The following is a 288,358-nucleotide window of genomic DNA, read 5'->3' as shown; positions in this document are numbered from 1 at the left end:
AATAGTAAAAATATGTCTTGTTAAAAATAATAAAAAAAATAAATAAAAAACCCTGCTATACTCATCATCCGCCGCCTTTGCCGCTCCTCACCACGCTCCCGGGACCGCTCCATTGCAAGCGGCAGCTTCCGGTCCCAGGGCTGCTGTGCGACAAGGACCTGCCGTGACATCACGGTCTTGGGACCGGAAGCTGCCGCTTGCAATGGAGCGGTCCCGGGATGGTGAGTATAGCAGGACTTCAACGGCAACGGGCCTTCAGAAGGTGAGTATATGTTTATTTTTTTTAAGTCTCTATATTACGTGGCTCTGTGCTGTATACTCCGTCGCTGTGCAATATACTACATGGCTGGGCAATATACTAAGTGACTGGGCAATATACTACGTGGATGGGCAATCTACTACGTTGCTGGGCAATATACTACGTTGCTGGGCAATATACTACGTGGCTGGGCAATATACTACGTGGCTGGGCAATATATTACGTGGGCTGTGCAATATGCTACGTGACTGGGCAATATACTACGTTGCTGGGCAATATACTACGTGACTGGGCAATATACTACGTGGCTGGGCAATATACTACGGGAGCTGTGCAATATACTACGTGACTGTGCAATATACTACGTGACTGGGCAATATACTACGTGACTGGGCAATATACTCCGTGGCTGGGCAATATACTATGTGACTGGGCAATATACTACGTGGGCTGTGCAATATACTATGTGACTGGGCAATATACTACGTGGGCTGTGCAATATACTACGTGACTGGGCAATATACTACGTGGGCTGTGCAATATACTACGTGACTGGGCAATATACTACGTGGCTGGGCAATATACTACGTGACTGTGCAATATACTACGTGACTGGGCAATATACTACGTGACTGGGCAATATACTCCGTGGCTGGGCAATATACTATGTGACTGGGCAATATACTACGTGGGCTGTGCAATATACTATGTGACTGGGCAATATACTACGTGGGCTGTGCAATATACTACGTGACTGGGCAATATACTACGTGGGCTGTGCAATATACTACGTGACTGGGCAATATACTACGTGACTGGGCAATATACTACGTGGGCTGTGCAATATACTACGTGACTGGAAACACAAAAAAGAGAATGGTAAAACCAAAAACACTCAGTTTGAAAAAATGTTTGCAGTAATCCGCAAGTGCTAGTAAAAGATGTAAATAACAGGGTATTTGGTTGATACGTTTTTTGCAAAAAATGTATACTAAGCTGCTCTACCAATCTTCACGGTATACCCATATCAGAGCAGTCCTAACTAATGTATGCAATCCCTATCTGATGTATTTAAAAACCTGATCATCTGTATATTACCTGTGTGAACAGGGTTCAGAGAGGAAAAATCCATGTGTGCATACAGGGCAGAACAGCTTTTGTGCAGCTAGCCCAAGAGGAGTGGTGGAACTCCCCAGTCTTGTAGACACAAGAGAACAATCATGGAAACAGGAACACATGGGCTACTTGCACAGTGAACAAGTCTGTAAGAACATGTTCACACACCACCAAGAAACCTGAAGACACAAAAGAGAATGGTAAAACCAAAAACACTCAGTTTGAAAAAAACTGTGACTGGGCAATATACTACGTGGGCTGTGCAATATACTACGTGACTGGGCAATATACTACGTAACTGGGCAATATACTACGTGGGCTGTGCAATATACTACGTGACTGGGCAATATACTACGTGACTGGGCAATATACTACGTGGGATTTGCAATATACTACGTGACTGGGCAATATACTACGTGACTGGGCAATATACTACGTGGGCTGTGCAATATACTACGTGACTGGGCAATATACTACGTAACTGGGCAATATACTACGTGGGCTGTGCAATATACTACGTGACTGGGCAATATACTACGTGACTGGGCAATATACTACGTGGGATTTGCAATATACTACGTGGCTGGGCAATATACTACGTAACTGGGCAATATACTACGTGGGCTGTGCAATATACTACGTGACTAGGCAATATACTACGTGACTGGGCAATATACTACGTGGGATTTGCAATATACTACGTGACTGGGCAATATACTACGTGACTGGGCAATATACTACGTGGCTGGGCAATATACTACGTGACTGTGCAATATACTACGTGACTGTGCAATATACTACGTGGGCTGTGCAATATACTACGTGACTTGGCAATATACTACGTGACTTGGCAATATAGTACGTGGCTGGGCAATATATTACGTGGGCTGTGCAATATACTACGTGACTGGGCAATATACTACGTGGCTGGGCAATATACTACGTGACTGGGCAATATAGTACGTGGCTGGGCAATATATTACGTGGGCTGTGCAATATACTATGTGACTGGGCAATATACTACGTGGGCTGTGCAATATACTACGTGACTGGGCAATATACTATGTGGCTGGGCAATATACTACGTGACTGTGCAATATACTACGTGGGCTGTGCAATATACTACGTGACTTGGCAATATACTACGTGACTTGGCAATATAGTACGTGGCTGGGCAATATATTACGTGGGCTGTGCAATATACTACGTGACTGGGCAATATACTACGTGGCTGGGCAATATACTACGTGACTGGGCAATATAGTACGTGGCTGGGCAATATATTACGTGGGCTGTGCAATATACTATGTGACTGGGCAATATACTACGTGGGCTGTGCAATATACTACGTGACTGGGCAATATACTATGTGGCTGGGCAATATACTACGTGACTGGGCAATATACTACGTGGGCTGTGCAATATACTATGTGACTGGGCAATATACTACGTGGGCTGTGCAATATACTACGTGACTGGGCAATATAGTACGTGGCTGGGCAATATACTACGTGGGCTGTGCAATATACTACGTGACTGGGCAATATAGTACGTGGCTGGGCAATATACTACGTGGCTGGGCAATATACTACGTGGCTGGGCAATATACTACGTGACTGGGCAATATAGTACGTGGCTGGGCAATATACTACGTGGCTGGGCAATATACTACGTGGCTGGGCAATATGCTACGTGACTGGGCAATATGCTACGTGACTGGGCAATATGCTACGTGGCTGGGCAATATACTACGTGGCTGAGCAATATACTACGTGGCTGGGCAATATACTACGTGGCTGGGCAATATACTACGTGGCTGGGCAATATACTACGTGGCTGGGCAATATACTACGTGACTGGGCAATATAGTACGTGGCTGGGCAATATATTACGTGGGCTGTGCAATATACTATGTGACTGGGCAATATACTACGTGGGCTGTGCAATATACTACGTGACTGGGCAATATACTATGTGGCTGGGCAATATACTACGTGACTGTGCAATATACTACGTGGGCTGTGCAATATACTACGTGACTTGGCAATATACTACGTGACTTGGCAATATAGTACGTGGCTGGGCAATATATTACGTGGGCTGTGCAATATACTACGTGACTGGGCAATATACTACGTGGCTGGGCAATATACTACGTGACTGGGCAATATAGTACGTGGCTGGGCAATATATTACGTGGGCTGTGCAATATACTATGTGACTGGGCAATATACTACGTGGGCTGTGCAATATACTACGTGACTGGGCAATATACTATGTGGCTGGGCAATATACTACGTGACTGTGCAATATACTACGTGGGCTGTGCAATATACTACGTGACTTGGCAATATACTACGTGACTTGGCAATATAGTACGTGGCTGGGCAATATATTACGTGGGCTGTGCAATATACTACGTGACTGGGCAATATACTACGTGGCTGGGCAATATACTACGTGACTGGGCAATATAGTACGTGGCTGGGCAATATATTACGTGGGCTGTGCAATATACTATGTGACTGGGCAATATACTACGTGGGCTGTGCAATATACTACGTGACTGGGCAATATACTATGTGGCTGGGCAATATACTACGTGACTGGGCAATATACTACGTGGGCTGTGCAATATACTATGTGACTGGGCAATATACTACGTGGGCTGTGCAATATACTACGTGACTGGGCAATATAGTACGTGGCTGGGCAATATACTACGTGGGCTGTGCAATATACTACGTGACTGGGCAATATAGTACGTGGCTGGGCAATATACTACGTGGCTGGGCAATATACTACGTGGCTGGGCAATATACTACGTGACTGGGCAATATAGTACGTGGCTGGGCAATATACTACGTGGCTGGGCAATATACTACGTGGCTGGGCAATATGCTACGTGACTGGGCAATATGCTACGTGACTGGGCAATATGCTACGTGGCTGGGCAATATACTACGTGGCTGAGCAATATACTACGTGGCTGGGCAATATACTACGTGGCTGGGCAATATGCTACGTGGCTGGGCAATATACTACGTGGCTGAGCAATATACTACGTGGCTGGGCAATATGCTACGTGGCTGGGCAATATACTACGTGGCTGGGCAATATACTACGTGGCTGGGCAATATACTACGTGGCTGGGCAATATACTACGTGGACATGCATATTCTAGAATACCTGATGCGTTAGAATCGGGCCACCATCGTGCGTGTGTGTGTGTGTGTGTGTGTGTGTGTGTGTGTGTGTGTGTGTGTGTGTGTGTGTGTGTGTGTGTGTGTGTGTGTGTGTACTCGCTGTCCTGCATCACCTTCCCCACTATCTCCGTGTCACTTCTCCGACACTGTCTCCTGCTCAATCATCCTGCCGTCTTCTCTCTGCACCCGCCTCCCACTGGTCTCCATGGTAATTCCCAGAGAGAAGCGTTCTTCAGTCTCTCAAATGTTGGTGTGTAAGCCACGCCCACAGCAGTGAGGCCCCTCCCCAGCCTCCTCCACAGTGTCCACACTGCCTTGTGCAGACCGCTGGGTTACAGCACGTCACTTCCGGTATGACGCGGCCCCCGAACACTTCCTGACACCTGCACCCAGTGTGCGGGACACAGAGCTGCAGCCTCACAGCAGTGTCACTGCCACATTCCCGGCTCTTACTGCACACAGGTAACCAGCTGTCCTCCAGTCTATGTATCCACTGTCTGCAGCCAGCGCCATGTCTGTACACACTCACAGCTCTGCACATTGTGTCACAGCCTTCCACACATCACACACATGTAATATCAACCAGTTACACAGTCATGTTATCCATGGCAAAGGAGACTCTCCTGCTGACTATGTATTAACCTCTTCTTCTCCTACTTATAAATATCTGTGATGCAGTGCTCATCTCCCAATCCTCAAGCAAGATATCCTTGTTCATCCCATACCTCCCCCCTTTCGGCTGCCGTCACACTATCAGTATTTGGTCAGTATGTTACCTCAGTATTTGTAAGCCAAAACCAGGAGTGGAACAATTAGAGAAAAAGTATAATAGAAACATATGCACCACTTCTGTATTTATCACCCACTCCTGGTCTTGGCTTATAAATACTGATGTAATATACTGATAGTGTGACGGCAGCCTTCCTTCCCCTCCTCTCTCCCTCCCGTCCCCCTCCCCTCTCCCTCCCGTCTCCCTCTCCCTCCCGTCTCCCTCTCCCTCCCGTCTCCCTCTCCCTCCCGTCTCCCTCTCCCTCCCGTCTCCCTCTCCCGCCCCCCTCTCCCGTCCCCCTCTCCCGTCTCCCGTCCCCCTCTCCCGTCCCCCTCTCCCTCCCTCTCCCGTCCCCCTCTCCCGTCCCCCTCTCCCGTCCCCCTCTCTCTCCCTCCCCCATCCATCCAGATTTTAACATGTATTATTTTTGTTTCAGAACCTCCCCTCCTCCTATATGGTGTGCATTATTTCTATACATTATTTATTGCACTTAATTATATCCTATAGGTCGTCCTTGACATGGAACAGATCTTATAGTATGCTTTATTGTTCCACTAAACTTCTACCTACTTTCAGCTGTGATAGGAGATGGTGCTTAAAGGGGATATCCGAGACTTTATGGAAAACAAAATATGTGCCTATGCACTAACAGGGAGGTAGTCGCTACTTGCCTGCCTGTTGTGCCATTCTTCCCCGGCAGAGAGCCGTCATACACCGCTCCTGTCGGGGATTCTGCTGTTCCTGCTGATGTCACCTTGACCGAGCGGACGATTCTTTTCTGCTCCACTTTGTTGACAGGGAGGGACTTCGGATGTCATTCTGATTACCAGCTGGAATCCCGCTGCCTATTAGAGGCAGCTGGGAGCATGGTGGCTCAGTGGTTAGTACCAGAAACGAGCGAAATGTGGTCACAGTTTGGTAAATAAACCATCACGTTTCCACTAATGCTTTTGTTATTTCACTTTGGCTTGAATAGTGGAGCTGTATGATGAGCGGGGGAGGGGGGGCGTGTTTGATGAAGGGAGGAGGGGATGTGGAGAGGTTAGAGGAAAGGCATGCTCTTCTTTTTTTTTTTTTTTTTTTTTTCTTCTCTTTGTGTTGATTCAGGCAGCCAATCAGGGCACAGAAACCATCCACTTCAGGACACAAGGTCTTCTATAATTGGTTTCCGAAGTCACATGTTCCTGGCCATGTAAAAAGCTGACATTTTGTATTTCTGGTGCCAGTTTCTCAGTGTCACAGTGCAGAAAAGCTCCTGCTACTGCTGCAAGTGAACTTGTCAATTAAATAGAAAGGATCCTGTCCTGTGTGAAATCAATCATTAAGCACCTTGCTAGATTGTGCAAAAACTTTGTGTCAGTCTCCGGAAGCCTCATTTGCTACTCCAAATAGTTTGTGATAAAACTGTTTCAGAGAGAAATCAGAAGGCCAGATTTCCACTTACAAATCATTAGGTGTAAAGGTACCGTCACACTCAGCAACTTTTGAACGATAGCGATCCGTGACGTTGCAGCGTCCTGGATAGCGATCTCGTTGTGTTTGACACGCAGCAGCGATCAGGCCCCTGCTGTGACATCGCTGGTCGGAGCTAGAAGGCCAGAACTTTATTTCGTCGCTGGATCACCCGCTGTCATCGCTGGATCGGCGAGTGTGACGCCGACCAAGCGATGTGTTCACTGGTAACCAGGGTAAACATCGGGTTACTAAGCGCAGGGCCGCGCTTAGTAACCCGATATTTACCCTGGTTACCATTGTAAATGTAAAAAAAAAAAACACTACATACTCACATTCCGGTGTCTGTCACGTCCCCCGCCGTCAGCTTCCTGCACTGACTGTGAGCGCCGGCCGGCCGTAAAGCAGAGCACAGCGGTGACGTCACCGCTGTGCTTTACGGCCGGCCAGCGCTCACAGTCAGTGCGGGAAGCTGACGGCGGGGGACGTGACAGACACCGTAATGTGAGTATGTAGTGGTTTTTTTTCCATATACAATGGTAACCAGGGTAAACATCGGGTTACTAAGGGCGGCCCTGCGCTTAGTAACCCGATGTTTACCCTGGTTACCCGGGGACTTCGGCATCGTTGGTCGCTGGAGAGAGCTGTCTGTGTGACAGCTCTCCAGAGACCACACAAGGACTTTCCAACGATCACGGCCAGGTTGTATCGCTGGTCGTGATCGTTGGAAAGTTGATCAGTGTGAAGGTACCTTAACAGTGTTATTCAACCACACTAAGAAAATACATAGTGATTGTTCATTTAGTGACAGGTGACTGACAGCTGTGGGCCTAAGGTTGTGAAACATCAGGGTCCAGGAGGGGAAGGCTACATAGAACATGAGTGGGGGAAAAAGCGAGGTTGTGATCGAAGGATGAATGGGCTTGGTGTTCAACGTGTATGTTGGTTAGGTGCTTATTAGTGATGAGCGAATATACTCGTTACTCGAGATTTCTCGAGCACGCTCGGGGGTCCTTCGAGTATTTTTTAGTGCTCGGAGATTTAGTTTTTAGCGCCGCAGATGAATGATATACATCTGTTAGCCAGCATAAGTACATGTGGGGGTTGCCTGGTTGCTAGGGAATCCCAACATCTACTTTCGCTGTCTAACAGATGTAAATCATTCAGCTGCGGCAAGAAAAACTAAATCTCCAAACACTAAAAAATACTTGGAGGACCCCCGAGCATGCGTTACCCCCCCGAGTATATTCGCTCATCCCTAGTGCTTATGTTAATGAAAGTGCTACTGAACAAACCTTCTTGTCCTATCCAAAGACCACTGACAACACCTGTTACTGGACAGGCAATACACTCCGTTTATTTGGCAGTCACACAGCGCTACGCCTTGTAGATGAGGGCCAGAAAGAGCATATGCTCTAGTGCAGAGGTCCCCAACTCCAGTCCTCAAGGCCCACCAACAGGTCATGTTTTCAGGATTTCCTTAGTCTTGCCCAGGTAATAATTGCATCACCTGTGCAATGCAAAGGAAATCCTGAAAACATGACCTGTTGGTGGGCCTTGAGGACTGGAGTTGGGGACCTCTGCTCTAGTGGATGACAAGTGCTGCATCAAGTGGTCTCTTCTCCTCTTCCTCCACATTAACATCACACACAGTACAAGCCTCACGGGTGGCACCCCAATAACTATTGTTTCCTCCGCGTCACAAATTTCCAAACGCCCAACTGATTGTGGGGAACCACAGATGAGCCATTCTGCAGTGCTGTTCACACATTCTATCCCATGGGCATCAGAGGCTTGCTGTGAAGAAATACAGAATCCAGAGGAAGAAAGCATCTGCACCGATGGCCAAAAATTTTTCATGTTGGATCCGGAGCCGGACGAAGTAGGGTCTGAGCAGAATCCAGACCCTCGTCACCAGACGTTAACCAATAGAGGTGGAGGTGATCCTGATGAGACTCAGATAGCAGAGTTGCACACGGACTGTATTGTGGTGTCAGGGCAGGAAGAGGACGGGTGAGGAGCAATGAGAACAGAGAGGATGACTATGTTGTATTTTCCATTTGGTGTGAACCCACAGGTACACAGCTGAGTAGCTCAGCAGAGGAGGAGGTCATGTTGCAGCTTGCCACACAGACATAAAGTGATGCAACCATGATAAGCACTGCCTTCTCAGCCCCAACTCAGGCACGAGTGTGGAGTTCGCAGGGAAAGCAAGGATTGCCTAGTCAGGGCCTTTTTTTTTGAGACCGCAAAGGATAACTCAACTCTAGTTATCTGCCAAATTTAACCCCTTTCTGACATTGGACGTACTATCCCGTCGAGGTGGGGTGGGCCCCTATGACCATGGACGGAATAGTGCGATCGGCGGCGCTCACGGGGGGAGCGCCGCCGATCGCGGCCGGGTGTCAGCTGCCTATCGCAGCTGACATCCGGCACTATGTGCCAGGAGCGGTCACGGACCGCCCCCGCCACATTAACCCCTTGCACACCGCGATCAAAGATGATCGCGATGTGCCGGCGGTGCAGGGAAGCATCGCGCAGGGAGGGGGCTCCCTGCGGGCTTCCCTGAGCCCCCCGCAGCAACGCGATGTGATCGCGTTGCTGCGAGGGTCTTACCTCCCTCCCTGCCTGATCCAGACCCGGATCCAAGATGGCCGCGGATCCGGGTCCTGCAGGGAGGGAGGTGGCTTCACAGAGCCTGCTCAGAGCAGGCACTGTGAAGCAGCCTGCACTGCTATCAGATCGGTGATCTGACAGAGTGCTGTGCAAACTGTCAGATCACCGATCTGTGATGTCCCCCCCCCCCCCTGGGACAAAGTAAAAAAGTAAAAAAAAAATGTTCAAATGTGTAAAAAAAAAAAAAAAAAAAAAAAAAATATTCCAAAATAATGAAAAAAAAAAATATTCCCATAAATACATTTCTTCATCTAAATAAAAAAAAACCCAATAAAAGTACACATATTTAGTATCGCCGCGTCTGTAACGGCCCGACCTATAAAACTGGCCCACTAGTTAACCCCTTCAGTAAACACCGTAAGAAAGAAAAAAAAAAAAAACGAGGCAAAAAACAACGCTTTATTATCATACCGCCGAACAAAAAGTGGAATAACACGCGATCAAAAAGACAGATATAAATAACCATGGTACCTCTGAAAACGTCATCTTGTCCCGCAAAAAACGAGCCGCCATACAGCATCATCAGCAAAAAAATAAAAAAGTTATAGTCCTGAGAATAAAGCGATGCAAAAATAATTTTTTCTATAAAATAGTTTTTATCATATAAAAGCGCCAAAACATAAAAAAAGATATAAATGAGGTGTCGCTGTAATCGTACTGACCCGGAGAATAAAACTGCTTTATCAATTTTACCAAACGCGGAACGGTATAAACGCCTCCCCCAAAAGAAATTCATGAATAGCTGGTTTTTGGTCATTCTGCCTCACAAAAATCGGAGTAAAAAGCGATCAAAAAATGTCACGTGCCCGAAAATGTTACCAATAAAAACGTCAACTCGTCCCGCAAAAAACAAGACCTCAAATGACTCTGTGGACCAAAATATGGAAAAATTATAGCTCTCAAAATGTGGTAACGCAAAAAATATTTTTTGCAATAAAAAGCGTCTTTCAGTGTGTGACAGCTGCCAATCATAAAAATCCGCTAAAAAACCCACTATAAAAGTAAATCAAACCCCCCTTCATCACCCCCTTAGTTAGGGAAAAATTAAAAAAATGTATTTATTTCCATTTTCCCGTTAGGGCTAGGGTTTGGGTTGGGGCTAAAGTTACAGTTAGGGTTTAGATTACATTTACAGTTGGGAATAGGGTTGGGATTAGGGTTAGGGGTGTGTCAGGGTTAGAGGTGTGGTTAGAGTTACTGTTGGGATTAGGGTTAGGGGTGTGTTTGGATTAGGGTTTCAGTTATAATTGTGGGGTTTCCACTGTTTAGGCACATCAGGGGCTCTCCAAACACGACATGGCGTCCGATCTCAATTCCAGCCAATTCTGCGTTGAAAAAGTAAAACAGTGCTTCTTCCCTTCCGAGCTCTCCCGTGTGCCCAAACAGGGGTTTACCCCAACATATGGGGTATCAGCGTACTCAGGACAAATAGGACAACAACTTTTGGGGTCCAATTTCTCCTGTTACCCTTGGGAAAATACAAAACTGGGGGCTAAAAAATATTTTTTGTGGGAAAAAAAAAGATTTTTTATTTTCACGGCTCTGCGTTATAAACTGTAGTGAAACACTTGGGGGTTCAAAGTTCTCACAACACATCTAGATTAGTTCCCTGGGGGGGTCTAGTTTCCAATATGGGGTCACTTGTGGGGGGTTTCTACTGTTAAGGTACATTAGGGGCTCTGCAAATGCAATGTGACACCTGCAGACCATTCCATCTAAGTCCTCATTCCAAATGGAGCTCCTTCCCTTCCGAGCCCTCCCATGTGCCCAAACAGTGGTTCCCCCCACATATGGGGTATCATCGCACTCAGGACAAATTGGGCAACAAATTTTGGGGTCCAATTTCTCCTGTTACCCTCGGGAAAATACAAAACTGGGGGCTAAAAAAATAATTTTTGTGGGAAAAAAATTTTGTTTTATTTTTACGGCTCTGCATTATAAACTTCTGTGAAGCACTTGGTGGGTCAAAGTGCTCACCACACCTCTAGATAAGTTCCTTAGGGGGTCTACTTTCCAAAATGGTGTCACTTGTGGGGGATTTCAATGTTTAGGCACATCAGTGGCTCTTCAAACGCAACATGGCGTCCCATCTCAATTCCTGTCAATTTTGCATTGAAAAGTCAATGGGCGCTCCTTCCCTTCCGAGCTCTCCCATCCGCCCAAACAGTGGTTTACCCCCACATATGGGCTATCAGCGTACTCAGGACAAATTGTACAACTGTTGGGGTCCAATTTCTTCTCTTACCCTTGGGAAAATAAAAAATTGGGGGCGAAAAGATAATTTTTGTGAAAAAATATGATTTTTTATTTTTACGGTTCTACATTATAAACTTCTGTGAAGCACTTGGTGGGTCAAAGTGCTCACCACACCTCTAGATAAGTTCCTTAGGGGGTCTACTTTCCAAAATGGTGTCACTTGTGGGGGGTTTCAATGTTTAGGCACATCAGGGGCTCTCCAAACGAAACATGGCGTCCCATCTCAATTCCAGTCAATTTTGCATTGAAAAGTCAAATGGCGCTCCTTCGCTTCCGAGCTCTGCCATGCGCCCAAACAGTGGTTTACCCCCACATGTGGGGTATTGGCATGCACAGGATAAATTGTACAACAATGTTTGGTGTCCATTTTCTCCTGTTACCCTTGGTAAAATAAAACAAATTGGAGCTGAATTAAATTTTTTGGGAAAAAAAGTTAAATGTTCATTTTTATTTAAACATTCAAAAAATTCCTGTGAAGCACCAGAAGGGTTAATAAACTTCTTGGATATGGTTTTGAGCACCTTGAGGGGTGTAGTTTTTACAATGGTGTCACACTTGGGTATTTTCTATCATATAGACCCCTCAAAATGACTTCAAATGAGATGTGGTCCCTAAAAAAAAAAATGGTGTTGTAGAAATGAGAAATTGCTGGTCAACTTTTAACCCTTATAACTCCCTGATGATGTAAAGTAGACATGTGGGAAATGTTACTTATTAAGTATCTTGTGTGACATATCTCTGTGATTTAATTGCATAAAAATTCAAAGTTGGAAAATTGCGAAATTTTCATAATTTTCGCCAAATTTCCGTTTTTTTCACAAATAAACGCAGGTACTATCAAAGAATTTTTACCATTGTCATGAAGTACAATATGTCACGAGAAAACAATGTCAGAATCACTGGGATCCGTTGAAGCGTTCCAGAGTTATAACCTCATAAAGGGACAGCGGTCAGAATTGTAAAAATTGGCCCGGTCATTAACGTGCAAACCACCCTTGGGTGTAAAGGGGTTAAAAAAAAAAAAAAAAAGGCAAAAATTTCAATAATTTTACTACTACATGCATGAATTGGCACACGTGCGTCGAGCGGGCAACAGATTGTAGATAGGAGGGAAAGGAAATGTTGTTGTCACACATAACACCTAGAAAGCACACTAACTGCCTAGGCATTATTGCTGTGCCACTGAGAGGGAGATAACTGATTTAGGGAGGTCAGTATCCTGCGGCAGCAGAAGTTGAGATTTGGAAAGGTTGAGTTTCAGATAAAGAAATATCAATAGACCTTCACTTCCAAACAGAAATCAGGTGTGAACAGGTGCTTACTAAGAGTAGCCATCTCCATACACAACTAAACAAAGCAGCACTCTGTAGCGCTACAGCATGCAAACATGAAATCTGAAACTTGAGTTGGATTCATGCACTAGAAAATATGAAAAATTGAGAGTTCTTAGCGCACAAATTGGCCAATTCATGTGTACCCAGCAGCCATGATAAGGAGATTCTCTTTGTTGGGACCTGTCTAATGTGAATCCTCTCTTAGACTAAAGTGTTATGACCTGGTGGTCAGGACAATAATGGACCTGGTGGTTAAGAGCACACGGAATGACCTGATAGTTACTGATAATATAGGACGAGCTCTGGGACGTGGGAACTCTGCTGACCGCAATCCCTAATCCTATCAACCACACTAGAAATAGCCGTGGATTGCTCCTAACGCTCCCTATGCAACTCGGCACAGCCTAAGGAACTAGCTAGCCCTAAAGATAGAAAAATAAAGCCTACCTTGCCTCAGAGAAATTCCCCAAAGGAAAAGGCAGCCCCCCACATATAATGACTTTGAGTAAAGATGAAAATACAAACACAGAGATGAAATAGATTAAGCAAAGTGAGGCCCGACTTACTGAACAGACTGAGGATAGGAAAGGTAGCTTTGCGGTCAGCACAAAAACCTACAAAAAGACCATGCAGAGGGCGCAAAAAGACCCTCCGCACCGACTCACGGTGCGGAGGCGCTCCCTCTGCGTCCCAGAGCTTCCAGCAAGCAAGACAACAATCCAAATAGCAAGCTGGACAGAAAAATGGCAATCCAGAGAAAAACAAGCAGTCACTTAGCTTCTGCTGGGAAGACAGGTCACAAGAACGATCCAGGAGTGAACTAAACCAATACTGGAACATTGACAGGTGGCATGGAGCAGAGATCTAAGTGGAGTTAAATAGAGGAGCCAGCTAACGAATTAACCTCGTCACCTGTGGAAGGAAACTCAGAAACACCCACAGCCACCAGAGAAAGTCCATGGACAGAACCAGCCGAAGTACCATTCATGACCACAGGAGGGAGCCCGACAACAGATTTCACAACACTAAAGTCTACATCTCTATGGGAATGTAGGATCCTGCTGTAATTAAAAACGCCGGAGGGGTGGAGTGCTCAGTCAGAGAGCCAGTGAATTCACATTAGGCAGGTCCCAGCAATGAGAATCGCCTTATTGTGACTGCAGGGTACACATGAATTGGCCAATTTGTGAGCTAAGTATTCTCAATTTTTCAGAGTTTTAGTGCAGTTAGTGCAATTCAAGTTGCGTATTTCATGTTACCACTCTGTAGCGCTGTAGCATGTAGCTTTATTTGTTGAGTTTCAGAGAGCGGACATTATATTGGAAACTGCGGACACAGTCACTGGTGTTCTGTATTACAATGGAGGTAAGGTCAGGAGATGAAGTGCATAGTTGTATGGCATCAGCATAAAGATGGTACTGAAAGCCAAATCTGCTGATGTTCTTTCCAGTTGGGGATGTGTAGAGAGAAGAGAAGGCTAATGACTAAATCCTGAGGGACCCCAAAAGTGAGAGGAAGAGAAGTAGAGCCAGTGAATGATACACTGAAGGAGCGGTCAGAAAGCTAGGAAGAGAACCAGGAGAGAGCAGTGTCCTTAATGCCTATTGATTGGATCATAGATAGTAGGAGGTGGTGGTCAGTAGTGTCAAAAGCTGCATGTAGGCTGAGAAAAATGACCAGAGAGTGGTCACTATTATGTTTTGCTGTCAAAGGGTCATTGGTCACTTTGAGTTTGATTTCTGAAAAGTGTAGAGGGCGGAAGCCAGACTGTGATGGATCTAGAAGAGAGTGAGTGGAGAGGTAACAGGTAAGGTGAGAGTAGACCAGGCACCCCAAGAGTTTAGAGATGAAGGGAAGATTGGAGGCTGGTCTGTAGGTATTTGTTTAGAATGGGTCGAGAGAGGATTTTTTTGTTATGGAGTAATAATAGTGTTCGAAGGCAAAGGGGAAAATACCAAAGGAGAGGGAGAGATTGAAGATATTAGTTGAGTAGTGATGACTGGAGAAAGAGACTGAAGGAGATGTGAGGGAATAGGGTCAGTAGTACATGTAGTAGGATGAAAAGGAGAGAAGGCTGGAGACTTCTGTGATAGGGTCAAATATGGAGAGTGAGCCAGAGGAGATGTGGGGAGGAATGGGAGCCATGGCACTTGGTGGCTGGGAATGGATTTCTTGACTGATAATCTCTTTTTTTTCTCTGTGAAGTGTGAAGCCAGACCATCAGCACAAACGTTTGTGATGGGGCCTGTGCTTTCAGGCTCAGAATGGAGTGAAGGGTGTCATTTGTTAGTGTTGTTGGATAGTGAGATCAGATTAGTGTAGTAGGTCTGTTGGGTGAGGTGAAGGGCAGAGTTGTATGTTCTTAACACTAATTTGTAGTGGATGAAATTTTCAGGTGTGTGAATTTTCCTCCATAGGCGTTCAGCATTCTTAGAACATCGCTGGAGAAGTCGAGTTTGCTATGGAAGCCAGGGCTATTTTACTCTGTTTTGGAGACTCTGAGGGTGAGGGGCGCTACTTGGTCTAGAGTGCTTCTGAGAATGTCATGGTAATCATTTACAGCCAGATCAGGACAGGAAAGAGGACATTGGGGACAGTGATGAGAGCAGGGAGTCTAAAAGTGTATGAGGGTTAATGGCTTGTAGATTTCTGCATGTGTGGTAGGTAGGAGTGTGGTGCCCTTGGTGAGAATTTGTGAGTGTGAAGGAGGGAATGTTGTGGTCTGAGAGGGGAAGAGGCAAGTTATCTAGGTAGACGAGTGAACAGAGCCAGACAAAGATCAGATCAAGGGGTTAACAGTCTTTGTGTGTCTCAAAGGTTGAGAGCTGTGACAGGGCAAGAGAAGTGTTTAGAGATAGAAGCTGAGATGCAGATGGGGAGGTGGGGTTGTTAATGGGGATGCTGATATCTCCCAGGATATGGGTTGGTAATTAGGACGACGAATTGTGGCAGCCAGGCAGAAAAGAGGTCAAGTAGATGGGCTAGCCTGGAGGATGGTATAAAACTGCTAGTACTCTGAGGGAGAGAGGATGGAAGAGCCTGATGGTGTGGACCTCAAAAGAATGGAATGAGAGTGATAGAACAGGGGAGATGACTTGGAAAGTGATTTGTGGGGATAGAACTATGCAGACTCCGCTCACAGAAAAATCCCCAAGAAACAATTTCCAAAATAATCATAAAATATAACCTTTATTTAATATGTTAAAAACATACGTGTGCACTTGACAAAAACCATCACCAGTCAATACAAGCGTACTATAGGAAAGGCCAGAACAGTGCCAAGCCCTACGTTATCTATGTGTCCCCTACCTGCCTGCGGAGGTTGGCACCCTATTTGCCTACGCCGTGGCGCCCCCGCTCCTCGCCGGCTATCCCTACTATCCCTACACCGCCCTAATGGGACAAGGAAAGAAATATATCAAACATACAATGTATAAATGTAGATAACTTGGAGGGGCATAAATATGTCAGTATAACTATCTAGCTAGATCTAGGGTACTAAACTGACTTGGTGATCTGTGTCCCTTTGCTCCCTTCATATGTCATTCTCTGTTTCTGGTCAGCTTAAAAAATAACGGCAGATAAGGATTCAAACCTAGGACTAAACACATATATACTTATGGTCTGTTTCCACATATAGTAGGGTTGTCATACAAATAGGGAAGTGTATCTGTTGTAGTGTCAGACATACTCCATGTTACCTTCAAATATCTCATTACCCCACTGCAGCATTAGATTGACATTAAGTGCCTCAATAGCCATAGTTTACCCTATTCTTAACAACTCCGGTACAGACCAAAAAAGTTCCAAATCCCATAGTGTCTTTATACAGAATATATCCTACTAGACTCTTATATCCCTTTAAACTCTAAACTCGACGCGTTTCTCCCCTTCTGATTCAAAGAGGTTCATCAGGAGTGTGTTCAGATAACAAAGGGTTACTTAGCTCATGTATGAATTTCAGCATGTCAGATGTAGATAACTGCACCACCGGGCCGATCCCCTATCTTTGTAGTGCTTACAGACAAGTGCCAAATCCTGTGCATTATATGGGCTCTAAATCATCACTGCACTCCTCTCACCTGGGTGATTAGGATTAGCGTCCTAATCACCCAGGTGAGATGAGTGCAGTGATGATTTAGAGCCCATATAATGCACAGGATTTGGCACTTGTCTGTAAAGGCCCCTTCACATTAAGCGACGCTGCAGCGATACCGACAACGATCCGGATCGCTGCAGCGTCGCTGTTTGGTCGCTGGAGAGCTGTCACACAGACCGCTCTCCAGCTACCAACGATGCCGGTAACCAGGGTAAACATCGGGTAACTAAGCGCAGGGCCGCGCTTAGTAACCCGATGTTTACCCTGGTTACCATGCTAAAAGTAAAAAAAAACAAACACTACATACTTACCTACAGCCGTCTGTCCTCCAGCGCTGTGCTCTGCTCTCCTCCTGTACTGTCTGGGAGCCGGAAAGCATCGTTATGTGTGAAGGTACCTTTAGCGCTACAAAGATAGGGGATCGTCCCGGTGGTGCAGTTATCTACATCTGACATGCTGAAATTCATACATGAGCTAAGTAACCCTTTGTTATCTGAACACACTCCTGATGAACCTCTTTGAATCAGAAGGGGAGAAACGCGTCGAGTTTAGAGTTTAAAGGGATATAAGAGTCTAGTAGGATATATTCTGTATAAAGACACTATGGGATTTGGAACTTTTTTGGTCTGTACCGGAGTTGTTAAGAATAGGGTAAGCTATGGCTATTGAGGCACTTAATGTCAATCTAATGCTGCAGTGGGGTAATGAGATATTTGAAGGTAACATGGAGTATGTCTGACACTACAACAGATACACTTCCCTATTTGTATGACAACCCTACTATATGTGGAAACAGACCATAAGTATATATGTGTTTAGTCCTAGGTTTGAATCCTTATCTGCCGTTATTTTTTAAGCTGACCAGAAACAGAGAATGACATATGAAGGGAGCAAAGGGACACAGATCACCAAGTCAGTTTAGTACCCTAGATCTAGCTAGATAGTTATACTGACATATTTATGCCCCTCCAAGTTATCTACATTTATACATTGTATGTTTGATATATTTCTTTCCTTGTCCCATTAGGGCGGTGTAGGGATAGTAGGGATAGCCGGCGAGGAGCGGGGGCGCCACGGCGTAGGCAAATAGGGTGCCAACCTCCGCAGGCAGGTAGGGGACACATAGATAACGTAGGGCTTGGCACTGTTCTGGCCTTTCCTATAGTACGCTTGTATTGACTGGTGATGGTTTTTGTCAAGTGCACACGTATGTTTTTAACATATTAAATAAAGGTTATATTTTATGATTTATTTTGGAAATTGTTTCTTGGGGATTTTTCTGTGAGTTGAGTCTAAGCTACCCTAAGCATTTATATTGTAGACTGTGAGAAACTATGCAGACTCCGCCACCAGGTCTGTTTTCTGTTCTCGGGGAATGGGAAAAATGTAAGCCACCATGAGAAACAGCAGCGGGGAGACATTGTCAGAATCCTAAATCCAGGTTTCAGTGATTGCCAACAGATTAATAGAGTTGTTCAGAAAGTAGTTGTGCAGGAGATGAAGCTTATTGCACACAGACCATGGATTCCAGAGTGCACAATTACAAGAAGCTGGGAGTACAGCTAATGATAATAGGGTTAGTAAGGTTTCGGTGTGAGGGGGGGAGGGGTTGAAGTTGACGGAGGGAGGACTGGGGTTGGGAGAGAGAGCCCGTGAAATAAGTAATAGTAAAAAGAGAACAAGTATTTATTCAGTCGCCATGACAGCACAACGAGAGAGGGGATCCGCCCTTCAGGGACAGGAAACCTACAGACATAAAAAGGGCGGTACCTCTCTCCCACGTCAGTTTGGTTTCCTGTCCCTGACAGCGGAACCTCTTTCAGACAGGCCCTGAGAAGAGGGTCGAAGTTAAGAAGACTCCCCACTCCTGGCGGCCCGGTACAGGTAGCGGGGGTCCCCTATCTCGGCCCGTCCAGGAGGCAGGAAGCACCACACGGCAGGGGCACTGCGCGGTGTAGGTGGCAGCAGGAGGAAGCAGCCTCTGACATAGGCTAGCTTCTCGGGCGTCCGCAGCGCAGAGGTACCTAGAGGTGCTTGGCTACTTGGGGTCCCGGGAGTCACGCTGTTCCGGGCAGGGACGCGGCATTGGTCCGGAGGGGGTCTGCTGGCGTCCTGGTCCGCGTGTCGGCTTGGCGCCGCCGCCGCGTCCTGAAGGGGGCGTGTCTGGATGACGCGGCGAGCGGCGCGGCCGGATGACGCGGCTGGGCATGCGCAGTAGCGTCATCTCCGGCTAATGGCGGCGCCCAGCTGCGGGAGCGGTCGGGGCTTCGGGGAGGGGTAGCGCAGCGCAGCGGCGGACGATTAATGACCACCTGGGATTCCCTGCTGGCCCCCATCTGGGGGCGGTACCTTGGGGGTATTTAAGGCGGCAAGCTGGGATGATCAGAGTTCCTCACCCATTCCATAATGGAGTCGCCAGAAGGAACTATCAGCCAGCCGCAGCAGCAGGAGCCGCAGCAGCAGTCAGATAAGCCTCGTAGAAGCTCCCAGCGTCGGTCTAGTGGCAGTAGCCGCGCTGGTGGAGCTAAGGAGGCACGGATCTCTATACCAAAGTCCTCAGGCCGTAAGGATTTGCCGGCTACGAAGGACCCCCCATCTACGGTACCACTCATTACTGGACGGGGTAAGTGAGCTTCGTGAAAGTCCACTTAGTGATGATTGTGTTCCCCTTGTCTTTTTTCCTCTATCAGGGGAGGAAAAGTTTGTCCAAAGCCAAACATAGGCAGAGTGCCGAATGTACAGAGCCGCTTCCAGATGGGCATTTGAGAAAGTTATGTAAAATATGTATTCAACGTTTACTGGAGGAGGAGGCGCCTGATCTAACCTCTACAATAAGAGAGATGGTGAGACAGGAAATTAAAGGTGCCGAGAGATCCAAGTCTCGGGGAGCAGAAGCTAAAAGATCATCCCCTTTATCTGAGGTAGATTCGGACTCGGGTGAGCTAAGCTCAGGGTCTCTTCCGTCTACTTCCTCCTCTGAGGATCAGGAGTCTACTCGAGCCTGTTTGTCCCTAGATAGGGTTAACCATCTGGTCAAAGCAGTTAACGGCACAATGGGGATAGAAGATACCCAGTCGGAATGTTCCATTCAGGATATTATGTTCAGGGGTATTGAGCGAAAATCCCGAAGAGCCTTTCCAGTGATTGATAAAATCAAATCGTTAATCTCAAAAGAATGGAAGAAACCAGAAAGGAAGGGGTCGCTTCCGCCAGCCTTTAAAAGACGGTATCCCTTTGAGGAAGCGGCTTCGTCCTCATGGGATAAAGTCCCGAAGCTGGATGCAGCAGTCGCTAAGGCATGCAAAAAAACGTCTCTCCCCTTCGACGACTTGGGGAATTTGAAAGACCCGTTAGATAGGAAAGCCGACATCTTCCTTAAGGGAGCTTGGGAGACTTCAGCGGGATCCTTGAGGCCAGCTATAGCAGCCACTTGTACCGCTTGATCCTTGATGGTATGGTTGGGTCACCTCGAAGATCAGCTCAGAGATAAAGTCCCTAGGTCGGAAATATTGTCCTCCATGCCCATAATCCAGGATGCCGCAGCCTTCCTTTCAGATGCTTCAGCAGATTCGGTCAGGTTGGCCGCCAGGTCCTCGGCATTATCCAATGCAGCCAGGAGAGCGCTATGGATAAAATGCTGGCCAGGGGACTTACAAGCTAGAACAAAATTATGTAGCATTCCTTGTGAAGGAGCTCACTTGTTCGGACCAGTACTAGACGAGCTATTGGAAAAAGCAGGGGATAATAAAAAACGCTTTCCCTTCCTAGGAAGACCCTTCTACAGACGGGACTATAATAGAGGATGGTCCAACCGCAGAAGACCATATAGAGACTCCAACAGAGAATCTACTAGATATGACAACAGCAGAAGGAGGGGTAGAGGATTTATGTTTAATCCTTCACGAGAGGTTAAGAAACCACAATGACTAGCGGACCAGGTGGGGGGTAGGCTTTCGGCCTTCTACCCAGCCTGGGTGCGGATTACAAACAATCCATGGATTTTAGGCATTGTGGAGAAAGGCCTAACCTTAGACTTCCACCATACTCCTCGGGACAAATTTATGTTAACACCTGTTCGTTCCTCCTCTACAGAGCAGTTGGCGCTGGAGTCTGAGGTCCGGGAGCTCCAACAGAAGAATGTTCTAGTCAAAGTCCCTGCAGGCGAGGAAGGTAGGGGGTTTTATTCCCCTCTGTTCCTGGTCAAAAAACCTGATGGTTCATATCGCACCATTATTAATTTAAAAGGCCTGAATAATTTTCTGTTGATACCCTCCTTCAAAATGGAGTCGGTCAAGACAGCAATAAAATTACTCTTTCACCACTGTTTTATGGTTGTCTTAGATCTCAAAGACGCCTATTACCATGTACCAATTCATATTGATCATCAGAGATTTCTTAGGGTGGCGGTTTCCCTAGCTGGCACAGTAGAACACTTTCATTATCAGGCACTTCCGTTCGGAGTCGCAGTTGCAACCAGGGTGTTCACAAAAATCATGGTGGAGGTTATGGCGCACTTGCATGAACAGGATATATTAATAGTCCCTTACCTGGATGATTTGCTAATTGTGGGTCATTCTGAGTCGCATTGCACAGACCAACTACAGAAAGTCATGGATGCGTTACACAAATTGGGCTGGATGGTCAATATAAAAAAATTGCGCCTTCAGCCCCTAAAAGTACAAGAATTCCTAGGATATGTTATTGACTCTAGTCAGCAGGAATGTCGCCTGCCGGACACAAAAGTTGCTAAGATTAAGCAGTTGGTCACCAGGGCAATAAATAATCCCTTAGTATCAGTCAGAAGTGCGATGTCAATCTTGGGTTCTCTTACGTCCTGCATCCCGGCAGTTCTCTGGGCACAGTTCCACACGAGGGCTTTACAGTGGGACGTGTTACACAATTCCCGTCGTCTAAAAGCTCACCTCGACAGTAAATTCACACTTTCTGCGGAGACTGTACATTCGCTTGGTTGGTGGACTCACACTTCGAATCTACACAGGGGGGTCCCTTGGATAAATCACATATCTAGGGTGTTGACTACGGACGCTAGCCCCAAAGGGTGGGGGGCTCACTTAGGGGAGGATTGGGTTCAGGGACTATGGTCTCAGTCTGAACAGGACTCTTCCTCCAACTTGAAAGAACTGTTGGCAGTAAAACATGCCTTAAATAGATTCCTTGTACCCCTACAGGGTCGACACGTCAGGCTTTTGTCAGACAATCGGGTAACTGTGGCCTACATTAATCGTCAAGGTGGCACGCGATCCAGTACATTGATGGAGGTCGCAAATCATATCTTTCAGGTGGCCGAAGTACATCTTCTCTCCCTGACGGCGCTTCATATAAAAGGAAGTATCAACACCAAAGCCGACTATCTAAGCCGCAACATGCTCAGACAGGGGGAGTGGTCGTTAAATCCAGCCATTTTCAGTCAGATCATTCAGTTATGGGGTTGTCCGGAGATAGACCTTTTTGCCAACAGAGAGAACAAAAAATTACACCAATTCTGCTCCCTAAATCCAAAAGACAACCCATACGCTGTGGGCGCTCTGCTGATATCTTGGCACTTCAGGCTCGCGTATGCTTTTCCCCCTCTAAATCTGATTCCCCTAGTCCTGAGGAAGATTCGGGAGGACAAGGCCCGGGTAATCTTGATAGCTCCATTTTAGCCCAAGAGGGCTTGGTTTCCTTGGCTGAGGAAGATGTCTGTCTGCCAACCATGGATTCTTCCAGAGCTACCAGATCTGCTCTCCCAGGGACCAATCCTCCATCCTCAAGTAGCCAACTTACACCTAGCGGCATGGAACTTGAGAGGTCCTTACTGAGGGGGAAAGGGTTCTCTCAGAATCTGGTAAATACTCTCCTTAAAAGTAGGAAACCCTCTACAACGGGCATTTATGTGAGGGTATGGAGAAAATTTTTATCATTTTCAGGGGCTCAAATTGACCAAGAACCATGTATTAACCAGATTCTTGAATTTTTACAAAAAGGCCTGGAAATGGGCTTGGCCACAAGTACTCTTAGAGTTCAGGTGTCAGCGCTGGGAGTGTTATATAATCTTAATTTAGCCAGTAATCACTGGATTTCTAGATTCTTTAAAGCAGTCACCAGGTCTAGACCAATTATTAAACAAAGGATAGTCCCATGGGACCTAAATTTAGTACTCTCAGCCCTAACGATAGCCCCATTCGAGCCCATTGATACTATTCCTGTGAAAATCCTGTCAATCAAAACAGCCCTGTTAGTTGCTCTTACATCTGCTAGAAGGGTTAGTGATCTGCAGGCACTCTCCAGACATCCCCCATACATGCAGGTTAGGGAGGATAGGGTCATATTGAAACCCGATCCCCTATATCTGCCTAAAGTTGCGTCTAAATTTCACAGGGTTCAGGAGGTAGTCCTACCCTCCTTTTGCTCCAACCCTACTAACGATAAAGAACGTAAATTCCATTGCTTAGATGTGAGGAGATGCCTCATTAGATATATTGCAGTTTCAGATTCCTGGAAAAAAGATAACTCTTTATTTGTAGCCTATCAAGGGGTAAGGAAGGGTCTTAGAGTATCTAAAAACACTCTAGCCAGATGGATTAGGGAGGCGATCTCTCTCGCTTACACCGCAGGTGGCAACGAAGTTCCAGATGGTATAAAGGCACACTCCACGCGGGCCATGGTATCTTCCTGGGCGGAGAGGTCAGAAGTGTCAATCGAAGACATATGTAAGGCGGCCACATGGTCTTCCCCTTCTACCTTTCTTAGACATTACAGATTAGATCTGGGTAGTTCCTCAGACCTTACGTTTGGGAGAAGAGTGCTAGAAGCTATTATCCCCCCCTAAATCTTTCGTCTCTGAAAGTCTCTCGTTGTGCTGTCATGGCGACTGAATAAATACGTACGCTACTCACCTGGTAGCAGTGTTTTTTCAGGAGCCATGACAGCACCCTTAAATTCCCTACCCTATAATTTTGGATGTTTTAACACCCTGTTGGTTTTTGCGTTATATTCCATGTTCACTGGCATAATAAAATGTGTTTATATACATGCTGCATCTGTGTTACTAACCAAGGTGGTCCTCTCATGCTCTGGAAACAACTGACGTGGGAGAGAGGTACCGCCCTTTTTATGTCTGTAGGTTTCCTGTCCCTGAAGGGCGGATCCCCTCTCTCGTTGTGCTGTCATGGCTCCTGAAAAACACTGCTACCAGGTGAGTAGCGTACGTATTTCCTTGGGTTTGTGACACTGTTTGTTGTGCGATATCTTAGGGCAAGATGGCTTGAACTGCTCCCTTAACCACCAGGTCCTCATTGAAACTTCAATTCCAAGCTGTAAATGCTGGTCCAGACGCTAATGCCATTTGCAAATTTTTACTGTGGTCAATTGATGCTAATTTTCATGGTATCTGCCCCTAATTTTAGCTGTTTGGGAAGCTTTTTGTCACCCCTTAAGGTGTTGTGTGTATATATGTTTGGTCTTCCATTGAATCTAATGGGGTTTGGGTACGTTAATTGAACCGTTTGGCAAACGTCTAAACATTTGGCGAGCCGAACCTTGAAAGGATCACTCATCTCTAGTTAGCACTGCATTGTTCCTGCACTGGGGTCCTGGGTTCAAATCCCACCAAGGATAACATCTACAAGAAGCTTGTTTTCCCATGTTTGTGTCCCACGTTATCAAGACGTACTGATAGGAAATTTAGATTTTGAGCTCCATTGGGGACAACAATGATAATGTATGTAAATCATGTATATGTATTTAATGTATGATAGCTGAATCCCATGCAGGAACAGTCTGTGCCAGGGAATAACGGCGCTAGGCAAAACGAGAAGGTAGGTAGGAACTACCTGCCTGTTGGTGCTTATGCATTTTTTTTTTTTTCATAAAGTCCCGGAATTACCCTTTAAGTTTCCACTGGACCTCTTGTTCATTTTTCCATTCCCTCCCCCGCCTATTTTATCCATGTCCATGTATTTACTTTTGCACATCCTTTTTGTATATACGGTAATTTTTTGGTATATAATTTTGTATATATCATTTGATACACTGTATAATATTTATCCTGTAATTTCTCACATTTCAGATGTCCTTGAAAAGGCCACTCTCTGTCAAAACCTTGGACAGTATTTGTTTGACTCCTTGCCGGATCAAAATAAGTAACACTGCATCAAGACCTAAAGTCTTGCTTTCCTTTTTGTGGTGCTGAGGTTTCAATTAGTCTGGACCAAGAGTCTCTTCCTGGAGCACACTATTTAACCTGTGCTGCTGGTCTTTCTCCTTCATCTAATGAGCACTCCAAAGCCAACTCATAGGAGCTCCCCGGCGTGGCATTTCTTCAGGAAATGTGATGATGACGAGACACGGGTGGTTTGCACGCTGTGCCATCGGAGCCTGAAGCGAGGCATAAATACTTTGAACCTGAGTACCACCTGCATGACAAGACATCTGAGTGCAAAGCACGAGCTGCAGTGGAATGCACAAATGAAAAACCATGAACCATCTGAGGCCCCGCCTGCCCCCTCTTCTGCTGCAGTCTCAGCCTCTTCCTCCCGCTCACGATCAACAGGGCCACCTGGCTCACCACAAAGAGAGGATGTGATAGCACCAGCAATGTCACCAAGCATCTCCACATCGTCCCATAGAAGTGTTCAGCTGTCAATCCCCCAAAGACTGGAGAGAAAGAGAAAGTACCCACCTACCCACCCACGAGCCTTGGTCCTGAATGACTGCATTTCAAAATTCCTGGCCTTTGAAATGCTGCCTTTCCGGCTGGTAGAGACGGACAGTTTTAAAAAACTGATGGCAGTAGCTGTCCCACATTACGTGGTTCCCAGCCGCCACTACTTTTCCCGGCGAGCTATCCCTGCCCTGCACACAAATGTTACGGACAAAATCAGGTGTGCACTGCGCAATGCCATCAGTGGCAAGGTCCACATAACCACCGATACTTGGACCAGTAAGCACGGGCAGGAACGTTATATATCTCTTACTGCCCACTGGGTAAATGTAGTGGCGACTGAGGTGGAAGGTGATCTGATGCATGTCCTACCACCACCAAGAATTGCTGGACAGTTCTCTAGCCATGTTGCATCCTCTTCGTACTCCGATTCCTCCACCACCTCCTCATCCAGTCAGCGTAACAGCTGCGCCACCAACTTCTGCACAGCCAAGGGTAAACGACAGCAGGCTGTTCTGAAACTCATCTGTTTGGGGGAAAAATCCCACACCGCGCAGGAGCTGTGGACGGGGATCAAACAACAGATAGATGAGTGGTTGGTGCCGCTGAACCTCAAGCCAGGTCTGGTGGTGTGCGATAACGGGCAAAGTCTTGTAGCAGCTCTGGGCCTAGCCAGTTTGATGCACATCCCTTGCATAGCACATGTGCTGAATTTGGTGGTGCAGAGCTTCCTTAAAAATTACCCTGAGATGTCAGAGCTGCTGCAGAAAGTGAGGGCCGTCTGTGCACGCTTTCGGCGTTCTCAACCAGCTGCTGCTAGCCTGTCTGAGCTGCAGCATCTCTTCTGCCTTCCCGCTCACCACCTCATATGCGACGTACCCACAAGGTGGAACTCCACCTTGCATATGCTAGAGAGACTGTGCGAACAGAAGCAGGCAATAGTGGAGTTTCAGCTGCAGCACGCACAAGTGAGTCGCTCTGTGGAACAATACCACTTCACAACCAACGAGTGGGACTCGATGCAGAATGTGTGTGCAGTGTTGGGCTGCTTCGAGTTCTCCACTAACATGGCCAGTGCTGATGACGCCATCATCAGTGTTACTATCCCACTTCTATGCCTGCTTCAAAAAGCTCTTCAGACGATGTCTGAGGTGGTGCCGGAAGAGGAAGAGGTGGAGGAAAAGGGATCATTCATGCGATTATCAGGCCAGTCGTCCACACATGGCTCGGAGGGTGAGTTTCTGAACCAACAGCAGCTAGGTACACAAGTTTCCAGTCAGGGGACGGTTTTGGAGGATGAGGAGGAGGAAGAGGAGGAGGAGGAACCATCTTTACAGCAGGGTGGCACTCAAAGCAGCTCACGGACATCACTGGCTCGAGGCTGGGGGGATGCAGAGGACCCAGACGATACACCACCCACTGAAGACAGCTTGTCGTTGCCTCTGGGCAGCCTGGCACACATGAGCCAATACATGCTGCTGTGCCTACGCAATGACCGTAGAGTTGCCCGGATTCTTACCAGTGATGATTACTGGGTGGCCACGCTGCTGGATCCCCGTTACAAAGACAATGTACCATCCTTACTTCCGTCGCCAGAGTGGGATTGTAAAATGCAGGAATACAAGCGTATGCTGGTAGATGCACTACTGACGGCGTTCCCACCTGACAGTGGGGACTCAGTGGAAGAACAAGGCAGAGGAGAAGGAGGAAATCACCAGCGAAGCTGGGGCTCCATCACCACCTCAGGAGGGAGGATTAGCGTAGCAGAAATGTGGAAAACCTTCCTTAGCACACCACAACTTCTGGCACCACCATCTGAAATGGTCCATATTAGCAGGAGGCAGCGTTTCAACAACATGGTGGAAGACTACCTGTCCACACATCTCCATGTACTGAGTGATGGGTCTGCTCCATTTAATTTCTGGGTCTCCAAATTGGATATATGGCCTGAGCTTGCCCTTTACGCCTTGGAGGTGCTGGCCTGCCCTGCGGGAAGTGTACTGTCGGAACATGTGTTTAGGATTGCAGGGGGTGTGAGAACAGATAAGCGCATCCGCCTATCCACAGCCAACGTGAGTAAGCTCACATTCATTAAAATGAACCAGGGTTGGATCCCACAGGACTTGTCTGTACCTTTGGCTGAGTAGAGAAATATACCAGACACACACAGCCATTGCTATACTTCACTGCAGTTTATTCTTTCTATTTGCCATTTCCAATGTTTTGGGGCCTCCCCAAATTTAAAATAAAAAAGCAAAAACACAGTTGGCTACCTCCTTGTCCACCTATACTGCCATGTCTACCTACGCCTCCTGGTTCAAGATTATCAGTTTTTTTCCTTCTGTTATTTTAAAGGCCCCTTCACATTGAGCGACGCTGCAGCGATACCGACAACGATCCGGATCGCTGCAGCGTCGCTGTTTGGTCGCTGGAGACCTGTCACACAGACCGCTCTCCAGCGACCAACGATGTCGGTAACCAGGGTAAACATCGGGTAACTAAGCGCAGGGCTGCGCTTAGTAACCCGATGTTTACCCTGGTTACCATCCTAAAAGTAAAAAAGACAAACAGTACATACTTACCTAACGCTGTCTGTCCTCCAGCGCTGTGCTCTGCACTCCTCCTGTACTTGCTGTGAGCACAGCGGCCGGAAAGCAGAGCAGTGACGTCACCGCTCTGCTTTCCGTCTGACCGACTCTCACAGCCAGTACAGGAGGAGTGCAGAGCACAGCGCTGGAGGACAGACAGCGGTAGGTAAGTATGTACTGTTTGTTTTTTTTACTTTTAGGATGGTAACCAGGGTAAACATCGGGTTACTAAGTGCGGCCCTGCGCTTAGTTACCCGATGTTTACCCTGGTTACCAGTGAAGACATCGCTGGATCGGTGTCACACACGCCGATCCAGCGATGTCCACGGGAGATCCAGCGACGAAATAAAGTTCTGGACTTTCTTCAGCGACCAACGATCTCCCAGCAGGGGCCTGATCGTTGGTCGCTGTCACACATAACGATTTTATTAACGATATCGTTGCTACGTCACAAAAAGCAACGATATCGTTAACAATATCGTTATGTGTGAAGGTACCTTAAGTCATTTCCCTGTCCACATTTTGTTTTCATAGCAATTGCCTTGCTCTTAACCCCCCTAATGGGTAGGGTGGGTTGCTTTCTTTTGCAACCCCCCTACCCATTACTACCCATTTTACATCACAAAACTTAGTGCCCCATTGACTTCTATGGGGCTCGGGTTCAAATTCCGGTAGCGTTCTGGTACCCAAACTGTACTTTGTACTACAGTTCAGTCGAACCTGAACATCCACAGGTCTGCTCAGCCCCAAGTCAGTACATCCTATTTATTCTGGGACAACCTTCAGGAAGCCTGGTTCAGTATTCCTATAGAATGATTTCTGGAATCTATGATATGGTGAATTGTTCCATTTGTGAAGGCTAAAGGAGGCTCAACACATATGAGTTTCTGTAATAAAGTGGCTGATGGGTGTATAGATGTTTTACAGTTTTGACTACAAAATGTGTCAAAGACAACAATTTAATGAATTAGGGGGAGAGGGTTGCCAGGATTTTTTTTTTACTTTGTATAGTTTAGAGTACCTTTTATTCTTTGTGTTTGTATATAGTATCTGTAGAAATAGATTTGGTAGGATTCACAATATACATCATGTTACACCAACCATTTTGCCCAACGGACAAGATGTGAGTCTTAAGGTACCTTCACACATAACGATATCGTTAAGGATATCGTTGCAACGTCACGCTTTTTGTGACGTAGCAACGATCCCGCTAACGATCTTATGTGTGACAGCGACCAACGATCAGGCCCCTGCTGGGAGATCGTTGGTCGCTGGGGAATGATCAGGACCTTTTTTTTGGTCGCTGATCACCCGCTGTCATCGCTGGATCGGCGTGTGTGACGCCGATCCAGCGATGTGTTCACTTGTAACCAGGGTACATATCGGGTTACTAAGCTCAGGGCCACGCTTAGTAACCCGATATTTACCCTGGTTACCATTATAAAAGTAAAAAAAAAAAAAAAAACAGTACATACTCACATTCTGATGTCTGTCACGTCCCCCGGCGTCCACAGGGTTAAAACTGCTTTCGGCAGGAGCGCTGCTAATGCACGCGCTCCGGCCGATATCTTCCCTGCACTGACTGTATCGGCCGGAGCGCGTGCATTAGCAGCGCTCCTGCCGAAAGCAGTTTTAACCCTGTGGACGCCGGGGGACGTGACAGACATCGGAATGTGAGTATGTACTGTTTTTTTTTTTTTTTTTACTTTTATAATGGTAACCAGGGTAAATATCGGGTTACTAAGCGCGGCCCTGCACTTAGTAACCCGATGTTTACCCTGGTTACCCGGGTGCTGCAGGGGGACTTCGGCATCGTTGAAGACAGTTTCAACGATGCCGAAGTCTTTCCCCTGATCGTTGGTCGCTGGAGAGAGCTGTCTGTGCGACAGCTCCCCAGCGACCACACAACGACTTGCCAACGATCACGGCCAGGTCGTATCGCTGGTCGTGATCGTTGGTAAATCGTTTAGTGTAACGGTACCTTAAGTTAAGGCTTTTTAAGACTTGCACAGACAATCGTGTTATCTGTTTGAGTGCAACCCGACAAAACATAGGATCACACCCTGACCAATGTCTATGGTTCCATGCATATGTCCTTTTTTTTCTTTTCCCTCGGAGTCTGATGTGATATTCGGACTGTATTCACCCATGCAAGTCAATGAGTCCGTGGAAATCCTCAGACGCCACTCGGATGACATTTGAGTGCACTCCGATTTTCATGCGCTCACACAATGGAGGAGATGGAGGAATTTTTATTTTCCATATTCTCATCCAAGATAATCGGATCACTCTATGATCAAACTGTGATGAGAGATTGTACAGTGCCATTTGAATAATTAAATCGATTCGCTCAGATGAGAGAATCTACTGCTTCCTGCACGAGCCCTAGGGCATATAACTAAAGGTATACAAAATCATTTATATCATTGCCGATTATTTTGGATATTTTGTAACAATCTTATGCTAACAAGAAAGCAAGATTGTATTTTGTAATATCTGTGGTAAGTAGTGTAATTCTCTAATAATCATTTTCCAAAGTGATAGTATTCCTAATTGCCCCTCAGTATGATACTTAAAAATGATAATTCACTTTTAATAGGATTCTATAAGCCATGCTCGATAAAAAAAAGAAAAATGAAATAAAACATGCTTCCATTTCTACATTTTCCATGCATTTAAATATACAGATTTACATTATTCTCCAAATGGTTTGCCGAACTGATTTTTGATTCTTCCATGATTATCAATTAATTTCCATAGTGTGACAGTGATGTGTTCTTCTGTCTCCCATAAGAATAGAACAGCTAATGAATTCAGCTGAATAGAATGAATGAATTGAGTCGCAGTTTAAGCCATTTCAGGTGATGTACAGAGACAACGGCAGTCAAATATTCATGGAGAGAAGAACTGTATAAAATCAGGTTCCCTGGGAAACTGAGCTCCTACAATCTATCTTTAAATTAAAAATGGAATATTTATCTCCCGAGCTGACATAAGCCTCTCCTCTCGTCTCTCTGTTTAGTCCCTTGGGTCTTCATCTTGACCATGTCCTATTTCTTGATGACACATCCTGTCTCCTTCCAGTGGAATTGTAGTCTTAAGAATGATTGTTAATTTATTTGTGGCCAAAGGAAAGAAGAAAATCGTTAAGGTCAATTTGTAGACCTTGAACTTCTCTTTTCTTCTATTCTAAATAAGTACAGTATCTATTAATCAGGCATTCTTCACCCTTTCCTTGTAATAATTTATGTTCCGATTGCATGAAAAGGTTGAGTAGGTAGGCTCGCCAACCTTGTAACAACCATGGAATTGTCCAATGTAAGCCATGTCCTTTGTATTTTTAGGTCATCGTTCAGTAGGTGATTATCCCACATGCTGAAATCGCTTATATATAAGATATAAAGTAAACAATTATCTCAAAAATAAGCAGAGAGGAATAATTACATCAGTTATGCCCCCCCCCCCCTTCCCCGTACACATTAGATCCGCTGAAAACAACGCTTTCATCCAACAGTCTACGGAGTATGGGAGCTATGATAATTGATTGGGGAGTTAAGGACTTGGCATGTCAGATTTCGAACTGGCGATCCTATTGTTCTCCTTGAGATAAGCCACCTCCATAGGTCAGTCATAGAGAATGCAGGAGCGCTTGGCAAAACAGATTAAATTAGAATATCATCAAAAAGTAAATTTCAGTTCTTCAATACAAAAAGTGAAACTCCTATATTATATAGTCATTACAGACTGTGATATATTTCAACTGTTTATTTCTGTTCATGTTGGTTATTATGGCTTGCAGCCAATGAAAACCCAAAAGTCATTATCTCAGTAAATTAGAACATTAACAAAAACACCTGCAAAGGCTTCCTAAGTGTTTACAAAGGATTCCTTAGTCTGTTTCAGTAGACTCCACAATCATGGGGAAGACTACTGACTTGACAGATGTCCAGAAGGCAGGCATTGACACACTACACAAAGCAGGTAAGCCACAAAAGGTCATTGCTAAAGAAGCTGGCTGTTCAGAGTGCTGTATGCTCATTTTATTGGAAAGTTAATTATTCTAACTTACTGAGATTATGATTTGGGTTTTCATTGGCTGTAAGCCATAATCATCAACATTAACAGAAATAAACACTTGAAATAGATCGCTCTGTTTGTAATGACTCAATATAATGAGTTTCACTTTTTGTATTGAAGAACTGAAATAAATTATGTTTTGATGATATTCTAATTTAGTGAGAAGCACTTGTATGTTCACTGTCTACTCTTACCTTTTCTTTTTTTTTGTTAGAGAGCCTGTCCCCATGAAAATGCAGTCCATTCTGCAGGCACCATTTTATTGAGAGGTGGGAGTTGAGTAGATTGATATACAGTGGGTGCAGAAAGTATTCAGACCCCTTTAAATTTTTCTCTCTGTTTCATTGCAGCCATTTGGAAAATTCAACAAAGTTCATTTTTTCACAGTAATGCACACTCTGGACCCCATCTTGACTGAAAAAAACAAATGTAGATATTTTAGCAAATTTAATTAAAAAGAAAAACTGAACTATCACATGGTCATAAGTATTCAGACCCTTTGCTCAGACAATCATATTTAACTCACAGCCTGTCCATTTCCTTGTGATCCTCATTGAGATGGTTCTACTCCTTCATTGGAGTCCAGCTGTGTTTAATTGAACTGATAGGACTTGATTTGGAAAGGCATACACCTGTGTATATAAGGCTTCTTTCACACTTGCGTCGGGCCGACGTACTGACGCACGTTGTGAAAATGTGGCATGACGTGGGCAGCGGATGTAGTTTTTCAATGCATCCGCTGCCCATTCTAAAGTCCGGGGAGGTGGGGGCAGAGTTCCGGCCGCGCATGCACGATAGAATATGGCAGACGCGACGGACGAAAAAACATTCCCTTGAACGTTTTTCGTGCCGACGGCAAAACACAACGCATCCAGTGCATGACGGACGCTACATATGGCCGTACATCGCGATCCGTTGGCAATACAAGTCTATGGCCAAAAAACGCATCCTGCGGGCACATTTGCAGGATCCATTTTTTACCCAAAGCGACAGACTCCTAAAAACGCTAGTGTGAAAGTAGCCTAAGACCTCACAGCTCACAGTGTATGTCAGACCAAATGAGAATCATGAGGTCAAAGGATCTGGCCAAGGAGCTCAGATATGGCCAAGGTTACAACAAAATTTCTGCAGTACTCAAGGTTCCTAAGAGCACAGTGGCCTCCATAATCCTTAAATAGAAGATGTTTGGGACCACCAGAAGTCTTCCTAGACCTGGCCGTCCAGCCAAACTGAGCAATCGTGGGAGAAGAGCCTTGGTGAGCGAAGTAAAGAAGAACCCCAAGATCACTGTGGCTGTGCTCCAGAGATGCAGTAGGGAGATGGGAGAAAGTTCCACAAAGTCAACCATCACTGCAGCCCTCCACCAGTCTGGCATTTATGGCAGAGTGGCCTGACGCAAGCCTCTCCTCAGTGCAAGACATATGAAAGCCCGCATAGAGTTTGCTAAAAAGCACATGAAGGACTCCCAGACTATGAGAAACGAGATTCTCTGGTCTGATAAGATGAAGATAGACCTTTTTGGTGATAATTCTAAGTGGTATGTGTGGAGAAAACCAGGCACTGCTCATCACCTGCCCAATACAATCCCAAGAGTGAAACATGGACACGGCCAAGTACAGATATATCCTGGATGAAAACCTCTTCCGGAGTTCTCTGGACCTCATACTTGGCTGAAGGTTCACCTTCCAACAAGACAATGACCCTAAGCACACTGCTAAAATAACAAAAGAGTGGCTTCAGAACATCTCTGTGACCATTCTTAACTGGCCCAGCCAGAGACCTGACCTAAACCCAATTGAGCATCTCCGGAGAGACCTAAAAACGTCTGTCCACCAACATTCACCATCCAACCTGATGGAACTGGAAAGGATCTGCAAGGAAGAATGGCAGAGGATCCTCAGGTGTGAAAAACTTTTTGCATCATTCCCAAGAAGACTCATGGCTGTACTAGCTCAAAACGGCGCTTCTACTCAATACTGAGCAAAGGGTCTAAATTCTTATGACCATGTAATATTTCAGTTTTTCTTTTTTAATACATTTGCAAAAATTACTATTTCTGTTTTTTTCAGTCAAGATGGGATGCAGAGTGTACATTAATGAGAAAAAAAAATGAACTTTTTTGAATTTACCAAATGGCTGCAATGAAATGAAGAGTGAAAAATGTAAAGGGGTCTGAATACGTTCTGTACCCACTGTATATACTTTTGTGAGAGAAGATATCATACAACCTGTGATTGCATCATCTAATTCTCTGATGCTCATGTGATTTCTGGTCAAGTTGGCAGTCCTATCAGTGGCTGGGGGCTTTCTCTGTAAGCACTCTTATGCAAAGGAAGCTGTCAATCACTAATAGGACCGCCCACTGGACTGAATCAAAGCACAATCAGGTTTAAATGATTAAAACAAAGGTTATACTGAATATTTTCTCACAAAACTATATATCAGTATACTCGGCTACCTTTGCTCTATAACAGTGCCTTTAGATTGGACTGCATTTTTATCATGACAAGAAGCTTTCTCATACAGAGCAGAATTTACTTTTAGGGTATGTTCACACGTTCAGGATTTCCATCCTTTTTTTTTCAGGACAGTTTTTTTAAAAAACTGCAGCTCTTGGCAGAAAACGCAGGTCCTTTTTTTGTCCTTTTTTGATGCGTTTTTGATGCGTTTTTTGATGCGTTTTTTGATGCGTTTTTTTATCCTTTTTTTACTGTGTGTTTCCTAGGAATCTTTTTAGGGCTAAAATGGCTGAAAATACCCTAACCCTACCCCTACCCCTAACCCTACCCCTAACCCTACCCCTAACCCTACCCCTAACCCTACCCCTAACCCTACCCCTAACCCTACCCCTAACCCTACCCCTAACCCTACCCCTAACCCTAACCCTATTCTAACCTTAGTGAAAAAAAAAAAAAAAAAATTCTTAATTTTTTTATTGTCCCTACCAATGGGGGTGACAAAGTGGGGGGGGTGTCATTTACTATTTTTTTATTTTGATCACTGAGATAGGTTATATCTCAGTGATCAAAATGCACTTTGGAGCGAATCTGCCGGCCGGCAGATTCGGCGGGCGCACTGCGCATGCGCCCGCCATTTTGCAAGATGGCGGCGCCCAGGGAGAAGACGGCCGGACGGACACCGGGACGCCGGGTAAGTATAAGGGGGGGAGATTAGGGCACGGGGGGGGCATCGGAGCACGGGGGGGGCGGGATCGGAGCACGGGGGGGCAGCCACACCGCCCACGCACTTCCGCCCGCTCCCCCGCACTTCCTGCTGCAGCGGTTCTGCACATCAAATCGCAGTAAAACCCGCAGATATATTTTTGATCTGCGGGTTTTACTGCGATTTTGACCTCACAATGGAGGTCTATGGGTGCAGAACCGCTGCGGTTCAGGAAGAAGAATTGACATGCTCCTTCTTTTTTCCGGGAGCTATTCAGCGCGGCTTTTTTTTTTTACAATTTCCGGACCATGTGCACAGTGTGTCCTGTTTTCCATAGGGTACAGTGTACTGTACCCTGCATGGAAAACAGCTGCGGAACCGCAGCGGCAAAACCGCCGCGGTTCCGCGGTAAAAAACGCACTGTGTGAACATGGCCTTACAGTCAGTGGTGTAACTACCATAGTTAGGTAATGTAGTATGGGGGCCCATGCTGCGATAGGGCCTGGTAATACAGTGCCTCCGAAATTGGGATAATTTTATAGCAGCTATCTACAGTTACATCTATGGGCACACTTTGTATACACGTGTCCACCTTTACGTTCACATGCTTGTTGCTCAGGACTCCAGTTTTTCACAGTACAAATTCAATGCATTATAGGAAAACCATCAACAGGCTGCAATTTATTTAAAAAAAAGTCTACTTTATGCTACGTTGCAGATTAGGCTTAGGAATTTCTGGTGCGGATTCTGCCTCTCCTGGCAGAAAACGCACCTGCGGATTTGTCGCGATTTTTGTGCGTTTTTGCTGTGGTTTTCTTAAGGATTTGCTGCGTTTTTTACCCCTGCGGTTTTCTATAATGGAATGGGTACAAAAACGCTGCAGATTCACAAAAAAGTGACATGCTACTTCTTTTAAACCGCAGCGTTTCCGCAGCAGATTTTCCACAAAGTGTGCACAGCATTTTTTTTTTCTCATTGATTTACATTGTACTGTAAATCAATTGTGGATCTGCAGCGTTTCTGCACCCCAAAAAACGCTGCGGATCCGCAGAGAATCCGCAACGTGTGCACACCCTTATAGTATCTTGAAATTGTGCTTGCTTTTTTTCTTTAGAGCTGCTCATCTCATGTATGTATATCAAATAAGAAAGGTGAGGAAGATAACATTCTATCCTGATATAAAACTCCAAAATTCTCTGCATATACATTGTAAAGTTGCAGCTGGACAAGTCCTGAATGGGAGGTATGTGTCACTGAGGTGGCTAGCGTCGGTGATGTAGCACCAGGAGAAGCGGGGTCCAGCATGGATAGTCCTGAGAGGGTTTTTTAAGGGGCCTGGATTTTGGGTCCTGGTTTTAGCTGGTCGTTTCCATACCTCTAATTCAAGACCTTTTGATATACTTTTGTGGTTTCCTGATGGAGTCATAGTACTCCGAAACGCGTTGAATAAAGCCACTTTTCATCTGAATATCCATTTGGACTTCTATCTTTCAAGCAGCGCAGAGTTAATCCACCTTTTTATCCCATTTTTCTTTCTTTACTCTGGTTACGAGGAGACCGGTGGATCTGCAGCAGCTAATATTTCTATGAGAACCCAAACACAGGCTATCTGGTGAGTAAAATCTGATACCCAGATAAGACCCTATTGCGCTTTTACTTTCCTTCCAGCTTTCTAATAATTCCAGGCCTTAGAATGCACAACACAACTGATGGTCCCAACACCATTTTATAAGGCAAGAAACCCCACTTCTTAAACCTGACAGGGCACATCTGTGAAGTGAAAACCATTCCCGGTGACTACCTCTTGAAGCTCATCAAGAGTGTGCAAAGCAGTCATCAAAGCAAAGGGTGGCTACTTTGAAGAACCTAGAATATAAGACATATTTTCTGTTGTTTCACACTTTTTTTGCAAAGTATATAATTCCACATGTGTTAATTCATAGTTTTGATGCCTTCAGTGTGAGGGTATGTGCACACGTCAGGATTTCTTGCAGAAATTTTCCTGACAAAAACCGGACATTTCTGCCAGAAATCCGCATGTGGTTTTTTCACATTTTTGATGCGTTTTTTGTGCGTTTTTTCCCAAAATGCATAGAATTGCAGGAAAAACGCAGAAAATCCGCAAAAATAATGAACATGCTCATTTTTTTTTACCGCAATGCGTTTTTTCGCGGAAAAAAACGCATCCATGTGCACAAAACATGCAGAATGCATTCTAAATGATAGAAGGCATAATGTATGCGTTTTTAATGAGTTTTCATAGCGTTTTTAGCGCGAAAAAAACGCAAAAAAACCTGAATGGGTGCACATGGCCTGAATGTACAATTTTCATAGTCATGAAAATTATATATATAATGTATATGTGTGTGTATGTATGTGTATATATACAGTCATGGTCAAAAGTATTGACACCCCTGCAATTCTGTCAGATAATACTCATTTTCTTCCAGAAAATGATTGCAATCACAAATTCTTTGGTATTATTGTCTTCAATTAATTTGTCTTAAATGAAAAAATGAAGAATTGAAATGAAGAGAATGAAGAAAAAAGCAAAACATTGATCATTTCACACAAAACTCCAAAAATGGGCCAGACAAAAGTATTGGCACCCTCAGCCGAATACTTGGTTGCACAACCTTTAGCCAAAATAACTGCGACCAACCGCTTCCGGTAACCATCAATGAGTTTCTTACAATGCTCTGCTGGAATTTTAGACCATTCTTCTTTGGCAAAATCCTCCAGGTCCCTGATATTTGAAGGGTGCCTTCTCCAAACTGCCATTTTTAGATCTCCACAGGTGTTCTATGGGATTCAGGTCTGGACTCATTGCTGGCCACCTTAGAAGTCTCCAGTGCTTTTTCTTAAACTATTTTCTAGTGCTTTTTGAAGTGTGTTTTGGGTCATTGTCCTGCTCGAAGACCCATGACCTCTGAGGGAGACCCAGCTTTCTCACACTGGGCCCTACATTATGCTGCAAAATTTGTTGGTAGTCTTCAGACTTCATAATGCCATGCACACGGTCAAGCAGTCCAGTGCCAGAGGCAGCAAAGCAACCCCAAAACATCAGGGAACCTCCACCATGTTTGACTGTAGGGACAGTGTTCTTTTCTTTGAATGCCTCTTTTTTTTCTCCTGTAAACTCTATGTTGATGCCTTTGCCCAAAAAGCTCTACTTTTGTCTCATCTGACCAGAGAACATTCTTCCAAAACGTTTTAGGCTTTTTCAGGTAAGTTTTGGCAAACTCCAGCCTGGCTTTTTTATGTCTCGGGGTAAGAAGTGGGGTCTTCCTGGGTCTCCTACCATACAGTCCCTTTTCATTCAGACGCCGACGGATAGTACGGGTTGACACTGTTGTACCCTCGGACTGCAGGGCAGCTTTAACTTGTTTGGATGTTAGTCGAGGCTCTTTTTCCAACATCCGCACAATCTTGCGTTGAAATCTCTTGTCAATTTTTCTTTTCCGTCCACATCTAGGGAGGTTAGCCACAGTGCCATGGGCTTTAAACTTCTTGATGACACTGCGCACGGTAGACACAGGAACATTCAGGTCTTTGGAGATGGACTTGTAGCCTTGAGATTGCTCATGCTTCCTCACAATTTGGTTTCTCAAGTCCTCAGACAGTTCTTTGGTCTTCTTTCTTTTCTCCATGCTCAATGTGGTACACACAAGGACACAGGACAGAGGTTGAGTCAACTTTAATCCATGTCAACTGGCTGCAAGTGTGATGTAGTTATTGCCAACACCTGTTAGGTGCCACACGTAAGTTACAGGTGCTGTTAGGCTACGTTCACATTTGCGTTGTGCGCCGCTGCGTCGACGACGCAACGCACAACGCAAATAAAAACGCACGCAAAAACGCTGCGTTTTGCGACGCGTGCGTCCTTTTTTGAAAATTTAGACGCAAGAAAAATGCAACTTGTTGCGTTTTCTGCGCCCGACGCTTGCGGCAAAAAAAAACGCATGCGTCGCACAACGCAGCACAACACATGTCCATGCGTCCCCCATGTTCAATATAGGGGCGCATGACGCATGTGTCGCCGCAGCGTTTCCCGACGCTGCGTCGAGAAACGCTAATGTGAACGTAACCTTAATTACACTAATTAGAGAAGCATCACATGATTTTTCCAACAGTGTCAATACTTTTGTCCACCCCCTTTTTTATGTTTGGTGTGGAATTATATCCAATTTGGCTTTAGGACAATTCTTTTCGTGTTTTTTCATTTAAGACAAATTAAATGAAGATAATAATAACAAAGAATTTGTGTTTGCAATCATTTTCAGGAAGAAAATGAGTATTATCTGACAGAATTGCAGGGGTGTCAATACTTTTGGCCATGACTGTGTGTGTGTGTGTATATATAATATATATATATATATATATATATATATATATATATATATATATATATATATATATATATATATATATATATATATATATATATATATATATTTATATATATATTTTTTTTTTTACATACACATATACTAGATGTTGGCCCGATTCTAACGCATCGGGTATTCTAGAATATGCATGTCCATGTAGTATATTGCCCAGCCACGTAGTATATTGGCCAGCACAGAGCCACATAGTATATTGCACAGAGCCACATAGTATAGAGACTTTAAAAAAAAACATAAACATACCTTCCGAAGGCCCGTTGAAGTCCTGCTATACTCACCATCAGCCGCCTTTCCCGCTCCTCAGAACGCTCCCGGGATCGCTCCATTGCAAGCGGCAGCTTGCGGTCCCAGGGCTGGTGTGAGCAGGACCTTGTCGCACTCCGGCCCTGGGACCAGAAGCTACCACTTGCAATGGAGCGGGCAAGGCGGCAGATGGTGAGTATAGCAGGTTTTTTATTTTTTTTTATTTTTAACATGACCTATTTTTACTATTGATGCTGCATAGGCAGCATCAATAGTAAATAGTTGGGGACACACAGGGTTAATAGCAGCGGTAACGGAGTGCGTTACACCGCGGGCTGTTACCGCTGCCATTAACCCTGTGTGAGCGGTGAGTGGAGGGGATTTCGGAGTGGGCACCGGGCAGTGAGAGTAGGGGAGGGACTAATCGGACTGTGCCCGTCGCTGATTGGTCGCGGCAGCCGTGACAGGCAGCTGCCGAGACCAATCAGCGAATGAATAATCGTGACAGAAGGACAGACAGACGGAAGTGACCCTTAGACAATTATATAGTAGATGTACTGCACGGTGGCACAGTGGTTAGCACAGCAGCCTGGCAGCGCTGGAGTCCTGGGTTCAAACCCCACCAAGGACAACATCTGCAAAGAGTTTGTATGGTATGTTCTCTCCCTGTTTGCGTGGGTTTCCTCCGGGTACTCCGGTTTCCTCTCTCATTCCAAAGACATGCTGATAGGGAACCTAGATTGTGAGCCCATCGGGGACAGTGATGATAATGTGTGCAACCTGTAAAGCGCTGCGGAATATGTTAGCACTATATAAAAAATAAAGATTATTTATTATTAATATATATATAATATATGTATGTACGTATATACAGTATATATGTGTGTATATATACACTGCTCAAAAAGATAAAGGAAACGCTCAAATAACACATCATAGATCTGAATTAATGAAATATTCTCATTAAATACTTTGTTCTGTACAAAGTTGAATGTGCTGACGACAAAGTCACACACTTCATCAACGGAAATCAAACTTATTAACCAATAGAGGCGTGGATTTTGAACATTGGAACGATACTCAAAATCAAAGTGGAAAATGAAGTTACAGGCTGATCCAACTTCAATGGAAATGCCTCAAGACAAGGAAATCATGCTCAGTAGTGTGTGTGGCCTCCACATGCCTGTATGACCTCCCTACAACGCCTGGGCATGCTCCTGATGAGGCTCTGTTTTATCTCCTGACAGATCTCCCAGACCTGGACTAAAGCATCCGCCAACTCCTGGACAGTCTGTGGTGCAACTTGACGTTGGTGGATGGTGTGAAACATGATGTCCCAGATGTGTTCAATCGGATTCAGGTCTGGGGAACGGGCGGGCCAGTCCATAGCTTCAATGCCTTCATCTTGCAGGAACTGCTGACACACTCCAGTCACATGAGGTATGGCATTGTCCTGCATTAGGAGGAACCCAGGGCCAACCGCACCAGCATATGGTCTCACAAGGGGTCTGAGGATCTCATCTCGGTACCTAATGGTGGTCAGGCTACCTCTGGCAAGCACACAGAGGGCTGTGCAGCCCTCCAAAGAAATGCCACCCCACACCATTACTGACCCACTGCCAAACCGGTCATGCTGAAGGATGTTGCAGGCAGAAGATCGCTCTCCTTGGCATCCCCAGACTCTGTCACATGTGCTGAGTGTGAACCTGCTTTCATCTGTGAAAAGCATAGGGCGCCAGTGGCGAATTTGCCAATCCTGGTGTTCTGTGGCAAATGCCAAGCGTCTTGCACAGTGTTGGGCTATGAGCACAACCCCCATCTGTGGATGTCAGACACTCAGACCATCCTCATGGAGTCGGTTTCTAACCGTTTGTGCAGACACATTCACATTTGTGGACTGCTGGAAGTCATTTTGCAGGGCTCTGGCAGTGCTCCTGTTCCTCCTTGCACAATGTTTAATAATCAAGTTTAGTAAGTTGAATTTCTTGTCTTATAAATGGTGTTGGGACATCAGTTGTGTTGTGCAGAAGTCGGGTGGATACCCAGCTGATAGTCCTACTGAATAGACTGTTAGAATTTGTATTATGGCAAGAAAAAAGCAGCCAGGTAAAGAAAAACGAGTGGCCATCATTACTTTAAGAAATTAAGGTCAGTAAGTCTGAACAATTGGGAAAACTTTGAAAGTGTCCCCAAGTGCAGTTGCAAAAACCATCAAGCGCTACAAAGAAACTGGCTCACATGAGGACTGCCTCAGGTGAGGAAGACCAAGAGTCGCCTCTGCTTCTGAGGATAAGTTTATCTGAGTCGCCAGCCTCAGAAATTGCAGGTTAACAGCACCTCAGATTAGAGACCAGGTCAATGCCACACAATTCTAACAGCAGACACATCTCTACAACAACTGTTAAGAGGAGACTTTGTGCAGCAGGCCTTCATGGTAAACTAGCTGCTAGGAAACCACTACTAAGGACAGGCAACAAGCAGAAGAGACTTGATTGGGATAAAGAAGACAATGAATGGACATTAGACCCGTGGAAATCTGTGCTTTGGTCTGATGAGTCCAAATTTGAGATCTTTGGTTCCAACCACCATGTCTTTGTGCGACGCAAAAAAGGTGAATGGATGGACTCTACATGCCTGGTTCCCACCATGAAGCATGGAGGAGGAGGTGTGGGGGTGCTCTGCTGGTGACACTGTTGGAGATTTATTCAAAATTGAAGGCATACTGAACCACCGTGGCTACCACAGCATCTTGCAGCGGCATGCTATTCCATCCGGTTTGCGTTTAGTTGGACCATCATTTATTTTTCAACAGGACAATGACCCCAAACACACCTCCAGGCTGTGTAAGGGCTATTTGACCAAGAAGGAGAGTGATGGGGTGCTACGCCAGATAACCTGGCCTCCACAGTCACCAGACCTGAACCCAATCGAGATGGCTTGGGATGAGCTGGACCGCAGAGGGAAGGCAAAAGGGCCTGCAAGTGCTAAGCATCTCTGGGAACGCCTTCAAGATTGTGCTGTATGTATGTATGTGGCAGGGCCGGGAATTATCCTATCTACTTTCTTCCTCCATTGCCACCTGGTCCACATGCAAAGCTACCTCATTTTGAGCAGTGTATAGACACAGAAGCAGGATGATAACGCTAATTATGTTGTTATCGCCGCTCACCATATTGGTTATTTCCTTGAAGTTTTTGAGAACCTCAAAGATGTCGGACATCAATGGCCACTCGTCGGTTGTGTGGAGGCATAGTGGAATATTTATGGGCATGTTGGAATTGGTGTTCAACTACTTCTCATTGCTGCTTACAATGCCTTTCCAATATATGCATTGTTGAGTTCAAACGCATGGGCAAGTCACAAAATGGGTGAGGTGGTAGTTACAAACTACTGCAGCACTGCCAGACCGAAAGCAGCTGTAGGTGACTTGCTGAAATGGGCGCACATACAGCGTACTTTCACAAGTAGCTCAGGAAATTAGGGTTTTTCAGAAAGTGCTGAACCGCTATGTTGAACACGTGGCCTGGCATAGTAAGTGTTCGAGGTTGCCATGTTTCAGAGCCACCACCAGGTTATGGCAGTTATCAGACATAACCATGCCTGGTTGTAGGTTCAGCGGCATGTCTTATCTGTTAACATTTTCAACAATTATGCTGCAGTGTGCCGTTTGTGACCTAAACATATAAGTCTAAGTAGAGCTTGTTGCCACTTTGCCGAGGCAGTGCTTCCAACTTGCGACTGATATGGACGATAATTCTGAGATTTGAGGATGAGGATTAAGAGGGGATGCAGAAACTGGAGCAGGAGGAAGGGGAAACCCTGATGAAATTTGGGCCCGTAATTCTAGGTGTTGGAAGTATATGTTAAGTCCCAGGGTCAAACTTGGTCCCGGCCTCTAACAGGATCAGTCCAGGACCCGTTGAAGCTTCTGATCAATGCAAAACGGCTGTCGTCCTTCACTGCACCTGCTGCTCCCCTGCATCCATGTACTACTTGCATTGTATTAAACCACTTGAGTGGTTTCCACTCTGTCTCAGATAACCTGGTGTAACCACTATTTGAATACATATATATTTATTCTTTTTTAATAGAATTATTTATTCATTTACTTAGTTGCGTTATTTACAGGTGGTACTGTTTTTTTTATATACAATAACATTCAAAAGTTTATGGTCACCCAGACAATTTTGTGTTTTCCATGAAAACTCATACTTTTATTAATCAAATGAGTTGCCAAATGAATTGAAAATCTAGTCCAGACATTGACAAGGTTCGAAAAAAAGATTTTTATTTGAAATAATAATTTTCTCCTTCAAACTTTTAGTCAAAGAATGCTCCCTTTGCAGCAATTACAGCATTGCAGACCTTTGGCATTCTAGCAGTTAATTTGCTGAGGTAATCTGGAGAAATTTCACCCCATGCATGCAGAAGCCCCTCCCACAAGTTGGTTTGGCTTGATGGGCACTATTTGCGTAACATACGGTCAAGCTGCTCCCACAACAGCTCAATGGGGTTAAGATCTGGTGACTGCGCTGGCCACTCCATTACAGATCGAATACCAGCTGCTTGCTTCTTCCCTAAATAGTTCTTGCATAATTTGGAGGTGTGCTTTGTGTCATTGTCCTGTTGTAGCATGAAATTGGCACCACTCAAGCGCCTTCCTTATTCAAAATCCCTTTTACCTTGTACAAATCTCCCACTTTCCCAGCAACAAAGCAACCCCAGACCATCGCATTACTTCCACCATGCTTGACAGATGACATCAGGCTCTCTTCCAGCATCTTTTCAGTTCTGCGTCTCACAAATGTTCTTCTGTGTGATCCAAACACCTCAAACTTGGACTCGTCTGTCCATAACACTTTTTTCCAATCTTCATCTGTCCAGTGTCTGTGTTCTTTTGCCCATATTAATCTTTTCCTTTTATTAGCCAATCTAAGATATGGCTTTTTCTTTGCCAGTCTGCCCTTAAAGGGACTCTGTCACCTGAATTTGGCGGGACTGGTTTTGGGTCATATGGGCGGAGTTTTCGGGTGTTTGATTCACCCTTTCCTTACCCGCTGGCTGCATGCTGGCTGCAATATTGGATTGAAGTTCATTCTCTGTCCTCCATAGTACACGCCTGCACAAGGCAAGATTGCCTTGCACAGGCGTGTACTATGGAGGACAGAGAATGAACTTCAATCCAATATTGCAGCCAGCATGCAGCCAGCGGGTAAGGAAAGGGTGAATCAAACACCCGAAAACTCCGCCCATATGACCCAAAACCAGTCCCGCCAAATTCAGGTGACAGAGTCCCTTTAAGGCCAGCATCCCTCTTCACTATTGACATTGGTGTTTTGCGTGTACTATTTAATGAAGCTGCCAGTTGAGGACCTGTGAGGTGTCGATTTCTCAAATTACAGACTCTAATGTACTTGTCTTGTTGCTCAGTTGTGCAGCGGGGCCTCCCACTTCTTTCTACTCTGGTTAGAGCCTGATTGTGCTCTCCTCTGAAGGGAGTAGTACTCACCGTTGTAGGAAATCTTCAGTTTCTTGTCAATTTCTTGCAAGAAATAGCCTTCATTCCTAAGAACAAGAATAGACTGTCGAGTTACACATGAAAGTTCTTTTTTTCTGGCCATTTTGAGAGTTTAATGGAACCAACAAATGTAATGCTCCAGATTCTCAACTAGCTCAAAGGAAGGTCCGGTTTATAGGTTCTCTAATCAGCCAAACTGTTTTCAGCTGTGCTAACATACTTGCACAAGGGTTTTCAAGGGTATTCTATCCATCCATTAGCCTTCTTACACGGTTAGCAAACAAAAAGTACCATAAGAACACTGGAGTGATGGTTGTGGAAATGGGCCTCTATAAACCTATGAAGATATTGCATTACAAACCAGATGTTTGCAGCTAGAATAGTCATTTACCACATGAACAATGTATAGTGTATTTGTGAATCATTTAATGTTGGCTTCATTTGAAAAAAATGCTTTTCTTTCAAAAATAAGGACATTTCTAAGTGACCCTAAACTTTTGAACGGTAGTGTATATAATATATTGCATTGAATAAAGAAAGGATAATTTTAGTGCATCATGGAGTGCCACCTATTTTTTGCTCTTTGGCCTGGACATGGCACTGCTATGGGGAACAGTTGACTGTCTTCTCCCTCTATCAGCCCCACTGGCTCTTTTCTGCCTGTTGCAATTCTGTGGATCCCTCCCCCTCTGCGCTGCTGTGCTTCTTTTGCATGCCACCTTGCTAGGTTTAGTCAGTGACTTCATCATCCACCACCTCGTCTTCCACTTGCTGTGGTCCTCCTCCTGACTTGTCTTAACTTGCTGGCAACTGTCTCATCCTCATCGATCTCTAGAGAAAGTAATTGCTGTTCACCACAGTTGGCTTCTTCTGACCATGGACATCAATGCACACATTCTTCTCATGACCCTCTTGAAACTTGCAGGAAGAGAGGCCAGAAGAAGCCATAAGTGGGGTTACTAGTCTCCTGGGCCTCGGCAGGGTGAGAGGAAGGGGAATCTGGGTGAGGATTGTGTTCCAGACTCTTGACTAGTCAGACTGGACCATGTGAAAGAGAGAGTGGTGCCTGTAAACAGGCTGGAAGCACTATCTCCCCTCTGACCCATAACCTTCTCGCACTGTTCTGGCTTCAACTGTAGTGTCCCCCCCCCCCCCCCCCCTTGAAAAAGCAAGGTCTCATGGATGAGCGTTTTGTTGTGCTCCCGCAGTAGGATAGTTGCACCCGGACCATGACCACGTCCTCTTCGTACACCAGCAGCACGTCTGCTTCCCCATCCTTTACCTTGCGCATTTTAAATTATCTACGCTGCTAAGAGCAGTATTATTAGAGAATAAAATCTATTTGAATTGTCCCTGAAAGGGCTTTTGTCTGTACGTGGCAGCCACAAGATCTGTAATGCAATCAAACCTGTCAAAATATCTCTTAATACGTTAACCCATTCCACCAGCTAACCCTAAATGATTTTCATATATGAGCAGTATTATTAGAGAATAGAATTTATTTCAATTAACCTTCAAAAAAGGGTTGTTAGTTTAACTTTGCAACACCAAGGTCTTTAATGCAATCAACCCTGCTCTAAGTGTCTCTAATACTCTTCCTACTACAAGAGTTAAAGGGAACCTGTCACCTGAATTTGGCGGGACCAGTTTTTGGTCATATGGGTGGAGTTTTCGGGTGTTTGATTCACCCTTTCCTTAGCCGCTGGCTGCATGCTGGCCACGAGATTGCCTTGCGCAGGCGTGTACTATGGAGGACATATAATGAACTTCAATCCAATATTGCGGCCAGCAAAAACTGGTCCCGCCAAATTTAGGTGACAGGTTCCCGTTAAGCCTACCCTAATTGCAGCTAACGGCGGTATTATAGAATGGAATCAATTTGAATTGGCCCTAAATAGGGCTGCTGTTTTAACTTTGCTCCAGCAGGTAAATAAACTCTGTAAAACACACTGTCCCTCATGCAGCAGTGACATTTCCTACACTATTTCCGGGTACAATGTACCCAGGATGGCGTCACTCTGTCTTATATACAGTAGACTTGATGACGCTTTGCGACGGGCCAATCACCTTAAAGCCAGTGGCTACGGTATTTCTGTAATTGGCAGACAATCCACGCATGTTTAGTGGCTGAAAATCAGGCACAAAACATGCAGGACGGGGAATCGAGCATGGCGCCTGAGTAACCAAATAATCAAGTGCAGAGCTTCTTGAGCAGAAGGATGCTCGATCAAGCCCAGAGCAGTGTCGCGCACTCTTGCCCAGCACAGGTCGGTCAGAGACAATAAGATATCATCTGCAGGATAGGTGATAACTTGTTGAACATGGTGGTCTGACCACTAGTACTAGCACTGATCAGCAGAACGGAGCACTTTTATCCCTGCTAGAAGTCAGTGAACATGCTATATTCACTCTACATGGGACTGCCGAGTGCTGTGCCCTGCTTTTTTCTCCAGCCCGATAGAGAATGAATTTTATTATTATTATTTATTTATATAGCACCATTGATTCCATGGTGCTGTACATGAGAAGGGGTTACATACAAGTTACAGATATCACTTACAGTAAACAAACTAACAATGACGGACTGATACAGAGGGGTGAGGACCCTGCCCTTGCGTGCTTACATTCTACAGGATGATGGGGAAGGAGACAGTAGGTTGAGGGTTGTAGGAGCTCCGGTGTTGGTGAGGCAGTATCTCCGGTAGTGATGAGGAGGCAGCGGGGTCAGTGCAGGCTGTAGGCTGTCCTGAAGAGGTGGGTTTTCAGGTTCCGTCATGACAGTCCAGCATCCGACCTGCTGCTCCACTTTGTAATGGGGATAAACGTTCCCTGTTCTCATGATTAGTGCTGACCCAAGTGATGGGACTCCCACAGTCCAGCACATTATCACCTATACATACAGCCTAATGTAATAAGGTAGATATACCCACAACACCTGACAACACCCACTACAGTTTCAGAAGAACTGCACAAAAGGAGTTGAACCGTTTTGTTCAAGTGGTAAGAAACGAGCATGGAGAGAAAACTAACCACATACATTCTGCTAATAAGTGGTAGAACTTTGCACCATAATTTGGGGGGTCTATTCGTTTTTCTCTTTGTGGATTCCTATCCTCTATGTACCGATGCTAAAACCCTCAGCTTAAAACAGCTTTCACGCTCTCTGTCCCCTTACCAATCCGTATGAGCTTTTAATATACAAAAGGATATACATAGTTGCATGACTATTTTGTTCTGCATTTACAATGTTTTCCAGCACTACGGGTTGTGAACAGGAATTAAATCTATCCTGACTCTCCTCTGTCAAATCTTTGATTTATGTAGCATTTGATGTAAACTTGGCATTGAGCAGTGGTGCCATTGGCTGGCCTGTGCTCAGCTGCCCTCTGTACTAATGAACACGGAACCGCCGGGTGCCGGTGTCCAATCGTCCAAATAGCAGAGATAAAAGGCAGTCGGACATTTATAATGAACACAATGTCTAGAAATGCTCTGATGCTGACTTTTCATATTTAAGGGGTGGAAGACTGGAAAGAAAATCTGTTAGAGAGTGTATGAAATACAATACCATGTGCAACTGGAGAAAGTGGAGATAAAACCGCACTGCCAGTAGTATAAGATGCAGTAGAAAAACTGTGAAGGTATAAATGTATTTTTTATTTATCAATATGTTTCGAAACATACGTGTGTTTCTGTGGTTTGTCCTGAGGAAGAAGCAGATGTGCTTCGAAACGCGTTGATGAATAAAAACCGCATTTATTCACCTTTTTTACACTGCATCTTATTCTACTGGCAGCGCGGTTTTATCTCCACTTTTTCAAGTTGCACGTGGTATCTCCTTTTGTGGATCAGCAGCAGCCAATTTCTTCAGCAATCATGGGTTGTGCCTCACAACCCTCCAAGATGAGCATATTCTTTATTTTCAATTTTTTAACCCCGATAAGACCCTATTGCGCTCATTATCTTTCCAGTTTTCATTATAATCACATTATTATAATGCAATTGCTGTTCTGTAGAGGTGAGCAAATCTGTTCTAGGTGAATTCAATTTTCCTTGAGTTTTAGAAAAAAAATCAGATTTCCCTGAATCTGAATAGTTTGCAATTTGCTTTGAACAAATTCAGCAAAATGGTGGTGGGCTGGCTGCTATTTTGCTGAATTGAAGCGTAGAGGGCTGGTAAAAAAAAAAAAAGTTAAAATAAAAAAAATACTTTACTACTCACCTGTCCTTCCACCATAGCCTGCCATCCAGTGCCCTGGGTGTCCTCCTCAGCTCTTTCTTCATCTTCAGAACTTGAGCAAGCCTCAGACATCACGAGACACATTGACCAATTCTTAGTCAGCGTCAGGGACCCCATAGAGCATAAAAATGGACATTCTATTGAATAATTTCAAATCAAATCAAATTTACAGGGCCAATATTGAGCGAACTGGCAAATCCAAACTTGGCAGATTTGCTCATCCATACTATTCCGATTTTCAGGAAAGCAAGACAAAAAGAGAAAGAAAGAGAGACTCTTGGAGGACAACTAATAAATGTCAATTTTTAAGGATGACACACATTATGCCGCAGGCAGACGACCATATAACTGGGATGATTTCTATCTGTCGTTTTGATGGATATCACTTGTCCTCATGTTATTCTATGGGGGTGTGCACATGGCCGATTTTTTTTTTTTCCTCAGTCCTAGTCGGTCCAAGCAAAATACCACAGCATGCACGATTTGCCTCAGGAAGTCTGATGGCACTCACCCAATCACCTCTTTGGGTCCATGAAAAATATTGAACAATGATATCCGAATGCTGTCCAATTTTGACGAAGTGACATTATAAAGGAGGTGGAGAAACCTTTTTATTATCGCCGCTTTTAAGGAAATAAGATTATACTGGTTAAACTCTGATCAAAATTAGCCTTAGGGTAAAATCATCCAATTCATCCAATATTAGCAAAACCAGACAATCATATGATGTGTATAAGGACTTCCTAATGCCCCTCCACCCTTCCCTTCCCCCCAGATGGATGACGATAGGAGGAGGAAAGAACCGGACATGTTGAATAAAATTACCCAATCCTTTTTTCTTAGGAAATAAGCAGCTGCTATAGATGTCAGATGGCCTTCTCCCTCTACCCTTTGAAAACAGATGAACACTCTGCTTCCATGTATGTGGTTGGTTAGGATAACTGTCGGCTATTTCATATGTATAGGGACCCTGAGGCCAAATTAACACGTTCAGTATTTGGTCAGTATCTTACATCAGTATTTGTAAGTCAAAATCAGGAAATGAGTTAAAAAATGCAGATGTTGTGTTATGTTTTTATTGTACTTTTCTTTTGATTGCTCAACTCCTGGTTTTGACTTACAAATACTGAGGTAAAATACTGACACTGAACATATAGTAACATAGTAAGGCCGAAAAAAGACATTTGTCCATCCAGTTCAGCCTATATTCCATCATAATAAATCCCCAGATCTACGTCCTTCTACAGAACCTAATAATTGTATGATACAATATTGTTCTACTCCAGGAAGACATCCAGGCCTCTCTTGAACCCCTCGACTGAGTTCGCCATCACCACCTCCTCAGGCAAGCAATTCCAGATTCTCACTGCCCTAACAGTAAAGAATCCTCTTCTATGTTGGTGGAAAATCCTTCTCTCCTCCAGACGCAAATAATGCCCCCTTGTGCCCGTCACCTTCCTTGGTATAAACAGATCCTCAGCGAGATATTTGTATTGATATTTGTATATGAATGTGGCCATAGTCAGGTACAGCTATAAACAGGATTTGCGCTCACAAAATGACCTGTGGCTGTTGCCTACATTGTTCTATGCCAAACATGCTTTTTTGTAAATTTTGGGTGTTTTATTTTTCAATCCTTTTTACATATTTCTATATTAAAGTAAAATCTGAAATCTTGCAGTTTTGACTCTGACCACTGAGTGACACTTCCTGTTCTGTAGCGATCACTTCTCAGCAGTAACCCCTATGTATAGATAACACAGGATCCCCCATATGTCATGAGGTAGGTCACAGATCGCAGAGCACGCTCAGATCACTCCTGCCTAGAAGTCTTTATATTCAGATTACAGGTCCATATGGTCCATGTGGCTACAGTAAAAAATTTCTCTCCGTGCTGTTATCAGCAACTGAAGCAGAATGTCTGCCCCCATGATCATCTCAGGAAGGGTCTCTGCCCCCATGATCCTCACAGGCAGGGTCTCTGCCACCATGATCCTCTCAGGCAGGGTCTCTGCCCCTATGATTCTCTCAGGCAGGGTCTCTGCCCCCATGATCCTCCCAGGTAGGAGCTCTGCCCCATGATCCTCTCGGGCAGGGCCTCTGCCCCATGATCCTCTCGGGCAGGGTCTCTGCACCTATGAGCCTCTCAGGCAGGGTCTCTGCCCCCATGATCCTCTCAAGCAGGGTCTCTGCCCCCATGATCCTCTCAGGCAGGGTCTCTTCCCCCATGATCCTCTCAGGCAGGGTCTCTGCCCCATGATCCTCTCAGGTAGGAGCTCTGCCCCATGATCCTCTCGGGCAGGGTCTCTGCCCCATGATCCTCTTGGGCAGGATCTTGGCCCCCATGATCCTCTCAGGCAGGGTCTCTGCTGCCATGATCCACTCAGGCAGGGTCTCTGCCCCCATGATCCTCTCAGGTAGGAGCTCTGCCCCATGATCCTCTCAGGGAGTATCTCGGCCCCCATGATCCTCTCAGGCAGGGTCTCTCCCCTATGATCCTCTCAGGCAGGGTCTCTGCCCCATGATCCTCTCATGCAGGGTCTCTGCCCCATGATCCTCTCAGGCAGGGTCTCTGCCCCATGATCCTCTCAGGCAGGGTCTCTGCCCCATGATCCTGTTGGGCAGGCTCTCGGCCCCCATGATCCTGTCGGGCAGGCTCTCGGCCCCCATGATCCTCTCAGGCAGGGTCTCTGCCCCCATGATCCTCTCAGGCAGGGTCTCTGCCCCCATGATCCTCTCAGGCAGGGTCTCTGCCCCATGATCCTCTCAGGCAGGGTCTCTGCCCCCATGATCCACACAGGCAGGGTCTCTGCCACCATGATCCTCTCAGGCAGGGTCTCTGCCCCCATGATCCTCTCAGGCAGGGTCTCTGCCCCTATGATCCTCTCTGGCAGGGTCTCTGCCCCCATGATCCTCTCAGGCAGGGTCTCTCCCCTATGATCCTCTCAGGCAGGGTCTCTGCCCCATGATCCTCTCATGCAGGGTCTCTGCCCCATGATCCTCTCAGGCAAGGTCTCTGCCCCATGATCCTCTCAGGCAGGGTCTCTGCCCCATGATCCTGTTGGGCAGGCTCTCGGCCCCCATGATCCTGTCGGGCAGGCTCTCTGCCCCCATGATCCTCTCAGGCAGGGTCTCTGCCCCCATGATCCTCTCAGGCAGGGTCTCTGCCCCCATGATCCTCTCAGGCAGGGTCTCTGCCCCATGATCCTCTCAGGCAGGGTCTCTGCCCCCATGATCCACACAGGCAGGGTCTCTGCCACCATGATCCTCTCAGGCAGGGTCTCTGCCCCATAATCCTCTCAGGCAGGGTCTCTGCCACCATGATCCTCTCAGGCAGGGTCTCTGCCCCATGATCCTCTCAGGCAGGGTCTCTGCCCTATGATCCTCTCACGTAGGAGCTCTGCCCCATGATCCTCTCAGGCAGGGTCTCTGCCCCATGATCCTCTCAGGCAGGGTCTCTGCCCCCATGATCCTTTAAGGGAGCTCTGCCCCATGATCTTCTCGGGCAGTGTCTCTGCCCCATGATCCTCTCGGGCAGGGTCTCTGCCCTATGATCCTCTCACGTAGGAGCTCTGCCCCATGATCCTCTCAGGCAGGGTCTCTGCCCCATGATCCTCTCAGGCAGGGTCTCTGCCCCCATGATCCTTTAAGGGAGCTCTGCCCCATGATCTTCTCGGGCAGTGTCTCTGCCCCATGATCCTCTCGGGCAGCGTCTCTGCCCCATGATCCTCTCGGGCAGGATCTCAGCCCCCATGATTCTCTCAGGCAGGGTCTCTGCCCCTATGATCCTCTCAGGCAGGGTCTCTGCCCCAATGATCCTCTCAGGCAGGGTCTCTGCCCCCATGATCCTCTCAAGCAGGGTCTCTGCCCTCATGATCCTCTCAGGCAGGGTCTCTGCCCTCATGATCCTCTTGGGTAGGGTCTCTGCCCCATGATCCTCTCGGGCAGGATCTCGGCCCCTATGATCCTCTCAGGCAGGGTCTTTGCCCCCATGATCCTCAGGTAGAAGCTCTGCCCCATGATCCTCTCGGGCAGGGTCTCTGCCCCATGATCCTCTCAGGCAGGATCTCCGCTCCCATGATCCTCTCAGGCAGGGTCTCTGCCCCTATGATCCTCTCAGGCAGGGTCTCTGCCCCCATGATCCTCTCAGCCAGGGTCTCGGCCCCCATGATCCTCTCAGGTAGGAGCTCTGCCCCATGATCCTCTCGGGTAGGGTCTCTGCCCCATGATCCTCTCGGGCAGGATCTCGGCCCCCATGATCCTCTCAGGCAGGGTCTCTCTCTTATGATCCTCTCAGGCAGGGTCTCTGCCCCCATGATCCTCTCAGGTAGGAGCTCTGCCCCCATGATCATGTGCATAAATTTACATAAAAATGTATGTATCAGTATCTGATTTTAATGAATTTAAAGTATAGGAAATACTCTCACTTTAGGTGTAAAGCAGATCGGCAGCCAGATTTCACCATATAAACCGCAAGCATTATTAAATACATCTGTTAGACCAGTTGAGGCTGGTGTGCTTACACTAGTAGTCCTTGCCACAATTGCTGTATAATCCCTTTTTTACATTTTGAGAAACTTCTCAAGGACAAGCTGCAGCACATTAATCAGAACCAAGTAAATGAGTCAGAGCATGTATAAGTGCAATATGTAGGTGTACATTCACACTTTGGCCATTCAACAGACAAAACCTAGGATTGTTCTTTGTACATATAGGGGCACATCGTCCCCTTTTTGGGAGGGGCATCGCATCTATATAGCTTCCATGGGCAAGTGTTGAAACAGTCATGTCTTGCACCTGCTTTGCCTCCTATTTTGAGGTCAGCTGGCAGATAAAGTGGTGGATTACATGAGTTGGGGTCCATCGTGATGGTACACCTTGTCATGGTGTGATGGCTTTTGATCAAAAAAATCAGCTAAGATCCCGATGCTATTTACATGTACAATTACTAGTCATTTACTTACTGCAAGGTATTGCTCATTTTATTTTTATTGTTGGAAAACCAACATGAACAATGTATATATCATAAGAACTCTGAACTCACAATTGAATCCATAAACTCTGGATAAGACCAAAAACCTACATCAAAGAGACCATGAGCTGTAAGGGTATGTGTCCACGTTCAGGATTGCATCAGGATTTGGTCAGGATTTTATGTCAGTATTTGTAAGCCAAAACCAGGAAAGGGTGATAAATCCAGAAGTGGTGCATATGTTTCTATTATACTTTTCCTCTAATTGTTCCACTCCTGGTTTTGGCTTACAAATACTGACATAAAATCCTGACCAAATCCTGATGCAATCCTGAACGTGGACACATACCCTAAGTGTGGCGGTCCTAAAACTTATTGGGCAGGAAGGCAATTGTTTGTTGATGGGGTAAGGAGAGTACCTACATGTGATGGAAATCTTGTCTGGCCTCTTGGAAGGTACACAACCCCTCTGGTGTTTGAGTTACAAGCAATTGTTCTTTATTAACCCTTTGTTCTTGATGGATATCTTGACTCCAACCTAAATTGAATTTGAACCTGTCCTCAGGCCTTTTTGATGCAATGACCTGGCTATATACAAGGACGCCATATGTAGGAAGATGAAGACCACTGCACTCACGTTGGACCCTTGACCCTCCAATACTTTCTCGATCAAAGAGTGCCCAGCCTTCAGGAAAGCATGGACATCAGCACGTGCATGATTCTGGAGAACTCAACAGACTGTGACCTGATTGAATGGTACTATTATGTGGAGGTGTTAAAGGGATGGGCAATGTATGGGCTATGTCTGTGTCACTGATCCAAAGGTAGCACACCAAGCTAGTTAGGCATTTTTCCCACTTCCCATCTTCCACCACCGCCTCCCATTACCTTTTCCCTTAGCTAGGTTTCCCTTATGTATGACGTTATAAATATCCTATTTGTAATAAATCTCCTTTTAAAGATCCAGCTGCTCTTGTTAATTAATATGAACTGGCACCCCTAAACCCAGCAGATTCTACAATGATAGTCATTGTATTTTAAAACTTTTTTTCCACTTTTCCTACACACATATCGTTGCAATCTTCATTTCTGCTTTTTACTTTAGGTTTACTTTTTCTCTGGGAAATCCCACCGCTTTACTGTGATCACTGGATTCGATAAATTTTTTCCAGAAAGCGGCTTTGGGTCATGAGTCAGTAATAATGAGCTGATTTATAAGTGTGCTGATATAAGCTTTTCTGCTGCTTCTGATCATAGCAGAAAAATTGTGCTTCTATTTGTTTGCTGTGCTTCTGCACGTGGCTGCAGCCACAGACTACAGGGAAATTGGGTAATTTTTCCAGCTTTTCTGAGAAGCTGATGTGTCCAGATTAGATGTAGTTACTCTTGCGTGCAGCAGAAAAGAGACAAAATAGCGCAGAGGCTAAAAAAAATTCACGCGTGCAATAAATTCTCACGTGCTCCGCATAGCGTTTACATAGTAATGCAGATGGCTTTTACTTAAATACAGATGGATGAACTGACGTACCTATATTTGTAGGGATTAACTCTTTAATGACCCCATTATATTATAACTTAAAGCAGCGGCGCACAAACATTTTTGGACGGAGAGCCGCATTGCCAGATTGAACCAACCCAAAGGGCTGCATAAACATCACAACATAAATATGGATTAGGTGCTGATTCTATTAGGACTTCCGCTATCAGGATGGAGGTCCTCTTCTCTGCTTCACAATCCAGAAAGGAAGAGACCGTGGATTTTGCTTTCTCCATTGTAGTTTATGGGAGAGGCTGACCATCAAGGGTTTCCCTTCTTCCATAAGCTACAGTGATTATGGCAGCACTCGTACATGGCCACTTTTCGCCATCTACCCCTTACCTAGATGATGACATGGCCACACGGTCCACCATTATTAATTAGCTATCACTATGGTGCTACCTGACTGTCATCTATTCCCCAACATGGTAAATACATATGAGCGTCCACAAGACACTGTTGGGCATGGCTGTGACTAGGGTTGAGCGAAACGGGTCGTTCATTTTCAAAAGTCGCCGACTTTTGGCAAAGTCGGGTTTCATGAAACCCGATCCGACCCTGTGCGGGGTCGGCCATGCGGTACGCGACTTTCGCACCAAAGTCGCGTTTCAATGACGCGAAAAGCGCCATTTCTCAGCCAATGAAGGTAAACGCAGAGTGTGGGCAGCGTGATGACATAGGTCCTGGTCCCCACCATCTTAGAGAAGGGCATTGCAGTGATTGGCTTGCTGTCCGCGGCGTCACAGGGGCTATAAAGGGGCGTTCCCGCCGACCGCCATGTTACTGCTGCTGATCTGAGCTTAGGGAGAGGTTGCTGCCGCTTCGTCAGAAGCAGGGATAGCGTTAGGCAGGGTCCATTAACCACCAAACCGCTTGTGCTGTAGCGATTTCCACAGCCCAACACCACCTTCGGTGTGCAGGGACAGTGGAAGCTACATTTTTTTTTTTTTCCTCAGCGCTGTAGCTCATTGGGCTGCCCTAGAAGGCTCCCTGATAGCTGCATTGCTGTGTGTACGCCGCTGTGCAAACCAACTGCTTTTTTCAAAGCACAAATCCTCTTGTTCCTTCCTTTCTGCACAGCTATCTTGTTTGTTTGTCCACACTTTTTATTTAATTTATGCATCAGTCCACTCCTTATTGCTGCCTGCCATACCTGGCTGAGATTACTGCAGGGAGATAGTAATTGAAGGACAGTTCCTTTTTTTTTTTTTTTTTTTGTGGGAGATTAAGATTGGCATTTCTGTTAGAGTGCCATCCCTGTCTGTGTCATCTCTCACTCAGTGGGCCATAGAAAGCCTATTTATTTTTTTGCTTGATTTGGGTTCTAAAATCTACCTGAAAAAATCACAACATCAATCAGTGGGAGAAAAATATTGGCCTCAGGGCTTGTGTGCCACTCCTTACTCCTGTGTGTGCCATCTCTCACTCAGTGGGCCATAGAAAGCCTATTTATTTTTTTGCTTGATTTGGGTTCCAAAATCTACCTGAAAAAATCGCAACATCAATCATTGGGAGAAAAATAATGGCCTCAGGGCTTGTGTGCCACTCCTGACTCCTGTGTGTGCCATCTCTCACTCAGTGGGCCATAGAAAGCCTATTAATTTTTTTGCTTGATTTGGGTTCTAAATTCTACCTGAAAAAATCAATAAATCAATCAGTGGGAGATTAATATTGGCCTCTGGGCTTGTGTGCCACTCCTGACTCCTGTGTGCGTCCTCTCTCACTCAGTGGGCCCTATAAAGCCTATTTTTTTTTTTATTTGTTTTCTAAATTCTTCCTGAAAAATTCATTTTTTTGTATTTTTTTTTTTCTAAAGTCTCCCTGTTAAAAAAAAACAAAAACAAACCAGTGGGAGATTAATATTTACATTTGCGCTTCAGTGACAGTCCTGCGTGTGTGGCATCTCTCTCATTTGTTGCCACCAACAACAGAGTGTGTAACATTGTGCCTGATTTTCGTTGTGGTCTCACCCACCTGTAAAGGGGTAGCTAAATCATACTGAAGTTATAGCTCACCATGTAAGTTGTGTGACAGCAACAAATACCGTTAGTTTGGTAACGTTTTTAAAACAATGAGGAAGTCTGGTGGAAGAGGTCGTGGCCGGGGGCGTTCATTGTCAGCTGGTAATGAGGGTAGTGGTAGTGGTGGAGCATCAGGTGGTCGTGGGAAAAAAAATATTGCACCTAAGTCTGGAGCTGTGGAGCCAGGTTCGTCGTCTGGCTACACAAGGCCTCGAACGCTCCCTTTTCTGGGAGTAGGAAAACCGCTTTTAAAGCCGGAGCAGCAAGAGCAAGTTTTGGCTTATCTTGCTGACTCAGCCTCTAGCTCTTTTGCCTCCTCTCGTGAAACTGGTAAAAGTAAAAGCAGCGCGTCGTTAGTGGATGTTCACGGTCAGGGACAAGTCGCTTCCTTGTCCTCTTCAGCAAAAACAACAGAGAAGAATGCAGCAGGCGACACAACGGGTTACTCCATGGAGCTCTTTACACATACCGTCCCTGGCTTAGAAAGTGAAGCAGTTAACAGTCCATGCCCATTACAAGTTGAATCTGACATGGAGTGCACTGATGCACAGCCACAGCCAGACTACTATGCTGGTCCTTTGACTCAGACCACAACATTGCCCTTGCAGGGTGCTGATCAAGAATCAGACCCTGATGAGACTATGTTGCCCCATCACGAACGCTATACCACCGACCGACACGGTGACACAGACGAAGTTGCACACGAGCTACAAGAAGAGGTAATAGATGACCCAGTTCTTGACCCCGATTGGCAGCCATTGGGGGAACAGGGTGCAGGCGGCAGCAGTTCTGAAGCGGAGGAGGAGGGGCCGCAGCAGGCATCAACATCGCAACAGGTTCCATCTGCCGGGCCCGTATCTTGCCCAAAACGCGTGGCAAAGTCAAAACCTGTTGGAGGACAGCGTGGCCATCCGGTTAAAGCTCAGTCTGCAATGCCTGAAAAGGTATCCGATGCTAGAAAGAGTGCAGTCTGGCATTTTTTTAAACAACATCCAATTGATCAGCGCAAAGTCATCTGTCAAAAATGTTCAACTACCTTAAGCAGAGGGCAGAATCTGAAAAGTCTCAATACAAGTTGCATGCATAGACATTTAACCACCATGCATTTGCAAGCTTGGACTAACTACCAAACGTCCCTTAAGGTTGTAGCACCCTCGGCCAATGAAGCTAGTCAGCAACGCTACATCCCTTCCGGCAGTGTAGGGCCACCATTTTCTGCACCACCTGCAGTATCTGTGCAGGTTTCTTTGCCAGGCCAAAGCAGTCAGGGTCAGGGAATCACCAGTTTCGTAGAAGGAAACACTGCATCTAGGGCACCGGCGGCAACAATACCATCTCCCACCGTCTCTCAGTCTGCCATGTCCACCGGCACCCCCGCTAGTTCCACGATCTCCAGCTCTCCAGTCCAGCTCACCCTACATGAGACTATGGTTAGAAAAAGGAAGTACTTAGCCTCGCATCCGCGTACACAGGGTTTGAACGCCCACATAGCTAGACTAATCTCGTTAGAGATGATGCCCTACCAGTTAGTTGAAAGCGAAGCTTTCAAAGCCCTGATGGACTACGCTGTACCACGCTACGAGCTACCCAGTCGACACTTTTTTTTCCAGAAAAGCCATCCCAGCCCTCCACCAGCATGTTAAAGAGCGCATCGTCCATGCACTCAGGCAATCTGTGAGCACAAAGGTGCACCTGACAACAGATGCATGGACCAGTAGGCATGGCCAGGGACGTTACGTGTCCATCACGGCACACTGGGTAAATGTGGTGGATGCAGGGTCCACAGGGGACAGCAAGTTTGGGACAGTTCTGCCTAGCCCACGGTCTAGGAAACAGTTGGCTGTAGCCGTTCGCACCCCCTCCTCCTCCTCCTCGTCCTCCTGCAGAAGCGAGACCTCGTCCACAGACCGCAGTCGCACAACCACTCCATCCGCAGCTGCCACTGTTGCACACCAGGTCTCCCATTATGGGGCAGCTACTGGCAAACGTCAGCAGGCTGTATTGGCTATGAAGTGTTTGGGCGACAACAGACACACCGCTGAAGTTCTGTCCGAGTTCTTGCAGAAAGAAACGCAGTCGTGGCTGGGCACTGTAGATCTTGAGGCAGGCAAGGTAGTGAGTGATAACGGAAGGAATTTCATGGCTGCCATCTCCCTTTCCCAACTGAAACACATTCCTTGCCTGGCTCACACCTTAAACCTGGTGGTGCAGTGCTTCCTGAAAAGTTATCCGGGGTTATCCGACCTGCTCCTCAAAGTGCGTGGACTTTGCTCACATATCCGCCGTTCGCCCGTACACTCCAGCCGTATGCAGACCTATCAGCGTTCTTTGAACCTTCCCCAGCATCGCCTAATCATAGACGTTGCAACAAGGTGAAACTCAACACTGCACATGCTTCAGAGACTGTGTGAACAGAGGCGGGCTGTTATGTTTTTGTGGGAGGATACACATACACGGGCAGGCAGTAGGATGGCAGACATGGAGTTGTCAGGTGTGCAGTGGTCGAAGATTCAAGACATGTGTCAAGTCCTTCAGTGTTTTGAGGAATGCACACGGCTGGTTAGTGCAGACAACGCCATAATAAGCATGAGCATCCCCCTAATGCGTCTGCTGATGCAAAGTTTGACGCACATAAAGGATCAGGCGTCTGCAGCTGAGGAAGAGGAAAGCCTTGATGACAGTCAGCCATTGTCTGGCCAGGGCAGTGTACAGGACGAGGTAGCGGGCGAACAGGAGGAGGAGGACGAGGAGGATGATGGGGATGATTATATTTTTAATGAGGAAGCTTTTCCGGGGCCAGTGGAAATTGTTGGCGCGGCAAGGCCAGGTTCTGGTTTTTGGAGGGACACAAGTGACGTGGATTTGCCTGAAACTGCCCCTCAACCAAGCACAACCACAGATTTGAGAACTGGAACTTTGGGCCACATGGCGGATTATGCCTTACGTATCCTCAAAAGGGACACACGCATAACTAAAATGATGAACGATGACGATTACTGGTTGGCCTGCCTCCTTGATCCTCGCTATAAAGGCAAATTGCAAAATATAATGCCACATGAGAACTTGGAACTAATATTAGCAACCAAACAATCAACTCTTGTTGACCGTTTGCTTCTGGCATTCCCTGCACACAGCGCCCGTGATCGTTCTCACACGAGCTGCAGGGGCCAGCAGACCAGAGGAGTTAGAGGGGCAGAAATCAGAAGTGGCGTTGGCCAGAGGGGTTTTCTGACCAGGTTGTGGAGTGATTTTGCTATGACCGCAGACAGGACAGGTACTGCAGCATCAATTCAAAGTGACAGGAGACAACATTTGTCCAGTATGGTTACTAACTATTTTTCATCCCTTATCGACGTTCTCACTCAACCGTCATTCCCATTTGATTACTGGGCATCAAAATTAGACACCTGGCCAGAATTGGCAGAATATGCATTGCAGGAGCTTGCTTGCCTGGCAGCTAGTGTCCTATCAGAAAGAGTATTCAGTGCTGCAGGTTCAATACTAACAGAAAAAAGGACTCGTCTGGCTACCCAAAATGTAGATGATCTAACCTTCATTAAAATGAACCACAACTGGATTTCGAAATCTTTTGCCCCACCTTGCCCGGCTGACACCTAGCTTTCCTATGTAATGGTCTTGCCTATGGACTATTCTGAATGACTTTTCCAATCTCGTAATTTGCAGCACCTGATTGTCCAGCATCCGACATGTTAACACCTCCCTAAATGGCCAAAGTCCCCACACGGGGCTGTGGTATCGCCACTTGGCGCCAGCACCCGTGAGAGTACTGTTTGTCTGAGGAGGTGGGTGTGCCCTCTTTTGGTCGACGGCACTGCCACTAGGTCCCTCATAGTACAATAAAGTGTCTGGCGGTGGTGGTGCGCACCCAACGTCAGACACACCGTTGTAATATGAGGGGCCCTGGGCCTGTACCGCCGGCCACAAGACAGTCCCCCCCCCAGCTCAAACAGTGCTCTACCACTTGCAAAATTTTCTCTCACAGCTCCACCAATGTTTAGTCTATGCGCTGACATCCTTCAATGCCTGGCACTGTCAATACCATTGTATTGACATTTTTCTTATGTTAGGCCTTCGAAGCCTGTCTGCGGTCACTGCTTCCACTAGGCCTCCACTGACCTGTCTACTGCTGCCCGTGTTCCCCTGGAACCAATTTTAAATTGCCTACAGCTCAATTTTTGTTGTGTTAGGCCTTCGAAGCCTGTCTGCGGCCCGTTCTTTCCACTACTACTACACTGACCAGGCCACTGCTGCCCGTGTTCCCCTGGAACCAATTTTAAATTGCCTACAGCCAGCCCAATTCATTATGTTAGGCCTTCAAAGCCTGTCTGCGGTCCCTCCTTCCACTAGGCCTCCACTGACCTGTCTACTGCTGCCCGTGTTCCCCTGGAACCAATTTTAAATTGCCTACAGCCAGCCCAATTTATTATGTTAGGGCTTCGAAGCCTGTCTGTGGTCCCTCCTTCCACTAGGCCTCCACTGACCTGTCTACTGCTGCCCGTGTTCCCCTGGAACCAATTTTAAATTGCCTACAGCCCAATTTTTGTTATGTTAGGCCTTCGAAGCCTGTCTGCGGCCCGTTCTTTCCACTACTACTACACTGACCTGGCTACTGCCGCCCGTGTTCCCCTGGAACCAATTTAAAATTGCCGACAGCAAGCCCAATTTATTATGTTAGGGCTTCGAAGCCTGTCTGCGGTCCCTCCTTCCACTAGGCCTCCACTGACCTGTCTACTGCTGCCCGTGTTCCCCTGGAACCAATTGTAAATTGCCTACATCCCAATTTTTGTTATGTTAGGCCTTCGAAGCCTGTCTGCGGCCCGTTCTTTCCACTACTACTACACAGACCAGGCCACTGCTGCCCGTGTTCCCCTGGAACCAATTTTAAATTGCCTACAGCCAGCCCAATTTATTATGTTAGGCCTTCGAAGCCTGTCTGCGGTCCCTCCTTCCACTAGGCCTCCACTGACCTGTCTACTGCTGCCCGTGTACCCCTTGAACCAACATCAGAAAATATAAAAATAAGTATTTTGCTTATAAAAAAGAAAATACTGGAGAGATATCAAATGCAGACGTTTTAACATTAAAAACAAACACATACAACAAAAATCTGGTACAGTACTAAAAATGGCCACCAGCTACAATAACTTTCTCCTGCAAGTAGTTAACTGAAAGTTTTTTTCAATTTAAAACACAGATATGGCATCCACCGAGTGTTGTCCTGTCGCGTCTTCTTTATATTATTGCCAAGAAGATGCAAAACAATGAAAATAATAAAATCATTATTTACCAAAAAAATAGAGTAAGTCAAAACCACATTGCAAATAAACATTCATTACAAATAAAGAAGCAGGGCGCGTCCGAGGGTGAGTATATACCTAATAAGAATATAATCACCCTCGGACGCGCCCTGCTTCTTTCCGACAGCCTTCCTTCCTAAGAATCAGCCCTTCCGTGGTGTAGAGAGAGGGTGTGTTACACTCCAAGGTGTTCCCCAGGTTGCCTTTCCTGAGCTTCGATCTTCATGCTCTCGTTTAGTAGTTGTCGGAAAGTAGGCTGCATTAGGCCTACAAATTGGGTATGGGGTGGAGAGAGATGGTGTGTTACACTCCAAGGTGTTCCCCAGGTTGCCTTTCCTGAGCTTCGATCTTCATGCTCTCGTTTAGTAGTTGTCGGAAAGTAGGCTGCATTAGGCCTACAAAATGGGTATGGGGTGGAGAGAGATGGTGTGTTACACTCCAAGGTGTTCCCCAGGTTGCCTTGCCATTGCTTCGGTCTTCCGACTCTCGTTAAGTAGTTGTAGAAAACTACGCTGCATTAGGCCTACAAAATGGGTATCGGGTGGAGAGAGATGGTGTGTTACACTCCAAGGTGTTCCCCAGGTTTCCTTGCCATTGCTTCGGTCTTCCGACTCTCGTTTAGTAGTTGTAGAAAACTACACTGCATTAGGCCTACAAAATGGGTATCGGGTGGAGAGAGATGGTGTGTTACACTCCAAGGTGTTCCCCAGGTTTCCTTGCCATTGCTTCGGTCTTCAGACTCTCGTTTAGTAGTTTTAGAAAACTACACTGCATTAGGCCTACAAAATGGGTATCGTGTGGAGAGAGATGGTGTGTTACACTCCAAGGTGTTCCCCAGGTTTCCTTGCCATTGCTTCGGTCTTCCGACTCTCGTTCAGTAGTTGTAGAAAACTACACTGCATTAGGCCTACAAAATGAGTATCGGGTGGAGAGAGATGGTGTGTTACACTCCAAGGTGTTCTCCAGGTTGCCTTTCCAGAGCTTCGATCTTAATGCTCTCGTTTAGTAGTTGTTGGAAACTACACTGCATTAGGCCTCCAAATTGGCTATGGGGTGGAGAGAGATGGTGTGTTACACTCCAAGGTGTTCTCCAGGTTTCCTCGCCATTGCTTCGATCTTCCGACTCTCGTTTAGTAGTTGTAGAAAACTACACTGCATTAGGCCTACAAAATGGGTATCGGGTGGAGAGAGATGGTGTGTTACACTCCAAGGTGTTCCCCACGTTTCCTTGCCATTGCTTCGGTCTTCCGACTCTCGTTTAGTAGTTGTAGAAAACTACACTGCATTAGGCCTACAAAATGGGTATGGGGTGGAGAGAGATGGTGTGTTCCATTCCAAGGTGTTCTCCAGGTTGCCTTTCCTGAGCTTCTATCTTCAGGCTCTCGTTAAATTGTGGTTAAATGGAACAACTGCATTTGGCGTACTAGTTGGTTTGGGGCCTACTAACAGTGTCTGCCGCTCCTTGCTGTTCTCCTGGTTTCCTGTCCTGAAATTCCGTTTTCAGGCGCTTGTTAAGTAGTTGTTAATGTTAGACTGCATTTGGCCTACTAGTTGGGTTGGGGCCTACTATCGGTGTCTGCCACTCCTTGCTGTTCTCCTCCACTAAACAAAGCTGTGCCGCCTGTTTACTACGGTTGCCAATTTTGAACTGCATTTCGACTACTTACTGATTTGGGCCTACTCTCTGTGTCAGCCTCTCATTCCAGTTGTCCTCCACTGCAATGCCCCCTGGTTATTCCTGTGTTACCAATTTTGAACTGCATTTAGCCAACTTTATTCTTTGGGCCTATATCTGTGTTTCCTCCTCATCCTGCCCATTGCCCAGCCAGTGATAGATGAGTCTGCTGGTACATTGACCCATAACGCAACATTCCCCGTGCACGCTACACAACAACATTGTGACCCTGCTGAAAGTCAGGTTGCTCTTCCCGCATACCATACCACCTTACACGGGGACAAAGAGGAAGGTGCAGATGAAAGTGCAGGTTCCTTCATCAGGTGGGGGGAGGAATACTAGTTGGCAACGTCACTGGCACAGGGCCTCTCATAGTACGCAAAAGTGTTGCTGCCGGTGGGAGGCGCCCCCGCCGTGCAAACACACCGCTGTACTTTGAGGGGCCCTGTGCCAGTGCCAATGCCAACGAGTGGGCCCCCCCTGCTTGCTCAGGTTCACAGCACTTGCAAAGTTGAAATACTTACCTCTCCCTGCTCCACTGCCGTGACGTGGTCCAGATTTCCTGGGCCCACTAATTACTTGAACCAGCCCTACCCACCACAACTTTAGCCAAATGACCCCCAATTTCAAATGCTTTCCAATTATTATAAGGTAAATTACGCTTGACAAGCTTCATTAAGAAGAATGGATGGTTTTGACATTAAAATGGGCACTCTAGGTGTTTTCCTGGCCCCCACTCACTGCGGACTATGCTGCCCCATTGACTTGCATTGGGTTTCGTGTTTCGGTCGATCCCGACTTTACGTCATAATCGGCCGATTTCACTCGACCCGACTTTTGAGATAGTCGGGTTTCGCGAAACCCGGCTCGACTCTAAAAAGGTCAAGGTCGCTCAACTCTAGCTGTGACTATGAAGTTGAGGGCTACGCAGAAAGGCATCAAAGGCCGCATGTCACCCCTGAGCCGCAGGTTATGCACCCCTGGCTTAAAGGAGTAGGTACTTCATAAGTATGCATTGGGAAGATGAAGGCTCACAATCTGTATTGTAGAGTGTCACAAGTGTGTTACTCCAACCTGGGAGATCTGGGGTTAGAAGATCACTGCATGTTGTGAATCACAGATCGTCCCTTTAGCCTGTATGTTTGGATCCCATAATAATTGAATTTAGTTTCTGTTGGTGCTGAAGAGGTTAATGATCCTCTCTATGCTGGTCAGAAACATGCAGCTTCATTGCAGCTGCTTGTGATCTGTTCCTTACTCTTCCTATGAAACCTGGCCAGACCCTCTCTACCTTGCCCGTGACTGTTCTGCTCCCTTGCTCTTAGGAGACGCCGAACAGATTAATCTTCCTGCGTTGTCTGATTAAGCTTAGTGTTTTTGAGAGAAATTTTTGTACAAGTGTTCTGTTGTATATGTCTGTTTATCTCCTGGTCCCTGTTCCCATTTCATTTATTCCTCCTTGTCCCTATCTTCTGTCCTATTGTTGGTTGGTGCTTTTGTATGAAAGAGGGCAGAATAACAAATCTGCAGGTGGTTGGGCATCTAGGAAATAGCGACCACAATATTGTACAGTTTCACCTGTCTTTCACTAGGGGCACTTGTCAGGGAGTCACAAAAACACTGAACTTTAGGAAGGCAAAGTTTGACCAGCTTAGAGATGCCCTTAATCTGGTAGACTGGGACAATATCCTCAGAAATAAGAATACAGATAATAAATGGGAAATGTTTAAGAACATCCTAAATAGGCAGTGTAAGCGGTTTATACCTTGTGGGAATAAAAGGACTAGAAATAGGAAAAACCCAATGTGGCTAAACAAAGAAGTAAGACAGGCAATTAACAGTAAAAAGAAAGCATTTGCACTACTAAAGCAGGATGGCACCATTGAAGCTCTAAAAAACTATAGGGAGAAAAATACTTTATCTAAAAAACTAATTAAAGCTGCCAAAAAGGAAACAGAGAAGCACATTGCTAAGGAGAGTAAAACTAATCCCAAACTGTTCTTCAACTATATCAATAGTAAAAGAATAAAAACTGAAAATGTAGGCCCCTTAAAAAATAGTGAGGAAAGAATGGTTGTAGATGACGAGGAAAAAGCTAACATATTAAACACCTTCTTCTCCACGGTATTCACGGTGGAAAATGAAATGCTAGGTGAAATCCCAAGAAACAATGAAAACCCTATATTAAGGGTCACCAATCTAACCCAAGAAGAGGTGCGAAATCGGCTAAATAAGATTAAAATAGATAAATCTCCGGGTCCGGATGGCATACACCCACGAGTACTAAGGGAACTAAGTAATGTAATAGATAAACCATTATTTCTTATTTTTAGGGACTCTATAGCGACAGGATCTGTTCCGCAGGACTGGCGCATAGCAAATGTGGTGCCAATATTCAAAAAGGGCACTAAAAGTGAACCTGGAAATTATAGGCCAGTAAGTCTAACCTCTATTGTTGGTAAAATATTTGAAGGGTTTCTGAGGGATGTTATTCTGGATTATCTCAATGAGAATAACTGTTTAACTCCATATCAGCATGGGTTTATGAGAAATCGCTCCTGTCAAACCAATCTAATCAGTTTTTATGAAGAGGTAAGCTATAGGCTGGACCACGGTGAGTCATTGGACGTGGTATATCTCGATTTTTCCAAAGCGTTTGATACCGTGCCGCACAAGAGGTTGGTACACAAAATGAGAATGCTTGGTCTGGGGGAAAATGTGTGTAAATGGGTTAGTAACTGGCTTAGTGATAGAAAGCAGAGGGTGGTTATAAATGGTATAGTCTCTAACTGGGTCGCTGTGACCAGTGGGGTACCGCAGGGGTCAGTATTGGGACCTGTTCTCTTCAACATATTCATTAATGATCTGGTAGAAGGTTTACACAGTAAAATATCGATATTTGCAGATGATATAAAACTATGTAAAGCAGTTAATACAAGAGAAGATAGTATTCTGCTACAGATGGATCTGGATAAGTTGGAAACTTGGGCTGAAAGGTGGCAGATGAGGTTTAACAATGATAAATGTAAGGTTATACACATGGGAAGAAGGAATCAATATCACCATTACACACTGAACGGGAAACCACTGGGTAAATCTGACAGGGAGAAGGACTTGGGGATCCTAGTTAATGATAAACTTACCTGGAGCAGCCAGTGCCAGGCAGCAGCTGCCAAGGCAAACCGGATCATGGGGTGCATTAAAAGAGGTCTGGATACACATGATGAGAGCATTATACTGCCTCTGTATAAATCCCTAGTTAGACCGCACATGGAGTACTGTGTCCAGTTTTGGGCATCGGTGCTCATGAAGGATATAATGGAACTAGAGAGAGTACAAAGGAGGGCAACAAAATTAATAAAGGGGATGGAAGAACTACAATACCCAGATAGATTAGCGAAATTAGGATTATTTAGTCTAGAAAAAAGACGACTGAGGGGCGATCTAATAACCATGTATAAGTATATAAGGGGACAATACAAATATCTCGCTGAGGATCTGTTTATACCAAGGAAGGTGACGGGCACAAGGGGGCATTCTTTGCGTCTGGAGGAGAGAAGGTTTTTCCACCAACATAGAAGAGGATTCTTTACTGTTAGGGCAGTGAGAATCTGGAATTGCTTGCCTGAGGAGGTGGTGATGGCGAACTCAGTCGAGGGGTTCAAGAGAGGCCTGGATGTCTTCCTGGAGCAGAACAATATTGTATCATACAATTATTAGGTTCTGTAGAAGGACGTAGATCTGGGGATTTATTATGATGGAATATAGGCTGAACTGGATGGACAAATGTCTTTTTTCGGCCTTACCAACTATGTTACTATGTTACTATGTTATCCCTGTTTTCTCTTGTGTGCCTTGCTCACATTACATTTGTGTCCCAGTCTCCATTGGGTGGGGAGGGGACAGACCAGGGATTAACAGGAGCAAAGTGAGGTCTGGGATTCGGGCCTCTCTAACATCAAGAATATGAAAATAGTAACCTTCGGCACTCAGTCAAAGACAAATTCAAATTTCAGATGATTTCAAATTTAATGAACAGCCGACATATTAGGATAACAGACATCAATCCATCCAATGTTTCAGCATCATCGCCTTTGTCAAGGAAGTCTGTATAGAATGTATGACGAAGTTTCAGTGCAGTGTGGTGCGAATGATGCCAATTGGCATAAGGTAGAAACAGTCCATGTGTTGTGATAAGGAGATGCCATTGCATGTAATCAACGCTAGCACGCCGGCATCTTCTTATCACAGCACATGGGCTGTTTCTACCTTATGCCAATTGGCATGATTCGTACCACGCTGCACTGAAAATTCATCATGCATTCTATAAAGACTTCTTTGATAAAGGCAATGATGCCGAAACGTTGGATGGGATGATGTCTGTTATCCTATTATGTCGGCTGTTCATTAAATTTGAAATCATCTGAAATTTGAATTTGTCTTTAACTGAGTGCCGAAGGTTACCATTTTCATATTCAACTTTTTTCCTTTGAGCACTTTCCACTTGACTATAGAGTACACCACTTTTGACCGACTTAACATCAAGAGCAGCCCGAGACTAGGATAGTTGAGGTTCCAGTTCCAGGGACAGTTTGAGGCCCCCCCCTCCCCTACCTAAGCCAGCTCAGATATGATGTGACAAAGATGGCGACTATATCCTAGAACAACACCCTGGAAGGAATTTTTGGAATGTGAAGCAGATACTGGACATTGGATTGAATACCATATATGGAGTGAAGTTGGCAAGGACCTATCATAGACTCACACTATTACGATTCAGAAGTTGTACAACACCCACTTCCTGCCTGTAACAAGATTCTTTGTTTTAAGAATAAAGGAAGGAGAATACATCCGCCTCTGTGTCCAATGTCTCTCTTTTAAGCGTGCACTTGGCTCATATTTTGGTCAGGAACAGGTAATAATCACAAAAGATCTCACCTTAAGAGATCACACCAACATTATAGGGCTACTAGGAAGGCTCAGTGCATGTACTATAGAGATGCCAGGAGGGCTCACTGCATTTACTATAGGGCTATGCAGAAATCTCACTTTAATTTTGGCCTACCATAAAATCTCACTGTCTGTACTGTAGGGCTACAACAAACTTTGACTAGTCGCTACCTTTACTATAGGGCTACCAGGAAGACTCACTGCCTGTATTGTAGAGTTACCAGGTAGGTTCTCTGCCCATGCTGTATGGCTACCAGGAGGCTCAAAGCTTATACTATACAGTAGAGCTACCAGGAAGGTACTATACTATAGGGCTACTAGGAAGACTTACTCCCTATGCTATCAGGCTACCAGGAAGGCTCACCGCCTGTACTATGGAATTGCTCCGAAGGCTCACTGTGTGACTGTGGTGGGTGTGGACCCATTATGCCACTGGTCAGGCTTACCCTGGGGGGGCGTAACTAATTGACTACCTGCTCTTCCCTAGAGCCTTTGATGGTGATAATAGGCTTGGGCTGTCAGGGTAGTCAGCAGGTGCCAATCCAGGGCAGTGCCCAGACGTTCAGCAGATGACCTACAGGTTAGAGGCACTGCACGAAGCATAGACACATACATAGACAGTCTAAAGTCAGGGCAGGCAGCACATGATCAAAATATGAAGCCGTGGTCAGGAGTGGAAAGGTCAGACAAAATGAGTTAACAAGTCGGGTTGGTAGCAGGAGAGAAAGCTGATGATGCAACAATACAGGGTACGAGGAGGGAACTGCAGGTAGCAACCTAAGTTCAGGTATTGTGTGGAGGGAGGAGCTGCCTAATATATCCCCTGCTGGCAGGGGATAAGCCAGGGAAGCAAAACTCTGCCGAACACAGGGGATGCAGAACACAGCGGGTCAGGTGGAGACTCCAGCAACAGGAGGATGCAGCAGAGCTAGGAATGCTGCTAGAGGCAGCTCAGCAATATGACCTGATACTGGCAAACTCAGTGAATAGGATGGCGAACACTAACCGTATGAGTCACAGGCATAACACATTGCCTTTACTTTTGGGTTACCAGGAAGGCTCACTGCCTATGCTATAGGACTATAAGGAAGGCTTTTGGACTGTGATGTAGAGCTGCCAAAATGTCCTACTGCGTGCACTGTAGGATTACCCACAAGGCTCATCTTTTACAGTACACCATTCTGCTTCCACCATTAATAAAGGAGTAGACTCTGCCGGACATCTACTTCCTATCCATCATGTCATCTATAATGTTGAACTGCTGCTGCCATGGCTGCCGCAAACTGCTGGACTTCAACTGCTACAAATCTCTATGCCTGCCCCTATCCTAACTCTGTACTGTGCTGTTTCTGCCGCATCTACTGCACAGCCACTCCAGCCACATATCTCCTTACTACTCCCTATGTTGCATTATCCTAGATTGTACTGCTGCTGCAGTGATTGTGGTTGCTAGCAGGGCTGTCACTAGAGATTTCAGGGCCCCATACTGGCAAAATTTTCGGGGCCTCCTTGACTCTGCCCAGGCTCCACCCCAGCCCCGTCTCCACGCTCCACCCCTTGAACTGTCCACAGTCCCACCGTTCTCTCTTGGAAAAACTCCACGTCTCACCTGATGCACATTAACAGTTCCCATCACCAGATCACACATATAGCCGGCAGCTTTTGTTTTGGCCAAAAGATTTTTTAAGCCGCCACCATAATACGGTAGACACTTTTGGCCGGGCCCCACTCTGCTGTAAGCTATTAAATATTTGTTAAAATATGCAATACAATTTAGGTATATTTTTATTTATTTTTCAATTTTTAAAATGACCAATAATATCAAATCCAAAAGGGACAAATACCACCGCACCATGACCAGACACCATATTACCACCATATAGGGACCTGTAATACCACATAAAAGGAACAAATGCCGCTACACCATGTCAAGACCACATATTACCACCAAAGTGATCGAATAATATTACATACAAGGAACAAATACCACAACACCATGACCAGACCACATATTACCACCAGTGACCGAATAATATCACATAAAAGGAACAAATACCACCGCACCATGACCAGACCACATATCACCACCACAAAGTGACCAAAGAGCACATACAAGGGACAAATACTGCAACACCATGACCAGACCACATATTACCACCACATAGTGACTGAATACTACAATACTGATCAGTAATTTAAAAAAAAACACAATACTATCACCATAAGTGCCCTTATACACAGATCTGTACTTAGTATGCAGTGTCTGTGTACAGGTAATAGTGAATACCAGTGATATTATACACAGGAGCTCTGTATATAATGTATAGGTAATACAGGGATCACCGGTGACATTATACACAGGGCCGCTGTATATAGTATACAGTGTCAGTGTATAGGTAACACACTGACTCACCAGTGATGTCTCTAGGTGAAGTCCTTCATCTTTCATCCAGCACAGACCGCCATCACTTCTTCCAGCCAGGACTAGTCTCTGTAGGAAATAACACAGTTATCTCGAGCTCCGCTTGCAGAACACATTACTTAATTTTTCCCAACTTCTACACTACACCACATGAAGAAAAAAAGGCGACATAGCATCACTCTACACAGTAACAAGACCCCCCATTTAAAACAGTATACTAAAAAAGTAAAATATATACATCACTGCAGTAATAATATCCCTTAATTAGCCCCAATGGTAATAATATTCCTCATCCTGGCCTTGTGTGTCTCATTCCTGGCTTCAGCCATATGTTCTTGCATCCAGCCCTCATGAGTATCCTTTCTGCCCCATATGATCTCTCCATCCTGCCCCATCTGTCTACATCGTATCCATCCTGCCCCATGATCCTGCACGATCTGTCTCCAATCCTGCCCCCAGCGTCTCCAAACGTGCCCCAATGTCTTTCATTCTGCCCCGTATCTCCATTCTGCCCCCTATGTCTCCAGCATTCTGCCCCCAGTGTGCCCAGCATTCTGCCCCAGTGTGTCCAGCATTCTGCCCCAGTGTGTCCAGCATTCTGCCCCAGTGTGTCCAGCATTCTGCCCCGGGCCCCCCAGATCGCCGCTCTCAAAAAAAAAAAAAACCCGAGTTATTCTTACCTGGCCGCGCTCCAGCGGCAAAACTCCCTCCACGCAGCTGAAGCGCACACTTGCCAGTGACTGACAATGACGTCAGACGCCGGCGACATGCACGCTACGGCTGACGTCAGCTGCCAGCCTCCGATTGGCTGGCAGCCGTTAACTATTGACGTGCGGGCTCGGGCACGCACGTCAATAGCGTTACACTGCTGCAGCACCAGTAGGGGCCCGGTGAGCAGATGAGACAGGGCCCGATGTGGGCCCCCTCTGCCCAATGGGCCCCATACGCCAGTCAAGGCAGTAATGCCCTGATGGCGGCCCTGGTTGCTAGTCCTAAACTGTCACTTATCTCCTTGCCTGCCCTGTCCTAACTCTATACTGGGCTGCAGCTACTGCACAGAAACTCCAGTTACACACCTCCTCTATTGTGTTTCATAGTGTTAGACTGCTGGTACTGCTGGACCTAACTTGCCACACGTGTTTTCCTGCCCCATCTGAATTCTCTACTGTGTTACTCTTGCTACAGCCACTGCACAGCCATGCCAGATTCTTGCTGCCTTCAAACTGCTGGACAATAATATTGATGATGGGAAATGTACTCTCTTGTGTATAAACCAACATGTAATAGGTCCCAAAACAAGGACTTTTTTTTAAAAAAAGAATTGGACAAAACAAGCATAACTTCTTTCTTTTGAAACAGTACTCCCGTTTTGTGTCTCTGAAAAAGGTTATAATTTTTGAACTGCTTGAATAAAAAGCCTTTTGTTTTTACCTAATCATATTGTGATTAGAAAACCAGTTACAGACCCCAAAAAGGGATATCTTTTCAATTCTATTTGAGAAACTAACTTACATAACATAGTTAGTAAGGCCGAAAAAAGACATTTGTCCATCCAGTTCAGCCTATATTCCATCATAATAAATACCCAGATCTACGTCCTTCTACAGAACCTAATAATTGTATGATACAATATTGTTCTGCTCCAGGAAGACATCCAGGCCTCTCTTGAACCCCTCGACTGAGTTCGCCATCACCACCTCCTCAGGCAAGCAATTCCAGATTCTCACTGCCCTAACAGTAAAGAATCCTCTTCTATGTTGGTGGAAAAACCTTCTCTCCTCCAGACGCAAAGAATGCCCCCTTGTGCCCGTCACCTTCCTTGGTATAAACAGATCCTCAGCGAGATATTTGTATTGTCCCCTTATATACTTATACATGGTTATTAGATCGCCCCTCAGTCGTCTTTTTTCTAGACTAAATAATCCTAATTTCGCTAATCTATCTGGGTATTGTAGTTCTCCCATCCCCTTTATTAATTTTGTTGCCCTCCTTTGTACTCTCTCTAGTTCCATTATATCCTTCCTGAGCACCGGTGCCCAAAACTGGACACAGTACTCCATGTGCGGTCTAACTAGGGATTTGTACAGAGGCAGTATAATGCTCTCATCATGTGTATCCAGACCTCTTTTAATGCACCCCATGATCCTGTTTGCCTTGGCAGCTGCTGCCTGGCACTGGCTGCTCCAGGTAAGTTTATCATTAACTAGGATCCCCAAGTCCTTCTCCCTGTCAGATTTACCCAGTGGTTTCCCGTTCAGTGTGTAATGGTGATATTGATTCCCTCTTCCCATGTGTATAACCTTACATTTATCATTGTTAAACCTCATCTGCCACCTTTCAGCCCAAGTTTCCAACTTATCCAGATCCATCTGTAGCAGAATACTATCTTCTCTTGTATTAACTGCTTTACATAGTTTTGTATCATCTGCAAATATCGATATTTTACTGTGTAAACCTTCTACCAGATCATTAATGAATATGTTGAAGAGAACAGGTCCCAATACTGACCCCTGCGGTACCCCACTGGTCACAGCGACCCAGTTAGAGACTATACCATTTATAACCACCCTCTGCTTTCTATCACTAAGCCAGTTACTAACCCATTTACACACATTTTCCCCCAGACCAAGCATTCTCATTTTGTGTACCAACCTCTTGTGCGGCACGGTATCAAACGCTTTGGAAAAATCGAGATATACCACGTCCAATGACTCACCGTGGTCCAGTCTATAGCTTACCTCTTCATAAAAACTGATTAGATTGGTTTGACAGGAGCGATTTCTCATAAACCCATGCTGATATGGAGTTAAACAGTTATTCTCATTGAGATAATCCAGAATAACATCCCTCAGAAACCCTTCAAATATTTTACCAACAATAGAGGTTAGACTTACTGGCCTATAATTTCCAGGTTCACTTTTAGAGCCCTTTTTGAATATTGGCACCACATTTGCTATGCGCCAATCCTGCGGAACAGACCCTGTCTCTATAGAGTCCCTAAAAATAAGAAATAATGGTTTATCTATTACATTACTTAGTTCTCTTAGTACTCGTGGGTGTATGCCATCCGGACCCGGAGATTTATCTATTTTAATCTTATTTAGCCGGTTTCGCACCTCTTCTTGGGTTAGATTGGTGACCCTTAATATAGGGTTTTCATTGTTTCTTGGGATTTCACCTAGCATTTCATTTTCCACCGTGAATACCGTGGAGAAGAAGGTGTTTAATATGTTAGCTTTTTCCTCGTCATCTACAACCATTCTTTCCTCACTATTTTTTAAGGGGCCTACATTTTCAGTTTTTATTCTTTTACTATTTATTCTTTTACTATTTTCTTCATGTATAAAACAGTGTGCCTATTTTGTCTCATTAATTAAAGTGATCATGTTTGTATGGCTTGTGAAAAAGCAATTGTTTCTTCATTTAACAAAGTGCTAAGTTCTTCATACTTCTCAAACAAGAACAATTTTTGCACACAGCTGTGTGAAAATGCCATGGGTTCTTCCATTCACACCACCTTACCTGTGTATAAACAAGGCAGGCATACAATATAGATAGCCTACATAGCCTGAAACTGCTGTGTGGTTAAATAGGCTCCTGGTTACCACTGATTACCATCCTTTCCCACTAGCCAAAAAGGTTGACATTGTAAGGACTGTGTTTGCATAACAGAGCACCAGAACTTCAGTATAAGTAAATTCTCATTTCTACCCTTACTACAATAAGGCTTGGATCAGAGTCAAAGTACAAACTCTACAAAACATGAATTTCCTCCAACAAGGCATTCATGAAAAAAATGTTAGTCATGGCCACAAATTTTGTCAGCCTTTAAATTGTTCCAGAAAATGAAGCGTGAGTGCAACTGTGATCAGATATAAAGTTCACCTCTGGTCACTGGTGTCGGCTGATAGGACTACTGCTCCCATCAGCCGATGCCTGCTGCAGCTAATAACAGCTGCTGATGGGAGGATTCATCAGCCGGTTCCTGCTCTGTAAATAAATAATTTAAAAAAAAACAGCATGGGTTTTCCTCCCCCCCCCCCCCCCTGTATTTTTGTTAACCAGCCAGGCAAAACTCACAGCTGGGGACTGCAACCCCCAGCTGTCAGCTTCAAGCTTCAGCAAGGCTGGTTAATTATTTAAATAATTTTTAAAAAGCGGTGTGTGGTCCCCCCCCAATTTTTGATAATCAGCCATGCTAAAGTTTTTCTCACATTGCTAGCGGGGATCTCACCGAGGTCACCGCAGTTCAGCCCGGCTGGGAATTGAGCCTCAGACTCTGTAAAAACAAAACCACGGTCAGGTAGACCAACAAAAATGTCATCCACAACTGCCAGGAAAATTGTTTGGGATGCAAAGAAAAACCCACAAATAACATCAGCTGAAATACAGTACTCTCAAAACTAGCGGTGTGGCTGTTTCAAGATGCACAATAAGGAGGCACTTGAAGGAAAATGGGCTACATGGTCTTCACCAGAAGAAAGCCATTACTGCACAAATGCCACAAAGTATCTCACCTACAAAACAGCACAGAGATAAGCCTCAAAACTTCTGGAACAAGGTAATTTGGAGTGATGAGACCAAAATTTCACTTTTTGGCCACAACCATAAACATTACATTTGGAGAGAGGTCAACGAGGCGTATTATGAAAGGAACACCATTCCTACTGCAAAGTACGGAGGTGGATCGTTGATGTTTTGGGGATGTGTGAGCTACAAAGGCAAAGGAAACTTGGTCAAAGTTGAAGGAAAGTTGAATGCAGCACATTATCAGCACATACTGGAGGCAAGTTTGCACTCATCAGCCCAGAAGTTGTGCATGGGACGTACTTGGATGTTCCAACAGGACAACGATACAAAACACGGCCAAGTTGAGCTGTCATTGGCTACAACAGAACAAAGAATGTTCTGGAGTGGCTATCTCAGTCTCCTGACCTCAATATCATTGAGCCACTCTAGCGGGATCTAAGCGTGCAGTTCATGCTAGACTGCCCAGGACTTTACAGAAACTGGAGGCTTTTTGCCAAGAAGAGTGGGCAGCTTTACCATCTTAGAAAATAAAGATCCTCATCCACAACTACCACAAAAGACTTACAAGCTGTCATTGATGTTAGAGGGGGCAATACATGGTATTAAGAAATGGGGTATGTGAACTTTTGATCAGGGTCATTTGGATGTTTTAGGTTGTCATTGTGATTTAAAAAGAGAAAACACAGTCATTTGACAATAAATGACTTCAACCAACCACTAACCATGAGTGGAGAAAAAGTTTCAGTGTTATCATTCATATTCTCTGAAAAAAGGCCAAGAAAGCAATAATTCTGCTGGGGTATGCAAAGTTTTGAGCACAACTGTATCATCTTGCCCCCAGGCCTGGAGATGGACCCTGAAAAGGTGTCTCCCATACTCGAGTGGCCGTGCCCCACCGGCGTTAAAGCTATCCAGAGATTCTTGGAGTTTGCCAATTACTATTGACAATTCATTACGCATTTTTTGTGTGGACTGCTCTCTTCTCCGCTATAATCTGTAATAGTGCTGATCCAAAAGTGTGGACTCCAGAGGCCGAAAATGCTTTTCTCTCCCTGAAACAGGATTTTTCCTCCGCTCCAGTAATAAGTTGTTGACTATTAAGATGGCTCTAGAAGAGTTATGGTACGTTCACAAATGAGCAGTCCATGCGGTTATTATTAGTGATGGGCGAATATACTTATTACTCGAGATTTCTCGAGCATGCTCGGGGGTCCTCCGAGTATTTTTTAGTGCTCAGAGATTTAGTTTTTCTTGCCGCAGCTGAATGATTTACATCTGTTAGCCAGCATAAGTACATGTGGGGGTTGCCTGGTTGCTAGGGAATCCCCACATGTACTTATGTAACATAGTAACATAGTTAGTAAGGCCGAAAAACGACATTTGTCCATCCAGTTCAGCCTATATTCCATTATAATAAATACCCAGATCTACGTCCTTCTACAGAACCTAATAATTGTATGATACAATATTGTTCTGCTCCAGGAAGACATCCAGGCCTCTCTTGAACCCCTCGACTGAGTTCGCCATCACCACCTCCTCAGGCAAGCAATTCCAGATTCTCACTGCCCTAACAGTAAAGAATCCTCTTCTATGTTGGTGGAAAAACCTTCTCTCCTCCAGACGCAAAGAATGCCCCCTTGTGCCCGTCACCTTCCTTGGTATAAACAGATCCTCAGCGAGATATTTGTATTGTCCCCTTATATACTTATACATGGTTATTAGATCGCCCCTCAGTCGTCTTTTTTCTAGACTAAATAATCCTAATTTCGCTAATCTATCTGGGTATTGTAGTTCTCCCATCCCCTTTATTAATTTTGTTGCCCTCCTTTGTACTCTCTCTAGTTCCATTATATCCTTCCTGAGCACCGGTGCCCAAAACTGGACACAGTACTCCATGTGCGGTCTAACTAGGGATTTGTACAGAGGCAGTATAATGCTCTCATCATGTGTATCCAGACTTCTTTTAATGCACCCCATGATCCTGTTTGCCTTGGCAGCTGCTGCCTGGCACTGGCTGCTCCAGGTAAGTTTATCATTAACTAGGATCCCCAAGTCCTTCTCCCTGTCAGATTTACCCAGTGGTTTCCCGTTCAGTGTGTAATGGTGATATTGATTCCCTCTTCCCATGTGTATAACCTTACATTTATCATTGTTAAACCTCATCTGCCACCTTTCAGCCCAAGTTTCCAACTTATCCAGATCCATCTGTAGCAGAATACTATCTTCTCTTGTATTAACTGCTTTACATAGTTTTGTATCATCTGCAAATATCGATATTTTACTGTGTAAACCTTCTACCAGATCATTAATGAATATGTTGAAGAGAACAGGTCCCAATACTGACCCCTGCGGTACCCCACTGGTCACAGCGACCCAGTTAGAGACTATACCATTTATAACCACCCTCTGCTTTCTATCACTAAGCCAGTTACTAACCCATTTACACACATTTTCCCCCAGACCAAGCATTCTCATTTTGTGTACCAACCTCTTGTGCGGCACGGTATCAAACGCTTTGGAAAAATCGAGATATACCACGTCCAATGACTCACCGTGGTCCAGCCTATAGCTTACCTCTTCATAAAAACTGATTAGATTGGTTTGACAGGAGCGATTTCTCATAAACCCATGCTGATATGGAGTTAAACAGTTATTCTCATTGAGATAATCCAGAATAACATCCCTCAGAAACCCTTCAAATATTTTACCAACAATAGAGGTTAGACTTACTGGCCTATAATTTCCAGGTTCACTTTTAGAGCCCTTTTTGAATATTGGCACCACATTTGCTATGCGCCAGTCCTGCGGAACAGACCCTGTCGCTATAGAGTCCCTAAAAATAAGAAATAATGGTTTATCTATTACATTACTTAGTTCTCTTAGTACTCGTGTGTGTATGCCATCCGGACCCGGAGATTTATCTATTTTAATCTTATTTAGCCGGTTTCGCACCTCTTCTTGGGTTAGATTGGTGACCCTTAATATAGGGTTTTCATTGTTTCTTGGGATTTCACCTAGCATTTCATTTTCCACCGTGAATACCGTGGAGAAGAAGGTGTTTAATATGTTAGCTTTTTCCTCGTCATCTACAACCATTCTTTCCTCACTATTTTTTAAGGGGCCTACATTTTCAGTTTTTATTCTTTTACTATTGATATAGTTGAAGAACAGTTTGGGATTAGTTTTACTCTCCTTAGCAATGTGCTTCTCTGTTTCCTTTTTGGCAGCTTTAATTAGTTTTTTAGATAAAGTATTTTTCTCCCTATAGTTTTTTAGAGCTTCAATGGTGCCATCCTGCTTTAGTAGTGCAAATGCTTTCTTTTTACTGTTAATTGCCTGTCTTACTTCTTTGTTTAGCCACATTGGGTTTTTCCTATTTCTAGTCCTTTTATTCCCACAAGGTATAAACCGCTTACACTGCCTATTTAGGATGTTCTTAAACATTTCCCATTTATTATCTGTATTCTCATTTCTGAGGATATTGTCCCAGTCTACCAGATTAAGGGCATCTCTAAGCTGTTCAAACTTTGCCTTCCTAAAGTTCAATGTTTTTGTGACTCCCTGACAAGTCCCCCTAGTGAAAGACAGGTGAAACTGCACAATATTGTGGTCGCTATTTCCTAAATGCCCAACCACCTGCAGATTTGTTATTCTGTCAGGTCTATTAGATAGTATTAGGTCTAAAAGTGCTGCTCCTCTGGTTGGATTCTGCACCAATTGTGAAAGATAATATTTCTTGGTTATTAGCAGAAACCTGTTGCCTTTATGGGTTTCACAGGTTTCTGTTTCCCAGTTAATATCCGGGTAGTTAAAGTCCCCCATAACCAGGACCTCATTATGGGTTGCAGCTTCATCTATCTGCTTTAGAAGTAGACTTTCCATGGTTTCTGTTATATTTGGGGGTTTGTAACAGACCCCAATGAGAATTTTGTTACCATTTTTCCCTCCATGAATTTCAACCCATATGGACTCGACATCCTCATTCCCTTCGCTAATATCCTCCCTTAAAGTGGACTTTAGACAAGACTTTACATAGAGACAAACCCCTCCTCCTCTCCGATTTTTACGATCCTTTCTAAACAGACTGTAACCCTGTAAGTTAACTGCCCAGTCATAGCTTTCATCTAACCATGTCTCGGTTATTCCCACTATGTCAAAGTTACCTGTAGATATTTCTGCTTCTAGTTCTTCCATCTTGTTTGTCAGGCTTCTGGCGTTTGCGAGCATGCAGTTCAGAGGATTTTGTTTTGTTCCAATCTCCTCACTGTGGATTGTTTTAGATTGTTTTATGCTGGCTAACAGATGTAAATCATTCAGCTGCAGCAAGAAAAACTAAATCTCCGAGCACTCAAAAATACTCGGAGGACCCCCGAGCATGCTCGAGAAATCTTGAGTAACTAGTATATTCGCTCATCACTAGTTATTATGTATACAGACTGTAAGATCCTGGACTATCTGCAGTCCGCACAAAGATTGAATCCACACCAGGCTAGGTGGTTGTAATTTTTTGACCATTTTGATTTTTTTCCTGCATTTCCAGCCAGCTGACAAAAACACTAAATCTGATGCATTTTCCATCGCCTTCCTGCCCACCAACCAAGAGGAGGAAACTCAACTCATCATCAAGGCGTCCAAAATGGTCACTATGGCTTCCGAAAACTTGTCCCAAATTTGACCAGGTAAGACCTTGGTTTTAGAATCTGACAAGATGCCAATTCTGCTATGGGAGCACTCCTCCATGGTGGCATGTCATGCTGAGCAGAGAAAGACATTGCAGCTCCTATCATGTTGTTTGCCTACCAGGATTAAGGAAATCATGGACTTCTTTTCCACCTGTTCCTCGTGTACTTACAATCACATTCCTAGGCAACTCCCGTCTAGGCAACTTCTACCACTTCCTCTGTCCTTGGTGCCTTGGAAACATATTGCCATGGATTTCATAACAGATCTTCCTGTGTCCTCGAGCTATTCCATCATCTGGGTAGTGGTGTATCACTTCTCGATGGCACATTTCATCCCAAACCCAGACCTTCCATCCGCTCTGGAGCTTGCCAAGAAATGAATCCAGCACATATTCTGTCTTCACGTATTCCCTCACCCTATCCATGTCCAGTTCACATCCAGATTCTGACAAGCTTCTGAACATTGTGCTGGACTTCTCGTCTGCATATCACTCTCAATCCAACCGACAGGTAGAGAGAATCAACCAGATTCTGACCAATTAACTATGGCCCTTCGCAAATGCACATCATGACGATTGGGTCAAGCTCTTATCATGGGCAGATTTCTCCTATAACAACCTTGTGAGTCTTCTGCAAGTTCTCCATACCTTATTGTCTTTAAGCAACAGTCAGAAATCCCTCTTCTGTTGACAGACGCTTCTGGTGTACCAGCAGCAGATGCCCTTACAAAGAATTTATTGAAAATATCGGAGGACATTAAAGTCACTCTAGAAAGTTTGCCTAAGCGTATGAAGAGGCATGTGGACAAGAGATGCTTGGATCCACCTTGTTATTGTCCAGGGGGTAAGGTATTGCTACCATCTAAGTACATCCGTCTTAAGATCAAATTCTGCAAGTAAGGTCTTTGCTTCATCGATCCTTTTTAAAGTCATCAAGCAAATTAATGCTGTATCCTGTAAGTTGAAGCTGCCAGTCTCCTTACAAATACCCAATTCCTTCAATGTGTCACTCCTGAAGATGGTCATCTTGACTCCTTTCTTCAAGGATCCTGGTGTCACGCTTGCTCCCATCAGCTCCGAAGATGCTTTCAAGTAAAGGATATCCTAGCCTTGAAGATGGTGAAAGGAAAAAACATTTTCTTAGTTGATTTGGAAGGAATTTGATTCTGAGGATAGGTCTTGGGAGCCCAAAGAAAATATTCATGCCCCACGCCTTCTACAGAAATTCCTTGCATGATTAAAAAAGGGGGAACGTAAGAGGGGGATACTGTTGGGACAGTGACGACGTCCCTTGCATGAGCATGCTTCCCTATCATAGCAGGGATGCCAACTTGTTCTCTCACCTTTCCGTGCTGCTACAGTTCCTGCCGTCGTCTCTTCCCAGGGGCTACACACAAGACACAGGTCTGGGAGAATGCTTAGGGTGCACATGCTCCCTGCATCTTAAAGGAGCTACACACTTCTGAAAATGTCCCCAGCCAATGGCTGGGAGATATCAGGTATTTAAGGCACCTCCACCAAATGTTATGTGTCTTAGCAACATTAGGATCAGTGAGTTTCCTGTTACCTACATTAGTTGTAACTTGATCCTGTCCTTCCTGCTGTACCTATACCAAAACCCCTCCTGCCTGTGACTAATCCTGTTTCTGATCTGTCAGATTCTGCACCTGTAATTTTGTACCTGTGGCCGTTTTGTGTTCCTGTCCTGCCTATGCCTGATTTTGCATCTGTATACCAGCTGTATCCCTCTTGCTAACCAGTTCCTTCCCGGTCCTACTTCCCTGCCCCTTTGAGGGTCGACTGCCTTGGCTCCGGGGTCTGTCCTGGAGTAGCACCTGGTGTTTACCTGAGCTCAAGTTTACCAACACCATAAGGGGCCCTGGGGAACCAGGGGTCGCTTAGGTACGTTCTTCCTTGCTCTCCCCGGATCATGGCACAGTAGTTTCACAACCACGTGCATAATAAAAATCACACCTGAAACCAGATAAAAAGGGGAGAAGTTGACTCAATCTTTGCATTGTATGTCTGTGTGTGCCACATGCAATGCAGGATAATCTGGATGGTGGATATGCAGCCCAAATCAAGTTTCAAAGAAATTCAAGCTGTCCTGCAGGCTCAGGGTATATCAGTGTCGGTGCAAACTATCCGTCAACATTTGAACTAAATGAAATGCTGTGGCATGAAACTCATGTACGTAATAAAGTCAAAATCCTTCTGGGAAAGTGTCTTCTGGACAGATGAGACCAATATAGAGCTTTTTAGTACAGCACATCATTCTACTATTTACCAATAACAGAATGAGGCCTACAAATAAAACATCACATTACCTACAGTAAAATATGCAGGTTCAAAGATGTTTTGGGGTTGCTTTGCTACCACTAGCATGGAGTGCCTTGACTGTTTGAGGCATCATGAAATCTGAAGATTATCAAAGGATTTTGGGTCGCAATATAGCGCCCAGTCTCAGAAAGCTGTGTTTGTGTCATAGGTCTTGAGTTTTTCAGCAGGACAATAACCCCAAACCCCAAAAAGAGCACATAAAAAAGGATGGAAACAAAGCACGGGAGATTTTTGAAGTGGCCATCAATGAGTCCGGATCTAAATCCCATTGAATACTTGTGGAGAGAATTTTACCATTTGGTTGTGATTAGACATGAGCGAATATCGTCGGATCCCTCCTTATTTGGCTCGCTATTAGAGCTTATCGAATAGCTGCAGTGGGAAACCGGATACCTAGATCGCTCCTGATAATCAGGTGTCTGGCAACGCAGCTGCATGCATGCGCATGGAGAGCCGGTGTGTTGTGACTGTTACACAGCCGTGACACATGCAGCTGCGGTGCCGGACATCTGATTATCGGGAGCGGTCCAAGTATCCGGGTTCCCACTGCAGCTATTCGGTAAGGTCTATTAGCAAGCCAAATAAGGAGGGATCCGACGATATTTGCCCATATCTAGTTGTGATTTCTATAAAGTACAGTGGATCTTTTTAGATTCAATAAAATAAAATTTTAGAATCAGATGTAGCCGCCACCAAATTGATGTCTTCTACACTATATTCAACACTACTTGCAGGGCTTATGTACTGCTCCACACTATTAGCGTACCACATCCAATCTTATTAACCTCTTAACGACTAGAGGTATGTTTGATTTTGCATTTTCATTTTTTGCTCACCTTCTTCCCAGAGCCATAACTTTTTTAGTTTTTCAAAATAGCCATGTAAGGACTTGTTTATTGCCAGACGAGCTGTACTTTTCAATGACACCATTATTTTTAACATATCGTGTACTGGAAAGCGGCGAAAAAATTCCAAGTGCTGTGAAATTGCAGAAAAAAAGCAATCCCACAGTTGTTTTTTTTTTGTTTGTTTTTTACCATGTTCACTAAATGTTAAAACTGACCTGCCATTTTGATTCTCCAGGTCATTACAAGTTCATAGACACCAAACATGTCTAGCTTCTTTTTTATTTAAGTGGTGAAAAAAAAATTCCAAAGTTTGTTAAAAAAAAATTGCTCCATTTTCCGATACCTGTAGCATCTCCATTTTTTTGTGATCTTGGGTGGGTTGAGAGCTTATTTTTTGCCTGCCGAGCTGACGTTTTAACAGTAACATTTTTTGCAAATGTTATCTTCCGATCGCCAGTTATTGCATTTAAATGTAATGTTGCAGCAACCAAAAAAAGGTAATTCTGGTGTTTTTTTACTTTTTTTCTCGTTACACCGTTTAACGATCAGGTTAATTCTTTTTTTGTATTGATAGATCGGACGACTCTGAACACAGCGATACCAAATGTGTATGTTTGATTTTATTTTTATTGTTTTATTTTGAATGGGGAGAAAGGGGGGTGATTTGAACTTTTTTTTTTTTAAATATTTTTAAAAACATTTTTTTTTTACTTTTTGCATGCTTCAATAGTCTCATTGGGAGACTAGAAGCTGCACTTCTCCAATCGACTCTGCTACATACAGGCGATGATCAGATCACCTGTATGTAGCAGAAATGCTCACTTGCTATGAGCGCTGACCACCAGATCGTGATTCCACCCGCGGCTGTTAGAGACACATGTCAGAGCATGTCACATGCCGGAGCCTACATCAAAGGGAGGTAGTCCAACATCGGCGTACTAGTACACCCAATGTTGGATAGGGGTTAACTATAAATAAAAATACATGGGCAGGCTACGCTATTGCTATAGTGCAATGCTATCAATTTGACAGCTGCTACATTTGTTTCTTTCCTCCCTGAACCACCATCATTAACCAACTATAGCATAATAAATACTTTATAGTAACTAGTAAACTTCCATAGACTTTAAGAAATACAGACCAGAATAGGCATGAAAAACTTGATTCCTAACTAATCAAATTCATTACAAATTTCCTGAAATATTTGGATTCTCTACAATCTAAGTTTTTCATAATTTTTTCATAATTTAGTTTACCCAAATTTCAGTAAAAATGCCATATTGCTGGGATCTGAGGGCTTTGAAGATTTAAAAAAAATTGCATTCTCACAGCTCCTCTACCCACCTCATAGCTCTCCCATCAATACTGCTCCTCCAATCAGCTGCTCTATCTTCTCTCTTCAGTCTTTTATCTTTGTTGCTTTCTGTGCCTCCAGCACTGCCATTTTTCTATGTCACGATGGTATGCTGAGCATGATGCACGTTTATGATGTAGGGTGCATCACATGATATCGACATCAATCATATGTTTGGTCACCCATTGGAAAATGCTGGTCAAAGTGATGAACAGCAGTGTATGGGGTCAGCCCTTGCTAGGCACTGAATAAAACTTTGACTTTAAGAGACCATGCTCGCCACTGATTTGTGTGCACTTGTACTAGTCATTTCCCATCTGCAGTTTGCTGTGCTTTGGTTTTGGACCTTAAGCCTGGTGTCTGAGGAAGACTGCGAGGAATGTTTTCTGTGTCCTTGCAATGAGAAACTGACAAATGAGCTAATGGCTTCAAGGGAGAAGATAGTCCTGGCTACTGCAGGATTGATCACCAGGTCCGTGTCCTAAAGGAAAGCGTTGCACCACACAGCCAGGATAGTTCTCCCCGAACATCTGTAACCTGAGAGAGAAAATAACACTGTGGTACCAGTCATCTCTCAATATTGAAAGTGGGAATGAGACTTGCTCGGATCCAGAAGAAGAGAGATCTGTTAACCTGAAGGAAGAGCTCAACAAAACAAACTCAGCTCAGCTACAACATGACCTAGCAACAGCTGCCAGACTTTCTACAGAACTGTGAGTGAAACATTGGTGTTTAACTGTGTTAGGGTGTAGAGCATGGATCTTTAGCTAGGGCACTGTAGCATCATGGCCCGATTATTGGAAACCAGGTAGTAAGTTAGAATACAGTAGTTTGTGAAACTTTTTATACTGTTTATATTGAACTGTGCATTGCCATAGCTGGAGCGCAACTTGTGTGACATGCTTCAGCTATCTCTCCTTGTATCTATTATTGCTTTATCATTCCAATGACTGTTAGTCTTAATTTCTGGCACATAATCCTCTGTTTTTCAATAAAGCCAGTGTTTTGTTTGTACCTCCTCGTCTACTGTACCATATTTGACTCCTGCAGCCCAGTTGTCCTAGGATGAGATAAAGATAGAAGATAAAAAATACAGAAGTCCGAAGTGAGAAGACAGAGGAGTCAGAGGACTGGCGGCAGTGGGAGAGCTATAGGAGGGCCAAAGAGGGGTTAGTATAAAAGTTTTTTATTTTAACCCCCTTCCCAACTGATTGAATTCAAACTCAGTTTATTCAATGCAAATGATGAATGGTGAAAGAATCTGATGAATAGAAATGTTAGATGTCAAGTTCCCACCACTGCACAGGGGAAATCTCTAACAGTCTCCGCTGTAGTCTCCCATTCTCCTCCAGCCGCAGTGGAGCCTGCTCAGCGTCTGGCTCTCACTGATACTGTGCGGCTGGTTACTGCTGTCCTTCCAGGCGGTATTGCGGTCCTGCGACGCAACAGTGTTTGCTTCATTCATACCGGGTGTATCTAACCCGTGTGTGTTTTAATTATACCGCCATGTACTGTCCGCCATTACCTAGCAGCAGGTATCACCCCTGGAGCCTGGGCTGCGAACGCACCTTATTCCATCTTTATAATTATTTGGTGTGTTCCGCCGGCCCTAACATTATACTAGCGCCACGCCAGGGTCTGGCTAGTAATGGCGGACGAACAGCGACTGCAGCGGTATATCCAGCAGCTGGAGGGCAGATTGGCGAGCACACAACCTCAGCTGTGGATGTTACCGCAGTAGCTGTTCAGGCTGCAAGCGTGGCTGCTTCTTGTTTGTCCACTGCCCCCCATTCCGACCTTATCCCACCTCCTGTTGCCAGATAAGTTTAATTGCGACAGTATGCTGTGTAGGGGATTCGTGAGCCAGTGTGCAATACACCTCGAGCTCCTGGCTGCACGTTTTCCCACAGAGTGGGCAAAGGTGGGATTCATTATATCCCTCCTGTTGGACAGGGTGTTGGAGTGGGCTACGCTGCTGTGGGAGCGCGACGATCATGTGTTGTAGAGTGCTCCGTGGTTCCTGAGCACTCTGAAACGGGTCTTTTTAGGACCTCGAGTCACCCACTATATGGCGCTCCAACTGCTGGCATTGACACAGGGCTCGTCCATGGATAGCCATTTCGCCGTCCACTTCCGGACTTTAGCATCCGAGCTTGAGTTGTCGGAAAAATCCCTCATCACTGTATTTTGGAGGGGGCTGTCTGACCATGTAAAGGACGCTTTGGCCACCAGAGAGATTCCTGCTGCACTGCAGGAGCTAATAGCTGTATCAAACCGCATTGACCTTCGTTTTAACGAGCGAAGGTTGGAGCGAGCCCAGTGTAGGCAGAGGTTTCGGCTGGCTCCCACCTGTATCTCCGGTCCAGGCTTCCAAGCCATATGAGGCCATGGAAGTGTCACGAGCAGGATATAAGCCCCGGACTGCTCGTGCAATCAAGGTCTGCCATGTGTTCCGGCAGTCAGGACATCCTGCCTCCAGATGTTCCCAGCGGTCGGGAAAACGTCAGCATCTAGTGGTTGTAGGAGGAGGTACACTAGATACAGCGACATTTTCCTCCCAACTGTCCTTCAAAGGGACAATCATCTTAGGCCCATCCACTCTTATAGTCGAGCTTTGTGTGGATTCTGGGGCGGAGGGGAATTTTATGATCTCTGCCTTTGCCCAACGTCACGGTATACCCCTGGTGATGCTTGCCAAGCCAGTAACTGTACGAGTGGTGAATGGGTCGAATCTGCCCTCACGAATAACACACCAGACCATCCCATTTACTTTATCCATGAGTGGTCCTCAGGGAGAATCCTGGGATGGAGTAAATCTTGTGAGGGTAGATGTCTGAGGGAGTGCGTTCAGGTTGCTACCACTGAAGTACCCGCAGATCTTTCCTCTCTCCCCAGGCACTATTGGCCCTATGCGGACGTGTTCTCCAAGAGGGCTGCGGAGACCCTTCCGCTCCACCACCCCTATGACTGCCCTATTGACCTTTTGCCTGCTGCAGAGCCTCCCCGGGGTCGAGCCTATCCCCTATCTCTCACGGAGACGGAGGCAATGACCCAATACATCCGGGAGAATCTGGCAAGCGGATTCATTAGGAAGTCAGTGTCACCTGCAGGGGTGGGGTGCTTTGTACAGAAGAAGAATGGAGAACTACATCCATTCATAGATTACAGCGGTCTTAACACCATCATCGTTAAGAACAAATACCCTCTGCCTCTGATATCTGAGCTATTCGATAGGTTGTGGGAATCGAGGGTATTTACTAAGCTTGATCTGCGGGGTGCTTACAACCTGATTCGCATCCGTGAGGGGGACAAATGGAAGATGGCATTTAACACCAGGGATGGGCATTATGAATACCTGGTGATGCCCTTCGGGCTCTGTAATGCTCCTGCCGTTTTCCAAGACTTTGTGAATTATATCTTCCGGGATATGCTCACCACCTCGGTCATTGTCTATCTGGATGATATTCTCATCTACTCTCCAGATATAGACTCCCACCGGAAAGATGTTTGCAAAGTCTTCGACCTCCTATGGGCAAACTCCCTCTATGACAAGTTGGAGAAGTGTGTGTTTGAGCAAGAGTCCTTGCCTTTCCTGGGCTATATCATCTCCGCCCGGGGATTGGCCATGGAACCTACCAAGCTTCAGGATGTGATGGACTGCCAGGAACCCCATTCTCTTAAAGCGGTGAAGCGCTTTATGGAGTTCATTAATTATCGCTAGTTCATTCCCCACTTCTCAACTTTGGTAGCTCCCTTGGTTGCCCCCACCAAGAAGGGAGCAAATCTCAAATTGTGGTCGGAGGAGGTCTCCAAGGCCTTTCTCTCAATTAAGTCACACTTTGCTAGCTCTCCCATTTTACATCACCCCGATGTTGATGAACCAATTATCATGGAGGTGGATGCCTCTTCTGTTGGTGCTGGAGCAGTCCTCTTCCAGAAGGATGCTCAAGGTTGGAAGCATCCTTGCTTCTTCTCCAAGACCTTCTCACCGGCAGAGAGGAATTATTCCATCGGGAACAGGGAGTTGCTAGCCATGAAGTTGGCCTTTTCGGAGTGGAGACACCTCCTGGAGCGGACTCGCTATCCCTTCCAAGTATTCACCGACCACAAAAATTTGGTATATTTGCAAACTGCCCAGCGGCTAAACTCTCGCCAGGCCAGATGGTCCCTGTTCTTCCCCCAGTTCCACTTCACCCTCCATTTTCTCTCCGGGGAGAAGAACACTCATGTCGACGCTCTCTCCCGCTCCTTAGTGTCATCGGAGGAGGAGGAAGTGCCTAGGCTACTTGTACCTTTAGAGAGCTTTAGGACCGTGGCCCTGATTTTGGTAGCATCTGTGCCCCGGGCAAGACTTTCATGCTATCCAATTTTGTGACCAGAGGTTCTTTCCTGGGCTCACGCCTCCAGGGTGGGTGGACATTTTGGGACCAAGAGGAGATCTGAGCTCCTGGCGAGAACTTACTGATGGCTGCATATGGTCCGTGACATCGGAGACTATATTTGCATGTGTTACTTCTGCGCCAAGAATAAGTCTCCTCGACAACGGCCTGCTGGGTTACTTTACCCCCTGCCGGTGGCAGACAGGCCTTTGGAAATGGTCAGGATGGACTTTGTGGGGGGCTTACCCAGGTCCCTTAGCTGCACTATTATTTGGGTAGTCACGAACCATTTTTCCAAAATGGTGAACTTGGTGCCTCTTCCACGGCTACCTTCTGCACGGGCCTTGGCGGCGTTGTTTATCAAACATGTTTTCTGCCTACACGGTATGCCAGACAAAATTGTAAGTGACCGGGGTCCCCAGTTTGCGTCTCGGTTCTGGAGAGAGCTTTGTCGTCTACTCAGCATCGAGCTGAATCTCTCTTCAGCATACCTTCCCGAGACCAGACGAATGGGTTGGTAGAGAGGGCTAACCAGACTCTGGTCACATACCTGCGACATTTTGTTTCAGCCAGGCAGGATGACTGGGCATCCTAACTACCGTGGGTTGAGTTCGCGCTGAACAACACCTTAGCCGACTCCAATAGGCAGACCCCATTCCTCCTTAACTACGGCCAGCATCCACGGATTCCTGTGCCCATGCTCTTGTCTTCTGCCGACTCCAGGGTGGCAGACTGGGCTGTGGAGGCACATGACATTTGGGACCGCACACAGGATGCCATCCTGGCCTCCAAGGAGAGAATGAGGGTCTCCGCCGATGCACATCGGTGCCCCGCTCCGACCTTTGCTCCTGGAGAATTAGTGTGGCTCTCCGCCCGTAATAGCAGGCTGCGATTTGAGTCCACTAAGTTTGCGCCTCGCTACTTAGGCCCCTTCAAGGTTCTGGAACAGGTTAACCCTAGAACGCATGACCATAAAAATCTACACTTTCACATACCTGGGGCCTTTTAGGCCCGTGTGCAAATAACATGGGATAACTCAAATAAAAATATTTTTCAAAGTTTATTTGAAATTGCAAAGTAAGGATGCATTTCCACTAGCGGCGCTGGGGTCTGCTGGAGGGGATCCCTAATGGATCTGACCTCCTGGTGACCCCTGCTAAGGAGCCTACAGAAACGCTCAGATTTCCTTTCCTGGACAAATATAACAACGCTTTCTTTTTTTCTCTCTTGGCTCTGGATGTTCCTGAAAATGTATACCACATCGGATCATAGCTTCCATAGTTTGCCTTTGCAAGCATTTTGTGTTGCTTGGCTCCATCATGGTAGGCATTAAAAGTTCATAGCAAATTTCCATCAAGAATAGACGTCTCTTGTCCTTCCTGCTGGCATGGAATTCTGGATGAGTTTCACTATAAGGGCAATATAAGCATACAGTTCCTCTTTTGTTATATTTTTACATTTTTTTTTATTTTACTGAAACGATACGTTTTCCTTCTAAGTTAGTACACAAAACTACCTCATCTACAATATCATTTGAAAAAAATTTACAGAAAACATCTCTTGTAATCACATGTAAACCTAGTGCGGGCCTAAAAGGCCCCAGGTATGTGAATATGGGGTATTCCCAAAAAAGAGTTGTTATACCGAAATGCCTGTAACATAAAAATATATGAACAACTGGAAATTGCTAACAACTATATACCTGAGGAATACCTAGAGTTTCAGTATTAAAACTAAAGTAATTAATTAACCTAGCGGGCCTACGAGGCCCCAGGTATGCGTTCTAGGGTTAACCCTGTGGTCTACCGTCTGGCCCTTCCTCCATGCCTGGGTATCACGGACCTCTTTCATGTCTCCCTCCTAAAGCCCGTTCACATGTCCTGGTTTTCTGAATCATCTGCCGGGACATCGGGTTCGTCCACGGACGATTACGAGGTGAATGCTATTATGAGGTGTAAGATGGTACGTGGCAAAAAAATTCTATTTGGTGGATTGGAAGGGTCATGGCCCGGAGGACAGGTCCTGGGAGCCTGTTGAGCACATTCGGGTCCTGCAGCCCATTGCTGCGTTCAAGCATAGCGAGGCCCACAATGAGGGGGGTAATGTTAGGTGATGAGTTCCTGCCGCTGCACAAGGGGAATCTCAAACCATGTCCACTGCGGTCTCCCATTCTCCTCCAGCTGCAGTGGAGCCTGCTCAGCAGAGATGTCGGTCCCAGTGTCTGACTCAGTCTGATACTGTGCGGCTGGTTACCACTGTCCTTCCAGGCTCAGCCATCGTAACCAGTACTGATCAGCGGCGAGCAGGCGCTCCTGGGACTAAGTCCTGCTTTTCTTCTTCTGAGCATGCCCAAGGGACGACCTCTCATTAGAGGTCGGGGGTCACATGCTCAGGTCCTGTAGCAGCTCCTATTGGACCACTCGGAAGGTCCTGGAGAACTTCCGCTATAAAAGGTTCGCATGGCCGCACGGTTATGCGCTAGTATAGATCAGTTATTGTGTGTGTGTGTGGATGTATGCCTGTTCTGGTGAAAGCTCTGAATCATACCTATCCCTAGTGTTGATGACTGCTTGCGAATGTTGGAGCCATCTAGTGCCAGTTAGTGCCATCCAGCACCAGGCACAATCTATAGCGTCCATCTGCAGCTTTAGCCAGTGCTGCACCGTGTGCAACCAGTGTGCTTACCTGTCCCTACTTGGGTGGTTAGTGGTGTCCGCCAGAGCAGCGCTGCGTGCACCCAGTGTGCTAAATCTATTTTGTGTTTTCTCTGGCACCGCAGTTCTGGTGCCGAATGCAAGTGGTCTAGATGGACTCTAACCCTGCGTCTTGGGGCAGAGTTCTGTGACTCAATACTTGCGTTTCCTCTTGCGGTATTGCGGTCCTGTGACGCAACAGGGTTTGCTTCATTCATCCCGGGTGTAGGTAACCCGTGTGTGTTTTCATTATACCGCCATTTACTGTCTGCCATTACCTAGCAACAGGTATCACCCCTTCACGGTGGACCCCGGGCTGCGAACACACCTTATTCCATCTTTATAATTATTTGGTGCGTTCCCCCAGCCCTAACAAGAAATTTCAGCAGATTCGCCCATCTTTAATAAATATCAATATTAATCTTGTCATCACCACATATATTAGGTACATTAACCAATAAAGTTCTCTAGCTCATCAAGAATCAATAATTACAAACTGTGTGTGGTCTTTGTAGAAAGTAAAAATACACCTAAAGGTATCCAATATATAGATCATGAAGGGAATAACAATTTGAAAAACCACCAAAAAATCATCCTTCAAACAACACATAAAATCAATATATACTTTATTAAAGACATAATTAAAATATACACCAGATAAGTAACCACAACACAAGCACAAGGTGGGTTACACAAGGAAACAAACTCCATAGAAAAATAATAACAAAGATACAATCATGTAGCAGATAGTTGTGCTAGGTGACCATGTACTAACCAGCAGTTCAATAAATAACTAATAATGTCATACAAGTGTAATGATAGTAAAAATGGCTGATAGTCACCTATGGAGAGCTCCTCGTGTCCCACCACACCCGACGCGCGTTTCGCTGGTTAGTACATGGTCACCTAGCACAACTATCTGTTACATGATTGTATCTTTGTTATTATTTTTGTATGGAGTTTGTTTCCTTGTGTAACCCACCTTGTGCTTGTGTTGTGGTTACTTATCTGGTGTATATTTTAATTATGTCTTTAATAAAGTATATATTGATTTTATGTGTTCTTTGTAGAAAGTAGCAAAGGAAGTATAATCAGAGGGCATCATTGTAGGCACCAACATAATTGTATAAACTCTCTGTAAGTCTTTTAATAGTTAAATTTGCCATTGTGCAGAGCTTTTAAGTAATAGACAATTAGATATTCAAATGATGGTTATCCGGAAATTATCTAGAGCAATTAATATCACACCACTGGACAAGATGTCTGTTTATTCACATTACCTATTCCGCATTAGCGATGGCATCAGTGACACATGTTCCATCAATAGCTGTCGGATGAAGGTCTGATACAGGTGAGCTTGTTAGGATTCATCATGTGTATTCACACGGCGACATTATGTGCTGAGAAACTTTCAGGTGGATATTTCTCACATGTTGTTTTTTCATCATTTTCCTTTGATTTAATAGTTTGTCATTTACAGAAACAATGCAGAATAATTGCAATAACGTAACCTCTCAAGAGTTCTCAGATTTTTTTCCTTCTCTCACTCCGCGTAACATCTTGGCCTCAATCTCCTTCACCCTCAGAATCTATTTTTTTTTTTTTTTCAGTTTTTGGTTCTGCAAAGTGAGTTATTGATTTCTACATCAAATAACCAACTAAATCTAATAGGTTTGTGTCTGTAACTCGCTGAGATACAAGGACCTCACTTGTGATGTTGATTCCCTAATTAATATCCTACAGATTTACTTGTAATAAGCTGTAAAAGATAAAGTAGGACAGTTGTCCTGTTAGCACCTGCTGTGAAAGTGAGGAAAAGTAAGGTAAGGTGGCATAAATTGCTCAATTTCTCAAAGTGTGGGTATAAAAGGGACTTTACGGGATAAAGCCAAAAGAGTCACACTTCTAAACATCTTGTAGAAGTCTGGTAGCCCACCCACTTGATGAGGATGAGCTGCAATATCAGATGCAGCCCATGGAAAACACTGTGAAGGAAAGTTAATAACCTGGGTTTAATCTTCTACAACCGTTTTAATAGCATTTTAATACCATAATACTCTGAAAAAAAGGAACTGCTTATTTCTTATCGATATTAATAAACGTGACATGTTTGCAGAGATAGAGGTCCTGCTACTTGACTGGGTGGATTCCTTCATTGGGGTCAGTTCATATCCACTCCAAAGTTGCCAGTTTGTGTGGCATGGAATAACATGGACACAGTACTACAAAGTCTTCTCAAGAGAAAAAGCAGTTCGTTCCAGGGGTTGTATAAACTTAATACTATAAAATAAAACATATTCACTTTACCAGTCGCCTTTGGCTCCTTTTCTAATAATGAATACTGCTAGTGTCCCTACAAGTCACAGACCGTCCTCCTCCAGCTGGTGAGATATGTGACTACTGCAGTGTACCACTGGCTACTTGATTGACCAAAGAAAGAAGCCAAGAAACAGCTTTTGCCACTGGTTACTAGTAAGTCTTTTATCTCACTCCAGGGCTGGATGCACAGCAACAGTGCCTAGCACAGCTACACTGTATAATGTTCCTCATGCTTCTTCTGAGCAATATAAAGACTTGAGAGCAGGAATAACTCAAGTCACTGTGTACTAGTGTCTTGTCTTCACGCACTAGTTGAGAGACAACTGAAAATTACAGAGTGAAACTACAGAGGAGAACAATGGATTATATATAGGATACATGTATATAATTGCCAGACATAGTGTCATTGTACACAGAGAGGAAAGCTTTTTCTGAAAAGTTACTTGAAAAAATAGTTCTGCTTTAAGGCTGGCACTGAATGCACCTACTGAAGTGCTATGGAGTAAAGTGTGTCAACTTTGTAAGAGGCACACACTTCCCAAAAATGTGAAACCTCATGAGATGAGCTTAAAGGGCCACTGTCACCCCCTCCAGCCGTTATAAACTAAAAGAGCCGCCTTGTGCAGCAGTAATGCTGCATTCTAACAAGGTGGCTCTTTTAGTTTTGTGTTCATGTATTACTAAAATAAAGCGCTTTGAAACTTTTCAAAAATACCTATCTTTGTCCACGGAGGCGGGTTTGAAGCCTCCTCTGTGAAGCGCCCAACTGCCGTCACTCATCTCTTCTGGGGCGATGGTCGCCGCCCCCTGCGCGCTGTTCTTCTTAAATCCGGCGCCTGCGCTGTGCGTGTCTGCCTGGGGCAGGCGCATTGAGAATTGGCAGTCATAGCTCAGATGTCGGGTTTCTGACTGCGCCTGTGCGGCCACCCTGTCACTGAATCCCCGCCCCGCACTGTGTTATGCATTATGCACAGTGCGGGGCTGGGATTCCTGGGCATGCGCACTACGCTTGTCAGACGCTCCCCCAGGTTCCCTGCCTTCCAGCGTCTGTCTGTGCAGGAATCTGCCCAGGAATTCCAACCCCGCACTGTGCATAATGCATAACACAGTGCGGGGCGAGTATTCAGTAACAGGGTGGCCGCACTGATCGCACAGGCGCAGTCAGGAACCCGGCATCTGAGCTATGACTGCTAATTCTCAATGCGCGGCGACCATCGCCCCAGAAGAGATGAGTGACGGCAGTTGGGCGCTTCACAGAGGAGGCTTCAGACCCGCCTCCGTGGACAAAGATAGGTATTTTTGAAAAGTTTCAAAGCGCTTTATTTTAGTAATACATGAACACAAAACTAAAAGAGCCACCTTGTTAGAATGCAGCATTACTGCTGCACAAGGTGGCTCTTTTAGTTTATAACGGCTGGAGGGGGGTGACAGTGGCCCGTTAAAGGGAATACAAATATGTGAAGGGCTCTACACCACTCCAATATATGAGTGCGACAAGGAAAAAGACCCTGGCGCATATCTACAGATAGAAGAGTCCTTGAGGACTGGACGGTGGGTTGTAGGCACAGGAGGCAATGATACCAGGACTAGTGAGTGGTGAGGTAATACTTTTTTCTCGGTCTCCCATGACAGCACTACGGAGAGAGGGGATCCGCCCTTCAGGGACAGGAAACCTACAGATAAAAGGGCGGTACCTCTCCCTCGCATCAGTTGGTTTCCTGTCCCTGAACAGGGAACCTCTTTCCGGTGGTACCTGTATGAAGACCGATGGACCGGGACCGGGCGGTCGAGTACCGGCAGCGAGGAGGCTCCTGCCGCGGCTTGTCCGGCTCCCGAAGCCGCCACCGCTGGAACCGAGGGGTTCTTCAGGGTGAGCGGAGGGAGAACGCCGCCGATTCTGAGAGAGGAAGGGGCGCTGGATCACCCGGAGCTTCTGTGCCGACAAGCGCACGCTCCGGGTGTACTAAGATGGCCGCCGCTCCGGAAATGCGGCAGGACTTCCGGGTCATCGCCGCGCGCATGCGCGGTAGCTTCTCTTCTCCCTGGACGTGACGCAGGACCGGAAGTGCGGGGGAACGCCGGAGGTGGCGCCAAATACAAATAGGGAGATGGTGCACACACGGTTGTCGCACCATCTCCCTGTAAATCATGGAGGACAGCGATCCACAGGAGCTGCAGCCTAGGCAGCAGCACCACAAGAAGACAGACCCTAAGAGTGGGTCTAGCAGCCGTTCTACACAGCGCAGCAGGTCTGCTGCGAAGACTAGTTCACCTCCTCGGGAACCTTCCATTCCAGACCCAGGGCCCCCTCCAGAACCGGTACCTGCCTGCACGTCCGAATGGTGAGTTGATCTTCGTGAATGTATTATAATAGGGCTCCCTCTTCTCCCTTAATAGGGAAAGAAGAAGCTGGAGAAGAGGAAAAACAAATCCTGCCCCATCTGTGACAAAGCTTTACCAGTAGCCTGGGACAAAAAGCTTTGTAAATCCTGTATCCAGCATGTGCTATGTGAGGAGACTCCCGACTTTGCATCAGAGCTAAAAAATATTATTAGATCTGAGGTTCAGAATGCTGTATCTTCCTCCAAAAAAGGAAAAGATAAAGTAAAGGAAACAGTACAATCCCACTCTGTCCGATCCTCATCTGATGACGCAGATTCGGACGATTCTGACTCCTCCCTATCCTCCTCCGAGGAAGATTCAGGCCGACATTATTTTCCTCTCGAGGAAGTGGATGCCTTAGTGAGAGCTGTTAGGGCTACTATGGGGGTGGAGGAGCCTAAACCTGACAAAACAGCCCAAGACGTTATGTTTAATGGCTTGGGACAAAAAAAACGGAAAACCTTTCCTTTAAATCCCAATGTCCAATCCCTAATTAAAAAGAATGGGAAAAACCAGATAGGAGAAACTCTTCAGTGCCCTCGCTTAAAAGAAAGTATCCCTTCGAAGATGACGCATCCACTTCCTGGGATAAGGCACCAAAGTTGGATGTAGCGGTGGAAAAAGCCTCGAAAAAATTTGCGCTCCCGTTCGAGGACATGGGTACCCTCAGAGACCCTTTAGATAAAAAAGCAGACACATTTCTTAAAGGGGCATGGGAATCGGCTGGGGGTAGCTTGAGGCCTACTGTTGCGGCTACCTGCACCTCCAGATCTCTGATGGTATGGATCGATCAATTAGAGAGTCAAATTAGAGACGGGCTACCCAGGAATAAATTACTGGATTCTATCCCTGCAATCAGAGCAGCAGCAGCATTCCTGGCGGACTCCTCGGCAGACTCCGTACGGTTAACATCTAAGGCCGCTGCTCTCTCCAACGCAGCCAGAAGAACCTTATGGCTCAAAAGCTGGCCTGCGGATCTCCAGACAAAGCTAAAGCTATGTTCTATTCCGTGTGAAGGAAATTTTCTGTTTGGAGAGACCCTGGATGACATTCTCCAAAAAGCAGGAGACAAAAAGAAAGGGTTTCCAAATTTGGGCCCAGCCCCATTCAGGCAGTCCTTTCGGAATCGGAGATTTTTCCGCCGCAGACCCCCCAGGGAGCAGAATAAATGGGAAGAAGGCAGGAGAAGGGATAGAGGTTACCTCTTTGGCAACACCTCTCGTGACAAAAAACCCGCCAAATGACATTGTGCCTACGGTAGGGGGAAGACTCACATCTTTCCTTCCCGCCTGGGAGAAAATATCCAACAACACCTGGATTCTAAACATCATACAGTACGGTCTAAAAATAGATTTTATTTCTTTTCCTCCCCGGAAGTACATAGAAACGAAAATAAGATCTTCAGTGGCAGAACAAGCAGCTTTAGAGAAAGAAATCATTTCCCTACTGCAAAAATCTGTAATTCAAGAAATCCCCCCTCAGGAAGTAGGAGAAGGGTTTTTCTCCCCTCTTTTTTTAGTACCAAAACCCGACGGGTCCTTTCGGGCCATTATAAATCTAAAAAACCTGAACAAATACGTAAAAAATTACAAATTCAAAATGGAAACAATAAAGTCCACCATAAAAATCCTGTTTCCAAATTGCTACATGGTCGTGATAGACCTAACCGATGCATATTATCATGTGCCCATCCACAATCAGTCTCAAAAATTCCTGAGATTGGCAGTTCCCATAAAAGGACAATTAAGATTTTTTCAGTACAGAGCTCTTCCGTTCGGAATCTCTATAGCCCCTCAAATATTCACGAAGGTAATAGCGGAAATGATGGCCCACATAAGGGAACAAAATATATTAATAGTCCCTTACCTAGACGACTTTCTCATCGTAAGCAACTCGGCCCAAAGTTGCAAAGAACAGAGGGACCGGGTAATGACTATCTTGACGGACTTGGGGTGGCTCATAAACTTAAAAAAATCAAATTTGGAACCCTGTGCAGTACAGGAGTTCCTAGGTCTGACATTAGACTCCCGAGTACAAGAATGCCGACTTCCAAACCCCAAAAAAGACAACATATTAACCATAATATTGCGGCCAACCCATGGATAATTAGATTTGTTAAGGCGGTGACAAGATCAAAGCCATTAGTCGCTCAGAAAATGCCCTCATGGGACTTAAATTTAGTCCTCTCAGCATTAACGAGTCCTCCATTCGAACCCATAGAGACGATTTCCGTTAAAACTCTATCACTTAAAACCATTCTCATGGTAGCGTTAACATCCGCACGCAGAATAAGTGACATTCAAGCCTTATCCTCTAATCCACCCTTCACTAAAATATTAGATGATAGAGTCACTCTCAGACCTGACCCGGCCTATTTGCCAAAAGTGGCATCAAAATTCCATAGGTCACAAGAAGTCTCCCTGCCATCCTTTTGTCCAAACCCAAAAAAATGAGAAAGAGCAAAACTTCCATAATCTAGACGTCAGAAGGTGCCTAATCCAATACTTAGATTCCACCAGAGAGTATAGGAAGGAAGGCTCTCTGTTTGTCTGTTTCCAGGGTCCCAGAAAAGGATTTCGGGCATCCAAGGGTACTTTGGCGAGGTGAATAAAGGAGGCAATAGTCTTGGCATATTCATCCTCGGGGAATGAGATCCCAGATGGTATAAGAGCACATTCCACAAGAGCAGTAGCTACCTCATGGGCTGAGAGGTCAGAGGTATCAATAGAGCAAATCTGTAAAGCGGCCACCTGGTCATCACCATCGACCTTTTTTAGACACTATAGATTAAATCTAGCCTCTGTGTCTGACTTAACCTTCGGACGAAGGGTTCTCGAGGCGGTAGTCCCTCCCTAAGCTTAGTCTCTGCAATTCTCTCCGTAGTGCTGTCATGGGAGACCGAGAAAGTCGTAGTTACTCACCGATAACGGTGTTTCTCGGAGCCCATGACAGCACTCGCTTATTCCCTCCCATCACGTGTGCGGTGAGCACCTTTAATTACATATAATTTATATACTGTATATAGTTTGAGTATAGGCACGGGGTTCCTCTTTTAAGAAATGTTGTAATATGATTTTTTCTCTGTTGTAAACTAACCTGGAGGTCCTCCAATGCTCTGTAAACCAACTGATGCGAGGGAGAGGTACCGCCCTTTTATCTGTAGGTTTCCTGTCCCTGAAGGGCGGATCCCCTCTCTCCGTAGTGCTGTCATGGGCTCCGAGAAACACCGTTATCGGTGAGTAACTACGACTTTTTTGTTTAATCTTTTGCCGACTTATTACAGTTCAGCAACATGGCAGATAAATTCACATATCTCAAGTGAGGATGTATTGGAGAGATTTCAAGATGCGACCGTCCAGGCTGAGAACCACTGTGATCTGCGGTGAAATGACTGACATTTTCACACGGTGCTGAGGTAACATTATTCCCCAGACATGGTTTACGGCGTTTGACAGAACAAGGAGAGGTGAGGGATATTGCTGTTTTTTAATTTTAGGAGTTGAGTAGTGTTGAGCATTCCGATACCGCAAATATCGGCCGATACCCGATACTTGCGGTATCGGAATTCCGATACCGAATTCCGATACTTCCCGCGTATCGGATACCGGAATCAGAAGTTCCCAGAATTCAAACTGAACGCAGCAGCCAATGAGGAATGATTGGAAGTGTGGGCACATCCTGTTTAGCATGGTGGGCATGTAAGTACTGGCAAGGCTGTGATTGGCTGCTGAAATGATGTCACTCTGCACTATAAAAAACGCTGCCGCCATTTTGCGCTCACTCTGCTGTGATTTCAGTTAGGGACAGGACGCTGTGTTCTAACTGAGGGCCAGTTGAGATAGCTAATTGCTTTATTTTCCTTTCCAAAGGCTAATTTAGCAAAACGCTGTGTGTTCTTCACTGTTCACCTTGCTCTTGCCTTGCAGCGCTGTTTTAACAGCGTTCTGCAAGGTCTCTGTGTGTGTGTGTGTGTGTGTGTGTGTGTGTGTGTGTGCAGCTCACTCTGTAGTCTGTGTGCAGCCATATACCCGGTTGTATTCAGCTCAGGGGGGGTTCACACTGCCTCACACAGTTGTCCTTTTTTGCTCATAGTGCAGCCTGCTGCACATTTTTTCTCAAATTTCCTATTAGTGTTTTTCCACCAGTCTCCAGCTCTATTGTGGAAAAACACTACATAGGATAACCTAGAGGGGGGTTTTTGGGCCTTGCAGCGCCGTTTACGGCTGTCTGCACGGTCTCCGTGTGAGCCCAGCTCGCGCTGTAGTCTGTGTGCAGCCATAGCCGGTTGGATTCAGCTCAGGGTTCGTTACTGGCTCATACCTTGAGAAAAATTTTCCTTTTTTTCAAATAGTGCAGCCTGTTTAAAAATTTTTAAAAAAATTCCCTATTAGTGTTTTTCCACCCGTCTCCAGCTAAATTGTGGAAAAACACTACATAGGATAACCTAGAGGGGGTTTTTTGGGCCTTGCAGCGCCGTTTACAGCTGTCTGCACGGTCTCCGTGTGAGCCCAGCTCGCCCTGTAGTCTGTGTGCAGCCATAGCCGGTTGGATTCAGCTCAGGGTTCGTTACTGGCTCATACCTTGAGAAAAATTTTCCTTTTTTTTCAAATAGTGCAGCCTGTTTAAAAATTTTAAAAAAAATTCCCTATTAGTGTTTTTCCACCCGTCTCCAGCTAAATTGTGGAAAAACACTACATAGAATAACCTAGAGGGGGGTTTTGGGGCCTTGCAGCGCCGTTTACGGCTGTCTGCACGGTCTCCGTGTGAGCGCAGCTCGCCCTGTAGTCTGTGTGCAGCTATAGCCGGTTGGATTCAGCTCAGGGTGCGTTACTGCCTCATACCTTGAAAAACAATTTCCTTTTTTTCAAATAGTGCAGCCTGTTTAAAATTAAAAAAAAAAAATTCCTATTAGTGTCTTTCCACCCGTCTCCAGCTAAATAGTGGAAAAACACTACATAGGATAACCTAGAGGAGGGTTTTTTGGCCTTGCAGCGCCGTTTACGGCTGTCTGCACGGTCTCCGTGTGATTTAAACTAGCTCTGTAGCCCGATCTGCACAAAAAAAAAAGTAAAGTTCACCAAACACAACTTAACACTTGTGTAGGCCACATTTGAAAAATAATAAAGTTTAGTCCACACTTTACAACATTAGTGTTTCTTACACCTGTTAGGAGGAGCATTTCAGGAATAAGCACACTAAGGCCTTATTACTTTTCTGCTTATCTTTATCTGTCAACCAAGATGAAGAGGGCAGGGAGTAAGGCACGTGGGCGCGGAGCAGGGAGAGGAGCAGGGAGAGGATGTGGTGATTCTGTGCCTGCTGCGGGCGCCGGTGACTCGTCGTCACTCAGTTTCAGCAGGGAACAGTCCTTCATGCGCAGCTTTGTCGGAGAGCGCCGTGCACCGCTGCTGCGTGAAGACCAAATTGAAGCCGTTGTCGGGTGGATGGCAGCTAACGCCTCGGCATCGACTTCAGTTAGTGCCACATCCTCTCAGGCACAGAGCACTGGAGAGCAGCCATCTGTCTCTTCACCACCTGCCAAATTGGCCAGGCAGTCAGAGAGCCCAGGACAGGAGCCGTCTCTACTTCTGTTCTCTGAATCTCTTGGCTTGGAAACAGGGGGCCAGCCAAGCAGCATTGGAGAAATGGAAGAAGAGGCAGTGTGCAGTGATGCCCAACAGCTTTTTCTCTCTGACTCTGAAGAGGCAGGTGGGCCAGTGCCTCCGGTGACCACAGCGCAGTACGCATCTGATGATGAAACTCAGGTGCCGCTTTCTGATGCGTACTGTGCTGCCGAGACTACCCAGGAGGAGCAGTTGGTGGCAGAGGGTAGTGGAGATGATGAGGTCCTTGACCCATCGTGGCGTGAGGAACAGGAAGGTGGTGGGAGCAGCTCTGAGGAAGAGCTTCCCCTTACGGGCCAAAGAGGGAGAGGGAGGGGGAAGACTGCGGAGCCTGTAGCCTCCACTTTGGCACCCGTTAGGAGCCTGTCTCTTTCCAAAGCCAAAAAGGGCGCTCCCAAGACTTGCAGTGCCTGGTCCTTTTTTGACACAGTTGCAGATGACATTTGTTTTGTCAAATGCAAGCTGTGTCATCAGAAAGTAAAAAGAGGGAAAAATGTCAGCAACCTCAATACCACAAATATGTGGAAACATGTGCGGAACAGGCACGCGGTGGAGTTACAGAAACAGACTGAAGATGTAGGCCAACCAACAGCGGCAGCTACCACCTCTTCAGCTCGTGTTGCCTCTTCCTCCAGCTCACGCACAGCTGGTTTGGCTTCCTCCCAGGATCGCCATGGAAGAACCTCTGGCACTGTTGTCCAGAGACCTTGTGTAATTCCACCCACAGCACCACCTTCCCAGTCATCCTCACACTCCCAGTCTACTCTACAGCCATCGGTAGTACAGGCATGGGAGAAAAGGCGGGCATTCTCGGCCAACCACCCCCGAGCACAGGCTCTGAATGCAGGCATTTTCAAACTGTTGTCCCTGGAAATGCTCTCGTTCAGGCTGGTGGAGACTGACAGCTTCCGTGACTTGATGGCATTGACAGTCCCACAGTACAAGGTGCCCAGCCGCTTTTACTTCAGCAGGCAGGCTGTCCCTGCCCTGCACAGGCATGTTGAGGCAAACATAAAACATGCGCTACTGAACGCCGTCAGTAGCAAGGTCCACCTCACCACCGATGCGTGGACCAGTCAGCATGGACAGGGGCGATATGTTTCCCTCACTGCCCATTGGGTTAATGTTGTTGAGCCAGGTACAGATCGTGCGAGTGGCTCAGGACGTGTCCTGCCCACTCCAAGGATTGCAGGAATCCAGTCTGTACGCATCGACTCCTCCTCTTACACCAGTTCCTCAGATTCCTCTCTGCAGGATCCGTCACAGTCCACCTCCACATGGACCCGTGAACGTTTACCTATGACCGACATGAGCACAGCCGTGGCCAAACGTCAGCAGGCCGTCTTGAAACTAGTTTCATTGGGGCATCGAAGCCACACAGCGCAGGAGCTCTGGAATGCCATCAAGCAGGAGAGCGATGTGTGGTTACTGCCAGCGAATCTCCAGCCAGGCATGGTAGTGTGTGACAATGGCCGAAATCTGGTGGCAGCTTTGGCCCTTGGCAACCTTACTCACATCCCATGTCTGGCACATGTGCTCAATTTGGTTGTGCAGAGTTTTCTGAGGGACTATCCGGATCTTGATGCCCTGCTGCACAAGGTCCGCCTAGAGTGTGCTCACTTGCGGCGTTCCAGCTTGGCCAGATCCCGCATTGCTGCTCTGCAGCGCCGATTCCGCCTTCCGGAACACCGCATCATATGTGACCTACCTACCCGGTGGAATTCCACGTTACATATGTTGGAGCGGTTGTGTGAGCAGCAGCAAGCAGTTGTGGAGTACCAGCTGCATCAGGCGCAAAGAAGTCGCAGTCAGCGCCGATCAGACTTCACAACCACAGAGTGGGCCACTATGAAGGACGTCTGCCAGGTTTTGCGTCCTTTTGATTATTCCACGCGGATGGCAAGTGCAGATGATGCACTAGTCAGCATGACTGTCCCCCTTATCTGCCTGCTTCAGCAAACTTTGCAAGGGTTAAGGGATGATGTTGTGGAAGAGGGAGGATGAGGAGTCACCTTTTCCATCAGCTTCTGGAGAGTCAGCGCCACGTGGTTCCTCACAAAGGGGTACGCAGGGGCCAATTTGTGAGGAGGATGAGGAGGAAGAGCTCCGTCCAGAGGAGGGAGCGACACAATTGTCCAGTGGTCAGTGTGTACAGCGAGGGTGGGGTGATGACGAGCGGGCAGAGATCATGTCTCAAGCAGGGGACAGCGTTTCTGGGCCAGTTGGCACTCTGCAGCACATGGTGGATTTCATGCTGCAGTGCCTGAGAAACGACCGCCGCATCGACCACATTCTCAACATGCCTGATTATTGGGTGTTCACCCTCCTCGATCCTCGCTACCGGGACAACGTCCAAAACCTCATCCCTGCGTTGACCCGGGAGCGTAAATTGCGGGAGTACCACGACACACTGGTGAATTCCATCATCTTCTCCTGTCCAACTGAGAGGAGTGCTGCTAGTGCTTTACAAAGCAGCTCAGTGCGTCGAGGCAGTGGGGGAGGCTCTGCCCAAAGAGGGAGCAGAAGCAGTGCCTCTGCCCAAGGCAAGCCCAGTATGGCACAACTCTGGCACACTTTTGTGTGCCCGCCCCAAATGTCTACACCATCACCGGCGGCTCCAGTCAGCAGGAGGCAACGGTTCCGTCAGATGGTGACAGACTACATGGCTTGCCCTCTTACTGTACTCCCAGACGGCTCTTCCCCGTTCAAGTTTTGGGTCTCTAAGCTGGATACATGGCCAGAGCTAAGCCAGTATGCATTGGAGGTGCTGGCTTGCCCTGCGGCTAGTGTCTTATCGGAACGTGTCTTTAGTGCCGCAGGTGGTGTACTAACAGACCGTCGCATGCGACTATCCTCCGATAACGTTGACCGGCTTCCTTTCCTGAAAATGAACCAGGCCTGGATCTCGCAGGAATTTGCCACTCCTCTGCCTGATTAAGTAATTGGGTGTCATCCAGGTCTCCTGCTGTGTTCATCTTTCTACCACCTGAACTGCTATTCCTGGGCTCCAACACCGCCGGTTGCGGCTCAGAAGTGCAGGCTGCACAGTAAAAACATACGACCCAGTGTTATTGGGTTTCAGTAACGTCAGCTGATCCCCAGCTGTGTAGCCGGCAATGTGTCCTGCGACCGCCACGCTGGCACAACAACCTAAATGTAAGGGAACCTGTCCCCCCCCCCCCCCCCCGTCGTTTGTTACTGAAAGAGCCATCTTGTGCAGCAGTAATGCTGCACAAGGAAAAGGTAGCTCTTTTTTTTTAGCTCCTTGCACACGCAGAACTTAACACTTATAAAATGTGTTCACTGATACCGTTATACTGTCCCGGAGCTGTCCCCCCCCCCCCTAGGCATTTGTTACTGAAAGAGCCACCATGTGCAGCACTAATACTGCACAAGGGAAAGGTCGCTCTTGAAATTATGCTCCTTGCAAACGCTGAACTACACAGTCATGTAATGTGTCCCCTCACACCGTCCAACCGTCCCGGAGGTGGGACTTTCCTTTGTAATGTGACGCAGCACAGCCGTCATTGCTACCCTCTTGGCACCGTGCGCTGCCTCCTTAGCGTTGTTTGATTCCGTCATGGACCCTGCGCTGTTATGTTATCCCTTGGCCATGCACAGTTTGCGCTGCCCGTCCTCTGACATCATTTGTTGTCGTCCTGGCTGCGCCTGTGCGTCCACGCTGCCCGAAATCACACCTCGCAGTGTCGTCTAATGTGATCCCACAGTGGGCCTGGTATCCATGGCCATGCGCAGTGCATATACTAGCCTCTCACTCCCCTTCTTCACGCTTCTTCAGACTAGGCGGCGTCAGCTGATCCCTAATAGCATGCCACGGCCGTGACGCCGCACAGTCTGAAGAAGCAGGAAGGAGGCGAGTGAGAGGCGATGATATGCACTGCACATGCCCATGGATCCCTGGCCCGCAGTGGGACTACATTAGATTACACTGCAAGGTTGGATCTCGGGCAGCTTGGACGCACAGGCACTGCCAGCCTGACACCTACATGATGTCAGAAGACGGGCACCGCTAACTGTGCATGGCCAAGGGATAACATTACAGCGCGGGCTCCGTGACAGAACCAAACAACGTTGAGGAGGTGGCGCCCGGCACCAAGGGGGTTGGAATGACGGCTGAGCTGTGTCACATTACAAAGGAAAGTCCCACTTCCGGGATGGTTTGACGGTGTGAGGGGACACATTATATGAGTGTGTACTTCAGCGTTTGCAAGGAGCATAATTTTCGGAGCCACCATTTTCCATGTGCAGTATTACTGCTGTACAAGATGGCTCTTTCAGCAACAAATGCCTGGGGGGGGGTTAAAGGTTCCCTTTCAACTTGCTCCACTGCAGGCTTCGGCCTACACTCTGCTCCTCTTTGATTCCCTGGGTTTCAACACTGTCAGTTGCCACCTGGAAGTGTTGTCTACACAGAAAAAACACTAGGTGATGTGTCAGTGGGGTTCAGCACCGCCAGCTGTTCCCCTGCTGTGTAGTCGGCAACGTGTCCAGCACAAGCCACGCTGGCACAACAGAACAAAAGCTGCCACCAGTGCAGGCTTCGGCCTAGACTCTGCTCCTCTCCTCCTCCTGCTGACCCTGGGCTCAAACACCGCTAGTTTTTGCCCGGAAGTGCTAGCTGCACAGAGAAAAACACCAGCCAATGTGTTAGTGGGGTTCAGCACCGCCAGCTGTTCCCCTGCTGTGTAGCCGGCAACGTGACCTGCAAACGCCACGCAGGCACATGAACTGAAATTAAAGGGAACCTGGCCCCACCCCCCCAGGTGTTTCTATGTATAACAGCCACCTAGTACAGCAGTACTGCTGCATTTGTACAAGGTGGCTGTTTTTTTATCCTTGCCCACGTAGAATTAAACACGTAAAATATGTGTCTCATTACAGACCATTACAATGTCCCTGAGGTGTGACTTTACTTTTTAATGACACGCACCACCCCCCTTGGTAACGCTGCCCGTCTTCTGACATCATTGGTTGGCTGCCTGTGCCTGTGCGTCCGCCCTGCCCGACACAACCCTCCTCGTTTCATATATTTTGGCTGCGAGGGTGTGATTGATGGGCATGTGCAGTGCATATGTTCGCCTGTCTTAACTCATCTCCTTCCGCCTTCTTCAGACTGTGCGGCCTCCTGGCCGTGGTAGGCGATAAGGGATCAGCTGAGGCCGCCCAGTCTGAAGCAGGTGTAAGGACATGTGTGAGTGGCAAACCTATTTACCGCACAAGGCCACGAATCCCAGCCACGCAGTGTGATTTTTTGAAAACACACTGTGGGCCTGGGATTCATATCCATTGCTAACCGCAACGGCCAACATGAAATGAGGTGAGAAGACAGGCAGCGCTCACAGCGCATGGCCAAGGGATCACAATAGCGCAGACTCCTGTACAGCTAATACAACGCTCAGGAATCTGCGCCCACCACCTAGGTGTAAATTTTGACACCTGTGCTGCGTCTCCTTAAAAAGACAAGTCACGCCTCCACTACTGTTTGACAGTATAATGGGCTAAATAGTGTACGTGTTTTATTCAGCGTGTGCAAGGAGCAAACTAAATAGAGCAACCTTTTACTTGTGCAGCATTAATGCTGCACAAGGTGTGGCTCTTGTACCTTGCAACACCTGAGGGGGGGTTAAAGGTTACCTTTGAAATTGGTTCAACTAGGCTTCGGCCTACACTCTGCTCCTCTCCTCCTCCTGCTGACCCTGGGCTCTAACACCGCTAGTTTTTGCGAGCTGCACAGAGAAAAACACCAGTCAATGTGTCAGTGGGGTTCAGCAACGCCAGCTGTTCCCCTGCTGTGTAGCTGGCAACGTGTCCTGCAAACGCCACGCAGGCACATGAACTGAAATTGAAGGAAGCCTGCCCCCCACCCCCAGGTGTTTCTATGTATAACAGCCACCTTGTACAGCAGTACTGCTGCATTTGTACAAGGTGGCAGACTTTTTCTCCTTGCCCACGTTTAATTAAACACGTACTAAATGTGTCTCATTGAGACCATTACACTGTCCCTGAGGTGTGACTTTCCTTTCTAATGATACGCAGCACCACCCTTGTTAGCGCTGCCCGTCTTTTGACATCATTGGTTAGCTGGCTGCGCCTGTGCGTCTGCCCTGCTCGAAACAACGCCCCTCGGTGTCTTATTTTTTTGGACAACGAGGATGTGATTGATGGGCATGTGCAGTGCATATGTTTGCCTGTGTTCACTCATCTCCTTCCGCCTTCTTCAGACTGGGTGGCCTCATGACGGCGGCATGCGATAAGGGATCAGATGAGGCCGCCCAGTCTGAAGCAGGTGTAAGGACATGTGTGAGCGGCAAACATATTTACTGCACAAGGCCACGAATCCCAGCCACGCAGTGTGATGTTTAGAAAACACACTGTGGGTCTGGGATTCATGTCCATCGCTAACCGCAACGGCCGACATGAAATGAGGTCAGAAGACAGGAAGCGCTCACAGCGCATGGCCAAGGGATAACAAGAGTGCAGACTCCTGTACAGCAAATAACAACGCTCAGGAAGCTGCGCCCATGCACCAAGGTGTTATTTTCGACACCTGTGCTGCTTTTCGTTAAAAAGACAAGTCACGCCTCCACTTCTGTTCTACAGTAGAATGGGCTAAATAGTGTACGTGTTTTACTCAGCGTGTGCAAGGAGCACAATTAAGAGAGCAACCTTTTACTTGTGCAGCATTAATGATGCACAAGGTGTGGCTCTTGTACCTTGCAACACCTGAGGGGGTGTTAAAGGTTACCTTTGAAATTGGTTCAACTAGGCTTCGGCCTACACTCTGCTCCTCTCCTCCTCCTGCTGACCCTGGGCTCTAACACCACTAGTTTTTGCCCGGATGTGCTAGCTGCACAGAGAAAAACACCCGCCAATGTGATAGTGGGGTTCAGCACCGCCAGCTGTTCCCCTGCTGTGTAGCCGGCATCGTGTCCAGCACAAGCCACGCTGGCACAACTGACCAAAAGCTGCCACCAGTGCAGGCTTCGGCCTACACTCTGCTCCTCTCCTCCTCCTGCTGACCCTGGGCTCTAACCCCGCTAGTTTTTGCCCGGAAATGCGAGCTGCACAGAGGAAAAAAACAGCCAATGTGTCAGTGGGGTTCAGCACTGCCAGATGTTCCCCTGCTGTGTAGCCTGCATCGTGTCCAGCACAAGCCACGCTGGCACAACTGACCAAAAGCTGCCACCAGTGCTGGCTTCGGCCTACACTCTGCTCCTCTCCTCCTCCTGCTGACCCTGGGCTCTAACAACGCTAGTTTTTGCCCGGAATTGCTAGCTGCACAGAGAAAAACACCAGCCAATGTGTTAGTGGGGTTCAGCACCGCCAGCTGTTCCCCTGCTGTGTAGCCGGCAATGTGACCTGCAAACGCCACGCAGGCACATGAACTGAAATTGAAGTGAGCCTGCCCCCCACCCCCAGGTGTTTCTATGTATAACAGCCACCTTGTACAGCAGTACTGCTGCATTTGTACAAGGTGGCTGACTTTTTCTCCTTGCCCACGTGGAACTCAACACGTACAAAATGTGTCTCATTAGAGACCATTACAATGTCCCTGAGGTGTGACTTTCCTTTTAATGACACGCAGCACCCCCATTGTTAGCGCTGCCCGTCTTCAGACATCATTGGTTGGCTGGCTGTGCCTGTGCGTCCGCCCTGCCCGACACAACGCCCCTCGTTGTCTCATATTTTGACTGCGAGGGTGTGATTGATGGGCACGAGCAGTGCATATGTTCGCCTGTCTTCACTCCCTTCCTTCCGCCTTCTTCAGACTGTGCGGCCTCATGGCCGTGGCAGGCAATAAGGGATCAGCTGAGGCCGCCCAGTCTGAAGCAGGTATAAGGACATGTGTGAGCGCCGAACATATTTACTGCACAAGGCCACGAATCCCAGCACCGCAGTGTGACTTTATGGAAAGGCACTGTGGGTCTGGGATTTATGATGGCCATCGTTAACCGCACCGGCCAACATGAAATGAGGTCATAAGATGGCCTGCACTAACAGGGTATTGCCAAGGGATAACACAAGAGCGCACTCTCCTGTACTGCAAATAACAACGGTAAGGAGTCTGCGCCCAGCACCTAGGTGTAAATTTTGACACCTGTGCTGCGTCTTCTTCAAAAGAAAAGTCACTCCTCCACTACTGTTTGACAGTATAATGGGCTAAATAGTGTACGTGTTTTATTCAGCGTGTGCAAGGAGCAAAATGAAGAGAGCAACCTTAGACTTGTGCAGCATTAATCCTGTTCAAGGTGTTGCTCTTGTACCTTGAAACACCTGAGGGGGGGTTAAAGGTTTCCTTTGAAATTGGTTCAACTAGGCTTCGGCCTACACTCTGCTCCTCTCCTCCTCCTGCTGACCCTGGGCTCTAACACCGCCAGTTTTTGCCCGGATGTGCTAGCTGCACAGAGAAAAACACCAGCCAATGTGTTAGTGGGGTTCAGCACCGCCAGCTGTTCCCCTGCTGTGTAGCCGGCATCGTGTCCAGCACAAGCCACGCTGGCACAACCGACCAAAAGCTGCCACCAGTGCAGGCTTCGGCCTACACTTTGCTCCTCTCCTCCTCCTGCTGACCCTGGGCTCTAACAACGCTAGTTTTTGCCCGGAAATGCGAGCTTCACAGAGAAAAACAACAGCCAATGTGTTAGTGGGGTTCAGCACCGCCAGCTGTTCCCCTGCTGTGTAGCTGGCAACGTGTCCTGCAAACGCCACGCAGGCACATGAACTGAAATTGAAGGAAGCCTGCCCCCAACCCCCAGGTGTTTCTATGTATAACAGCCACCTTGTACAGCAGTACTGCTGCATTTGTACAAGGTGGCTGACTTTTTCTCCTTGCCCACGTGGAACTCAACACGTACAAAATGTGTCTCATTGAGACCATTCCACTGTCCCTGAGGTGTGACTTTCCTTTGTAATTATACGCAGCACCCCCCTTGGTAGCGCTTCCCGTCTTTTGACATCATGGTTAGCTGGCTGCGCATGTGCATCCGCCCTGCGTGAAACAACGCCCCTCGTTGTCTTATTTATTTTGTCAGCGAGGGTGTGGTTTATGGGCACGAGCAGTGCATATGTTCGCCTGTCGTCACTCATCTCCTTCCGCCTTCTTCAGACTGTGCGGCCTCCTGGCCGCGGCATGCGAAAAGGGATCAGCAGAGGCCGCCCAGTCTGAAGCAGGTGTAAGGACGTGTGTGAGCGTCGAAAATATTTACTGCTCAAGGCCACGAATCCCAGCACCGCAGTGTGACTTTATGAAAAGGCAGTGTGGGTCTGGGATTTATGGCCATCGTTAACCGCAGCGGCCAACATGAAATGAGGTCATAAGACGGGCAGCGCTAACAGGGCATTGCCAAGGGATAACACAAGAGCGCAGACTCCTGTACAGCAAAAAACAACGCTCAGGAAGCAGCGCCAAGCACAAAGGCGTTATTTGGGACACCTATGCTGCGTCTCCTGAAAAATACAAGTCACGCCTCAACTACAGTTTGACTGTAGAATGGGCTAAATAGTGTACGTGTTTTATTCAGCGTGTGCAAGGAGCAAAATGAAGAGAGCAACCTTTTCTTGTGCAGCATTAATGCTGCACAAGGTGTGGCTCTTGTACTTTGTAACACCTGAGGGGGGGTTAAAGGTTACCTTTGAAATTGGTTCAACTAGGCTTCGGCCTACACTCTGCTCCTCTCCTCCTCCTGCTGACCCTGGGCTGTAACAACGCTAGTTTTTGCCCGGAAGTGCTAGCTGCACAGAGAAAAACACCAGCCAATGTGTTAGTGGGGTTCAGCACCGCCTGCTGTTGCCCCACTGTGTAGCCGGCAAAGTGTCCTGCAAACGCAATGCAGACACAAAGCTGACTCCAGTGCAGGCTTCGGCCTACACTCTGCTCCCCCTGCTTACTCTTTGCTCCAACACCGCTAGTTGGGGCTGTAGGAAGACAATGTTTGATAGGCAAAGCATCCGGGTTCCAGCACCGCCAGCTGGTTCTCGGCAGTGTTTTTGTCACAGGTACTCCCTCGTGCCAAACCTGGTTTCAGCACCGTCAGCTGTTTCCGGGTTGTGTCAAACTCGCTGAGACGCCTATGCTTGCCCCGTCGTGTTGCAGTCGGGTTAGCCAACTCCAGGGTGCCTCCAGTTTAGGAGCTTCCTATGTGGGCTGCGTGAACTGGTAGTCAAGGCTGGTTCTGTAGTGCCAGTAGGCCCAGCTCCCCCTGTAGGACTGTTGGGGTTCGGTAACTGCGGCTGCCTCGCGGCCTAGCTGTTCTCTCCTCTCCTGTGGGCCTTGGGGTCCACCACCTGGTTCCAGCACCGTCAGCTGGTTCCGGGCCGAGCCTTTGGCTTAGGTGCCTCCTCCTGGGTATCCGAGTTCCGCCAACGCCAGGCGGTCCTTGGTAGTGCTTTTAAGCGCGGGCACCTACAGCTTAGTAACCGGGTTCCAGCACCGCCAGCTGGTCCTCGGTGCCATTGGCTCTTGCACGCTGGGGCAACGCATCTGGGTTCCAGCACCGCCAGCTGGTTCTCGGCAGTGTTCTTGTCACAGGTACTCCCTCGTGCCAAGCCTGGTTTCAGCACCGTCAGCTGTTTCCGGGTTGTGTCAACTTCACTGAGACGCCTATGCTTGCCCCGTCGTGGTGCGGTCGGGTTAGCCAACTCCAGGGTGCCTCCAGTTTAGGAGCTTCCTATGTGGGCTGCGTGAACTGGTACTCAAGGCTGGTTCTGTAGTGCCAGTAGGCCCAGCTCCCCCTGTAGGACTGTTGGGGTTCGGTAACTGCGGCTGCCTCGCGGCCTAGCTGTTCTCTCCTCTCCTGTGGGCCTTGGGGTCCACCACCTGGTTCCAGCACCGTCAGCTGGTTCCGGGCCGAGCCTTTGGCTTAGGTGCCTCCTCCTGGGTATCCGAGTTCCGCCAACGCCAGGCGGTCCTTGGTAGTGCTTTTAAGCGCGGGCACCTACAGCTTAGTAACCGGGTTCCAGCACCGCCAGCTGGTCCTCGGTGCCATTGGCTCTTGCACACTGGGGCAACGCATCTGGGTTCCAGCAACGCCAGCTGGTTCTCGGCAGTGTTTTTGACACAGGTACTCCCTCGTGCCAAGCCTGGTTTCAGCACCGTCAGCTGTTTCCGGGTTGTGTCAAGCTCACTGAGACGCCTGTGCTTGCCCCGTCGTGGTGCTGTCGGGTTAGCCAACTCCAGGGTGCCTCCAGTTTAGGAGCTTCCTATGTGGGCTGCGTGAACTGGTAGTCAAGGCTGGTTCTGTAGTGCCAGTAGGCCCAGCTCCCCCTGTAGGACTGTTGGGGTTCGGTAACTGCGGCTGCCTCGCGGCCTAGCTGTTCTCTCCTCTCCTGTGGGCCTTCAGGTCCACCACCTGGTTCCAGCACCGTCAGCTGGTTCTCGGCAGTGTCTTTTGCCCTTGTACCTTCTGCTCCCCATCCTGGTTCCAGTACCGTCAGCTGGTTCCGGGCAGAGCCTTTGGCTTAGGTGCCTCCTTCTGGGTATCCAAGTTCCACCAACGTCAGGTGGTCCTTGGTAGTGCTTTCAGGCACGGGTACCTCCTGCTTAGTAACCGGGTTCCAGTAACGTCAGCTGGTCCTCGGTAGTTCCATTGGCTCTTGGACCTTCGGCTACCCATCCGGGTTCTAGTACCGTCAGCTGGTTCTCGGCAGTGTCTTTTGCTCTTGTACCTTCTGCTCCCCATCCTGGTTCCAGTACCGTCAGCTGGTTCCGGGCAGAGCCTTTGGCTTAGGTGCCTCCTTCTGGGTATCCGAGTTCCGCCAACGTCAGGCGGTCCTTGGTAGTGCTTTTTAGCACGGGTACTTCCTGCTTAGTAACCGGGTTCCAGTAACGTCAGCTGGTCCTCGGTAGTTCCATAGGCTCTTGAACCTTCGGGTAGCCATCCGAGTTCCAGTTCCATCAGCTGGTTCTTGGCATTTTCTCAGCCTTCTTGTACCTTCTGCTACATTTCCAAGTTGAAGACCCTAAAGTCGACGACCCGGAAGACCACCCCGATGACGACGACGACGACCCAGAAGACCACCCCGATGAAGACGACGGAGACGACGAAGGCGGAGATGACGACACTGGAGACGACGACCCTGGAGACGACGACATGGAAGACCGAGAAGCAGAAGAACAAGAGGCTGCAGAACAAAGAGCAGAAGAACATTAAGCATAAGACTTAATATCAGAGCAAAAGATATTATCTAAATTATATGCAGAAGAAGACTAAGCAGTGTATGGGGGTGAGTCCGTTCCTCCTCGTGGTGCCCCTGGATAAAGCCTGATGCTGCAGGCCAAACTGAACGCGGACAAATGTAACTTTTGTGACTGGCAGAACGGAAGGTGTAATCTTCCAACTTTTATAGATAACAACTACGGGAATGCCTGTCACAAATGAGAATATGATGAAGAAGTAGAATAGGAAAAATAATAACAGTGGAATAAAAAGAATATGTAGAATAGGAAGAATAATAATAGTTGAATAAAATGAATATGATGAATGTAATCAAAAAAAAAAAAAAAAAAGGTAAAGGATGAAGAAGAAGATGAATAAGGTGAAGAAGAAGTTGATGTCAAAGATGCTGATGATGAAGATGAAAGTGTGGGAAAAGAAAAAAAAAAAAAGAAAAAAAAGAAGGGGAAGGGCGTGGAATAGTGAAACATCAATATCTGACAAAATAAAAAAAAAAATGTACATAGTCAATATCTTTGTCACTCCGAACGTCTTAAAAAAAAAAACAAAAAACATGCTATTCTATTTGATTGGGATAAACCTCTATGACTTTAATGTCTCCGCCACCTCCCCAAATACATCCGGCATTATTCTTAGTTGTTTTCCTTCATGTAGAATGAACCTACAAGGCAAGAAAGGGTTTATTTTAATTCCGATATTTTGGTCCCATTGACTTGCATTGGGATCGGGTATCGGTATCGGCGATATCCGATATTTTTTGAATATCGGCCGATCCTATCCGATACCGATACTTTCCGATATCGGAAGGTATCGCTCAACACTAGAGTTGAGGGATTCAGTGGAATTGGGCGTTAGGTGAGTATAACTGTGCCTGTTATTTTTAAGTAAAAATGGAGAAGTGTGCTTTGTTTTATCTACTATATAATTGTCTAAGGGTCACTTCCATCTGTCTGTCCTTCTGTCATGGTTATTCATTCGCTGATTGGTCTCGGCAGCTGCCTGTCATGGCTGCCGCGACCAATCAGCGACTGGCACAGTCCGATTAGTCCCTCCCCTACTCCCCTGCACTCACTGCCCAGCGCCCGCTCCATAATCCCCTCCACTCACCACTCACACAGGGTTAATGGCAGCGGTAATGGCCCACGGTGTAACGCACTCCGTTACAGCTGCTATTAAGCCTGTGTGTCCCCAACTATTTACTATTGATGCTGCCTATGCAGCATCAATAGTAAAAATATGTCATGTTAAAAATAATTAAAAGAACAAAAAACCTGCTATACTCACCCGCCGCCGCCTTTCCCGCTCGCGACGCTCCCAGGACCGCTCCATTGCAAGCGGCAGCTTCCGGTTCCAGGGCTGGTGTGCGACAAGGACCTGCCGTGATGTCACGGTCATGTGACCGCGACGTCATCACAGGTCCTGCCCATACCAGCCCTGGGACCGGAAGCTGCAGCTTGCAATGGAGCGGTCCCGGAAGCGTCGCGAGGAGCGGGAAAGGCGGCGGATGGGAAGTATAGCAGGACTTCAACGGGCCTTTGGAAGGTGAGTATATGTTTATTTATTTTTTTAAGTCTCTATACTACGTGGCTCTGTGCTGTATACTCCGTCGCTGTGCAATATACTACGGGCCTGGGCAATATACTACGTGACTGGGCAATATACTACGTCACTGGGCAATATATTATGTGGCTGGGCAATATACTACGTGGCTGGACAATATACTACGTGGCTCTGCTATATACTATGTGGCTGGGCAATATACTACGTGGCTGGGCAATGTACTACGTGGCTGGGCAATATACTACGTGACTGGGCAATATACTACGTCGCTGGGCAATATACTGCATGGGCTGGGCAATATACTACGTGGGCTGTGCAATCTACTACGTGGACATGCATATTCTAGAATACCCGACGCGTTAGAATCGGGCCACCATCTAGTTTTTAATAAAGGACTTTATTTTGGCTGTGTCTTTATTTACCAAATAACTATAGGGTTAATAATAGTCATGGGCTTGATGTCACCAGACAATATAAAGGTAACATCTACCCCACGAATATGTACCTCACTTGCAACTGCTACAGGGCAAGTGAGAAGAGCTAAGCAAATCGCCAGAATTGGCTCATCTAATACATGTGCCTTTTCTGTTCGGCCGCGGGCTGCTAATTCTAGGCTGTGAGGGGTCAACATCAATGGCCCCTTACCAGCCTGAGAATACCAGGTGCCAGCTTTAGCAAGGCTGGTTGTCAAAAATGGGGGGCCCCACGCTATTTTTTAAAATTTAAATAATTTAAAAAACAGCGTGGGGACCCCTCTATTCTTGATAACCAGCCATGCTAAAGCTGACAGCTGAGGGTTGCAGCCCCCAGCTGTGAGTTTTGCTTGGCTGGTTATAGAAAATGCAGGGGAACCCATGCCAGGTTTTTTATTTAGTTAATTATTTACAGCGCAGGCGGCGGATGATGAATACTCCCATCAGCCGCTCCTGCCCTTACTGTTATTAGAGACAGCAGGTGTAGGCTGATGGGAGCAATAGTCCCATAAGCTGCCACCTGCTGTCATTGATATCACTTGAATATACAGTGCCTTGCGAAAGTATTTGGCCCCCTGGAACTTTTCAACCTTTTCCCACATATCATGCTTCAAACATAAAGATACCAAATGTAAATTTTTGGTGAAGAATCAACAACAAATGGAACACAAAAGTGAAGTTGAACGAAATTTATTGGTTATTTTGAATTTTTGTGGAAATTCAAAAACTGAAAAGTGAGGCGTGCAATATTATTCGGCCACTTTAACTTAATACTTTGTTGCACCACCTTTTGCTGCTATTACAGCTGCAAGTCACTTGGGGTATGTCTCTATCAGTTTTGTACATCGAGAGACTGATATTCTTGCCCATTCTTCCTTGGCAAATAGCTCGAGCTCAGTGAGGTTTGATGGAGATCGTTTGTGAACAGCAGTTTTCAGCTCTTTCCACAGATTCTCGATTGGATTGAGGTCTGGACTTTGACTTGGCCATTCTAACACCTGGATACGTTTATTTGTGAACCATTCCATTGTAGATTTTGCTTTATGTTTGGGATCATTGTCTTGTTGGAAGACAAATCTCCGTCCCAGTCTCAAGTCTTTTGCAGACTCCAACAGGTTTTCTTCAAGAATGGTCCTGTATTTGGCTCCGTCCATCTTACCATCAATTTTAACCATCTTCCCTGTCCCTGCTGAAGAAAAGCAGACCCAAACCATGATGCTGCCACCACCATGTTTGACAGTGGGGATGGTGTATTCAGAGTGATGAGCTGTGTTGCCTTTACGCCAAACATATCATTTGGCATTGTTGCCAAAAAGTTCGATTTTGGTTTCATTTGACCAGAGCACCTTCTTCCACGTGTTTGTTGTGTCTCCCAGGTGGCTTGTTGCAAACTTTAAACAACACTTTTTATGGATATCTTTGAGAAATGTTTTTTTTCTTGCCACTCTTCCATAAAGGCCAGATTTGTGCAGTGTACGACTGATTGTTGTCCTATAGACAGACTGTCCCACCTCAGCTGTAGATCTCTGCAGTTCATCCAGAGTGATCATGGGCCTCTTGGCTGCATCTCTGATCAGCCTTCTCCTTGTTTGAGATGAAAGTTTAGAGGGACGGACGGATCTTTGTAGATTTGTATGATACTCCTTCAATTTCAATATGATCACTTGCACAGTGCTCCTTGGGATGTTTAAAGTGTTGGAAATAATTTTGAATCCAAATTCAGCTTAAAACTTCTCCACAACAGTATCACGGACCTGCCTGTTGTGTTCCTTGGTCTTCATGATGCTCTTTGTGCTTCAAACAAAACCCTGAGACTGTCACAGAGCAGGTGCATTTATACGGAGACTTGATTACATACAGGTGGATTGCATTTATCATCATTAGGCATTTAGGACAACATTGGATCGTTCAGAGATCCACAATGAACTTCTGGAGTGAGATTGCTGCACTGAAAGTAAAGGGGCCTAATAATATTGCACGCACCACTTTTCAGTTTTTGAATTTCCACAAAAATGTAAAATAACCAATAAATTTCATTCAACTTCACAATTGTGTTCCACTTGTTGTTGATTCTTCATCAAAAATTTACATTTGGTATCTTTTGTTTGAAGCATGATATGTGGGAAAAGGTTGAAAAGTTCCAAGGGGCCGAATACTTTTGCAAGGCACTGTAACTCTCATCACTCTACTCTGCTTGCACTTATCGCCAGCAGAGCATGTGAGAATGATGAGAGCCTTCTTCAGCACCTGGCATCGGAGAACAGCACTTACTGAACCGCTGCTTTCCTGGCGACTTTGCGTGTGATACTGATGCTGCATACGGACGGCACCCGGTTGCCACATGTGTGCCTCAAGTATTACACACACGTACTCCAGTACTGTCTTTTTCCGGTACCAGAAAAAAGAACTTGTGAAACCAGCCTCATGCATCACATTTTAGCCCAATGTTGTTGTAAATGCAAACCAATTACCTCTGTTAAAGTCAAAATGTTGTCTATCGTAAGATTGTTAAAACCACCAAGCTCATTGCATCTTGTAATATATCTTTAACCTGTAAGCTTATGGCTTCTTCGCGAGTAAAGTTGTTGAACTCTCTGCTCTGTATCTCTGCAATCAATCTGACATTCTGAGTGGGGAATCTGTCTGCTGCTACATCATATGTATAAAAAGCTAATCAAAGTTGGATTTGATACATTCCAATTTTGACTTCCAAGTTAACCTCATTTGCAAGTCAAACCCTTCCTCGACACATTTTTCCCCTCTCCGCACTACAATTTTGCTTAACAAGAATTTTCTTTGGGAACTCCTAACAAATTGTGAGATTGTGAATCAGAAATAAAGGAATATAATACATTTCATAGGAAAATACAGAAGGGCTGAGTTTTACAGCCACAAAATCCAAGAAGTATCGTTTCTCCTTGCGGAGAGTGACATGATAAGCATGTCGAGGTGAGGAGACTTAAAGCCGCAATGCTCCTCTGGGAAATATGCAAATTGTCTCTTCAGAGAGGAAGAGGACTAGAACTCTAGTGCCACCTATTGGAAGTAGAGACAATTTGCATATTTCCAAAAGGAGCATTGCGGCTTTAAGTCTCCTCACCTTGACATGCTTATCATGTCACTCTCCGCAAGGAGAAATGATACTTCTTGGATCCCGGTCAGACACCTCTCAATCAGCCAAACCAGATCTCCACTTTGCACTGATGAGGGGCGGTACCCCGAAGCAGTGTCTGCAAATTGAGATTCTGGTTTGGCTTTTATCCTAAGTCATATGACAAGGCTCATTAAAGGGTTGACATTGTTAGGATTGCTACTTCCAATAGGTGGCACTAGAGTTCTAGTCCTCTTCCTCTCTGAATAGACAATTTGCATATTTCCCAGAGGAGTATTGCGGCTTTAAGCCTCCTCATCTCGACATGCTTAACATGTCACTCTCTGCAAGGAGAAATGATACTTCTTGGATCTCGGTCAGACGCCTCTCAATCAGCCAAACCAGATCTCCGCTTTGCTGCACTGACGAGGGACAGTACCCCGAAACACAGTGTCTGCAAATTGAGATTCTGGTTTGGCTTTTATCCTAAGTCATGAGACAAGGCTCTTGAAAGGGTCGACATTGACTGTTAGGGTATGTGCACACGTCAGGATTTCTTGCAGAAATTTCCTGAAGAAAACCGGAAATTTTCTGCAAGAAATCTGCATTTTTTTTTTTGCGTTTTTTCCCCGTTTTTTTCGCGCTTTTTTTTAGCATTTTGCAAGTGAAATGATCTTGCAGAATGCTAAAGTTTTCCAAGCGATCTGTAGCATCGCTTGGAAAACTGACTGACAGGTTGGTCACACTTGTCAAACATAGTGTTTGACAAGTGTGACCAACTTTTTACTATAGATGCTGCCTATGCGGCATCAATAGTAAAAGATAGAATGTTTAAAAATAATTAAAAAAATGGTTATACTTACCTGCAGACAGCCGATCTCCTCAGCGGCGTCCGTTCCTATAGATGATGTGTGTGTGCAGGACCTTCGATGACGTCGCGGTCACGTGAGCGGTCACGTGACCAATTACAAGACGGCAACGTCATCGCAGGTCCTTCACACACACCATCTATAGGAACGGAAGCGGCAGCATGCACCGCTGAGAGGCGGGAAGACTCCGGGGCCATCGAAGGTGAGTATATCACTATTTTTTATTTTAATTCTTTTTTTTTTTTTTACCAATTATACGGTGCCCAGTCCGTGGAGGAGAGTCTCCTCTCCTCCACCCTGGGTACCAACTGCACATAATCTGCTTACTTCCCGCATGGTGTGCACAGCCCCATGCGGAAAGTAAGCAGATCAATGCATTCCTAGGTGTGCGGAATCCCCGCAATTCCGCAAATTTAATGAACATGTTGCTTTTTTTTCCGCAATGTGATTTTTTCGCGGAAAAAAATGCAACATTTGCACAAGAAATGCGGAATACACTGTAAATAATAGGAGGCATGTGTAAGCGTTTTTTTCGCGTTTTTATCACGTTTTTATAGCGAAAAAACACAAAAAAAAACACGAAAAGTACTAAACGTGTGCACATGGCCTTAGGGTTGCTACCTCCAATAGGTGGCGCTAGAGTTCTAGTCCTCTTCCTCTCTGAAGAGACAATTTGCCCAGCCACAAAATGAAAGGCAGACGGGGCAGGAAACTAGGTTTTATATCTTGACAAGTTCTGAGTTTGGGCTTTCTTCCTAGGTAACATAATGTGTTTTATGACCTCAGACAGCACTGTCTCTTGTCTCTTTTCTTTTACAAGATGTAACGTACAATCAGTATACAAAGTCAAATGGCCCCCAGAGTGTCTAGCTCAACTCTTATTTCTTCCTTGGTTGGGGGAAATGCCCACTGGACACGTTTACAACCTCTTCAATATCATTGTACATTCTATACAATTTAAATCTTCCTTGCCTTAATTGCTCCATTAAAGCCCCTGGTATTGCAGGATGTTACCTTCTTGCTGTATCATGTGGTTAATTAGAGGGGATATAAATGGAACCCCGTGAAGGACTTGACAATTCAGCTCTCTCCTAATTAAACTATTTGATGCCCCTCTCTTTAAGAATTTGTCAGGGTAATTTAGAAAGTAATAGGTGACTTTTGTTAGCACAGAACAGCGGCTGACATGAGTGGATAGTACTAATAAGTCTCCTTAATGCTCTCTAAGTATCAGTAGCAAAACTTTCTCAAGTAAAAGGCACAAACGTGACATGGCGTTACACCTGGACTGTGAGGAAACTTGAAGGTTTATTAAAGGGCTGTCTGGTATTTCCACTGTAAAATCTATTTTTGGAAAAATTGATATTTCTAATTTTTATCTTGTTTCATCCATTTGTACTGTAAGAAAGACATAACCATAGAAAGATTAACCCCTTCACGACATCTGACATACATTTACATCATATGTCGTGTCCCTGACTTTTATGCAATCTCGCACACCGAGCCGACATCTTTCCCGCTATGTATGGTACAAGCGATCAGATGATCTCAGCTTCAAGTCCCCTAAGGGGACTACTAAATGAAGTAAAAAGTAAAAACAAAATGTATTTAAAAATAACAAACACGAAAGTTCAAATCCGCTTTCTTTTGCCGCATTAAAGAAAAATTTTTTAAAATAAAATAAAAATGCACATACTTGGTATCCCTGCATTCGTAAAAGTCTGATCTATCAAAGTATAAAGTAAATTTATCCAATCAGTGAACTAGAAAATAATCAAAACACCAAAATTAAGGTTTTTTGGCAGGCACAACATTGTATCTACCCCAAAATGATATACGTAAAAATGGCTACTTAGGGCACAAAAAAATAATCCCTCACATAGCGCTAGATCCGGAAAATGTTAAACGTTACTGGTCTCGAAAAATGGCGGCTCAGGCTTAAATTAAAAAAAAAAAATTATACTTTTGGTATTTGCATAATCGTGCTGACCTGTAAAATATTGCCAGCTCAATTTTACCTTTTAGTAAATATGGTAAATTAAAAAAAAAAACATAAAAACAATTGTCGAATTGCAATTTTTTTGCAATTTTAAGGCACATGTAATTTTTCTTCCGCCTTCCAGTGGATCACATGATAAAATGAATGGTTTCATTCAAAAGTATAAGTCCTCATACGACTATGTGGACGGAAAATTTAAAAAAAGTTATGACTGAGGTGAGGAAAAAACTAAAACAGAAAATCGCCCAGTCATAAAGGGATAAAGGGGCTGTATAAGAGTTTACAAAATGAAAAGTGACTACAGAAAATGGTAAAAGAAAAAAAGTTTTAACGCATCTGTCAAAGCACTAGTTTCTCCAGCTCTTATGTTTTGAAGGTTACTTTTGGTCTTTTTTTTACTTTTCTGCAGTGATGACATATCGTACAAGCAGGCAGCATCACATACATGGGCAGGCTCGGACTGGCCTAGCGGAGAATCGGTGGATTTCTGGTGGGCCTCGCCTCTCAAACTATATAGGAGCTGTGCAACTTAGTTTTTAGTGATCAGGGTTGTGGACTTTCCCTGATCACTGCATCTTGCTGTTTCCCAGATAACTAAGGGCCCTAGCAACAGCCAATCCTGGCCCCCTTCTCCCATGATGGACAGCAGGGCACGAACAGCTGTGGATGATGCTAGGAGACCTGCCAATCAGTAGAGTGGGCTGAGCCTGTTCAGCACAGGGGTTGGAGGAAGAAAACATAATGTCATGGTTAGGACAAGGGTAATGTCCTGTTCTCTCAGGGTTAATGTTCTTAGCCTCTCTTTCAAGATGGGAGGGCTATTTATACTTGCTCCTAACCTGGTATCCTTGTCAGCTATAGGTTTTTCTGCAGTCTGTATGCTTGTCCTCTGAGGTGTGTGCTGGCTTGCTTTGTGTCTTGCTGTCACGTGCTTTATTCGTTTTCCTGGATTACTGACCCCTGGCTTGGCTTCTGACTATTCCCTGACTCTCCCTGTTGGTAACTTGTAATCTCCTGGCTGCGACCTCTGCTTGTTTCATAATTTTTTCATGCTTGATCCTTCTCAGTTTCATGGCATCTGGCTCCGCCCCCTGACCGCCTCCCACTCTGTCACATGATCTAAGGTCCTGTTGCTTTACCTGATCACTCTGTCTCATGTGGAAGGTCCCATTGGTGATCAGGTTAGTTACCCGGTTTCTGGTCCAGCTCCGTTGCTGCTGGGTGCAGTTTCTCCTGCAGCATTAATACCGGGTATTGTGACACATAACCAGAAAGAATACAAAGCAGGGAGCAGGTGAGGAAGTGGAGAGGCAGATGACATCACGGTATATACTACCCCTGTACTGTGACATCATTGTATATACAACCCCGAACTATGACATCACTGTGTATATACTACCACTGTACTGCAACATCACTGTGTATACTACCCCTGCACTGTAACATCACTGTGTATAATACCCCTGAACTGTGACATAACAGTGTATACTACTTTTGTACTATGATAGTACAGTGTATATTACCCCTGTACTGTGAGGTGTTTTATTATACCGTTAGTACATAAGGCCATAAATTAGGTAATAAACATAACCAATAAATGGAGGAGACAGAGGTGGACGTTGTTACTGATGGCCAGTCCTTAGGCGTCAGGTGTTGTTACTGATGGCCAGTCCTTAGTGCATGGATACATATCTAATATTAAACAGGAGCTGTCACTTCTCCTAACAGGTCTTTTTTGTAAGAACTTGTATTTCCCATTAAATAACAATCCTGGAGCATCTTTTCTTAGATTTCTGTGTTGTGCAGTTCCTTTGTTATTCTTCCTGGAAATGTATACATAAATGGACCATGGTGTAACCTTATACAATGTGGCCCTGTCAGTCCTGATTGGACTGTGTCAGTCTATGTAGCCCTCAACTAGTAACATCGATCTATCAGTGTATTCATACATTTCTTGAAGGAATAGCAGAATGGCATTCAGCTCTAAGAACAGATGGATTTACTAAAATAAACATATTAGTTGAGCCAACAAGACATTATTAACTAATTAGGGCCATAATCAGTGTTAGGGCTCATTCAGACGTCTGATGTTCTCATATGAGCGCTATGCATGCTTTTCAGGGATAGCACTCATACCTGTGATTGTCTATGGAGCCGTTTACATGTCGTTGATCTTTTGTGGACCAAGTGTCCAAAAAAAGGTGCAAAGAAAGCAATTAATCGGGGCCTTGCTGTAAAGTACATTCAAGTAGATGTCCAGTCACAACATATTAAAGACCTTTCCACAGTGGTAAGTCATCAATATCAGATCAATGGATGTCTGCAATCTGTGCGCCCACCGATCAGCTGGTTTTTGCTCCAAAGGCAGTCAGCTGCAAACGCTGAGTGGAGTTGCAATGGGCAGCACCTTTCAAAGAGTAGCGGCTGCTGCTGGGTAGTGCAGAACAGCTGGAGAAGGACATCATGGTCAGAAGAATGGAAGAAAGCAAAGATGATCAGCAACCGGATGGCTTGATACTACCAAAATAACAGCGTAGTAGACCATGATGGACCTGTCATGGCTTGCAGAAGAACAAAGTTCCTACAGTTTGTTTATCCATCAAGTCACCATGGCTCGAGACTGGGTCAAAGGCCATGAAAAAAAATAAAATAAAACGTTTATGCAAAGCTGTAAAACTTGTGATTCGCAGTGGTGCCCATGATTTACTTTTTTATTGCCAATTTTTCTGAATAACCAGTTGGCCATTCACAACTTTTTATCACCATAGTTGATCAGGAGTCGACTGCTCATTTTTAAAAGAAGGTAAGGGGAAATTCTGGAAATGGAGGAGATGAGTAGGCTTGTTATTCTTACATGGCTATGCACTCTGAATATCACTGTTATGGGGGCTGTGGTTTGAGTTGTAAGATTGCGGAAACACACTTCTGACACAATTGTGAAAGTACTTTGGCTATCAAATGTTATAAACTCCAAAGCCTTACTGTCATGGAGTTGTCATTGTTGCATTGAAAGTTTGAAGCTGACATTAAAAGGGTATGGTTATACATGGCAGATGCTATGTAAATTTTCTATTCACATCTTCCAGAAAGAACATCCTGGAGCTGGCCCTACCTGCACTGCTCTCTGACTGACTGTGGGAGGAGTCGTGAGCAGGACATCATCCCAGCGTGACGTAACCACTACACCTGGTTCCAGCGCTCAGAGCTACTCAGACAGCAGTGTGGGCATCACTGATAACAGCTGACATGTTCGGCAGCCGCAGTCTGCAGAGCACTATTTGTAAGTAACGCAGCACTCATGTCCTGATCACTTTATGTCATCGCTCTTCCCTGCAATGAGCAAGCAGGGAGAATGGAGCAGCTCTTGATAAGGCTAACACTGATTGGCCACAGCGCAGCCAATCAGTGTTAGCTTTGTTTGTGTCCTCTTCTCCCCAGCCGTCCAGCACAGCTCAGGTTAATGAGCTATGCTGTCATCTATAATGCACGCTCCCCTCCCCCACAGTGTAAGCAGCAGAGGTTGATAGAGGACTCCCTGCTACAGCTACAATGGTTGGACAAGGGGCCCCCTGCCAGCCTAAAAGTAAGTGTAAATGGGGGCCTCTAGTCTGGGGTGATAGAGGGGGAGGAGCTAAGTCACTTAGGGATAAATGAGGGCCCAATTACCTCATCTCTCCTTTCACCCCTGACTGACTGCTCCCCCTCCCTCTATATCACCCCTGACTGAGCCTCCTCCCTCTATATCAACCCTGACTGAGCCTCCTCCATTTATATCACCCCTGACTGCACCCCCTCACCCCTGAATCACCCTGACTGCACCCCCTCCCCTGTATCACCCCTGACTGAGCCCACTCGCACTATATGACTCTGACTGCACTCCCTCCCCTGTATCACCCCTGACTGAGCCCACTCGCACTATATGACCCTGACTGCACCCCCTCCCCTGTATCACCCCTGACTGAGCCCACTCGCACTATATGACCCTGACTGCACCCCCTCCCCTGTATCACCACTGCTGAATCCCCTCGCCCCAGAATCACCCTAACTGAGCCCCTGTATTACCCTTGACTGTGCCACATCCCTCTCTATGACTTCTGACATCACCCCTTCTGAATCCCCTCGCCCCGGAATCACCCTGACTGAGTCCCTCTACCCCTGTATTACCCCTGACTGCACCCCCTCCTCCTGTATCACCCCTGACTGCGCCACCTCCTCCTGTATCATCCTGATTGAACCTCTTTACCCTTGTATTACCTCCGACTGCACCACCTCTCCCGGTATCACCCCTGACTGACTGTGTCCCCTCCTCCTGTATCACCCCTAACTGCACCACCTCCTCCTGTATCATCTTGATTGAGCTTCTTTCCCCTTTATTACCTCCAACTGCACTACCTCCCCTAGTATCACCCCTGACTGACTGTGTCCCCTCACCCTGTATCACCCTGACTGCGCCACCACCCTTCTGTATCACTACGACTGTGCCATCTCCCCTCTATCACCAACTGCACCACCTCCCCTGTATCACCCCTAACTGACTGTATCCCCTCCCCCTGTATCACCCTGACCCCCTGCCACCTCCCTTTGTATCACCCTTGACTGAGCCCCTCTCCCTCCTGTATTACCCTTGACTATCTGACTGCGTCCCCTCCCCCTGTATCACCCCTGACTGAGCCTCTGACCCCCTGTGTCACCCCTGACTGACTGTGTCCCCTCCCCCTGTATCACCCGATTGTCCATCTCCCCCTTTATCACCCCTGATTGAGCCCCTCTCCCCCTGTATCACCCCTGACTGACTGAGCCCCCTTCCCCTGTATCACCCTGTGCCACCTCCACCTGTATCACCCTGATTGAGCACTTGAGCACCTCTCCCCCTTTATCACCCCTGACTAAAACTTTTCTTGCTACTAACAAAATGAGGCCCTTCATAAAAAGTTATGGCCTTATAGGTGGCAAAGAGATTTCTGTAAAAAGTGTATGGAGGGATGTGAGGGAAAGCTCTTGTGATATTACTCCAATGTCATACATAAGTGATTTAGGACCCCCACCACTAGAAGAGGGGGCATTCACATAATGTATTTGCTGCAGAAACCAAAAAGCAAATTAACAGCGGAAATATCCACACAGACATTGTGCAGATATTGCTGCGTTTACTACTATGTAATGGTGCAACTTTACCACTGACCTGATCCTTTGCATTGCAAAGGATGAAATCGTTGGTGAATATGTTAAATCTGCATCGGACAATGGATTTTCTCACGAGTTAGAGGAGATGTCATAGAATACCATACACTACACTGGTGCTATAACACATTGGCCTAGTGGTTAATAAACACCAGGGGACATTTATCATTGAGTTGGAACCAAAATGTGGGTGCCAACCCCTGCTATATCATTAAGACGTGTACTACCTTATGTTATGCCCTGATATTAGCGTGTTATATCGCACAATTGGTGGTATTGTATGTATTTCTATGTAAAAAAAAAAATGTAAAAAAAAAAAAAGATCTAAGAGCTAGCCTTCTATAAATGTAGAAACACTTTGGGGAAGCATTCATGCAGGGGTGCATTCATGCACTATTATTTGTGTACTTTTATTCAAAGTACTTTTTTTCTAAGTAGTTCAGCACTTATAACATGGCAGTTAGACAGGGCAGGAGACAGGTAAGAAAAACTAAATATATTCACTATTCCCTTGAAACAGAACAATTACTCACCATATGTATTTGTATATTCTATATCCTGACTGCCGCATTCACTCACATTCACCGCCCTTGCATAAACTCTTTACAATCCATCCATATTGGCCCTTCTGTCCTTCCCTCTCTTATGTATAGCACTCATGCTCTGTTCACATTGCTTAACAGCACAGATCCATTCAGTCCCACCATCCAACACAAGAGACACTCACAAATCACTTAACCATCCACTCACTCTTTCTATCCTCCTTCTCCTAGTTGCTGGAGACATCTCTCCCAACCCTGGCCCCCCATGTTATAGCCAGTCAAACCTCCCAACTGCTACACTCAGAAACCCCTCTAACCTTATTAATATTCCATGCATGCCTTCTGTATCTTTCAATTGTGCCCTTTGGAATTCTCGCTCTGTGTGTAATAAACTCTCCTTCATTCATGACTTCTTCCTTTCTAACTGTCTTAATCTCCTGGCCCTTACTGAAACATGCACACAGGGTGGATCCAGCAGTCAGACACCACCGCTGCTGTTGCTCTTTCATATGGTGGACTACACTTTTCTCATACCCCAAAATCAGACAACAGAGCAGGTGGAGGCGTTGGTCTGCTCCTTTCACCCAAATGTACCTTCCAAATTATCCCCCAAGTACCCTCACTTGACTTCCCTTCCTTTGAGGTCCATGCTGTAAGACTCTACGTCCCCTTCTCCATGCGAGTGGCGGTGGTGTATCGTCCTCCCGGCCCCTCTCATCAGTTCCTGGATCACTTTGCCACCTGGCTTCCACACTTTCTCTCCTGTGACACCCCCACCCTTATCATGGGTGATTTCAACATCCCCATTGCTTCTCCCCTCTCCCCATCTCCTTCTCATCTTTTATCTCTAACCTCCTCTTTCGGCCTCTCGCAGCATACTAACTCTTCAACACATGAAGATGGAAACTCCCTTGGCTTGGTCTTCTCCCGGCTTTGCTCAGTGGATGATTTCACAAACTCCCCCCTCCCGCTCTCTGACCACAACCTTCTTTCATTCTCTATCAAGAACTGCCATCCCGCTCAGGTCACCCCCACTTTCCACACTTATAGAAACATACAGGCCATTAACACCCAGAAACTTTTGATCTACTTGCAGTCATCATTGGCCCCAATCTCCTCCATCTCATGTCCTGATTCTGCTCTGAAGCATTACAATGAAACCCTGCAAAGTGCCCTGGATGAAGCTGCACCTCCTATACATAGAACAACTCAGCACAGACGGCGACAACCGTGGCACACGTTGCAAACACGTTTCCTGCAGCGGTGCTCCAGGTGCGCCGAACGTCTGTGGAGAAAATCTAATCTACCCGAAGATTTCATCCATTATAAATTCCTGCTAAAAACATACAACTCTGCCCTTCAGCTCTCCAAACAAACCTATTTCAACACCCTCATCACCTCACTGTCAAATAAACCTAAACGTCTCTTTGACACTTTCCAGTCCCTTCTCAACCCAAGAGTGCAGGCCCCAACCACAGATCTCCGCGCTGACGATCTGGCCAATTACTTCAAAGAAAAAATTGACCACATTCGACAGGAAATCATTTCCCAATCTCTTCATACCATGCACTGTCCTCCCTCCCCCACTGCATCTAGTTCACTCTCTGACTTTGAACCAGTTACAGAAGAAGAAATAATCAGGCTCCTTGCAACTTCTCGCCCAACCACTTGCACCAGTGACCCCATTCCATCACATCTCCTCCAGTCCCTTTCCCCGGCTGTCACTTCTCACCTAACAAAAATATTCAACCTTTCTCTCATTTCCGGTATTTTTCCCTCATTTAAGCATGCCATCATACATCCATTACTTAAAAAACCATCCCTCGACCAAAACTGTGCCGCTAACTATAGACCTGTCTCTAATCTTCCCTTCATCTCTAAACTCCTCGAACGCCTGGTCCACTCCCGTCTTACCCGCTATCTCTCAGATAACTCTCTTCTAGACCCTCTTCAATCTGGTTTCCACTCTTTACACTCTACTGAAACTGCCCTCACTAAAGTCTCTAATGACCTACTAACAGCTAAATCTAATGGTCACTACTCCATGCAAATTCTCTTGGATCTCTCCGCAGCATTCGATACTGTGGATCATCAGCTCCTCCTCAATATGCTCCGCTCCATCGGCCTCAAGGACACCGTTCTCTCCTGGTTCTCCTCCTATCTCTCTGACCGATTCTTCACTGTATGTTTTGCTGGTTCCTCCTCCTCTCACCTTCCCCTTACTGTTGGGGTTCCTCAAGGATCAGTCCTAGGCCCCCTCCTCTTCTCTTTGTATACTGCCCCTATTGGACCAACAATCAGTAGATTTGGTTTCCAGTACCATCTCTATGCTGACGTCACCCAATTATTAGAAAACACCAGTGATTGTCTTACCGCTGTCTCTAACATCATGTCCTCCCTCTATCTGAAACTGAACCTGTCAAAAACTGAACTCCTCGTGTTTTCTCCCTCTACTAACCTACCTTTGCCTGACATTGCCATCTCCGTGTGCGGTTCCACCATTACTCCAAAGCAACATGCCCGCTGCCTTGGGGTCATCCTTGATTCCGAGCTTTCATTCACCCCCCACATCCGATCACTGGCTCGCTCTTCTTATCTGCACCTCAAAAACATTTCTAGAATTCGCCCTTTTCTTACTTTCGACTCTGAAAAAACTCTTACTGTTTGACTTATTCATTCTCGTCTGGACTATTGTAACTCTCTACTAATCGGCCTCCCTCTTACCAAACTCTCCCTGCACCAATCTGTCCTGAATGCTGCAGCCAGGATCATATTCCTCACCAAATGTTACACCGGTGCCTCTACCTTGTGCCAGTCATTACACTGGCTACCCATCCACTCCAGAATCCAGTACAAAACTACTACCCTCATCCACAAAGCACTCCATGGCTCAGCACCACCCTACATCTCCTCTCTGGTCTCAGTCTACCACCCTACCCGTGCCCTCCGCTCCGCTGATGACCTCAGGTTAGCATCCTCAATAATCAGAGCCTCCCATTCCCGTCTCCAAGACTTTACACGTGCTGGGCCGATTCTTTGGAATGCACTACCCAGGTTAATATGATTAATCCCCAATCCACACAGTTTTAAGCGTGCCCTAAAAACTCATTTGTTCAGATTGGCCTACCGCCTCAACACATTAACCTAATGATCCCGGTGTGGCCTATCATAAAAAAAAAAAAAAAAGTTCCTCGCATCATGTTCTCATACACTTTATGCAGTTAATAGCCCTCTGTGTCTGTACTGCTACATACTTAGGCAGTTAACTGGTTCATGCAGCTTTACATAAACACCCGAGCCTTACACTATGGCTGGTCCGAATAACTAAAGCAATTGTTACCATCCACCTCTCGTGTCTCCCCTTTTCCTCATAGTTTGTAAGCTTGCGAGCAGGGCCCTCATTCCTCTTGGTATCTATTTTGAACTGTGATTTCTGTTATGCTGTAATGTCTATTGTCTGTACAAGTCTCCTCTATAATTTGTAAAACGCTGCGGAATATGTTGGCGCTATATAAATAAAATTATTATTATTATTATTATGTAGCTATGTAGCGGGCCCCAAGAATGATTTTCTCTGGTGGGCCCAAGGTGCTCCAATCCAGTGCTGACCGCATGATAATTTATGTTGCATATTTTATCGCCAGATATCTCTCTTTTGCAACAAGTAGTGTGCGATTTGTGGTAATTCCCGAAAAATTGCAGCATTTGCATAAAATACATGTGGATTTTGATGCATATCGATAATGACATTCATTTCAAATTTCGTCCCATATGGACATGCCTATAACTATTACATTACAATCTGGTTGTCACTGCAGTTGGGGGTTTAGAGTTTTTACTACTGTAAAGAAATTATTGTTATTTCTGTTTTGGAAAAAAAAACACTTTTGGAAGGAGTCATTAAGGCATTTACACCTGATTTTTGGCGTCTGTAAGTCATAAATGTTTGCACAAACTTTTTTTTCTTAATGATAACCCTTACCTACTGAAAGGGAATGTGGCCAACCTGGTCAGGTTAGGTTCTGTGTGATAAATTGTAGTGAATCTAAGATAAAAACAAAATGAGTAAATGCCCTGCAGTAAACAAATAGATAGTAATAGTATAAGAAAATAACATAGGATTCTTAGTGAGGAGAACTACAAGACTTAGGTACCATCCCAATTGGAGACACCTTGTCGGGGTGGGATGACTTTTATGCTTTTTTCATTGAAACAGTGTTAACTAAGTATCCTATGCCATTTTCATGTACCGTATTTTCCGGCGTATAAGATGACTTTTTAACCCCTAAAAATTGTCCCAAAAGTCGGGGGTCGTCTTATACGCCCGGTACGGCGTGTGCAGGGAGCGATCCTGGATGTTCCCAGGGTCTGAAGGAGAGGGGACTCTCCTTCAGGCCCTGGGATCCATACTCATGTAAAAAATAAAGAATAAAAATAAAAAATATGGAGATACTCACCCCTCCGACGGACCCTGGCTCTCAGCGCTGCAAGCGTCTGCCTCCGTTCCTAAGAATGCAGTGAGTGAAGGACCTTCGATTATGTCGCGGTCAGGTGACTGGTCACCTGGTCACATCACATGCTGTCCTCCTCATCCTCCTCCTCCCTGTCCTCAGGCCATCTCCGCTGAACAGAAGCTAATACAGCTGTATTTGTAGTACCCTCTATAGCGCATGAAAGTAGCTCCTGTTCTTCCTCCTTCTCCTCATTGCTTACCAATCCACGTTGAGAAGACATGAGGCTGGGCTGAGTGTAATCCCCCTGTATGTTTTCTTGCTCCATGTCCTCGTGCTCCGCCTGCAATGCATTCTCTTTGATTGTGAGCAGAGAGTTTTTCAGAATGCTGAGTAGCAGGTTGGTGATGCTAATTATGGCGTCATCGCCGCTCACCATCTTGGTGCAGTCCTCAAAGTTTTGGAGGATGTTACATATGTCTGACATCCATGTCCACTCCTGAGTAGTGTTGAGCATTCCGATACCGCAAGTATCAGGTATCGGCCAATATTTGCGGTATCGGAATTCCGATACCGAGTTCCGATATTTTTGCAATATCGGGAATCGGGATCGGGATGAATATTCATGTGTAAAATAAAGAATAAAAATAAAAAATCTGAATATACACACCCTCGGACGCGCCCTGGTTGTAACCGCTGCAACCGGCAGCCTCTGTTCCTAAGAATGAGCGAGTGAAGGACCTGCGATGACGTCGCGGCTTGTGATTGGTCGTGTGAGCGGTCACATGAGTGGTCATGCGACCAATCACAAGCCACGACGTCATCGAAGGTCCTTCACCCTGCATTCTTAGGAACGGAGGCTGCCGGTTACACCGCTAAGGTCCAGGGTCCGCCGGAAGGGTGAGTATATCCATATTTTTTATTTTTATTCTTTATTTTTTACATGATTATGGATCCCAGGGCCAGAAGGAGAGTTTCCTCTCCTTCAGACCCTGGGAACCATTCCAGGATCACTTCCGATATTTGTGTCCCATTGACTTGTATTGGTATTGGGTATCGGTATCGGCGATATCCGATATCTTTCGGATATCGGCCGATACAATCCGATGCCGATACTTTCAAATATCGGAAGGTATCGCTCAACACTACTCCAGAGGTCTTATGTGTGAAGTCTGACGTGAAATTTGACATCCTTGTTGATGTTGGTAGTCAACAACGGCCCTCTTCTGCTCACAAATCCTTTCCAACATATGCAGCATAGAAATCCAGCGCGTGGGGACCTCACACAACAGTTGGTCAGCTAGAAGCTGAAACCGCTGCTGAAGCAGAGCAAGGGTGGTTGAAGCTGTAGCTGACTTTCTAAAATGGGCAGACAGACGGCATACTTTCACTAGCATATCCCGCAGCTCCGTGTAGCTTTTCAGAAAATGTTGAATCATGAGGTTAAGCACTTGGGCCAAGCAAGGTACGTGTGTGAGCTCACCTTACCTCAGAGTCGCCACAAGGTTACGGCCATTGTCACACACGACCATGCCTGGCTGTAGGTTCAGCGGTGTCATCCAAACATCTGACTGCTCATTCAGAGCTGTCCACAACTCTTCTGCATTGTGCGGTTTGTCACCTATGCAGATTGTCTTCAGCACAGCCTGTTGCCGCTTGGCTGAGGCAGTGCTGCAGTGCTTCCAGCTTCTGACTGATGTGTTGATTTCAGAGATGGAGGATGAAGAGGAGGAGGACATGCAGGAGCTGTAGACTGTGGGGGCAACCCTAATTGACATAGGGCCAGCAATCCTCGGGATGGGGAGGATGTGTTCCATCCCAAGGTCCGACTGGGTCCCGACTTCCACTATGTTAACCCAGTGTGCCGTCATTGAGATGTACCGTCCCTGCCCACAACCACTTGTCCACGTGTCCATGGTTAGGTGGACTTTCCCGGTAACCGCATTGTTGAGGGCACAGATAATGTTGTGGGACACATGCTTGTGTAATGCTGGTATGGAACACCGGGAGAAATAGTGGCGACTGGGGACTGAGTACCTTTGGATGGCCGCCGCCATCTGGTTGCGGAAAGCTTCCGTCTCAACAAGCCTAAAAAGCAGCATTTCTAGCGTAAGCAGAAGAGAAATATTAGAATTGAGGACTGTGGGGTGTGGGGCATTGGCTGGGTATTTCAGCTTGCATTCCAAAGACTGGGTTATAGAACGCTGTGCTGGGACAAGGATGTGGACATGCTTGCTGATGGTGCTGCTTGACTGTGGGCCACAACAGCTGCAGGGCTAGAGGCAACTTGACATGCACAGTGTACTGGGGATTGGCTTTTATGCAAAACAGTGGAAGAAGCAGTGGTGTGACCAGCAGGCAGTGGTCATGGAGCCCGGGGTTCGGCCCACAAAGTCGGGTGCTTTGCTTGCATGTGCCTGATCATGCTGGTGGTGGTCAGGCTGGTTGTTTTGCTACCTATGCTGATGCGGGCATGGCAGGTTCTGCAAATGGCCTGTTTGGGGTTATCGGCAGAGTCTTTAAAAAATAGCCAGATTCGGGAAGCTCTCACAGGTGGGATGGCAACTTCACTCATGTTGGTGTTACAGGGAACAGATGCACGCCTTCTGTCTGTGGCCACCACACTGCTTTTTCCTGCCTGTTGGGGGATATGCCTCCTTCCCCATTTGTGCTGCTGTCTTCGCTAGGCATGTCCTCCTGCCAGGTTGGGTCAGTCACTATGTCATCCACCACCTCATCTTCCACATCCACACCCTGCTCCTCTTCCTGACTTTCTGGCAATTGTGTCTCATCATCTTTCACCTCTTGTGACACTTTCCCACCATCGCCTTCGTGTGACCGGGGCTGGTCAAAGCTTTGGGCAGATCTAGATGCAATCTCATCTTTCCCCACTTCAAGTTGACCGGCAGAGATTTCTGAGTCTTGAAATGGAAAACTGAACAGCTCTTCAGAGTGTCCAAGTGTGGGATCAGTTGTTTCAGGGCGCTCGGCATGGTAGGAGGAAGGAGGATCAGGATGAGAAATATCCTGGCCACACTCACGGCAAGTCAGACTTGACCGTTTTGAAGACAAGGTGGTATCTCCTCTCTCATCTCCGTCTATCGCCCTACACGTTCCCTCCGTTCTACAAATGACCTAAGACTAACATCCCCCGTAATCCGAACCTCGCGCCTCCATCTCCAAGACTTCTCTCGTGCTGCGCCAGCTCTCTGGAATGCATTTCCCAGGACGATCAGACTGATAGCTAGCCCCGACCTATTCAAGCGCGCTTTAAAAACCCATCTCTTCAAACAAGCCTTCCACATCAACTACTCAGTAAACTGACTTTGTTCTGTTCCCTCCTTCCAAATATTATCTGCATGTCAATCTGCACCCTACTATTCATCTGTCTCCACACCCTCCATGCACATAACTGCACTTGATACTTGACTATTGCACTTAAACACATGGGCTGATGACTGGATCATGCAGCCTTATATGAAAATCCCTATCTAATATATAATTGCCTAGAATACTACTTCCTGCAATTTGTGCCAACTTCCGTGGCTTTGTCCGGAGCTAATGTCCGGAGCTAATGTCCGGAGATTAATTGCCTAGAATACTACTTCCTGCAATTTGTGCCAACTTCCGTGGCTTTGTCCGGAGCTAATGTCCGGAGCTAATGTCCGGAGATAAGTGACGTCAACAGTGTCCAGTGTCTGATTGGTTGCCGCCTGCTGCGAGCGACCAATCAGAAACGTGCCGTACTGTGACACACTCCGCCCGCCATTTTGGTGTTATTTTTGAATTTTTACCTCACAGCAAGTTTCTACTGCGTGGAGGCGGGCCCAGTGACGTTGCTCTTCAAGCTCCTGCCGAATTTCGTCAAAAAAATGATAATACCATTTACCAAAACTATATATATTTAGTTGTGAAGTGGTTCAGTGACATGTTCACACCAATTTTGAACTTTTGTTTGGTGTTTTCTCCATATACTGCCTATTATTCACTGACTGTTATACTGAGAGACTGCCGTTTATTAACCTCTTCTTTGCCACATTGGGTATATTGCTCTATTATTTGCCACATAAGGACATTGTCCATTATTGCCCAGCAATTTCTCTGCAATATAAACTGCCTATTTATTAATATCTGCATTCAAACACGCAAAGTTGTCGTCTGATGTCTTTCATCCCTCCCCTCATAAGCATGTTCATGGATCCTGTGTAACTGTACCTTAAATAACAAGAATTGTCAAGAGCTGGTGAGTGCAGCCATTTTTTGTTCTTTCTTACTATTATTTATTAATTGTATTATTCTTACATTTGAATAAATAAAGTATATATGGATTCTAGACTCCCGATTCTTTAGAATCGGGCTGCCATCTAGTTTATTATAATTGCCAGACCTGAAATAACAAGCACTTTTCACCTATTGTGTCCCCCCCCCATTTCCTTGTAGATTGTAAGCTTGCGAGCAGGGATCTCACCCCTAATGTCATTGTTTAAATTGTCTTGTACTGAATTTATTGTCTGTACATGTCCCAGCCTAATTGTAAAGTGCTGCGGAATATGTTGGCGCTATATAAATAAAAAAAATATATAATTATTATTATTAATTATTATTATTATTAGTGGTGGCTAAATGACTCAAAGCATTATCCGCTATTCAACCAACAACCGTATCACACTGCTCTGGCTTCAATAGTGGTGTGCTGCGGTCCCCTAAAAACTGGGACAGGAAGGTCGAGCGAGAAGATGAGGGTCTTTGTTGTTGCCCACTTTCACCTTGCCCAAGGCCTCGTCCTCTGGACGCACCATCAGCATCCCTTCCACTTCCCTGTCCCTTGCCTTGCCCATGTTAAACGGACTACTGCACTATTTCAAATGCTCAACATAAAAGTCTTTATTAGTAGCGAAATAATATGTGATCAGTATGCCTGCAAATCTACGATTTTTCAAACCCAAACACCAGGCAGGCCTCAGCCTGACCGAACAGACAGTATTCAATTTTTTTTTTCTTTAAAGTTAATTTATGCGAAATAGGGCTGTATAGGATTTGAGTGTCTCACAGCCAAAAAATAAGGACACCGGCCTCCAATGGCAAAACTTGGAGCAGAGATATATGACGGCTGTAACAGAAATACCACACTGGCAAATCTGTGGCCTTTCAAGTTTTTTGGAGGGCTAAATAGCGATGTATAGATTTTGAGTATCACACAGCCACAAAGTAAGTACTCCAGCCTCCAATGCCGAAACTTAGAGCACAGAGATCAGAGATATATGAGGCCTTTTTCGGTGAATTTAAAACACCAAAAAAAAACAGGCCTCAGTCTGACAGAACAGACTGTATTTTTTTTGGGGGGGGGGAGGGGGGGAAATTTTGGGGAAAAAAAAAGTATATAGACAGTAAATAAGCTGCAGCAGCAGCAGGCAGTTCTGGAGCTTTAGGAAGGATGCAGTGGGACCAATGGACAACATACAGTGCCTGCAGGCCTTGCACTGATGTGAATATGCTGTGCCCTGCCTGCCTAGCGCTGCAATATCGGGACCCACGAATTAGCCCGAAAAAGGACTTTTGGTTTCTCAGGAGTTGTGGATGTAAGAGTTGCAGACCTACACTAACTCTAAAACCACCATTCTGACCCTATCTGGGCAGCAGCTCTCCCTACTCTCGCTGAAACAGGAACAGAATGCGGCGAGCAGGGCGGCACCGGGTCTCTTATACTCGGGATGATACTGTACAGCCAAACCAATCACTGCACGACCACAACAAAGATGGCTGTGGCATTTCATGGCCTGGCAGACTATCCCTGCACCATGATTGGGTCCCTAAAGTCCGCCCAAAACGCGGGGTGGAGACTGCAGTTACCGCCAAATAATCCCAAAAATTCTCGCTGCTCAGTGAGTACCCTGTTCTCTCATCACTAGTCAATACCTCTCCCTAGTAAACTTCCAAATCCAACCTACTAAAAGAAAAAACTTCACCATGAACATAACAGATAAGAATGTTCCTTACTAAATAGAAAGACAGAAAGAAAGGCTGTAACCGAAAAGGTTAATTCTTTGAAGCAGGAAATATTCAACTTGGTGAAATTCGCTGTTAACAACTGATTTAACATGAAAGAATAATTTTGTTGGATTGCCGGTCTGACTTCAGACTGACTGCTCACAGATTGTTCGTTGCAGCAGGCGTGAACTTTGGTCTTTGCAGAATAGTCTTTTAAGTTTCCGGAAAAGTTTTTTTTTTTTACCTTGTGCCAAAGATAACAATCTTCTCCACCTATTAAATATGCCAGGGAGTAATTACTTCCACAGTAAACAATTCAAAGTCTAATCAAAGCGACTGAGAAGCAAATTAATGTGTCCGTAGCGTGCAATACTCCGATGCTCAGCAGTAATTAAACCTGAGAACAAGATGGGTGGATGAAAGAAAGGAACAGTGACCTCCTATTAACCCTGTACTGACAAAATGTGTCTAAAATAGGTTGATTTTAAATGTATAAAAACCGCTATTATTAAGAAAATAAATAATGTTCACCCAACATAAACCCATGTTTACCCATGCATCATGGCTTCCATTATAAAATGAAACGACAATGCTGATGTGAGCCGAGCCTTATATAGTGATGTTGCAGGTTTATGTAGACCTGGCAGTTATTAATTATTTTGATGTCTTACTCTTAGGTTTGCTGAGGTTCCCATGGGTTGGATAGGGATAGGGATAGCTTTAATTTGTGGGAAAATTCTGTTTAAACTAAATAATCCGAACATGCCGCATGTAAAAAGCGGCACACAGTAAATAATAAAACCAAACATGGCACACAACTGCACAGCTTACACACATTGCACTCAATGTTTCCGTACCCTACGTTCCCCATACTATGCTAAAAATTCTGCAAACATAAACAAGTAAAGAATAAAGCATTTTTCGACATGACAACACTAGGGATGCATGTTGATTGTGCTTCTGTGAACAGCCAGCATGTCCTAAATGTGCTACTGGAACTCCCGTCAACACACATCCTCATTGTACCATCATTCTTTCTAACGAGGACTAATGGAGCTGCCCCGGGGCTACAACTGTCTCTGATTACCCCAGCCTCCGTAACATACTCTTGGCACATTGGTAGTGAGCTAGAGGTACAGGCTGGTACCTTTCTTTAATGGGCGGATGACCTCCAGTGGGGATATGATGTTGAACCCCTTTTACCTGCCCAAAATCTATTGAGTGATCGCTGAATACCCGCTCATGCTCATGGACCACCCGGTAAGCCCCCTGTTTTTCGTTTGAAGGGGTATAGTCAGTGCCCACGTGTAACTTCTGACACCAATCCTCCAACTGTCCTGCAGAGCCATTGTCCTCCGCCTGGTCGGACGGGACCAAGGGTTCTGTTGCGTTGCTTGTATTGCATTATCATTAACAGTGAACAGTTTAGAAGTATGGCATATTTGGTTAGGTGGACCTCTTTCTCCCCACAATTAAGGACATGTACTGGAACCCTCCCCTTACGGACATCAACCATCCTGTTGTGAATTCCGCTCTTGGGCTCCCTCCGGTGGTTGTAAGTGGCACTTTTGTGAGTTCTGCTCTTGGGCTCCCTCTTGTGGTTTCAAGTGGTATAGCTGCTCCTTGGATTTAGCTGTCAGCAGCTGCTTCTACTGATTGTCTTTTCTGCTCGGCTATTTATGCCTGGCTCTTTCCTTCAGCCAGTGCCACTTGTAAATGGTTCCTGGTTGGATTCACATCTCTTTGGATTTCCCTGTTATCCTGACCAGTTCTGCAAAACTAAGTTCTTGCTTGCTCTTTTCTGTCCACAGATTGTGGACTTATCCGTTCTGTGCTTTCTATGTTTGTCCAGCTTATCAGTATGAATTAACTCTGTGTTGCTGGAAGCTCTGGGAAGCAGATTTACCCTCCACACCTTTAGTCAGGTGTGGAGATTTTTGTAATCTCTGTGTGGATTTTTGTAGTGTTTTATACTGACCGCACAGTATTCCATCCTGTCCTATCTATCTAGCTAGACTGGCCTCCTGTGCTCATCCTGGTTTCATTCTGTGTATGTCTTTTCCCTCTCCACTCACAGTCATTATTTGTGGGGGGGCTAATCTATCCTTTGGGGATTTTCTCTGAGGCAAGATAGTTTTCCTGCTTCTATCTTTAGGGGTAGTTAGCTCTTAGGCTGTGTCGAGGTGCCTAGGGAGAGTTAGGAGCATCCCACGGCTACTTCTAGTGTTGTGTTGAGCTTAGGGACTGCGGTCAGTACAAATACCACTTCCTTCAGAGCTCGTTCCATGTTGCTCCTAAACCACCAGATCATAACACCACCCCTCTGGCTGTCAGGATGGTGGGCCTACTATCTGAATACACAGGTTCTATGAGGGCCTGGTTGTCTTTACCTCTGAGGCCTATTGCTGCCTGACACCAGATTAACATTTCACTCCTGAAGGTTATTGCAATGGGGATCGGATCACTCACTGTGACATGGCCAACTTTCACTAGACAATTCTACCTGTTGTCGCTGCTCACTGGAACCAGCAGTTTTGGCCACCTGTTGTAACAAGACAATAACCTCAGCAAGACAGTTTTCTATGACATTAGTACCTAAAGTCATCATGGGGTTACATTCTCACCGGTCAATATCAACAATCACCAGTCCTTGAGCCTTCAATTCTACCTTCCCCACCTTAATGGTTACCTCCTTGTACCCCACCTGTGGCAAAGGCTGACCATTATTGGCTACTATTGTCAAATCACTATCTGGGCCACGGGTATATCAGAGTCAGCCCATTACCGTTTGTAGAGAATGCACCGTTTGTACTGAATGTACTGTTTGTAGAGAATGGACAAGCAGGATGGAACAGCTTAAATGCAAATGAGCCACAGAGGAGTGGGTCATTTGCATTTAAGCTGTTCCATCCTGCAAGTCCACATGGATATTCCTTCTCTGAACCCTGCTTATACAGGTACTATACAGATGATCAGGTTTTAAATACATCAGATAGGGATTATATACATTAGATAGGACTGCTCTATAAGGGTATACCTTGACGATTGGCGGAGCAGCTTAGTATACATTTTTTTGAAAAAAAACTTATCAACTAAATACCCTGTTTTTCCATCTTTTGACAAGCACTTGCTTATTACTGTGATTTTTTTACAACAGAGTATTTTTGACCTCACTGTGCTCTTTTTTGTGTCTTCAAGTTTTTTGGTGGTGTGAACAGGTTCCTACAGACTTGTTCAGTGTGCAAGTGGCCCATGTGTTTCTGGTTCTATAATTGTTTACTGTTGGTAGACAGTCTCAGTCCAGGGTACCTGCAACAGGTGATGCTGGAGTCCAAGCAGCCTGGAAACAAATTGAGCCCCCTTGGTCAGGTCAGATTGGGAGTCTTCCACTATGTGCTGAATATTAGTCCCTTGCTGCCTTGACTTCCTTACAAGGTCCTCTTTCTCTCCTGTCCTGGGACAGTACCTGCATGGTAGGCAACTTGAGCAATTTCCTTGGGGTCTCTATCCATGGTGACTCCGGGCTCTAGATGTTGCTGTACCTCAGATGTAATGTCTGTGGGCAACTCACTTCCAATTTCCTGCCCGACGGTTCTGCCGTGTGATTTGTAATTCCACACAGTTTCTGCGCTCTAGCTTAGAGGGAGCTCACTCGCAGATATCCTCTATTTCCTGACATCTTCTGTGCTCCTTCTCTGTTCTTTGTCTGCACCAGACTAACTAACTCCTCTTCCAGACCAGAATGCATATTATCCAGGGAAGCTCGACCTGAAAACCGGGTTCAGAGCTTCCCCTTCTGGCCTGGAGTCAAAAAGTGCTGCACGTAAGATTACCTGTCAATGGGATCCGCCTCGTTTCCAGGCACGGCATCACTCTCCCCAAGAGGAAGGCAATACCACTGTGGTACCTGAACTCCTGGGGTGCCACACTGCCATTGGCTGCAGTGTCTCCAGACTTGTCTTCTATTGAGCACATTTGAGACATCATTGGTCAGCAATTGTAAAGCAAGCTGCCAGCAGTGGATCTTAATGATTTTAATGCCCAAGTTCAATCAACATGGCAAAAAACTTATCAGATAACCTGTCAGGACTCAAACCCAGCAGCTTTTGTGCACAGGCAGCAGCTCTTCACTATAAGCTATTCAGCTCGCTGGACAGATCCTTGCTAAACCATATACTAGTAGTAACGGGGTCTACCAAGCTGGGGTACCTCTTTCAGTACCACCCCGTGTTTCAGGAGGTCCACTCTACTTTTGCTGGATTCTGAATGAAGGACGCTGGCAGGAATTTCTTGATTACATGAGAGCATATAAAAGCTGACTGCTTCTCCACGTATTTCCAGTCTAAGAACAACCTTTATTTACAGCACATAGAATATATAACACAGATACACAGGGCAGGCCAATAGGAACACAGCAGGCCAGACCTACATTACGATAGCCGCAGGGGGCCGGAGCCTGCCAATATTTACTGTGGGAATTACAAAGGTGGGGGGAGGTCAGAAAGAGAATACCTTGTCCAGGGGCGCAGCCTGTGGACTGAGGCATTTCACATGGAAACTATTATACATACATATACTGCATAACATTCTTGGTGCTGGGGGGTTCTGTAACACGAGTACCTGTGTTGTTCCTGATTTTTGCCACCCTTAGATCATGATTGTCTCCACCCCGAATTCCTGATTGGCTCAACCCTGTGATCTCCTGATTGAAAACCCTACTTAAACTTGTCACCTCTCTTTCTTCCTTGCGAGATTATTCAGCTCCCAGCCTTTAGTATAGCTTCTTTCCACCTGCTGCTTATCCTCAAGATTCTACTGCTGCTACCATGTACCGACCTCTGGCTATTTCCCGACAAAGCTAGCTTCTAGTCCTGCCTCTAGTGGTTGCAATATCACTACTTCAACTCAGATCAGTCCATAACATAGCCATTAATATCCTAGATGATAACAGGCAAGGAAAAGATGTGTGTGGGGCTCTTACTTTTACTTACTTCAAAAATGTTCCTTCTATTTTTTCATTTTTTTCATATGATTAACTTGTCTATCCTTCCTGTAATTTTCATAATTGCACATATTTTCCTTTCTGGTATATGCAATTTCAACATTGAGTGTAGTTTATACGGTTTCAGGAATCCTGGATTGCAAAATAGTGTGAACTCCATGTATGTCTGTTATGTCATGATGATCATATCCTCCATTCATATACTGTACATCCATAGAATACGCATCTGACCTAAAATCGTAAATTATGTAATTTAATAAAATATACTGTTTAATTGTTATTGTCTTTAGACTCCAAACCTCCACGCTGATTGCTTTTGGAATATTTGGAACTTCTGATGTGTTTGGTTTTGCCTTAACAGTCCAAATAACCCTAATTAGGATGTTAGCCAAATACATTTAGTGTATGATTGCCTTTACCTTGCACAAATTATCAGTGTTTCAGCAAAATGACACTTGAAGAAGGAACAGCTCACTTGAACGTGATCCTTAGATTACAACAGGACTGAAAATAGCTCTAGAAACTGGAGCATTTTGTGACACCATTAGTAATAAGACTATAATGTGGATATGAAAAAAAAATCTACACACTACTGATAAAATACTAGTTTTTTGTCATGTAAACAAATCATATGAAAAAAAAATTCAGAACCTTTTCCACCATTAATGTCGATCATATTCTGTGCTATTCCATTGAAAATAAACTGAACACTTTTCAGGTAGAAAAATAAAAATAGAGAACTAAAATAATGTGGTTGCAAAAATATGCACAGCCTTAAACTAATACTTTGTTGAAGTACTCTTTGAATGTATTACAGTTTTCAGTATTTTTGGGTAAGAGTCTATCAGCATGGCAAATTAAGAATTAGATTCAGATATGAGCTATGGCTGGGACATTCCAAAATTTTAGTTTTCTGGCACCGTCATTATTTTGTTGATTTGTAGTTATATTTAGGGTCATGCTGAAAGGTCATATTTTTTTTTTCATCTTCAGCTTTTTCGCAGAGACCTGAAGGTTTTGTTGCAAAATTAACTGATATATGGAACTTTTCAGAATTCTCTCCACTTTTACTAAAGCCTCAGTTTCAGCTGCCAAAAACAGCTCCAAAGGATAAAGCTGGCTCCATCATGCTTCACTGTTGGTATGGTGTTCTTTTGGTGATATGCTCTGTTAACTTTACAGCAAATATGCCTTTTGAAATTATGAATATAAGGCTCAACCTTGCTCTTATCTGACGATAACATGATTTTTGAAGATTTTGTGTAGGTGTTGGCAAAACATAACCAGGCTTGCTTGTTTTTATTTATAGGACAAAGTTTTTGTTTTGCCACCCTACCCCACTGCCATGAAGAATATAGTAAATTGCTGTCACATGTAGTACACAACCAGTACATGCCAAAAATTCCTGCAGCTTCTATAGTATTGCTCTAGTCCTCTTGGCAGCCTCCTAGAACAATGTTATTCTTGTCTTTTATTCTTGACGTGCAGGTGCCACACAGCATAATAACGCTATTAACCTGCAGATTAAGTCCATATCTCCAGGTTAATAGCATTATTGCTGGTGATAGGTTCCCTTTAAAGGTAGACAAAGTTCTGAAACAATTCTTCGTTGTGTGTATTTTTTGCATGATAAAAACTTGGCATTTTAATCGGAATGTGTAGATTTTTTAGATCCTTTATATATCAGCAAGTTAAAGGGACACAAAGTAAACAATTATTGCTCACTAGAAAATTTGTTGAAAGCAGTTGTATAAAATTTCCTATATCCAAGCATCACAACACTGCACTCATAAACTTATTACCAATATATTCTTGTGCATCAGACAGTGCGGAGATGTCAAGTCAATGCTATTCTCTGCCTTGTTATTTCATTTTTAACTAGTGTCATTGCATTGTATCTCTGGTTCTCTTAGTATTGGCTTGCAGCTAATAGCATAAAAATCAACAGAAAACATTGGGGGCCTGATTGATGAAGACTGACATTTTGTAAACCAGTTTTAAGAGATCGCTAAAGTTTTATGCATCAAATTTATAAAGAAGCAAGCACCCGTTTAATAAATTTGGAACATTTTTTAACTGCTGTGAGCCACTTACTGAAATGTATGCTAGTCAGAGGCTGGTCTTATGTAAATTATGATAAATAGGTTGGACGTTCTTGGATACGCCCTGTCCCATCTGAGTTCTGCCCACTTTTCAAAACATGATGGAGCTGGCCAAGGCTACTTTCCCACATCCGTGTTTTGCCGTCAGGCACAATCCGGTGAATTAAAAAAAAAAAACGGATCCGGTGAATGACACTGCTGGATCCGATTTTTTCCCATAGACTTGTATTAGTGCTGGATTGCACCGGATGGCCTTCCGTTTTCGCCGGACAGTGCCTGATCCGGCGCTGTCTGGCTTTTCCTATAATGGAAGCCTATGGCGCCGGATCCCATTTTTTTCAACTGCACATGCCCAGAAATGGTATTTTACCATTCTGGTGTCTCTCGCTTTCTCTCCCCGGAACAGGAAGTTCAAACTCTATCCCCAGGCTTAAAAAAACAAAAATGGATCCGTTGCATCAGTTTTTCGCAATTTGCAATGGATGACAGATTTTCTTTAATGAATTGGATCTTAGGTATTCCCTTTTGTGTATAGCACATTTTAGCTTAGTCATGCTTTTAGTCCTAACAGGAAAATTTACCCTTTTAAACATCTGAATAAAACCTTTCTCTTCTTTGCTCTGTTTTTTTGTAGCATGGTCTAGAAATAATGGTAAATTAGTCTCAGGTAGTAGCAGAACTAAGGTGCTGAAAAGTTCTCTTTACAATTATAACCATAAGATGAAGTGTTGGACAGCTCCCTTCCAACTATAAGCTTGAGATGACGTTCAGTACAACTATCTACCAACTAGAAACTTGAACTAAAGTTCTGGACAGGTCTCTTCCAACTATAAGCTTGACCCAAAGTGCTGGACAGCTCCATTCCAACTCTAAGCTTGAGATGACGTTCAGTACAACTATCTACCAACTAGAAACCTGAACTAAAGTTCTGGACAGGTCTTTTCCAACTCTAAGCTTGACCCAAAGTGCTGGACAGCTCCATTCCAACATTACGCTTGTGCTGAAGTGCTGGACAGCTCCCTTCCAACTCTAAGCTTGACCCAAAGTGCTGGACAGCTCCATTCCAACATTACGCTTGTGCTGAAGTGCTGGACAGCTCCCTTCCAGCTATAAGCTTGACCCAAAGTGCTGGACAGCTCCATTCCAAGATTACGCTTGTGCTGAAGTGCTGGACAGCTCCCTTCCAACCCTAAGCTTGACCCAAAGTGCTGGACAGCTCCATTCAAATATTACGCTTGTCCTGAAGTGCTGGACAGCTCCCTTCAATCTTTAAGCTTGAGCTGAAGGTTTGGACAGCTCTCGGATTATAACCGTAATCTGAAGTGCTGGACAGCTCTCTTCCAACTACACACTTCAACAATGGCTGAAGATCATTGATTTTCTTAAGTGTCTCCTCACAATGATTAAATTTAAAAGGTTGATGTGTACAAATTCTAAAACTCCTTGCTTCTACAACAAAATGTCCTTAAAAAACACCCACAAACCATGCACCATACACATCTTAATGTTTTAAATGAGAATCCTGTATTGTTATTTTTATGGCAGGAGATTTTTCAGATGCAATTTGGAAAACTCATGTCACATACTGAGGGGAACTGGCTTTTGCCTAGAAACTGCAATAGGTAGCAATGTCCAGAGCCAAGTGAAAACCATACAGAAAGCTGAGGGTCAATTTAGGATTCCTGCTGCAGATTCTACTACAAATGTATGGTGGATTTTTCATTGTGGAAAACCACAATATAAATGTGCCCTAAAAACACTTATCCTATCTATGTATATAACACAAACCACAATATGTGACTTTGACCACACTATTGTTTAGGAAAACTTTTACTTATGCAACAATTTATCAAATTCTGAGCATGGCTAATTAGGTGTAATAGAACAATGAGAAGCTTTAGTCCTGAACCATAAATTACGGCACACAAAGCCCTTGTTCTTCCCTCTCCTGCACTAACAAACATCACAGATGATTTTGGCTGCCCTTCTTCACAAATTTTCAGGTAAAAGGTTATTTAAGTGCTTTATAAGAATGAATACCTCATTAACTGACCGGGCAATGACAATCATTATATCTGTAAAAGTGCTGGCGTTGTAGCTAATTCTCTGATGGGTGATGCCCTCTACCAGGGAGAAGATCCAGGGCTATTTAATACCGGAGGGGAGAATTAAAGAGACTGTTCTAAAAGCTGGACTTAGGTTTAGTAATTTTGTGTGACCTCAACATTTCTTTTTTCTGTCTTTATCAATGTACGGTATTTCATATTCATCATGAAAATACATAACAAAAAATCTTCATTGGATACAATGGTGATTGCTCACCTATCTTTTTTTTACCTGGTTGTAAATTGCCATGAAATACTCCTAAAAAGTATGTATTGGAGTTTAAAAAAATTAAATAGCAACACCGCAATTATGTAGGCTAAATTGTAGACTGACATTCTGCTGGAACGCGTAGAATAATGACCATCTGGTATTAGATATCTGCACTTTTCTTACAGGGTTTGATTGTGCGGAAATGATTGATTTGTAAATAATCTCTTAGAATTCACAAGATTAAGATGCAAAATCAAAGCAGGCAGGCTGAACTATAACTTTGTGTTCGACCCTCTCAAATGTTAATTATTTTTGTATCTATAAAATTAACTCAATATTAATACTTTGGAAGGGCAATATGGTAGAAAAAAATATCTTTTTTTTTTCAAATTTATAGCTAATTCTTAATGTTAATCTTGATAATTTTTCTTCTCGCTAAACAGGGGATTGCTAAACTCTCTCTAGTCCCACATAATTATTTAGCAAGCTAATGACATCCTATGGTCATCGGAAAAGCAGATAAAATATGTATGTATGTATTTTTTCCTATATCTTCATATGAATATGTGTCTAATAATTATCTTTTGTGCTCCTGCGCTCCATCCTTTATATCTACGACTCTCAATATACAGTTAGGGCCAGAAATATTTGGACAGTGACACAATTTTCGCGAGTTGGGCTCTGCATGCCACCACATTGGATTTGAAATGAAACCTCTACAACAGAATTCAAGTGCAGATTGTAACGTTTAATTTGAAGGGTTGAACAAAAATATCTGATAGAAAATGTAGGAATTGTACACATTTCTTTACAAACACTCCACATTTTAGGAGGTCAAAAGTAATTGGACAAATAAACATAACCCAAACAAAATATTTTTATTTTCAATATTTTGTTGCAAATCCTTTGGAGGCAATCACTGCCTTAAGTCTGGAACCCATGGACATCACCAAACGCTGGGTTTCCTCCTTCTTAATGCTTTGCCAGACCTTTACAGCCGCAGCCTTCAGGTCTTGCTTGTTTGTGGGTCTTTCCGTCTTAAGTCTGGATTTGAGCAAGTGAAATGCATGCTCAATTGGGTTTAGATCTGGAGATTGACTTGGCCATTGCAGAATGTTCCACTTTTTGGCACTCATGAACTCCTGGGTATCTTTGGATGTATGCTTGGGGTCATTGTCCATCTGTACTATGAAGCGCCGTCCAATCAACTTTGCAGCATTTGGCTGAATCTGGGCTGAAAGTATATCCCGGTACACTTCAGAATTCATCCGGCTACTCTTGTCTGCTCTTATGTCATCAATAAACACAAGTGACCCAGTGCCATTGAAAGCCATGCATGCCCATGCCATCACGTTGCCTCCACCATGTTTTACAGAGGATGTGGTGTGCCTTGGATCATGTGCCGTTCCCTTTCTTCTCCAAACTTTTTTCTTCCCATCATTCTGGTACAGGTTGATCTTTGTCTCATCTGTCCATAGAATACTTTTCCAGAACTGAGCTGGCTTCTTGAGGTGTTTTTCTGCAAGTTTAACTCTGGCCTGTCTATTTTTGGTATTGATGAATGGTTTGCATCTAGATGTGAACCCTTTGTATTTACTGTCATGGAGTCTTCTCTTTACTGTTGACTAGGGTTGAGCGACCTTGACCTTTTTAGAGTCGAGTCGTGTTTCGCGAAACCCGACTATCTTCGAAGTCGAGTCGAGTGAATCGGCTGATTATGGCGAAAAGTCGGGTATCGCCCGAAACACGAAACCCAATGCAAGTCAATGGGGGAGCATAGTCGGCAGTGAGTGGAGGCCAGGAAAACACCTACACTGCCCATTTTAATGGCAAAAACATCCATTCTTGTTACAGAAGCTTGTCAATCGTAATTTAGCTTATAATAATTGGAAGGCATTTGAAATTGGGGGTCATTTGGCTAAAGTTGTGGGGGGTAGGGCTGGTTCAAGTAATTAGTGGGCCCAGTAAATCTGGACCACGTCACGGCAGTGGAGCAGGGAGAGGTAAGTATTTCAACTTTGCAAGTGCTGTGATCCTGAGCAAGCAGGGGGGCCCACTCGTTGGCATTGGCACTGGCACAGGGCCCCTCAAAGTACAGCGGTGTGTTTGCACGGCGGGGGTGCCTCCCACCGGCAGCAACACTTTTGCGTACTATGAGAGGCCCTGTGCCAGTGACGTCGCCAACTAGTATTCCTCCCCCCACCTGATGAAGGAACCTGCACTTTCATCTGCACCTTCCTCTTTGTCCCCGTGTAAGGTGGTATGGTATGCGGGAAGAGGAACCTGACTTTCAGCAGGGTCACAATCTTGCTGTGTAGCGTGCACGGGGAATTTTGCGTTATGGGTCAATGTACCAGCAGACTCATCTATCACTGGCTGGGCAATGGGCAGGATGAGGAGGAAACACAGATATAGGCCCAAAGAATAAAGTTGGCTAAATGCAGTTCAAAATTGGTAACACAGGACTAACCAGGGGGCATTGCAGTGGAGGACAACTGGAATGAGAGGCTGACACAGAGAGTAGGCCCAAATCAGTAAGTAGTCGAAATGCAGTTCAAAATTGGCAACCGTAGTAAACAGGCGGCACAGCTTTGTTCAGTGGAGGAGAACAGCAAGGAGTGGCAGACACCGATAGTAGGCCCCAACCCAACTAGTAGGCCAAATGCAGTCTAACATTAACAACTACTTAACGAGAGCCTGAAAATGGAATTTCAGGACAGGAAACCAGGAGAACAGCAAGGAGTGGCAGACACCGATAGTAGGCCCCAAACCAACTAGTACGCCAAATGCAGTTGTTCCATTTAACCACAATTTAATGAGAGCCTGAAGATAGAAGTTCAGGAAAGGCAACCTGGAGAACACCTTGGAGTGTAACACACCATCTCTCTACACCCCATACCCAATTTGTAGGCCTAATGCAGTGTAGTTTTCAACAACTACTAAACGAGAGTCGGAAGACCGAAGCAATGTGGACGAAACCTGGGGAACACCTTGGAGTGTAACACACCATCTCTCTACACCCCATACCCAATTTGTAGGCCTAATGCAGTGTAGTTTCCAACAACTACTAAACGAGAGCATGAAGATCGAAGCAATGGACAGGAAACCTGGGGAACACCTTGGAGTGGAACACACCATCTCTCTACACCCCATACCCAATTTGTAGGCCTAATGCAGCGTAGTTTCCAACAACTACTAAACGAGAGCCAGAAGATCGAAGCTCAGGAAAGGCAACCTGGAGAACACCTTGGAGTGGAACACACCATCTCTCTACACCCCATACCCAATTTGTAGGCCTAATGCAGCGTAGTTTCCAACAACTACTAAACGAGAGCATGAAGATCGAAGCAATGGAGAGGAAACCTGGGGAACACCTTGGAGTGGAACACACCATCTCTCTACACCCCATACCCAATTTGTAGGCCTAATGCAGTGTAGTTTCCAACAACTACTAAACGAGAGCCGGAAGATCGAAGCTCAGGAAAGGCAACCTGGAGAACACCTTGGAGTGGAACACACCATCTCTCTACACCCCATACCCAATTTGTAGGCCTAATGCAGTGTAGTTTCCAACAACTACTAAACGAGAGCATGAAGATCGAAGCATTGGCGAGGAAACCTGGAGAACACCTTGGAGTGGAACACATCATCTCTCTACACCCCATACCCAATTTGTAGGCCTAATGCAGCGTAGTTTCCAACAACTACTAAACGAGAGCCGGAAGATCGAAGCTCAGGAAAGGCAACCTGGAGAACACCTTGGAGTGGAACACACCATCTCTCTACACCCCATACCCAATTTGTAGGCCTAATGCAGTGTAGTTTCCAACAACTACTAAACGAGAGCATGAAGATCGAAGCAATGGAGAGGAAACCTGGGGAACACCTTGGAGTGGAACACACCATCTCTCTACACCCCATACCCAATTTGTAGGCCTAAGGCAGTGTAGTTTTCTACAACTACTAAACGAGAGTCGGAAGACCGAAGCAATGTGGACGAAACCTGGGGAACACCTTGTAGTGGAACACACCATCTCTCTACACCCCATACCCAATTTGTAGGCCTAATGCAGTGTAGTTTCCAACAACTACTAAACGAGAGCCAGAAGATCGAAGCAATGGAGAGGAAACCTGGGGAACACCTTGGAGTGTAACACACTGTCTCTCTACACCCCATACCCAATTTGTAGGCCTAATGCAGTGTAGTTTCCAACAACTACTAAACGAGAGCATTAAGATCGCAGCAATGGCGAGGACACCTGGGGAACACCTTGGAGTGGAACACACCATCTCTCTACACCCCATACCCAATTTGTAGGCCTAATGCAGTGTAGTTTCCAACAACTACTAAACGAGAGCATGAAGATCGAAGCAATGGAGAGGAAACCTGGGGAACACCTTGGAGTGGAACACACCATCTCTCTACACCCCATACCCAATTTGTAGGCCTAATGCAGTGTAGTTTTCTACAACTACTAAACGAGAGTCGGAAGACCGAAGCAATGTGGATGAAACCTGGGGAACACCTTGGAGTGGAACACACCATCTCTCTACACCCCATACCCAATTTGTAGGCCTAATGCAGTGTAGTTTCCAACAACTACTAAACGAGAGCATTAAGATCGAAGCAATGGCGAGGAAACCTGGGGCACACCTTGGGGAGGCAGACACCGTTAGTAGGCCCTACCAAAGTTGTACCCCCAATGCAGTTTTAAAATTCCTAGAGGCTGAAAACAAGACTATTGACGCTCAGCTTTTTTCAAAGGAACACAGCTGAATTGAGTGGCGCAGACAGACACAGGTAGTAGGACTTAAACCAAAAATGTGGCTCACTGCAGCTTAAAAAAGTTACAGGGGTACACAAGCAGCAGTGCTCTGGGCAGTGGAGGACAATTTCAATAGTGGACCGCAGACAGACTTTGTACGCCTACTATTAAAAAAAGGATGCTCTATGCAATTAAAAATAGGTTCCAGGGGTCCACGGGCAGCAGTGGTGTGGTCAGTGGACGAGTATTGGAAGGAGAGACCGCAGACAGGCGTAGTAGGCCTAACATAACAAAATTAGGCTGTAGACACTGTAAAATTGGTTCCAGGGGTACACGGGCAGCAGTGGTGTGGTCAGCGGAGGAAAATTGGAATTAGGGACTGCAGACAGACTTTGTAGGCTGTCCCCTGTGGACCATGCATCCAACACATTAACCCAGTGCGCCGTAATGGACACGTAACTTTTTGTGGACATGCCTACTGGTCCATGCGTCTCTTGTCAGGTGCACCTTTCTACTGTTTGATTGCCTGAGTGCTATGACAATGCAGACTTTTTCATGCCGGTGGAGGGCTGGGATGGCTTTTCTCGCAAAAGAAATGTCGACTGGGTAGCTTGAATTGTTGCACAGCGTAGTTCATCTGGGCTTTCTAAATATAAAACAAAGAAAAAAAGGAGGCTACATGCACTTTCAGCTGGGTTCCAGGGGTACACGGCCAGCATTGGTCTGGTCAGTGGAGAACTATTGGATGGAAGGACCGCAGACCCGCTTCGAAGGCCTAACATAATAACAGATGGCTGTAGGCAATTTTAAATTGGTTCCAGGGGTACACGGGCAGCAGTGGTGTGGTCAGTGGAGGCCTAGTGGAAGGAGTGACCGCAGACAAGCATCGAAGGCCTAACATAATAACACATGGCTGTTGGCAATTTTAAATTGGTTCCAGGGGAACAAGGGCAGCAGTGGCCTGGTCAGTGTAGTAGTAGTAGAAAGAACGGACCGCAGACAGGCATCGAAGGCCTAAAATAAAAAAATTGGGCTGGCTGTAGGCAATTTTAAATTGGTTCCAGGGGTACACGGGCAGCAGTGGTGTGGTCAGTGGAGGCCAACAAACCTGGGAAACACACATTCGCCAGAAGACTCGCTACACTCATCAGGAGGGCGTTAAACTAGAAGAAGAGGGGACGGGAAGAAAAACATTAGACTCGAACAAAGACGACCCAGGAAAACATACTCAGAAGGGAGGTAAGAACATTTCTAAAACAATCCACAGTGAGGAGATTGGAACAAAACAAAATCCTCTAAACTGCATGCTCGCAAACGCCAGAAGCCTGACAAACAAGATGGAAGAACTAGAAGCAGAAATATCTACAGGTAACTTTGACATAGTGGGAATAACCGAGACATGGTTAGATGAAAGCTATGACTGGGCAGTTAACTTACAGGGTTACAGTCTGTTTAGAAAGGATCGTAAAAATCGGAGAGGAGGAGGGGTTTGTCTCTATGTAAAGTCTTGTCTAAAGTCCACTTTAAGGGAGGATATTAGCAAAGGGAATGAGGATGTCGAGTCCATATGGGTTGAAATTCATGGAGGGAAAAATGGTAACAAAATTCTCATTGGGGTCTGTTACAAACCCCCAAATATAACAGAAAGCATGGAAAGTCTACTTCTAAAGCAGATAGATGAAGCTGCAACCCATAATGAGGTCCTGGTTATGGGGGACTTTAACTACCCGGATATTAACTGGGAAACAGAAACCTGTGAAACCCATAAAGGCAACAGGTTTCTGCTAATAACCAAGAAAAATTATCTTTCACAATTGGTGCAGAATCCAACCAGAGGAGCAGCACTTTTAGACCTAATACTATCTAATAGACCTGACAGAATAACAAATCTGCAGGTGGTTGGGCATTTAGGAAATAGCGACCACAATATTGTGCAGTTTCACCTGTCTTTCACTAGGGGGACTTGTCAGGGAGTCACAAAAACATTGAACTTTAGGAAGGCAAAGTTTGAACAGCTTAGAGATGCCCTTAATCTGGTAGACTGGGACAATATCCTCAGAAATGAGAATACAGATAATAAATGGGAAATGTTTAAGAACATCCTAAATAGGCAGTGTAAGCGGTTTATACCTTGTGGGAATAAAAGGACTAGAAATAGGAAAAACCCAATGTGGCTAAACAAAGAATTAAGACAGGCAATTAACAGTAAAAAGAAAGCATTTGCACTATTAAAGCAGGATGGCACCATTGAAGCTCTAAAAAACTATAGGGAGAAAAATACTTTATCTAAAAAACTAATTAAAGCTGCCAAAAAGGAAACAGAGAAGCACATTGCTAAGGAGAGTAAAACTAATCCCAAACTGTTCTTCAACTATATCAATAGTAAAAGAATAAAAACTGAAAATGTAGGCCCCTTAAAAAATAGTGAGGAAAGAATGGTTGTAGATGACGAGGAAAAAGCTAACATATTAAACACCTTCTTCTCCACGGTATTCACGGTGGAAAATGAAATGCTAGGTGAAATCCCAAGAAACAATGAAAACCCTATATTAAGGGTCACCAATCTAACCCAAGAAGAGGTGCGAAACCGGCTAAATAAGATTAAAATAGATAAATCTCCGGGTCCGGATGGCATACACCCACGAGTACTAAGAGAACTAAGTAATGTAATAGATAAACCATTATTTCTTATTTTTAGGGACTCTATAGAGACAGGGTCTGTTCCGCAGGATTGGCGCATAGCAAATGTGGTGCCAATATTCAAAAAGGGCTCTAAAAGTGAACCTGGAAATTATAGGCCAGTAAGTCTAACCTCTATTGTTGGTAAAATATTTGAAGGGTTTCTGAGGGATGTTATTCTGGATTATCTCAATGAGAATAACTGTTTAACTCCATATCAGCATGGGTTTATGAGAAATCGCTCCTGTCAAACCAATCTAATCAGTTTTTATGAGGAGGTAAGCTATAGGCTGGACCACGGTGAGTCATTGGATGTGGTATATCTCGATTTTTCCAAAGCGTTTGATACCGTGCCGCACAAGAGGTTGGTACACAAAATGAGAATGCTTGGTCTGGGGGAAAATGTGTGTAAATGGGTTAGTAACTGGCTTAGTGATAGAAAGCAGAGGGTGGTTATAAATGGTATAGTCTCTAACTGGGTCGCTGTGACCAGTGGGGTACCGCAGGGGTCAGTATTGGGACCTGTTCTCTTCAACATATTCATTAATGATCTGGTAGAAGGTTTACACAGTAAAATATCGATATTTGCAGATGATACAAAACTATGTAAAGCAGTTAATACAAGAGAAGATAGTATTCTGCTACAGATGGATCTGGATAAGTTGGAAACTTGGGCTGAAAGGTGGCAGATGAGGTTTAACAATGATAAATGTAAGGTTATACACATGGGAAGAAGGAATCAATGTCACCATTACACACTGAATGGGAAACCACTGGGTAAATCTGACAGGGAGAAGGACTTGGGGATCCTAGTTAATGATAAACTTACCTGGAGCAGCCAGTGCCAGGCAGCAGCTGCCAAGGCAAACAGGATCATGGGGTGCATTAAAAGAGGTCTGGATACACATGATGAGAGCATTATACTGCCTCTGTACAAATCCCTAGTTAGACCGCACATGGAGTACTGTGTCCAGTTTTGGGCACCGGTGCTCAGGAAGGATATAATGGAACTAGAGAGAGTACAAAGGAGGGCAACAAAATTAATAAAGGGGATGGGAGAACTACAATACCCAGATAGATTAGCGAAATTAGGATTATTTAGTCTAGAAAAAAGACGACTGAGGGGCGATCTAATAACCATGTATAAGTATATAAGGGGACAATACAAATATCTCGCTGAGGATCTGTTTATACCAAGGAAGGTGACGGGCACAAGGGGGCATTCTTTGCGTCTGGAGGAGAGAAGGTTTTTCCACCAACATAGAAGAGGATTCTTTACTGTTAGGGCAGTGAGAATCTGGAATTGCTTGCCTGAGGAGGTGGTGATGGCGAACTCAGTCGAGGGGTTCAAGAGAGGCCTGGATGTCTTCCTGGAGCAGAACAATATTGTATCATACAATTATTAGGTTCTGTAGAAGGACGTAGATCTGGGTATTTATTATGATGGAATATAGGCTGAACTGGATGGACAAATGTCTTTTTTCGGCCTTACTAACTATGTTACTATGTTACTATGAGGCCTAGTGGAAGGAGTGACCGCAGACAGGCATCGAAGGCCTAACATAATAACACATGGCTGTAGGCAATTTTAAATTGGTTCTGTGGGTACACGGGCAGCAGTGGTGTGGTCAGTGGAGGCCTAGTGGAAGGAGTGACCGCAGACAGGTATCGAAGGCCTAAAATAAAAAAATTGGGCTGGCTGTAGGCAATTTTAAATTGGTTCCAGGGGTACACGGGCAGCAGTGGTGTGGTCAGTGGAGGCCTAGTGGAAGGAGTGACCGCAGACAGGCATCGAAGGCCTAACATAATAACACATGGCTGTAGGCAATTTTAAATTGGTTCCGTGGGTACACGGGCAGCAGTGGTGTGGTCAGTGGAGGCCTAGTGGAAGGAGTGACCGCAAACAGGCATCGAAGGCCTAACATAATAACACATGGCTGTAGGCAATTTTAAATTGGTTCCAGGGGAACACGGGCAGCAGTGGCCTGGTCAGTGTAGTAGTAGTAGAAAGAACGGACCGCAGACAGGCATCGAAGGCCTAAAATAAAAAAATTGGGCTGGCTGTAGGCAATTTTAAATTGGTTCCAGGGGTACACGGGCAGCAGTGGTGTGGTCAGTGGAGGCCTAGTGGAAGGAGGGACCGCAGACAAGCATCGAAGGCCTAACATAATAACAGATGGCTGTAGGCAATTTTAAATTGGTTCCAGGGGTACACGGGCAGCAGTGGTGTGGTCAGTGGAGGCTTAGTGGAAGTAGGGACCGCAGACAGGTTTCGAAGGCCTAACATAACAAAATAGGGCTGTTGGCAATTTAAAATTGGTTCCAGGGGTACACGGGCAGCAGTACAATGGTCAGTGGAGGCCTAGTGGAAGGAGGGACCGCAGACAGGCTTCGAAGGCCTAACATAAAAAAATAGGGCTGTTGGCAATTTAAAATAGGTTCCAGTGGTACAAGGGCAGCAGTACAATGGTCAGTGGAGGCCTAGTGGAAGGAGGGACCGCAGACAGGCTTCGAAGGCCTAACATAAAAAATAGGACTGTTGGCAATTTAAAATTGGTTCCAGGGGTACACGGGCAGCAGTACAATGGTCAGTGGAGGCCTAGTGGAAGGAGGGACCGCAGACAGGCTTCGAAGGCCTAACATAACAAAAATGTCAATACAATGGTATTGTCAGTGGCAGGCATTGAAGGATGTCAGCGCATAGACTAAACATTGGTGGAGCTGTGAGAGATAATTTTGCAAGTGGTAGAGCACTGTTTGAGCTGGGGGGGAACTGTCTTGTGGCCGGCGGTACAGGGCCAGGGCCCCTCATATTACAACGGTGTGTCTGACGTTGGGTGCGCACCACCACCGCCAGAGACACTTTATTGTACTATGAGGGACCCAGTGGCAGTGCCGTCGACCAAAAGCAGGCACACCCACCTCTTCAGACAAACAGCACTCTCACGGGTGCTGGCGCCAAGTGGCGATACCACGGCCCCGTGTGGGGAGTTTGGCCATTTAGTGAGGTGTAAACATGTCGTATGCTGGACAATCAGGTGCAGAAAATTACGAGATTGGAAAAGTCATTCAGAATAGTCCACAGGCAAGACCTTTTCATAGGAAAGCTAGGTGTCAGCCGGGCAAGGTGGGGCAAAAGATTTCGAAATCCAGTTGTGGTTCATTTTAATGAAGGTTAGATCATCTACATTTTGGGTAGCCAGACGAGTCCTTTTTTCTGTTAGTATTGAAACTGCAGCACTGAATACTCTTTCTGATAGGACACTAGCTGCCGGGCAAGCAAGCTCCTGCAATGCATATTCTGCCAATTCTGGCCAGGTGTCTAATTTGGATGCCCAGTAATCAAATGGGAATGACGGTTGAGGGAGAACGTCGATAAGGGATGAAAAATAGTTTGTAACCATACTGGACAAATGTTGTCTCCTGTCACTTTGAATTGATGCTGCAGTACCTGTCCTGTCTGCGGTCATAGCAAAATCACTCCACAACCTGGTCAGAAAACCCCTCTTGCCAACGCCACTTCTGATTTCTGCCCCTCTAACACCTCTGGTCGGCTGGCCCCTGCAGCTCGTGTGAGAACGATCACGGGTGCTGTGTGCAGGGAATGCCAGAAGCAAACGGTCAACAAGAGTTGATTGTTTGGTTGCTAATATTATTTCCAAGTTGTCATGTGGCATTATATTTTGCAATTTGCCTTTATAGCGAGGATCAAGGAGGCAGGCCAACCAGTAATCGTCATCGTTCATCATTTTAGTAATGCGTGTGTCCCTTTTGAGGATACGTAAGGCATAATCCGCCATGTGGGCCAAAGTTCCAGTTCTCAAATCTGCGGTTGTGCTTGGTTGAGGGGCAGTTTCAGGCAAATCCACGTCACTTGTGTCCCTCCAAAAACCAGAACCCAGCTTTGCCGCGCCAACAATTTCCAGTGGCCCCGGAAAAGCTTCCTCATTAAAAATATAATCATCCCCATCATCCTCCTCGTCCTCCTCCTCCTCTTCGCCCGCTACCTCATCCTGTACACTGCCCTGGCCAGACAATGGCTGACTGTCATCAAGGCTTTCCTCTTCCTCAGCTGCAGACGCCTGATCCTTTATGTGCGTCAAACTTTGCATCAGCAGACGCATTAGGGGGATGCTCATGCTTATTATGGCGTTGTCTGCACTAACCAGCCGTGTGCATTCCTCAAAACACTGAAGGACTTGACACATGTCTTGAATCTTCGACCACTGCACACCTGACAACTCCATGTCTGCCATCCTACTGCCTGCCCGTGTATGTGTATCCTCCCACAAAAACATAACAGCCCGCCTCTGTTCACACAGTCTCTGAAGCATGTGCAGTGTTGAGTTCCACCTTGTTGCAACGTCAATGATTAGGCGATGCTGGGGAAGGTTCAAAGAACGCTGATAGGTCTGCATACGGCTGGAGTGTACGGGCGAACGGCGGATATGTGAGCAAAGTCCACGCACTTTGAGGAGCAGGTCGGATAACCCCGGATAACTTTTCAGGAAGCACTGCACCACCAGGTTTAAGGTGTGAGCCAGGCAAGGAATGTGTTTCAGTTGGGAAAGGGAGATGGCAGCCATGAAATTCCTTCCGTTATCACTCACTACCTTGCCTGCCTCAAGATCTACAGTGCCCAGCCACGATTGTGTTTCTTTCTGCAAGAACTCGGACAGAACTTCAGCGGTGTGTCTGTTGTCGCCCAAACACTTCATAGCCAATACAGCCTGCTGACGTTTGCCAGTAGCTGCCCCATAATGGGAGACCTGGTGTGCAACAGTGGCAGCTGCGGATGGAGTGGTTGTGCGACTGCGGTCTGTGGACGAGCTCTCGCTTCTGCAGGAGGAGGAGGGGGTGCGAACGGCTACAGCCAACTGTTTCCTAGACCGTGGGCTAGGCAGAACTGTCCCAAACTTGCTGTCCCCTGTGGACCCTGCATCCACAACATTCACCCAGTGTGCCGTGATGGACACGTAACGTCCCTGGCCATGCCTACTGGTCCATGCATCTGTTGTCAGGTGCACCTTTGTGCTCACAGATTGCCTGAGTGTATGGACGATGCGCTCTTTAACATGCTGGTGGAGGGCTGGGATGGCTTTTCTGGAAAAAAAGTGTCGACTGGGTAGCTCGTAGCGTGGTACAGCGTAGTCCATCAGGGCTTTGAAAGCTTCGCTTTCAACTAACCGGTAGGGCATCATCTCTAACGAGATTAGTCTAGCTATGTGGGCGTTCAAACCCTGTGTACGCGGATGCGAGGCTAAGTACTTCCTTTTTCTAACCATAGTCTCATGTAGGGTGAGCTGGACTGGAGAGCTGGAGATCGTGGAACTAGCGGGGGTGCCGGTGGACATGGCAGACTGAGAGACGGTGGGAGATGGTATTGTTGCCGCCGGTGCCCTAGGTGCAGTGTTTCCTACTACGAAACTGGTGATTCCCTGACCCTGACTGCTTTGGCCTGGCAAAGAAACCTGCACAGATACTGCAGGTGGTGCGGAAAATGGTGGCCCTACACTGCCGGAAGGGATGTTGCGTTGATGACTAGCTTCATTGGCCGAGGGTGCTACAACCTTAAGGGACGTTTGGTAGTTAGTCCAAGCTTGCAAATGCATGGTGGCTAAATGTCTATGCATGCAACTTGTATTGAGACTTTTCAGATTCTGCCCTCTGCTTAAGGTAGTTGAACATTTTTGACAGATGACTTTGCGCTGATCAATTGGATGTTGTTTAAAAAATGCCAGACTGCACTCTTTCTAGCATCGGATACCTTTTCAGGCATTGCAGACTGAGCTTTAATTGGATGGCCACGCTGTCCTCCAACAGGTTTTGGCTTTGCCACGCGTTTTGGGCAAGATACGGGCCCGGCAGATGGAACCTGTTGCAATGTTGATGCCTGCTGCGGCCCCTCCTCCTCCGCTTCAGAACTGCTGCCGCCTGCACCCTGTTCCCCCAATGGCTGCCAATCGGGGTCAAGAACTGGGTCATCTATTACCTCTTCTTGTAGCTCGTGTGCAACTTCGTCTGTGTCACCGTGTCGGTCGGTGGTATAGCGTTCGTGATGGGGCAACATAGTCTCATCAGGGTCTGATTCTTGATCATTACCCTGCGAGGGCAATGTGGGGGTCTGAGTCAAAGGACCAGCATAGTAGTCTGGCTGTGCATCAGTGCACTCCATGTCAGATTCAACTTGTCATGGGCATGGACTGTTAACTGCTTCACTTTCTAAGCCAGGGACGGTATGTGTAAAGAGCTCCATGGAGTAACCCGTTGTGTCGCCTGCTGCATTCTTCTCTGTTGTTGTTTTTGCTGAAGAGGACAAGGAAGCGACTTGTCCCTGACCGTGAACATCCACCAACGACGCACTGCTTTTACATTTACCAGTTTCACGAGAGGAGGCAAAAGAGCTAGAGGCTGAGTCAGCAAGATAAGCCAAAACTTGCTCTTGCTGCTTCGGCTTTAAAAGCGGTTTTCCTACTCCCAGAAAAGGGAGCGTTCGAGGCCTTGTGTAGCCAGACGACGAACCTGGCTCCACAGCTCCAGACTTAGGTGCAATATTTTTTTTCCCACGACCACCTGATGCTCCACCACTACCACTACCCTCATTACCAGCTGACAATGAACGCCGCCGGCCACGACCTCTTCCACCAGACTTCCTCATTGTTTTAAAAACGTAACCAAACTAACGGTATTTGTTGCTGTCACACAACTTACACGGTGAGCTATAACTTCAGTATGATTTAGCTACCTCTTTACAGGTGGGTGAGACCACAACGAAAATCAGGCACAATGTTACACACTCTGTTTTTGGTGGCAACAAATGAGAGAGATGCCACACACGCAGGACTGTCACTGAAGCACAAATGTAAATATTAATCTCCCACTGATTTTTTTTTTTTTTTTAGGGAGACTTTAGAAAAAAAAAATAATAGAATAAAATGATTTTTTCAGGGAGAATTTAGAAAACAAATAAAACAAAAATTAGGCTTTCTATGGCCCACTGAGTGAGAGATGACGCACACAGGAGTCAGGAGTGGCACACAAGCCCAGAGGCCAATATTGTTCTCCCAATGATTGATGTAGTGATTTTTTCAGGTAGATTTTTGGAACCCAAATCAAGCTAAAAAAATAACAGGCTTTCTATGGCCCACAATTGGAGAGAGAGAGAGAGAGAGATGGCACACCCAGGAGTCAAGACTGGCACACAAGCAGAAAGGGCAATATTAATCTCCCACTGATTTGATTTTTTTTTTTTTTTTCAGGGAGACTTTAGAAAAAAAAACAATAATAAAAAAAAATGATTTTTTCAGGAAGAATTTAGAAACCAAATAAAATAAAATGATTTTTTCAGGGAGAATTTAGAAAACAAATAAAACAAAAAATAGGCTTTCTATGGCCCACTGAGTGAGAGATGACGCACACAGGAGTCAGGAGTGGCACACAAGCCCAGAGGCCAATATTTATCTCCCACTGATTGATTTAGTGATTTTTTTCAGGTAGATTTTGGAACCCAAATCAAGCTAAAAAAAATAATAGGCTTTCTATGGCCCACAATTGGAGAGAGAGAGAGAGATGGCACACCCAGGAGTCAAGACTGGCACACAAGCAGAAAGAGCAATATTAATCTCCCACTGATTTAATTTTTTTTTTTTTTTCAGGGAGACTTTAGAAAAAAAAAATAATAAAAAAAAATGATTTTTTCAGGAAGAATTTAGAAACCAAATAAAATAAAATGATTTTTTCAGGGAGAATTTAGAAAACAAATAAAACAAAAAATAGGCTTTCTATGGCCCACTGAGTGAGAGATGACGCACACAGGAGTCAGTAGTGGCACACAAGCCCAGAGGCCAATATTTATCTCCCACTGATTGATTTATTGATTTTTTCAGGTAGAATTTAGAACCCAAATCAACCAAAAAAATAAATAGGCTTTCTATGGCCCACTATTTGTGAGAGAGATGGCACGCTCAGGACTGGCACACAAGCCCAGAGGCCAATATTAATCTCCCACTTTTTGTTTTTTTTTTTCAGGGAAAATTTATAAACCCAATAAAAAAAATAATAAATAGGCTTTCTATGGCCCACTATCTGAGAGAGAGAGATGGCACGCTTAGGACTGGCACACAAGCCCAAAGGCCAATATTAATCTCCCACTGATTGATTTATTGATTTTTTCAGGTAGAATTTAGAACCCAAATAAAGCAAAAAAAAAAAAATAGGCTTTCTATGGCCCACTGAGTGAGTGATGATGCACACAGGAGTCAGGAGTGGCACACAAGCCCTGAGGCCAATATTTTTCTCCCACTGATTGATGTAGTGATTTTTTCAGGTAGATTTTGGAACCCAAATCAAGCAAAAAAATAAATAGGCTTTCTATGGCCCACTGACTGAGAGATGGCACACACAGGAGTCAAGAGTGGCACACAAGCCCTGAGGCCAATATTTTTCTCCCACTGATTGATGTAGTGATTTTTTCAGGTAGATTTTAGAACCCAAATCAAGCAAAAAAATAAATAGGCTTTCTATGGCCCACTGAGTGAGAGATGGCACAGACAGGGATGGCACTCTAGCAGAAATGCCAATCTTAATCTTCCACAAAAAAAAAAAAAAAAAAAAAGGAACTGTCCTTCAATTACTATCTCCCTACAGTAATCTCAGCCAGGTATGGCAGGCAGCAATAAGGAGTGGACTGATGCACAAATTAAATAAAAAGTGTGGACAAACAAACAAGATAGCTGTGCAGAAAGGAAGGAACAAGAGGATTTGTGCTTTGAAAAAAGCAGTTGGTTTGCACAGCGGCGTACACACAGCAATGCAGCTATCAGGGAGCCTTCTAGGGCAGCCCAATGAGCTACAGCGCTGAGGAAAAAAAAAATGTAGCTTCCACTGTCCCTGCACACCAAAGGTGGTGTTGGACAGTGCAAATCGCTACAGCACAAGCGGTTTGGTGGTTAATGGACCCTGCCTAACGCTATCCCTGCTTCTGACGAAGCGGCAGCAACCTCTCCCTAAGCTCAGATCAGCAGCAGTAACATGGCGGTCGGCGGGAACGCCCCTTTATAGCCCCTGTGACGCCGCAGACAGCAAGCCAATCACTGCAATGCCCTTCTGTAAGATGGTGGGGACCAGGACCTATGTCATCACGCTGCCCACACTCTGCGTTTACCTTCATTGGCTGAGAAATGGCGCTTTTCGCGTCATTGAAACGCGACTTTGGCGCGAAAGTCGCGTACCGCATGGCCGACCCCGCACAGGGGTCGGATCGGGTTTCATGAAACCCGACTTTGCCAAAAGTCGGCGACTTTTGAAAATGAACGACCCGTTTCGCTCAACCCTACTGTTGACTTAGAGACAGATACACCTACTTCACTGAGAGTGTTCTGGACTTCAGTTGATGTTGTGAACGGGTTCTTCTTCACCAAATTAAGTATGCGGCGATCATCCACCACTGTTGTCATCCGTGGACGCCCAGGCCTTTTTGAGTTCCCAAGCTCACCAGTCAATTCCTTTTTTCTCAGAATGTACCCAACTGTTGATTTTGCTACTCCAAGCATGTCTGCTATCTCTCTGATGGATTTTTTCTTTTTTTTTCAGCCTCAGGATGTTCTGCTTCACCTCAATTGAGAGTTCCTTTGACCGCATGTTGTCTGTTCACAGCAACAGCTTCCAAATGCAAAACCACACACCTGGAATCCATCCCTGACCTTTTAACTACTTCATTGATTACAGGTTAACGAGGGAGACGCCTTCAGAGTTAATTGCAGCCCTTAGAGTCCATTGTCCAATTACTTTTGGTCCCTTGAAAAAGAGGACGCTATGCATTACAGAGCTATGATTCCTAAACCCTTTCTCCGATTTGGATGTGGAAACTATCATATTGCAGCTGGGAGTGTGCACTTTCAGCCCATATTATATATATAATTGTATTTCTGAACATGTTTTTGTAAACAGCTAAAATAACAAAACTTGTGTCACTGTCCAAATATTTCTGGCCCTAACTGTAAGTTTCTTGGGATGATTTGTTTTTAGTGAACATAGAACATTTTTATGGCATTATTGATTTATTCTATTTATTTTTTTTTATTATGCACCTTGTGGGACAAACTATTTGTTATTTTATAGTATTGGTCATTTTGGATGTGATGATACCACATTTGTTTACTTTTTCAATTAGTTTTCTTTCTAGTTTTTGTCCTAAAGTTTTTTTTTTTTACGTTTGACTGTATAACTATATAGATGCTGTGGTCAACAGTGACTGCAGCATCTAAGGCAGTGATCCCCAACCTGTGGCTTGTGGGACCATAATGTGTGGCTTATGTCTGTCTGCCAGTTTGGTGTATTAGCATCAGGTCTAGCAAACCGCTATCAGAACATGGTCCACAGGGACCAAAAAAACGACCAAAAAGTCAATACAGATAAGTAAATGTAGAAAATCTTTATTAATACTAAAACAGTGAAAAATAGACAAAAGGAACAGATGGGACAAAGTACCGCATGGTGTGCACAAATGCCTCACCGATGCGTGAACCACCACAGGCACACGGAACCAGGGAAGGGGAACACCTGCATATTAATGTGAACCAGCAAAAAACAAGGAAGCTGGAAACTGCCGCAACCTCAAAGGCTCATACACGCTGGTGTAAAAAGCAGCGCCAAACTAGACAGAGGCTACACAGCATGAGTATTATACCTAGAATTAGTGTATGTACTGAAGCCCTGCTAGAAATATACCGGCACTGTAACAAGAACAATGTTTCGGTCGCACACCTTCTTCAGGGGGCTTAGTGGAGAGATGCCAGGCATGTACTTATATACCGCACCATCCCGGAAGTATCCACAGTTAAACCGGAAGAAGATTCCGGTAACCATGGTAACTTCACCACGCTGTCCCCACCGCAACAACAAGGCGCAGAATCTCCGACAGGTAAAAGCAGCGATCCCAAAATCCGCCCCTAGGGTGCCCACCATGCGCCGTGCCGTCCGCCTGACCGCCCGACCGCCACAGGGCCCTGTGAGGTCAGGCGGCGGACACGCTACCAAGCAGGCACCCAACAGGGCGGAAAAAGGAGCTGGGCGGAGTTGAAGCTGCTTCAACATGGCACTCCTGGTTATTCACTTAGTGTGCGCACGCGCGCTCCTTTTTCCGCCCTGTTGGGTGCCTGCTTGGTAGCGCGTCCGCCGCCTGACCTCACTGGGCCCTGTGGCGGTCGGGTGGACGGCGCGGCGCATGGTGGGCACCCTAGGGGCGGATTTTGGGATCGCTGCTTTTACCTTTCGGAGATTCTGCGCCTTGTTGTTGCGGTGGGGACAGCGTGGTGAAGTTACCATGGTTACCGGAATCTTCTTCCGGTTTAACTGTGGATACTTCCGGGATGGTGCGGTATATAAGTGCATGCCTGGCATCTCTCCACCAAGCCCCCTGAAGAAGGTGTGCGACCGAAACGTGCGTCGGGGAGGGCGCACGGTCCCGGGGAAGGTTGGCACTCTGCTTTCTATACTGAGGTAAGTTCCGCTCCATGGACGTATTGGTACATTGTTCTTGTTACGGTGCCGGTATATTTCTAGCAGGGCTTCAGTACATACACTAATTCTAGGTATAATACTCATGCTGTGTAGCCTCTGTCTAGTTTGGCACTGCTTTTTACACCAGCGCGTATGAGCCTTTGAGGTTGCGGCAGTTTCCAGCTTCCTTGTTTTTTGCTGGTTCACATTAATATGCAGGTGTTCCCCTTCCCTGGTTCCGTGTGCCTGTGGTGGTTCACGCATCGGTGAGGCATTTGTGCACACCATGCGGTACTTTGTCCCATCTGTTCCTTTTGTCTATTTTTCACTGTTTTAGTATTAATAAAGATTTTCTACATTTACTTATCTGTATTGACTTTTTGGTCGTTTTTTTGGTCCCTGTGGACCATGTTCTGGTTATGATTTATAGCGACTAGTCTCGTTACAGTCCTTCTCTTTTGGGGCTCAGTGTACAGTCACATGTGTGATTTCTGTTACATCTGATTGTATATGTGACTGTATCATGCTGAGGTCTGTCGTGTTTTTGGTTAACTAGCAAACCGCTATGTAGAGCAGGTCTCCAAATGATGATTATTTTGAGTAGTCCCATATAGAAGAGTAGATTTGGATGCACATATATTGGCCTTGAGGTTGGAGAGATAAGTAAGTGCTAAGCTGTACCTAGGATGATACTGCCAAATAGAGGGATTGCTTAAAGTTGGATGCTATAAAGAGGTGGGAGTATTGAAGCAAGAATACCGAATCGAGGTAAGGTGGAAACACCTAGTTTGAACTATATTGCTTTCATGTCATTTCTGTGGGAAAGCTTTGGCGGTCATTATACCTTTAACCTCTTCTCATCATGCACCGTACATGTACTGCTGTGAGGTAGCTGCGTTCCCGCAAACAGCAGTATATGTACCGCGGCACGATCGCTCGGCCTCACGCTGAGCGCCGTGGTGATCGGGTGCGGATGACCGCTATGTGTGACAGCTGACACCAAGCAGGAACACCCACCATCGGTACTAGCACTGGTCGTAGGATTTTAACCCCTTTGATGCCGCAGTCAGTAGTGACAGCAACATAGAGGCGAATCGCGCAGGTAACTCACTCCCTGCGCCCTTCTATCAGGACTACGCAATTGTCCTGATGGTCTCCATTTAGATGGCCACAGGGTTCTTCAGGGAAGGTGGCATGTCAGTGCCTGCTCAGAGCTGGACCTGAGATGCCTCCTTCCCTAGCGGTCAGACACTGATGTAATGTTCTGCAGTGCAGATGCATTGCAGAACATCAGATCAGCGATCTGGTGATACACAGTAATGTCCCATACTAGGACAATGTAAAAAAGTAAAAAAAAAAAAAAATCGTGTACAAATATTTTTTTTTAAAAATCCCCAAATAAAGAAAAAAAAAAGAAACAAATACTTTTCCAATAAATACATTCATTTATGTAAATAAAAAAATAAAAAATAAAATGACACATATTTGATATCGCCGTGTCCGCAACGACCTGCACTATAAAACTGTCCCACTTGTTAACCCCTTCAGTAAACACCATAAAAAAACTAAAAAACAAGGCAAAAAACAATACTTTATCTTCATACCGCTAAACAAAATGTGTAATAAAACGCAATCACAAAGACTAAAAAAGACTAATCTAAATAAAAATGATACCTCTGAAAACGTCATCTTGTCCCGCAAAAAACAAGCTGCCATACAGCTCCATTAACAGAAAAATACAAAAGTTATAGCTCTCAGAATAAAGTGATGTGAAAATAATAATTTTTTTATATCAAATAGTTTTTATTGTGTAAAAACGACAAAACATATAAAAATATATAAATTGGGTATTGCTGTAATCGTACCGACCTGAAGAATAAAGCTGTCTTACCAATTTTACCACACACAGAATGTATTTAAAAAAAAAAGGCAATTCCTGAATTGCTGGTTTTTGTTCATTCTGGCTCCCAAAAATCAGAATAAAAAACAATAAAAAAATGTACTGAAAATGAGAAAAAGCCTTAAGTGAGGTAAAATTGCAAAAAAGTGAAATTCCACAATTGTTTTTTTTTTTGTTTTTTTACCATGTTCACTAAATGCTAAAACTGACTTACCATTATGATTCTCCAGGTCATTACGAGTTTGCAGATACCAAACATGTCTAGGTTCTCTTTTGTTTAAGTGGCAAGAAAAAAAATCCAAAGTTTGTAAAAAAAAAAAAAAAAAAAATTAAAAAAATGGCGCCATTTTCCAAGACCGGTAAGCATCTCAATTTTTTGGGATCTGGGGTCAGGTGATGGCTTATTTTTTGTGTGCTGACATTTTTATTGATACTATTGTGGGATAGATATAATGTTTTGATTGCCTGTTATTGCATTTTATTGCAATGCTGCCGCGACCCCAAAAAAGTAATTCTTGTGTTTTGATTTTTTTTTTCTCGTTACGCTGTTTACCGATTAGATTAATTATTTTTATATTTTGATAGACGAGGCATTTCTGAACGCAGCAAAACCAAATATGTGTATTTTTTTTATTTTTGTTTAATTGATTTATTTTGAATGGAGCAAAAGAAGGGTGATTTGAATGGTTATATTAACAAAAAAATTTTTTTTACATGTTTCAATAGTATCTTTTGGAAACTTGAAGCTGCAATCACCTGATTGCTTGTGCTAACATAGCAGGATTGCAATTCTGCTATGTACAGCAAAAATGCTCATCTGATATGAGCGCCAGCCACAGTGCAGTGCTCACAGCAGTTCAGCAGAGATAAAAATAGGGGTCTCCTGGAAACCCATTGGCACCGCATGGTCATGTGACAAGGGTGCCGATGGGCGCCGCTAATGTCACGCATGCGGATTGACAGAGAAATTTAACATGTTAACCTGCGGATGTTAATAGTTACGATTTCACTCATGGCTGTTAGGGGCACACGACAACTGATCAGATCAGCTGTCATGTGCCGAAAAAGATAAGGGCTCAGAGCCAAAGCCTGCACCAAAGAGCGGGAGGTGACCTATGACGTACCTATACGTGATGGGTCCTAAAGTGGTTAAAAATGTGGTTTTATTGAAGAAATTTTCCATTGATATTTACTGCAAATTTGCAATGAACCCCAAATTTGCAATTTTTGCATTGAAATACCAGTGGGTCCTTAGTGAAACCACTTAGCCCACAAGAACAAAAAAGAACCCTGAAAAGTAAAAATAATATATATGATACGTACACTAACTTCTAAACTTTTAGCACTGTTTCAAGATGGAGCATGAAGTAATGATATCTCATTGTTCAGTCACCTAAGCAATAAGATCAGTGATTGGCTGCAGCGGTCAGCTGACTGAAAAGGAACATCCTCAGATTCAACTCCGATGGCATCCCATTGTAGTCACCAAACTTCCACAGCTATTTACAGCTAATTACAGCCCTCCTTGTCTAGGTAATTGAAGAACGGACTGTCATTACTTCTTGCCTAGTGAAGGACAATGGATCGGCCTGCGCTGGAGCAGAGGAGTTACAGTCAAATGAACACCGTTTTTGTCTTTTACGTGCCCTGATTTTCTAATTCAGAGAAGCAATTCAGACAACCCTTTTAAATGTATAAGTGCTATGAAATATCATTTTGGCAAATTACAAGTTGTCCTACAAAAAAAGTCCTCGTACAGCAATAAAAAAAAATTATAATAATGAAAAAATAAGCTAAAGTGTGAAAAGGAAGAAAAAAAAGAAATCTTGTTCAAGTACAAAATTGTCATTCTTCAAGTGGAAGTACAAGCTTCTCATACTTCTTAGAGGCATTTTGCATATTTACATAAGTGCGGGTCTGGTAAAAAGACCCACACAGATGTGTAGAAGTGCGTACCTAATGGCATTTTTGGGGTCTCCTCCGAGAGCAGTCAATGAGTTCTTTTAAATGCTTAATATTATTCATTGACTATACACATCAGGGCCAAAAATCCTAATGGAAATCAAAATATTAAAATAGGAAAATAGAATACATACCGTGTAAACGCGAAAGGTTATCTGTTCTGAACGGAAAAAAAATCTAGGCAGCGATCGCTAAAGTTTTCAAGTATTTTCACAGCACAGAAGTGTGTGGATCGGCAATATGGAAGGAAGACATTTTGACTCTGAGGCCACAGATCTGTGCAAGTCTCCAGTTTCCATTTTACAGTATATTTTCAAAAATAGATTCCAAGTATAAGATATTGTAAAGTTTTATAAACCTGAGCTTCAGCAGATAACGCTCAGTTCATAAATTTCACCACCTGTTCTCGCCTATAATTCTGTAATCACTTACAAGTGTCATTATGTAACAGCTCCCCGCAGCCTTCCAGCAGGAAAGATACAGTTATAAATGCAAATAGGAAGAATAATCTATATCACTAAGGGCCTCCTTCATTAAGTAGTCAGATTTGGGAACTATAACATTCATCCAGAAATAAGTCTGTGTAAAAAATATGGACGCATTCTTGTGTCGGAGCGGTATCAGGGATTCTGAAGAACTCCACTGTCTCACTATTCATTCTTTGGTGGCATAAAATGTCCCAGAGCGTAAAATAATGTAGGAATCCAATTTACAAATTCATATCAACAATGGGACATTATACCGAGGAAATCAATTCATGAAAACCCTTTGGGATGTTCTATACAAAGTTGTCAAATAAAGAAGGAAGATGCATGAAGGTATAGCCGGTCTTTACACGCCATGTTTACACATAATATAGTCATATCTAAAGAAAAAAACCACTATTCGCATCTACCGTGTGCATTATTACATTTCACAATACTCTAGGGAGGATATCGTCTTCAGACTCAGTAATAGCCAATAGATCTGACATAATGTGACATAATATTAATTTAGAGAGTAGAGAAAAGTGGGTCTGCCGCCGCCTTAAGCCTTCTCAACAGTTGCGACCAGGTGAGCACCGTTGCCCACATGCTCCCCTTTTTAGCCATATAAGACCACCTTGTGCTTATTGTCCTTCCAGCTTCCTACCCGAAGATATAAATTTGACCAGTTTGAACCTTTCCCATCAGTTTACATTTTTCCGCTTTTGTTTTTTCCTCCTTTTTTTTTTTCAAGGGTCATAACTTTTTCTTTACTTCTCCATAAGCATCGGCATCAGCCACTAGAGGTCTTATTTGCGGGAAGAATTGTAATTTTGATTGACTCCATTCATTTTTAGTGATGAGCGAGTGTACTCGTTGCTCGGGTTTTCCCCAGCATGCTCGGGTGACTTCAGAGTATTTATGACTGTTCGGAGATTTAGTTTTCTTCACCTCAGCAGCAAGATTTACAGCTATTAGCCAGCTTGATTACATGTGGGGATTCCCTAGCAACCAAGCAACCCCCCACATGTACTCAGCCTGGCTACTAGCTGTAAATCATTCAGCTGCCGTGATGAAAATTAAATCTCCGAGCACTAACAAATACTTGGAGGTCACCCGAGTGTGCTCGGGAAAACCCGAGCAACGAAGTACACTCGCTCATCACTATTCATTTTACCATGCAATGTACTGGAAAATGGGGAAAAAAATCCACGTGAGGTGAAACGGTGTATCTGATGCATTCTTTAGCCTCTAAGCTAGCACTCTTTTCTCCTTCGCAAAACGATTAAAAGAAATCATGGTTTGTTTGGTTTGGTTTTACAGTGAGTAACAAGGAAAAACCCCAACATTTTGATACCAAAGATAAAATGTAATTTTTAATATATATAGTTAAAAGAACAAAGACAACAACAAACACCGTCCACATATAACCATGCTCTCTGAGTACACTTAGTACCTGCCTATCAGTGGAGGTTGGCACCCTAAATACATATACAAGGAATGGCGCCTCCGCTCCTCCTTGTATGACCCTGAATGTCCTGGATGCCCCTATGCTGGTAAGTCATGCAAACATAAGCCCACCAGGTGTGAGGGACAAGGATACCAGGCTTCTTAACAATAGGAAGACATAGACAGGCAAGTATAAGAGGAATACACAAGAAAAAGTGAACTAATCAGCAACAAATAGAATGGAATTTAGATAACAGATAATATCTTGATCAGTACCTCACTAACCTGTTCCTTGCTAAATCAAATCCTGCCAGCGGAGGATGGTACCCTACTTTTCAGCGGATATGGCGCCCCCGCTCCTTTCATTAAGGACCTTAATGATAACACCATAGGCCTTAGATTCACCTTGCATCTCAAGAGAACCACCTTGCCGTTTCTAGATGTCCAAATTCATAGGAACACTGACGGGTCATTGAGTGTCAATATCTATTGCAAACCTATCTTGCTATCTTCCCTAGCACTACATAGTGGATGCTTTCCTGAAACGGAAAGTACTTGCAAGCAGCATAATACAAAGAATAGCAGGTTTACCCAGAATCCTTTGCAGTAGGCGGAGCTATGCAAATCATCTCTTTCCAGCCCAGTCTAATCCACAGCGCTTGGAACCGCCAAGCGTGTAATGCTGCGGATTAGTTTCTAAATTTACACAGCCAACCAATTCCTACCTGTGGACACGTGTTTCGGGCTTTAGGCCCTCATCAGCACAGGGCTGGAATTGGTTGGCTGTATGGAGTGGGGCTCGGTGAGCAAGCGATACATATATGCTAGCCACCTTAGGGAGAGACCCAAGTTGGGCTAAATGTAGCGGGACGAAAGAGACCGAAAAGCCCTCTACTTAAAGGAAATACATAGTGGATGCCTTCCTGAAACGGAAAGTACTTGCAAGCAGCATAATACAAAGAATAGCAGGTTTACCCAGAATCCTTTGCAGTAGGCGGAGCTATGCAAATCATCTCTTTCCACCTCAGTCTAATCCACAGCGCTTGGAACCGCCAAGCGTGCAATGCTGCGGATTAGTTTCTAAATTTACACAGCCAACCAATTCCTACCTGTGGACACGTGTTTCGGGCTTTAGGCCCTCATCAGCACAGGGCTGGAATTGGTTGGCTGTATGGAGTGGGGCTCGGTGAGCAAGCGATACCCTAGCACTTCTTCTTTAAAACTAGTAGTGCACCCGGATTGCAATACATGTAGTCTGAGCCCATCTTTCCCTGTAGCTTCCCAAGCTGAGTGCATCCAAGTCCCCCAACATCCATCGCAAGTTTCCCCCAGGCCGGTAGACGGAATCACACGGAAGGGTATTTTTGGAAATCCACTGCCCCGAGTATTAGGCCCACATTGTCCTTAGCAGCTCAATGCATGAGACTGCTACTGTCACTTCACCCTACAGTACTTCACTGAACTGTCACTTCCAGAACTTGGCACTAACTCTCAGTTCCACATCTCAAAACTGGGTCTGTCATTACAGTTAACCCTGCGTAGGCTAACCCAATGGTTGTTACCCTTGATAGCATGCATCGATATAGAATACATTTTACCATTTTAGACATCAAGGAATTGAACATCACCTCCATTACTCCTACATATGATCTCAGCCAGGTAAACTTCACTTGAATTGTTGCAGTCTTTCAGAGAAGAACATATGTTAAAACATTGTGGTGTCCCCGGCGGCTTCTCCCTGCCAGCTGTCTAGATGGATCTCAGCTTATGCATTCATGTAGGCAGAGCAGTGGGTGAGGAGAAGGTGCCAGGGATCCGCCTGTCCGATAAGTCTACAGTGCGATCTCCGTCCCCGGTGGCTTTTAAAGTATTTTTTTCTATGAAATGTTGCATCATCTCAGAGTCAAATATACCTAGGTAAGATCATACAACCAGTGCCTGATACGTGCTGCCCACAGATGTATGAGCTTACAAATAAATGTGTTTCTCTCATGGCTATTAACTTTCGCCTTGTGAAAAGGGTTTGTCACGGCACAAAGGACAGCTGCATATTTCCAAGAATTGTTATAAAAAAAGTCTGACAGTCCTGGCAAATTTGGAACTTTTGGAAGTTGTCCATGTGCGATTATGAACAACTTTTGCAAATTGAGATTCTGGTATGATCCTAAGTCATGTGACAAGGCTCGATAAAGGGTCAACATTGACTTGTAGGATTGCTTCTTCCAATAGGTGGCACTAGAGTTCTAGCTCTCTTCCTCTCTGAAGAGACAATTTGCATAATTAGCATATTACCCAGAGGAGCATTGCGGCTTTAAGTCTCCTCATCTCGGCATGCTTAGCATGTCGATCTCCGCAAGGAGAAACAATACTTCTTAGATATGTCCAACTTGTCATTTACAGAATTATCAAAGAAGTGGAGGCCTGTATATACACACACAGAAATCTGGTTTGTTTTATTGTCTATTTAGGGATAATCCTGTTAGAGCAGAGGGAACTGAAAAAAAATACCTCAGCAAAACAACTTGTCAGCAGGAACTTATATTGCTTCATCTGAAGCCATACCAAGTGCTAGCAATTAAAGGGAATCTATCAGTAGGAGTTTGCTATGTAACCTGAGGACACGATGAGGTAGGGGCTGAGACGCTGATTTCAGCGAGGTGTCACTTATTAGGCTGTGTGCTGTTGTTTTTGTTCTATGCCAGTTGTTTTTTTTATCAGAAGGAGATTATCCCTTACTGCAGTGGTCCCCAACTCCAGGCCTCGAGGGCCGCCAACAGTGCAGTTTTTCAGGATTTCTTTAGTATTGCATCAGTGGTAATGTGATCATCTGCACAGGTGATGATTCCAACCCCTGTGCAATACTAAGGAAATCCTGAAAACCTGCACTGTTGGCAGCCCTCAAGGCCTGGAGTTGGGGACCACTGCAGTAAGTTCTTCGCTGGTAACCAGGGTAAACATCGGGTTACTAAGCGCAGGGCCGCGCTTAGTAACTCGATGTTTACCCTGTTTACCATCCTAAAAGTAAAAAAAACAAACACTTCATACTTGCCTTCCGCTGTCTGTCCTCCGGCGCTGTGCTTTCCTGCACTCACTGTGAGCACAGCGGCCGGAAAGCAGAGCGGTGACGTCACCGCTCTGCTTTCCGGCCGCTGTGCTCACAGCCAGTACAGAGATAGCGATCTCGTTGTGTTTAACACGCAGCAGCGATCAGGATCCCGCTGTGACATCGCTGGTCGGAGCTAGAAGGCCAGAACTTTATTTCGTCGCTGGATCACCGGCTGACATCGCTGAATCGGCGTGTGTGATGCCGATCCAGCGATGTCTTCACTTGTAACCAGGGTAAACATCGGGTTACTAAGCGCAGGGCCGCGCTTAGTAACCCGATGTTTACCCTGGTTACCATTGTAAATGTAAAAAAAAAAAATACTACATACTTACATTCTGGTGTCTGTCGCGTCCCCCGGTGTCCGCTTCCCTGCACTGTGTAAGCCGTAAAGCAGAGCGGAGACGTCACCGCTGTGCTCTGCTTTACGGCCGGCCAGCGCTGACACAGTGCAGGGAAGCGGACACCGGGGGACGCGACAGACACCAGAATGTAAGTATGTAGTATTTTTATTTTTTACATTTACAATGGTAACCAGGGTAAACATCGGGTTACTAAGCGCGGCCCTGCGCTTAGTAACCCGATGTTTACCCTGGTTACAAGTGAAGACATCGCTGGATCGGCATCACACACGCCGATTCAGCGATGTCAGCGGGTGATCCAGAGACGAAATAAAGTTCTGGCCTTCTAGCTCCGACCAGCGATGTCACAGCAGGATCCTGATCACTGCTGCGTGTCAAACACATTGAGATCGCTATCCAGGACGCTGCAACGTCACAGATCGCTATCGTTATTGTTCTAAAGTTGCTCAGTGTGAAGGTACCTTTACTTGCCTGCTAGACCAACTCCGCCCCCTCACTGATTAGCAGCTCACTGTCACTATACAGTGTACACAGGAAGCTGTGCTGTGTCGGGGGCAGCAGTCTACATACTGATTGTATCACAACTGCTTCACCCAATAAACTAAGTGACACATCGCTAGAATCGTGGTCTCAGCTCTAATATTATGCTGCTTTCAGATGAGGTTGCAAAAACCTGGTGACAGATTCCCTTTAAAAGAAACGTGCATTTTGTAGTTGGTCCTTGGACAGATTTGTCATTCTTCCAATTATCCAGTATCCTGTATAAACCAAACCATGTTCTTTCTTTCATGCCCACCCTGAATAATCCTGCCCGATTCTCTCAGTACATCGATTTACCTCCCCTTGTAATGTATTAATATGTGTAACCTGTTAACGTGCAGTGTATGCTACAACATGTTTATCGTTACAGCTAATGGGTCATAATCAGCTTTAAAAAATTGTGAGTCTGAAATCTTCTCAAGCATGAAAAACACTACAGACAACATCCAGGCCATAAGAATCCATTCCCCCAGGCACGCTATTTGTAGGCCTGCGACCTACGGAAACCAGGTGTGCATTTTCCAACTAAATTCACTTTATTTCAGATTCTTTGTGCAAGGCAAGGACGGTTTTTGCTGAAATAAAACTGCGTCCGCCTACCAAGCAGCAAAGGAAAAAAGAGAAGGACATATTAATAGATAAATAAAAGATTCTCAACAAAAGCGCCATCCTCCCTTCCTGAATAATTTTCTACCATGTGTGGCTAACTTATTAAATAATATGGGGCGAAAAAAAACCACCAAGGCTGTTTGTGACGTTATCAGCACAAATTTGTTGACTTGTTTCGATCAGCATGTTGTTCATATGCACATTGTATTGTTTAAACCCTTATTACCTTTACATTTAAATACTTTAGGAAAGTGCTGTAAGAACTTTAAAGGGAATCTGACACCAGGTTTTGGCTATGTAATCTGAGAGCAGCATGATGTAGTGGCCGAGACCCTGAGTCTAGCCGTGTCACTTACTGGGTTGCTTGCTGCAGTTTTGATAAAATCACTGTTTGATGCAGAATTAGCTGTTGCCTGAAACAGATTTCTTTGTACACTGTGTATAGCCCACTAGCGATAATCTTCTGCTGATAAAACACTGATTTTATTGAAACAACAACACACAGCCTAATAAGTGACATATCGCTGGAATCAGATTAAATAGTAAATGCTGCTGAAATATTTGAGTCCAGTCTGATGTTTTTCACGCACCCATAGACTCGTATGAGTACATGCCGTCCGATACGTGCTGTGAATCACGGCATTCAGCAATTTTTTTTCTCATACCAACTATTATAACATTGGAGCTAGTGCAATCAGATAAAACATCATATATCACTCATCCAAGTTACACGCTGGCCACTCGCCAGTGTGAGCGATAGATACTGAGGCAATATCCTAAATAAACATTTGCATTCAGGTATCATACAGATGACATCTTTTCTGCTAGGTGTCATTATCTTTCTTTTCTTCTCCTTCTTATCCACATGACATGTTGACTTTTCACAACCACGCCTCATGTCTGCAGACTTCCATCTTCTATCTTCTTTTGCAGAATGTCCTGACAACGTGACCTTAAGAATAAAAGTGTCTTTATAACGATCCTGAGTATAAAAAAAAATGTCTGCCCATGCTGTCTCCCTGAATAAATAACTGCTCTTCTCTGTCCTCCCTGCATATATCCTCCACACTGTGCCTCTTATACTACATGGACTCCATACTGTCCTCTCCTATAAACTATTCTCTTCACTGTCCCCTTTCTGAATTATAACTACCATGCTGTCTGCCCTTATTAGCGATAACCATCACTGTCCCTATATTGCGTGACCCCCTCTAACCACAATGCCCACTTTCCTGACACTGCTGCCCAAGAAAATCCCACAATGTTGGACGGTATAGAAATACTAACATAGACAACACCTTTGATGACAATGCCCTATTCAACATTCCTCAGATCGCTCAATTTCCCCCATTCCTGTTGGCAGATATGCAACAGACACAGACTTATTTGTGTGCAGGAGGAGTTTACACTTTTCTGACAGTAGATGGTGATGTTGTCACTGTTATATGCTTAGTTGAATGTAATGCATATACTTGTTGTACTTTGGTTTCACTTTCTTTCTGGTAAAAGGTCCTTCAGACTTCCTGTTATGCTGTATTAAGAAGCTGATGCATGTACCTCATGTTCTATGTAGATAAAAGTTGAATTACCCCATATAATCTACTCTCACAAGTTTCTTCTGCGACCAAACTATGCAACACTTCAAATGTGGATTAACTTCTGATCCACTAATACTGCGTCACTCAATTTTACGCTGATTCAAGGTCATGTCTTTATCTTCCATGAAAAGCTCCAATCATAAAAGAGCAGATATCTCTAATAATGTGGCCACATATTCTACATCATATTGGCTTGCATCAGCCCACAACTTAAAGAGGCACTTGCTCACATCATACATATTCACCTCCATTTTCCAGCCCTGGACAAGTGTGAATCAGCCTTGTTTAGTGCTAAGAAGTTACGGAATCATAGATTATTGCAGGCTCATTTTATACACCAAATGTAATGGGCCATGCCAAGCCTCGTATTGTGAAGCATCTTCTTTTCAAGGCTTGCTCAGAGCATCTAGAATCGCGGCTCACTGACTACTAAATGACTTGTGTTATTGCATATTTCTCACCAGCACTTTGTATGTGATAATGTGGCATTAAAACAGAATAAAAAAAATGGAACATATATTTTAAAAAGCAAAAATCCCAAATAAATACGTTGCAGAAGTATTCAGTCTAATACCATGTTGGTAGAATAAAACATCTTTGACTTCTACTTCCAAGCAGAAGTTCCTCTTGTTCTATTCCTGGCAATGTAGGAGTCAATGAAAATTCCTCCTATTTGTACGCGCTCGTCCTTGCTTCTTGACTTATCCTATAAAATGCGCTTCATTTTGCTTAAGGGTGTCCTCCACACAGTTTAGACATCAGAGGGAATTTTAATCCACCTTTGGAACACATTTATGTGAATTCTTGCCTGGACATGGTCTTATCAATGAATTATAGTCTTCACGGCTAGCAATGAACCACAGATTCAGCTACCTCGCGTAATACGTGATCGGAACAGAGATCGGCATAAATGGACATCTACACATAAATATGAAGCTGCCCGTGTTCCGGCATAAGGCTTTGATATATATAAAATCCATTGATTGAATTAGATTTCAGAATTAAAAAGTATTGCCTGAAGCTGCAACTAAGGAAGGATTTTTGTGCTAAGGTCTATTATAAAAACAAATTACGAGCTTGAGAGTTGACCTATTGTGAACAGCATTGTTGGTTTTTTTTCATGTGATAGATTTGTTCAGAGTTTTATAGCAGTGCTAACTAAAGGTCCCTATCCACAATAAGTTATAGCACCAGTGTTTTTTTTTATTTTACCGCTGGAGTGGGCTACTAATCTAAGTTCCCTGCCTCTAATCTTATACTTACCAGTCGCCATCTTCCTTTGTTATCAGCGCCACTCCAGTCTCTGGCAATTTGTGACCTGCTGTATCACTCTAGTGTTTGCTGGGTGTTCTGGACATATAGGAGCCTGAATGAGGCCAAAACGAGGCCCCTATAGATGTGCACTGAGAGCTTGTGACCGTTACCTCTGATTTCGGGTAAGTGAGAAGTTGTGGTTGCAAGATGGTAGCACAGGGAACGGATCGATACCGGGAACACCTGACACAGCAACTGGTAAGTATAATACTAGGGGCAGGGAACTAATATTAGAAGCACCCCTGTAGTGCTGAAATAAAAAAAACCTGGAGTGGTGCTTTAATGGTGGCCAAGCTCGCCATATAGGGCCTATTATCAAATGATGATGTTGGCATAAATGTGGATAAGGCAAGATGAATTGCCATTTTGTCTGGTCCTCTTCTTCCTGGATTTCACATTGAGTTGCAGTTCAGGTTCACTAAAGTGAATGGAACTTAGCTGCTTTATCAGTCATAGTCTATATACATGAATTGGGGAGTTTCTAAAAGTAATCAGCTGTTTTTCTGGCTCGTATCATCCCTTTTGACAATGAAACTCAACTATACACATCTTTTTTAATCCCTTAGTTTAATCACTTTTTTTGTCCAGTAAACGATCTTCCAGTTCATATTCTCGGATTATAACAACTACCCCTCCCAGTTACCATCACATATTCCATCTCAAGCTATCCATTAATCTCGGCAATGTGAACAGTCCCTCAGGTATTGGCTACATAATGATATGAACCACACACAACCATTAATTATATAACGATTCTCATTGTTGTCTTATGCAACAGTTATTGAGTCTACTCTTAGAGAAAACTATGTAAGCCTAGGTTCACATTTGCGCTGGGCAGAGCTGCGTAGTTCCGTTAAGCCCTGCCCACTTCCACACCTCTTCCATTTATCTCTGCCTACATCGGCACGTGTCCTGCGTACCTATCTTTAACATTGGATACACAGGCCATGCGAATGTATGCAACAAGTTGCGTTTGGCGCAGCGTCAAAACGATGTATGCGGAGGCATCCGCATACATTCGCATGGCCTGCGTACCCAATGTTAAATATAGGGTGCGCAGAACGCATGCAGACGTAGGCGGAGCTGAATGGAAGAGGTGTGGCAGTGGGCAGGGCTTAACGGAGGAACTACGCAGCCCTCCGCAGCTCTGCCCTATGCAAATGTGAACCTGGCCTAAGTGTTGTATAATTATCATGGAAATCTCACTATCACTGACTCTGGACTTGTCATGCAGATGTTCAAAGCACCGTATAGCTGTTACACATTTCACATTGCAGAAAGAAACTGGAAACACTACCAAAGCTTGGAAGATACAGCACAGTGCAAATTTGTTGGGCAGGTGTAGAAAATATGCAGCAAAGTAAGAATCTTTTAAAAAATAGAAGTGTTAATTGATTTTTACCAGTTAACAAAATGCTTAGTGAGAGAACAAAAGAGGAACCAAAGTCAAATCAATATGTAGTGTAACCATCATTTCTTTCAGAGCAGCATCAATTCTTCACTTCACGTAGTTTTTTGAAGGCACTTGGCAGGGAATTTGTTCCAAATATCATGGTGAACTGACGACTGATCTTCTGTGGATGTAAATTTGCAGAATCCTTCTATATCTATATGTTATCCCACACAGACTCGCTGTTGTTTAGATCAGGGTGCAGGACTCCACTTTCTTCTTTACACATATGATACTTCTTTATGACATTGGCTGAATGTGGTGGTTGTCTTGCGGCAGAAGAAAATTACAAATTTGGAGCCAGTAAAATGCCTCCCTGATAGTAGTGCATGAAATACTGTATAAATATCTGTCTGACTAAGTCTACGTTCACATTAGCGTTACGCTAATGTGCGTCGCTGTTGCGTCGGCGACGCAGCGGCGACGTGCCCCTATGTTTAACATAGGAGACGCGTGCGTTTTTTTGGTCGCGTTTTTCGACACGTGCGTCGTTTCCGACGCTAGCGTCGGACGCAAGAAAATGCAACAAGTTGCATTTTTCGTGCGTCCGATTTTCGTCAAAAAACGACGCACGCGTCGCAAAACGCAGCGTTTTTGCGCGCGTTTTGCGCGCGTTTTATGTGCGTCGTGCGTTGCGTCGCCGACACACCGGCGCGCAACGCAAATGTGAACGTAGCCTAAGCGCAGCCTACTGTTGGAATCAGAACTTGCATGTAACCATGGAGGCTTCACCACCAGTCTTGTTTGCTATGATGCATTGCTGGCACTCAAACAAAATGACTCTGTGAACCTCAAAGGATATTTAATATCATTGTCCATGATGTTTTTTCCACATGTAGATGGCACAGCGCACTTTTGAGCTCAATGAAAAATCCAATAAGCAGCTCACAAATTCCTGCACATGGGAGCACAGAGGAAAACGCCCTATTCTGAAACATAATGGTGGATGAGTATCTTCAATCAAGGCAGAGCACACATCGTCATTTATTGAAAGGCAGTCGACTCTATGAAGTGGTACGTCAGCGACTGTACCACTAGATACATGACCAGGTCTGAGGTAAGTTGACCAAGAAATGGACAGCTCGATGTGTATTGTTGTTTTCTGGTCATATACTCTCAGGCATGGATATCTGATAGTACAAAATACTAAAATAAATAGTGCAAAGGAAAAGGAAAAGCGGCAACAGTACTGGGGTGGCATGTGCATTAGTGATGAGCGAGTGTGCTCGGATATAGCGTTATCCGAGCATGCTCGGGTGGTATCCAAGTATCGCAGGGGATTGATTAATATGTTCGAGTCCCCACGGCTGCATGATTCATCGCTGTTAGACAGTGGCAACACGTACGGGGATTGCCTGTTTGTTGGGTATTGCAGCCGTATAACATCCATCGGGACTCGAACATACTACTCGAGCCGCCGCGATACTTGGAAAACACCCGAGAATGCTGCATGCTCGGATAACGCTATGTCCAAGCAACTCACTTAACACTAATGTGCGTTTGTCAAATTTGATTGTTATTATAGATGTATAAAAAAAAATCATCAGTTAGTGCCAGGCATACCTTGTGATGTCAGAGTTAAATGTCTGTATTTTTTTTATTTTATTTCTCTTGTACTTTTTAACACAAAAAAGAAACAACCCAAAATTCCAGGTATCTTGCTTGACCAAAAAAGCAATAGAGGCGAAAAAAATCAGTGTTGGTGTGTTGTGTATTTATGTCAAATTAGATTAATATCACAGGGGTGCAAAAAATGGTTAGTTGGAGACACGCACGCTTTGTGCGACAGTAATCTAAGTATGACCAATAGGCAATTTACATGGGTGTTCTTAGGACCTTGTTGATGGCTCATGTATGATAGCCCATTCATTTTAAATGACCCATTTAGCCCTCACGCAAGTAAACAATAAAGGGACATGGAACTCATCAGAGTTAGCTAATCATTGGTTTGTAGACTCCCGCTAATCCTATATTTATGACCGAACCATTCCTAAGCTATTGAAAACCCCTTGAGCTTCTGTTTATCTGAACACATCGTCTGGTTTGACATTTTCATCTTAGGAGACAGATGAAAGAAGAGTTTGGTCAATTAAAATACCGTAAATATTAAACAGTTTATTAATTGCAAGATCATTTTCAACAAGTAATCATAGTCCATGAGAGGTGTGCAGTATATGAGATGAGACCACCATTCATTGCACTAGTTTCATACTGAACTTGATATATGTCCTGCCTGCAGTAACTCAGCTCTCCACTGACTTCTTCTAGATGAAATTCAGAGCAAGGTCAGTCCAGGAGAGAGCCTGTTCTGAGGATGAGGCGTACATTTCCTTACCTCCGGTTTTATTACCCTTGACAATCAATAGATAAATTTGTGGCTGCTACCAAGGGAGCCTTCTCCATCATAACTCACATCAGGTGGGAAACCCAAAGGATAAATCTGTCTCGGTGTCACCGGATTTCACAAGTTTTTGAAAAGAAAGCAGTAAAAGGTAAATCAATGGAGGAGACATTGTGAGATTTGCAGTGTTTTATACTGTTGTGTACTGTGTCTGCAATATTTTACAGGCCGGCTTTTGTAATCCAGTAACATACAACTCTTCATACTGTTTTCATTCTGCGAGTGCTGGACTTAATCTCAATATTTAATATTGTATAAAATTCTGTACATCTATATACTAAAATGATAGGTATGAATCCAGCCACAAAATTGTATCACCTTTTCATTAAAGAACCACTCCAGTGTTATTTTTCTTGCACAGCTGGAGTGGTGCTTTAAATGTAAGTAATGGATAATAGTCGTGGAACTACTGCGCCATGGTCCAAGGAGAGCCTGGTGGGGTGTAACTAGAAGAACACCTGACTCTTCACTAGAGCCCCTGATAGTGGGGTTAGATTTGGTTCCAGATGTCCACCAGGTGCTACTCCAGGACGAACCTTGGATACACGGCAGCTGACCCCCAAGATCACAGAGCTGAGACGGCTGAGAAAGGGAAAGCTTGGCTGGTACAGACAGGTACGGCAGGAATACAGGAACCGCAGGTGCTGTTGGGTATGGCTGGTATACAGACAGGCACTGGCAGGTGCAGGAAGGTACGGCTGATATACAGGTGACTATGGCAGGTGCCGGCTGGTATACAGGTGGGAATTGTGAGTGTAGGCAGGTACTGCAAGTATAGCTGGTATACACATATCTACTTTACATCAGCACAATTGTTGAAACATAATTTTTTCTCTCTTACGAAGTTATCAGGGTGAAAAGTTAACTATCGATTTCAAATTTTTCCAACAAAATTTACAAAACCATTTTTTTTAGAGACCACATCACATTTAAAATGACTTTGAGTGGTCTATATAACAGAAAATACCCAAAAGTGACACCATTCTAAAAACTGACATATTGGGTACACCAGTAGAAATCCCAGAGGGCACAAACTGACGCATTTCGACTAGGTAGTCTTATTCATGAATAAGACTACCTAGTCGAAATGTGTCGGTTTGTGACCTCTGGAATTTCTACTGGTGAACCCAATATGTCCTTTTGAAGAACATTGAATAAATATGAAGTTTTACCTTTTTAATCAACACTGGAGATCTCTCTTCATTTGTCTCTGGTAAGAGAAGCGCCCAGGACCGGGGCTACTCCTTGCGTGTGGTGCTTTACAGGAACTGAATCATTGTGGAAGAAAAAAACTTCTTTTTGTACAAAAATTTTACTTTAGATGCAATTTTTTCATTTCTGCAAGGGTAACCGGAAAAAATGGACTGCAAACATTGCTATGCAATTTCTCCTGAGCATGCCGATACCAAATATGTGGAGGAAAACTACTGTTTGGGCGCACGGCAAGGATCGAAAGGGAAGCAGCGCCATTTGACTTTTGAATGCAAAATTTGCTGGAATCATTAGTGGACGCCATGTCATGTTTTTTTGAGAGCCTCTGATGTGAAACCCTCCATGAAGTGGCTCCATTTAGGAAACTAGACCCCTCAAGGAACTTATCTAGATGTGTAGTGAGCACCTTGAACCCCCAGGTGCTTCATAGAAGTTTATAACGTTGAGCCATGAAAATAAAATATTAAATTTTTGGTTCTTTTAGCCCCAATGTTTTTACTTTCATAAGGGTATCAGGAGAAAATTGTTGTGCAATTTTTCCTGAGTATGCAGATACCCCATATGTGGCGGAAAACTACTATTTGGGCACATGGCAGTACTTAGAAAGGATGGAGTTTGGGAATGCAGATTTTGATGGAATGTTCTGCAGGCGTCATGTCGTGTTTATAGACCCTTCCTGATGTGCCCTAACAGTGGAAAACCCACAAATGACCACATTTTGAAAACTAGACCCCTCAAGGACTTTATATAGTTGTGTGGTGAGCACTTTAAACCCACAGGTGCTTCATAGAATTTTACAATGTTGATCTGCGAAAATTAAGAAAAAATATTTTTCCCACAAAAATATAGTTTTAGCCCCAAATTTTTTCATTTTCACAAGAAAAGCAGGAGAAAATGGACCTCAAAATGTGTAGTGCAATTTCTCCCGAGTACACTGATACCCCATATATGTTTGAAAACTACTTTTGAGGCACAGTGCAAAGCTCAGATGGAAAAAGTACCATTTTGGAGTTCAGATTTTGCTGGACTGGTTTGAGAATGCCATGTTACATTGGTAGAGCCCTTAAGGTAGCAGAACCCCCAAAAGTGACCACATTTTACAAACTACACCCTTTATCTACAGGTGTAATGATGATTTTGACTCCATAGTTGTTTTACAGAAACAAGCAGTAGTGGATGTTGCTGAGTGAAAATTGCAAATTGCCATTGTAGCACCCAGTAAGTTGTAGTGCCCAGCTCATGCTTCTGGAGACATGCACCTGTAAATTAGGTGGGCTGTCATGATTCGCAACAGAATTGCCAAACATGTGCTAAATGTGGTTTACGCACACTGTGGGGGTCAAAAAGGAGGGGGCATTTGGATTTGAGCACCAGAATTTGTTGAATGTGTTTTGGGGACAAGAAGCCATAGCACTTTTCTAGAACCTTTGAACTACCAGTAACTTGGAAGCCCCCTATATTTCCGTGAACAGATTAGGGACCTGAGTGGGGACTTGTTTTTTTTGTGGATTCAGTTGGAGCTTTAATTGGGAACATTTTACATAATGTTTGGGATGACATTTACCCAGCACTCTATGCTAAGCACTTATATTGGGGTTTCCATCTAAATCTCTAAGTGACGTGATTCAGATGAAACCTCTGAGGGGTCCATTCACTATAATGAGGCAGCAGAGTTACCCTTGACTCTGTCTGGCATCTGTTCAGCATTGTCCTTTTCTGAAGTGCAGAAAACTATGGCGGATTGCCCTGTTATGCACGCCTAAAAAGATGGATACCACCGGATCACAGGCCAGACAGAGTCCACATTGCCTTCATCTGCCTCATTATAGGGAATCTTCCACCAGGGTTCCATCTGAATCATGCATTTCAGAGACTTACACAGAAACCAAGAAACCACGGTGTAAGAGCTCAGCATAGAGCGCAAGATAAATGTGAGTGGAGCTTTACTGCGATCTTTGGGAGGCACAATTAACAAATCAACAGCAGGTGAAAAATTGGTTTTATTTATTTTTTACACTGTATAAGTGATTAGATGACTTTATTCTTTGGGTCGATGTAATTACAGTGATACCAGATTTTTTTTTTTTATGTTTGGCTGCTGTCACACACTTAAAGTTGTTTTTACTGCAAAAACAAGCTTTTGCATCTCCATATTTTGAGAGCTATAATTTTTCCATATTTCTGCCAACAGAGTCGTGTGAGGGCTTGTTGACCTTTTTATTAGTACCATTTTCAGACATTTTTTGATCGCTTTCTATTACATAAAGCAGCAATTTAAGAATTGTTTATTTTTATGCCATTACGCGTGTGGTAGTATTGATAAAGCAGCTTTATTCTTCGGGTTTGTACGATTACAGCGATACCACATTTGCATAGTTTTTTTTTTTTTTTAAATAATAAAAAATAATTAATAGAAAAAATAATTATTTTTGCATCGCTTTATTCTGAGAGCTATAACTTTTTTATTTTTCCGCCCACATTCCGACAGAATTACTTTTTCAGAGATACAATTATTTTTTCACATTTGTGTTTTAATAGTTTTATTCAAATTTTTGTTCGGTGGTATGATGAGAAAGCATAGTTTTTTTTCTTCATTTTTTTAACGGCGTTCACTGAAGGGGTTAATTAGTGTGACAGTTTTATAGTTCAGGTCATTTCGGTCACACCGGTACCCAATATGTATACTTTTTTTATTGTTATTATTGTCTTTACATAAAAAATGAATTTATTGGATTTATATTTTTTCATTTTTTTTGTTCTTTATTTTGTGATTTTTAAAAATAAATAAATATATTTTTACAATTTTTAATAACTTTTTTACATTCTCCCAGGATCTGCCATCAACTTCCCCTGCCCCGATCGCTGATGTAATACTCTGCTTTGCTTTTTGGGGAAAAGAGCAATGATCCAAGAGTACCAATTTATGAAAAAAATGCCCCTGAAGAAGCCTGGTCTGAAACGTGTGATGGCTCCTCCGTGTACCTGTGCTACCATTAGGTAATACACTGCCAATTTGATTTATGGTAATACCATATATACACCATTTGCCAACTGATCCTTTTATTCGGCACAGAGATTTGGTGCCAGATTATTCTGACAACTCGCGCGACATTCTCGCATTGCAGTTGCAAGTGTGACCTCGGCCTTCGTGTGATCTATAGCAGGGGTGTCAAACTTCATTCCTGGAGGGCTGCAAACAGGTCATGTTTTCAGGATTTCCTTGTACTGCACAGGTGATAATTTAATCACCTACACAAATAATGAGTTGGTGATTAAATTATCACCTGTGCACTACAAGGAAATGCTGAAAACATGACCTGTTTGCAGCCCTCGAGGAATGCAGTTTGACACCCCTGATCTATAGCATTAATATGCCATGGAACTAGAATGTATTTGAACTATACGATATCTGAGACCTACCAAAAATGAAAGAAAATTAGACTATTCATATCCATATTTATGTCTTTTCAATTATTTTTTTAGCCCTTTCCCACAAAAATACATTGTGTTCATGTCCTGGGAGGGAGTCTTTAGGTGTGGTGGCTAGGGTTGAGCGAAACGGGTCGAACATTTTCAAAAGTCGCCGACTTTTGGCTAAGTCGGGGTTTCATGAAACCCGATCCGACCCCTGTGCGGGGTCGGCCATGCGGTACGCGACTTTCGCGCCAAAGTCGCGTTTCAATGACGCGAAAAGCGCCATTTCTCAGCCAATGAAGGTAAACGCAGAGTGTGGGCAGCGTGATGACATAGGTCCTGGTCCCCACCATCTTAGAGAAGGGCATTGCAGTGATTGGCTTGCTGTCTGCGACGTCACAGGGGCTATAAAGAGGCGTTCCCGCCGACCGCCATCTTACTGCTGCTGATCTGAGCTTAGGGAGAGGTTGCTGCCGCTTTGTCAGAAGCAGGGATAGCGTTAGGCAGGGTCCATTAACCACAAAACCGCTTGTGCTGCAGCGATTTGCACTGTCCAACACCACCCTCGGTGTGCAGGGACAGTGGAAGTTTTTTTTTTTTTTTTTTTCCCCTCAGCGCTGTAGCTCATTGGGCTGCCCTAGAAGGCTCCCTGATAGCTGCATTGCTGTGTGTACGCCGCTGTGCAAACCAACTGCTTTTTTCAAAGCACAAATCCTCTTGTTCCTTCCTTTCTGCACAGCTATCTTTTTTGTTTGTCCACACTTTTTATTTCATTTGTGCATCAGTCCACTCCTTATTGCTGCCTGCCATACCTGGCTGAGATTACTGCAGGCAGGGAGATAGTAGCTGCCTGCCATACCTGGCTGAGATTACTGCAGGCAGGGAGATAGTAATTGTAGGACATTCCCTGTTTTTTTTTTTTTTTTTTTTTTGGTGGGAGATTAAGATTGGCAATTTGGCATTTCTGCTAGAGTGCCATCCCTGTGTGTGCCATCTCTCTCACATAGTGGGCCATAGAAAGCCTTTTCATTTTTCTGTATTTTTTTTTGTGGGGTGTATAAATTCTCCCTGATAAAAATACAGTGGGAGATTAATATTGGCCTTTGGGCTTGTGTGCCAGTCCTGAGTGTGCCATCTCTCTCACAAATAGTGGGCCATAGAAAGCCTATTTATTTTTTTTTTTGGTTTTATAAATTCTCCCTGAAAAAAAGGGAGATTAATATTGGCCTCTGGGCTTGTGTGCCAGTCCTGAGCGTGCCATCTGTGCCAGCCCTGAGCGTGCCATCTCTCTCACAAATAGTGGGCCATAGAAAGCCTATTTAATTTTTTTTTTTGTTTTATAAATTTTCCCTGAAAAAAGGGAGATTAATATTGGCCTCTGGGCTTGTGTGCCAGTTGTGAGCGTGCCATCTGTGCCAGTCCTGAGCGTGCCATCTCTCTCACAAATAGTGGGCCATAGAAAGCCTATTTAAATATTTTTTTGGTTTTATAAATTCTCCCAGAAAAAAAGGGAGATTAATATTGGCCTCTGGGCTTGTGTGCCAGTCCTGAGCGTGCCATCTGTGCCAGCCAGCCCTGAGCGTGCCATCTCTCTCACAAATAGTGGGCCATAGAAAGCCTATTTAATTTTTTTTTTTGTTTTATCAATTTTCCCTGAAAAAAGGGAGATTAATATTGGCCTCTGGGCTTGTGTGCCAGTTGTGAGCGTGCCATCTGTGCCAGTCCTGAGCGTGCCATCTCTCTCACAAATAGTGGGCCATAGAAAGCCTATTTAAATATTTTTTTGGTTTTATAAATTCTCCCAGAAAAAAAGGGAGATTAATATTGGCCTCTGGGCTTGTGTGCCAGTCCTGAGCGTGCCATCTGTGCCAGCCAGCCCTGAGCGTGCCATCTCTCTCACAAATAGTGGGCCATAGAAAGCCTATTTAATTTTTTTTTTTGTTTTATCAATTTTCCCTGAAAAAAGGGAGATTAATATTGGCCTCTGGGCTTGTGTGCCAGTTGTGAGCGTGCCATCTGTGCCAGTCCTGAGCGTGCCATCTCTCTCACAAATAGTGGGCCATAGAAAGCCTATTTAAATATTTTTTTGGTTTTATAAATTCTCCCAGAAAAAAAGGGAGATTAATATTGGCCTCTGGGCTTCTGTGCCAGTCCTGAGCGTGCCATCTGTGCCAGTCCTGAGCGTCCCATCTCTCTCACAAATAGTGGGCCATAGAAAGCCTATTTTATTTTTTTTTTGGGTTTTAGAAATTCTCCCTGAAAAAAGGGAGATTAATATTGGCCTCTGGGCTTGTGTGCCAGTTGTGAGCGTGCCATCTGTGCCAGTCCTGAGCGTGCCATCTCTCTCACAAATAGTGGGCCATAGAAAGCCTATTTAAATATTTTTTTGGTTTTATAAATTCTCCCAGAAAAAAAGGGAGATTAATATTGGCCTCTGGGCTTCTGTGCCAGTCCTGAGCGTGCCATCTGTGCCAGTCCTGAGCGTCCCATCTCTCTCACAAATAGTGGGCCATAGAAAGCCTATTTTATTTTTTTTTTGGGTTTCAGAAATTCTCCCTGGAAAAAAAAAGGGAGATTAATATTGCCCTTTGGGCTTGTGTGCCAGTACTAAGCGTTCCATCTCTCTCTCTCTCTCAGTCAGTGGGCCATAGAACGCATATTTTTGGTTTTATTTGTTTTCTAAATTCTCCCTGAAAAAATCATTTTATTTTATTTGGTTTCTAAATTCTTCCTGATAAAATCATATTTTTTTTATTATTTTTATTTCTAAAGTCTCCCTGAAAAAAAAAAAAAAAAAACAACCAAAAAAACAGTGGGAGATTAATATTGGCCTTTCTGCTTGTGTGCCAGTCTTGACTCCTGGGTGTGCCATCTCTCTCTCTCTCTCTCTCTCTCTCTCTCTCTCTCTCCAATTGTGGTCCATAGAAAGCCTATATTTTTTTTCCTTGATTTGGGTTCTAAAATCTACCAGAGAAAATAACTACATCAATCATTGGTAGAAAAATATTGGCCTCTGGGTTTGTGTGCCACTCCTGACTCCTGTGTGCGTCATCTCTCAGTCAGTGGGCCATAGAACGCCTATTTTTGGTTTTATTTGTTTTCTAAATTCTCCCTGAAAAAATCATTTTATTTTATTTGGTTTCTAAATTCTTCCTGATAAAATCATATTTTTTTTATTATTTTTTTTTCTAAAGTCTCCCTGAAAAAAAAAAAAAAAAACAGTGGGAGATTAATATTGGCCTTTCTGCTTGTGTGCCAGTCTTGACTCCTGGGTGCGTCATCTCTCAGTCAGTGGGCCATAGAACGCCTATTTTTGGTTTTATTTGTTTTATAAATTCTCCCTGAAAAAATCATTTTATTTTATTTGGTTTCTAAATTCTTCCTGATAAAATCATATTTTTTTTATTATTTTTTTTTCTAAAGTCTCCCTGAAAAAAAAAAAAAAAAAACAACCAAAAAAAACAGTGGGAGATTAATATTGGCCTTTCTGCTTGTGTGCCAGTCTTGACTCCTGGGTGCGTCATCTCTCAGTCAGTGGGCCATAGAACGCCTATTTTTGGTTTTATTTGTTTTATAAATTCTCCCTGAAAAAATCATTTTATTTTATTTGGTTTCTAAATTCTTCCTGATAAAATCATATTTTTTTTATTATTTTTTTTTCTAAAGTCTCCCTGAAAAAAAAAAAAAAAAAAACAACCAAAAAAAACAGTGGGAGATTAATATTGGCCTTTCTGCTTGTGTGCCAGTCATGACTCCTGGGTGTGCCATCTCTCTCTCTCTCTCTCTCTCTCTCTCTCTCTCTCTCTCTCTCTCTCCAATTGTGGTCCATAGAAAGCCTATATTTTTTTTCCTTGATTTGGGTTCTAAAATCTACCAGAGAAAATAACTACATCAATCATTGGTAGAAAAATATTGGCCTCTGGGTTTGTGTGCCACTCCTGACTCCTGTGTGCGTCATCTCTCAGTCAGTGGGCCATAGAACGCCTATTTTTGTTTTTATTTGTTTTATAAATTCTCCCTGAAAAAATCATTTTATTTTATTTGGTTTCTAAATTCTTCCTGATAAAATCATATTTTTTTTATTATTTTTTTTTCTAAAGTCTCCCTGAAAAAAAAAAAAACAAAAAAAAACAAAAAAAAAACAGTGGGAGATTAATATTGGCCTTTCTGCTTGTGTGCCAGTCTTGACTCCTGGGTGTGCCATCTCTCTCTCTCTCTCTCTCCAATTGTGGTCCATAGAAAGCCTACATTTTTTTTCCTTGATTTGGGTTCCAAAATCTACCAGAGAAAATAACTCCATCAATCATTGGTAGAAAAATATTGGCCTCTGGGCTTGTGTGCCACTCCTGATTCCTGTGTGCGTCATCTCTCACTCAGTGGCCCATAGAAAGCATATAGTTTGTTACATTTGTTTTCTAAATTCTCCCTGCAAAAATCTATTTTTTTTTTTTTGGGGGGTTTCTAAAGTGTTCCTGAAAAAAATAAAAATAAAAAAAAAATAATAGTGTGACATTAATATTAACATTTGTGCTTCAGTGACAGTCCTGCGTGTGGGGCATCTCTCTAATTTGCAGCCACCAAAAAAAGAGTGTGTAACATTGGGCCTGATTTTCGCTGTGGTCTCACCAACCTGTAAAGGGGTAGCTAAATCATACTGAAGTTATAGCTCACCGTGTAAGTTGTGTGACTGCAACAAATAACGTTAGTTTGGTTACGTTTTTAAAACAATGAGGAAGTCTAGTGGAAGAGGTCGTGGCCGGGGGCGTTCATTGTCAGCTGGTAATGAGGGTAGTGGTAGTGGTGGAGCATCAGGTGGTCGTGGGGGAAAAAATATTGCACCTAAGTCTGGAGCTGTGGAGCCAGGTTCGTCGTCCGGCTACACAAGGCCTCGAACGCTCCCTTTTCTGGGATTAGGAAAACCGCTTTTAAAGCCGGAGCAGCAAGAGCAAGTTTTGGCTTATCTTGCTGACTCAGCCTCTAGCTCTTTTGCCTCATCTCGTGAAACTGGTAAAAGTAAAAGCAGCGCGTCGTTAGTGGATGTTCACGGTCAGGGACAAGTCACTTCCTTGTCCTCTTCAGCAAAAACAACAACAGAGAAGAATGCAGCAGGCGACACAACGGGTTACTCCATGGAGCTCTTTACACATACCGTCCCTGGCTTAGAAAGTGAAGCAGTTAACAGTCCATGCCCATTACAAATTGAATCTGACATGGAGTGCACTGACGCACAGCCACAGCCAGACTACTATGCTGGTCCTTTGACTCAGACCACAACATTGCCCTCGCAGGGTGCTGATCAAGAATCAGACCCTGATGAGACTATGTTGCCCCATCACGAACGCTATACCACCGAACGACACGGTGACACAGACGAAGTTGCGCAGGAGGTACAAGAAGAGTTATTAGATGACCCAGTTCTTGACCCCGATTGGCAGCCATTGGGGGAACAGGGTGCAGGCGGCAGCAGTTCTGAAGCAGAGGAGGAGGAGGGGCCGCAGCAGGCATCAACATCGCCACAGGTTCCATCTGCCGGGCCCGTATCTTGCCCAAAACGCGTGGCAAAGCCAAAACCTGGTGGAGGACAGCGTGGCCATCCGGTTAAAGCTCAGTCTGCAATGCCTGAAAAGGTATCCGATGCTAGAAAGAGTGCAGTCTGGCATTTTTTTAAACAACATCCAATTGATCAGCGCAAAGTCATCTGTCAAAAATGTTCTACTTCCTTAAGCAGAGGTCAGAATCTGAAAAGTCTCAATACTAGTTGCATGCATAGACATTTAACCACCATGCATTTGAAAGCTTGGACTAACTACCAAACGTCCCTTAAGGTTGTTGCACCCTCGGCCAATGAAGCTAGTCATCAACGCAACATCCCTTCCGGCAGTGTAGGACCACCATTTAGCGCACCACCTGCTGTATCTGTGCAGGTATCTTTGCCAGGCCAAAGCAGTCAGGGTCAGGGAATCACCAGTTTCGTAGTAGGAAACACTGCATCTAGGGCACCGGCGGCAACAATACCATCTCCCACCGTCTCTCAGTCTGCCATGTCCACCGGCACCCCCGCTAGTTCCACGATCTCCAGCTCTCCAGTCCAGCTCACCCTACATGAGACTATGGTTAGAAAAAGGAAATACTTAGCCTCGCATCCGCGTACACAGGGTTTGAACGCCCACATAGCTAGACTAATCTCGTTAGAGATGATGCCCTACCGGTTAGTTGAAAGCGAAGCTTTCAAAGACCTGATGGACTACGCTGTACCACGCTACGAGCTACCCAGTCGACACTTTTTTTCCAGAAAAGCCATCCCAGCCCTCCACCAGCATGTTAAAGAGCGCATCGTCCATGCACTCAGGCAATCTGTGAGCACAAAGGTGCACCTGACAACAGATGCATGGACCAGTAGGCATGGCCAGGGACGTTACGTGTCCATCACGGCACACTGGGTAAATGTGGTGGATTCAGGGTCCACAGGGGACAGCAAGTTTGGGACAGTTCTGCCTAGCCCACGGTCTAGTAAACAGTTGTCTGTAGCCGTTCGCACCCCCTCCTCCTCCTCCTCCTCGTCCTCCTGCAGAAGCAAGAGCTCGTCCACAGACCGCAGTCGCACAAACACTCCATCCGCACCTGCCACTGTTGCACACCAGGTCTCCCATTATGGGGCAGCTACTGGCATACGTCAGCAGGCTGTATTGGCTATGAAGTGTTTGGGCGACAATAGACACACCGCGGAAGTTCTGTCCGAGTTCTTGCAGCAAGAAACGCAGTCGTGGCTGGGCACTGTAGATCTTGAGGCAGGCAAGGTAGTGAGTGATAACGGAAGGAATTTCATGGCTGCCATCTCCCTTTCCCAACTGAAACACATTCCTTGCCTGGCTCACACCTTAAACCTGGTGGTGCAGTGCTTCCTGAAAAGTTATCCGGGGTTATCCGACCTGCTCCTCAAAGTGCGTGGACTTTGCGCACATATCCGCCGTTCGCCTGTACACTCCAGCCGTATGCAGACCTATCAGCGTTCTTTGAACCTTCCCCAGCATCGCCTAATCATAGACGTTGCAACAAGGTGGAACTCAACACTGCACATGCTTCAGAGACTGTGCGAACAGAGGCGGGCTGTTATGTTTTTGTGGGAGGATACACATACACGGGCAGGCAGTAGGATGGCAGACATGGAGTTGTCAGGTGTGCAGTGGTCGAAGATTCAAGACATGTGTCAAGTCCTTCAGTGTTTTGAGGAATGCACACGGCTGGTTAGTGCAGACAACGCCATAATAAGCATGAGCATCCCCCTAATGCGTCTGCTGATGCAAAGTTTGACGCACATAAAGGATCAGGCGTCTGCACCAGAGGAAGAGGAAAGCCTTGATGACAGTCAGCGATTGTCTGGTCAGGGCAGTGTACATGACGAGGTACCGGGCGAAGAGGAGGTGGAGGATGAGGAGGATGATGGGGATGAGTATATTTTTAATGAGGAAGCTTTCCCGGGGGCACGGGAAATTGGTGGCGTGGCAAGGCCGGGTTCTGGTTTTTTGAGGGACACAAGTGACGTAGATTTGCCTGCAACTGCCCCTCAACCAAGCACAACCGCAGATTTGACAACGGGAACTTTGGCCCACATGGCGGATTATGCCTTGCGTATCCTCAAAAGGGACACACGCATTACAAAAATGATGAACGATGACGATTACTGGTTGGCCTGCCTCCTTGATCCTCGCTATAAAGGCAAATTGCAAAATATTATGCCACATGAGAACTTGGAACTAATATTAGCAACAAAACAATCAACTCTTGTTGACCGTTTGCTTCTGGCATTCCCTGCACACAGCGCCCGTGATCGTTCTCACACGAGCTCCAGGGGCCAGCAGACCAGAGGTGTTAGAGGGGCAGAAATCAGAAGTGGCGTTGGACAGAGGGGTTTTCTGACCAGGTTGTGGAGTGATTTTTCTATGACCGCAGACAGGACAGGTACTGCAGCATCAATTCAAAGTGACAGGAGACAACATTTGTCCAGTATGGTTACAAACTATTTTTCATCCCTTATCGACGTTCTCCCTCAACCGTCATTCCCATTTGATTACTGGGCATCCAAATTAGACACCTGGCCAGAATTGGCAGAATATGCATTGCAGGAGCTTGCTTGCCCGGCAGCTAGTGTCCTATCAGAAAGAGTATTCAGTGCTGCAGGTTCAATACTAACAGAAAAAAGGACTCGTCTGGCTACCCAAAATGTAGATGATCTAACCTTCATTAAAATGAACCACAACTGGATTTCAAAATCTTTTGCCCCACCCTGCCCGGCTGACACCTAGCTTTCCTATGAAAAGGTCTTGCCTGTGGACTATTCTGAATGACTTTTCCAATCTCGTAATTTTCTTCACCTGATTGTCCAGCATACGACATGTTTCCACCTCACGAAATGGCCAAACTCCCCACACGGGGCCGTGCTATCGCCACTTTGCGCTTGGACCCTTGAGAGTGCTGTTTGTCTGAAGAGGTGGGTGTGGCCGCTTTTGGTCGACGGCACTGCCACTGGGTCCCTCATAGTACAATAAAGTGTCTCTGGCGGTGGTGGTGCGCACCCAACGTCAGACACACCGTTGTAATATGAGGGGCCCTGTGCCTGTACCGCCGGCCACAAGACAGTTCCCCCCCCCAGCTCAAACAGTGCTCTACCACTAGCAAAATTATCTCTCACAGCTTCACCAATGTGTAGTCTAGCCGCTGACATCCTTCAATGCCTGGCACTGACAATACCATTGTTTTGACATTTTTGTTATGTTAGGCCTTCGAAGCCTGTCTGCGGTCCCTTCTTTCTACAACTACTACACTGACCAGGCCACTGCTGGCCGTGTTACCCTGGAACCAATTTAAAAGTGCCTACAGTCAGCCCAATTTTGTTATGTTAGGCCTTCGAAGACTGTCTGCCGTCACTCCTTCCACTAGACTTCCACTGACCATACACTGCTGCCCATGTACCCCTGGAACCAATTTAAAGTGCCTACAGCCAGCCCAATTTTGTTATGTTAGGCCTTCGAAGCCTGTCTGCGGTCACTCCTTCCACTAGACTTCCACTGACCAGACCACTGCTGCCCGTGTACCCCTGGAACCAATTTAAAAGTGCCTACAGCCAGCCCAAGTTTGTTATGTTAGGCCTTGGAAGCCTGTCTGCGGTCACTCCTTCCACTAGACTTCCACTGACCAGACCACTGCTGCCCGTGTACCCCTGGAACCAATTTAAAAGTGCCTACAGCCAGCCCAAGTTTGTTATGTTAGGCCTTGGAAGCCTGTCTGCGGTCACTCCTTCCACTAGACTTCCACTGACCAGACCACTGCTGCCCGTGTACCCCTGGAACCAATTTAAAAGTGCCTACAGCCAGCCCAAGTTTGTTATGTTAGGCCTTGGAAGCCTGTCTGCGGTCACTCCTTCCACTAGACTTCCACTGACCAGACCACTGCTGCCCGTGTACCCCTGGAACCAATTTAAAAGTGCCTACAGCCAGCCCAAGTTTGTTATGTTAGGCCTTGGAAGCCTGTCTGCGGTCACTCCTTCCACTAGACTTCCACTGACCAGACCACTGCTGCCCGTGTACCCCTGGAACCAATTTAAAATTGCCTACAGCCAGCCCAATTTTTTTATTTTAGGCCTTCGATGCCTGTCTGCGGTCCATTCTTTCAACTACTACTACACTGACCAGGTCACTGCTGCCCGTGTACCCCTGGAACCAATTTAAAATTGCCTACAGCCATGTGTTATTATTTTAGGCCTTCGATGCCTGTCTGCGGTCACTCCTTCCACTAGGCCTCCACTGACCACACCACTGCTGTCCGTGTACCCCTGGAACCAATTTAAAATTGCCTACAGCCATGTGTTATTATTTTAGGCCTTCGATGCCTGTCTGCGGTCCATTCTTTCAACTACTACTACACTGACCAGGGCACTGCTGGCCGTGTACCCCTGGAACCAACATCAGAAAATATAAAAATAAGTATTTTGCTTATAAAAAAGAAAATACTGGTGAGATATCAAATGCAGACATTTTAACATTAAAAACAAACACACAACTCTAATCTGGTACAGTACTAAAAATGGCCACCAGCTACAATTACTTTCTCCTGCAAGTAGTTAACTGAAAGTTTTTTTAAATTGAAAACACACATATGGCATCCACCGAGTGTTGTCCTGTCGCGTCTTCTTTATATTATTGCCGAGAAGATGCAAAATAATGAAAATAATAAAATCATTAATTACCAAAATAATAGAGAAAGTCAACACCACATTGCAAATAAACATTCATTCCAAATAAAGAAGCAGGGCGCGTCCGAGGGTGAGTATATACCTAATAAGAATATAATCACCCTCGGACGCGCAATGCTTATTTCCAACAGCCTTCCTTCCTAAGAATCAGCCCTTCCGTCGTGTAGAGAGACGTTGTGTTACACTCCAAGGTGTTCCCCAGGTTGCCTTTCCTGAGCTTCGATCTTCCGGCTCTCGTTTAGTAGTTCTTGGAAACTACTCTGCATTAGGCCTTCAAATTGGGTATGGGGTGTAGAGAGATGGTGTGTTCCACTCCAAGGTGTTCCCCAGGTTGCCTTTCCTGAGCTTCGATCTTCCGGCTCTCGTTTAGTAGTTGTTGGAAACTACGCTGCATTAGGCCTTCAAATTGGGTATGGGGTGTAGCGAGAGGGTGTGTTACACTCCAAGGTGTTCCCCAGGTTGCCTTTCCTGAGCTTCGATCTTCCGGCTCTCGTTTAGTAGTTCTTGGAAACTACACTGCATTAGGCCTTCAAATTGGGTATGGGGTGTAGAGAGAGGGTGTGTTACACTCCAAGGTGTTCCCCAGGTTGCCTTTCCTGAGCTTCGATATTCCGGCTCTCGTTTAGTAGTTGTCGGAAACTACGCTGCATTAGGCCTACAAATTGGGTATGGGGCGTAGAGAGAGGGTGTGTTACACTCCAAGGTGTTCCCCAGGTTGCCTTTCCTGAGCTTCGATATTCCGGCTCTCGTTTAGTAGTTGTCGGAAACTACGCTGCATTAGGCCTACAAATTGGGTATGGGGTGTAGAGAGAGGGTGTGTTACACTCCAAGGTGTTCCCCAGGTTGCCTTTCCTGAGCTTCGATCTTCATGCTCTCGTTTAGTAGTTGTCGGAAACTACGCTGCATTAGGCCTACAAATTGGGTATGGGGTGTAGAGAGAGGGTTTGTTACACTCCAAGGTGTTCCCCAGGTTGCCTTTCCTGAGCTTCGATCTTCCGGCTCTCGTTTAGTAGTTGTTGGAAACTACGCTGCATTAGGCCTTCAAATTGGGTATGGGGTGTAGCGAGAGGGTGTGTTACACTCCAAGGTGTTCCCCAGGTTGCCTTTCCTGAACTTCTATCTTCAGGCTCTCATTAAATTGTGGTTAAACGGAACAACTGCATTTGGCGTACTAGTTGGTTTGGGGCCTACTATCGGTGTCTGACACTCCTTGCTGTTCTCCTGGTTTCCTGTCCTGAAATTCCGTTTTCAGGCGCTCGTTAAGTAGTTGTTAATGTTAGACTGCATTTGGCCTACTAGTTGGGTTGGGGCCTACTATCGGTGTCTGCCACTCCTTGCTGTTCTCCTCCACTGAACAAAGCTGTGCCGCCTGTTTACTACGGTTGCCAATTTTGAACTGCATTTCGACTACTTACTGATTTGGCCCTACTCTCTGTGTCAGCCTCTCATTCCAGTTGTCCTCCACTGCAATGCCCCCTGGTTATTCCTGTGTTACCAATTTTGAACTGCATTTAGCCCACTTTCTTCTTTGGGCCTATATCTGTGTTTCCACTTCATCGTGCCCATTGCCCAGCCAGTGATAGATGAGTCTGCTGGTACATTGACCCATAACGCAACATTCCCCGTGCACGCTACACAACAACATTGTGACCCTGCTGAAAGTCAGGTTGCTCTTCCCGCATACCATACCACCTTACACGGGGACAAAGAGGAAGGTGCAGATGAAAGTGCAGGTTCCTTCATCAGGTGGGGGGAGGAATACTAGTTGGCGACGTCACTGGCACAGGGCCTCTCATAGTACGCAAAAGTGTTGCTGCCGGTGGGAGGCGCCCCCGCCGTGCAAACACACCGCTGTACTTTGAGGGGCCCTGTGCCAGTGCCAATGCCAACGAGTGGGCCCCCCCTGCTTGCTCAGGTTCACAGCACTTGCAAAGTTGAAATACTTACCTCTCCCTGCTCCACTGCCGTGACGTGGTCCAGATTTCCTGGGCCCACTAATTACTTGAACCAGCCCTACCCCCCACAACTTTAGCCAAATGACCCCCAATTTCAAATGCCTTCCAATTATTATAAGGTAAATTACGCTTGACAAGCTTCATTAAGAAGAATGGATGGTTTTGACATTAAAATGGCCACTCTAGGTGTTTTCCTGGCCCCCACTCACTGCCGACTATGCTGCCCCATTGACTTGCATTGGGTTTCGTGTTTCGGTCGATCCCGACTTTACGTCATAATCGGCCGATTTCACTCGACCCGACTTTGGACATAGTCGGGTTTCGCAAAACCCGGCTCGACTCTAAAAAGGTCAAGGTCGCTCAACTCTAGTGGTGGCGGCTCAGGAGCTGAACTCACCTCTACAAGTGGATGATGCCAGCTGTATTTTGTCTCTCACAGCACTTGAGAACTTCTGGCCACAGCTGTTAACCATTTAAATGCTGGTGTCAATTTCTGGCAGGTGCATTTAAATGGAACACTCGCCAGTGCTCACGTGTGTCATCTTAATTCACCCCCCGTGATGAGGTTTAGGAGGCCTGATGGGTTATAATGACAGCTGGGTTGTCATCTTTGTCCTCCTGTGAAGCACAACCACGGGCTGACCTTCATAGCAGACTGAGATTTTTCACTATATATTGCAATACTGTGGAACTGCAGGATCGCAGGTGCAAGTGTCTTGAAGGAACAAAAAAATTACCGTATTTTCCGGCGTATAAGACGACTGGGCGTATAAGACGACCCCCATCTTTTCCAGTTAAAATATAAAATCTTCTCAAAAGTCGGGGGTTGTCTTATATGCCGGGTGTCGTCTTATAGGGTGGGTGCCGAGCAATCTGCGGTCGACGTATATAGTGGGGGGGGGGGAGGGTGAGTGGTCCCGATGACGAGGTGAGGGAGCGCCTCACCAGGAAGGTGTAAGTGAAGCAAACTGTCAGCGTCTGGGATGCCAGGGTTATGCAAAAAAGAGAGAGAGAGCGGTGCTGTGCCTATAAAAACACTCCTCTTTCACTAATCTGGCTCAACCTTGTATCCTATTATCTCCTCTGGTTCATTTACACCTTCCCGGTGAGGTGCCCCTTGACCTCGTCATTGGGATCGCTCCCCCCACAATATGCGGCAACCGCAGATTACTCCGCACCTGCCCTATAAGACGACACCTGGCGTATAAGACAATACCCGACTTTTGAGAGAATTTTCAGGGGTTAAAAAGTAGTCTTATACGCCAGAAAATACAGTACTCAAAAAATAAAGAAAAAAATTAAAGCATTTTAATACATATAACAGTTCAAATCACTACCTTTTCCGTCATGAAAGAAATAACATAAATAATTAACACATGTTTGATATTAACTTACAGTACTTTTGTCTGGTCCATTTTTGGAGTTTTGTGTGAAATGATCAATGTTTTGCTTTTTGCTTCATTCTCTTTTGTGTTTTTTTCATTGAAGACAAATTAAATGAAGATAATAATACCAAATAATTTGTGCTTGCAATCATTTTCAGGAAGAAACTGAGTAATATCTGACAGAATACCAGGGGTGTCAATACTTTTGGCCACAACTGTATATACAGTCATGGCCAAAAGTATTGACACCCCTGCAATTCTCTCAGATAATACTCATTTTCTTCCTGAAAATGATTGCAAACACAAATTCTTTGGTATTATTATCTTCATTTAATTTGTCTTCAATGAAGAAAACACAAAAGAGAATGAAGCAAAAAGCAAAACATTGATCATTTCACACAAAACTCCAAAAATGGGCCAGACAAAAGTATTGGCACCCTCAGCCTAATACTTGATTGCACAACCTTTAGCCAAAATAACTGCAACCAACCGCTTCCAGTAACTATCAATGAGTTTCTTACAATGCTCTGCTGGAATTTTAGACCATTCTTCTTTGGCAAACTGCTCCAGATCCCTGATATTAGAAGTCTCCAGTGCTTTCTCTCAAACCATATTCTAGTGCTTTTTGAAGTGTGTTTTGGGTCATTGTCCTGCTGGAAGACCCATGACCTCTGAGGGAGCCCCAGCTTTCTCACACTGGGCCCTACATTATGCTGCAAAATTTGTTGGTAGTCTTCAGACTTCATAATGCCGTGCACACGGTCAAGCAGTCCAGTGCCAGAGGCAGCAAAGCAACCCCGAAACATCAGGGAACCTCCGCCATGTTTGACTGTAGGGACCGTGTTCTTTTCTTTGAATGCCTCTTTTTTTCTCCTGTAAACGCTATGTTGATGCCTTTGCCCAAAAAACTCTACTTTTGTCTCATCTGACCAGAGAACATTCTTCCAAAACGTTTTAGGCTTTTTCAGGTAAGTTTTGGCAAACTCCAGCCTGGCTTTTTTATGTCTCGAGGTAAGAAGTGGGGTCTTCCTGGGTCTTCTACCATACAGTCCCTTTTCATTCAGACGCCGACGGATAGTACAGGTTGACACTGTTGTACCCTCGGACTGCAGGGCAGCTTTATCTTGTTTGGATGTTAGTCAAGGTTCTTTATCCAACATCCGCACAATCTTGTGTTAAAATCTCTTGTCAATTTTTCTTTTCCGTCCACATCTAGGGAGGTTAGCCACAGTGCCATGGGCTTTAAACTTCTTGATGCGCACGGTAGACACAGGAACACTCAGGTCTTTGGAGATGGACTTGTAGCCTTGAGATTGCTCATGCTTCCTCACAATTTGGTTTCTCAAGTCCTCAGACAGTTCTTTGGTCTTCTTTCTTTTCTCCATGCTCAATGTGGTACACACAAGGACGCAGGACAGAGGTTGAGTCAACTTTAATCCAGGTCAACTGGCTGCATGTGTGATTTAGTTATTGCCAACACCTGTTAGGTGCCACAGGTAAGTTACAGGTGCTGTTAATTACACAAATTAGAGAAGCATCACATGATTTTTCAAACAGTGCCAATACTTTTGTCCACCCCCTTTTTTATGTTTGGTGTAGAATTATATCCAATTTGGCTTTAGGACAATTCTTTTTGTGTTTTTTCATTTAAGACAAATTAAATGAAGATAATAATAACAAAAAATTTGTGTTTGCAATCATTTTCAGGAAGAAACTGAGTATTATCTGACAGAATTGCAGGGGTGTCAATACTTTTGGCCATGACTGTATAGTTTGGGTTTACCCCTCTTTGTTGGTCCAATCCACACCAATACAGCATTGCATGTTGTTGCATCTGGCTTCTTGGATGTGGACCTGCTTAACATTTATTTTTCAATCATTTCTGCAAGGGTTGAATATTGAGGGTAGAAAAGTTTATCATAAGTTAATTATAGTGTTGTACAAAATGAACCTTAAAAGGAAAAGTAGCCATTGCAATGGATGAGGTAGAGTAAGAGAAAAACATATGCAGACGGCATATATCACACATTACTCATTTCCGTCACAGGAGGATTTTATTATAAATTTTTGGACTGTTTTTTAAATAATAAAGAACGTTAAAAGTCTGACAGTGCAGTATGTTATTAAATGGGTTGTAGGTTGCTAATGGTTACCATCCGCTTTTATGGTGAAGTCACTATGACATTACTAAGGGCAGTCCCACACGTCCAGATAATTCCGGTACCGGAAAAATCGGTACCGGAATTATCCGTGTTCATGTGCCCGTGCCTTTCTATGGCACATCAGTGTGGCACACGTGCGGCACACGTGTGCGCCCGTGTGCCCACTGGATACCACACGCACCGTGCAGGAGACAGCGCTAAAGTTTAGCGCTGTCCCCTGCATCGTGCTGAAGCTGCCATTCATATCTTCCCTGCAGCAGCGTTTGCTCTAGAGAAGATATGAATAATCCTTTTTTTTTTCATTTCTCGTGTTTACAATAAAGATCCATGTGCCCACCCCCTTCCCACCCCCTATGCGCCCGCCTGCTGTTCTTAAAATACTCACCCGGCTCCCTCGCTGGCGCTGCTTCCTGTCCTGGCCGCACCTTCTACTGTATGAGCGGTCACGTGGGGCTGCTCATTTACAGTAATGAATATGCGGCTCCACCCCTATGGGAGGTGGAGCCTCATATTCATGACTGTAATCGGCGGCCCCACGTGACAGTGTGGTGACAGTTTCCTCACGTACCGGAGACACTGACTCACGTAGACACATTAAAATAAATGTGTCTCTGCACATATCAGGGTGTTTTCACGGACCGTGTGTCCATTTGCAAAACATGGAGACAAGTCCGTGTTCGTGGGAGCGCATGGATCACATGGACCCATTAAAGTCAATGGGTCTGTGTAAACACGTACCGCACACGGATGCTGTCCGTGTGCCATCCGTGTGCTGTCCGTGTGCGTTTTTCCTGTCATAAGGTTAAAATTGTAAACATTGTTGCAATACACGGACACACGTACAGCACACGTACAGCACACGGACCCTAGAAACGTACTCACGGAAATCACACGGATCCCACACGTTTTCTCCGGTACCGGAATTATCTGGACGTGTGAGACTGGCCTTATAGAGCTTAAAATGGGATACAGCCCTAGCAGCCCTCAGTGTGTTACATATGTCTTCTCAGGGTATTTAAAGGCTTTGAAGTTTTGCGATTTGCTGCAAATTCAATTTTTTGGAAAAACTTGTTAAACATAGCGAATTCATATCTTAAAAGATTCAGTCATTTCTAATAGTTACATATATACCTTATTTTTACATATGATGTTGTCCCTGAACATTATAACTTGCCAAACAATAAGGAATATTCTTTTGTGACTCTTATTCTTCATTTTTGAAATGTTTGTGTGAATACAGAATTTACACAACTGTGCAAACATTTCCTTACAAAACTAAAAAAAAAAAATAAAACCATTTATGTCCTCTTCAAGGCCACTCCACTGTCAAATCATCAACAAAAAGCAGATGGTATCATTTGCATGGTAATATATGGAAATATGCACTTTTTTATTTTACCAAACATGCCTTTGATGAATCAGACAGTGTAATAGTGTTTAGTATATAAATCTTGTGTGGGTAATGGGAAATATGTACTCATGCAAATCCGCACACTATTCACCTCCATGGGAGGATTTGTATGCAGAATTGTAAGTGAACAGTTGCAAATTTGACAAATGTTATTTTGATGAATGGGTGGTATGATTTCTTCCAATTATGTAGGAAATAAATATGAATATATTACATTATATCCTGCATTGTGTAGTCAAGGCCAACATAAAAATGTTCACATCATATGTCATGGCAAGGCCACGTATATTACACATGCCTTTAAATCTACAGGAAACATATTTTATGTATGGAAAATCTTGCCTGCAGGGCATAAAATTAATTTCAATCTGAAAGATTAAAGGGATTGTCTCAAATGCTTATAGCACATATGTATGTCCATGTACAAGATTATAAACTCATCAACATTAAAATATTAACAACAAAAAGGAAATATCATGGAAATCACAGAATGGCTAAAAATATTAAAGGGATTGTCCAGCCTTAGGGTACAAGTCCATGTGACTGCAGACTTATGAACCCTCACAGCATGCACGCTGCGTACTGTGAGGATTCTCCTGTGATAGTACCAGGAGCGGCAAGCACCTGACCATAAGTGATTCTCATACATGTGGTCACATGCCAAGTAGACGTGCAGCTTCGCTCTAGGTAAATGTATTGAGTAAGGCTGGACAAGTCTAGTCGGAATATGGCCTGAAGTATGCATATCGCATACTTGTTGGTCACATGACTGCCTGTTCCCAGCGCCACCATTGGAGAATCCTCACAGCGCAAAGAGGGCGCGATATGGGGATTCAAAAGTATTGAGTCAGTCTATGAGAGTGCAGACTTGTACCCTAAGGCCGGACAACCCATTTAATGATATGCAATCATGGAAAATGGAAACAAAATGTTTCAATACATCTCGATTTGTCAGTATCGACTATGAGCACCACACGCAGACGTACGCATACTTACATGCCTTGGCATGCTTTCAATGAGGCTCTTAACCCCTTCCCTTTACATACAATTTTTGTTTTTGCGCATTTACGTTTTCTTCCCCTTATTCCAAGAACCTTAACTTTTTTATCTGTCCTTTCCCAAAGCCATATCAGGGCTTGTTCTTTGGGGGATGAGTTGTCATTTTGAACTATGCCATTTATTTTTCTAATCCGCTTACTGAAAAAAGGTGGAAACTTCCAAATTTAGTGACATTATGAAAGCAAAATGTAATTCCGTCCTGATATTTAGGCTTTGTTTTTAAGGCATACATTCTATGGTAAAAGTTACTTTTTTATATTTATTTCATATTTTTTTATACTTTTTTTTTTAAAATGTGACATTTTATTTTTTAGTTCCCTTAAGGGAGTTTAACCTGTTGTCGTCCAATCGCGTATACCATATACTGCAATACCACAGTATATAACTCAGTATATAGTGTAAATTTTGATCTCCTCTGAAGCTCTGCAGGCCCCCGACTGCCATGGTAACCCATCGGCACCCAACAATCACAACACAGAGCACCAATGCCATACATTGACAGAAGCATTTAAATGGCTGACAGCTGAGGCTGGAGTTCAACTCCATCCACGTCTGGTAAATTTAGATGCCAGCTATGTAATATAGCCAGTATCTGCCGAATGTGGAGGCAGCTCCTGAGTCTTCTCCACATGTGGTCACTTTCTCAATCACGTACATGTATGTGATACTGTGCTAAGAGATTAGTGATTGTGTGAAGAATGTTCTGGCTGAATGGACTTGGACAGCAAATCATCAAGATCTACTGCTGGCAGCTCCCTTTACAATTACTGATCAATGAACACCCAGATGTGCTCGATGGAAGACAAGTCCGCAGATACTTCAGACCATAGTAGCACATTTATGCCGCCCAGGTTGCTCACAGTAGCACAAGCAACATGTGGCCTAGCATTGTCATATTGAAAAACAGATCATGGAACAATTTGGAGAAATGTGCATCACTGAGGCCGGCGTCACACTAGCGAGTTTTACGGATGTATGAGAGGTGCAGAAAATACGGATTGCACACGGTGTTAAGGACCGGCGGAACACACCAAGTATAGATGGTATGAAACTAGGTGCGTTCGCAGTCCGAGGTCCACCGTGCAGGTAAAGACCCTGCTGCTAGTAAGACGGACTATATGGTGGTACTAAGTATACACACATGGGTTAACTTCACCCTGCGTGAAGGAAGCGATCCTGTTGCGTCACAGGACCGCAGTACCGCACATAGAGCACGAGCAAGAAGTCAGCGAACTCAACCCCTACTCAGGATTGAAGTCCGATTAGACACTTGCTGGCACAACACCGCAACTGGGTGTGTAAGGAAACTAATAAATAGAAAATAAAGGCACGAGAGTGCGTGCTGTGCCGCACTGACGGACGCCACTAACCACCCAGGCTTGGGTAAGCGCAGAGGAAGCGCATGGCGCCGTACTGGCGGACACAGCAACTGGACGCTGTGATGTGTGTTACGTGCAGATGGCTAGTCGGGCGCTAGATAGCTACCATCATCCGCGAGCAGTCAACAACACTAGGGAGGAATATTTAGGAGCTTTCATCCATCGACATACATCCATCTACACACACACATAATATCAAGACAATACTAGCGCATGGCCGTGCGGTCATGCTTAGTTTATATAGTTGCAGCACAGGAAGCTGCTACAGAAGTTTTGCCCTTTCAGGACCTGCCAGGAGGACCAATGGGATGTGCTGCAGTACCTGAGCATGTGACCCTCGATCTCCAACGGGAGATCTTGCCCTGGGCATGCTCAGTGTGTGCAAATAAGGACTTAGTCCCAGAGAAGCTCGTTCGCCGCAGATCAGTGCAGGGTACAACAGGAGAGCCAGAAAAGGCAGCAGTAACCCTCTGCACAGAATCTGTCCCAGCGAGACGCTGGGAGTGACGCCTCCGCTGAGCAGAGCCCACTGCGGCCGAAGCAGAATGGGAGACCGCAGCAGACACGGATCGAGATTCCCCCTGTGCAGCAGAGGAAACTCGACTCCTAACATTACCCCCCCTCCTAGGGCCCCTCCTCCTTGGGCCTCGCTATGTTCGAAGGCAGCAATAAGCTGCGGAGCCCGAATGTGCTCAGCAGGCTCCCAGGACCTATCCTCAGGACCGTAACCCTTCCAGTCCACCAAAAAAAAATGTTTTGCCACGTACCACCTTGCACCCCAAGATAGCGTTCACCTCGAAATCGTCCGTAGACGAACCCGATGTCCCGGCAGATGACTCAGAAAACCGGGACATGTATACGGGCTTAAGGAGGGACACATGAAAGGTGTCGGTGATACCAAGGCGTGGAGGAAGGGCCAGACGGTAGACCACAGGATTAACCTGTTCGAGGACCTTGAAGGGACCCAAGTAGCGAGGAGCAAATTTAGTGGACTCAACTCGCAGCCTGATGTTACGGGCGGAGAGCCACACCAAGTCGCCAGGAGCAAAGGTCGGGGCGGGGCGCCGATGAGCATCGGCGGAGGACCTCATTCTCTCCTTAGAGGCCCGAATGGCATCCTGAGTGTGGTCCCAAATATCCCGTGCCTCCACAGCCCAGTCTGCCACCCTGGAGTCTGCGGAAGACACGGGCATAGGCACAGGTACCCGTGGATGCTGACCATAGTTGAGGAGGAATGGAGTTTGTCCAGTGGAGTCGGCTATGGCGTTGTCCAGTGCAAACTCTGCCCATGATAGCAAGGATGCCCAGTCATCCTGCCTGGCTGAAACAAAATGTCGCAGGTATGTGACCAAGGTCTGGTTGGCCCTCTCTACCAACCCATTCGTCTCGGGATGATAAGCGGAAGAGAGATTCAACTCAATACTGAGAATACGACACAGCTCTCTCCAGAACCGAGACGCAAACTGGGGACCCCGGTCACTGACAATTTTGTCAGGCATACCATGTAGGCGGAAGATGTGCTTAATGAACAACGCAGCCAAGGCCCGTGCAGAAGGTAACCGTGGTAGCGGCACCAAATGCACCATTTTCGAGAAATGATCGGTGATGACCCAAATGATGGTACAGCCGCGAGACTTGGGCAAACCCACGACAAAGTCCATCCCGACCATCTCCCAGGGCCTATCTGCCACCGGCAAGGGATAGAGCAACCCAGCTGGCCTTTGACGCGGAGATTTATTTTTGGCGCAGGAGACACACGCCAGAATATAATCCGTGACATCCCGGACCATATGCGGCCACCAGTACATCCTTGCCAGTAGCTCAGATGTCCTCTTTGTCCCAAAGTGTCCACCCACCCTGGACGAATGAGCCCAAGAGAGAACCTCCGGTCGCAAATTAATGGGCACAAAAGTCTTGCCCGGAGGCACAGACTCCAGCGAAACCGGCGCTACGGTTCTCAGGTTCTCAGAAGGGACAATAAGCCGAGGCTCCTCTTCCTCCTCTTCAGTTGACATAAGGGAGCGAGAGAGAGCGTCAGCACGAATATTCTTCTCCCCGGCGAGAAAATGAAGAGAAAAGTGGAACCGGGAAAAGAACAAGGACCATCTGGCTTGGCGAGAATTTAGCCGCTGGGCTGTTTGTAAGTAGACCAAATTTTTGTGGTCCGTGTAAACCTGGAAGGGAAACCGCGCACCTTCCAGAAGATGTCTCCACCCTGAAAAGGCCAACTTCATTGCTAGCAGCTCCCTATCCCCGATGGAGTAGTTTCTCTCCGCTGGCGAGAAGGTCTTAGAGAAGAAGAAGCATGGATGCTTCCGACCTTGAGCATCCTTCTGATAGAGGACTGCTCCAGCACCAACGGATGAGGCATCCACCTCCATTAGGAACGGCTTATCCACATCGGGACGATGTAAGATGGGAGCGCTAGCAAAGTGGGACTTAATAGAAGTGAAGGCCTTGGAGACCTCTTCCGACCACAATTTAGGATTCGCTCCCTTCTTGGTGAGGGCTACCAAGGGAGCTACCAGAGTTGAGAAGTGGGGAATGAACTGGCGGTAATAGTTAATGAACCCCATAAAGCGCTGCACCGCTTTAAGAGAATGGGGCTCTTGCCAGTCCATCACAGCCTGTAGTTTGGCAGGATCCATAGCCAATCCCTGGGCGGAGATAATATAGACCAGGAACGGTAAAGACTCCTGCTCAAACATACACTTCTCCAACTTAGCGTAAAGAGAGTTTGCCCGTAGGAGGTCGAAGACTCTGCCAACATCTCTCCGGTGGGAGTCAATATCTGGAGAAAAGATGAGAATATCATCCAGATAGACTACAACTGAGGTGGAAAGCATATCCCGGAAGATGTCGTTGACAAAGTCTTGAAAAATGGCTGGGGCATTACAGAACCCGAAGGGCATCACCAGATACTCATAGTGCCCATCTCTGGTGTTAAACGCCGTTTTCCATTCGTCCCCCTCACGGACGCGAATCAAGTTGTAAGCACCCCGCAGATCTAGTTTAGTAAACACTCTAGCTCCCCGAAGCCTATCGAAGAGCTCGGATATCAAGGGCAAAGGATACTTGTTCTTAACGGTGATAGCGTTAAGACCCCTGTAGTCTATGCATGGACGTAGTTCCCCATTCTTCTTCTGCACGAAGAAGAACCCTGCCCCAGCAGGTGACACTGACTTCCTGATAAACCCTCTTGCCAGATTCTCTTGAATGTACTGAGACATGGCCTCCGTCTCCGGGAGAGATAATGGATAAACTCGACCCCGGGGAGGCTCCGAACCAGGCAATAGATCGATAGGACAGTCATAGGGGCGATGGGGCGGAAGGGTCTCCGCCGCCTTTTTGGAGAACACGTCTGCGTAAGACCAATATTGCTTGGGGAGAGAGGATAGATCTGCGGGTACCTCAGTAGTAGCAACCTGAATGCACTCTCGGTGACACCTACCCCCACATGATTCACCCCATCCCAGAATTCTGCCTGAGGACCACTCGATGTGAGGAGAGTGGTACAGTAGCCAAGGTATCCCCAACAGGACCTCATCAATACCCTCAGGAATGATGAGCAGAGAAATAATCTCCTGATGGGATGGCGACATGGACAGAGTAAAAGGGATGGTCTGAGGTGTTATCTGTGCGGGGAGTGTCGACCCATTCACCACTCGTACCGTTACTGGTTGAGGTAGCATAACCAGGGGTATTGCGTGACGTTGGGCGAAGGCAGAAGACATAAAATTGCCCTCCGCCCCAGAATCCACGCAGAGGTCTACCGAGTGGGAGGATGAGCCAAAGGTAATTGTCCCCTTAAAGGACAATTTGGAGGCAAACGTCGCAGTGTCTAGTGCACCTCCACCTACTACCACTAGACGCTGACGTTTCCTCGACCGCTGATGACATCTGGTGGCAAGATGTCCTGACTGTTGGCATACATGGCAACCCTGGAGTGCACGAGCGGTCTGGGACTTAGATCCCGCTCGTGACACCACCTTAGGTTCATGGAACTCAGGAGCCTGGACTGGAGATTCCAAAGGTTTTGGCGAAGGTGGGAGCCAGCCGAAACCTCTGCCTACACTGGGCTCGCTCTAACCTCCGCTTGTGAAAACGGAGGTCAATGCGAGTAGATACTGTTATTAACTCTTCCAGTGTGGCGGGAATCTCCATAGTGGCCAGAGCATCCTTAACGTGGTCAGCCAGCCCCCTCCAAAATATAGGGATAAGGGCTTTATCCGACCACTCCAGCTCAGATGCTAGAGTGCGGAAATGGACGGCAAAAAGGCTGACCAAGGACGAGCCCTGAGTCAGTGCCAACAGTTGGAGCGCCGTATCATGGGTGACACGAGGTCCTAGAAAGACCTGTTTCAGAGTGCTCAGGAATAACGGAGCACTCTGCACCACATGATCGCCACGCTCCCACAGCGGCGTAGCCCACTGCAACGCCCTGTCCGACAATAAGGAAATTATAAAGCCCACCTTAGCCCGCTCTGTAGGGAAACGAGAGGCCAGAAGCTCGAGATGTATTGAGCACTGACTCACGAAACCCCTACAGGACTTACTGTCACCAGAAAATTTCTCTGGTAGCGGGAGGCGAGATAGCGTCGGTACAGGGGCGGCAGTGGACAAGGTAGCTGCAGCCACACTTGCAGCCTGAACAGCGACAGCAGTAACATCCACAGCTGAGGTTGAACGCTCTAGAGCCGCCAACCTTTCCTCAAGCTGCTGGATGTACCGCTGTAGACGCTGATCGTCCGTCATTACTAGCCAGACCTTGGCGCTAGTATCCCTTTACAATTACTGATCAATGAACACCCAGATGTGCTCGATGGAAGACAAGTCCGCAGATACTTCAGACCATAGTAGCACATTTATGCCGCCCAGGTTGCTCACAGTAGCACAAGCAACATGTGGCCTAGCATTGTCATATTGAAAAACAGATCATGGAACAATTTGGAGAAATGTGCATCACTGAGGCCGGCGTCACACTAGCGAGTTTTACGGATGTATGAGAGGTGCAGAAAATACGGATTGCACACGGTGTTAAGGACCGGCGGAACACACCAAGTATAGATGGTATGAAACTAGGTGCGTTCGCAGTCCGAGGTCCACCGTGCAGGTAAAGACCCTGCTGCTAGTAAGACGGACTATATGGTGGTACTAAGTATACACACATGGGTTAACTTCACCCTGCGTGAAGGAAGCGATCCTGTTGCGTCACAGGACCGCAGTACCGCACATAGAGCAAGAGCAAGAAGTCAGCGAACTCAACCCCTACTCAGGATTGAAGTCCGATTAGACACTTGCTGGCACAACACCGCAACTGGGTGTGTAAGGAAACTAATAAATAGAAAATAAAGGCACGAGAGTGCGTGCGGTGCCGCACTGACGGACGCCACTAACCACCCAGGCTTGGGTAAGGAAAGCGCAGAGGAAGCGCACGGCGCCGTACTGGCGGACACAGCAACTGGACGCTGTGATGTGTGTTACGTGCAGATGGCTAGTCGGGCGCTATATAGCTACCATCATCCGCGAGCAGTCAACAACACTAGGGAGGGATATTTAGGAGCTTTCATCCATCGACATACATACATCTACACACACACATTATCAAGACAATACTAGCGCATGGCCATGCGGTCATGCGCAGTTTATATAGTTGCAGCACAGGAAGCTGCTACAGAAGTTTTGCCCTTTCAGGACCTGCCAGGAGGACCAATGGGGTGTGCTGCAGTACCTGAGCATGTGACCCTCGATCTCCAACGGGAGATCTTGCCCTGGGCATGCTCAGTGTGTGCAAATAAGATCAGTGCAGGGTACAACAGGAGAGCCAGAAAAGGCAGCAGTAACCCTCTGCACAGAATCAGTCCCAGCGAGACGCTGGGAGCGATGCCTCCGCTGAGCAGAGCCCACTGCGGCCGAAGCAGAATGGGAGACCGCAGCAGACACGGATCGAGATTCCCCCTGTGCAGCAGAGGAAACTCGACTCCTAACACACGGTACAATGATTCTCTCTGGCCCAGCTCCTATCAGCGGTATTTTACTGATCCGTAATATACGGTATGTTACGGGCGTAGAAAATTGCAGCATGCTGCGTTTGTCAGTGTATTGCGCAAAAAAAAATCGCCAATGAAAGTCTATGGGGGCGAGAAAAATACGGATTACCCACGGACCAACAGTGTGACTTGCGAGAAATACGCAGCGATGTTCTATAGAAAAGCCGGTAATTCAGTGCGGTGTACAGTAAAATCACACTGACCGGTTAGAATAGAATAGAATAGCTAAAATAAATGTCTACAGATAGTATAGGGGTATACAGTTAGGTCCATATATATTTGGACAGAGACAACATTTTTCTAATTTTGGTTATAGACATTACCACAATGGATTTTAAACAAAACAATTCAGATGCAGTTGAAGTTCAGATTTCAGCTTTCATTTGAGGGTATCCACTTTAAAATTGGATGAAGGGTTTAGAATTTTCAGCTCCTTAACATGTGCCACCCTGTTTTTAAAGGGACCAAAAGTAATTGGACAGATTCAATAATTTTAAATAAAATTTTCATTTTTAGTACTTGGTGGAAAACCCTTTGTTGGCAATGACTGCCTGAAGTCTTGAACTCATGGACATCACCAGACGCTGTGTTTCCCCCTTTTTGATGCTCTGCCAGGTGTTCACTGCGGTGGTTTTCAGTTGTTGTTTTTTTGTGGGCCTTTCTGTCTGAAGTTTTGTCTTTAACAAGTGAAATGCATGCTCAATGGGGTTGAGATCAGGTGACTGACTTGGCCATTCAAGAATATTCCACTTCTTTGCTTTAATAAACTCCTGGGTTGCTTTGGCTTTATGTTTTGGGTCATTGTCCATCTGTAGTTTGAAACGATGAACAATCCATTTTGCTGCATTTGGCTGGATCTGAGCACACAGTATGGCGGCTCTGAATACCTCAGAATTCATTCGGCTGCTTCTGTCCTGTGTCACATCATCAATAAACACTAGTGACCCAGTGCCACTGGCAGCCATGCATGCCCAAGCCATCACACTGCCTCCGCCGGGTTTTACAGATGATGTGGTATGCTTTGCATCATGAGCTGTACCACGCCTTCATCATACTTTTGTCTTTCCATCACTCTGGTAGAAGTTGATCTTGGTTTCATCTGTCCAAAGAATGTTCTTCCAGAACTGTGCTGGCTTTTTAAGATGTTTTTTTAGCAAAGTCCAGTCTAGCCTTTTTATTCTTGATGCTTATGAGTGGCTTGCACCGTGCAGTGAACCCTCTGTATTTACTTTCATGCAGTCTTCTCTTTATGGTAGATTTGGATATTGATACGCCGACCTCCTGGAGAGTGTTGGTCACTTGGCTGGCTGTTGTGAAGGGGTTTCTCTTCACCATGGAGATTATTCTGCGATCATCCACCGCTGTTGTCTTCCGTGGGCGCCCAGGTCTTTTTGCATTGATGAGTTCACCAGTGCTTTCTTTCTTTCTCAGGATGTACCAAACTGTAGATTTTGCCACTCCTAATATTGTAGCAATTTCTCGGATGGGTTTTTTCTGTTTTCGCAACTTAAGGATGGCTTGTTTCACCTGCATGAAAAGCTCCTTTGACCGCATGTTTACTTCACAGCAAAACCTTCCAAATGAAAGCACCACACCTCAAATCAACTCCAGGCCATTTATCAGCTTAATTGAGAATGACATAACGAAGGGATTGCCCACACCTGTCCATGAAATAGCCTTGGAGTCTATTGTCCAATTACTTTTGGTCCCTTTAAAAACAGGGTGGCACATGTTAAGGAGCTGAAACTCCTAAACCCTTCATCCAATTTTAATGTGGATACCCTCAAATGAAAGCTGAAAGTCTGAACTTCAACTGCATCTGAATTGTTTTGTTTAAAATTCATTGTGATAATGTCTATAACCAAAATTAGAAAAATGTTGTCTCTGTCCAAATATATATGGACCTAACTGTATATATATGAATATATATATATACATATATATATATATATATATATGTCAGTGAGACACATTTATATATATATATATATATATATATTAATATTTCATACAGCGCTAGATAGCAGAAAAGCCGGTAATTCAATTGCCAGCTGTTCATTGTTGCCGCAGCGCCTCTACAGGGTAAATGAATCTTTACACGTTGCCGGTTCATATCAATCAGATGTCTGTGTGATGCATAATGCAGGACAGAATAGGTCCTTCCGAGTGACTGGCACTCCTTGTAACCGCTTTCTATGTATCCTAGATAACAGAACCCTTAAAAGTCTATTTTAATTCTAAATTAGGGTATTTGTGAACTGATTTTCTAAACTACACAACCCTTTGAATTCTAATGAGATCCATAGTCACTTTGCAGTATGAACTCCGAGATATGAGTTACACCAAGTGTCAATTCCAGCTCTGCTGCATCTATAAATTTATAAGCAAGCTCTTTGGTTGTCAAAGGATAAGCACAGCGTGATTCTGACTGAGTCAAGATAGAAGCGCTCGTAGCCTCTTCCCATGCAGTATAAGCTGTGATCAGAACAAACAGAGCAGCATTTTGCAGCTATGTTATCTTTTTTACTAATATTGAATGTTTCTCCGTCCCGAAACATCATGCACCTTTTATACTTGGGTAATGTTTTGAACAAGCTCAATGGGAGACTTGTACCGGCAGGGATGTGGTTTCTAAATGAGGAAATGAAGACAAGAGGCTGAAAAGATTTCAGACCTATCATTGTATCACAGCATGGCAGTACCTGGCAGCAGCCTGCATATAAACTATGCCTGCTATCTGGTCTGGTTAAAATCGAAAAATGGAAGATGCTCCGGAAAAAAGCTTTTACTGTAGAAGTAATTGTTTAATGCAAATCTGAGGGTAAGGAGATTCTGTCGTTCCCTGGCGCCATCCCGTAATCTTTGCCGGTGTACGGAGTCAGAGCTGGGAGATCTTATCACTTAATTCGATGTTTCGTGATAACTAGGACCCATTCGTTCCCGATTATTGGCTAGTCAAAACCTGCCGGTAATCCCCAGACAAACAAACAAAATATACGGTTCGGTGAGATGATTTCAAAGCTAGCTTTCAAGTCATTGTTTATGGCAGCCCATCATCCTGTGTAAATGGGTGACGTGCTGCCGAGAACATGATGTTCTATGAGCACAGAATGATCATACTAACAATTGTGATCAGCAAGCCTAAACAGGCAACTAAATGACCCCCAAATGGTCAACCACAGCCATTAAACGACCACCGACCAGCTTGCATCTAGGCGATTGGTGGTCGTTGAAAAACCGTGGTCATCGGGGCTAAATGGGTCCCTATCAAGGTACATTATATATAACCATACAAACCTTTTTTTTGTTTCTTTATTGCTCATTCTTTCTATTACTTATGATTGTGTTATTCAACTTGTTCTCCAGGAATTTCTTTTTAATGATGATCTTAAATTTTGTGTCTGAGATTTTTCGCAATTTACTTAGACAATGTCTTCTCCACGAATCCCCCAAATTCAGAAGTGGGTCACCTGAAACCAGTTTCTCTCTCATATTTTATGCCAAGACCACAGACCATACTGTACATCCAGCATGTGATATTGGCTACTTGGAATCCAATTTTCCAGTTCCCAATATGTGTTGTCTTCACAGTGTTCACATTTCAGGAGATCTGACCACTTCTTTCTCCAAATACCAATGGAAACCTTTATAGCACTACAGTAATTGAAGGTACTGCGCCAAAAAGGCATTTCTATTTTCAATTCAAATATTCTGATATTTATTAGCAGTGCAATAATTATTATAGGATTCCACAGACTATGGATTCTACAATGCATCGCGTAGAAAACCCTTCATCAGGCTGAGGACTTGTAATAGAAGTAGACATTAGTTTGCCATTATAGCACCACTCCATGGTTCTTTTTATTCCACCACTGGTGTTGTGCCACTAATGTAAGTTCTCTGACCCTAGTCTTATATTTATCAACCACCATGTTCAGCTCCCCCAGCATGGCTTCGGTTCCAAGCCACCATCTTGTGAATGCAAATCAGAAATAACTGTGGCAAGTTCTCAATATAAGTCTATGTGAGCGTCGCTCTGACCTCGTTCTGACTCTCATAGACATCTCAACCTGTTTGCTCTTTTATGTTTTCAGCCAAGATGACATGCCATACATTGCATCCATCTTGTGATATTGACAGCTTGGGACCCAATCTCTCAGTTCGGTCAGCTGAGTTCCCAATGTGTAATGTTTTCAGAGAGTGTATGTTGTAGGAGAGCTGAGTAGGATGTTGCTCTTCCAGGATACAATCTTTCCTGCCTGAAATATACTACCCATGGATGTGACATTAGATTTTATCTCACATACGTGGGCTATAACAGTATTATCACATCACCACCTGGACCTGCTCCTGCTTCTGTCAACAGGAGCTGCCATATGTATTTTGTGAGGAGCACTGATAATGGAGGAGAAATGGGGACCAGGAGCTCTGGTGGCACAAGATTTGTCTAGCTACAGAGCGAAATTTTGCTGGATCTGTAGTGCCATCCAGTCTGGCTTGATAGGTGTGTGTTCTGTCCTGCAGAAGTAATGACTCCTTGCTGTGGACAATAAGACAGCACCACACTCTATTAAAATTCCCATCTTACTGCTTGAAGTTGCCAGTTATAGTTTTACTAGCTCTGGTTCAGTCCTGTTTTTCAGCTTTTGCTTATTCTATTTAATTTTTTTTTACCTCAACCCATGTTTTGACTATCCTTTAGTCTGACAATTATGCTCCTGTCTCTTCTCTCCAGATTCTGATCTAGCAACCAGATTATTTCTACCTCTGCTCAACTACCGCCACCAAGGACTCAACCCAGGGACCCCTATGTAAGTCCAAATGCCTGTACTAAGACCTGATAGTAACTTATGTAAAGCCTCTCCGCGGTAGTGCTATTTAAAACTGCAAAGCGACCTTGGACAGAGTGTGTTACAAGTATAAGTCAATGCTAAGACGTGTAGAAATCAGAATATTGTTTGAGCTGAGAGGTCTATTGGGAAGGGCTAAACGGCAGTGGTGAATGGCCACAGTGCATTACTGTAAATGTAATTTGGTGGTCACTGACACACCCACAGACCAGAAGCTCAATTTTACACACCCGTTAATTTTTTTTTTGTTAAACAGATAATTAATATTTTTTAGCTGTGAGCATTATCATTTATTACTTGTCCATGAGTGATAATTCATTGTCTCATATCATAGGATTTACTACTCTGCCTTCCTTTTCTTAGTTTTCTCTACGCCTTTTTTCCCATAGTGCCACCTATTTGCTTTTGCTGTATACCATCCTAAGCACTGGCACATTATGAAGCAGATTCCGCAGAATAAACCTATTTGGATACACAGAGCTATGGCATAGGTGAAGCTCTGCTCCCAGCAGGAATTCAGACACACAGCAGTTTATATGAAATGAAAACCTCTTAGCAGGTGATAAATCCTCTGTACAATCCATTTCAAAACTGATCATCTCACTAATATCACTGAAGCTATGAAAAACATTTATTGGACAAACGGTGATGTGCACAGTTGAAAATAGCAATGCATCACAATGATAAGTAGCGTACATAACATTTACATTGGTGGGATAATGGAAAATAACAGAATTTTTTTCCTTCCTTGCAATAAGCATAATCTCTTTTCTGTGTAGCACAAACATATAAAGCCTCCGGTTGTTTTTATCACACTCCCAATTCTTTTGGCTAGCAAAGAATTATAATTTAACTAAACAAAATGAGAGTAAATAAATAGATATCTAGGGCCTTGCAAAAATATTCAAACCTGATAATGCAACAAATTTCATTTTCTTTCAAGTATTTGTACTTTAAACCAATAGTAAAGATGGGCAAATCTTTTACATTGCAAAGTCACCCACTGGGCCTAAACGTTGATTTGTGGCAAATTATTTCACACAAATCTCAAAACTGGAAAGCTTGTAATTATCCAGAAAATACAAGTAGGAGAGAAGAGACAGAACCTTGCTGACCATAAGAACTTATACTCTACAGACGAAAGAGAGAACCTTGCTAACCATAAGAACTTATACTCTACAGACGAGAGAGAGGACAATGCTGACCATAAGACCTTACACTGTACAGACGAGAAAGAGGACAATGCTGACCATAAGACCTTACACTCTACAGACGAGAGAGAGGACAATGCTGACCATTAGAACTTATACTCTACAGACGAGAGAGAGAACCTTGCTGACCATAAGACCTTGTGCAGTGCCCCAGAGATCTGGTCGTTGCAGTATGACACTCTGCCGCTAAGGGGGGTGATGGTACGTCTGATGGCACTAAAGGAGTTCTGACCAGGTATCACAAACACACATGACACTTCACACTCCGGCCACCAGGGGGAGTGGTTCTATCTAGTAGGCCACTCTTCACGCTCTGGTAAAACTGGGGGTTGGACAGGAAGTTAGACAGAAAGAGCCCGGGAGAGGACCTGTCAGGGGTGGGATCCTGACAGCGGTCTAGAAAGAGAACAGATCATTACGGAGCCGTGCCTGCACTACCTTGCGGTGGTATTCTAAGAAAGGACACGAAGCGAAGTTGATTGTGGAGAAGTGAGAAGCGGGATCACAGTGTAAAGGAGATAGAGCCAGTGGGAGTCATGCCGTGAGACCGAGGCAACATCCTTCTGAGGCGCATAGCGGTGGCCGGAGCACCGAGAAAGTAAGAGACTTTACGCATTACTTCAACACGGCAGGACAGTTAATTATAGGTTGGCTGTCTCACCTAAATCACCTAAGCAGACAAGGGAGGCAACTGTGGGAGAGGGGCGTCTCTAGGGTCCCAGAATAACTCCAGGCCTACCCGTCATACGGGTGCGTCCTAACCATATCATCTGGGGGATGAAGAGAGAGAGAAAGAACAACAAACACAGACACAACAGTTGTGAGGACTATCCCGTGGTGCTCAGCAGGGAAGGACTACAACACACAGGCGCTAGTGGGTAGGCACTGATTTCCACCTGCAAAGGAAACTCTGGATGTGCTTTCGGACCGGCCGGTCTCAGCCAGCCCTGTTAGCAGTGCTCTGGATTGCGGATCCCGAAGTCTTCAGTAAAAAGGTAAAGAGACTGCAACCCTGTGTCCTTGTTATTCATCGCGCCTCGCACCACGCATCACACCATCACCTTTCATTGGGCGCCCCTTAGCAGGGTCACAGACCGGGTCTAGCCACCGTGACGACCCCAATACAGAGACTGAGGGGCCCGGTATCGAGAACTCATGGCCCTGTGTCTGGGGGCGCTTCACTTACACTCTACAGATGAGAGAGAGGACAATGCTGACCATAAGAACTTACACTCTACAGGAGAGAGAGAGGATTCTTTGATATAAGAGCTTACACTCTACTGGAGACAGAGAGAACTCTGCCGACCTTAAGAGTTTAAACTATACAGGTGAAAGAAACGTACTCAGTGGCTCTGGAGATGGAAAACAAATACAATAAGTAAATTTGACATACAAACTGTGCTCCACTTGGAACGACGGAGCTCTGATGGTCCAGACACTGACCAACACTGTTCGAGGTATGATAATCCATAAAAAGTCATATCTGCAGGGTATTATGGGCAGGGCAGTGCAAGTACTCAAAATTACTTTAGGGCACTATATGATGTTTCAGCATTGTAGCGAATGGCGTCGGGCAATTTTTTTTGTTGTAAACTATGAGTTGAATATTAAAATGTTAGAATTCGCCTGAAACTGTGAATTTGAGGAACTTCGACTCAAACCTGATCATCCGCAGTTTAATCCATTATTCTCTACTGTCCACTGCAGATAGCATCTAAAATGGGCACATGAGCATCATGAAGTAACTAAATAAGGTGGCCTAATAAATCATAACATAGTAACATAGTAACATAGTTAGTAAGGCCGAAAAAAGACATTTGTCCATCCAGTTCAGCCTATATTCCATCATAATAAATCCCCAGATCTACGTCCTTCTACAGAACCTAATAATTGTATGATACAATATTGTTCTGCTCCAGGAAGACATCCAGGCCTCTCTTGAACCCCTCGACTGAGTTCGCCATCACCACCTCCTCAGGCAAGCAATTCCAGATTCTTACTGCCCTAACAGTAAAGAATCCTCTTCTATGTTGGTGGAAAAACCTTCTCTCCTCCAGACGCAAAGAATGCCCCCTTGTGCCCGTCACCTTCCTTGGTATAAACAGATCCTCAGCGAGATATTTGTATTGTCCCCTTATATACTTATACATGGTTATTAGATCGCCTCTCAGTCGCCTTTTTTCTAGACTAAATAATCCTAATTTCGCTAATCTATCTGGGTATTGTAGTTCTCCCATCCCCTTTATTAATTTTGTTGCCCTCCTTTGTACTCTCTCTAGTTCCATTATATCCTTCCTGAGCACCGGTGCCCAAAACTGGACACAGTACTCCATGTGCGGTCTAACTAGGGATTTGTACAGAGGCAGTATAATGCTCTCATCATGTGCATCCAGACCTCTTTTAATGCACCCCATGATCCTGTTTGCCTTGGCAGCTGCTGCCTGGCACTGGCTGCTCCAGGTAAGTTTATCATTAACTAGGATCCCCAAGTCCTTCTCCCTGTCAGATTTACCCAGTAGTTTCCCGTTCAGTATGTAATGGTGACATTGATTCCTTCTTCCCATGTGTATAACCTTACATTTATCATTGTTAAACCTCATCTGCCACGTTTCAGCCCAAGTTTCCAACTTATCCAGATCCATCTGTAGCAGAATACTATCTTCTCTTGTATTAACTGCTTTACATAGTTTTGTATCATCTGCAAATATCGATATTTTACTGTGTAAACCTTCTACCAGATCATTAATGAATATGTTGAAGAGAACAGGTCCCAATACCGACCCCTGCGGTACCCCACTGGTCACAGCGACCCAGTTAGAGACTATACCATTTATAACCACCCTCTGCTTTCTATCACTAAGCCAGTTACTAATCCATTTACACACATTTTTCCCCAGACCAAGCATTCTCATTTTGTGTACCAACCTCTTGTGCGGCACGGTATCGAACGCTTTGGAAAAATCGAGATATACCACGTCCAATGACTCACAGTGGTCCAGCCTATAGCTTACCTCTTCATAAAAACTGATTAGATTGGTTTGACAGGAGCGATTTCTCATAAACCCATGCTGATATGGAGTTAAACAGTTATTCTCATTGAGATAATCCAGAATAACATCCCTCAGAAACCCTTCAAATATTTTACCAACAATAGAGGTTAGACTTACTGGCCTATAATTTCCAGGTTCACTTTTAGAGCCTTTTTTGAATATTGGCACCACATTTGCTATGCGCCAGTCCTGCGGAACAGACCCCGTTGCTATATAGTCCCTAAAAATAAGAAATAATGGTTTATCTATTACATTACTTAGTTCTCTTAGTACTCGTGGGTGTATGCCATCCGGACCCGGAGATTTATCTATTTTAATCTTATTTAGCCGGTTTCGCACCTCTTCTTGGGTTAGATTGGTGACCCTTAATATAGGGTTTTCATTGTTTCTTGGGATTTCACCTAGCATTTCATTTTCCACCGTGAATACCGGGGAGAAGAAGGTGTTTAATATGTTAGCTTTTTCCTCGTCATCTACAACCATTCTTTCCTCACTATTTTTTAAGGGGCCTACATTTTCAGTTTTTATTCTTTTACTATTGATATAGTTGAAGAACAGTTTGGGATTAGTTTTACTCTCCTTAGCAATGTGCTTCTGTTTCCTTTTTGGCAGCTTTAATTAGTTTTTTAGATAAAGTATTTTTCTCCCTATAGTTTTTTAGAGCTTCAATGGTGCCATCCTGCTTTAGTAGTGCAAATGCTTTCTTTTTACTGTTAATTGCCTGTCTTACTTCTTTGTTTAGCCACATTGGGTTTTTCCTATTTCTAGTCCTTTTATTCCCACAAGGTATAAACCGCTTACAGTGCCTATTTAGGATGTTCTTAAACATTTCCCATTTATTATCTGTATTCTTATTTCTGAGGATATTGTCCCAGTCTACCAGATTAAGGGCATCTCTAAGCTGGTCAAACTTTGCCTTCCTAAAGTTCAGTGTTTTTGTGACTCCCTAACAAGTCCCCCTAGTGAAAGACAGGTGAAACTGTACAATATTGTGGTCGCTATTTCCTAGATGCCCGACCACCTGCAGATTTGTTATTCTGTCAGGTCTATTAGATAGTATTAGGTCTAAAAGTGCTGCTCCTCTGGTTGGATTCTGCACCAATTGTGAAAGATAATTTTTCTTGGTTATAAGCAGAAACCTGTTGCCTTTATGGGTTTCACAGGTTTCTGTTTCCCAGTTAATGTCCGGGTAGTTAAAGTCCCCCATAACCAGGACCTCATTATGGGTTGCAGCTTCATCTATCTGCTTTAGAAGTAGACTTTCCATGGTTTCTGTTATATTTGGGGGTTTGTAACAGACCCCAATGAGAATTTTGTTACCATTTTTTCCATGAATTTCGACCCACATGGACTCGACATCGTCATTCCCTTCGCTAATATCCTCCCTTAAAGTGGACTTTAGACAAGACTTTACATAGAGACAAACCCCTCCTCCTCTCCGATTTTTACGATCCTTTCTAAACAGACTGTAACCCTGTAAGTTAACTGCCCAGTCATAGCTTTCATCTAACCATGTCTCGGTTATTCCCACTATGTCAAAGTTACCTGTAGATATTTCTGCTTCTAGTTCTTCCATCTTGTTTGTCAGGCTTCTGGCGTTTGCGAGCATACAGTTTAGAGGATTTTGTTTTGTTCCAATCTCCTCGCTGTGGATTGTTTTAGAAATGTTCTTACCTCCCTTCTGAGTATGTTTTCCTGGGTCTTCTTTGTTCGAGTCTAATGTTTTTCTTCCCGTCCCCTCTTTTTCTAGTTTAACGCCCTCCTGATGAGTGTAGCGAGTCTTCTGGTGAATGTGTGTTTCCCAGGTTTGTTGAGGTGTAGTCCGTCTCTGGCGAGGAGTCCATCGTACAAGTAATTCACACCGTGGTCCAGGAATCCGAATCCTTGTTGTCTGCACCATCGTCTTAGCCAGTTGTTCGCATCAAGGATCCTGTTCCATCTCCTGGTGCCATGCCCATCTACTGGAAGGATAGAAGAAAAAACTACCTGTGCATCCATCCAGTTCCTTTACTTTCTTCCCCAACTCTTCAAAGTCCTTGCAGATTGTCGGTAGGTCCTTCCTTGCCGTGTCATTGGTGCCAACATGTATCAGAAGGAATGGGTGGACGTCCTTGGAGCTGAAGAGCTTTGGTATCCTATCGGTCACATCCTTGATCATCGCACCTGGAAGGCAGCATACTTCTCTTGCGGTTATGTCCGGTCTGCAGATGGCTGCTTCTGTGCCTCTCAGTAGTGAGTCTCCCACCACCACCACTCTTCGTTGCTTCTTGGCTGTACTTTTTGCTGTCACTTGTTGCTGTGTGCCCTTTTCTTTTTTGCTTGCTGGTATTGCTTCATCCTTAGGTGTGCCATCTTCATCCTCTACAAAGATTTGATATCGGTTCTTCAGTTGTGTGGTTGGTGATTTCTCCATGGTCTTCTTGCTTCTTTTGGTCACATGCTTCCACTCATCTGCTTTTGGAGGTTCTCTGACACTTTTTTCACCTTCTGTGACCAGTAGAGATGCTTCTGTTCTGTCTAGGAAGTCTGCATTCTCTTTGATGAGTTTCAAAGTTGCTATTCTTTCTTCCAGACCCCGCACCTTTTCTTCTAAAATGGCCACTAGTCTACACTTCTGAGAGGTGAAATTCGATTCTTCTTCTGGTCGATCTGTGAACATGTAGCACATGCTGCAGCTCACCATGTAGGTTGTTACATCTGCCATGTTGCTCCTAGATCCTGCTGACTTGCTGTGTGTTTTCCTTCTTGTGTAATCTACTCAGCCAAGCTTTCTTGCAATAAAGTCCTACAGGCAAAAATTCCGGCGCGCTGTTTGGTGATGCTTTCCAAGCAGCTGGTCACGGCTATACCCAACGATCTTCTAGCTGAGGGAGACTCTTCGCTTTTCCCAGAAGGCACCTGGAATATGCAAATTATCCTCCTCAAGCTTGAATCCCTGGTTTGGTGATGCTTTCCAAGCAGCTGGTCCCGGCTGTACCCAACGATCTTCTAGCTGAGGGAGACTCTTCGCTTTTCCCAGAAGGCACCTGGAATATGCAAATTATCCTCCTCAAGCTTGAATCATTTCTTCACATCACTTATTTGTGGAAGAAAAGGCACCAGGATGTACTATGAGAAGAAGACAAGCCAGCAAAGGCAGTGTGATGCGCTGGGCAATGTTCTGCTGGTAAATCATGGGTCCTGACATTCATGACATTCATGTGGAGGTTATAATAAAACATACTGTCTATTTAAACATTGTTGCAGACCCTGGACACCTATTCATAACAACTGTATTCACTATTGGCTATGGCCTATTTCGGTAGTATAATGTGCCATGGTGGAACATGATGAAAAGTCCAAAGTGTTAAGTTAGCCCATTACATGTCTTTTAGGATCTAATGGTAACATCTTGGTGCTAGAACATAGGGCACCTTAAGAGGTTAGTACTGTTTTAGCAGCAAAAGGAGAATACAATGTGTTCACATTTCTGTAAAAGCTAGATTACAAAGCCGTAAGAACCTATCTCCAGATAGGAATTCCAGTCAGAGAGCAAACGGCTTTCGAAACATTAATAACCCAACATAAACAATGAAAAATGTCTTGGCTAAATTATACCAGTTACTCTTAATTGACTCGATCCCTGCTAAGAGGGCCTATATTGCACTTTGGGAAAAGGAACTGGGTATCAGACTACAAGATTGGGAGGTGGACCACATCTATAAAAATTCCTACGGTCCATCTGGCTGTGTGAAAGTCCAAGAAAACTCATACAAGAGAGTTACTAGATGGTATACCACTCCAATAGCTACACAGCTATGGTATCCTAGCATTCCTCCAACTTGTTGGAGATGCTCAATGGAAATAGGAACGTTCCTGCATATGTGGTGATGATGCGATAAAATCCAGACATTCTGGAAAAGTATATTGAAAATTACATCTAAAATATGTAAGCTTTCCAATTCCCCGCCACCGAAACTCATCTTTCTAAACTGGTCTGGTGATATCTTACAATCCAAATATAAATCCTTTCTAATGTTCCTAAATTATTCATCCCTTTACATTGGATGTCCCAAAACTGTCCGACCTTGACAGACTGGATACATAAGGTTGACCAGTTATATTATGTTGAGGAAATAACAGCTTTAAACCATTTCACACAAGTGAAATTTTCGGAAACCTGTTCTCCATGGAAATTATTTAGAAATAATGATTAATGCCTAAAGCTGATGAGTCAACAGACAAAATTATAAAACAATTGATGTTTAAGTTTATACACAAAAGAAAGTAGTCCCTCCCTTTCCTGGGAATAGGGGCTCACATACAAGTCTCATGAAACGAAAGGATGTCATTGCCGGGAAAAAACATTCGTCCTCCTAATGAAGTACTCCGACACCCCCTTTCCCTACCCCCTTCTATCTTTTGTACCTTTTTCTACCTATTCTACCTTTATAATAATGTTTTTACGTATATACAGACATGTCATCCTTTCTGATGGAGAATGTATAAATTCATAGTGCTTACAGAGAAGAAAACATAATAATCGTTGAAGCGATGACAATCAGTAAAAATTTATTGTTCCTTTTTTGTTTCTCCTGACTAATCCTCACATACTGAGAAATGAAACTCTGAAGGATGACGATGTTAGACTCTGAAATTAGATATATACCTCTGTCTGTAATTTGTTTTCTTTATGTTAAAATCCAATAAAAAATGTTTTAAAAAAAGCTAGATTACACCAATATGGCCACCACTCGGCTAGCCCAAGATTTATAACCTGTTTTCTCACAATCCTGAGTCCACCTAAGGACATGTTCTCCAAATTACCATGGCATGGGTTTCAGCATTTTCCCCACTGTCAATTGGTCCATGAATTTCAGCATGACAACACTGGTAGGAACAATCAATTGCTCCCTTCCTCATTACTTTTGAGCATTGTTATAATATAAACTCTGTTTCCTGAATTCCATCCACTATACTCACCTGCTTAAATGTAAAATCCATGTCACAGGACATGTAAGCCCAATATGAAATGGTAGGGATATCCAGCCATTTATTGGATAAGAAATTGCAAGACATTTTTATTGTAGAATTGATTAAAACAGAACATTCACAACAGCAAAGAAAAAAAAAATAATCCTACACATTTCCTTCATGAGTATGGACTGAAGTTCAGTTCGAAACATTTAGGGAGAATGTTTCTAGGTTACTGAGAATGTCCTGTTGTATTCAATTCTACAAGAACAAATTGATGAAATTACCTTTCCCTATTGCTACCACTGAGCAGAAGTGGTTTTTCATCTGAGTTGAGGATTCCCTGGCTACTTCAACGAGAGGTGAGCGCACTTGTTCAGAAAACCTTTGCCAATCTCAAAGTCAGCACGAACATAGCACATTTGGATTCGTGTTCGGATTCCAGAGCAGTTTCCTCAGAATCGGCAATATTCTGCCAAAGTTCGGTAAATGATTGAGTTTCCACTAAGGTACTCAGCGGCTCAAATCAACGATAACATTACTGCTGGTAAGATCATTACGGTCAGAGTACTGCAGGGTCACGCTGTCAGATGTCAGCGTGACCCCGCAGCTGTGACTGTAACACACGGTAAAAAGCTTACCTCAGATCAGCCAGCGTTGGCTGATGAGACTACTACTCCCATCAGCCTACACCTGCTGTTGCTGATAACAGCGGAAGCAGGCAGCTTACCTCAGATCAGCAAGCGTTGGCTGATGAGAGACTACTACTCCCATCAGCCTACACCTGCTGTTGCTGATAACAGCGGAAGCAGGCAGCAGTTGATGGCTGTAGTCATCAGCCGGCGCCTCTGCTCAAAATAAAGAAAAAATAAATAAATATTGAAATAAAAACATATACTCACCTTAATGCCTATTCCCCGATGCCCATGTCACCAGGAAAAGAGAGAAAATAACCAACCACCATATCCCTCACCTATCCGTCGTAATCCATACTGTCCCATGACAATTCAGATCACTTGTAGAGCAGTCACATTCGTGACTGCTTTTAAAGTAATCGGGATCGTCATGGGACATTATGGATTATCTAATCACTTCGAACAGGTGAGTAATATGGTTGTTTATTATTTGAATTAATTTGCAGGAGACATTGACTTTAGTGGACTGGGTGATGACACGAGTATGGTTTAATTTAGAGTCAATAAAGGAGTCTGTGTCATTATTTCAAGTGAAGGACTTTATTCTGGGCATTTTTCTTTATACAATATCGCTATGGGGTTAGTAATGGGGTATCTTATAGATGCTTCTCCATTACTAATCTCTGGACTTGACGTCACCGGATAACACAAAGATGACATCAACCCTACAAATATGAAACCCACTTGCCATCACCACAGGATAAGTAGGAAGAGCAGGGCAAAGGACCAGAATTGGTGCATCGCCTTGTCTGGGGTGGCTGCAGGCCGCTATTTTTAGGCTTGGGGCAATATCCATGGCTTCTTACCAGCCTGAGAATATCAGCCCCCAACTGTCAGCTTTAGCTGGGCTGGTTGTCAAAAATAGGGGGGACCCAAGCAATTTTTTGAATTATTTATTTAAATAATTAAAAAGGCAGTGTGCGGACCTCTGTATTCTTGATAACCAGCCTTGCTAAAGCTGACAGCTGAGGGCTGCAGCCAACAGCTGTCAGTTTTGCCTGGCTGGTTATCAAAAATACAATTTTTGTTTTAATTATTTATTTATAGCATATTTGATGGGTCAGTTAACGCCACTTTTCCTGGTGTCTTTCGCTAATTTGAGCTGTTTTGGTAGTTTTTTGGCCTCCCATTGAATTCAGTGCTGTTCAGTTATGTTCGGCAAACTGTTTGGCGAACATAGCCGAGCCAAACCTTAAAAGGTTTGCTTATCTCTAGTGCTTGATCACACCTTTTTATTCCATCTATGCCCCATATATGTTCTAAACCACCGTTTCCCAACTCCAGTCCTCCAGAGCCAAAAGCAGGTCATGTTTTTAAGATACCCTTGGTATTACACAAGTGATAATTGTATCACCTGCAAGAGCGATAATTCCATAACCTGTGCAATACTGTGGAAATGCTGAAAACATGACCTGTTGGTGGAACTTGGGAAACTCTGTTTTAAACAGTCCAAAACTTGGCAAAAATGCCCATTTGATATAAAACCTGCTTCTTTGTGGTTCTTCCTGAATGTCAAATTTACCTAAATATGCAGAGATAGTGTCTGCAGGATAACTTCTCACGTTGAATTAGCAGAGATGCTCAGACACATTTCACTGCTTATAAATAAGCCCGTTTAGTTTATCCATGGTCTGTAATCTCTCTTGCACAATGAGACTAGGATTCTGGCAAAAGGAATAGCATTTTCCTTTTTCGTCTCTACCATGTTCCGGGGGTTAGATATCGGAGGGGAGACGCATATTAATGATGTTGTCCTTGGCAGTGTGGTCACTCAAGCTGACCCACAGAAGATTCACGGATGAGAAAGGAATCGATAAAGCGTTCAGCGCCTCTTCATTCAAACTGTCGTTGGCGTCATGCTGAGTGGTCCAAGTTCTCTGCAGCAATCAGAATGGAGTTGAAAGTGTTGGCTCTACGATTTCATCCTCTGGGGCTATGGATTAAAACGTGAAGAGAAGGTTAAAACTGCAGAGCTAGAGAACAACAGAGTGAAAGTGTCCAGCCATATAACATCCTGTTATGTGTATGTCATGTTCCATTATGCACTATTCCCCATTGGCCTTGTTTGCTAAGCAGTGCTACACTACTCAAAAACATTATACGGAGTGGTGCAGAGAGTTGCCTTTCCTTTCTATGGCGCAAATTCTATAGCTATAGTGATTGAGCCAGAACTGCTCAGAGTATAAGATGACAATTGCTGACTAGTGGAATAAAAAAAGCTCAACTGTTTTCCAAGCCACAATGGCACAGAAAGCTTGATGATTATGGTAACTTTAAGAGGCGCAGCATGCTTGATGGTTGTAACACTCAGATGAGGCACAGAATTTTAGTAAACACTTTGTGGAGCTATTACCTGGTGTAGCTAATCTTTAATTAGTAAATGGCACACTAAGCAGTTGAACAAGGCTGGACACATTTCATGGTCTATGCACAGACTGAGCGCAGGCTTGCTGACCCAAACTTACAGACTCATAGGCATATGTTGAACATTTCTTAACCCTTAGTGCTGATATAGTTTGGGACAACACTGATAGATCTAGTTCACAAATTCTGAGTGCCCATTGTAGTTGATACCAACGGACTAAACAGAAAGTACTGCACATGTCTATGGTTTGAACTTATCCCCAGACGAATTTAATTAATTTAAGTAAATGGAGCCAACACATTGTAACGGAGGTGGGAGCTGATGGATTGCTCCTTGACACTCAAGGTTTAAATGTATTTGATGCTCATGTATGTGGTAAAGGTATGATACCCACTGGGGCTGCAGTTAGCTCGTACAGGGTTAACTATACAGTAGTGGCCAGCCCAGTTTGGGAGGGGGAAATGAGTGTTAGTGGCAAGTGCAGGAAGTGACAGGGCAGTCATTGTGTGGACCGCAGTGAGTGAAGTAGCAGACTTGGACTGCTAGGGACAGTGTGAGGCTAATACTTGGGGCAGTGAATTGCCGCAAATAACCTTTCATGTGATTCCATGTAATAGCCTGAGCTTGTGAAGCTACATGGAAAGATAGACTCAGACTACATGGGGCGGAAGGTATTACAATTCAGATATACTGCTAGAGGTGAGGAAGATCCCGTTGGACTAGATAAGCCAGTGAGAGGGACATGCCACCTATACTGAGAACCAGTTGTGTACTATTCCTGTGGGAGAAAAGACTACCCGCCGGGGTTTATTCCCAAAGGAATTTCCAGCAGCGTCAATGGATGGCGATTGCAGTCAGGTCAGATGAAAGCCTTACCAGCCTATGGAAGAGCTGACAATGAGGGACAAGGACCCTCTCAGAGACTGGGACCCGGTCAAAACCTCAGGAGGTCCGCAGGCTGTCGACTTGCTGCAGATGCCGATGAGGGAGTCATTCCATACCAGGTCAAAACCTGAAGAAGATCCCAGAGCTGCAGCTGGACTGTTGGTCCAGAAGTTTCACGTTGTCAGTTATGGCCCTACGCAAGTGGGCTGTGGAAGTTCAACTGCTGCAAAGGAAGATCCCAGCCCGGTCAAGTTCCCAAATCAGCCTTGGAAATGGAGAAGGCCACAATCTTCCACTGCTTGGGCTGCTTTTATGGAAGAAAAGAGAAAGACCCAAGCAAAGCCCTGAAAGAATTCAGGGTGTATCCTTTAAATAAAAGTTCAAGGAAGTTGCTATAGGAAGGTTGGAGAATACGTTTTGTTTTCTTTGCAGCATATTCATTCTGGAGGATTGCCGCAAATTCCTTTTCATGTGATTCCGTCTAATGGCCTGGGGCAACTGCAAGATGGACGTCGGGGCCAGAAGCACACTTGTAAAGCTACAGGGAGAGATGGACTCAGACTACATGGGGAGGAAGGTATTGCAATCCAGATATATTACTAGAGCTGAGGAAGATTCTCTAGTGCTAGGGAAGCCAGTGAGAGGGACATGTCACCTATACCGAGAACCAGGGCAGAAGTTGTGTACTGTTCCTGTGGGAGTGATGACAACCTGCTGGGCCTTATCCTTTGCACCTGCCTGTAAATACTGTACATACTGCTGCCATGCTCAAAGTAAAAGTTTTGTTTTTTTTATCAACCTCGTGTGTTCCCTGGTAACTTGCTGCCCTGATTCCAGAAGATGGATTCCTGGACACAAGAGGCCTGCAGGCTAGAAGTAAGTTGGAAGCATCACATACTCATCAGCACACCGGGACTGGGACACACCTTGTCTGTAGGATGTAAGAGCGAGTGGGGACCGAAGCACGCCCACAACTATCTCGCTTAGGCATCTTACAACAGCATAGCTGTGAAACTATTTCTGAAACAGAAGACTATTTTTTCTACTCTTATGCAATAACTCTAAATGTAACAGAATTTGTACAACAATATAGCAGAGTCTTTCTCATGATGTAGCAGAGTACAGAAGTTGTGCTGGAGCCACAATGTAGCAGATGCAGCTATGTACTGCGAAAGCTAAAGTAGCATTGTAGAATAGCACAGTCAAGACAAAGAGTGATTTACAGTATAGTAAGTAGTAGCAAGATGCTAACAACCTGAATGATCCCACCACTTGAGCTGGGTTCAGTAATAACGTGAGATGACATCATCAGGTGTTCTCCGGGATTCCTTGGTAACCCAACTTACAGGAGTGTAGGCTGCTCTGGCCAAGGAGGAGAACCTAGGCAATTCTCAACACTGAAGAGGTGAGCAGCACTTCCTTGGCAAGCTTTTCAAAGACTGTATAAAACAATATCAATTGAGTTTGAATTATTGTACTGTATTATTTATAAGAGGATATTTAATCAGAACTGATGGGCATGCCCTTTAAAGGAAACATTTTGCATCCATGGGCATGTTTAATAGATCTATATGAATGTAGATTCCAGCAAAGACATGTTGTATGGCAGGACTAGACCTTAGTTCAGTCAGACATGATAGCCATGCTAATATTTGTACTAAAATAGACACTTGGCCTCCAGCAGTATTGATTCATTGGAACATATTTTGCAGCCAAGCGATACATTCGTGTCCAGGTGTCTGTCACAAGCACAGGCTCAGCGGTCTGTATCTGAAATAATCAGTTCACACTGTCACTCTGTTCAGCTGTCATTCTCATATCTGCCTTCCTCACGCTGGACTGGTTGTACTTTGCCTGTGTAGACGCTTCTGTACAGATCTCCTCAGTCTAATTCTGCCATTTATTTATTTATTTCTGGCATGTCAGACTGACATTTTCAGGGCAGTTTTTAGACCTCTATCTTGTTCATTTAATCATTGTTTATCCTTGCTCTCTTGTATTTATTTGGTGGGTGGGCTCCAGTAATCTACAAATTGCCTGACTACCAGGCAGAACAATACTTTCTAATGTTTATACTGGCAACCTAGAAGACCCTTATGTCTGTGGTTGATATGTTGACTCATGACCATGACCCTATTTATACCACTCTGTTTCTACGCATCCACGATACCCCATTTTCCACACCACAAATATATGATTGGACAGTTGAGCCACATCTTATGCATCACATAAGGAACCTCCTGGAAGCACTTGTTTTGGCGGCTGGGAGATTTTCCAACCCTTTTTGGAGTCTCAGAAGTCTTTGCATTATTTGTGAGTCTCTGAAATGTTTGCAGAGAGTTGGCAGGTACGAACTCAATTATATCATATGAGAACAGGGGTGGAACCAAAACTGTTGGATGCCAAGACAGGTGTTTTAGAAAAATGGTCACTTCATTCTTCAAGCATTGCTAGCTTCTTGACAACAAGATGGGAATGATCAACCAAGATATAAATGTTTGTCTATAGGCATTAGATAAAGCTAAATCACTTCAGTTATCCTTTGCCAAAGACCATAACACCACAACTTTCATCAATTGTGACACAAAATATGTAATTTATTGTATATAATGTCTTTCTTGTCACCTGAAATATATCAGCTGCACCACCCATAAATTAAAAAAAAAGATGAAACATTAAGAATGGCTCCTACTCAGAGGCGTCAAAACATTTTGTTAATGTACACAAAGGTGACCTTACACCAGGGGTCCCCAATCTGTAGCTCGGGAGCCACATGTGGCTCGCGGTCCTATGAATTGTGGCTCGCGGCTGTCTGTCAGTTTGGTGCATTAACTCCAGCTCTAGCAAACAGGTATGAAGAGCACATCTGAAAATGGTGAATTGTGAGCAGCCCTGCACAGAAGAGCAGATCTGGATGCACATATCGTGGTCTTAGGGGTTTTGAGATGAATTAAGTATGGTACGCTGGAGACAAGATGATACCCCCTGTCACAGGAGGTGTTTGAAGCTGGATGTGACAGTGATTGGGAGTGCTTGATAGGAGAATACTGAATTGGGGGTATTGTAGGAACCCCTGGATCTTTGTATACTGCTTTGGAGTGATTGATTTTTGTGGAAAAGCTTTGGTTACAATTATGCCTATAATGGGGGCTATGGTTGCCACTATTGTGAGGGGGGGGCTCGCAACCCTCTGTCGAGGCTGGATGTGGCTCGCGACCTTCTCTCAGAGCTGAATGTGGCTCTCAAGGTCAGAAACGTTGGGGACCTCTGCCTTACACTCTTTGCATTTTTTGGTGTTGAAAACGTTGCCTATCCTGTTCATGGTGGCAGTAGACAGAAACAGCTCACTATTAGGGAAGTTTTTAGATTCTAAAACTAGATACTAAGTATCCAAAAGTTATGAATTTCAAAAATGATAAGTTTTATATATATTAAATGTTGTCTTTTCATTGCGATGGCTCTCCTGTTACGTCGGCTCCATGCACTCCTTGTGCATCACTAATGCAATTATTTCTGTGACATCTGATTGGATCATTTCTTCTATAAATGCTTGTATATATTTTCATTTTCATTCCAACATCCTACGACTAAGGGCGCATTAATCAGGCCAGAAACGCGTCAGGTATTTTTATATATATTTATAAACATGGCTTGACATGCCTCAATAAAGTTTTTTTGCACTTTACCTGGTTTTTGTGCCGGATACAATCCCTCCTTCCTTCTCCATCAACCAAGATACCTAAGGATAAAGTGTAAAGTGACATAAGGCAGTAGCTGTGGGCAAGGTACTCGTGTTTATGCCCCTGCATGCTACATGAAAATTGTGGTCCTGGCTGTGCATGTCATCTTGTCATATCCTCAGCGATACTCTGCTGCAGACTGCATGGTGCCACTAAATAGCGCAGGCCAGGACCAGATGATGGGGAGCGAATTGATGAATACCAAAGTCCAACATTAAACTTATTTTTACTAAACATGAAATTGGTAACAACTAGTGTTGAGCATTCCGATACCGCAAGTATCGGGTATCGGCCGATACTTGCGGTATCGGAATTCCGATACCGAGATCCGATACTTTTGTGGTATCGGGTATCGGATACATAGAGATGTGTAAAATAAAGAATTAAAATAAAAAATATTGATATATTTACCTCTCCGGCGGCCCCTGGACTCAGCGCGGGTAACCGGCAGGCTTCGTTGTTCAAAATCAGCGCTTTTAGGACCTGAGAATCACGTCCCGGCTTCTGATTGGTCGCGGGCCGCCCATGTGACCGCCACGCGACCAATCACAAGCCGCGACGTCACCGCAAGCTATTAACGCGCTCATTTTTAAAAATGAGCGCGTTAATGACTTTCAAAGACGTAGCGGCTTGTGATTGGTCGCGTGGCCGCGACCAATCACAAGCCGCGACGTCACCGCAAGCTATTAACGCGCTCATTTTTAAAAATGAGCGCATTAATGACTTTCAAAGACGTAGCGGCTTGTGATTGGTCGCGTGGCCGCGACCAATCACAAGCCGCGACGTCACCGCAAGCTATTAACGCGCTCATTTTTAAAAATGAGCGCGTTAATGACTTTCAAAGACGTAGCGGCTTGTGATTGGTCGCGTGGCCGTGACCAATCACAAGCCGCGACGTCACCGCAAGCTATTAACGCGCTCATTTTTAAAAATGAGCGCGTTAATGGCTTTCAAAGACGTCGCGGCTTGTGATTGGTCGCGGCCACGCGACCAATCACAAGCCGCTACGTCTTTGAAAGCCATTAACGCGCTCATTTTTAAAAATGAGCGCATTAATAGCTTGCGGTGACGTCGCGGCTTGTGATTGGTCGCGGCCACGCGACCAATCACAAGCCGCTACGTCTTTGAAAGTCATTAACACGCTCATTTTTAAAAATGAGCGCGTTAATAGCTTGCGGTGACGTCGCGGCTTGTGATTGGTCGCGTGGCCGCGACCAATCACAAGCCGCTACGTCTTTGAAAGTCATTAACGCGCTCATTTTTCAAAAATGAGCGCGCTAATAGCTTGCGGTGACGTCGCGGCTTGTGATTGGTCGCGTGGCGGTCACATGGGCGGCCCGCGACCAATCAGAAGCCGGGACGTGATTCTCAGGTCCTAAAAGCGCTGATTTTGAACAAAGAAGCCTGCCGGTTACCCGCGCTGAGTTCAGGGGCCGCCGGAGAGGTAAATATATCAATATTTTTTATTTTAATTCTTTATTTTACACATCCCTATGGATCCCAGGGCCTGAAGGAGAGTTTCCTCTCCTTCAGACCCTGGGAACCATGAGAATACCTTCCGATACTTGATGTCCCATTGACTTGTATTGGTATCGGATATCGGTATCGGCGATATCCGATATTTTTCGGGTATCGGCCGATACTATCCGATACCGATACTTTCAAGTATCGTACGGTATCGCTCAACACTAGTAACAACTATGTACATCAGATTATAGGCGTGTTTCTTCACATAGGTTTCTCTTGTTTTAAGCAGCCATGGATATTTCTTACTTACCGTACATTTAATAACACATCATTTCTCTTGGCCGTCACACCCTTGCACCTTTGATAATCCAGCAATTATGAGAGATTTTGTCTTCCCCTGAGAAGGCCACACGAGCCGGGGTGTAATGCTACGGCCACTCCCAGCTAGTCTCAGTTCACAACTGACTAATGAGGACCCCACTGCTTGGAGTACGCCAGTATGACACCTCACTGGAACATTGAAAGTCCACTGTTCTCCATAGGGGAATTTAAGTCCACAACATGATCGCTCCACGTATTCATTGATAGATTGAGGCTGTTTATGGTTATCTGTAGCCAAAAAAAATCACAAAACAAGACAAAATGTACTGATTTAATGACTAGTTGCAGTTTCAGAGTACCATCGGTGTGTGCAGGGTCCTCATGAGAGAGGACCTCATCTTCTAATCTTTTTCCAATCCAATTCAATTCACAATCTTTTTTAAAATTGTCCCAAATTTTTTTCTGATGCAGAGTCAAGTTCTTGATTGGTCCCATCTTGTGTTATTTCTCATTGTCAAATGTCAGTATAATCTGATGGAAATGAGTGTTCCTTCTGGTCACAAACATCTCTTCAACAGTCCACAATGTGATAGCTTATTTCCAAGTGTAATGCCCCATGATCCTGGTCTTCACAGTGACATTGCTTTCCTCAACGGGGAGAGTGATGTTACGCTTGGATGCAAGGAAGTATAACTCTCACCAGGTAATTACAATGCACATAGCATGTTCACACTCCAGGCCACAAGGGGAAGCTTTTGATCCTATTCCTAGGTGACTCCCCTATAAATATTGTGGTTTGGAGGGAAAGTTCAGTCAGATCCTGTCAGAGAGAAACAGGAGAGTGCAAACCAACATAGAGTGTTAGAAGGTCTGAAGGGGCCCTGTAGTCTGAAGTACTACAGCCCCTGGAGAAATAGACATACAGAAGGAAAGAACATCGTTCAGTGAGCGTGAAGGAGAGCGAAGCATGGGAGAGTGATATCAGGGGAGACCAGCTGTGAATGAGCTGCCTCCCAGTCTGAAGCGCAGATCACCGGTATCCGGAATATCGAGGTTTTAAGGGACTCTTCAACTTACAGTAGAGACCGGCAGGACAGCTGAACTGCAAGTTACCTGTCCGCCACAATACTCAGGAGGCACAGTGACGCATAGACCCCTGGTCATGATAGAGATCCTGTAAAAATGCTCGAGTCACCTGTCATACAGGTTTGTGTCCTATCCTATATGGGGGACAGAGAAGAACTGTGAGGACTACAACACCACCGCGCTAGAGGAAGGCTTTTAACTCCACCTGGTAAAGGGGAACTCTGCATTTGCTTCCAAGCTGGACGGACCCTGCTTGTCCCTGTGATATGGTGCCCTGGACTGCGGTTGCTGAAGCCTACAGTAAACCAGGTAAAGAGACTGCACACCTGTGTCCTCATTCTTTGCTGCACCATTCACCATCCTCATCTATACACCGGGAGCCCTGGGGACATACTGCACCTGTGGGAAGTTATACCATCTAACTGCCATAACATTACCCCAGTGGACCCCTTTAAGCAGCATCGGTCCCCACTGACCGAATACCACAGGTGGCATCACGAACAAACTTTATTCACCAAATCCTTTTAAAGACCTTTCCTCTTTAACATGGGCGCCCAGGGCCACGGACTGGGTCGCCGCCACCATGACATCCCCCTGTGAGTACCGGACCCAGTGCTGAGTACCTCACGGCCCTGGCGGGCGACTCACATGCATTCATTGACAGATGTTGTCTATTTGTACAATGTTTTTGCAATTTAAAACTCACAATATTTTAATAATTATCAAATAATTTATTCTGAGGCCTTCCTCTATGTGTCTTCAAGGGTGTATTGCAGTCCCTCCATCTAGTTTTTGGCAGCCCTTACACCTAGTGCATACTCTTTATTAGTAGAGATTTGTGATGAGCGAGTATACTCGTTCCTCGGGTTTTCCCGAGCACGCTTGGGTGGTCTCCGAGTATTTGTGAGTGCTCGGCGATTTAGTTTTCATTGCCTCAGCTGCATGATTTACAGCTGATAGACAGCTTGAATACATGTGGGGATTCCCTAGCAACCAGGCAACCCTCACATATACTCAGGCTGGCTAGCAGCCGGAAATCATGTAGCTGCATCAACAAAAACTAAATCTCCGAGCAGTTACAAATACTCGGAGACCAACTCATCACTAGTAGAGATGAGTGAACCCGAACTGTAAAGTTCGGAGTTCAGTCCGGTGCTGAACTCCGAATATTGACTTTTTTCAGAAGTCTTTTGTGCTGTTTGGGTTCTGATGCTGAATAAAGTTTTTTTGAAAGGCTGCAGCTCAGCCAATCAAGAAGCTTTAAGGCTGTGAGCAATTCTGGAGCGATCACAGCCATGCCAAATATTGGTATGGCTATGCTTGGCGCATCATGTGACCCAGCCTGTATAACCGATGGATCATGGTGGGTGATGCCGTCATTCTATTTTGATTAGTGTAGGGGTAGGACACATCTTGAGGGAGGGACAGCATTAGGTTCGGTGTGTTTACTCTGCAAAACAGGCTCTGTGTTTGTACTCTGCACCTGTCTCTTGTGGAAGGACTCTACAAAAAAGCCTCTGTGTTTGTACAGTGAGTTAGACACATTGTCCTTGTAGCAGAGATTCAGCAGGGTGGCCATCCAATAATCAGCATTGGTAACAATCAGGGCAACTCGGTGGTCATTGTGCAAGCACCACAACATGTATTCGCTCTTGTTTGCCAAGCTGTCCAGAGGCAATGACAAGCTGTCCTCAGTGGGAGCTGTATTATTTGTGTCCTCTGTATTCCCCAGCCATGCTCCAGTAATACCCATGAGCTGCTTTGAGTGTTGCCCTGCTGTGAACACAGCTCCTCTTCCTCCAAAATTGTCCCTTAGCTGGACAGTTGTGTACCTGACTGCTGTTGGTTCAGGAACCCACCCTCTGAGCCATGTGTTGTCAAATGGCCTGCTAATAATGTGACTGGTCCCTGTTCCTCCTCCTCTTTCTCCTGTGCAACCACCTCATCAATCAAACGCCTGAAGCATTTCTTCAAGGAGGCATAGAAGTGGGATAGTAAGCATAGTCTCTCCAGTATATGCAAGATGGCGTTCCACGTTGTTGGTATGTCACCTATCAGCCAATGAGCAGGATGGCAAAAGTGATGCTGCAACACAGACAGTGTTCACAGATGGCCCACAATTTTTGCAGCAGCTTTGACATCTCAAGGTAATAGGCTCAGATCTTTCCTATTTTTTCAGGTGTGTCTGGAACGCTTGCTAGGACCATGGTGAGGCTGTGTTGCCTCCGGGTGTCAATTGGGGTCAGGAGACTTGGAATCCCCTGACATCCGGATTCGGTGGCTGGGTATGCAATCCTCTTACCACCATGGATTCCGGTGTCCTCCGGTCTCTTTGCGCTTTATCTTGGGGTGAGCCCAATTGCAGCTCCAGACCCCAGTCTCTCTCCTGACGTCCTTCGTTTCCCTTCAGTGTCTCACACTCAACTCACTAACCCTTCCTCCAGACCAGAACTTACGGGGAAGCTACCCTGAAACTGGGTTTAGAGCTCTCCCTTCTTGTCTGGAGTTAGGAAGGTGTTGTATGTTTGTATTACCTGACAAGTGGATCCCTTCTTACCTCCAGACATGACATAACTCCCCCCCCCCCCCCCCCCCCGTGAGGAGGGCAGTGCCATTGTGGCAACTGGACTCCTGGGGTGTCACATGTCCTCCACTGTAGCTTGAGCTTACAATCTGCAATGACTCCGCTGCCACCTCACTACTACCAGAGCTGCCGCCTGAGCAACACCGAAGCTGCTGGAACACTGAACCTACCGTCTCTTTCTCCATTATCCTGTAAAATCTAACGTCACAGGGATAGGGTCCTCTTCCCCTGTACTTGTCTATCACTATTTCTATTTGTGTTTTATATGTAACACCTCCCAGATGATGTTCCACCCAGTCCTCACCACTGTCCTCCTCACCGGTCTGCACACAGCAGAAAGCCGCAGCCGTTGGCACCTGTGTTTCGTCATAATCAGAGATGTGCTGCAGTGATCCACTGATCATTGTCACTACCCCTCCTATGTACTTATCCTCAAATAGAACAAATAATTAGGCATCAGTGCACTTAATCTCTTCCACTTGTGGGGCAGGGCCAGGTGCATGGCCCACAAAACCACAGCCAGCGGAGTCATCAAAAAGCGGAAGTGACTGCTGTATATCTTGGGGCTCAGACTGCTTGCCTGGCTTGCAAGCTGATGACGTGGAACAAAGATGCTCATGAACCGCAGGTGCAAACGCTGTGCTTTCAGCAAGGGACCAGGTGGAAGACAAAGTGAAAGAACTGGAGGCACTCTCACCCATCCAATCTAAAACTGCCTCTACTTTTTCTGGCCTCCGCATTTGTCCAGCGGTTCTCAGATCTATGAAATTATCCAGATCGTCCTGTTGCCTGCGTGCAACAGAGGAGGGTGTTTCATTTGGGCGCATAGAAGGCACAGATTGACATAGTCCTCTCTTTCCCTGCATCAGCTGCACCACATCCCCTATTTGAGGCTCTCCTCATTCTTTGCACCTCAAAAAAGTGCGCAGTATTATATGGTATGTATACAGAGAGATAGTCCTGCAGATTACCACACTGCCTATATGCAGAGTGCCCTCACAGATCCTTTTTTCAGACTACATCTAAAAAAAATACATTAAAAACAAAACACAAAAACAGTGTTGGCTACCTCCTCTTCTGCCTCTTCCACCTCCTACTCAATCGACTCCTTCACTTGGACCTCCACCTCCTGATTCAAGATTATTATTTTTTATTTTTTTATTCTGTTATTTTAAATCATTTTCCTATCCACATTTGGTTGTAGGTCAAGTGTCCTGCTCTTACCCCTATTTTGCTGATTTTTGCAGCCCCATTATGCAGCCATTTTTCAGCACCAAAACTCAGGTCCACATTGACTTCCATTGGGTTTGGGGTCAATTTCTGATGCCAAATCGACAAACCAGAACATCCATGGGTCCTCTCGTTCCTACATTGGATATATTATCTGTCATCATGTGGTCCTGCATCTTCACACACGACACACTATATGGCTTCTTTCACACTTGCGTCGGTACGGGGCAGTCACAATGCGTCGGCCCGACACACGTTGTGAAAATTGTCGGCAGCGGATGCAGTTTTTCAACACATCCGCTGCCCATTCTATGTCCCGGGGAGGAGGGGGAGGAGTTCCGGCCGCGCATGCGCGGTTGGAAATGACGTATCCGACGTACGAAAAAACGTTACATTGGACGTTTTTTCGTGCTGACGGTCCGCCAAAACAAGACGCATCCAGTGCATGACGGATGCAACGGATGGCCATCCGTCACAATCCGTCGCTAATACAAGTCTATGGGAAAATGCGGGATCCTGCATTCTCAAAAAGCGATGGATTGTGACGGAAGCTAAAAAACGCAAGTGTGAAAGTAGCCTTACATGTTAGTCTGAAAACTATCAGACCTTAGGTCTGTGTGCTGATCACTGGGTTTTAACTGACTCATTATCATCAAGTCGTCTTCTGTCTTCCCACATTGCCCTTCCCATTCTGGGCTAGTCCCAACTATTAACGCTTTCAGTACCCAACTAAGTGCATACAAATTTCTTAACATACAAAATCACATTTATACAGTGCACTGCACTATATGACAACACGTATCTTTGAAGGGGGTGGGTGTGGGCATCACCGCAACTTACATGTAAGATGATAAACTTTTTGTTATCTCTTCTATTAACAACATCATCAATAATCTGTCTGTAGAGAAAAAACAAGAATTGCTCTAATGTTGCAATAACGTAGACTTCATTTTTCAATTTACCTGAAAAATAATTGCAGAACTGAATCAGTAAATTATTCATTTCAGACCGGAGCAGAAATAAATCAAATATATTTTATTTTTAATGAAGTCTGTAATAGAAAGCATACCTTACATCATTTACTGAGAGGCTGGAATACGAAAATGCAGATACACTTAAAGGCCATTTTCCCAAGTTGAGAAATGCATCTTTTTTTCCGGTACATTTTTTCTGAATCGCCTGCACAAAAATATGAAATAGGGGCATTATCCTTAAGCATTTATTGCAAAAATGTAATTGAGTTAGGGTATTGGGCAACCTCTTTAATATTGTAGGGAAATTTCATTTACAAAATTGCGGGGCAAATCGAAATGGAGGTTTTGTGACAGAGACCCTTATTCCCGCAATGTCTAATTTAGTTTATTGGGTGCACCAATTATGATAGAGTTTTTTTTTTCCTACAGATTGAGCAAATCTTAGTAAATGATCTGTGTATAACCCCCCACACAACAGCTTTCTGTGTATAATGACAAAGAACTGCCAATCATTGCTGGCAGTGTGGCTGGACTACCGTGTACATGCCAGGTTGTTCTGCAGTGATAATCTCCTGCTGATAAAACACTGGTTGTATTAAAACAGAAAAACACAGTCTAAGGCCGGCGTCACACTTGCGAGTTTTACGGACGTAAGAGCGCAGAAACTACGTCCGTAAAACTCGCAAAAAATTCGGCACAATTATTCTCTATGCCCCTGCTCCTATCTGCCGTATTTTACTGATCAGTATTATACGGCTTTCTACGGCCGTACAAAATCGCAGCATGCTGCGTTTGTCACCGTACTGTGCAAGAAATACGCCAATGAAAGTCTATGGAAGCGTGAAAAATACGGATTACACACGGACCAACAGTGTGACTTGCGAGAAATACGCAGTGCTGTTAGAGAGAAAAGCCGGTAATTCAGTGCGGTGTACAGTAAAATCACACTGACAGCTTACAGTCCAATAGGTAGAATAAATGTGTACACATAGAATAGGTATATATATATATATATGTCAGTGAGACACATATATGTATATATATATTAATATCTATTCCAGCGCTATACAGCTTGAAAGCCGGTAATTCAATTACCGGCTTTTTCTTTCTCCTTCCTAAAACCCGACATGATTTGAGACATGGTTACATACAGTAAACCATGTCTTCTCTCCATTTTTTTTGCAGATTCCACACTACTAATGTCAGTAGTGTATATCTGCAAAATTTGGCCGTTCTAGCTCTTAAAATAAAGGGTTAAATGGCGGAAAAAATTGGCGTGGGCTCCCGCGCAATTTTCTCCGCCAGAGTGGTAAAGCCAGTGACTGAGGGCAGATATTAATAGCCTGGAGAGGGTCCACGGTTATTGCCCCCCCCCTGGCTAAAAACATCTGCCCCCAGCCACCCCAGAAAAGGCACATCTGGAAGATGCGCCTATTCTGGCACTTGGCCACTCTCTTCCCATTCCCGTGTAGCGGTGGGATATGGGGTAATGAAGGGTTAATGCCACCTTGCTATTGTAAGGTGACATTAAGCCTAATTAATAATGGAGAGGCGTCAATTATGACACCTATCCATTATTAATCCAATTGAATGAAAGGGTTAAAAAAAAACACAGTAGATAAACACTACTAACATTAGTAGTGTGGATTATGCAAAAAAAATGGTGATATGAGATGGTTTACTGTATGTAACCATGTCTCATATCATGTCGGGTTTTAGGAAGGAGAAAGCAAAAGCCGGTAATCGAATTACCGGCTTTCTGCTATATCGCGGCTGTATGAAGTAATAATACATATACATATATGTGTCTCCTGACATATATATATATATATATATATATATATATATATATATATATATATATATATATATATATATATATATATATATAGACAGTATATATGTTTTTATTTTTTTTTTTAACACATGGATCCCTTGCATAGGCGTATGTCAGTTTGGCAAGCCTGCGATAAAAACACGCAGTACGGCTGCCATACGGATTACATACGGAGGATGCCATGCGCAAAAAACGGTGACACACCCTGCCTACGGAGGAGCTACGGACCACTATTTTCGGGACTTTTCAGCGTATTACGGCCGTAATATATGGACCGTATTTGCATACGCTGTGTGTGACGCCGGTCTTATAAGTGACACATGCCTGCAATCAGAGTTTCTGCATCTAGATTATGGTGCTCTCAAATTACACAGCAAAAACCTGCTGACAGATTCCCTTTAAAAAGAATGTCATTTAGATCAATTCTCCTAAGCCATCTGTATGGGCATGCATACCCCTGATGAAGCATTGGTGAAACGCACACTGGGTGCTTGGTGGGTAAGAAAGTCACGTCTTTAAGGCTACGTTCACATTTGCGTTGTGCGCCGCTGCGTCGGCGACGCAAAGCACAACACAAATAAAAACGCACCAGAACGCACGCAAAAACGCTGCATTTTGCGACGCATGCGTCCTTTTTTGCCGAAATTTGGACGCAAGAAAAATGCAACTTGTTGCGTTTTCTGCGCCCGACGCTTGCGGCAAAAAAAACGCATGCATCGCACAACGCAGCACCACACATGTCCATGCGTCCCCCATGTTAAACATAGGGGCACATGACGCATGCGTCGCCGCTGCGTCGCCCGACGCAAACACGCAAAATGCTAATGTGAACGTAGCCTTACCTGCTCTTTATGTGATCTATTATCTATTTCTCTGGGGAATATTTATCCATGTGCATACAATGCCTGATTATACCTCCTCTAACCTTAATAATTCATCTTACTATAAATTAATAAATGGATGCTTTGTCTATAGTTTTTTTAATCTGACAGTAGGAGTACTTGATTTTCTGGCACAATTTACTTAGCAATATACTCATTGTAAATGTATATGCACATGACAATATACCGTATATACTCGAGTATAAGCTGAGATTTTCAGCCCACTTTTTTGGGCTGAAAGTGCCCCTCTCGGCTTATACTCGAGTCACACCCAGGGGTTGGCAGGGGAGGGGGAGCGGGGGCTGTCTAATTATACTCACCTGGTCCTGGCGCCGTCCCTGGCTTCCCCGGCACCGGCAGATTCTTCCTGTACTGAGTGGTCACATGGTACCACTCATTACAGTAATGAATATGCGGCTCCACCTCCCATTGAAAGTGGCGGGGGCCTGAGCGACGGAGAGGTGAGTATGTGATTTATTTATTTTTTATCGCAGCAGCAGCAAATGGGGCAAGTGTCTGTATGGAGGATCTATGGGGCCATAACGTTTGTGCAGCACTATATGGGGCAAGTGTTTATATGGAGCATCTATGGGGCCATAACGTTTGTGCAGCATTATATGGGGCAAATGTCTGTATGGAGTATCTTATAGGGCCATAATCAAGGTTTGTGCAGCACTATATGGGGCAAATATCTTTATGGAGCATCTTATGGGGCCATAATCAGCATTTGTGCAGCATTATATTGGGCAAATGTCTCTATGGAGCATCTTATGGGGCCATTATTAACCTTTATGCAGCATTATATGGGGCATATTTTAATATGGAGCATCTTATGGGGCCATAATGAACTGTATGGAGCATTATATGGGGCTCCTGATTCAATATGGATATTCAAAAACACTTAACCTACTGATGTCTCAATTAATTTTACTTTTATTGGTATCTATTTTTAGTTTTGACATTTACCAGTAGCTGCTGCATTTCCTACCCTAGGCTTATACTCGAGTCATTAAGTTTTCCCAGTTTTTTGTGGTAAAATTAGGGGGGTCGGCTTATACTCGGGTCGGCTAATACTCGAGTATATACGGTATTCACAACTCCTTACTCTTATGAAGGAATACATGATCTATTTAAGATTGATTATTGACCTGTTATTAATTCTCATGCATAGATTCCCCATTGTCTCACCCACCCTTTTCTTCTGTGTCTGTTTTTTTGAATTTTAATATTAATTTAAAAAAGCATATTAATTTTACTATATGATCAAAAACTAGTCATAGAATTTTATTTTATTTTTTTGCTATATATTTAATAATTCGGAGGAGGCTGAGTCTCGGAATACGAGCTGAGGCGTCCCAGTGAACTGGAGATGCCGGGATGGGGGTGGAGATGCCCAAGGTGGAGGCGGGAAGAAAGGTCAATAAAGGATGTGTCGATGCTGGATGCAAAATGGGAACGCATGTCGCAACATAAATACTATTTAAAGGCCAGCTACTTGGACATATCACATCAGGACATATAGTAAGCAGGGTTCAGAAAATAAATGAAGTCACATATCAATAGTGCAATGGAATAGGGGAAAAGGTGCAAGGTGTGAAGGATGGAGTAAAATGGAAGGCTAGCGGGGTAGGAAGAAGATTCTCTTTAGTCACCGGCCCTGTCTGCATCCACATAGCCTGCGAGTTTTAGAACTCCTGTTGAAGATATCCTTAAATTTACGTCTTGAGTCTCTTTAAAAATCGAACTCTCTTAACAAAATTCCAGTCTTATTTTGCACAGTTTTTCCACATATCTGCACAGAATTCCATTTGTTGCTGTGATATCCGGTCGAGTCACAGTTGCTATGTATAGAAATGCCCCCGCTGCCTATCTGTATTTCTCATGGTTCATTATCTTCTCCTTCCAACTTTAAGTAGGGTGCTTCCACTGGGGTTGATATACCTTTGGCTTATGAAATTTCAAACTGATTCAGAATTAAGGTGATTGTTGCACTTTGGCTTAGAAGAAAGCTTGTATCTTCATCTCTTTGGACTGGATTCCTAGATAACATGTTACATTTCCAAGGTCTTTAGTTTCAAAATGATGATTCAGAATTTTAGCTATCTTTGCAATTTCTGTTTCCTCTTGATGATGAGCAATAATTGCATCATCCACGTATAAGAGAATATACATCCAGTTCCAGTCTGTACATTTTGCATATAAACATGTTTCTGTTTGCCCTCTTTTAAATTCTTATTCCAATAAGATGTTATTCATTTTGGTGTTCCATGCTGTTGCTGATTGCTTAAAGCCCTAGAGAGATTTTTGTTGTCTGCAAACAAAATTCCCTTCATCCTTTTTGATCTAACCCTCAGGTTGAGTTAAACGCAGTTTTGATGTCCGAATATCTGACAGACTCTACTGTTAAAAACCCCCTCCCGACCTCCGCCGTACTATTACAGCGGAGGTCGGGTCTCCTGCTTTGATGTGGGCTCCGACGGTGAGCCCACCTCAAAGCCGGGACACGTCAGCTGTTTTGAACAGCTGACATGTGCCCGCAATAGCGGCGGGTGAAATCGTGATTCACCCGCTGCTATTAACCAGTTAAATGCCGCTGTCAAAGGCTGACAGTGGCATTTAACCGGCGCTTCCGGTCGTGCGGCTGCAAATGATCACATCGCCGCCCCCGTCACATGATCGGGGTTCGGCAATGTGTCAGGATGGTAATCATAGAGGTCCTTGAGACCTCTATGGTTACTGATGCCGGTCTGCTGTGAGCGCCACCCTGTGGTCGGTGCTCATAGCAAGCCTGCAGTTCAGCTACATAGCAGCGATCTGGTGATCGCTGCTATGTAGCAGAGCCGATCCAGTTGTGCCAGCTTCTAGCCTCCCATGTAGGCTATTGAAGCATGGCAAAAGTTAAAAAAAAGTTTTAAAATATATGAAAAAAATAAAAAAATATAAAAGTTTAAATCACCACCCTTTTGCCCCATTCAAAATAAAAAAAAAAATTAAACCTACACATATTTGGTATCGCCGTGTTCAGAATCGCCCGATCTATCAATAAAAAAAGATTAACCTGATCGCTAAACAGCGTAGCGAGAAAAAAATTTGAAACGCCAGAATTACGTTATTTTGGACGCTGCGAAATTGCATTAAAATGTAATAACGGGCGATCAAAAGAACGTATCGGCACCAAAATGGTATCAATAAAAACGCCAGCTCAGCATGCAAAAAATAAGCCCTCACCTGACCCCAGATCACAAAAAATGGAGACGCTACGAGTATTGGAATATTGCACAATTTTTTTTTATTTATTTTTTTTTAGCAAAGTTTGGAATTTTTTTATACCGCTTAGATAAAATGTAACCCAGACATGTTTGGTGTCTATGAACTCGTAATGACTTGGAGATCCATCAAAATGGCAGGTCAGTTTTAGCATTTAGTGAACCTAGCAAAGAAGCCAAACAAAAAACAAGTGTGGGATTGCACTTTTTTTTGCAATTTCACTGCACTTGGAATTTTTTTCTTGTTTTCTAGTACATGACATGCTAAAACCAATGATGTTTTTGAAAAGTGCAACTTGTCCCACAAAAAACAAGCCCTCACATGGCCATATTGATGGAAAAATAAAAAAGTTATGGCTCTGGGAAGGAGGGGAGCAAAAAACGAGAACGCAAAAACGGAAAAGGGCAAGGTCGTGAAGGGGTTAACAGTGCATGTGTAGGAATGACACTCTAAAAGGTTCAAAGTATTTGATGTTCATGTACATTATAAAATGGTATCACGCACTGGGACTGAAGTTAGATTAGATAGGGTTAACTGTAATGGAGAGCCCAGTTTGGGAGGGGGAACTGACAGTTATTGTTAAGGACAGGAAGTGACAGTCAGTGAGTGCCAGCAGTAACAAGTGACAGGCTCAAGACACGGCTGCTAGGGACAACGTGAGTCCAGAACATTGGGGCAGTGGATTGCGAGAGAACCTTTCCACATGAGTCCACTTTGCTGATCTGGGAACCTCAAGATAGACTGCAGGAACCAGGGGCACACTTCTGCTGTGAAGCTGCAGAAACTGGACTGAATCCTCTAGAAGTGGAGTGAGATGGAATCCAGATATACTGCTCGAAAAGGAGAAGGTCCCTCAGAACTAGAAGAGAAAGTAAAAGGGATGTTCTGCCTATACCGAGAATGAGGGCTGAAGTTGTATCCGGTACCTGTGGGAAAGATGACAACCCATTGGGCTTTATCCTCTATACCTGCTTGTAAATACTGCCATTCACTAAGTAAAATTTTGCTTATTCTTATGAACCTCGTGTCTCGTGGATTGATTGCTGCACTGGTTCCAGAAGAGGGATACCTGGAGTCAGAAAAGGCCTGCAGCCATAAAGCAAGTGTTGTGCACACACCATGACTTAAACACGAGTTGTCTGTAAGATGCCAAAGCGAGTGAGAACAGAAGCTTGCCCTCGATTACTTTGAGATTCCCAGGATGGCACAGGGGACATGTGCGGAGGGGTTCTCTGGCAAACCACTGCCCAGAAGTTCTGGGCTCACGATGTCCCTAGCAGCCCTGTCCTGAGCCTGTCATTTGTCACTGCTCGGCACTCACTGACTTTGTGACTTCCTGTCCTTAACACTAACTGTCAGTTCCCCCTCCCAAACTGGGCTCCCCATTACAGTTAACCCTGTTTAAGCTAACTACAGCCACAGTGTGTGTTACCCTTTTATAACATACAAGAACATCGACTCGCGGACCCAGTAGCTGCTGCATCTCCCCCCTCGGCGTATACTCGAGTCAATAAGTTTTCTCGGGTTTTGAGGCAAAACTAGGTACCTCGGCTTATACTCAGGTCGGCTTATACTCGAGTATATATTGTAATGGGAACAACTACTCCTAAGGAAACAGCTGTACCACATAAGGTTGCAGGTAACAATACATTGGTCTGGTACTAAATGTTCTTTGATCAATGTAACCGAGGCTCTGGAGTCACGGAGACACACAGCTTCCACTCCCTCTACTCAGTCCAGCTGCAGATGCTAATTCATGGTTGCTGAGGTGTCCCCTCTAGAACGGGACACTTGTCCTTGGACCACATATGTCTCTTCCTCTTCCGGTCGGTGTAGTGGGACACTCTCTTCCCCAGCATTCCAGCCCCATTGCAGCACAGTGTTCACTGGTTGGGGATGCAGATGATATAGTCTAGAACAGTCCCATGCATCCACAGTCATGGCATCTGAAACCCCTCTCCCCAAAGCATACTTGGAGACTTAGGAATCCTCCCCTCCTTGTGAAGTTTGCAGCTCCTCCTCTCGCCAGTCAATTGGTCTAGCTGATCTCCCTGTAAGCCACTGTTCTCGACTCATTGGGGCTGTTCTTTCCTGTAGGTTGAGTCAATTATCAGACAAAGCATCAGCCAATCTTGCAGAACTCATTGAGACTGAGTTGCTATCTATCCACCATCCACTCTTTTAGGTCGCCTAGGAGCTTGAACATAAATTGATCCCACATGAGTATATCCGAGACATGTTCGGCTTCCCGAGCCCTCAGTCCTTCTATGCACTGAGTGCATGCCGTACATAGTGTGCTAGCAAACTCCTAATGTGTGTTTGCACTGGGCTTGTCAGTCTCCTGAAACTTCCTCTGGTAGGTTTCACACATGACGGCATACCTCTGTAGTAATGCGCTATGAGCGGTATAGTAACATCTCTGATCCCCAGAGGATGTTATTAAAAGCTTCTTTTGCTTTTTCGGTCAGGCCAATGCTTAAAAATCTGATCCAGTCACTGACTGACACCTAATGCAGCTGGCAGAGGTTCTCAAATAACAGGAGATGCTCATGAATATCCAAGGTGTCCACATTGAACTGTGGTATATACCGGTACGTTAAAGATGTAGGCACCTCTCCCTGTTATCCACTGTCCTCTGCGCTGGGTAGGGGTACTGCTACATGCACAAACAGATATTTGCATAACACTGCCTCCCACTCTATCTTCGTGGTCCACGCTCCTATCGCGTCCAGCATCTGCCTCAACTCAGCCAGTCGATCCTCTGCCATCTGGATAACAGCCCTGGGCTGTTGTCCCTCCATGGAGATGCACTCCTCCCTTTCTGATCTGACCTCCCCCTGCGATTGTTCATGGTACCAGTCATCCAAGCATTGTATTAGGATCGCCCAGTTGTTCTCTGGCAACCACTCTAGTTCTCTTCTAGAGCAAAGGTATCTCAGTTCCTCCTCCAAGTCACCGTTCAGTAACTTTCCATGGTATGCTGTCCAGAGATAGCTGATTCCACTACTGCCACCACTTGTGAAGATCTGAAGTTGTAACTTGTAATAATCACCTACTCAGGTTAGTAATACAACTATTTTTTATTCCTTACATCCATGGTTTTTTACAACAACTCCTGGTAGATGGCCAAAATACATTGCCCCCGGTCAACAAAATCCACTCCCCAGGGCCAGTAGTACCACTACCCCTGTACCAGGTGATACTCACTGTCTCCCAACATTTGATTGGCTCACAGATTTTGTAACTCCTGTCATTATAGTCTGTAATCATAGTCCACACTCCTAAAGACGACAGATAACACAGATAACACAACCAAATCCCATGTATCCAGCAGCAAAACTCCTTAAGAAAGTTCCTTAAATCCTGACGACAGATCACTCCACCATAGCAGGGGGAAATATCCCAGCCGGCAACCAAACATCGTAGCCGGCAACCAATCTCGAAACTCCATAGGCCATCCATCCATGAATTCCAAGATCTCAGCTTAGATCCTCGTCCATCAACGTCACTCCCACTACCTGACTAGACATGTGACTTCTTGTTCTCCCTCCCTTGGATAAGCTCCCTGGATGGGCAGAAGTGTTCACACACTCCCCCTTAATCATTCACTTTTAGCTCAAAGAATGAAGAATGTTCCAGATGCCCAAGACCTGGTACTGCATGATAGACCCCCATATGGTGACGACTCCATTGGGTCTGCTATCCCCATCCACACAATGGGACTAGTGCCTGGGACAACAAGGGAATGATTGCATTCCTTGATTTCGTATGCATAAGATCCAGTCTGCACACACATCTTCCTCTGTTTACTGTAACTGAATGGAAACATTGATTCCTGAGACTGAACAGACGAGCAAGCTGATCTCTACTAAAACACAGCAAGCAAATCTCTTAACATAAAATTGACATAACTGATGCTCTGTGCTGGAAAAAGTCTGCATCTCTTAGAGCTGTGGATTTCACTCTAGGTTCATTGGTCCAACACTCTTAAGGTACCGTCACACTCAGCGACGCTGCAGCGATATAGACAACGAGCCGATCGCTGGAGCGTCACTGTTTATTTCGCTGTAGCGACGTCAAACACAGCAACTCCAGAACGATGCAGGAGCGATCGAGTGACGTAACGGCGACTCACTTATCGTTCTCGCTGGTTGTTGGCTCCATGTAAAACGTTGCTGGCATCGTTGCTTTTGATGTCAAACATGACGATACACGCCGACCTGATGACGAAATAAAGTTCTGGACTTCTAGCTCCGACCAGCGATGGCACAGCGGGATCCAGATCGCTGCTGCGTGTCAAACACAACGAGATCGCTATCCAGGACGCTGCAACGTCACGGATCGTTGTCGTTCTCGTTGCAAAGTTGCTGAGTGTGAAGAAGAAATTAGAGTGTCTGGAAGAAATTAGGGCACCTAAAGGCTGACTGTAGAATCTGGAAAGCTAGAATGAATCAGCTGAAAAAAGAAAAATCATCATCAAAGGGTTAAAAGTGCCTTTATTGAAGAACATGACTCTTCAAGTATTGAAGCTGCATTTACTGTTACTGCAAGTACATCAAAGCATACAAAGTGTATGGACACTGGAGCAACTAATCATATATGACTAACTAGATGGCAGCCCGATTCTAAAGAATCGGGAGTCTAGAATCCATATATACTTTATTTATTCAAATGTAAGAATAATACAATTAATAAATAGTAGTAAGAAAGAACAAAAAATGGCTGCACTCACCAGCTCTTGACAATTCTTGTTATTTAAGGTACAGTTACACAGGATCCATGAACATGCTTATGAGGGGAGGGATGAAAGACATCAGACGACAACTTTGCGTGTTGTGGCAAATGCCACAACAACGGTTCTTTGCTTAAGAACAATAATGTAAATAATAAATAATATGTATCAATAACTATGTATATTGGTATGTTCTATGACATTTTAAAATATTTCATTATTATGTGGAAAGGCTCTTAGTACCCATACTGGCGCATACTTGTGTGCCCATCAGGTATTTTCACAGTAATTTTACATCTGATGGGTTGGTATGAAACGTTTTTAATCATCTCTTGGGCTTAGCTAAGCCTTCATTTTAAATAATTCTAATAGGTACAACAGAAATAAAAGCCTTTTTGTGTACCCAAATTTTTTGTGTTTATTTTTACAGAAGTGTAAAATTTAAGAAATCAACGTTCATAGTACACCGATGGGCTAATATAAGCATGCCCATCAACCACATCACGGTAGCCTTTGTCATTAGTATACTTAACAGTGTCCATGCGCTTGCATCTATCCTCTGTACTCTTGTTAGCACGCTGTTTGCGCTTACGTGCGGCATCGGCGTCTTTTTGCTCTGCATTATTAGTATACTTTCTATCAGACCTAATCTTACGTGCGCCATCAGCAGCTTTGGGCTCTGTGTCATTAGTATCCTTACTATTAGAGCTCATGTTGGCTAAGCTAAACAGCTTTAAGCGTGGTGGTGGCAAACAACAGGTTAATAAGAGGCAGTGTCAGGTAGTAGGAAAATAGCCAGTTAATAATAGGCAATAGTTCTTTGCAGGAATGCAGATATTAATAAATAGGCAGTTTATATTGCAGAGAAATTGCTGGGCAATAATGGACAATGTCCTTATGTGGCACATAATAGAGCAATATACCCAATGTGGCAAAGAAGAGGTTAATAAACGGCAGTCTCTCAGTATAACAGTCAGTGAATAATAGGCAGTATATGGAGAAAACACCAAACAAAAGTTCAAAATTGGTGTGAAAATGTCACTGAACCACTTCACAACTAAATATATATAGTTTTGGTAAATGGTATTATCATTTTTTTGACGAAATTCGGCAGGAGCTTGAAGAGCAACGTCACTGGGCCCGCCTCCACGCAGTAGAAACTTGCTGTGAGGTAAAAATTCAAAAATCACACCAAAATGGCGGGCGGAGTGTGTCACAGTACGGCACGTTTCTGATTGGTCGCTCGCAGCAGGCAGCAACCAATCAGACACTGGACACTGTTGACGTCACTTATCTCCGGACATTAGCTCCGGACATTAGCTCCGGACATTAGCTCCGGACATTATCTCCGCACATTAGCTCCGGACATTAGCTCCGGACAAAGCCACAGAAGTTGGCACAAATTGCAGGAAGTAGTATTCTAGGCAATTAATCTCCGGACATTAGCTCCGGACATTAGCTCCGGACATTAGCTCCGGACAAAGCCACGGAAGTTGGCACAAATTGCAGGAAGTAGTATTCTAGGCAATTATATATTAGATGACAGAAGCTTCTTCTCTAACCTTGACCAAAGTAAGTCAGAAAAAATGCTCTTGGCTAATGGTTAGGATATGAATTAAGGGGGAAGAAGAGATGTTACATTAATTGTCAAGCCTCCCCAACACAAAGCAGAAAGATCCCAGTAAAGGATTTGCTCTATATCAATAGTTTTGAAGGCAATCTATTATCTATAAAGAAACTCACAAGACAAGGAGATGAAGTTACATTTAAAGATGAAATCTGTATCATTTCAAATGAAAGTCACACATTAGCAGAAGAAAAAATCAAAGATGAGTTGTACTAGCTAAAATGCAAGATTAGTGCACACACTTCTAAACATGAACAGCAAAAGAATTGTATTTATGTATGGCGCAGGCGTTTTGCACAAAGAGCCAGAAGCAATAAGAAAGTTAGTTAAAAAACAACTTGCTGATGGTATTACAGTCGATCTGTGTAATCAGACAATGAAATGTACTAGCTGTCTTAAAGGGAAATACTTTCCTAAGTATAGTGCTACAAAATCAGAGCAGCTTCTGGACTTACTACATACAAATGTTTGTGGTCCAACGAGTACTTTAACTCCTGGAAAAAAGAGATATTTTCTCACATTTATCAAGATATACAGTAGTCCATCTGCTTTAAAGCAAAGATGAAGTTCCAGAGAAACTTGAAATATATCTTGTTGAAGTATACAACAAAAATTCTGCTTGCAGATAATTGAACTGAATCTAAAAGTAATGAGACACAAAGCGTTTTAAAGAAAAATCAAATTGGGTTTCAGACCACTGTACCATGCAACCCTGAACAAAATGGTGTAGTGGAAAGAAGGAACCAGACACATTGTGAAAGTAGAATAAGTATGCTATTTAACGCAGATTTGCAAACAAAATATTGGAGTGAAACAATCATGACAGCTTGCTATTTTCAAAATAGACTACCAGGTAAAGCTACTAAGTAAACTTAATTTGAGCAATGGAACAGCAAGAAGCCTGAACTACAGCACAAAACTTGCAAGTAAAGCATTTGTACGTATTCCCAAAGAAAAACATACCAATTGGGAATCTCATGCAAAAGATGGTATCCTGGTGGGCTACAGTGAAACACAAAAAGGATATAGAATTCTGCACCCAGAAACAAAAAACAAGGTCACAATAAGCAGATATGTAATTATTGATGAGATCTTCGTGTCACTAAAGTTTCATGACATCATACGAGTAGTCCAGCTGAAGCAACAACAATCTCGGTCATAATTCCCAAATAATGTAGAAGTTTTGTTAGGCTCTTCAACCACAGAAGAAGCAACAGAAAAAAAAACAGATTAACCTGAACTCAGAAGATCCTTCTTTGTAAATACACTACCTGTCGATGAAAAACTGAAGTGGATTAATACTGCTAATGAGGAAATTAACTCCCTTCATCAACTTCAAACTTGGAAGCTCACCAAACTACCACATGGCAGGAAAGCAATCAAATTTAAATGGGTTTTTAAAACCAAGACTCTGAAGGCAAGGTAGACAGATTTAGTGCAAGATTCGATGCAAAAGTATATTCTCAGAAATATGGTGAAGATTATGATGCCCCATTTTCACCAGTTGCTAAGAAGACCACATTCAGTACTCTAATGGCTGTAGCTGCTATACAAAATATGTTTGTCAGACATTTGGACATCAAAACTGCCTTTTTAAATGGTGACATTGAAGAGATGAAGACAGAAGCTTTCTTTTAAACCAAATTGCAAAAATCAACTCAATTCTGAATCAGTTTGGAATGTCAGAAGCCAAAGGTATATCAACCCAAATGGAAGCATCCTACTTAAAGTTGGAAGGAAAATATGATCTGTTACCTAACAATAAGAAATACAGACATGCAGTGGGGGTACTCCTATACATAGCAACTGTGACTCAACCGGCTATCACAGAAACAATTGGAATTCTGTGCAGATTTGTGGAAAAAAACATGCCAAAAAGACTGGAATCCTGTCAAAAGAGTTCTTCAATATTTGAAAGAGACTCAAGACATGAGTTTAAGGATATCTGCAACAGGAGATCCAAAATTCACAGGCTATGTGGATGCAGACAGGGCTGATGACTTAAGTGAATCGACAATCGGCTATTTGTTCAAGCTTGGCGGCAGTTCAATTTCTTTGTCTATCAGAAAAACGGTGTCTGTATCCTTGTCATCTAAAAAAGAAGAGTATGTGTCTGCAGCCCACACAAGTTAAGAGATTATTTGGTTAAACCAAGTATTAGGCGATCTTGGAAATCCTTCAACTCAACCTACGGTGATTTATGAAAACAACAAATCATGCATTAAACTAGTATGCAGTGAGAAGATCAATATGAGAACCAAACACACTGACGTTAAACATCATCACCTGCGTGATTTGATAGAACATGATATAATTGAGTTTATAGTGGGACTGACCAGATGATAACTATTGTTAGGACAAAGCCACTTCCAAGAGCCAAATTTGAAGAATTCAGAACCACTATTGGACTGACAGGATAAGTAGTTTTTCAGGGCGGTTGTTGGAAAAATGCTTACCATTGTATTTATTGCAACAACTACTACTTACTACTGTTCAATAGTGCATGAGTTTCTGTCTACAGCAATAGTGTTATATTTCAGACAAGATGCTAAGATCTTAAGCTATAAGAAATACCAGTTGTAAACTATGTTATCTTTGTTTCTGAATACATATATATTCACTGTTGAACAACTGGACAATACAGAGATTAATTTTCTGCCACTGATCTTTAAGCATCAAAGTGGTATGTAATACTAAAAAATATTGCAGGTATATTACCACACACACCAATCAGTGAAGCGTGGATAAAATCCCGCACCAAGTTGTGGCCGGACTGCGCCTGTCACTGATTGTTTGTGGCCGGCTACGTAGTATATAGCACAGCCACGTAGTATATAACAGCCCACATAGTAAATAGCACAGCCACGTAGTACATAGCACAGCCACGTAGTATATAGCACAGCCACGTAGTATATAGCACAGCCACATAGTAGATAGCACAGCCCACGGAGTATATAGCACAGCCCAGGGAGTATATAGCACAGCCATGTAGTATATAACACATCACACGGAGTATATAGCACAGCCACGTAGTATATAGCACAGCCCTCGGATTATATAGCACAGCCCATGGAGTATATAGCACAGCCACGTAGTATATAACAGCCCACATAGTAAATAGCACAGCCACGTAGTACATAACACAGCCACGTAGTATATAGTACAGCCACGTAGTATATAGCACAGCCACATAGTAGATAGCACAGCCCACGGAGTATATAGCACAGCCCACGGAGTATATAGCACAGCCATGTAGTATATAACACATCCCACGGAGTATATAGCACAGCCACGTAGTATATAGCACAGCCCATGGAGTATATAGCACAGCCACGTAGTATATAACAGCCCACATAGTAAATAGCACAGCCACGTAGTACATAGCACAGCCACGTAGTATATAGCACAGCCACGTAGTATATAGCACAGCCACATAGTAGATAGCACAGCCCACGGAGTATATAGCACAGCCCACGGAGTATATAGCACAGCCATGTAGTATATGACACATCCCACGGAGTATATAGCACAGCCACGTAGTATATAGCACAGCCCTCGGATTATATAGCACAGCCCATGGAGTATATAGCACAGCGCACGGAGTATATAACACAGCCACGTAGTATGTAACACAGCCCACGGAGTATATAGCACAGCCCACGGAGTGTATAACAGCCCACATAGCATATAACACAGCCACGTAGCTTATAACAGCCCACATAACATATAACACAGCTCACGTAGTATATAACAGCCCACGCACGCAGTATATAACACAGCCCACGTAGTGTATAACACAGCCCACATAGTGTATAACACAGCCCACGTAGTATATAACAGCCCACGTAGTATATAGCACAGCCCACGTAGCATATAACAGCCCATGTAGTGTATAACACAGCCACGTAGTATATAGCACAGTCCACGTAGTATATAGCACAGCCACGTAGTATATTGAACAGCCATGTAGTATATTCCACAGCCCACGTAGTAAATTGCACAGTCCACGTAGTATATTGCACAGCCCACGTAGTATATTGCACAACCCACGTAGTATATAGCAATGTGGGCATCATATCCCTGTTAAAAAAAAAGAATTAAAATAAAAAATAGTTACATACTCACCTTCCGTTGGCCCTCGGATCCAGGCGAAGTGTTTACCGATGCTCCTCGCGCGCTCCGGTCTCAAGAGTGCATTGCGGTCTCGCGAGATGATGACGTGTGGTCTCGCGAGACTGCTACGTCATCATCTCGCGAGATCGCAATGCATGGAGCGGTCACTGGAGCGTCGCGAGCAGCGGGAAAGGCCTGTTCTGGATCCAGGGGCCGGACGGACGGTGAGTATATAACTATTTTTTATTTTTTTTTATTATTATTAACATTAGATCTTTTTACTATTGATGCTGCATAGGCATCAATAGTAAAGCGTGCACTGAGCCATTTTGCCGCTGGACTGTGCCCGTCGCTGATTGGTTGCGGCAAAACAGCCACGACCAATCAGCGACTTGGGATTTCCATGACAGACAGAAAGACGGAAGTGACCCTTAGACAATTATATAGTAGATAATAATAGGGTGTTTCAGGATAAGCAAACCATGGCCACTCCAGTGGTGCACTTAGAAACCACAGTGAATTTCACTCACAGTCCCCCCTCATGCACATTATGATGACATCACAGTGCCTTCAGCAATGAAATGCAAAGCTCAGACTGGCCGTCAGCAATCTTTACCCAAGTGTGACAGCATGTATCACTATGCAGCTTTGTCACTGGGGTCGGGAGAGTTGCTGGCCAGTCTGAACTTTGTGTTGAGATCCTCTAGTTATCTGACTCTTAGAGTTATCTGAGAGCCATCTAACTGTTCCCTAGAAAAGTACAATTCCTTTCTTAACATGATGCCCCTAAAGTGCCCCCACACAATATAATGATCTCACAGCTCCCCTATATATATATATATATATATCATGGAGGCCCAACAGCCCTCTATACACAGTATGATGTCTCCACAGTCCCCACACACACATTATGAGGGCCTCCACATGCAATATGATGTCTTCAGTCTCCAACAGATCTCATCGTCTGAGGGCACCCACATGCAGTATAATATCACCTACAGATCCCCACACACAATATGATGTCCCCTACAGCCCCAGTACATAAAATTACCCTCCCACCCCCATACACACACTATAATGTCACACAAAGTATGCGGTCCCAACTGCCCCACAAATAATATGATGTTCCCTACAGCCACATCATGCAGTTTGAGGGCCCACACAAAGTATAAGGGTCCCCACACCCAGTAAGATGGCTCACCACAGCCCTCAACACAGTATAGGGACCAATACATACAGTTTGACAGCTCTGCAGCCCCCCCACACACACGCACAAATGCACTATGATGATCCCACAAGGCATCATGTCCCCCATAAGTAGTGACAATAAAAGAGAAAAATATATACTAACTACTCACTTTCCACTATTCCTCCATATCTGCTGTGGTCGGTGCACTGTGCTGACTGAGGCGTCATCCACACAGGAGGCATGTTGTAATGATGATGCAAAAAGGAGCTGACTACTCCCTATTGCACCATTACTGTTGAAATTCTGGGGACAGACTTGATCCAGTTGGGTGGGGCGGTGCCACTTGGCATTGGGCCCCAGCTCATGGGCCACATAGGGGCTGCAGTATGCCCCTGAACCTGTTTCATCCAGAAACAATGCCATGCTACACCACAAGCCATGCCTGGCATCACAACCAAGTCCCACCAAAGTGAATGAAGCTGAGTCGCACTCGCAACACAACTCACAACCCTCAATTCGGGGCAGAGCCATCCCCAGACTAAGCATGACCACCCAGTGTATAATATCTGGCAATGTACATGAACTTCTAACTATCAGGACACATTAAATATAATGAATGAGTGTATAGTGTCAGGGAACCTACATGCCTGGACCCACAGATGAGAAAAGTGTGCAAGTTCATGATGGCAGCGTACCATAGCATATATAGTTCATGATGGCAGCGTACCACAGCACATATAGTTCATGATGGCAGCGTACCATAGCACATATAGTTCATGATGGCAGCGAACCATAGCACATATAGTTCATGATGGCAGCATACCATAGCACATATAGTTCATGATGGCAGCATACCATAGCACATATAGTTCATGATGGCAGCATGCCATAGCACATATAGCTCCTGATGGCAGCATGCCATAGCACATATAGCTCATGATGGCAGTGTACCATAGCACATATAGTTCATGATGGCAGCGTGCCATAGCACATATAGCTCCTGATGGCAGCATGCCATAGCACATATAGTTCCTGATGGCAGCGTACCATAGCACATATAGTTCATGATGGCAGCGTGCCATAGCACATATAGCTCCTGATGGCAGCATGCCATAGCACATATAGTTCCTGATGGCAGCGTACCATAGCACATATAGCTCATGATGGCAGCGTACCATAGCACATTTAGCTCATGATGGCAGCGTACCATAGCACATATAGCTCATGATGACAGCGTACTATAGCACATTTAGTTCATGATGGCAGCGTACCATAGCACCTATAGCTCATGATGGCAGGGTATCATAGCACATACAGCTCATGATGACAGCGTACCATAGCACATTTAGTTCAAGATGGCAGCGTACCATAGCACATATAGCTCATGATGGCAGTGTACCATAGCACATATAGTTCATGATGGCAGCGTACCATAGCACATATAGTTCATGATGGCAGCGTACCATAGCACATATAGCTCCTGATGGCAGCATGCCATAGCACATATAGCTCCTGATGGCAGCATGCCATAGCACATATAGCTCATGATGGCAGTGTACCATAGCACATATAGTTCATGATGGCAGCGTGCCATAGCACATATAGCTCCTGATGGCAGCATACCATAGCACATATAGCTCCTGATGGCAGCATGCCATAGCACATATAGTTCCTGATGGCAGCGTACCATAGCACATATAGCTCATGATGGCAGCGTGCCATAGCACATATAGCTCCTGATGGCAGCATGCCATAGCACATATAGTTCCTGATGGCAGCGTACCATAGCACATATAGCTCATGATGGCAGTGTACCATAGCACATATAGTTCATGATGGCAGCGTGCCATAGCACATATAGCTCATGATGGCAGCATACCATAGCACATATAGTTCCTGATGGCAGCGTACCATAGCACATATAGCTCATGATGGCAGCGTACCATAGCACATATAGTTCATGATGGCAGCGTGCCATAGCACATATAGCTCCTGATGGCAGCATACCATAGCACATATAGCTCCTGATGGCAGCATGCCATAGCACATATAGTTCCTGATGGCAGCGTACCATAGCACATATAGCTCATGATGGCAGCGTGCCATATCACATATAGCTCCTGATGGCAGCATGCCATAGCACATATAGTTCCTGATGGCAGCGTACCATAACATATATAGCTCATGATGGCAGCGTACCATAGCACATATAGCTCATGATGGCAGCGTACCATAGCACATATAGCTCATGATGACAGTGTACTATAGCACCTATAGCTCATGATGGCAGCGTATTATAGCACATATAGCTCATAATGGCAGCGTACCATAGCACCTATAGCTCATGATGACAGCGTACCATAGCACCTATAGCTCATGATGGCAGCGTACCATAGCACATATAGCTCATGATGGCAGCGTACCATAGCACCTATAGCTCATGATGGCAGCATACCATAGCACATATAGCTCCTGATGGCAGCATACCATAGCACATATAGTTCATGATGGCAGCGTACCATAGCACATATAGCTCATGATGGCAGCATACCATAGCACATATAGCTCATGATGACAGCGTACTATAGCACATTTAGTTCATGATGGCAGCGTACCATAGCACCTATAGCTCATGATGGCAGCGTATCATAGCACATATAGCTCATGATGGCAGCGTACCATAGCACCTATAGCTCATGATGGCAGCGTACCATAGCACATATAGCTCATGATGGCAGCGTATCATAGCACATATAGCTCATGATGGCAGCGTACCATAGCACCTATAGCTCATGATGGCAGCATACCATAGCACATATAGCTCATGATGGCAGCGTACCATAGCACATATAATAGAACACCTACACTCCCACAATGAAAATGTAACATTATAAAGGAGGAAATATTATTACTAATGAATTAATAGCATGTATTAATACATTATCTCTACACTGCTGTACAATCTCTATATACATAATTATATCTGCAAAAATACCCAGACTCATATTGTTCAGTATGCCAAGCATTTAATGCCTAGCTACTTACATACTACTCCATGATAATTATATTCAAAAAGGAGAAACATTGGAGTTTTTGGCAACATTTCTATAACAACCTTTATTGAAACAGACCATCAAACATATATTAACAAACAAGATTTAACATCCGAGTGGAGGCCAAACCCCCAGTCAGACGCTAGCGACGACAGAACGCGGGCAGCAACGGACGGCAAGCCGGCGCACCACTCCTCCTGTCCTGTATATATACACTGCACAGTACCACTCCTCCTGTCCTGTATATATACACTGTGCAGTACCACTCCTCCTGTCCTGTATATATATACACTGCACAGTACCACTTCTCCTGTCCTGTATATATATACACTGCACAGTACCACTTCTCCTGTCCTGTATATATACACTGCACAGTACCACTCCTCCTGTCCTGTATATATACACTGTGCAGTACCACTCCTCCTGTCCTGTATATATATACACTGCACAGTACCACTCCTCCTGTCCTGTATATATACACTGCACAGTACCACTCCTCCTGTCCTGTATATATACACTGTGCAGTACCACTCCTCCTGTCCTGTATATATATACACTGCACAGTACCACTTCTCCTGTCCTGTATATATACACTGCACAGTACCACTCCTCCTGTCCTGTATATATACACTGTGCAGTACCACTCCTCCTGCCCTGTATATATACACTGCACAGTACCACTCCTCCTGTCCTGTATATATACACTGCGCAGTACCACTCCTCCTGTCCTGTATATATACACTGCACAGTACCACTCCTCCTGCCCTGTATATATACACTGCACAGTACCACTCCTCCTGTCCTGTATATATACACTGCACAGTACCACTCCTCCTGCCCTGTATATATACACTGCGCAGTACCACTCCTCCTGTCCTGTATATATACACTGCGCAGTACCACTCCTCCTGCCCTGTATATATACACTGCACAGTACCACTCCTCCTGCCCTGTATATATACACTGCACAGTACCACTCCTCCTGTCCTGTATATATACACTGCACAGTACCACTCCTCCTGCCCTGTATATATACACTGCACAATACCACTCCTCCTGTCCTGTATATATACACTGCACAGTACCACTCCTCCTGCCCTGTATATATACACTGCACAGTACCACTCCTCCTGCCCTGTATATATACACTGCACAGTACCACTCCTCCTGCCCTGTATATATACACTGCACAGTACCGCCCCTCCTGTATATATACACTGCACAGTACCACTCCTCCTGTCCTGTATATATACACTGCACAGTACCACTCCTCCTGCCCTGTATATATACACTGCACAATACCACTCCTCCTGTCCTGTATATATACACTGCACAGTACCACTCCTCCTGCCCTGTATATATACACTGCACAGTACCACTCCTCCTGCCCTGTATATATACACTGCACAGTACCACTCCTCCTGCCCTGTATATATACACTGCACAGTACCACTCCTCCTGTCCTGTATATATACTGCACAGTACCACTCCTCCTGCCCTGTATATATACACTGCACAGTACCACTCTGTCCTGTATATATACACTGCACAGTACCACTCTGCCCTGTATATATACACTGCACAGTACCACTCCTCCTGTCCTGTATATATACTGCACAGTACCACTCCTCCTGTCCTGTATATATACTGCACAGTACCACTCCTCCTGTCCTGTATATATACACTGCACAGTACCACTCCTCCTGTTTTTACACTGCACAGTACCACTCCTCCTGTCCTGTGTGAAGAGCAGAACAAAAATGATTACCTCAATGAACAAAAAAAAAAAAAAAAAAAGAATTTGTGATAAACATTGACCTGTCCATTCAAGGACATTTTAGCTATAGTATGAAATCCTGTTTTTCTTGTCTGTGGAATTGCCTTTGTACTGTTTGTTGTGAAACTGCCGCCCACGAAACTGTTTTCTTTTCTTTTCTTTCTTTCCTGTTTTGTCTCTTTGTTTAACCCCTCTGTGACCTTAGACGTACTATCCCGTCGAGGTGCCCTGGGCTTATCTGACCCTGGACGGGATAGTACGTCATAGCGATCGGCAGCGCTCACGGGGGGAGCGCCGCCGATCGCGGCCGGGTGTCAGCTGCTTATCGCAGCTGACATCCGGCACTATGTGCCAGGAGCGGTCACGGACCGCCCCCGGCACATTAACCCCTGGCACACCGCGATCAAAGATGATCGCGATGTGCCGGCGGTGCAGGGAAGCACCGCGCAGGGAGGGGGCTCCCTGCGGGCTTCCCTGAGCCCCCCGCAGCAACGCGATGTGATCGCGTTGCTGCGAGGGTCTCCTCACCTCCCTCCCTGCTCGAGCCCCGGATCCAAGATGGCCGCGGATCCGGGTCCTGCAGGGAGGGAGGTGTCTTCACAGAAGCCTGCTCAGAGCAGGCACTGTGAAGCAGCCTGCACTCCTATCAGATCAGTGATCTGACAGAGTGCTGTGCAAACTGTCAGATCACTGATCTGTGATGTCCCCCCCTGGGACAAAGTAAAAAAGTAAAAAAAAAAATTTCCAAATGTGTAAAAAAAATAAAAAAAAATATTCCAAAATAATGAAAAAAAAAAAATATATATTATTCCCATAAATACATTTCTTCATCTAAATAAAAAAAACAAAACAATAAAAGTACACATATTTAGTATCGCCGCGTCCGTAACGACCCGACCTATAAAACTGTCCCACTAGTTAACCCCTTCAGTAAACACCGTAAGAAAAAAAAAAAAAAAACGAGGCAAAAAACAACGCTTTATTATCATACCGCCGAACAAAAAGTGGAATAGCACGCGATCAAAAGGACAGATATAAATAACCATGGTACCGCTGAAAGCGTCATATTGTCCCGCAAAAAAAGAGCCGCCATACAGCATCATCAGCAAAAAAATAAAAAAGTTATAGTCCTGAGAATAAAGCGATGCAAAAATAATTATTTTTTCTGTAAAATAGTTTTTATCGTATAAAAGCACCAAACCATAAAAAAATGATATAAATGAGGTATCGCTGTAATCATACTGACCCGAAGAATAAAACTGATTTATCAATTTTACCAAACGCGGAACGGTATAAACGCCTCCCCCAATAGAAATTCATGAATAGCTGGCTTTTGGTCATTCTTCCTCACAAAAATCGGAATAAAAAGCGATAAAAAAATGTCACGTGCCCAAAAATGTTTTCAATAAAAACGTCAACTCGTCCCGCAAAAAACAAGACCTCACATGACTCTGTGGACCAAAATATGGAAAAATTATAGCTCTCAAAATGTGGTATTGCAAAAAATATTTTTTGCAATAAAAAGGGTCTTTCAGTGTGTGACGGCTGCCAATCATAAAAATCCGCTAAAAAACCCGCTATAAAAGTAAATCAAACCCCCCTTCATCACCCCCTTAGTTAGGGAAAAATAAAAAAAAATGTATTTATTTCCATTTTCCCATTAGGGCTAGGGTTAGGGCTAGGATTAGGGTTAGGGTTAGGGTTAGGGCTAGGGTTAGGGTTAGGGCTAGGGTTAGGGCTAGGGTTAGGGCTAGGGTTAGGGCTAGGGCTAGGGTTAGGGCTAGGGTTAGGGCTAGGGTTAGGGTTAGGGTTAGGGCTAGGGTTAGGGCTAGGGCTAGGGTTAGGGTTAGGGTTGGGGCTACAGTTAGGGTTGGGGCTAAAGTTAGGGTTAGGGTTTAGATTACATTTACAGTTGGGAATAGGGTTGGGATTAGGGTTAGTGGTGTGTCAGAGTTAGAAGTGTGGTTAGGGTTACCGTTGGAATTAGGGTTAGGGGTGTGTTTAGATTAGGGTTTCAGTTATAATTGGGGGGTTTCCACTGTTTCGGCACATCAGGGGCTCTCCAAACACGACATGGCGTCCGATCTCAATTCCAGCCAATTCTGCGTTGAAAAAGTAAAACAGTGCTCCTTCCCTTCCGAGCTCTCCTGTGTGCCCAAACAGGGGTTTACCCCAACATATGGGGTATCAGCGTACTCAGGACAAATTGGACAACAACTTTTGTGGACCAATTTCTCCTGTTACCCTTGGGAAAATACAAAACTGGGGGCTAAAAAATAATTTTTGTGGGAAAACAAAAAGATTTTTTATTTTCACGGCTCTGCGTTATAAACTGTAGTGAAACACTTGGGGGTTCAAAGTTCTCACAACACATCTAGATAAGTTCATTGAGGGGTCTAGTTTCCAATATGGGGTCACTTGTGGGGGGTTTCTACTGTTTAGGTACATTAGGGGCTCTGCAAACGCAATGTGACGCCTGCAGACCAATCCATCTAAGTCTGCATTCCAAATGATGCTCCTTCCCTTCCGAGCCCTCCCATGCGCCCAAACGGTGGTTCCCCCCCACATATCGGGTATCAGCGTACTCAGGACAAATTGGACAACAACATTTAGGGTCCAATTTCTCCTGCTAACCTTGGAAAAATACAAAACTGGGGGCTAAAATATAATTTTTGTGGAAAAAAAAATATTTTTTATTTGCATGGCTCTGCGTTATAAACTGTAGTGAAATACTTGGGGGTTCAAAGCTCTCACAACACATCAAGATGAGTTCCTTAGGGGGTCTACTTTCCAAAATGGTGTCACTTGTGGGGGGTTTCTACTGTTTAGGTACATTAGGGGCTCTGCAAACGCAATGTGACGCCTGCAGACCATTCCATCTAAGTCTGCATTCCAAATGATGCTCCTTCCCTTCCGAGCCCTCCCATGCGCCCAAACGGTGGTTCCCCCCCACATATCGGGTATCAGCGTACTCAGGACAAATTGGACAACAACATTTAGGGTCCAATTTCTCCTGCTAACCTTGGAAAAATACAAAACTGGGGGCTAAAATATAATTTTTGTGGGAAAACAAAAATATTTTTTATTTGCATGGCTCTGCGTTATAAACTGTAGTGAAATACTTGGGGGTTCAAAGCTCTCACAACACATCAAGATGAGTTCCTTAGGGGGTCTACTTTCCAAAATGGTGTCACTTGTGGGGGGTTTCTACTGTTTAGGTACATTAGGGGCTCTGCAAACGCAATGTGACGCCTGCAGACCATTCCATCTAAGTCTGCATTCCAAATGGCGCTCCTTCCCTTCCGAACCCTCCCATGCGCCCAAACGGTGGTTCCCCCCCACATATGGGGTATCAGCGTACTCAGGACAAATTGGACAACAACTTTTGGGGTCCAATTTCTCCTGTTACCCTAGGGAAAATACAAAACTGGGGGCTAAAAAATAATTTTTGTGGGAAAAAAATTTTGTTTTATTTTTATGGCTCTGCATTATAAACTTCTGTGAAGCCCTTGGTGGGTCAAAGTGCTCACCACACATCCAGATAAGTTCCTTAGGGGGTCTACTTTCCAAAATGGTGTCACTTGTGGGGGGTTTCAATGTTTAGGCACATCAGTGGCTCTCCAAACTTAACATGGCGTCCCATCTCAATTCCTGTCAATTTTGCATTGAAAAGTCAAACGGCGCTCCTTCCCTTCCGAGCTCTCCCATGCGCCCAAACAGTGGTTTACTGCCACATATGGGGTATCAGCGTACTCGGGACAAATTGGACAACAACTTTTGAGGTCCAATTTCTTCTCTTACCCTTGGAAAAATAAAAAATTGGGGGCAAAAATATTATTTTTGTGAAAAAATATGATTTTTTATTTTTACGGTTCTGCATTATAAACTTCTGTGATGCACTTGGTGGGTCAAAGTGCTCACCACACCTCTAGATAAGTTCCTTAGGGGGTCTACTTTCCAAAATGGTGTCACTTGTGGGGGGTTTCAATGTTTAGGCACATCAGTGGCTCTCCAAACGCAACATGGCGTCCCATCTCAATTCCTGTCAATTTTGCATTGAAAAGTCAAATAGCGCTCCTTCCCTTCCGAGCTCTCCCATGCGCCCAAACAGTGGTTTACTGCCACATATGGGGTATCAGCGTACTCAGGACAAATTGGACAACAACTTTTTGGGTCCAATTTCTCCTGTTACCCTTGGTAAAATAAAACAAATTGGAGCTGAAGTAAATTTTTTGTGTAAAAAAGTTAAATGTTCATTTTTATTTAAACATTCCAAAAATTCCTATTAAACACCTGAAGGGTTAATAAACTTCTTGAATGTGGTTTTGAGCACCTTGAGGGGTGCAGTTTTTAGAATGGTGTCACACTTGGGCATTTTCTATCATATAGACCCCTCAAAATGACTTCAAATGAGACGTGGTCCCTAAAAAAAAATGGTGTTGTAAAAATGAGAAATTGCTGGTCAACTTTTAACCCTTATAACTCCCTAACAAAAAAAAAAATTGGTTCCAAAATTATGCTGATGTAAAGGAGACATGTGGAAAATGTTACTTATTAAGTATTTTGTGTGACATATCTCTGTGATTTAATTGCATAAAAATTCAAAGTTTGAAAATTGCGAAATTTTCAAAATTTTCGCCAAATTTCCGTTTTTTTCACAAATAAACGCAGGTACTATCAAAGAAATTTTACCACTATCATGAAGTACAATATGTCACGAGAAAACAATGTCAGAATCACCAGGATCCGTTGAAGCGTTTCGGAGTTATAACCTCATAAAGGGACAGTGGTCAGAATTGTAAAAATTGGCCTGGTCATTAACGTGCAAACCACCCTTGGGGGTAAAGGGGTTAAACATGCAAAACTTGTATAACCACTAAACCTACTGAAACAACTATATAAAGAAGGGATAGCACATTGAAGGCAGGCGTGCTTCAGAGACTTCCCAGTGATACACTATACAAGACGTGTCTTGTGTATTATTTCTGGTGATTCTCCACTTCCAAAGGCTGCTCCGACTGAGTGTGATCCCGACATTTCCTGGCGCCTGAACAGGGACCCGAGGTCTGTGTATTCCTTCAAGAACACCGGCAGAATACGAACGAAAAGAGAATCTGGGATAATGGACGGCAGATGAACAAAAACCTGGCCAGGTAAGAGACACTGTTAGATCTCTTATATCTGCCCTGCACTGTCCGTAAGATTTTCTGTGTCGTGTTCTTTAGCGGGTAGTTCTAGTAGAGGAGGATACCTATAGCTCGGGTTCTTGAACTATTTAGGAATTGATCACCTCACGGAGTACAGCATTGAATGAGAGTGAATGTGAATAGAAGGTGTGTGGAAGTTGGGAATAGCCCTATAAGCCGCCCAGGGGGTTGAAACAGAAGAAGTGACTGTCCCACTGGGCAACGTGGTTGCGTCCTTTCGGGGAGACCTCCGCGCCTATGTTCAATCTCTGATCCTGTCTTTGACAAAAACCTGGTGACGGATAAGTGTATGATAGTATGAGCCCAGGACAGATAAATTAGCCTGGGACAAGAATACGTTGTATGTGATAGTATAAGCCCAGGACAGATAAATTAGCCTGGGACAAGATACGTTGTATGTTCTTTTTTCTTTTTCTGTCTGGTTGCATTTGTGTTGTTTGCTATAGGTGTAGGAATCAGGATTTTCTTACATCAACACAGTTTAAACATCCTAGCTCCTTAGGAAGAAGGTAACGAGGTATTCTCATACCCAAACGCCACCTAGGGCAAGAAAAAGACATCCTAGCTCCTTAGGAAGAAGGTAACGAGGTATTCTCATACCCAAACGCCACCTAGGGCAAGAAAGCTCAGGATAAGAAAATGGGGAATAAGCAAACAAAGTCGGATCCAGAAGAATTAGATATCTATACTATCATAAAGGAGAGAAGTGATGAAGATGCCACTAAGGGGCTGAAAAAGATTTTTAGTAAGTTTGGAGTTACTAGGGCAGAAGCTTTTAGTAGAAAACTATGGGAAGGAATTCAGGAAAGGAAAAAAGGCATAATCAGAGACAAGAAATGGATAGATCAGATCCAAGCATTGATTGATGTCTCTAGGGTAGCAGAAAATAAGGGATGGACATATAATCAACAGAGTAAAAAGTGGTGTATTAGACCCACAGGCTGTGGAGAAAAACAAAATGTGGAATCTAAAAATACCCCACCCCCATACCTTAACCCACATGCCCCATCTTTTCTCCAAACACCACCTCAAAGTTTAGCCGGACCAGGAGGATGGGTATGTCCGCACTGTGGACAACAAAATCCAGACTGGAGAAATGATTGCCTAGCCTGTGGTACACCTAGACATGGCGCTGTACTTGCCCCTGTTAGGGTAGTACCAAGACCCTTTAGGGAACCTGGTGCTGACGGAGTAATGGGAACTAGATATCACCAAACTCGACAATATTTCCCTTGGTCCCCCGCTGAAGGCATGTCTCTCTTGCATAACGCACCAGATCCCACCCAGTGTCCAGTTAGATTTGCACAATATATACAGCAAATTATGCAGACTCACGCTGGAGTTTGGGCAGATGGAGAAGAATTATGTAGAATGAAAATGACTCCTGGACTCTTCCAGGAGCTATTAGCAAATCTACAGGTACATAGGCCCCAAGCAGGAGATGGTGCCTTACAAACGATAGAATCAGGTACACAATTTGTAGATCACTTAATGGTTTTCATGAGGGAGAGACAGAGGCAGAGAGGAACAACGGGAGTGGTGGCTCAGAAATCTGGACAATCAGTAGACGAATATTATCTAAGTGTAGAAAATAATTTCAGAGATGAAGGCATGGATCTAACCGCTCCAGGAATGATGAGGTTAGTTACAAAAACCTTTATAGATGGATTGTCTCCAAAAGTGAAGGAAAAGCTTAAGGCCGCAACCCCTGATTGGAGAACCTTGGAAGACCCACACCTATCTAGACAGAAAGCTGTAGGGATAGAAATGGACTTAAGAGAAAATTCTAAGCCAGTAAGAATTGCACAGGCTAATACTGGCTCTGCTAATCAAAAGTTTACTTGTCATTACTGTAAGAAGCCAGGACATTTCCAAAGGGAATGTAGGAAGAGAAAAGCAGATATAGATTCAGGAACCTTTGTACCCAAAAATAGGATAAATAACCCAGTGCCTGATCAAACAGACAGCTCAGAATGACTGAAAGTTATGCAGGTCTCTCTTCCTTCTAGAAGACCAATAATACAAGTTGAAGTTGAGGGTAAAAATGTACCTTTTCTGATAGATACGGGAGCAACATCCTCCATTTTAAATCAGGACTTTTTACCATATCCTGACAATATATCCTCAAAGGTTACATATGCAGAAGGGTATGATGGTAAAATTCAGGCGTTGCCCTTTACAAAACCTTTAAATGTGAGCTTTGGCCCTAAAACTTTTGTATCCAAATTTTTATTTGCTAAAGGTGCACCTACCTGCTTGTTGGGTACTGATGTCTTAAGTAAAATGCATGCAAACATCCATTTTAGAGAAGATGGCACAGTTATGCGGACCATCCCTGAAGATGCAGAAACTCTGGAACCATATGTTAGAATACAGGCAATGGAGGATTTTCCCGAAATTTACACTCAACAAGCAAAAATTGACTTGTCTCGGGTTCCTGACAGCCTATGGGCAAAAGGAGACACTGATGTAGGATTTTTATCAGTAGCTCCTATACTGTTAGAAACTGCCCCGGGAACCATATTACCTCAGCTTAGGCAATACCCCATCAGCGCCCAGCAAGAACAGGCGATTTCTAACAGTATTCAGGATTATGTGTTACAAGGTGTTTTGGTCGAAATCAGGTCACCCGCCAATACACCCTTATATCCTGTTAAAAAGAAAGTGTCCTCCAAAGAAACTATGGTGAAATATCGCATGGTGCACGACTTACGGGAAATCAATAAGGTTTTGGCACCGGTCACCCCTGTGGTACCGAATCCTCATACCTTACTGTCTCAAATTCCCAGCACTGCTGCATATTTTACGGTAATTGACTTATCAAACGCATTTTTTTCTGTGCCACTACATAAGAACTGTTGGCATTTGTTTGCCTTTACATTCAAGGGTAAACAATTAGCATGGACAAGATTGCCACAAGGTATGGTACACTCACCAACTTTGTACTCTGAAGCAATGCAGACCGTGCTAAAAAATTTCATCCCAGAACCAGGAGTAGTCATTCTACAGTATGTAGATGACTTACTTATTTGTTGCCCTGATGAGCAGACGGCAGTTACCTCAACTGTTAATTTCTTAATTTTCCTAGCGCAAGAAGGCTGTAAAGTAAATAGACAGAAACTCCAGGCTTGTCAACAAACAGTCGTGTTTTTAGGTCACTGCATATCACAGGGCATCAGACACCTCACACCTCAACGTACGGAAGCCATACGTAACATGCTTGAACCCAGGAATCACAAACAGCTGCGTGCTTTCCTAGGTATTGTTTCACACTGTAGACAGTGGATCATACATGCAAGTCAACTCATGCAGCCTTTATATGACTGTATTGCCAACACACCATATTCACTCAGTGAAGAGGCTAAACAGTCATTTTCCTCTTTGAAAACAGCACTGGTATCAGCTCCGGCTTTGGGACTCCCAGACTACACTAAACCTTTTCAATTGATGGCAGCTGAGATATCCTCACATGCTACAGGGGTGCTCACACAAAAACATGGAAACAAACAGAGACCTGTGGCATACATATCAGCTCATCTGGACCCTGTAGCTAGAGCCGCACCTTCTTGTGTAAGAGTAGTAGCCGCAATTTCACTGTTATTAGATAAAGCTTCTGAGATTGTTCTTGATCACCCACTTCTAGTTCAGACCACTCATGATGTACATGGCATTCTTAACCAGGTCCAACCTAAACATATTTCAATGGCCAGACACCTCCGTCTCCAATGTTCCCTACTACTGCCGCCCAACATTTCCTTTGCCAGGATTCAGACTCTTAATCTCGCGTCTTTGCTCCCTTTAGAGTCTGAGGGGGGTACCATACCTGAGGAAACTGCACTCTCCAACTCCTTTAACCCATCAAAGTCAATGCATGATTGTGTACAATTAATGGAACAAGAGACTCAGGGCTTATGTAATGTACGTGACAATCCACTCTGTAATGCTACATTTGAACTTTTCATAGATGGCAGTAGATATGCAGATATGAATGGACAATTTCATACAGGTTATGCGGTAGTAACTCAGCATGAAGTGCTGAAAGCAGAACCTCTCCCTGCTAATCAGTCTGCACAAGAAGCAGAACTTACGGCATTAGTTGAAGCTCTAAAAATAGCCAAAGATCAGACAGCAAACATATACACTGATTCTAGATATGCACATGGCATTATTTTCGATTTTGGCGTAATATGGAGAGCCAGAGGTTATATGACTGCTTCAGGCCAACCTGTTAAACATGCCTCCCTCATTAGACAGATTCTGGAGGCAGCACAAGAAACTAAAGAAATAGCGGTGATAAAGGTAGCTGCACATGTGAGACTCGACACCGAGGAAGCCAGGGGTAACGATAAAGCCGATAAGGCAGCAAAACAGGCAGCACGTAAACCCTTACATCATGCCCACACACTAGATAGCTCTGAAGATGATGAGGAAAGATTGAAGGAAGCTCAGAAACAGGTAGACGACGAAGAACGAGGGCAGTGGCAGAAAAAAGGGGCAGAAGATCAGCAAGGATTATGGAAAAAAGGAACTTTGTTGTGTTTACCCAGAGCCTGGTACCCCGCAGTGGCAAGTGACCTCCACCTACCCACGCATGTGTCGGCAAATGGTATGACGCTCAAGGTAAAAGAAAGGTGGTTGGCTCCAGGTTTTGGTAATTTTGCTCGGAACATGTGTGCTGCATGCGCTATATGCCTGGCACACAATCCAGGTCAGGCCATTAAAACCCCAACCAAGCATCATGTAAGACCACTGTATCCCTTTCAAAGACTCCAGATCGACTACATCCAACTTCCTAGGTACAATGGATACGAATATGTGCTTGTGTGTGTGGACATGTTCTCAGGGTGGCCAGAGGCTTATCCAGTTCGTAAAGCCTCAGCAAAAACTACTGCCATTAAAATAGCACATGAACTGATACCCCGTTACGGCATGCCTGAGGTGATCGAGTCAGATAGAGGTACCCATTTTACTGGGGAAATATTCCAGAATGTTATGAAAATGTTGGGAGTAGAAAACCAGTTTCACACTCCATATCATCCACAGAGTTCAGGTAAAGTGGAAAGATTAAATGGGACAATAAAATTAAAAATCCAGAAGGCCATGGCAGAAACAGGAAAGCCTTGGACCGAGTGTCTACCACTTGCCCTGTATTCCATCCAAAACACCCCAAGGGGGAAGGCTAAGCTGTCACCACATGAGATTATTTTTGGTAGAGCAGCAAATTTGGGTTGTTATTTTCCACAACAACTGATGTTGAATACTGAGACTTTAACTGCTTATGTACAAGAATTACAAAAACGTTTAACTAAAGTGCATTCGCAAGTTTTTGCTTCCCTTCCAGATCCAGAAAATCTCGAAGGAGGCCACAAGTTGGAACCTGGTGATCAAGTCTACGTGAAAAGACACACCAGAAAGACTCTGGAACCGAGATTTGACGGACCTTTCCAAGTCCTGTTAACAACTCCAACAGCAGTCAAGCTTGAAGGAAAGGCATCATGGATACATGCAAGCCATTGCAAAAAAGCAGTATAAGACTCATGATATTGATGTTAATAATGTTAACCTCAACGGAGGCATGGGAAAGACTGAATTCTCTAGCCCCTTTGAACAATAGATTCGTACAACATCATAGAAAATTAGTGCATGACTTGTTAAATAATACGCAACCCCTGGCAGATTGTTGGATCTGTACCCATTCACCAGTATCAGCCACAAGTATACCTTTTCTAGCAGTTCCCGTGTCAGCTGAAGAAATATTCGCTTGGCCTAATTGTTCAGACAACCTGGCCAACAACCAACCTGGCAATACCAGACTATGGAATACTACAATCGCCATACCAAATGTGGGATAAATTAGTTAGAGCCACGGATTATCTAGATGATCAGATTTGGGATATATTGGACATATTAAATACTAGTATAGCTGTACAGAATCAGCTTATAATAGTCACTAACCAACATACCCTGGTATTGGATTACCTAACTGCCTCACAAGGGGGTATGTGTCAAATCATCGGACCCACCTGCTGTCATTATATAGACCCGAATAGTACTATGAGTATGAGATTTAAATTAAAAGACGTACAACGACTCAGGGATCAGTATGACAAAGACAATGACCAAAATAAGGATAGCTGGTGGTCAGATACCTTTTCTTTTCTTAACCCGGCCAATTGGTTCAGAGGGATCGGTGGGTGGGTTACCGGGATTATGCAAAGCCTAATACATACAGTTATGGTTATTGTAATTATATATGTATTATTCAAGGTTGTACTCAAGGGTATCTCGGTATGCACAAATAAATTTTGTGTAATGGATGCGAGAATATAAAGTTGTTTTTTTTGTAATATCACAAAAAGAATGACTAAAATGATCGACAAGGTTTTGAATGGAATATGTCAAAGGGGGGATTGTGAAGAGCAGAACAAAAATGATTACCTCAATGAACAAAAAAAAAAAAAAAAGAATTTGTGATAAACATTGACCTGTCCATTCAAGGACATTTTAGCTATAGTATGAAATCCTGCTTTTCTTGTCTGTGGAATTGCCTTTGTACTGTTTGTTGTGAAACTGCCGCCCACGAAACTGTTTTCTTTTCTTTTCTTTCTTTCCTGTTTTGTCTCTTTGTTTAAACATGCAAAACTTGTATAACCACTAAACCTACTGAAACAACTATATAAAGAAGGGATAGCACCCTGAAGGCAGGCGTGCTTCAGAGACTTCCCAGTGATACACTATACAAGACGTGTCTTGTGTATTATTTCTGGTGATTCTCCACTTCCAAAGGCTGCTCCGACTGAGTGTGATCCCGACACCTGTATATATACAATGCCCAGTACCACTCCTCCTGTCCTGTATATATACACTGCACAGTACCACTCCTCCTGCCCTGTATATATACACTGCACAGTACCACTCCTCCTGTCCTGTATATATACACTGCACAGTACCACTCCTCCTGTCCTGTATATATACACTGCACAGTACCACTCCTCCTGCCCTGTATATATACACTGCACAGTACCACTCCTCCTGTCCTGTATATATACACTGCACAGTACCACTCCTCCTGTCCTGTATATATACACTGCACAGTACCACTCCTCCTGCCCTGTATATATACAATGCACAGTACCACTCCTCCTGCCCTGTATATATACAATGCACAGTACCACTCCTCCTGTATATATACACTGCACAGTACCACTCCTCCTGTCCTGTATATATACACTGCGCAGTACCACTCCTCCTGCCCTGTATATATACACTGCGCAGTACCACTCCTCCTGTCCTGTATATATACACTGCACAGTACCACTCCTCCTGTCCTGTATATATACACTGCACAGTACCACTCCTCCTGTCCTGTATATATACAATGCACAGTACCACTCCTCCTGCCCTGTATATATACACTGCACAGTACCACTCCTCCTGCCCTGTATATATACACTGCACAGTACCATTCCTCCTGTCCTGTATATATACACTGCACATTACCACTCCTCCTGTCTTGTATATATACACTGCACAGTACCACTCCTCCTGTCCTGTATATATACAATGCACAGTACCACTCCTCCTGCCCTGTATATATACAATGCACAGTACCACTCCTCCTGCCCTGTATATATACACTGCACAGTACCACTCCTCCTGTCCTGTATATATACACTGCACAGTACCACTCCTCCTGTCCTGTATATATACAATGCACAGTACCACTCCTCCTGCCCTGTATATATACACTGCATAGTACCACTCCTCCTGCCCTGTATATATACACTGCACAATACCACTCCTCCTGCCCTGTATATATACACTGCACAGTACCACTCCTCCTGTCCTGTATATATACACTGCACAGTACCACTTCTCCTGTCCTGTATATATACACTGCACAGTACCACTCCTCCTGTCCTGTATATATACACTGCACAGTACCACTCCTCCTGCCCTGTATATATACACTGCAAAGTACCACTCCTCCTGCCCTGTATGTATACACTGCACAGTACCACTCCTCCTGCCCTATATATATACACTGCACAGTACCACTCCTCCTGTCCTGTATATATACACTGCACAGTACCACTCCTCCTGTCCTGTATATATACACTGCACAGTACCACTCCTCCTGTCCTGTATATATACAATGCACAGTACCACTCCTCCTGTCCTGTATATATACAGTGCACAGTACCACTCCTCCTGTCCTGTATATATACAATGCACAGTACCACTCCTCCTGCCCTGTATATATACACTGCACAGTACCACTCTTCCTGTCCTGTATATATACACTGCACAGTACCACTCCTCCTGTCCTGTATGTATACACTGCACAGTATCACTCCTCCTGTCCTGTATATATACACTGCACAGTACCACTCCTCCTGTCCTGTATATATACACTGCACAGTACCACTCCTGTCCTGTATATATACACTGCACAGTACCACTCCTCCTGTATATATACACTGCACAGTACCACTCCTCCTGTCCTGTATATATACACTGCACAGTACCACTCCTCCTGTCCTGTATATATACACTGCACAGTACCACTCCTGTCCTGTATATATACACTGCACAGTACCACTCCTCCTGTATATATACACTGCACAGTACCACTCCTCCTGTCCTGTATATATACACTGCACAGTACCACTCCTCCTGTCCTGTATATATACAATGCACAGTACCACTCCTCCTGTCCTGTATATATACAGTGCACAGTACCACTCCTCCTGTCCTGTATATATACAATGCACAGTACCACTCCTCCTGTACTGTATATATACACTGCACAGTACCACTCCTCCTGTATATATACACTGCACAGTACCACTCCTCCTGTCCTGTATATATACACTGCACAGTACCACTCCTCCTGTCCTGTATATATACACTGCACAGTACCACTCCTCCTGCCCTGTATATATACACTGCACAGTACCACTCCTCCTGTCCTGTATATATACACTGCACAGTACCACTCCTCCTGTCCTGTATATATACACTGCACAGTACCACTCCTCCTGTCCTGTATATATACACTGCACAGTACCACTCCTCCTGTCCTGTATATATACACTGCACAATACCACTTCTCCTGTCCTGTATATATACACTGCACACTACCACTCCTCCTGTCCTGTATATATACACTGCACAGTACCACTCCTCCTGTCCTGTATATATACACTGCACAGTACCACTCCTCCTGTATATATACACTGCACAGTACCACTCCTCCTGTCCTGTATATATACACTGCACAGTACCACTCCTCCTGTATATATACACTGCACAGTACCACTCCTCCTGTATATATACACTGCACAGTACCACTCCTCCTGTATATATACACTGCACAGTACCACTCCTCCTGTCCTGTATATATACACTGCACAATACCACTCCTCCTGCCCTGTATATATACACTGCACAGTACCACTCCTCCTGTCCTGTATATATACACTGCACAGTACCACTCCTCCTGTCCTGTATATATACACTGCACAGTACCACTCCTCCTGTCCTGTATATATACACTGCACAGTACCACTCCTCCTGTCCTGTATATATACACTGCACAGTACCATCACTCCTCCTGTCCTGTATATATACACTGCACAGTACCATCACTCCTCCTGTCCTGTATATATACACTGCACAGTACCACTCCTCCTGCCCTGTATATATACACGGCACAGTACCGCTCCTCCTGCCCTGTATATATACACTGCACAGTACCACTCCTCCTGTCCTGTATATATACACTGCACAGTGCCACTCCTCCTGTCCTGTATATATACACCGCACAGTACCACTCCTCCTGTCCTGTATATATACACTGCACAGTACCACTCCTCCTGTCCTGTATATATACACTGCACAGTACCACTCCTCCTGTCCTGTATATATACACTGCACAGTACCACTCCTCCTGCCCTGTATATATACACTGCACAGTACCACTCCTCCTGTCCTGTATATATACACTGCAGAATTTACAATAGCTGTCACTCATGTAAGAAGTGAAATCTGGCATTTTACTATACATTTATCTGCCGTATCTGTGCATCATAAATCGGGGTATGTGTTAAAGGGGGGGCCCACTGAGACTCTTTCGCCCGGGGCCCTCGAAAACCTGGAGCCGGCCCTGCATACACCTATGGCTGCTGTCACACTAGCAGTATTTGGTCAGCATTTTACCTCAGTATTTGTTAGCCAAAACCAGGAGTGGGTGATAAATACAGTGGTGCATATGTTTCTGTTATACTTTTCCTCTAATTGTCCCACTCCTGGTTTTGGCTTACAAATACTGAGGTAAAATACTGACCAAATACTGATAGTGTGACGGCAGCCTATAGGTCACCACACTTTATGATAATGTATAGATGTCAGATCATAAAGTTCTTTGAATTTATTTTAAACCTTGGCAGCAATGACAGCATATTACTCATAAACCTGTGAGTATGCGAGGGCTCGCTATATTCTAAATATTCCAACATATTAACAATTTGAAAAAGAGGGAAAACACTGCAGTGCGAGGATATGGAGCCTATAAAACAATCGCAGGAATCCTGCAGTTTTCTTGAATGGCTAGCTTTAGGTAGAGGCTGGGGGTTGTAGTTCAGTGCTACCGAGCCACAGGTTGCCTTAGCTTGAGACGGAGTTTGCTTTCAGCTTTTTAGATGAAGAAAGAAATGAAGGAACTGGAGCCGACTCCTGCCTTATACACTATTCTCCTTGTTAATCTGCCGGCAAACAAAAGCATTCAATGTGCTTGTGGTGTAATTGAAGTAATATTCTTGGCTCCTCTACTGTTCTATTGTTAAAGGGTATTATTTTATTTTTAGTTTTTTTCCCTTATTACTATATATGAAGGCAAGAGATGGATTCCCGCAGTTCATGGATTTCACATCAAAGAAGAGTCATTGTGCCTTAATGAAAAATACAGGGAGAACTTTCCCTCCATCATGGCGTCTAACCATATGCATGCGAGTACAAAGAATAACACTGGGCTTTCTATAGCCTAATGATACATAATGATGGAGACCGAAGGTAATTTTTAAGGGCTGCCCACACCACATGCTTTAAATACTTAAACAAGTTTGTTAAGAAGTTGCAGAACATACGTAGCGGTCACTGCAGAAAAACAGCTGGCCGCGAGGTTTCATACGGTTTGTTCTCTTTCGCATTTACATAAAGCACCGAGCATTAGGTCACTGATTAGCATGATTATAGCTAAGTGGCAACAGATGTAGAAAGACTTGTGAACTGTACACCAAATGACTTATGTGCCGAGCGCTGAGTAATTGACTCCAAGAAAGAAATGTATAGCAATGCAACAGATTGCCGTAGCCTGCATTGTGGATGTGAGCCAGCCATGCTTACTTATATTCGCCAAAAGTAGTCGCTGTATACCACATCCTGGGAATATCAAATATATTTTCCTTAACCTCTTCACCTCCTGGCCATTTTTAGTTTTTTGTTTTTTTTTTCATTTTAGTTTTTCGCTCCTCTTCTTCCCAGAGCCATAACTTTTTTATTTTTTCGTCAATATGACCTTGTTTATTTTTTTGCAGGACGAGCTATACTTTTGAATGACAGCATTGATTTTGCCAAATAATACACAGGAAAAAATTTTAAAAATTCTAAGTGCGGTGAAGTTGCAAAAAAGTCTAATTCCACAATTGTTTTTTGTTTTTTTTTTCTACCATGTTTTTATTAAATGCTAAAACTGACCAGGCATTATGATTCTGCTGGACATTACAAGTTCACACGTACCAAACTTGCATAGGTTATTTTTTATTTAAGTGGTGAAAAAAAAAATCCAAAGTTTGGCAACAAAAAATTATGTCATTTTCCGAGACCTGTAGCATCTCCATTTTTTAATATCTTGGGCTGGGTGAGGGATTATTTTTTGCATGCCAAATTGACGTTTTTATTGATACAGTTTTGGGGTAGGTAAGATGTTTTGATCGCCCGTTATTGCATTTTATTGCAATGCTGTGGCGACCAAAAAAACGTAATTCTGGCTTTTTGAATTTTGTTCTTGTTACGCTGTTTACCAATCATACAATTAATTTTATTTTTATGTAGATCGGGTGTTTCTTATCTGAACGCGGCAATACCAAATATGTGGGGTTTTTTAAGTTTTTTTTATTTTAAAAGGGGGATGATTTGAACTTTTATATACTTTTTATTTTTAAAATATTTTTCAAAACTTTTTTTTTACAGTTTTTACTTGTACTCCTTCGGAGACTTGAAGCTACGCTCTTTTGATGTGTATGTGTAGCAGAAATGCTCATCTGCTATGAACGCCGGCTGACAACCAATAAGGGGCCTCCTACAGAGCCCCAGTTGTCATGCTGACCTATCGGTAGCCCGCGATCATGTGACGGGGCACCGATGGGCGGAGTTAGTGACTCGCTTTAGGCACAACCTTGTTAAATGCAGCTGTCGTAGATTGACAATGGCGTTTAGCATGTTAACAGCCACGGGTGGATTGCAATTCCACCCGTGGCTGATAGGGCAACATCACAGCTCATCAAATCAGTTGCCATGTGCCGGTAAAGATGCGGGCTCAGTGCCGGAGTTATCTGTAAGCAAATACATGACAGAATGGGGTTTTCTACAATACCAAGATTAGTAGGTTTAAAGTGGTGGTCTGACAGCTAAAATGTATTTTCTAAATATCTATCCTTATACCCGAACCACTTTTCAAATTTGCTTCATTACTCAATACTTTACACTTTTTCCTATCGAGCTAATCCCTAAATGCGCTAGCACTCTGCTTTTATCTCTGGTGCCGTAGCTTCCATGAAAGAAGACGTCGTTAGGGGTGGAGATATAAGCAGTGAGTTACACCAGCGCCCCCCACGGTTGCTAGCAGTGCCCTCAGATGAATCGTCAGCCCGATGCCACTCACTGCTACTTTCACTGCTCCTGCTGATGACTTGTTTGAGGTTACTAGAAGCTGTGGGGCTTTGCTGGTGTCACTCACTGCTTCTATCTCCACCCCCTGATGACATTTTCCTTCACAGAAGGTACGGCGGTGGAGATAGAAGTAGAAAGCCGATACTGCACTCGAATCTCCCACAGCGTCAATCAGGATCCAGGATATCGTCAAAGGGGGTGGCAATGAAAGAAACTAGTGAATAACTGTAGCACTGCCCCCTGAGATGTCTCATTCCAGGAGGGGCAATGGACCCTGCAGGGAGAGAATGTCGCCCCAGCCATATGTGATGTCAATTTTGACTCTCCTCTCAGACAAAATGTCACCGTAAAGGTACCGTCACATTTAGCGACACTGCAGCGATCCAGACAACGATCCCGATCGCTGCAGCATCGTTGTGTGGTCGCTGGAGAGCTGTCACTCAGACAGCTCTCCAGCGACCAACGATGCCGGTCCCCTGGTAACCAGGGTAAACATCGGGTTACTAAGCGCAGGGCCGCGCTTAGTAACCCGATGTTTACCCTGGTTACCAGTGTAAACGTAAAAAAAAAAACACTACATACTTACCTTCCGCTGTCTGTCCTCCGGCCCTGTGCTTCTCTGCACTGACTGTGAGCGTCAGCCGGAAAGCCCAGCGGTGACGTCACTGCTGTGCTCTGCTTTCCGGCTGGCCGGCGCTCACAGTGCAGAGAGGCACAGTGCCGGGGACAGACAGCGGAAGGTAAGTATGTAGTGTTTGTTTTTTTTTACATTTACGCTGGTGACCAGGGTAAACATCGGGTAACTAAGCGCGGCCCTGCGCTTAGTAACCGGATGTTTACCCTGGTTACAAGTGAAGACATCGCCAAATCGGCGTCACACACGCCGATTCAGCGATGTCTGCAGGGAGTCCAGCAACGAAATAAAGTGCTGGACTTTCTGCACCGACCAACGATGGCACAGCAGGATCCTGATCGCTGCTGCGTGTCAAACTCAACGATATCGCTATCCAGGACGCTGCAACATCACGGATCGCTAGCGATATCGTTGAGTGTGAAGGTACCTTTAGTGAAGTAAAAAAATGCATTTAGAGATTAAGGGAGAAGTGAAGTGTATTGTATTGTGTAATAAATTAAATTACAAAAGTGGTTGTACTGATAGATATGTAGAAAATATATTTATTTATTTTTTTGTAGCCACCCCATTAAAATTGATAAACGAGAACATTGTCAATAGCAAAGTTTAGTGAGGTAGCATGGCTAATTAGATAAACCTAATAAAGGGGATGGGAGAACTACAATACCCAGATAGATTAGCGAAATTAGGATTATTTAGTCCAGAAAAAAGACGACTGAGGGGCGATCTAATAACCATGTATAAGTATATAAGGGGACAATACAAATATCTTGCTGAGGATCTGTTTATACCAAGGAAGGTGACGGGTAGAGTTGAGCGACCTTGACCTTTTTAGAGTCGAGCCGGGTTTTGCGAAACCCGACTATGTCCAAAGTCGGGTCGAGTGAAATCGGCCGATTATGACGTAAAGTCGGGATCGACCGAAACACGAAACCCAATGCAAGTCAATGGGGCAGCATAGTCGGCAGTGAGTGGGGGCCAGGAAAACACCTAGAGTGCCCATTTTAATGTCAAAACCATCCATTCTTCTTAATGAAGCTTGTCAAGCGTAATTTACCTTATAATAATTGGAAGGCATTTGAAATTGGGGGTCATTTGGCTAAAGTTGTGGGGGGTAGGGCTGGTTCAAGTAATTAGTGGGCCCAGGAAATCTGGACCACGTCACGGCAGTGGAGCAGGGAGAGGTAAGTATTTCAACTTTGCAAGTGCTGTGAACCTGAGCAAGCAGGGGGGGCCCACTCGTTGGCATTGGCACTGGCACAGGGCCCCTCAAAGTACAGCGGTGTGTTTGCACGGCGGGGGCGCCTCCCACCGGCAGCAACACTTTTGCGTACTATGAGAGGCCCTGTGCCAGTGACGTCGCCAACTAGTATTCCTCCCCCCACCTGATGAAGGAACCTGCACTTTCATCTGCACCTTCCTCTTTGT

At 44.8% G+C, this 288,358-nt stretch overlaps 1 protein-coding gene and 2 long non-coding RNA genes across 3 annotated transcripts; all 3 read left to right on the top strand.

Annotated features, from left to right (window-relative positions):
• Nucleotides 1-4,916: 4,916 nt before the first annotated feature.
• On the top strand, nucleotides 4,917-28,094 carry LOC138676900 (zinc finger BED domain-containing protein 4-like). The gene is made up of 2 exons (XM_069766592.1): nucleotides 4,917-5,043; nucleotides 25,239-28,094. The coding sequence occupies exon 2, from the start codon at nucleotides 25,442-25,444 to the stop codon at nucleotides 27,977-27,979; it is 2,538 nt and encodes an 845-aa protein (XP_069622693.1). The 5' UTR covers nucleotides 4,917-5,043; nucleotides 25,239-25,441; the 3' UTR covers nucleotides 27,980-28,094.
• A 13,567-nt stretch (nucleotides 28,095-41,661) lies between these two features.
• Nucleotides 41,662-56,000, top strand: LOC138676901 (uncharacterized). Its single transcript, XR_011320843.1, has 2 exons — nucleotides 41,662-41,748; nucleotides 55,604-56,000. It is a non-coding gene; the product is annotated as an uncharacterized lncRNA (long non-coding RNA).
• Nucleotides 56,001-127,811: 71,811 nt separating this feature from the next.
• On the top strand, nucleotides 127,812-278,851 carry LOC138674295 (uncharacterized). Its single transcript, XR_011320585.1, has 5 exons — nucleotides 127,812-127,880; nucleotides 184,414-184,631; nucleotides 190,019-190,184; nucleotides 220,987-221,062; nucleotides 278,687-278,851. It is a non-coding gene; the product is annotated as an uncharacterized lncRNA (long non-coding RNA).
• The last annotated feature ends 9,507 nt before the right edge of the window (nucleotides 278,852-288,358 follow it).

This window comes from Ranitomeya imitator, chromosome 4, assembly GCF_032444005.1.
Source record: "Ranitomeya imitator isolate aRanImi1 chromosome 4, aRanImi1.pri, whole genome shotgun sequence".
In the NCBI taxonomy this organism is placed as follows: domain Eukaryota; kingdom Metazoa; phylum Chordata; class Amphibia; order Anura; family Dendrobatidae; genus Ranitomeya; species Ranitomeya imitator.
Note: the sequence above shows the minus strand (reverse complement) of the source record. Positions and strands in the feature narration are given on the sequence as shown.

Bases quoted from the DNA above. Each gene is read 5' to 3' on its own strand.
- LOC138676900 (XM_069766592.1), top strand. From the start codon at position 25,442: ATGAGCACTCCAAAGCCAACTCATAGGAGCTCCCCGGCGTGGCATTTC.